This window comes from Humulus lupulus, chromosome X (assembly GCF_963169125.1).
Source record: "Humulus lupulus chromosome X, drHumLupu1.1, whole genome shotgun sequence".
Taxonomy (NCBI): Eukaryota; Viridiplantae; Streptophyta; class Magnoliopsida; order Rosales; family Cannabaceae; genus Humulus; species Humulus lupulus.
In genome coordinates, this window is record NC_084802.1 from 115956826 (window position 1) to 116245183 (window position 288358).

General features: G+C 40.2%; 2 protein-coding genes across 2 annotated transcripts; one reads left to right on the forward strand and one right to left on the reverse strand.

The window, feature by feature from the left end:
• Positions 1-169513: 169513 nt before the first annotated feature.
• LOC133806184 (uncharacterized mitochondrial protein AtMg00810-like) lies at positions 169514-170024 on the reverse strand. Its single transcript, XM_062244307.1, has 2 exons — positions 169647-170024; positions 169514-169552 (listed from the first exon to the last, which is right to left on the reverse strand). Exons 1-2 carry the CDS (start codon positions 170022-170024, stop codon positions 169514-169516), a joined length of 417 nt encoding a protein of 138 aa, XP_062100291.1.
• A 110022-nt stretch (positions 170025-280046) lies between these two features.
• LOC133806186 (putative protein TIC 214 N-terminal part) lies at positions 280047-280961 on the forward strand. Its single transcript, XM_062244308.1, has 4 exons — positions 280047-280427; positions 280553-280586; positions 280624-280692; positions 280729-280961. The coding sequence occupies exons 1-4, from the start codon at positions 280080-280082 to the stop codon at positions 280959-280961; spliced, it is 684 nt and encodes a 227-aa protein (XP_062100292.1). The 5' UTR covers positions 280047-280079.
• The last annotated feature ends 7397 nt before the right edge of the window (positions 280962-288358 follow it).

A 288358-nucleotide genomic window follows, 5' to 3' on the forward strand; every position in this document is an offset into this window, starting at 1 on the left:
AACAGAATAATCTAGGCAAAAAATTCATTAAGCATGAAATTCATTTAACCTAGGTTCTATTTTTCATCACAATCAAAATACCCGTCACAATATCCTAATTGTAATTTATCACTCTACTTCGAATCCTAAACTATTAGTTGAATAGCAATCCTAAGATGATAGTAGAACAATGCAAAACCTTAATTAGTTGGCCACCTAACAATATTTTACAACATTCATAACATTAAATTAGAAAAATTGAAGCAATTTAACATAAGGGAATAGAAGAAATAAAATTCATCAATGCATTCAAGATCTCATGTCTAGGGTTTTTAAATGACCCTCAACTATAAATAAAACTACTCCATAATCACATTCATATTCAACAACATAAATATTCAATGAAAATAAAAGAGTTTTGATAAGATAGAAAAACTAGATTGAAGAATGTTTATACAGATGTCTTTTCTCCTCCTTTGCTGCTCTAGCCTCTAAAATTCGCAATCCAAAGTTATTGTAAAAGTTAACCCTAACCCCTTTTATAGCCCACTAAAAATTACATTTGAAAACTGAAATTTTAAGAAAAATGCTTTTACAGGCCACGACCGCTAATTTCTGGTGGTTGCGGCCACATGGTGATTCTAGGCAAGCTTCACACGGCGGTCGCGGCTAGGAGATTGTGGTAGCTGCAACCATTACTCTCAGACTCCCAGGCCACGACCAGTAAATTTTGTGGTTGCAGCCACAGCCCAAAATCTACTCGCGTGCTTTTTCTTCATACTCTTCAACTTTAAGCTTCAACCTCGGGTTTAGGGACTTCTAAAACACTTCAAACTTGTCCCAAACTTCATTTTCTCGAGTCCTATCATTGCACATCCATTCCTAACCTCAAAAATTTATCAAATTCATCAATAATACCTTATAAAATATTTTATAGCTTAAAAATCAAAGACTCGTAAAACAAAGCTAAGAACACCTAAAACCACTTTAAATTAACATTATCTAAATGCAAAAGGATAACAAATATAATATCCAAAATACCCTTATCGAATTCCCCCACACTTATACTTTGTTAGTCCCTTAGCAAAACTACTAATAAAATCTAAAAACTAAACGAATAAAAAATCAATAGTTTTGTCGAAATCTTTAGTTGTCTCAAAGATTGATCAACCAAAAATGTTATTAGAAAAATCTGAATTCGACATTCCTCAGAATTTCAACTCAATGTCTAGTCACCACTTAAACTCGATCTATTTATCATTATGTATAATTAAACTTACCAAAACACAAACATTTGAATAAATTTATACACACCATCATATGTTTTAAAGTCTCATATATAATAATTGTTATCCCCATTTCCTGCATGGGCTCGGGGCCTTCGTCCAGGCCCATTTTCAGGGGCCATGTAAGCATGCGGGCCCAGCCCAAGACCTCTTGGTACGGAAAGTGTCCGAGAGGGTTATGGAACGGGGGTGCATGTTTGGGCCCATTTGAGGGGTCGGGCATGGCCCTCCGGGTCCTGTCCTCCGGGACGGTCGTCTGGGTGATGTACAGATCATTCGGATCCCCCCGTGACCTACGCGTCCAGGTCCCGGACCCTGGTACGGTCCGGGCCTGTGGTAAATGAAGAGGGACAAAGGTAAATGGACCCGGATCACCTCATCCCCGGGTGGAGGGGCCAAGCGTCCTAGACCCTGAAGCCGCCTCCCTCCGCGTGGGCGTTGTCCCCACTTTTCACCTGCAGAAAAGGCCACCTCGGGATTGAACACCGTTGTTGCAGGTCTGCGCTGCCAAGTACTCTGACTAATCTTGTCTCCTGAATCGGCCTCGTAACTCGAAATGTCCAGACCAAAAGCACCATTTTTTCGGCTCTTGAGTCAACTTATTGGGCCTTAGATGGTCTGTAATTTATGTATTTTGTATCTTTTGTATTGGGCCTCCACTAGAAAGGCCTAGAATACCCATACCTCCGATGGGCCCGGGTCGTACCCGGCCCAGACCCAGTGTTCCCATAAGCCTATAAATATAAGCTACAGAACACTGTAAAAGGGATCTCCTTTCATCTAAGATACAATAATCCTGTCGAAATACATAGAGAAACTCCATTGTAAAAGGTTGTTCAAGCTCTAATACTATAGACTCGTGGACTAAGGCTAGTTAACGCCCCAACCACGTAAAAAACCCCGTGTTAATCTTTTGCGCTCACTATAATTATCACGGCGAGTCACAGGACTACGAGGTTGGGACAGAATACGAAGAGGAGAACGAGGAGGAATATTATGAAAAGGAAAATGAGGGGGAGTACCACAATGAAGCAGCAGATCCCGAGACCCCCGAAGGAGGACTCGACCAGCAAGACTTGGAGGTGACCAGACTAAGGCAACATGTCCTGGATCAGGAAGCCAGGATCGCTGAGCAAGCAGAGGCGCATCGACGGATGCAAGAGTCTCTCCAAGCCCTGTAGGCACTCATAGCCACGCAGGGCCCGGCAACTAATCCCGCAACTGGCCCACTTCCGGTAGCGCAGCAACCTGCTCCGTAAGAACGAGCCGGCCCGGCCCCTCCCCCGGAGCCTTTTCCTGAACCAGCTCGAGGAAACCCGGGCAGGGAGAGAGAGACTGCCGGTGGAAAGACCCGAGAAAAGACCACCCCCGTCGCAAAAGCCGAGACACGTTACCGGCCACTCCCTAGGAGAGAGAAGGTGCGCCCCGTCCCAGGACGAGGCCACCCGATCGATCCACAGGGGACGTGGCCCCGGAATGTACAGCCCCGGCACGCCCCAGGGCGAGACGGGCGGGAGAGATCTTTGCACCCAAGTGCCTCGGTTAACAAGAACCGTCGGGAACGGCCTCGCCGCGAGGAACGTCATGACCTCAGTTCAGGGGACGACACTTCCCAGATAGACCTACGCGATGGACTGAACGCTCGGAAGGAGCGGGCTTGCAAGGAAAAGATCCTCCCCCGAGATGGCAACCTCAGGAACAACATCAACGACAGGAGGAGCGAGAGAATCCCCTTGGAAGATGGCACGGCCAGATAGCTCATGGAGCAGATGGCTGCATTGAAAAAGGTCACAGATCGCCTGGTCCGCAAGCAAGAAGGCGCAGACACCGACTCCGACGAGGAGGATAAAGAGCCCTGCGCAAGGCACATCCTGGACGCCGTACTCCCCAAGGGGTTCAAGATGCCAAGCCTCACCGCCTATACTGGAAATACCGACCCAAAGGGACCATCTATCCCGATACAACCGACTCATGATAGTGGCCCATGTCAGCGACGACGGCAAGTGCCTCTGCTTCTCGATCACTTTGGGCGGTCCCGCCGAAGAGTGGTGGAAGAGACTTAAACCGGAGTCTATCCAATCCTGGTCCGAGCTACAGTCAGAGTTTTGAAAGAAGTTCGTGGCCGCCATGAGGATGGATATGCAAATCAGCGCTCTCGCAAATATTAAGCAACTCCCCACGGAGACACTCAGGGCCTACATCCAGCGCTTTACTGAAGAAACTTCCAAAATGAAAGTGGACGACGGACAGCGCCTGGTGGCACTGCAGTGCGGAATCCGGGCCGGGTCCCCCCTTTGGGATGACATGCAGCGTAGCAAGGCCGCCACCTTGGAAGAGTTCATCAAGAGGGCCCAAGGATTCATCAACTGGGAGGAAGCCCAGATCTAGGCCTTCGGGAGGCCCCCGGCTCCTCATCCCGTCCCCCAGACGTTCTCGGGACATGCGGGATAGTTCCCGGCACAGTCCTACACCGCAGCCCCGGTTGCCCCGGGACCAGCTGTCGCGCCCAGAGTCAGTTACACCCCTACGGTGTACGGCCCTGCCACTTCGGGATACGCCCCGGCCCAATCAACCCACTTCTCCAGTTATGGCGTCGCGCCGGCATGACACAACATGGCCCCTGTCGGGGCCCAGCAGTCATAAACAGGAGTAACTGAGGCAAGCGTGAATCCCTCCCGGGGGAAGCAGTCGAGCAAAGGCCAGAACCGGCCCGAGCCGGTCAAGAAGGGGAAAAGGGGCTACGAGCCCCAATATTCAGAATACACCAACCTGGTGGACACCAAGGAAAACATCTATCTGGCGACAGAAAGGGCGGTTCACTACCTGAAGCCTAGCCCCATGTTTAAAGGAGGGAGGAATCCACGAGACGCTAGCAAAAGGTGCGCCTATCACAAAGATGTGGGCCACACCACCGATGAATGCCGGCAGCTCAAGGATGAGATTGAAAATCTCATCAAGCTAGGGCACCTCCACAAGTGGGTAAGGATGCCCGTGGGAATCCCGGGCCTGTCAGCAAGCCCCGGACAACCTGCGGCTCTGGGAACGACCCGGGCATACCCCCCCCAGGGGGGGTATGCACAGGGACCCCCGGCGCCGGCCCCTCAGGGGGCCCCCCGCCGCGCAAGTTCCCGGCCCCGGGATGCCTTATCCCTCCGAGGCAGCACCCCCTCGAGTTGACGGACATGTGGCAACCATCTCGGGCGGACCTCACCTGGGACGGGCATCAAGAAATGACCAAAAGCGCTACCTCAGCATGCTGGACCACGACCAGGAAGTTTGTGCCCTTGTCCAGGCTCCGGCTCAGCGCCCTAAGTTGATGAACCTCACCATCACCTTCAAGGAGGACGACGCCCGCAACGTCCATTTTCTGCACCACGACCCGCTGGTCACAGATGCTCAAATCGCCAACAAGTTGGTGTCTCGCGTGTTGGTGGACGACGGAAGCTCCGTCAACCTGTTGTTCAAGCCCGCTTTCGCTGCCATTGGCTTGACAGAAGCAGATCTGGCATCGTGCCCAACCCAGATTTACGGCTTCAACGGAGATGCACTTCTCCCCATGGGAAAGATCCAGCTGCCTGTTACGCTGGGGAGTGAGTTGCAGCACTCGTTCAAGTTCTGCTCCTTTGTAGTGGTGGACTGCCCCACCGCTTACAACGTCATATTTGGCCGGCCCGCACTGGTCGAGTTCGGGGCCATCACCTCCATCCACCATCTTTGCATGAAGTTCCCATGCGACAACGGAAGGGTAGGGACCGTCCGGGGAGACCAAAAGAGCGCCCGAAAATGCTACCATTTGTCAGCCCGGCTCATATACATGCTTCGGGAAGAGCCTGTCGAACCAAATCCCCTCCCGCTTGCTGAGAGGGTGTTCCAAGAAGAGGATGACCTGGACCCGCGGATAGGAGATGACCGCGTCCTGGAACCAATGGACGAGGTAGAAGAGGTGTGCATCAGCGAAACCGATCCGACCCAGATCATCCGGGTCGGAAAAAGCCTGCCGGCAGACATTTGGGCCGCCATCATCGCCCAAGTCAAGGGAAACTAGGACCTTCTGGCCTGGTCCCACTCCGACATGACCAGGATCGACCGCAATATCATTTTCCATGCGTTAAGTATTGACCCAAACGCGACCCCAGTCCGCCAGAAACGTAGGCCTTTGGGGACAGAGAGGGCCGAGGCCCTTAAGCTGGAGTTTGAGAAGCTATCTTCCATCAACTTCATACGCGAGGCTGTGTACCTCGTGTGGCTAGCCAATCCCGTCTTGGTGCCGAAACCGAACGGGACCTGGAGAACGTGCATTGACTTCACGGACCTCAACAAAGTCTGTCCGAAGGACTGTTTCCCGCTCCCCCGGATCGACCAAATGGTGGATGCTACACCTGGATACGAGATCTTGAGCTTCATGGATGCTTACTCCAGCTACAATCAGATCTCCATGCACGTGGCAGATTAGGAGCACACTGGTTTCCAAACCGACAAGGGAATCTACTGCTACATAGTCATGCCTTCTGGACTGAAGAATGCCGAAGCAACTTACCAAAGGTTCGTCAATCGGATGTTTCGGGCCCAGTTAGGGTGAAACATGGAGGTATACATTGATGATATGCTGGTCAAGTCCAAGACATCCCGGAACCATTTGGACGACCTGGCAGAGGCTTTTGCAGTCATCTGGAAATACGGGATGAAGCTGAATCCCAAAAAGTGCACTTTCGGCGTGGCCTCTGGGAAGTTCATGGGCTTCATAGTGAGTTTCCGGGGAATAGAAGCCAATCCAGATAAGATCAAGGCACTGATTGACATGGCCTCTCCCCGGAAGCACAAGGACGTGCAAAGTCTGACGGGGCGAGTAGCCGCTTTGAGCCGTTTCGTTTTTAAAGCCACGGACAAGTGTGTCCCGTTCTTCAATGTGCTTCGGGGAAGCCAGCGTTTCGAGTGGTCGCCCGAATGCGAAGAGGCCTTTTGAAAGCTGAAAGCACACTTGGCCAAAGCCCCAATCCTGGCGAAACCGGTACCTATACCTGGCCGTGACCGAGCACGCGATCAGTGCCGCGTTGGTAGGGGAGGAAGAAAGGACACAACTCCCGGTATACTATGTAAGCAAGCGATTGCTGGACGCCGAGTCTCGGTACCCATTGATCGAAAAGCTGACTTTCTGCCTGCTGATGGCATCCCGGAAGCTTCGACCTTACTTTCAGGCCCACACCATAAAGGTCCTAACCAACCATCCCATGCGGCAGGTGTTACAGAAGCCCGAGTAATCTGGAAGACTTCTGAAGTGGGCCATGGAGCTGAGCCAGTTCGATATATCCTACGTCCCCAGGGTGTCCATCAAGGGATAGGCTCTGGCCAATTTCATCGTTGAATGTTCCGGGATTTCTCAAACGAGAATGGGGCCGGGGTCGTGATCATCTTGGTGTCACCGCAGGGGCACCAGTTACAAAATGCCCTCTGTTTCCAGTTCAAAGCGTCGAACAATGAAGCGGGGCATGAAGCTGTCCTAGCCGGCCTGCGCTTGGCCCAGGAGGTAGGGGCCGCGAACCTGGAGATTTACAGCGACTCCCAGCTAGTTGTCAGACAAATCTCGGGAGAATATCATACTAAAGGCGAGAGAATGGCGACCTACGTGACTCAAACGAGGGTAATGCTACAGGCATTCGCAGCACATTCCATCTGCCAAATCCCCCAGGAGCAGAATGTCTTCGCGGATACACTAGCAAAGCTGGCCACCGACGCCGACGCCGAGCTGGCCAGACTGGTCCCCGTCAACCGTCTCCCCGTCCCGAGCATCAGTGCCCCCGGCGTCCACACCGTCGACCACTCCCTTTCCTGGATGGGACCGCTCATCCGCTACCTGTCTACCAGGGAAGTTCCAAACGACCGAGCCGCAGCCAGGAAACTCCAGTACCAAGTCCACCGATACGTCATGATAGACGGAAAGCTATACCGCCGGGGTCTGTCCATGCCTTACCTAAGGTGCTTGTCCGGGACTGAGCTTAGCGCCATCATGCATGACTGTTTTTGCGGAGATCACACTGCCGGGCCCAGCCTATCCAAGAAGATCCTGCGCCAGGGATACTTCTGGCCAACCATGAAAAAAGACTGTGTTGACTACGTCCGCAAGTGAGAACAGTGCCAGAGGTACGCGAAGGTCCCACGACCCCCCCCCCCCCCCGACAGAGATAACATTGATGAATAGCCCCTGGCCCTTCGCAGTGTGGGGTATCGATCTCGTTGGATCCCTCCCGATCGGGAAAGGAGGGGTAAAATATGCCATCGTGGCTGTGGACTATTACACGAAGTGGGTTGAGGCGGAGCCCATGAACACAATCACTGCCGAAAAGGCCTTAGACTTCATCATCAATAACATAGTGTGTCGGTATGGCCTCCCCTACAAAATCTTGTCCGACAACGGGAAGCAGTTCGACAGCTCCCACTTCACGGATTTTTGCGAAAGGCACGGTATAGTGAAGAGCTTCTCCGCGGTTGCCAGACCCCAGGAAAACGGGCAGGCAGAAGCTGTGAACAAAATCCTAAAGGGGACACTGAAGAAAAAGCTCCAGGCCTGTAAGAGCAAATGGCTCGAGGAACTGCCTCGCTTAATATGGGCTTACCGGACTACCGAGCGGACGTCAACTGGACACACCCCCTACTCTATGGTCTATGGATGAGAATCCGTCATCCCAATCGAGACGACTGTCCCATCCCACCGACGTGACACGTATGATCCCACCCAGAACCACGCCTTACTCCAAGAATCACTAGATCTCATCGAAGAGATCCGGGAAGAGTCGCAGGTGCAGCTGAAGATGTACCAAGGCAAGATCGTGCGACACTTTAACTTCAAAGTCAAGAGCCGTAAGTTTGGAACCAGGGACTTGGTCTTGCGGAGAGTCTTCCCTGCTACTCAAGATCCGGGAGTGGGGGTTCTGGGCCCAAATTGGGAGGGACCGTATGAGATCCAACACGAGGTGTGCCTCGGATTGTACCGCTTAAAGCGGCTCGATGGCTCGAAAGTCCCGCGAGCCTGGAATGCGGAGCGTCTCCGTAAATATTATCAGTAGTCAGGGAGCCTTTCCCAGTTTAACGTTTTCGTTGTAAACAATGTATGCCTCAGGGCGAACCTTTTTCAAACAATGAAAATGACGTGTGCAAAACGTCATCAAGAAATATTGTGAAAATCCATGCTAATCTTTCTCAAGTGACCCCAGATCCGTCTCCGCTCACTTGCGGGGGTATCCCGGGTGTAAGCAAACACCTAGCGGGGTGCAAGCTTAGGCTAGTCCTGGCTCGGACCACCAAGGTCCGGGCGACGCAAACCCCACGGTCCAACCCCGGACGAACGATGTCCGGGGGTATATAAAATAAAGAGCATCGGCCAAAAGAAGGTCCCACCCCGGACGAACGACGTCCGGGGGTATAAAACAGAGGACCGAGCCCAAAGCTGGTCCCACCTCGGACGAACAATGTCTGGGGAAATGAAAGGGGGACCGAGCTCGAGGCCGGTCCCACCCCGGACGAACGATGTCCGGGGGTATAAAATAGAGGACCGAGCCCAAAGCTGGTCCCACCCTGGACGAATGATGTCCGGGGAAATAAAAAGGAGGACCGAGCCCAAGGCCGGTCCCACCCCGGACGAACGATGTCCGAGGGTATAAAACAGAGGACCGAGCCCAAGGCCAGTCCCACCCCGGACGAACGACGTCCGGGGGTATAAAATAAAGAGGATCGGCCCAAAGTCGGTCCCACCCCGGACGAACGATGTCCGGGGGTATAAAACGAAGGACTAAGCCGAAGGCCGGTCCCACCTCGGACGAACGATGTTTGGGGGTATAAAAAAAAGGATCGGCCCAAAGCCGGTCCCACCCCGGACGAACAACGTCCGGGGGTATAAAAAAAAGAGGATCGGCCCAAGGCCGGTCCCACCCCGGACGAACGATGTTCGGGGAAATAAAACGAAGGACCGAGCCCAAAGCCAGTCCCACCCCGGACGAACGATGTCCGGATGTATAAAATAAAGAGGATCGACCCAAGGTCGGTCCCACCCCGAACGATGAATTTCCGGGGATATAAAACGAAGGACCGAGCTGGAGGTCGGTCCCACCCCGGACGAACGACGTCCGGGGTTACAAAAAAGAGGATCGGCCCAAGGCTGGTCCCATCCCGGACGAACGATGTCCGGGGAAATACAACGGAGGACCAAGCCCAAGGCCGGTCCCACCCCGGACGAACGATGTCTGGGGGTATAAAATGGAGGACCGAGCCCAAGGCCAGTCCCACCCCGGACGAACGATGTCCGGGGGTAGAAAAACAGAGGACCGAGCCCAAGGCCGGTCCCACCCCGGACGAACGATTTCCGGGGATATAAAAACGGAGGACCGAGCCCAAGGCCGGTCCCACCCCGGACGACCGATGTCCGGGGGTATAAAAACGAAGGACCTAGCCCCAAGCCGGTCCCACCCCGGACGAACGACGTCCGGGGGTATAAAATAAAGAAGATCGACAATTGATGACCGGGAGTTAGAAGCATCCGGTTTGCCCCAGGGCAAAGCCATGGCCTAGAACTGATAAAAGGAGAATCAAAGCTCCAAATTAAACCAAGCCCGAGGGCCCTGGACATGGTGCCAGGATTAAAAACTTGGGAGGGTTAAGTCGTCGGGTCCAGTCTAGGCCGTTGGAACCGGAACTGAACCCTCACAATCAATTAATCGCGCAACAGAATGAAATTTCTACTTGGAATAACGAAAGGAAGTCTACATAAAAACCAAAGAAGGTAGCAGTGTTTTAAATTTAATTACAAGCCAAGAACACTAATAAAATTACAAGGCCGGGGTTCGGGCCTACGGCTCTTCCACTCGGAGGTCCGAATCCTCCCTCTCCTTGGCCTCGAACTCGGCCCGCTTGGACTCCGGATCAGGGAAGACAAGGAGGTTCATGCTCTTGTCCTTGCACCAGGCCATGTAGATGGCCTCGTTAAAGGTGACATCCAACAGGCCCTCGGCCTCCTCATTTTCGCGATGGGTTGTTTCGTGCGCCACCTTCTTCTGAAGCAGAGAATCGCCTAGTTCGCAGACACGGGCCTTCAGGGCCTAGATTTCCTCCTTATCCAAGACGGACTAAGCCGCGGCCGTCTCCAAAAGCGTCGCCCGTTCGTCGGCCTCCTTGGATTTCCGGGACAACTCCTCCTCCAACCCGGCCTTGGCGCGATCGAGCTCCTCGCGCTCTATCTTTGCGCGGGCCAACTCTGCCTAGACACTGGCCACCTCCTGGCCAAGAGCCTCCTTGGCGGCCTCCCTCTAGTTCACGACCGCCTCCAACTCCAGCTTGGCCGTCTCCATCTTTATGGCTAGCTCGGCCACCAGATCGGCCCTCCTTTGGGACAACAGGTCAACCTGGAGCAAAGAAAAGTTAGAAAATAAAACCCTCATCGACAAGTAAGGGAAGGAATGTAAGAGAAGTGAAAGTTACCGCGGTGGCCTGGTGGCGGAGAGCCTGGGAGATGAATAGTACGTCCGGGTTGGCTATTGTGGTGTACCTCTTAAGCTGGAGGTTGGACATGGTGCTCCCAACCTTGTCTAGCAGGTCAGCCGCCAGAGGGGCCGTGTCCTGGCCGAGTTTAGGGCGGAAGCCCGCTTCGGCGGCTGGTCGATCCATGATCGGCTGAGGAACGCTGAACTCGGGAGGACGCTCTGCGAATTCAACCTGACGACGGATCGTCAAGGCCTTGTAAGTTTTGTCCCTCCAGCACCGGCCGTTTTCCCAGGTCCGGTTGATCAGCCGGGACTGCTCATCCCGCAGGGCTGACTCCCCCTCCTCGAGAAGAGTCGGGCGTAGGGGGAGAACAGGCAGTGCAGGGATTTCCTTCGCGGCCAGCCGGCTCTCACCATGTGACTCTTCAGCCGAGCCAGCTCGCCTCGTCTGGGGCCTCTTCTCGGTGTTGCCCTCTATGGCGCCAGCATCCGGGGCCCTCTTCCCCGAGCTCCAGGCTCCACGCCCTGGAGGGGGACCGCGGCCAGAACTCCTTCGCCGGGACGGGGCTCTGTCTCGGACAGTTCCTTGGTAAGGTGGGCCTCCAGGCCCATCACCTCGCTGTTCTTCCTGGCCGCCTTCTTGGTCGCCCTGTCCTTGATGAGCTGCCTCATTTCGCTGGCAGGGGTTAACATATCGGAGTCCCCTGCAAAAATACAAAAAAAAAGAGTTAGGATGATAAACCGAATAGATGAAAACACGCAAATCAAAGTTAGAAATGACCCGGGATGAACCCTCATCTAGGCCCCGGGCGTGACTCAATTCCTCTAAAGCAAATGAATGGACCTGATCCCCTATGTCGTCCGGGTTCAGGAAGCCCCCGTAATGGAGGAACCCGGACAAGAACATGAGGACCTCCAAGCCTACGAGGACGGGAATTGAAGGTCTTATCTCCCCATCGGACCCAAACGTGGGGCCCGGGGTGCTAGCCTATCCCTAGCTAAGTCCCCGACTCGGGGAGCATAAGTTAAGATTAAAGGGGAGTTACCTCGCCCCGATACGCTAGCCCCGGGAGTCCAGACATTTGGTAGGGCATCTTCGAAGAGCTCCTCCAGCTCCTTTGAGGTGGCTGCTTCTGCCGGGGGCTGGTCCTTCTTGCGCCGGGCCGCGTCGGCTCGTGCCCCTCTTACCACACTGGCAATGTGATCTAGGGCCATCTGCTCCCGGACGACGGCGTTCTTCTCGCAGGGGATGCCCCGAAGGTTCGGGATAACGATGGTCTGGATGGCTACGAGCATCCCGATCAGTCGGAGGTTGTCATCCGTGATGTAGCCACCCACGTCCAGATCCTCCGCGCTCAACTCGGAGTAAAACCTCCTCCTTTCTAGAATGAACTCGGTAAGGGGAGTTTGAGCGAAAGGCCCTGCACTTGGAAGATATGATAAGGGACGACTAAAAAGGATAAGGAATAAAAGAGAGGACCAGGAAAATACTTAGCCACTCGCTGGAAGTCCAACAACAGTGTGGGATTCTTGTCCACGAGGAACCCGGACGTCAAGAACCAGTAATGCCTGACATCCGGGGGATGCCTCCAGGAGCTGGCAGGAGCGGGATAGCTACTCCGCGGCTTCAGCCTATAGAAGCCGTACAGGATCTCCGCAGGGGTGGGCTCCGCGACCTCCTTCGCGATGCGAAACACCCGCCATCCAGCGAGTAGCCGGTACGCTTGGGGCAGAAGCTGGAACGGTGCGATTCCCACGTACGTCAAGAACCGCACGAAATAGTCGTGAAGCGGGAGCGTAGCTCCCGCGCTGATGTGACCAGCACTCCAGGCCTCGAATCCTTCCACGGACGTATGCGCCCGCTCCTCAACCCTAGCCAGGCAGTTGTGAAAGAGTCCGAGAGTTGATTCGATGCCCAGATGCTGCACCAGGACCAGCATCATCTGATAATTCCGGAACAAGTTGGGCGTCACGTCCATTTCCCACCTGTTGCCCTTAAGCATCTGGGATCCGGGAACGACGATAGGGGCCCTATTAACCTCTTCTTCTGAGTAGAGCGTAACGCCTGTTGCCATAGCTGACGATCTGGGAACAAAGAAAGAAAGCCAAGCAATCAGTACCTAAACCCAAGAAAGTGGGTCAAGGTACGGGGGGTCTCCTAAGGACTGCTTGGAGCCCCATCGGATCAGGTCCGGGACTCCAAAGAGCCAAGGAGACTACTAAGACCCGCCCTCTATCCAGGAAGCATCTGGATACAGAGCAACCCGAACTAGGCGGCCTTCCTAACAACGCCTAAACGTAAAGCCTAAACGCACGCATTAAAGAAGCATAGGTTCATAAAGTTGTCAAGAGAATCAGGAGGACTTACTATGAGTTGTCGGCCGTAGAAGATGATGACTGTCCGACTGTAAGAATGGCAGGACCTTGTTCTTGAAGTGGTGTAGCCGGTGTAGCAGTTTGTCGACAAGACAGACCTGAGATGCGTCTTCAGGAAGAAGGGCAGAAGTTGGGGTTCTGGGGAACAGGCAGCGGCGCAGAGTTAACAGATGGCAATATATGCCGTCGGTGATGTCGGACATGCAAGGCTCGAGTAGTGTTTATCGGTGCTGGTTCGAAGGTGTAAAAGTGCCAAATTTGGTTTTCGTGGGGTATTTATAATGGCCCTAAGTCTTGGCCCACGATCCAACGGATAGGTGTCTCTTCATCAGACGGTCAGGAATCGCACAGGGGCATTTATGAGTCCTTTCAGGTTGGATCCTCGCCACCTCAGATCTGACAGCCCAGGAAAGGCGGATGCCAAAGGTCGCCCCATCCTACGGTCCACCTCGTCCCAGGGACATTAATGATGGACCCCCGTGCGGATGGGACGCCTCGTGACGTGCGCTGACACACTAGCCTAGGCCTAGCGACCTTTGGGAGGGCTAGGTGACCTTTCAAGACCCCTGCAGCAATCGCCTGGTGACACGTGTATCCTTGTCGTAAAGCGGGACAAAGGTAAATGTCCCCGGATCGTGGTGAACGATCCGGGCCAAACATCCAACCAGTGCCATGGCCCGCTGTCACGGACTTGCGATCTCGGGCAGGAGCTGGGGAGGCAACCATGAGAGCGTCCTGGGAACGATGCAACCCTCCTCCTGGCAGACCTAGGCGAAGGCTTGGGGGGTAAATGTTATCCCCATTTCCTGCATGGGCTTGGGGCCTTCGTCCAGGCCCATTGTTAGGAGCCATGTAAGCATGCGGGCCCGGCCCAAGACCTCTTGGTACGGAAAGTGTCCGAGAGGGGTATGGACTGGGGGTGCATGTCTGGGCCCATTTGAGGGGTCCGGCATGGGCCTCTGGGTCCCGTCCTCCGGGACGGTCGTCCGAGTGATGTACAGATCATTCGGATCCCCCCGCGACCTACGCGTCCAGGTCCCGAACCCTGGTACAGTCCGGGCTTGTGGTAAATGAAGAGGGACAAAGGTACATGGACCCGGATCACCTCATCCCCGGGTGGAGGAGCCAAGCGTCCTGGACCCTGAAGCCGCCTCCCTCCGCGTGGGCGTTGTCCCAACTTTTCACCTGCAGAAAAGGCCACCTCGGGATTGCACGCCGTTGTTGCAGGTCTGCACTGCCAAGTACTCTGACTAATCTTGTCTCATGAATCGGCCTCGTAACTCGAAATGTCCAGACCAAAAGCACCGTTTTGTCGGGCGAGATATAGCTCTTGAGTCAACTTATTGGGCCTTAGCTGGTCTGGAATTTATGTATTTTGTATAAGCCTATAAATACATTGTCATAAGCCTATAAATATAAGCTACAGAACACTGTAAAAGGGATCTCCTTTCATCTAAGATACAGTAATCCTATTGAAATACATAGAGAAACTCCATTGTAAAAGGTTGTTCAAGCTCTAATACTATAGACTCGTGAACTAAGGCTAGTTAACGCCCCAACCACGTAAAAAACCTCGTGTTAATCTTTTGCTCTCACTATAATTATCCTTAAGTTGTGTTTGTTAATATAGTTACCGAAAATCTCGGTTAACAATAATATTTTCATAAAAAAAACTTCAACTCCATAGACATTAACAATTTGTTCTCCACTAATGTAAACACACATAATCAAGAATCAAAAGGTCTTTAAAAGCTTGTAATGTAAGGATAAGGTTGAAGGTAGATGAGAAAGGAATATTTAAGCTTAAATCACACCATAGCCTACATATATTTTTTTTCTATTCTCTTGATCTTCTCACAAACCTCCTATACAATTCAAAAAATAAAAATAAAAATACATAATCTCTCTTTCCTTCTTTTCACATTGATCTTACTATTTTCCCCACACTTAAACTTTTGCAAAACTTTTTTTCTCAATTTTTTTCTATGCATATTTTTTTTCTCTGTTTTTTTTTGCAATTCAACTGATTGGAGAAATAGTAGATCATATACTTTCACAATATAATCCAACAAACCAATACATATTCCCATTCTTACAATCCATAACCCAAGCCACCAAATCAAACAATCATATATAAAACTATAGTGTAATTGGTCACAAAAATGATAAAAAAAATTAAGCTACAAAAGGCTTAGATATTTAATTTCATAGGTAAGCTTTAAAGGCTCAAACGATCCAAATAACATGCCTTAATCATCCTCCTAATCATGTGTACTTAGGATTTTACCTCCAACAATTAATTAATGATTTCTAGAGTGGTGAAGACTATATATAAGATGATAGCAAGCATAAATATCTCCAAACAATAATGAAAAAAAAATCTAATTGTACACACATTATGTTTAAAAATCAAAGATCAATCATAAGTAACAACCACACAAGAGTTAAGCACACAATTCATGCAGAATTCATCAATTTCCTAGGAGTAGTCTCATCTCAATCAGAAGTTTTATCATCGACAAACAACTTTCACCACAACCATGCTTATGACAACCTAAACAAACTAAAAATGACATAAAAACAACACAACATATTAAAAATAAAAACAAAGCAGTTCAATTTCAATTGTTCCTTTCCCTCACACTTAAACAATACATTGTCCTCAATGAATAATAAAATAAAAGAGAATGAAAAAGAAAAAGAAAAACTCCCTCAACCGAAGTAAATGCTCATTCATCAGGCATATTTGCCTGATCATCTTCAGCTTCCTCCTCCTTCTCGTCATCTTGCATCATGGGAATAGGTGGTGGATACGGCTGAAACCACTGTGGTGCAGAGGAATAGTTCACCATCTCCATACCATAGTGCATGACATTCATCCTGAAACAGACATCTTGGTAGTTGGCCAACTCAATAATGCATTGCTGGTGTGCTTGGAATCGAGCATGCAGCTTTTGAGAGGTATTGTACAGAGTTTCCTCCACAAGTTTCATACGGTCTGCCAAGGTCATATTTTTGGTTGATGGTGGTGGCCTAGCCTGAGTTTGAGAAGATAAACTTTCCCCTGCAGTGTCGGTGACCTTGAAGCGAGTGATAGATGATCTATTCAGTCTATGCATGGGTTGCAACAAAGGCTCAAAAGGATCCCATTTTACACCAGCTTGAGCATACATGGCGGTAATGAGATGGGGATGGTAGAACCCCTTAGAAACATGTCTGAAGTTATTCTGAATGGAGGACTTGATTATGCGCCCAACATTAATTGTTTTCCCCTTCAAGATGGCATATAAAGTTATGGAAGTATCCACATTCACATCACTGACATGTGTAGTTGGAAATAACTTTCCATTGATAAACTTATGCCATGCTTTTTCAATAACTCCCATCGCCTCTTGCTTAAACTTAATAGGATGTCATGTTTCAGTTAAGATCCATTGGGTATTCGGTTTTCACAGAAATTAGATAAACTCATTAAATTCGAGATTATCAACTATTTGGCTATATGCTAGGAACCCCATAAAATTGATTTACTATCGCACTTGAAAAATTCACATTGACCCCTCTCACTGTAGCCATAGTTGTGACTTGAGAAATTCCATTGGCATAAAACTCTCTTGCAATAGGGATTACTGTAACATCAGGTTGTGAACAAAATTTCTTCCAATTTCTTTTCTCAATCTGCTCTGCAATGGATGGATACCCATGATGAACTTCCATATCAAACCCCCTCTCTCTTCAATCATAGTTTTATGTTTCACTACTGCATCTTGATAGCGTTTGAATGCCTCCTAAAAAATAAATGTATTGGCATCAAACTGAACCTCATATCGGGAAGCATCTTTGGTATCTATCTAAATCTCTTTGGTGCCATTCTTCACTTCAAAACCTAGTGACAAGCTTCCTTTAACAAAAATAATCAAGCACTAAGAGAATAATTCAAGATACCCCAAAAATATCAATTCAAACTCCTCTAATTACACCAACCAAATATCAACTAAGCAAGTAAATACTTTCTCTTCAAAAATGTTCAATCAATTCCCCTTAAAACTCAATCACACTTCTCTTAGAACTTTTATCAAACACTTAGTAGGCATAAGCTAATCCAATAGTTGAAAATCATGTTGTAGCAATCTAATCTCCCCAAAATTTAAGATTATTACTAATACGACAACATAAACACTTAATCCAAGCCAATGATCACAATATATAAGTAATTCATCCACCAAAAATCATATAATCCAAAATACCCCAATTCTTGTTATCCAATACTCAAAACCAAAAACTCAAATAATGAAGAGAAGCTACTTACTTGTGATTGACAATAGAAAGTCTTGGAAGCTTGATTGTGTGAATGAATCACCTTGAAACTAGTTGGAGAACCTCAATTGTCAAATTTGGAATTATGAGGCTTTAGGTTTTGAAAGGGAAATTTTGTAAAAGATGAGGATTTTGTTGAGAATAGATGAAAAATGGTATAAAATGAAGATTGATGATTGGAATGGTGATGTTTTGGGGGAAGAATTTGAGTGAAAATGAGTGAGAAGTGATGAAATTTTGTGAAAATTAGAGAGCTTTTTCGGTTTGGAAGACTTTGTTTTTGAGGGAGATGGAAAAAAATGAAATGGGAGTTTTAAAAAAAAATGTTGGCTGAAAACGCATAGTGGCCGCGGCTTGAGGTTATTGGTTGCCGCAGCCATTTCTTTATGTTCTCCAAGCCGCGACCTGGAATAGGGTTGGCTGTGGCCACAGGCCATTTGGCCCAAAAACAAATTTTTTTCACGATTTTCACAGTTTTAAAATAAATAAAAATATTTAATCTAGGTTTAAAAAGAAAAAAATTCATGGAAAAATAAAGTAAACGAAAATGTCTTAAAAATAAAATAAAATACATAAACTTTGGCTAAGTTTAATGTCGCTAGCTCGACGTAAAACCTTTTCATGCCTCATCAACATATTCCAGATCGAAGAGGCGAATTACAGTAGCTTGTTCCTCCTCGAAAGACTCATAATACGACTTCAATCACTGGTCATTAACCTTGAGTGTTTTTCCCGTTGATGGACTTGGAATTTCTACTGCTCCACGAGGATAATGGTGTACCACTATGAATGGTCCAACCCATCGGGATTTTGTCTTACTCAAAAAGAGTTTAAGACAAGAATGATACAATAATACCTTTAGTCCCGCATCAAAAGTTTTTTGAATAATTCTATTTCGATCATGAAAGGCTTTGGTCTTTTCTTTGTAAATCTAAGAGCTCTCATAAGCATCATTACGAATTTTCCTCCAGCTCTTGTAACTCCAGCAATCTTTGTTGGCCTGTAATTTCCATCTCCATGTTACACATTTTCACAGCCCACCAAGATTTATGCTCTAATTCAACCGTAGATGACAAGGCTTTACATACACAAACTGATACGACAACACACCAAGTGGTGTCTTATATGCCGTTGCGATATGCCCATAGAGCATCATCTAATCTTACACTCCAATCCTTCCTATTTGGATTCATTGTCTTTTCAAGAATAGACTTGACTTCTCTATTTGATATCTCAGGTTGGCCATTTTCTTGTGGACAGTAGGTAGTGGTTACTTTATGAGTCACTTGATAGCCCTGAAATAACGCTTCAATAGTTTTATTACATAAATGAGTACCTAAGTCACTAATTATTTCCCTTGGAGTGCAAAATCTCACAAAGATATTCAATCTAATGAATTCAACCGCTATTTTACAATTACCCGCTTTAGTTGCCTTTGCTTCCACCCACTTAGATACATAATCCATTGCTAAAAGAATATACGCAAAACCGAATGATGATGGAAATGGTTCCATAAAATCAATGCCCATACATCAAAATATCGATAACAAGTATGGGAGTTTGGGGCATTTGATCCCTAGCAGTAATATTATCATCTCGTTGACAACGGTCACATGCCTTTCAATATGCATATGAATCTTTAAAGATGGTAGGCCAATAAAAATCATTGTCAAGTAATTTTTGGGCTATTCTTTTTGGTCCAAAATGACCTCCACAAGCATGAGAATGTGAGAAAGCAAGGATAGATTGAAATTCAAAATCAGGAACACACCTTTGAATGACTTGATCAACGCAATGTTTCCATAAATAAGGCTCATCCCAAATGTAGAACTTAGCATCATGCTTAATCTTATTTTATTGAGCATGTGTAAGGTCTCTTAGTAACTCTTTAGTGGCTAAATAATTAAGAATATCAGCAAACCATGGAATAACTTCTTTAAGAGCTAGGAGTTTTTTGTCAGGAAATTTTTCATTTAATTGCATGTTATCTTCATCCCAAATAAGCCTACTTAAATGATCAACCACCAATTTTTCTGACCCTCTCTTATCTTTTATTTCAAGATCAAATTCTTGACGGAGTAAAATCCATCGAATAAGTCTGGGCTTCGCTTATTTCTTAGCTAGTAAACATTTAAGAGCTGCATGGTTAGTGTAAACAATAACTTTAGCTCCAATCAAGTAAGACCGAAACTTTTCTAGAGCAAAGATGACCACTAAAAGCTCTTTCTCCATAATAGAGTAATTCAACTGAGCATCATTAAGAGTTCGAGAGTCATAGTATATAACAAGAGGAACCTTACCAACTCTTTTCCCAAGGACCGCTCCTACTGCATAATCACTAGCGTCACACATTATTTCAAATGGCAACTTCCAATTCAGTGGCTGAATAATAGGTATTGATGTCAAGGATTCCTTCAATTTTTTAAATGCAAACAAACATTTATCATTAAATTCAAATGCCACATCCTTTTGAAGAATATTGCATAAGGAAGAAGCAATCTTTGTGAAATCCTTTATAAATCGCCTATAGAATCTTGCATGAACAAGAAAGGATCTTATTTTTTTCACACTTAATGGTGGTGGAAGAGAACGAATGAGATCAATTTTTGCCTTGTCCACTCCAATCCCTTTTTCCGAAATAACATGCCCCAAAAAAAAATACCTTGTTGCACCATAAAATGACACTTCTCCCAATTCAATACAAGATTAGTGTCAATACATCATTTAAGAAATAGAGTTAAGTTGTGGAGGCACTTATCAAAAGAATCACCATAGACACTAAAATCATCCATAAACACTTCTATGATGTTCTCTATGTAATCTAAGAAAATACTAACCATACATCGTTGAAAAGTGGCGAGAGCATTGCATAATCCAAATGGCATTCTATGAAAATCAAATGTGTCAAATGGGCGTGTAAATGTGGTCTTCTCTTGGTCTTCAGTAGCAATAACAATCTGATTATAACCTGAATAACCATCAAGAAAGTAGTAAAAAGCATGTCCCACTAATCTTTCAAGCATTTGATTGATGAATGGCAAAGGGAAGTGGTCTTTTCGAGTTGCAGTGTGCAAATTTCTATAATCAATACACACTCGCCAAACTTTTTGGAATCTCATGGGCACTTACTCATCCTCATCATTCTTTACCACAGTGAAGCCTGATTTCTTAGAAACAACTTAAACTGGACTCACCCACTTGCTATTCACAATAGGGTAAATCACACCCAAACTTAAGAGCTTCAGTATCTCCTTTTTATCTACTTCAATCATAGGTGGATTTAACCTTTTTTGAGCTTCTCTTGAAGTGTTCGACCCACCTTCAAGGAGAATATGGTGCATATACATAGTTGGGCTTATTTTTTTATATTTTCTATGGTCCACCCTATGGCTATTTTGTATTCCCGAAGTACCCTTATCAAACGATCCTCTTGTACTTGGGTAAGTTGTGTTGTGATAATAACCGACAATGTCTCTTTCTCAACCAAGTAAACATATTTGAGATGCTCTAGAAGTGGTTTTAATTCAAGCTTGGATGGTGATTTAATAGATGGTTGCAGTAGCTCATGAGAAACAGGCAACTCTAAGAACGACACCTCTTTAGAAACCTCTACAGCACTATAAAGTGCAACCACCATCTCCTTTACTTCAGTAGTGACATCATCTTTATTCAAGTCTATTGGTTCCCTCAAAACAACATCCAACCCATCCTCTCCATGTAAATCAAGAAATCTTTGCGACGATGAGTCCAGAACATCAATTGAAGAAACTGAATGAACATCACTTGGATACCTCATAGCCTCAAAAATATTAAAGTGAATCACTTCACCATCAAACTCCGTGGTCAAAGTTACCTCGTGAACATCTATCTTTATTCAAGTTGTCTTTAAGAATTGCCTTCCTAATAAAACTAGTGTAGAACATGGAACTGGGTCATCTTCCATATCAAGAATGTAGAAGTCCGTCGGAAAAACCAATTCATTTTCTTTAACTAATACATCCTCAATTACTCTCCTTAACGAGTGAATCAAAAAATCCAATAAACATAAACAGGAGTTCATGAATACTTAGGATTTAGACTAATCTACAAATGATCATCTATTATGACAAGAATTAAATCTTTTCATCAAACGGCAAGTTTATAAAGATAATTAATTCTCATTGGTCCTGTCATATATAATCTCTATTATATACAACACCTTTACTAAGATGTCTATCCACATCAGTAATCTAAATCTAGATTACTTGCATCTCGTATGCTTAGCAAACTGTACTAGTAACCATTCGTTAAAGATTCATTACTTTGATATGTTACTGGCTATTTTATTCATTATATATGATATTGATTCTCTCGTACTAATACAAGATCATATTCTCATGAATGAATAGAGGATTTTCTTGATATTATTATATAATTAATTCAAACAATAATTATAACATTCAAATATAATAAAATTGTACTTTTATTTAAAACCAATAAAATGTCTTTACATGCTTTCAGGGCATTAATCCTAACAATCTCCCACTTTCCCTCAAATCAAGTGAGGCCTTTCCTTTAATCCCGTATTGTGCACGTGACCCATGAACGAATTTGTAGGAAGTATCTTGGTTAACGGGTCAAGTAGGTCTATCCTGATGCTATCTTCATAACAGTCACATCACCTCGGTGTAAAAGCTCTCTTACAGATGGTATTTCCTTTCTATATGCTTCCCTTTGGAATTAGCTATTGCTCCACTATTGTCACAATACAGGATTAGTGGCTTATTCATATCTGGAATTACTTCAAGATCAATGTAGAATTTCCTCAACCAAACTGCTTCCTTAGCTGCTTCACAAGCTGCTATGTATTCGGCTTCCATTGTTGAATCAGCTATGCTGGATTGCTTAACACTTCTCCAGACCACAACTCCTCCACCAAGAGTGAACACTGACCTAGATGTTGATTTTCAATTGTCTTTGTTTGATTGAAAATCAGAATTAGTGTATCCAGTGGGGTTTAGCTCACCCCCTGAATATACCAACATATAGTCTTCCATTCTCCTAAGATACTTGAGAATGTTCTTTACAATTATCCAGTGTTCCAAACTAGGATTTGATTGATAACAACTTACAATCCCAATTGCATAACATATGTCAGACCTAGTACACAACATAGCATACATCAGACTCCCAACTACTAAAGCATAGGAATACTTTCTCATATCGTCTTCCTCCTAAGGTGTCTTGGGACATTGTTCCTTGGACAGAGTAATTCCATGTCTGGTTGGTAATTGATCTTTCTTGGAATTATCCATAGAGAATCTTTCAAGCACCTTATCTATATAATTAGCCTGAGAAAGTGTCAAGAGCTTGTTCTTCCCATCCCTTAGGATTCAGATTCCCAGAACGTAGCTCGCCTCGCCCAATTCTTTCATTTGGAACTTTTCAGCTAACAATTTCTCCACGTTTGACAATGTCTCTACATTGTTCCCAATGAGCAAAATGTCATCAACGTAAAGAACTAAGAAAACAACCACTTTTCCTTTGATGTATTTATACACACATACTTCATCAACATTCTGTTCGAAGCCATATGTTTTAATAATTTCATCAAAAGTGATATTCCAAGATCTAGATGCTTGCTTTAATCCATAAATGGATTTCAGGAACTTGCACACGTTTTAATCTTCCCCTTTCTTTATGAACCCTTCTGGTTGTACCATATAAATACTTTCATCTAGATAGCCATTCAGAAATGATGTCTTGACCTCCATTTTCCATATCTCATAATCATTGGCAGCCGCTATGGATAAGAGGATACAAATGGATTTGAGCATGGCCACAGGAGAAAATGTTTCTTCATAATCAACACCTTCTCTCTGAGTGTAAACTTTGGCTACAAGCCTTGCTTTGAAAGTCTCTACTTTCTCATCTGCACCACTTTTCTTCTTGTATATCCACTTACATCCTATGGGCCTGGCATCTTCAAGTGGAAAGAATTGGAATACATTTATTCCATTTCTTGGTTCATGGATTTTTGCCATTTCTTCTTTTCAGGATCATCCATTATAACATCCTAAACTCCAGGGACCGTTATAGTGTGCCTTTTAAATAGTGCTAAACTCGCTAATCGAGTCATTTGGCCATAATTGTGTAACTAAGTATGATTAGCAGTTTAGGGTTAAAATTTTTGGTTAAGATATAACATTTTACTAAAACTTTTACTGTATACATTGGGATCCCAAAAGTATAATTTAAAGGTTATTTACAACAAAATATTTACAACCAGTCGACCTAAGCGGTAAAATAGGGTTTAACCCTAGTTCCTCTTTCAACCTTCGGCCATGGCGGTCGAGCAGCAGCATATGTACACATTGTCACGTAAGCTCTCCAACTCAAGGATTGCCCAGCTTTCTTTTGCCTTTACCTACACCACATAGCACCCATGAGCCGAAGCCCAACAAGAAAACTTAATATGCTCATGAACAAGTAATAACGTGTTACTAAGTCATAATAGGCATGCCTAGCAGTAATAACCCTACTCATCCATGCAAGCAGGTACAATAAATATTTGTGAAGCCTTGCACTTTGAGTAGATGATTATTAAGTCTCCTACTCTGAGGTAGATGACTAAGAAGTCATTCTTTGAACAGTTGACTAATAATTCACTTCTAAATAGATGACTGATAAGTCCGTCTTAGTCAGATGACTGATAAGTCTATCTCGGTCAGATGCCTGATAAGTCTTTCTCGGTCAGATGACTGATAAGTCTATCTTGGTTAGATGACTGATAAGTCTGTCCTGGTCAGATGACTGATAAGTCCTTCTCGATCAGATGACAGATAAGTCCATCCCAGTCAGATGGCTGATAAGTCCATCCTGTTCAGATGGCTGATAAGTCCATCCCAGTCAGATCCCTGATAAGTCCATCCCAGTCAGATGACTGATAAGTCTATCTCGATCAGATGGTTGATAAGTCCATCCCGGTCAAATGACTAATAAGTCCATCTCGGTTAGATGACTGATAAGTCTGTCTCGGTTAGATGGCTGATAAGTCCATCCCGGTCAGATGACTGATAAGTCCATCACGATAAGATGACTGATAAGTCTATCTTGGAGGTCCCATACCCTCCCAGCCATGTGATGTGTAGGTCACCTTAGCCTTTCTGGCTCTGGCTCTAAATAATTAGCCTTTAGACTAGACATGTGCTTTTAGTTTTCATCGAACTTGAGGTCGGTCTGGCATTAATGCTCATGATGAGTCATTCAATGCAGATGTCGATTAGATCTAATCTTTATCGGCTTGCATTAAACATGCTAAAATCTTCCTTAACTCATAATTCAATGCCATACGACCAATGCTCGGTACTACTGCTGAACTTGACTACTAAGTCACAGCTTCACATTTAATACTGACACCATTGTCGAATCTGACTAATAAGTCAATGCCATTCACAAGCGAGAAAGATTTGCTAAGCATTTGGTATGCAATCAATGTCCACATTTAAACACTCATCATGCCTCATTTATAACCATGCATGTCACATATAGGGTGTAGTTTTCTTACCCCTGATTCAAGCGAGAAATAACAATTGAAAAACCCTTGATAATGATCGATCATTTAATCCCTTAGCGGTCACCTATTCATAACCAAATATAACTTCCAATTAATGAAAATGATCAATGAAAGGATTTTGACCTAAACCTCACTCTCGGGACCTCGAATTGTACCCAAACAGTGAGTAGATTCGATCCCTAGCCTTAGAAATTGAAACCCCGAGCCAAAAACCCTCAAAAGTACCCAAAATATGCATTTGATAAAATAGGGTAGCACTACAGTGCAGCCACCCTAGCGCCACAGCACTACAACCAGAATGAAAAAAACCCTGGCTAGCACTGTAGCGCTCCCTTTGGGCGCTGTAGCGCTAAGACCAGACAGATCACCCTGGGTTTTTCCCCTCCTTCGAATCCTCCATTTCCAACCTGACACTCAAACTTCCAAACTCCATTTAAGCCCCCAATTAAACCCAAATATCATCTACACATAACCTAGGCATCATAACCCAGGCATCCCTTGCCAAAAACTCTCATTGAAACTCAACTTTCCAACTCAAGAACTAGCTGAAACTCAAATAGAAAAACAGAGCAAGAACAAGTGTTTTAATGGCTAAAAACTCACCTCAATCTCAAAATCACACCCTCTTCAATGGTGGAACATAACCCAAAACCCTCAAGGCTTGGTTCCTTAGCTTGGTTCCTCAAAAAGAGCTTCAAAAATCAAAGAGAAATGAAAAAGAAATGGTGTACGGGAGAGAAGAGAAATGGTGCTGTATTTTGCTGTAGCTTAAGGGTTATATCTATCCTTATGGTCAAAAGACCAAAATGCCCCTAGGTCATTTAAAATCCCATTAAGGCCACCAAGGGCAAAACCGTCCTTTTGCGCCTATCTCGTTAATCATAATTAACGCCCTCCAATTCCCATTATTCTCAATATTCTCAAAAGCTAATAAATTATATCCCATTACCCTTTAATTCTTGGTAATGGTCTAATCCTCAATTACTCCGAGACTCACCCCGATCCTTGAAATTAACCCCGTTATGACCAGACCGATAACTTGCATTCATAGATCGTCTCATGTCGAACGGCTCGAAAAAATCCACATTATAATGTGGTCTTATTCAAAATTCACCAACATGCATGAAAATACACAATTACGCCCCCAACGGGCCAAATTACCAAAATGCCCTTATAATAAAATGAGGACCCATATACATGCTTCTATCATCATATAATAATATAATTCACATAAACATGCATATAATCTTTTAATAACACAATAAATTAATTATGGCCTTCCCGGCCTCCTAATCAAGGTCCTAAACCTTATTAGGAATTTTTGGGCATTACATCCATTGCTTCTTTAAAGGTTAATGGATCATCCTTGTCTGTATATTAAACAAGGACATGTACCCCATGTTCGTAGCGAATAGGTTGTCTCAAAATCCTCTCACTAAGACGTTGCACTGGGGTTTCTTTTCAAGGAATCATAGTTTCCTTAGTTTGTCATTTATCATTTAATGATGAAGATGATTGTGATGGAATCTTATCAACTGTGAGTTCCTCCAAGATTACCTTGCTCTGAGGTTTATAGTTATTCATATATTCATGTTCAAGGAAGGTCGCATTTATTGAAACAAATACCTTTTGATCCTTGGAACTGTAGAAATAACCACCTCTTGTTTCTGGAGCGTTGCCAACAAAAATGCACACTTCCGAGCTTGATTCATGTTTACCTGATTTAGGTCTAAGAACATGAGCAAGACAGCCTCAAATGCAGAAATGGTGCAAACTAGGATTGTTTCCATTCCACAGTTCCAGTGGCATTTTGCTAATGGTCTTAGATGGGACTACATTCAAAATGTACGTCGCTGTTTGAAGTGCATATCCCCAGAATGAAAGAGGAACTGAAGAGTAGCATTACATAGATCTGACCATGTCCAACAAGGTCCTATTTCTTCTTTCAAAAATACAATTTTTCTTTGGCGTTCCTGGTGTTGTGACTTGGGATAGAATACCATGCTCTAGCAAGAAATCTTTGAATTCTAAATCCAAATATTCTCCACCTCGATCAGATTGAAGTGTCTTTAGAGTCTTGCCTAACTACTTCTCAGCCTCAAGTTTGAATTCATGAAACTTACGAAAGGTTTTAGATTTCCTAAGCATTAGGTACGGATGACTATTTCTTGAGTAATCATCAATAAAAGTGACGAAATACTCATATCCACCTCTTGCTTGTACATTGATTGGACCACAGACATCGTTGTGTACAAGCTCCAAAGGTTGTTTGGCTCTATTACCTTTCGCATAGAAATGACGATTGGTAATTTTTCCTTCTAGACAAGATTCACAAACTGAAAGAGTTCCAACACTTAGTTCTCTCAAAGGCCCATCTTTTGTTAACCATTTTATCCTTTCTAGAACCATATGACCAAGTCTAAGATGCCAAAGATATGTGTCATCCTCGTTTGAAACTTTTTGTCTTTTGTTAGCTTGTGGTTTTGCTACATTAAATAATTCTGAATTATTGAGCGTTTGTTCATTTTCATGAAAGCCATAAAGTCCAAATATTTCAATTGCATGTCTAAAGAAAAAATTAAGAATAATAAAATATTCTAAAGTCATTACATGCATAAAATTCTAAATTAACTAAAAAATGAACTAAACATTGTTCAAACAACAGTAAAGTTTTCTTTTGATAAAACTAAATAACTTTAAATAAATGGACTTTCTTTAACACTTTCTTTAACTAGACGTTTTTCGTCTTTTCCACTTCATGATCTTCATCAGCAACCTTCTTGAATCGTTATATTCATCCATCTACACGAAAGAATAAACATCGCTAGTGGACCCTGTGTTAAGAGCTCAGAATGACAAATCTCTTTCCACTTAGTTATAAGAACAAATAAATCATATTTACCTTTCTTATTCTTCATAAATTCAGTGATCATTTCACGCTTGGCCGATAGGATTTCATTCTCATAAAACCACTTATCATATATGTGTCCATACATAGCATGGATGACCTCCCATATATCATATGTAGATTTAAGGTTGTGTAGAGTATTTTTGGTCTCTATATTCACTGATTGGAGTAAATAATACCTAGCCATATGATATATTCTTAACCACTTGGCGTACTCAAATTGATCAATCACTGAAGCATCTATTGGTTGTTCATCGATTGGTGGTATTTTAACAGCCTCCATCAAATTCTCTCTTAACAATAATATATCCATATCATGTCTCCAAAATACTATATTTTCATCATTTAGTTCAACCACTACATTGCAGTTATTTTGAGACATTTTAACTGAAATAAAATAAAAAACAATAATATTATCATTTGAAAAAATATCAATGTTTTGGAAAGTAAACATGATGCATGAATGCAACAATTAAAACACATAAATTAACATTTACTTTTCCACGATAAAACTACCCAACAAATAAAGTGTCGCCTTCGGGTCGATCAAGTTAAATTCAAATAGCTTATAAGACAATCTTATCTTTATAATTTAAAACTTAAAATAACTCTTTAATTTCTCTTTTGAATATTAAGTACTGCTGGTTTGGTCAAGATGCAATTATCCACCGCAAAAGCTTAATTACATCTCTGTAAGTGTAACCCATTATTTTGGATTTCATGGCATAACTTAGAGAGTGTCACCTTAGGGTTGATCAAGCCTAAAATACATCACTTCCTCCTATCTTCATAAGAAGCCAACCTTGGTATTGATATGTCTAGAAACTTTCCTTAGGGGGATGGAAACAAAGTCCCCTCGAGGCCCTATTCATATCTCAAGGTGTTGTACTAATAATGGAGATCATAGCTCACATTGAGATGTTCACCTTCTCCCACTTAGTATTTTAGATTAAATGTGTTTTAATTAAACTAATGAACTAATTCCAAATTAATTACTAGTTTATTAATAACCCTATGAATGTAATTAACTAAACAAATCATAATTATAAAAGAGTCTGTTTCTATAATTAATGTAATCTAAATAATTATCCATTACATTCATCTAACTTTACTAAAACGCTTTTTAAATAAAGTTGGTTATCTTAAAGGCCTACAAAAACTATTGCCTTTATTATGGTGTGAGTTACCAAGTTTTAACTAATTTAATACTTAGTAGTTTACATGCAATTGATTTTACCAAAAAATAATTCATATAAACAAATAGGACAATCCTAGATAATCATGTTTCTAAAAGATGCATGATTAATGGGAAACTGTTGGGTATCATGAATGGCATGTAATTGACTAATGCATGATCATGTTATCAATCAACCATCAATGAACATTTATTTAAATAAATATAATAAATAAATAAATAAACAATAAATGATGATTCGAGTACTAATGGGTATTTCTAAGATTTACAAACCTTTGAAAAAAATTAGAAGTGAAATTGCAATCTAAGCCTATGTAGCTTTCAAGACTCTCCAAGAATGCTTCTCCTCTCCTTTAGGCTTTCTTGCTAATCTGTAGGAACTTTGTTTTGCCCAACTTATTAATTAGAAAAAAAATTCTAATTAATTTATTTAATTAAAAATAACGTTTAATTGAATAACCTTTTATGTCATCCTTTTAATTTAGTTGAATTTAAAAAATTAAAGAATCAAATTCAAATTATTATTTAATCTTAAGACAGTAAAATATCTTAATCAACTAAAAGATATTTTATTTTCTAATAAAATAAAATAAGATAATAAAACTTTTAAATTCACGTAATTTAAAAATTAATTCAATAAAAAGATATTTTATAACAACTTAGGAATTAGAGTTTTTGGGCCCTAGGGTGGGTGGCACAAGGAGCCAAGGGCTCAGGTGGTTGGCAGGCTGGCGTGCAAGGGCTCGGCGAGGGGCCTGGCGCACATGGACGTAGACGGGTGCGCGCGCCCAAGGTGCGAGCTGGGAGCCACGGTGCTGCACGCTAGGAGCCGCTAGGATGGGATGCATTTAGTGCGCGGCAGCTTGTGGAGGCTTGGGCCTGGGCGTGCGTGAGGGTGAGCAGGGGCTTGGGTCGTGTGCCTCTTAGGTGCATGGCTCGACTTCCTCCTGGGTACAGATTTTTAAAATAAATTTACAAAAAAACCTATGCCCTTTATGGCTTACACAAGATCTAGAAAAACAATAAAATTTCTAACGCAATAGCACCATATAATCAACGATCCATCATTCAACCATACATTCAAAAAAACATATCCATTCATTCAATATACATATCAACATACATATAACAAATTCAAGAAACCCACACAATATTTAACACACATATATATATATATGTATAGACTGCTCTGGTACCAATTGTTGGTATTAAATGATCAAATCCAAGGTGCGCAGCGGAATATATGGACCCATTTTAATAAACATTAGTACCAGCCAGGATCATATACATACATAAATATTAAATGACATACAAATAGATCATGGATTACCACTTGTAGCCTATCAAGTGTCATTGAGTCTTTTTGTATAAATCAATGATCTTCGTATCCAGTGTTCTGAGATCTCACACCCTGATCTTCTAGACCAATCCTCAAACACACAAGGACATGTGTGGGCACGTGGGATTCAAAAGGTTGATTTATGTGACTCCCTAGATGTACTCAACACGTGGGATCTAGAGAGTTTTGAAAGAGAGAAGGTTTAGAATAGTTTTCAGGTTTTGAAAAAATTATCGCTTTAGAGAGAGTTTGATTAACCATCCTTTTTTTTACTGAATATCACGTATATCAAATTTATAAAGATATTTAATCTAATTAAATAATCTTTAATTAATTAAAATATTATTCAAATTCAAACTGATTAGATATTTTCATTTAATTATCAATTTAAAACATATTTAAAAAGAATAATTAAATAACTCATTAAACAAATTTATTTGAAATTCAAAATTCAAATCTCATGGACAGAATCCCTGATGCTAGGCACCACACACTGTACTGTATAGTGTGTGTTGCCCAGCCGTATTAGGGTTGCCCTAATTTTCTCATTTGTTTATTTAATCTACTTTTAAGACAAGATATTTATTCCCACATAAATATCAGTTTTAAATTAAATTGATAAATATCATATTATAAATAGGATATTTATTATTTTCTCTCTTTATATTAATCAAAACAAGATTAATATTAATTTTAACCTATAGTTTTCAAAATAAAAACTACATAGTTAAATAACTAATTAATTCAAAATTAATCAATTACCCATAATTATCAAATAATTATCTCCTTGACCTGGAAAATTAATTCCATTGCATTTTAGTCATTTCTCTTAACAAATCTTTCTTTTGACATCCTTACCCTTGATAGTGTAGGACAAAGGTGATCTGGGGACCATGGACTTATAAAACGAAGTTCCAATAAACCAGATTATTAATTAAACTCTTTCATCTAATAATCTTATTTATTAATTCCATGATAACTCCACTATAAATATGGAATTGCACTCTAAGTATTTATAGAATTATATTTACAGATTTTTCTCTAGTAGTCCATTGATATAATCAATATATGTAGTTCTGTCCTCAATTTATTGGTTCGTTAATTAGATCTAGTCAAAATTACCGTTTTACCCTTCTAATTACCTCTTGATCCTTAAGTATCATTAATTCACTAGTTAATAATTAATCTATAATCTAATTATAGATTTGAGCTCAATAATTATTCAGTTCCAGAATCAACCCTTAAGGGAACCAATATTCGATCCGTTAGGAAAGTATGGATTACAATATTAGAATTCATGTTCCCAATCATCCATGATAATGAATCTAAAAAAAAAGTCATTAGCCTCATTATTCTAAGAGACCTTAACGAGTGAATCAAAAGATCCAATAAACATAAACAAGATTTCATGAATACTATGGATTTAGACTGATCTACAAATGATCATCTATTATGACAAGAATTAAATCTTTACGTCTAACGACAACGTTGTAAAGATAATTAATTATCATTGGTCATGTCATATAGAATCTCTATTATATACAACACATTTACTAAGATGTCTATCCACATCAGTAATCTGAATCTAGATTATTTGCATCTCGTATGCTTAGCAAACCGTACTAGTAACCATTCATGAAAAATTTCTTGCTTTAATATGTTACTGGCTATTTTATTCATTATATATGATCTTAATTCTCTCATACTAATACAAGAGCATATTCTCATGAATGAATAGGGCATTTTCTTTATATTATTATACAATTAATTCAAAAAATAATTATAAAATTCAAATATAATAAAATTCTACTTTTATTTAAAACCAATAAAATGTCTTTACATGCTTTTAGGGCATTAATCCTAACAGTAATTCTCTTAGAACAGTGGCTTCATTTCATTCGTGGTATTAACAGTTCTAGGAGGAAGGTAATAGAGCCATTCCTTTGCACCATCCTTCAAAGAAAATGGAAATGCTCTTAATTTAATCTGCGCTTCAGTTACTAACGTTGGTTTCATACTAGAGCAGACTATGTGAATCTTTGTCAGATGCTTATTCGGGTCTACTCCTTGTAGCCCATGGAAAGATGGTTGTAAATGTATGAGGCCCGACTGGAGTTCAAAGTTAATGTCCAACGCCGGATATTGAATGCACAGAGGTTGATGGTCTAGACTTAGCGCCACCAACTCTTTCAATGTCCTTTCCTTAGCCATCTGAGACTTAACTAATGTTTCAGAGTCAGAATCACCGTTAGATGGTAATAGTATTTGTACTGGATTGACTTTGTTTGAAGGTTGAAATAGTGGATTGTCAGTGATAGTCATTGAAGAGCGAGACGACAATGTCTCAATATATTTCTTTATGGCTTGTAGTCTTTCTTGAGTATCGTCACCAGAGATATACACCTGCAATCAAAAAAAAATTTAAACTAGTAAGTATGTAGTTAATTAAATTGAATAATAAAAAAAAGGCTTACAATAGTCCCCAACAACAGCGCCAAAATTTTGATGGGTATCATATGTCGTATCAAATTTAAATATATTTCTTTTATTCACTAATACTAGCTACTTCAGTATAGTGGTAAATAAGGGTCGAACCATGAAGACTATGATCAAATTATTATTCAAAATAAGAAGTAAACTGAAATTAGAAAGGTATTTTAGTTTTAAAAACTGAAAACATAAAATGAAATAAAGATCAAAGATTAAATAACTATGGATAGAAAGATATTAAAGAAATAGTCAAGAATTACTCTCCACCTTCGACAATCAATCTATCAACAATGACGAATAATATTCCCTATTACCAATTAAACTATTAACCCCGCATATAACACTTAAGCAGTCAATTATCCTAGTTTCCCTATTATACTTAATTAAATCTAAGCCCTCTTAATTAACCCTTTTTACCCAACAATAAACCCACTAAGCATGCGATCTACTTAACCAAGTAAAAGCATTACAGTCTATGCAAACAGGTTAATCTAGGCAACAAATTCATTAAGCATGCAATTCATTTAACCTAGGTTCTATTTTTCATCACAATCAAAATACCCGTCACAATATCCTAATTGTAATTTATCACTCTACTTAGAATCTAAAACTATTAGGTGAAAAGCAATCCTAAGATGATAGTAGAACAATTAAAAACCCTAATTAGTTGGTCACCTAACAAGATCTCACAATATTCATAGCATTAAATAAGAAAAAGAGAAGAAATTTAATATATGGGAATATAAGAAATAAAATTCATCAATGCATTCAAGATCTCATGTCTACGGTTTTGAAATAACCCTCAACTATAAAGAAAACTACTCCATAATCTTGACGCTGTTTTTCATCAACAGTGAAATAAGAGCACGAAAACAATAATAAGTTATGGCCAATAAAAATATGATAACACAAACGAGATTTTTTACGTGGTTCAACAGTTAAATCTACCTAGTCCACGAGTCTTTGTTATTAAACTTAAGATGATCTCTGAAAATTCTTCAAGGATGAATTCTCCAGAGTTTCTCTCAAGATCACAAAAATTTGGTCCTTTACAATGGTGCATGACCTCTCTATTTATAGAGAAGATTTTAGAATACTATCCCACATATTTTGGGAAGTTATTCTGTATATGCAAATAAATTTAATGTCATTCAAAGCCTGTAATCCTATATACAAGGAAACATCCCCTGAAGATCAGGGGGCGTATATGGGATATATAGCAATCAATGTAGACCACGTCTCTCATTGATGATTCACTAAGATATTCAAAGTTATTATCTTATATCGCCAAGGCCCTATTCACCCAGGTCTCTTATTGACTTTCGAGCTATAGCATCTTCCTGAGATCACATGACTTCGAGCTCATACTTGTGTCAGGCTCGGAGTCCCTGATCCAAGGCCCTCCCGAGAACAGACGTACTTCGGTGTCTGTCTTTCGAGCTCGTGAGGATTTTGAGGCTACCATCTTCGAAGTCATCTCTGCTTCACAGGGTTAATCCCTAGGCTGCGGACACATTCCAAACATTACGAGTCCATTCATTGTGAATCCAGCTTTCGAGATCACAATCCTAATGGCTTGAAATATGGGTGTAACATATTTCCCCCTCAAAAGTATTTGTTCGAATCCTATGAGAAGGAAACTTTTGAACTACTTTCTTCGGGAACCGCACCGCCACACACTTAAAAATGGACACGTGTCAGTTGGGGATTGCTCATTCAAGGTACTCGAGTACCTTGGAAATCTTCCCATGATCGTTCGTCTGCCACCTTTTCGGTACCATCATGTCATTAATCCATGACCGTTGGATTTTATGAGGATTCTGGCCAATGGCTCAGATCAATCCTTTTTTACTATCTATATATAAGACCCCAGTCATCGTCTTCCTCTTATTTTACACGCATCAGAGACAAAAGAAAAGAGGCAAAACCAGAAACTATCATTAAGAACTTTTTGCTTGTGCATGTTCTCTCAGCCGAAGAAACAAAGAACTGCCAGTTTGTTCGAGACCGTGAGCTCATACCTGCAGCCTCTCCTTCAATCAACGATTTCTCTGCAATCGCCATCAGTGTGTAAGTATCCGATGATCTTTTTGTTTTCCTTTATGCTAGTTTCTGTCGGTGCTATTCTTGTTATTTCTGTGAATGCACTAGTTTATTTTCTTAGCATGGTACGCTAGGAAACTTTTGACCGATAGGCTTTCACGCTTAAGTCTCCATGCTAGGTTTAAATCACTGGTTCCAAATCTAGTTTTTGGTGTAGAACAAGGTCTCTTTTTTCTAGGTTTCAAAATTTAAAAGACATATCTTGCACTCCAAGATATCAGGTACAAAATCTTGGTTTTAAAGAACGCACGATACCCAAGATTATCATTTCTGAATAATCGTCACCCTTTTTCCCTGATATTCCGGGATTTTCAAAAAAATTTATCCACTCTCACCCTTTTTAAGTATCGAGCTCGTTTCGTACCCAACAATTCTCTGAGCTTGTCCTGTCAAGCTCGCTATTCTTGAACCCTTGCATGCATGGCCCTCACCATTTTTTCTTTCTCGCTAGATGTCACAGAATCTGGAAAGACGGTGGGGGTCGTTGCTGGAAATCCCTTACTCGCCAAAAACCCCGAGCCCAGAATCGCTGTTTGCTTGGAATCAGCGTTTGGTTCGCGAGTATGATCTTGTGCACGAACAGGAGGAGAACCGAGCTCACTATCTCCGCCAAATCGTTGAGGTCATAGAAAAGAAGAGGAGAACTCTTCGGGAGGCTCTTTATCCGGAATCTGCTTCAGGACCTAGGCCGATCCCCCTCGACCCTAAATTAAAAGTCACCATCGCATATAGTCTGGGAGAGCTCCAATTCTCATTGATGGGTGAACCTTCTACCTCGCAACCGAGGAGAGAATTCTTCAAGGCGGAGCACTACTGGAGCTCGGTTACCTCACTACGCCAGATAACTGATATCCTGGCCTTCCACGGTCTTAGGCTGTCAAGCACCCTAAGGTGTCGAGCCCCTACCTCCAGTGAGCGAAGCTGCTATGCTCCAGGGAATGGAAACCCTGACAATAGGCTGAGGTATGCGGCATGGAGCCGGGAGCACATGAAGGCAGGAGCGCTACTGCCTTTGAAGTCTTTCTTCAAGGACTTCACGAACTTTGTTGGGTTGGCCCCGTTCCATCTCAACACTAATTCTTACAGGGTTCTGTCTACCGTGAGGTCGTTATACCACTAGCTGAAGTGGAAAGGACCTTCACCACAGGAGATTTTATATCTCTTCTGTCTGAAAAGCAACCCCTCCCGAGCTCAGGGAGGAGACGGCTTCTACTATCTCTCGAGCTACCCCAAAGAGAAAAAGGTGTTTGAGGACTTTCCTAACCATCCACCTGACTTTAAGAAAGCCTTCTTCTGGACAGATGGCTTGTCCCCGTCTCGATGCTACTCATTTAGACGGATTCGTAAGTACTCCAACCTTCTTTATCTCTGTGCTCGGGCTTTTGTTTGTAGGTTTTTACTTGGTTGAAATGTGTCTTATTTTCCAGCCAATTTTCACCGTCCTACTCCCAACGACGCGATGAAGGAGCATAGAGAGACTCTGCTCCAACTCCCTTATGACAGGAGGTCTCTCTCATACCTTTTGCATGAGAGTAAGCTCCGAGCTTGCGGGCTTTTGGGAGATGGCCAATCCACCTCAGATTGGTCCAACAAAAAGTACGACCACTGGGAGCTCATGCCTTTCCCTACAGGCATCCTCCCTCCCAGGAGACAGGTGAGGCCCCCGCCTCCAACTCGCCGAAGAAGCCCGCCATTGGGGAACGAGTCTAATGATGAAGCCTCGAGCTTGGACTCGGATGATCAAGGTAAAGTCATCCTTAGCTCGAAAATATGGTCCCCCACCTTATTAAAACACAAACCCAATAGGTTAGTCTTGTGCCCGGATGATAGGGACCACTTCTATATATGGACATGGGTAGATGACCGAGTTCATAGGTTTGATAGTTGGCTCGGGAAGTATGACATTATGTACAGTCTGAATGAGGTGTGGGATGGGATAGCCGTCCAATATGGGACCAATGACTATAGGGACCTTTCGAGGTTGACGTTCACCTATAGGGAAGGTACTCCCCCCGCCTCTTCTGAAGATGGGGGAATTTCATGGTCTCCGAGTTCGAGCTTGGAGGATAGTTCCAGTTAGGTTCCTTCTATCATCATTTTGTATATCTACGCGATGCTGAATCACTTTATATACTTTTTCTTTTTGTTATGATTCACATTGTGGCGTGACTGTGTAGGCAAGATGGATTTCGACCTTGACAACATCCTCAAGAGTGGCGGTGCCAAGAGGAGCAAGCGTCCCAGGGCGGGGTCGCGAAAGGTTGATCGGCCTGCCAAAGTCCCCAAGAGGACCGAGAAAACACCTCCTCTCCCGACTCCGCCTGTTACGAGCTCCATCGTGGCACCGACTTCGACTTCGCAGGTCGATGCCTCCATTATGGCCGAGCCCCAACTTCCTGTAGTGGTCCAACCGACACTTGGTCCACCTCCCACAAAGCCTTCTGCTTCTCGAACTCACAAGCTGTCAGTTTCTACTCACGTTGAGGAGTATGTAATTGACAATGCGGCTGGATCCCATGGGTCTATGCTGGGCTCAGATGTTATGTCCCGAATCGGCCAGAGCTTTACCAGTTTCGACGCTCCTCAATGGCAATTTTTTAACAATGCCCGAGACTGCACTGCCCTCTATGAGAAGAGTATCGAGCTTGCCGCCGCGGTAATTTTTCTTCTACTTCTTAGTTATATTTATACAGTCCTGGTGTTAATGATGATTTTTTTCTTTTGTCAGACTCTTACTGTTACTGCCCAACTCAACTATAGGTTGAATAACGAGATCCATTCGAGCAAGTCTTATGCTCAGGAGGCGAAGGATCTTCAACTCAAAGCAAGTGATGACTTGAAGGCAGCAAATGCAAAGCTTGAGGCAGGAGCCGAGGAGCTTAAGGCCAAGGCATCCGAGCTTGAGACGCTGAATGCTAGGCTTGCGAAACTCGAGAAAGAGAATGCCAAGCTCGCAGAGCTTGAGAAGGAGAACGCTCGGCTCTAAGAGGCGAACAAAAAGCTCGAAGAGGACCAGGCGGCTACTTTTGATATAATTGAGGGTGAAAAGGCTCGCCTCCTTGCTGAGTATAAAGAGAAGAAGGACCACGCGGTTGATTTGGCCATGTACAGAATGTGGGCCAACAACGAAGATCTCGATACCAGCTTCCTAGGTCCTCATGAGGCGAAGCTTCTGGATAAGTGGAATGCTCGGCTTGAGGCGGAAGAGGCTGCTCGGGAGGCCGCCTCCGAAGGTGCTCAGAAGGATAGTCATGCTATTCGTCCTGAGGGGTCCAGTGCTGCTGATACTGAGAAGGCCAAGGATACTGCTCCTTCTTGAATCTGGTCTCGGGGAAATCTTATCTTGGGGCTGCGTCCCTTTATTTTTGTAATTACTTTAATTAATGCCCGTAGGGCTGATACAATTTTTTTTTTTTTACATATGCTTTACATTTCTTGGTTCGAAATATTTTGCACATTTTATATTAATGAATTGTTTCTTTATTCATACAAACATAGTTTGGATTTAGGCTCGATACTCAACGCATTCATGCATCGTTTGCTCGAATTATCTGCTTTCGATCTCATTATTTATCAAGATCAGATATTACTTTAACCAGGAACCTGAAAGTACTTGTATGGTGCGTAATACAAACGGTTTAGTTATATCTTATTGCTTAGTTACTTTTTCTCGTCCTCGGTTATTTCTCCGAGGTTATGAGTTCGAAACTATTTTTCCATAAGATATTCCAGCCTCGATCTCAACTTATCTCGAAGAAGGTTCAGGTTCCAACTTATCGTCGATTAGTTTTAACTGGTTTGCTCCACACCTATTGAGGTTGTGTTTGGTTTGTAATCCATACACTTATATTTTTAACCTAGTTCGTATATTTGGTTGTATCCAAACATCTTTATCTTTTGATAATTTGGTTACGTCCAAACTATCTAAGCTCGCGCATCTGGTTACATCCAAACACTTGTATGTATTTCGTGCATGTTATTTTATTTTTCAAGCTGATGGTATATATACCAATGATTCCCCCTTAATATCCTATGAGTGTGACCATAGGTTATTAAATTAAGAGAGATTGCAAAAATAAAGAGAAATATAACATGTTGATCGAAATAGATCTTTATTTGATGGAATTCAAAAGTAGACAAAGTAGTACAGATAAATAATCATGGTTACAGGCAACACTCTTCCTATACTATTGGTAGTAAGGTCTTAGGTGTTCGCCATTCCATGCTCGCGGTACCAGGCTCCCATCCAATCTCGCTAGCTTGTAAACACCGGGCCGGATGACTGACTCTATCTGGTATGGTCCTTCCCAATTTGGCCCGAGCACACCAGCTGCTGGATCTCGTGTTGCCAAAAATATGCATCTCAACACTAGATCTCCCACACCGAACTTTCGATCTCGAACCCTCTTGTTGAAATACCTGGTAGCTCGTTGCTGGTAGGCAACGTTCCTCAACTGAGCTTCGTTTCTCTTTTCTTCAATCAAGTCTAAGGTTTCATCGAGCTGAGTGTGGTTCAAGTTTTGGTCGTAAATATGAGTGCGGATTGTTGGAATTTCGACCTCAATAGGCAACATTGCCTCGCAACCGTATGCTAGAGAGAACGGGGTATGCCTCGTTGATGTTCGAGCTGTGGTCCTATATCCCCATAGGATTTAGGGCAACTCTTCGGGCCATCCTCCTTTTGCTTCCTCCAACTTTTTCTTAAGTGAACTATTGAGAGTTTTGTTTATAGCCTCGACCTGGCCATTCGCCCGAGGATGAGCTACTGACGAAAAACTCTTTATTATTCCATTCTTCTCACAAAAGTTGGTAAACAAGTCGCTATCGAACTGGGTTCCGTTGTCGGACACAATTTTCCTCGGCATCCCATATCGGCATTCGATGTTTTTTACTACGAAGTCAAGGACCTTTTTGGAAGTTATTTTTGTCAACGGTTCAGCCTCCGTCCACTTTGTGAAGTAATCCACGGCGATGACAACATATTTCACACCGTCCTTGCCAGTTGGGAGAGAGCCTATGAGGTCGATTCCCCATACCGCGAATGGCCATGGGGAAGTCAACATGGTCAGCTCGGATGGTGGAGCTCGAGGAATCATGGCGAATCTCTGGCATTTGTCGCATTTCTTCACGTACTAGAAAGAGTCCATTTTAATGGTAGGCCAGAAATATCCTTGGCATAAGATTTTCTTGGATAGGCTGTGCCCCCCGGTATGGTCTCCACAGAACCCTTCATGAATTTCTTCGATGATTTTCTTGGCTTCGGGTGGAGTTACGCACCATAGTAATGGCATGGAATACCCCCTTCTATATAACTTTCCGTCCAACATGGTGTAACGGGGAAGCTGATACATTAACTTTCGAGCCTGGTTCCGGTCCTTTGGAAGGACGCTGGTCTCGAGATATTCAACTATCGGAGTCATCCAGGTAGGCTCAGACTCAATCATACACATGTCTTCCTCTAGCTCGTTAATGCTAGGGGCCGAGAGGTGTTCTATGGGTACAACGTTTAGTTCATTATTCTTAGCGGAGGTGGCGAGCTGAGCTAAGGCATCTGCATGTGAATTCCGTTCTCGGGGAACCTGTTCGATTGCATAAAATTTGAAATGTTCCAATGCGGACTTTGCCTTCTCTAAATAAGCTGCCATTCTCGTGCCACAAGCCTAGTATTCTCCCAAGATTTGATTAACCACGAGCTGAGAGTCGCTGTAGCAATGTATTGCTTTGGCTTTGAGCTCTTTGGCTATACAAAGACCCGCCAGTAAAGCCTCGTATTCGGCCTCATTATTCGACGCCTTGAAGTTAAATCTTAAGGCAGAATGAAATCTGCTCCCTGCGGGGGTAACCAAAATGACCCCTCCCCCGATCCATTTTCATTAGATAACCCATCGACGTAAAGTTTCCACAGCTCGTGGGCCGAGGTTATAACTTCATCATTAGTCATGCCAGTACATTCCACTATAAAGTCTGCCAATGCCTGCACCCTAATGGTCGTCCTCGGGTGGTAGGTGATCTCGAACTGTCCGAGTTCAACCGCCCATTTAAGAAGTCGACCAGAAGCCTCTGGTTTAGACAAGACTTGCCTAAGTGGTTGATCAGTCAACACATGGATGGGATGCGCCTGAAAGTAGGGTCAAAGTTTACGAGATGAATGAATTAAGCTGAGAGCCAGCTTGTCCATCAAGGGGTATCTTGATTCTGTCCCCAGTAACGTTTTATTGATGTAATAAACAGGTTTCTGTACCTTCTCTTCTTCTCGCACGAGCACTGCACTTATCGTGTGTTCGGTGGTGGAAAGGTATAGGTACAGTACTTCACCCGTAACAGGTTTTGACAAGATGGGGGGGGGGGGGGGGGGGTTCTACGAGGTGCTTTTTAAGCTCCTGGAAAGCCAGCTCGCACTCCTCCGTCCATTCAAATTTCTTACCTCCCCTCAAAAGGTTGAAAAATGGAAGACAACGATCCGTAGATTTTGAAATGAACCTACTTAGGGCCGCCATCTTGCCGGTCAAACTTTGGACATCCTTGTGTCTTCGAGGTGAGGGCATGTCAATCAGAGCCTGGATCTTGTCGGGGTTGGCTTCTATTCCACGAGCGTTCACGATAAAGCCCAGGAATTTTTCTGAAGATACTTCGAAAGTACAGTTCTGGGGATTTAGTTTCATGTTATACTTTCGGAGCACGCCAAAGCACTCTTCGAGGTGATCAACATGGTTATTGTTAAGTTGAGACTTGACAAGCATGCCATCAACATAAACATCCATGTTGTTCCCTATTTGTTCTGAAAACATCATGTTCACGAGCCGCTGGTATGTGGCCCCAGCATTTTTGAACCCGAATGGCATGACATTATAGTAGTATAGCCCCTTATCCGTTATGAAGCTCGTATGTTCCTGGTCGGGGGCATGCATGGGAATCTGGTTATATCCAGAATAGGCATCCATGAACGACATCAGTCCATGCCCCGCCGTGGCATCCACAAGCTGGTCAATCCTTGGTAATGGAAAACAGTCTTTTGGGCAAGCTTTGTTGAGGTCCGAATAGTCAATACAGGTCTGCCACGTGCCATTAGGTTTTGGGACCAACACTGGATTGGCTACCCAGTCAGGGTAAAAGGCATCCCTAATGAATCGGTTTGCTTTTAACCTGTCAACCTCCTCCTTCAGTGCCTTCTTTCTGTCGTCATCCAGCTGTCTTCACTTTTGTTGCTTCGGAGGGAAGCTTTTGTCTATATTTAGCGCGTGGCTTGCTATATTCGGACTTATCCCTACCATGTCCGAATGTGACCATGCGAAGACATCCTGGTTTTTCTTTAAAAATCAAATTAGTTGCTATTTTGTTTCTTCCTGGAGGTGTTTTCCAACCTTTACCTTTTTCGAGGGATCGGTTTCCTCGAGCTGAATTTCTGCGAGCTCTTCTAAGGGTTCGAGGTCAGCTTTCTCCTCAACCCTTGGATCGATCTCTTCATCAATCTCTAAGACCGTCCCGTCTTTACTTTGAATAATGGCGAGTGCTTGTGCGCTCGTCTGTTTCTTTCCTCTTAAGGAAATGCTGTAGCATTCCCTCCCAGCTAACTGATCTCCCTTCAATGTCTCGACGCCGCTTGGGGTCGGGAACTTAATGGCCAGATGCCTTACTGATGAGACTGCCCCCAGCCCAACCAGGGCGGGTCTCCCAAGCAGCACATTGTAGGCTGAAGGTAGATCCACTACCACGAACTCCATCATCTTGGTTCCCGAGACCAGGTAGTCTCCCAAGGTTACGGGGAGCTCGATGGATCCCATACAGGCGGTCCCTTTTCCTGAAAAGTCGTATAAAGTAGTCGCACATGCTTTCAGGTCGCGAAGGGAGAGTCCCATCTTTTCGAGGGTTGCTCTATAGAGAATGTTAACTGAGCTCCCATTGTCTATGAGAACTCGGTGGACCCTTTTATTAGCCAGCTAGAGAGTGATGACCAGCGGATCATGGTGAGGAAACTGAACATGGGACGCGTCTTCCTCAGTGAAGGTTATTGGTTGGGATTCAATCCTCTGACTTTTTGGAGCTATAGGTTCGGGTTCATAGGGAGACCCGTCCCTAGTCTTCAGCTCGTTAACGTATCTCTTTTGGGCATTTCTGCCCATGCCTACAGGATGAGGCCCTCCTGAGATGGTTATCACGTCTTCTCCATCTATCGGTGGGGGCCTATCTTCTTCCCGAGCTCGGGAATTATTGTTTTGTGTGGGTTGTGATGCGGCTGCTTTCTGGCTCGCGGTCACCTGACTAGTACTCTAGTTCTTGACATATTGTCTGAGGTAACCCCTCGAGATCAATCCTTCGATCTCGTCTTTCAGCTGTCGACATTCATCGGTAGTATGCCCGGTGTCTCTGTGAAATTGGCAATACTTGCTGGAGTCCCTCTTGGACTTCTGATTTCTCATTGGGTCTGGATGCCTAAAGGGGACCTGGTTTTCATTAGCCAGGTATATGTTCTCTCGAGACTCGTTGAGCTCGGTGTACACTCTGTACACGGAGAAATATCTCTCCCCCTTCTTTTTCTTTCCTCCTTCGGCCTCAGGGTTACTCCCTTCGTTCTTTTTTCTCTTCGAAGGGTTTTCTGCAGCGAGCTTTGAAGCCGGTGGGTCCGCCAAGGATGAGGCAGAGTTTACGTTTATCGTTGTAGTTGCGGGCTGGGAAGTCACATTAAGTGTCGACCTCGCTTCCTCTACATTGACAAACCTCTGTGCCCGCTTGTTAAACTCGGTTAGGGACCTCACAGGTTTCCTCTGCATGTCTTCCCAGAGAGCATTCCCTGGCATAACTCCAGCTTGGACAGCCATTAGGTGACCGCTGTCATCCACGTTCCGAGCTCGGGCAACTTCCAAATTGAACCTTGTAAGGTAACTTTTTAATTTCTCACCTGGCTGTTGCCGAACGTTAGTTAGGGTTGACGCCTCAGGTCTAACCCCCATCATGGCTCTGAACTGCTTCTTGAAGTCTTTAGACAGCTGCTCCCAAGAAGTTATTGAGTGTCTCTTATATTTTTCGAACCAGCTTTTGGCTGGTCCTATCAACGACGCTGGAAAAAACATGCATCTGAGCTCGTAACCCACATTACTGGCTCTCATTATGGTGTTGAACGTACTCAAATGGCTGTACGGGTCAGTCTTTCCCTCAAACGTTGGGACGTGAGGGATCCGAAACCCTTGGGGAAATGGAGTGTTGGAAATATGGGGAGCAAACGGTTCAAGCTCCTCATTAGAATCTTCATATCGATCCTGACCTTGCTCGTTTTTCAAAAGCCTAAAGGCCTTTTCCAACTGATCAATTCTTTCCTGGACTGGGTCCGCGAGGGGTACTGTCTGGAATCGATTGTCGTCGATCACAATTCCAGGCTCGCGCCTTCGTAGGGGATCTTTATGCCTATTCAAGCGATCCCTCAGGTTCGGGTTTATCGGGTTAACATTACCCCGACTTTTATTCAAATGTTCTCATAGGTCGAAGTGATTCCTGCGGCCCCCAGTATTCTTGCGACCTTGATCATGCATGCTAACCGATCTGGTATCTCCAGAGTCGTCACTAGTAAAACTTGTCGCATAGTTATTTCGAGATGGGTCTTATCCATGCCGCCTCGTTTCCGCCGTGCGAGACCGATATGTTTGACTCCTTTCAGATAGGGCACCTCTCCGCTCCTGAAATGTTCCCCTGTTTCCTTGTCTCCTCTTCGCACACCTTTCGTCCTGATCTCGAACTGGTTGAGTATTCCTGCAAGGAGGTGAAGGATATCTTATAGGCAATGGAGGGAACCGTATGGGTGACGGTGGCTGCCACCCACTTCGTAGCCTAGATGGTCCGGAGTTTGCCCGAGATGGGTTGGTTGCATTTGGTGCGCTCCCAGGGACTTGAGTCCGAGCCTCTGGAGGGGCTCGATTGTTCTCAGTTCCTGCGGGTACTTCCACAGGTGGATTAACCGAGGCCTTAGCCCGGGTACTTCTCTGGGGCCTAGGGGGAGCAGATCGCTCTGCTGGTGCCGGAGGTTGTGCCGGCCTCCTTGTGGCGGCATTCTTTCGCAGGCGCCCATGGGGCCTGCGGGGCGGGACATGCACGTCCCTAGGAGAAGTAGCTTGGTTTTCACACGGAGGCGGGGGCTGAGCCACCTGCGCCTCTGCGGCGATCCTCGCTAACTCCTCATTTCACTTGTTGGCTTCTGCCAACTGCTGTTTCAATTGTCGGTTCTCAAGTTCCACAATGGGAACATATCGCTCAGGATTGTAATACATATCCTCATCTCTTGGTGGAGCGGGTGGTCCCCGAGAATCGGAGGATCCACTTATTTCTTCAACATCTGGGTTTTCCATTGGCTGTTTCCCAGGACGTCTTGGATAATTTTCTTCAGGAACATTCTGATTATCATCGGCCATAACTTGTTCAGGGACTGAATGCTTAAGGCTCTCAATGAAAGCACCAAACTGTTGACGCCATTTTTCGTCAACAGTGAAATAAGAGCATGAAAATAATAATCAGTTATGGCCAATAAAAATATGATAACATAAACGAGATTTTTTACGTGGTTCAGCAGTTAAATCTGCCTAGTCCACGAGTCTTTGTTATTAAACTTAAGATGATCTCTGAAAATTCTTCAAGGATGAATTCTCCAGAGTTTCTCTCAAGATCACAAAAATTCAGTCCTTTACAATGGTGCATGACCTCTCTATTTATAGAGAAGATTTCAAAATACTATCCCACATATTTCGGGAAGTTATTCTGTATATGCAAATAAATTTAATGCCATTCAAAGCTTGTAATCCTATATACAAGGAAAATTCCCCTGAAGATCAGGGGGCGTATAAGTGAACAATTAATATCCCTTGATTATAGGGGATATATACCAATCAATGTAGACCGCGTCTCTCATTGATGATTCACTAAGATATTCAAAGTTATTATCTTATATCGCCAAGGCCCTATTCACCCAGTTCTCTTATTGAATTTTGAGCTATAGCATCTTCCCGAGATCACATGACTTCGAGCTCATACTTGTGTCAGGCTCGGAGTCCCTGATCCGAGGCCCTCCTAAGAACAGACGTACTTCGGTGTCTGTCTTTCGAGCTCATGAGGATTTCGAGGCTACCATCTTTGAAGTCGTCTCTGCTTCGTAGGGTTGATGCCTAGGCTGCGGACACGTTCCAAACATTACGAGTCCATTCATTGCGAATCCAGCTTTCGAGATCACAATCCTAATGGCTCGAAATCTTGGTGTAACACATAATCACATTCATATTCATAAACATAAATATTAAGTGAAAATAAAAGAGTTTTGAGAAGAAAGAAAAACTAGATTGAAAAATGTTTATGCTGATGCCTTTTCTCCTCCTTTATTGCTCTTGTAACGTCCTCCTAATCTAGGACTGTTACTTTGTGTACTTTAAAATTGGGCCACACTTGCTAACCAAGTCATTTGGTTTAAAATGTGTAACTGAGGTTAATGTCAAGTGTTAGGGTTAAAAATTTTGGTCCAAATAACCGTTGACTTTTATATAAAAATTTTCGTACAAACATGGGATCCCAAAATATTACAACTAGCTTTTAAAAATTTGAATATTCATCAAAATTACATTCATCCGGCCTAAGCTGAAAAAACAGGGCTATAACCCTAGTTCCTCTTAGATTTCCCCGGTGTGGCGTGCTGCCCCTTTGGCACACCCACATGGGGCCATTTTGTAAGTGAGCATGCCTTGGTGCTTGATCATTAGTCAAGTCTTGCACCAAGCAACCTCATGGGATAGGGTAGTGGTAGTTTTGTAAATTATGCATATGTCTCCCAGACAAAAATCATATATGTTCCTGGGAAGACCTTATTTCCCTAGAAGGCTCCTTAGGGGGACGTGAACTGGTGACTTAGGGAAGCACCATGGCCATCAACAGATAGGGGCCAAAGCTGTGTACTCCCTTGCCCTATCAAGGCTATATATTAATAAAATGATATTTATCCATACTTGCCCCTGTGTGCTTCCTTGTTGCCTATGTGTTACTTGTTTGTTATCTTCGTTGGGCCATTGTGTGCCACTTGCCTTGTTGTGTGCTTTGTGTTGTGTGGACATTCCTAGGAATGACTTGCTTTGTGCTTGCTCATAATTCATTATTGCCCGTTGCATGTCCGAGATGTGTATGTGGCTAACCACTGAGTTTGTTTGCCTGCAGGTGTGTGTTATAGGCTGACTTGCTAGCTTGAAGAGTCTGCAAGTGTCGCGCGTTTCGTCTACTTGGAGTGCCCAAATAGCCGGCCAGTGACAGTTGGTATCAGAGCCAGGTTAGAAAGAGCTTGGCAAAACACACTAATGGTGAGCAACACTCAGAGGATCGAAGCACTTCAGAAGCGTGTGGGGGAATTAGATGGCCTAGGCGAGAGGGTCAGGGATCTTTCCTCTACAAGTCATAACTCTGGATCGTTAGATGCAAACAATCACATAGCTACGCTAAAGAAGGAAAACAATGTTCTCCTATCCAGAATAATCGCGTTGGAGCAAAGAAACACTCCAACAAGTACTTCTGTTTCCCCTCGGTGGGAAGACCGCATTGCGGAAGTGGAGCGCATGCTGAACGAACAAGAAGTTTCCATAAATGACACTACGGAAGACTGCAGGGAGGCAGTTGGCGTGCTCATAGAAGAAATGGCTGAGCTAACTACCAAGATCGTGTAACTAAGTATGATTAGCGGTTTTGGGATTAAAATTTTTGGTTAAGATATAATGTTTCATTAGAACGTTTAGTATATACTTTGGGATCCCAAAATATAATTTCAGAGTTTATTACAAGAAAATATTTACAACAGGCCAATCTAAGCGGAAAAACAAGGTTTAACCCTAGTTCCTCTTCAAACCTCGGCCGTGGTGGTCGAGCAGCTACATATGTACACATCATCACCTAAGCTCTCCAACTCAAGGATGGTCTAGCCTTCTTTTGGCTTTACCTGCACCACATATCACCCGTGAGCCGAAGCCTAGCAAGAAAACTTAATATGCTCATGAACAGTTATAACATGTCATCAGATCATAAGGCACACACCTAGCAGATATAGCCCTATTCCAGCAGGCAACAGATCCACGTAATGTTGAGTATAACACATCAACCACTGACCATAATAGTCATCTAGGGCTTTTAGCCCAAAATAGAAACGTAATGTTGAGTATAACACATCAACCAATGACCATAATAGTCATCCAGGACTTTTAGCCCAGAAATAGAAACGTAATGTTGAGTATAACTTATCAACCAATGATCATAATAATCATCCAGGATTTTTAGTCCAAACAAATAGGTGATAGTCGCAAAAGTCACTGAGTTGGGTATAGCTCCCTTTAGCCTTGTGACGATAGGGTCACCGGGGCTTAACAGACAAGTGAACTTTTATTAGTTCAAACAGGATAGGTGCATGGTGACTAGTCACCAACATAACCTTCCTCATGACCATAGAGTCATAACTTTGGAACATCGTTCCCTAGCCATGTGACAAATAGTCACCTGGGCCTTAGGCCCTGGCTCTGAGTAACTAGTCCTAGACTAGCCAAGCACTTATAAGTTCATCAACCTTAGGTTCGGTCCAGCGTTAATGGCTTAGAGCCATTCAATGCTGATATCGATTAGATCTAATCTTCATTTGGCCCTGCGTTCATGACGCTATGCCATATCTGACTCTTAGGTCAGTATCCCTGACTAGTCAGTGCCATATACAAGTAAGCAATGCCACCAAACATATATCACATATCCAATATCCGAATACAAGGCATTCAGCATGCTTACTTAACAAATACTAGCATAAGTAGGATCATGCATAAACACAGAGGCTCAAGCTCTGTACGATATCATACTCAGTATACAAAGCATGTCCTAATCACATGTTTCTCGTGCATCATATTTAACCACTTGACATGCCTCAAAAATAATCATGCATGCCACATTTAATAATCCAACACGCATCAATAATAACCATGCATGTCACATATACACAGGGTGCAGTTTTCTTAGCTCAGATTCGAGCTAGAATGAATAAAATATCGACCCTTGAGAACGATCAACTTTTAGTCCTTTAGCGGCCACCTAGTCATAACCAAATATGGGACACCATCAATAAAATGATAATAAAGGGTTCCCAAACCCAAGATCTAGCCTCCGGGACATCAATCCCCACTAATCCGGGTAATAGGAACGATCTCGAGGCCTAAAACCATGTTCTCGGGGTCAAAACGCACAAACGGGCTCAACCCTGCTCAAGGGCTGCGGCCTTAGCACCTTGGGCTGCGGACCCTAGCCATTCTAGAAGCAAGGGCCGCGTCGCCCAACACCAAGGGCCGCAGCGCCCAGCAAGCACAAAACTGCTCCATCTACTTCTTCGAGCTAGGGCTGTGGCGCCCAAGAACAGGGCCGCGGCCCCCAACCCAGAGCCATCCCCGAACACGATTTTCAACATCCCAAGGCCTCCAAATTCATGCCTAAACATTACCAAATCATCAAATAAAAGTTCCCAAGCTTCCCAATGGTCCAAAACAATCAAAACCCAAAGCTCAATCGAACCAAAAACTCAACGATTCACAAAATCCAATTCTAAGCTTAGAAACTCTAAAAACTCAAAACATAAACTTAGATTACCTTTGATTGGGTTGTTTTCTGTCAAATCCTTCGGTTAAGAAGCTTCTAATCTTTCCTAGGATCGCTATGCCTTGATCCTCGCTTGATTCTGACTCCTAGAACTCGAGATTTCTTCAAAAAGGCTTCGAACGGTAAAATGAGCTAACAAAGGAGAGAGGAAATGTTTTCTAACGTACGTTCTATCTTACAAGCTACATCAAGCTTAAGTAACCTCAAATAAAACCTAGTGCTCGGGGTCCCAAAAACACCCCCGAGGACATTATAGGAAAAACTTCAAAAATTTCCTCCTGACCTCAAATACTCCCAATTTATCATCAAATAAACATTCTTATTACCCAATAATCAACCCCGTTATGACAAAACCGCTAACTCATAATATAAGATCGTCTCATGCCGAATAGCTCGAATATATCTCCATAATAATGAAATCTCATTCACAAATTACAATATGCACCCAAATATACAAATATGCCCTCAACAGGCCAAATTACCAAAATGCCCTTATAATTATAAATACACCCATATGCATGCATTTATCATCATATAATAATATAATTCACATAAACATGCATATGATCATTAAATAGCATCATAACTCAATTATGGCCCTCCCAGCCTCCTAATCAAGGTCCTAACCCTTATTAGGAAATTCGGGGCATTACAACTATCCCCTCCTTATAGAAATTCCGTCCTCGAAATTTACTCAAATAGCTCGGAATAAGAATTCCGCCAAATTGACTCCAATTTTCCAGGTCGCTTCCTCGACCTCACTGTCTCTATAGCATTACCTTAACCCAAGGTACACTCTGTTCAACAGAACCTTATTACTTCTGTTACAGTCTGAACTGGCAATTCCATACCGGAATACTTAACCTTAACCTTCAGATTCTTATTACTTAACTTATGAGTTCCTTTAACCCATGTCCACTGCATGGAAATACAAAATACATTGTATACAACTGACAGTGCCAAAGATAAGGCTGATCCAAAGTCAACCTAACCAAACCCATCCAAGATTCAACTATCGAGATAATCTAGGGCTTAGCTTGCCTTTAACCCCTCATCCCTTTCCATGGTTATACTTTAAAGAAGATACGTTCTTCTACCTAGAACTCCATGTTCCTACTTTTCAATTTAGTAAAACTTTTCCATTTATTCTGAGAAGTGAGCATCCAAGCTTTACCCTTTAATAATCTCAATAGTCCCCTGAACCACCTCAGGATCCAGATATATACTAACTCATTCCTCTTATAAGATGTTCTTCCAATATTAATTGGATAACCCTCTCTCCCTGATTTACCACCAGTTTGAGAGTAGTAAACTGTACTGAATTCCATCTATATTCTCATCGCCTTCTTAACCCTTCCAAAGCCTGGAAGTCGCAATAGAGTCTTCATCTGATAAGATAGACCTTGAGTTTCATGAAGGCGCTCTATTCCTTTCTCACATAGGGATCTGAACACTAATCATCTGTATTATTTACTTCTCCTTACTGATAAAAGTGAACTCACTTGGATAAACCGGTCCACAATGACTCAATGCTAACTCATGCTGCTCCACTAACCTGGAAATCCCACCGCAAAACTCATCGCGATGCTCTCTTATTCCCATTATGAAATACTCAAAGGTTGTAATGGCCTTGCTGATTCATGATACTCTGTCTTGACCTGCTAATAGGTTAAGAACCTTACCACATGTCCCATTACATCCCTCTTCATCTCAGGCCACCACTATAAAGCTTTCATATCCCGTTACATTCTCATGATGCCTGAATGAAAAGAAAAGAAGAATAACACAAGATTCATCCAGAATCTCCAAAGTAACCTCATATTCTAAATCCGACCCTTATACCACAATAAATTCATATCTGACACTACACGACTCTTAGCTAATCCAGCTAAGACTTTCCATTCAATCTTTCTTATCTGTGGCTCACTTAACCATATTTCCTTTTTATCTTCCCTGAGATGATAATCTCAAACATAAGACTGGCCACTGGCCCACCAGAAACTCTACTCTAGTTCTGGTCAGATCCTTTAACTAACATATTGCTCAGGCAATTACTTTTCTTTGTCACTGAGAAGTCATATTGACCCACAAACTGATTCTGATATGTAAGAAGACTCAAAACACTTTCCCAAGGCACATGCGATATCTTTACCACCCAAGGACACTCCTGCCCCTAAGGTGTTCTTCAACCTTAGCAAATCTCCGCAGAGAAAATACCACAATACCATCGTCCAAGACGATCACAAATCCCATTCAAATAAACCTTTGAATGCTCTGTTCATATAATTTACAAACACTTGGCATTAACACAATTTTCCAAATCATATTCAGCATTCTCAGTGCTCTTATCTGATACAAACACGATTTTTTTATATAACTTCCTCTCTGATCTCTAACTGGTCCTAACCAGATCCAAGATTCACCTTCGAGAATTCCATCTTACTCCATAACTAAACCTTTAAGTCTTACAACTCCGCCGAGCCACTCAAAACAGTGCTTACATCTGATTCCATCCCTGACACTAATCCAATCACCATTATAGTCTCCTTTCATATAAAAGAAACCTTGGCAAACCACCTGGAAACACATGCAGAAACTCACAGACTAATCTAGTCTGTCCTGATCTTACTGGCACGATCTAAGTGGTATCCACCACACTAGCTAAGAGTTCTTTGCATCTCTCTGCCATAAAACTCTAACTCTCAATACAGATGTCATCAGCATACAAAATCTATGCACAGTGCCAACTGCCACAAAGCTTCCTACTCTCAAGCTCAAGAGTTAGTATACTTCCCTTGCCATTTAACATTTCCTCAGATTATGCTCTATGAGGGGTACTAGTACAAGAAGACCACCCAGTAGCATATGAGAGCCGCAAGCTGTCTGAAGCTGAGAGGCAGTATACTACCCAGGAGAAGGAACTCCTCGCAGTAATCCATTGCTTGCGAGTGTGGAGACATTACTTGCTGGGAACAAAGTTCGTGGTGAAGACGGATAATGTAGCGGTTAGTCATTTCCTTACTCAGTCGAAGTTGACCCCTAAGCAGGCTCGATGGCAGGAGTTCGTGGCGGAATTTGACTTCTGTTTTAAGCACAGGGCAGGACGCTTGAACTAAGCAGCTGATGCCTTGAGTCGCAAAGAAAAATTAGCAACTCTACAGATCTTGGCTAGTTTGTTGGCTAGCGTGGTGAACACTCCACTCAAGAAGTGCATCAAAGAAAACCTGGAGAAAGACCCGGTTGTCAGGACCATCTTGAAGCTCGTAAAAGAAGGCAAGACTCGGCAGTTCTGGGTGGAGGATGATCTTCTGTGGGCTAAAGGGGGTCACTTGTATGTTTCGAAAGCTGGAGATTTGCGGAGGACATTACTAAGTGAGTCTCATGAAACCTTGTGGGCAGGTCATCCAGGGTGGCAGAGAACACATGCCCTCTTAAAGCAGGGGTACTACTGGCCACAAATGAGAGATGATGTAGTGAAGTACACCAAGACCTGTCTCGTCTGCCAACAAGACAAGGTCGATAGGAACAAGACACCTGGCTTGTTGGAGCCCTTGCGAGTCCCAAGCCGACCATGGGAGAGTGTGTCGCTTGACTTTATCACCAGTCTACTGAAGACAGGGGATTTAAGTGCGATCTTGGTGGTTGTGGACAGATTCTCAAAGTATGCAACATTCATCCCGGTGTCGAAGTACTGTTCGGCAGAAGAGACAGCCCGAAATTTTTTCAAGCATATTGTCAAATATTGGGGAGTGCCCCAGAACATTGTTAGTGACTGAGATGGAAGATTAACTGGGACCTTTTGGTCCGAACTATTCAGCCTCTTGGGGTCACAATTGAACATATCCTCGAACTACCATCCACAGACAGATGGACAGACAGAAAGATTCAACGGGATGTTGGAGGAGTACTTGCACCACTTTGTCAATGCCAATCAGAAGAATTAGCCGCAACTACTCGATGTAGCTCAATTTTGCTTCAACTCTCAAAAGAGTTCTTCATTGAATAAGAGCCCTTTTGAAGTTGTTAACGGACAGCAGCCACTGTTGCCCCACACAATGGACGAATACCGCGGTCGAAACCTGCGAGCCTTTCACTGCACTAAAGACTAGACGAAAATGACAGAGATTGCCTGAGCTTATTTAGCAAAAGCATCAAGAAGAATGAAGAAGTGGGCAGATCAGAAGCGCAGACCACTAGAGTTCAAAGCAGGTGACTTAGTGTTAATCAAGTTGAGGACCAAACAGTTGAGATTCTGAGGGGACAAAGACATCATACTCGTTCACAAGTACGAGGGTCCGGTCTCAATCATCTCAAAAGTTGGCCTAACTTCCTACAAAGTCGACCTACCAGCATGGATGAAGATACACTCGATCCTTCATGTTATCAACTTGAAGCCGTATCATGAAGATCCAGCAAATCCAGAGCGCAACCAGTCAACCAGAGGAGGAGTCATCATTCAGCCAAGGAGCAAGCGTCAACCTGAAGAAATCTTTGCAGAAAGGATGGTCACCGCTGATCGTAAAAAGCATAAAGAGTATCTGGTAAAATGGAAGGGGCTCGAAGATGACGAGATCAGCTGGGAGAGGGCAGAAGACTTGAAGAAGCTCACACAGAAGATAGAAGATCTATAAGGTAGTTCGTCGAGGACGCCGAAGAATTGAGTGGGGGATAGTGTTGCGTGCTGCCCCTTTGGCACACCCACATGGGGCCATTTTGTAAGTGAGCATGCCTTGGTGCTTGATCATTAGTCAAGTCTTGCTCCAAGCAACCTCATGGGATAGGGTAGTGGCAGTTTTGTAATTATGCATATGTCTCTCAGACAAAAATCATATATGGTCCTGGGAAGACCTTATTTCCCTAGAAGGCTCCATAGAGGGAGGTGACCTGGTGACTTAGGGAAGCACCATGGCCATTGGCAGATAGGGGCCAAAGCTGTGTACTCCCTTGCCTTATCAAGGCTATATATTAATAAAATGATATTTATCCATACTTGCCCCTGTGTGCTTCCTTGTTTCCTATGTGTTACTTGTTTGTTATCTTCGTTGGGCCATTGCGTGCCACTTGCCTTGTTGTGTGCTTTGTGTTGTGTGTATGTTCCTAGGAATGACTTGCTTTGTGCTTGCTCATACTTCGTTATCGTCTGTTGCATGTCCGAGATGTGTATGTGGCTAACCACTGAGTTTTTTTGCCTGTAGCTGTGTGTTGTAGGCTGACTTGCTAGGTAGAGCTAGTCCAGCGTACCTAACGCTTTAATGTTTCATCGACCATAGGGTCGACCAATGTAATAATAAGTTGCTGGTTCAGGCCTAAGCCTTTCGACGAGCTCGCAGCGCGCTATTGCTGTCCTTGAGTAATGAGTCAACCCCTAATCCAGGAATACATACCACAATACAGAAATAGATTTGGATGGGCATATCCCAACAGAATAAGCACGCATGCATGTTAATCACATACCACCATTGAATAACCATTCCAATGATACAAATCATACTTATTTAACGGGGCCTCATGCCCTAACCACGGAATGCATACAACAATTATAGAACACTTAAGCAAGTATCGACCAACGTATGAAGCATTAGTTTAAATATAAATGTTCCTGGGGCCCAAGCCCTAATCATGATAATTAATAACAATCGGGCAAAGCCCTAATCACATATAACACGTATTGGGTGCAGTTTTCTTACCTTAGGTCCGAGTAAGCGTAAATAAGAACAACCCTCTAGCTCGATCCTAGTTCTGAGCCCCTAGCAGTAACCTAGTGTAATGACCCAAAATCACTAATATGGCTTGTATGATTATATGAATGTAAACGAGGTTAAATGTTATATCTGTGGGAACCACATTATTATGTGGGGAGATTTGCAGTGTGCGACCTAAGGCGATCTTAGGGAGCTAGATAGCGGGAAAAGTCACAACGGGGCTTAATATTTGACTTTGGTAAGTCAGAGGTATTTTAGGTATCGGGTAGTTATTTAGACTATCGGGTTATGGAAATAAATATATGGAGATATATTTGAGGATAGGAAGCTTAAGAGGGAATATTGGGGAAATTTACCGTTTTGCCCTCGTGGATGTTTGCGGTACCCCGAGCCTCGGGATTGACTTAACTGGCAAAGATTAGACTAAGTTAATGAAAAGCAAAAGAATAAAACACAAACCACCATTCTCAGCTCTTCTCTTCCTTCTCTTTCTTCTATTTTCTCTTTCAAGAAACGACTGGAATCTAAGGGAAACTCAGTTGGAAAATTCTGTGTTTGAGGTGAATTTATGAAGGTTTAGCCTAGTTCAGACTAAGGATCACGCAACCAAGATTAAGGTAAGAGTTGAGTTGTGTTTTTGTGTTTTAGAACTCTGAGTTTTTGGCTGAATATTAAAGTGTTTATAATTTTGATGTTTAAGGGCTGAATTGAAGCTAAGTGCTTGGGTTTTAGCTCAGAGGTTGTCAAGGAAGTGGTTCAACAAAGGAGGTAAGCTTCAATTTGTAATTTAGAGGTTAAAATTTGAGTGTTGCATGACTAGTTTTGGTGTTTTAAGTTGCTGGGTTTCATAAATCAAAATGGAAGTTTAGTAGGTTTTTAAGCTGGATTTATGTTGGATTATGTTGTTAGAATCATGTTAAAAGTTTTGTAATTAATGGGTTTTGAATTAGGGTACTTTGGTAAGGTTTTCAATGAGGTTAGGATGATAGAAATGGTGGATTTTGTGGGCACGAAGGGTAGGGTCGCGGCTCTGTTCTAGAGCGTTGCGGCCTTACGAAGCAAGAGAACCAGAGAGGCTCGGCCAAAGGAGAGCGCCGCGGCGCCATATGGCAGGGCCGCGGCGCGTATCTGCTTACTAGGGGGCTTGGGCTCTGTTCTAGGGGCGGGCCACGACTATGTTTCAATGGCCGCAGCCCTTAGCTGCATTTTTGATCTTTTGGGGATTTTAAGCGTGGGAACTTAACCTAGGGTGCTCAGGATCGATTTCACCACCGTGCTTGGTGGAAATTGATGTCCCGAAAGCTAGTATTGTACCCGAAAACCTTTATTTGAATATTAATGGAATCCATTACCTTGGTTGTGACTATGTGTTAAGCTAGGGCTCGAGAAATGGATTGTGCTCGAGGGACGTTGCTCGTAATCAGTGGACGTAGAGATTAAAGGTAAGAAAACTGCACCCGCTTGTGTATTTGTAATGGGACTAAGGGCTCCCTAATATGTATGCTTGAAAGGATGGTATTATGCCATGGAAATAGTAAACCAATGGCCTAAGAGTGCCAAGGGTTACACTAGCGCACAGGGCGCGGCTTGGCCACTGGTAGCCGAGGACAGCTTATTATTCACTGAGCTCGGTTTAAGCGGGTCAGAGTCAGTGGGGTTAACAGAGGGTGCAGCCTAAGTTGTCGGCCCTGATTATTATGTGACCTGATTATTATTAGTGATTAGTTGCATCGTTAGTTCTGAATGTGTGTTGAGTGGTTAATGTTGAGTATTGCGTGTTTGATCATGCTTAAAGGATTGATTACCTGTTGTTGTTGTTTGTGTTGCATATTATGTGTTCTTGCTAGGCCTTGGCTCATGGGTGCTACGTTGTGCAGGTAAGGGCAAGGGAAAACTCAATCAGCCCTAACTAAGAGAGCTTTGTGAGCTGAATGTACATGACCAGTTGCTCAGCCGCCACGGTTGAGGAAAAAGCAGGAACATGGGAACCAGAAATGTCTGTTTTGCCTTAGAATGGCTGATGGTTGTCTGTATTTTGGAGATTCTATAAACCAACTTTTGAACACTATTTCTTTTTGGGATCCCATGTGTAAGACCGTTTAATTATATAAATTGTATCGTTTGAGACCAAAACCATTTTTAACCCTAGCACATTCATTGTTAGAGACACGTTTTTAATTAAATGACTTGATTAGCGAGTCCTGCACCTTTATAAGTACACAGTGTAGCGGTCTTGGCTATCTAGGGTGTTACAACTTGGTATCAGAGCGTCCTAGGTTTGAGGGTTCCTGAAGGCCGGCTGGACATGTACATTCGCTGCTAGAGACAAGCTCGATTCAGGGATTTGGTAATGTGTATATGTGCTTATATGCTTATATGCCTGAAATGAGTCATGAATGCTGTTATTTATTGGATAAATATGAAGCATGAGATACTGATAGGGCCTGGCCCTTGACTGCAGTGCATGTAAATGAATATTTGAATGATTAACTGTATATAGTGTATTGGTGAATGCTTTTATGTTAGCTGAGGTGTGGTAATGTTGGGCATGCTTATCAGCAGTCAGTGCATGTGGATGAATGCCTATATTTTGAATGTTCGTGATTGGTTATGTTCCTTTGATGGGTTATGGAGAAGCTTTTGCCCCGTCATCATGGTGTAACTGTTGAGTCATTAATTGGAGATTGACTTGGATAGCTATGCATCCAAGAAAATCTAAGCGGCTAGCCGCCACTAGGACTGGGACCGGGGGTGATGACCAGGGCCAGATTCCTCCGCCAGTCCCTGAGAACTGGCAGCAACTTATGGCAGATATGCAGGCTCGATTACAGAGCCAGGATGAACAGATTTGTCTATTACGATAGCAGGCTCCATCAAGGAGTGCTGCCCCTATTGTACCACCTGCAGTGGTATCAGCTGTACAGTCTGGGATGGTTGGGAGCAGGTGGGAGCCGTTATATGAGCGGTTCAGGAAGCAGGAACCTCCAATCTTTGAGGGGGGACTTAATCCACTGAAGGTCGAGCAATCGCTGACTATGATTACTACTATCCTGGATTTTATGAGGATAGAGGGACACGATAGAGTGGCCTGTGCCACGTATATGTTGAGAGAGGATGCCCGCATTTGGTGGGAAGTGGCTTCACAGACCAGGGATGTCACTACTCTGAGTTGGGAAGGCTTCAGAGAATTGTTTAGCCATAAATACTACAATGTTGCTGTCAGGGCAGCAAAAGTTAATTAGTTTGTGGGTTTGGTGCAGGGCAATATGACTGTTACAGAGTGTTTATCGAGTTTTTCGGAAACGAACACAAACAGAATAATAAAAAGATAAGAACTGTTGAAGTGCTGAAATGTAACTAAACAAACAGTGTTTTTACGTGGTTCAGGCGTTAACAAGCCCTAGTCCACGAGCCGATGTTATTATACTTGGAAAGGATTACAGTAAGATGGCTGGTGTACAAGAACTTCACACACTCACAGTGTTTCTCTCGAGTTCTCTTGAAGAAGATGAAGCTAGAGAGATTTTTGTAGAGTTTTTGCTATGTGATCTGTTGGCCGTCCCTCTCATTGTAAAATGAGGGGGTCTTTATAGCTAGGGTTTTGGATTAGGGTTTTTCTCTACGTCCATGAGTCTTAATTACACCAGCCATAAATAGGGGATACAATTACTGTAGTAGCATGGCTACAAGACTCTATGTGGGTATATTTACGTGAAAGTATGGGGAATACACAAAGTCAGCCGTCTTTTCCAAGTTGTCAGCGGAACAGTAGGCGAAAAGGTACCCTTAGGCGTGCTGGGATGTGTGCGGCTTTGACCTGGCGGGCGTGTCAGGCGGGATCCTGTGTCAGGTGGATATCATTCCAAATATGTCTCCTCCACGACTCGACCGCTTGGTCTTGTTCAGTGCGAGGCACGGAACTGTTTCCGCGAAGACCACTTGAAGAGCTTCTCCTGGAAGGAGCTTCCCCGAAGGATACCTCTTCGGGAGTCCGGGAGAGTTAACGAGCTTCCGTGTCGCGTTTGCTTGAAAGAGTAATCCGGACACTAATCGGGAGAGGCGAAGCCTTTCTGTTCATCCGCGAGCTCTGGTCACCTACCGTGAAAGACATTGATAATTCTGCTTCCCCGAGGATATCCATCTAAACGCTATCCGGAAATCTGGATAACACAGAGTATGCCCTAAAATTTGATAGGCTTGCGAAGTTTGCAGCAGATCTTGTGCCTACTAATGCTGCTAGGCAAGATAGATTTATCAAGGGGCTTAATGCTATGATAGCCCGGGATGTTAGAATAACAACTTATGCCCAGGCCGTTGAGAAGGCTCTTACCGCTGAGGAAGCAGAGAACAAGATTTGGAGGGAAAGTGCAGTGAGGCGCGAGGGCCGTAGAGGGGTCCCTCCTTATTCAAGGACAGGTAGGGGCGGAGGCCCCAGTGAATTCAAGAGAAAGGCTCCTGACACTTCGACCGCTGCTGGTCCTGATAGGAGGGGTCGGGGTGGTAAGGGTAGCCGTCAGGGTTGCGGCGAGGCATGGCAGACCTATCCAGAGTGCCCGAGGTGTAGAAGGAGTCACTTGGGCGAATGTCTGGCCAAAGCTTGTTTTGTGTGCAGAACGGTGGGGCATCTCAGGAAGGACTGCCCAACAGTGAAGAAATGTGAAGTAGGGAAAGTGGATAGCTTGACTCCAGCTTGAGTATTCTCTTTGACGCAGGCAGAGGCCGAGGCTAGTCCCTCAGTAATGATAGGTTAGCTTTCTAACGCTGGCTCTCCTTTTACTGTATTGATTGATTCTGGTGCTACACATTCTTTTCTTTCTAGTAAAGTGATTGATAGATTGTGTAGACCTAGTGAATATCGGACTGCGGGGTTTGGGACTTTATTGCCTACAGGAGAATTGGTAATTTCTAGGAGATGGATTAGGGCACTGCCAGTGATGGTTGATAGTAGGGAACTTTCGGTGGATTTGATTGAGTTAGACATGGAGGATTTTGATAAGATTCTGGGGATGGACTGGTTGGTCAGATATGGGGCTACTATTGACTATAGGAAGAAGATGGTGACTTTTGAGCCTGAGGGCGAGGACCTTTTATCTTTGTGGGTGTATTATGTGGACCCTACGTACCTATGATTTCAGTGTTGAGAGCCAGAGACTTGTTGCAGGGGGGATGCATAGGTTTTCTGGGTAGTGTAGTGGATACCACTAGGGTTATGCTAGCAGGGCCGGGAGAGACGAGATTGGTGTGTGAGTTTTTGGACGCATTTCTTGAGGATCTACCAGGTTTGCCGCCGCGCAGGGAGATTCAGTTTGAGATTGAGTTAGCACCAGGGACAGAGCCAGTATCAAGGACACCATACAGAATGGCACCAGCTGAGTTGAAGGAACTAAAGATACAGTTGCAGGAGCTTCTGGATCTGGGATTCCTCAGACCTAGTTACTCACCATGGGGCGCTCCAGTGTTATTTGTTAAGAAGAAGGACGGGACGTTGAGGATGTGTATAGACTACCGAGAATTGAACAAGTTGACTATAAAGAATAAGTACCCTCTACCAAGGATTAATGGCTTGTTCGATCAGCTGCAGGGAAAGACAGTGTTCTCAAAGATTGATCTACGATTTGGTTATCACCAGCTGAGGATCAAAGATGAGGATATACCGAAGACGGCCTTCCGGACGCGATATGGGCACTATGAGTTCTTGGTCATGTCTTTCGTTTTAACCAAAGCCCCGGCAGCTTTTATGGATTTGATGAACAGGGTGTTCAAGGACTTCTTGGATCAGTTCGTCATTGTCTTCATCGATGACATTCTAGTATACTCCAGTTCAGAGGCAGAGCATGACCAGCATCTTCGACAGGTTTTACAGAGGTTAAGGGAGCATCAGTTGTACGCCAAGTTTAAGAAGTGTGAATTTTGGTTGCGAGAGGTGACTTTCCTTGGGCATATAGTCGATGCAGAAAGGATTAAGGTGGATCCATCCAAGGTGGAAGCAGTAAGAGATTGACCGAGGCCAAGGAACACCTCGGAGGTGCGCAGTTTCCTTGGGTTGGCAGGTTATTACAGGCGGTTTGTGGAGGGATTCTCAAAGATCGCTTCACCGATGAAAAAGTTGACAAGAAAGAATCAGAGGTTTGTTTGGTCAGAGAGGTGTGAGAACAGTTTCCAAGAGTTGAATCGACGACTTATCTCTGCACCTGTGCTAGTCTTCCTTTGGAGGAAAACAAGTTTGTGGTTTACTGTGATGCATCAAGGATGGGTTTAGGCTGCGTGCTGATGCAGAATGAGAAAGTTATAGCCTATGCATCGCGAAAGCTGAAGGAGTATGAGCAGTGGTATCCTACTCATGATTTGCAGCTTGCGGCAGATGTATTCGCACTGAAGGTTTGGCGGCATTATTTGTATGGGGAGAAGTGCGAGATATACACTGACCACAAGAGTTTGAAATATTTCTTCAATCAGAAGGATCTGAACATGAGACAAAGACGCTGGTTGGAGCTGGTTAAGGATTATGATTGCGATATCCTTTACCACCTAGGGAAGGTCAATGTAGTGGCAAATGCGTTGAGTAGGAAGGGTCCAAGACAATTGTATAGTTCCACCCAGATCTCGAGAGAGTTAGCTGATGAGATAGCCAGGGCAAAGATAGAATTAGTGGTGAGCCAGTTAGCTAATATTACCTTGCAGTCAACCCTGCTAGAGAGGATTAAGGAGGGACAATTGGTGGATGCGCAGTTGCAGGAAGTTAGGCATCATGTTTTAGTGGGGACAGCTAAGGATTATTCCATCTTTGTGACTTGTATGCTTCGATATCAGGGGCGGATCTCTGTTCCAGCAGATAAGGGGATCAGACGAGAGATACTGGATGAGTCTCACACTACGCCATACTCGCTTCATCCGGGTACCACGAAGATGTATCAGGATTTACGGACATTATATTGGTGGCCCGGGATGAAGAAGGATGTGGTGGAGTATGTGTCTAGATGTTTGATATGTCAGCAAGTAAAGGCTGAGCATCAACGACCAGCAGGGTTGCTTCAGCCTTTGGGTAATCCTGAATAGAAGTCGGAAGATATTACAATGGACTTTGTGGGAGGTCTACCCAAGACAGTGGGACTTTGTGACTCGGTGTAGGTGATAGTAGACAGATACGCCAAGTCAACTCATTTTCTGCCGGTGAAGTCGACCTATACAGTGGAACAGTATGCAGAGTTGTATGTGAGGGAGATAGTTCGTCTCCATGGGGTTCCAAAGTCTATTGTGTCTGATCGAGATCCTATCTTTACCTCTAAGTTTTGGGGAGCTCTACAGAGAGCTATGGGAACCCAATTGAAGTTTAGCATAGCTTTTCATTCTCAGACTGATGGACAGTCTGAGAGAACGATTCAGGTGTTGAAGGACATGCTTAGAGCGTGTGTGATTGATTTCGAGGGATCTTGGAGTAATTATCTACCATTGATTGAGTTCTCATATAACAACAGTTACCAATCCACAATTGGAGTGGCTCCTTATGAAATGTTATATGGGAGGAAGTGTAGATCACCCATTCATTGGGATGAGATGGGTGAGAAGAGGAACTTAGGGCCAGATATGGTTCAGAAGACTAATGAGGCTATTGAGAAGATTCGAGCCAGAATGCTTGTTTCACAGAGTAGACAAAAAAGCTACGCTGATCCTAAGCGTAGGAATGTGGAATTCCAGGTTGGGGACCACGTGTTTCTATGAGTCTCACCATTGAGAGGGGTAAGGAGATTTGGAGTAAAGGGCAAGCTAAGCCCTCGGTTTGTTGGACCTTTCGAGATCCTAGAGAGGATTGGACAAGTGGCTTACAGGTTGGCCTTGCCACCGTGTTGTTAGGATTTTATGATGTATTCCATGTCTCCATGTTGCGGAAGTATGTTTCAGATACAACACATGTGCTGAAGTATGAGGACTTGGAGTTATAGAAAGATTTTTCCTATGAAGAGCAACCAGTTCAGATTTTGGATCGGAAGGACAAAGTTTTACAGAAAAAGACAATTCTGTTAGTTAAAGTGTTGTGGAGAAATAGCAAGGTCGAGGAAGAGACCTGGGAGTTAGAGACAGCAATGCGAGATCAGTATCCCGAGCTATTCAGGTGAATTTTGAGGACGAAATTCTCAGTAGGAGGGGATAGTTGTAACGACCTAAAATCACTAATATGGCTTAAGGGCCTTGATTAGTGCGCTGCGAAGGCATAATTAGCTTAGGTGTGAATTTATTGATTTAATGCATGATTATATGATAAGCATGCTTGTATGATTATATGAATGTAAATGAGGTTAAATGTTATATCTGTGGGAACCACATTATTACGTGGGTAGATTTGCATTATGCGACCTGAGGCGATCCTAGGGAGCTAGATAGCGGGAAAAGTCACAACGGGGCTTAATATTTGACTTTGGATAAGTCAGGGGTATTTTAGGTATCGAGTAGTTATTTAGACTATCGGGTTATGGAAATAAATATATAGAGATATATTTGAGGATAGGAAGCTTAGGCGAGAATATTGGGGAAATTTACCGTTTTTCCCTCAGGGACGTTTCCAGTACCCCGAGCCTCGGGATTGACTTAACTGTCTAAGATTAGACTAAGTTAATGAATAGCAGAAGAATAAAACACCAACCGACCTTCTCAGCTCTTCTATTCCTTCTCTTTCTTCTCTTTTCTCTTTCAAGAAACCATTGGAATCTAAGGGAAATTCAGCAGTAAAATTCTGTGTTTGAGGTGAATTTATGAAGGTTTAGCCTAGTTCAGACTAAGGATCACTCAACCAAGATTAAGGTAAGAGTTTTGTTGTGTTTTTGGGTGTTAGAACTCTGAGTTTTGGCTGAATATTAAGGGGTTTATGATTTTGATGTATAAGGGTTGAATTGAAGCTGTGTGCTTGGGTTTTAGCTCAGAGGTTGTCAAGGAAGCGGTTCAGCAAAGGAGGTAAGCTTCAATTCGTAATTTAGAAGTTAAAATTTGAGTTTTGCATGATTGATTTTGGTCTTTTGAGTTGCTAGGTTTCACAAATCAAAATGGAATTTTAGTAGGTTTTTAAGCTGGATTTATGTTGGATTATGCTGTTAGAATCATGTTAAAAGTTTTGTAATTAATGGGTTTTGAATTAGGGTGCTTTGGGAAGGTTTTGAATGAGGTTAGGATGCTAGAAATGGTGGATTTTCTGGGCACGAAGGGTAGGGCCGCAGCTCTGTTCTAGAGCGTTGTGGCCTTACGAAGCAAGAGAGCGAGGGAGGCTCGGCCAAAGGAGAGCGCCGCCGCGCCATAGGGCAGAGTCGCGGTGGGTGTCTTCTTACTGGGGGGCTTGGGCTCTATTCTAGGGGCGGGCCGCAGCCCTTATCTGCATTTCTGATCTTTTGGGGATTTTAAGCGCGGGAACTTAACCTAGGGTGCTCGGGATCGATTTCACAACCGTGCTTGGTGGAATTTGATGTCCCAGAAGCTAGTATTGTACCCGGAAACCTTTATTTGAATATTAATGGAATTCATTACCTTGGTTGTGACTAGGTGTTCAGCTAGGGCTCGCGAAATGGATCGTGCTCGAGGGACGTCCCTCGTAATCAGTTAACGTAGAAATTAAAGGTAAGAAAACTGCACCCGGTTGTGTATTTGTAATGGGACTAAGGGCTCCCTAATATGTATGCTTGAAAGGATGGTATTATGCCATGTAAACAGTAAACCAACGGCCTAAGAGTGCCAAGGGTTACACTAGCGCACAGGGCGCAGCTTGGCTACTGGTAGCCGAGGATAGCTTATTATGCATTGAGCTCGGTTTAAGCGGGCCAGAGTCAGTGGGGTAAGTAGAGGGTGCGGCCTAAGTTGTCGGCCCTGATTATTATGTGACCTGATTGTTATTAGTGATTAGTTGCATGGTTGGTTCTGAATTTGTGTTGTGTGGTTAATGTAGAGTATTAAGTGTTTGATCATGCTTAAAGGATTGATTACCTGTTGTTGTTGTTTGTGTTGCATATTATGTGTTCTTGCTGGGCCTTGGCTCACGGGTGCTACGTGGTGCAGGTAAGGGCAAGGGCAAACTCGATCAGCCCTGACTAGGAGAGCTCTGCGAGCTGAATGTACTTGACCAGCTGCTCAGCCGCCACGGTTGAGGAAAATGCAAGAACAAGGGAACCAGAAATGTCTGTTTTTCCTTAGAATGGCTGATGGTTGTCTGTATTTTGGAGATACTGTAAACCAACTTTTGAATACTGTTTCTTTTTGGGATCCCATGTGTAAGACTGTTTAATTATAGAAATTGTGTCTTTTGAGACCAAAACCCTTTTCAAGCCTAGCATATTCATGGTTAGAGACACGTTTTTAATTAAATGACTTGATTAGTGAGTCTTGCACCTTTATAAGTACATAGTGTAGCGGTCTTGGCTATCCAGGGCGTTACACCTAGTCTCGACCATAAAATAGAAGTCCATCAACAATGATTCAATAAAGGCTTCCAGACCAAGTCCTAGCCTCCGGGGCCTCGAGTTCCACTTAACAGGGTAGTGGAATAGAGCACGAGCCCTAAGAAAAAGGTTCCCTTTTAAAACAAACTCTCCAAGGTCAAAATGGCCATGCGGGCCGCGACCAGGCCCTGTGGGTCGTGGCGTGCCCCTCTTATAAGCAACCTCCTCCCTTCTGTCAAAGGGCACGAGCCGCGACTTGCTCTAACGGGTCGCGTCGTGCCCCCCAGGCAGAGGCTTCCCCAAGGCCCTGGGCTCAATCTAAGTCGTGACTTCACAAGAACATAGCTGCGACTTGGCCCCTCGAACCCAGGAATTCATCCATTTTCAGCAGTGAAATCCACTCCATACTAACCCAAATTCACTCCAAAGCTATAATTCATTTAGCACAATAGTTCAAACATGTTCCTAGAAACAAACCCCAATAAAAATTCAGTCCTAAAACTCTTTTATTCACCAATTAAATTCATAAGTTAGATGGTTTAAGAACACCTCAAGAACACACTAAATGCGGCATGGAAACACATAATTTCAATGGTAAAAACATGGTCTAGAGCTTACCTCCACTAATGATTAATCCCGCAAACTACAACATAATTAATTCCCCCAAGTTTAAGCATCAATTCTCTAATTTCTAGCCCAAAAATTCCTTTGTTCCTCAATGGTTTGCTTGGGAAAGCTTTGAGTGCACAAAAGTGAAAGAGAAGGAGAGAGAGTAGGTTTAGTGGCAGCTTCTAAGTGTTTCTTTTTTTTCTTATGCTTAAATGACTTAAGCTAACCCCGAGGCTCGGGGTACCAAAAACGTCCCCGAGGGCAAAATGGTAAAATTTCCCCATACTCCCTCCTAAGCTCACTAATTACAAATATATCTCCAATTATTCATTTCCATAACCCGATAACCCAATTAAATGGCTAATACCTAAAATACCCCTCGACTCGCCCCGAGTCGGGTATTGAGCCCAGTTATGACTTTCCCGCTAACTTGCTCCCTAGGATCGCCTTGTGCTGAGTAACCCAGATAAACCCCCATAATAATGTGGTCTATGACATGTATTACATATATGCACATAGATATATAATTATGCCCGCAACGAGCAAAATTATCAGAATTGCCCTTGTAATAAGAAGCGGGCCCACATGCATATTTAATACCTTTAAACATGCACAACTAGACATATAATCACATAATTAAAATTAAATATAACGAATAAGCATATAATTCCATTTATTGCCATCCTGGCCCCCTAATCAAGGCCCTAAGCCTTATTAGGAAATTTTGGGACGTTACAGCTCTAGCCTCTAAAATTCACAATCCAAAGTGATTATAAAAGTTAGCCCTAACCCCTATTATAGCCCACTAAAAATTACATTTAAAAATTGAAATTTTAAGAAAAATGTTATTGTAGGCTCCAGCCATTGATTCCTGGTGGTCGCGGCCACGGGGTGTTTATGGCCACGCTTCGCATGGCGGCCGTGGCCAAGAAATTGTGGTGGCCGCAACCACTACTCTTTGACTCCCAGACCGTGACTAGTAAATGTTGTTGGCCGCGACCACAGCCCAAAATCTGCTCACGTGTTTTTTCTTCGTAATCTTAAACTTTAAGTTCGAACCTCGAGTTTAGGGACTTCTAAAACACTTCAATCTTGTCCCAAACTTCATTTCTCGAGTCCTATCATTGCACATCCATTCCTAACCAATAAAATATATCAAATTCATCAATAATACCTTCTAAAATATATTATGTCTTAAAAATCAAAGACTCGTAAAACAAACCTAAGAATACCTAAAAACACTTGAAATTAACATTATCTAAATGGGAAAGGATAACAAATATAATATTCAAAATACCCTTATCACTTCCAGGATTGAGAGGCAGCGTGGGTAGGCACGAGGATCGAGGAGGGAAGATGAAGAACAACAACAAGATGGCAATTTTCTTTTTAATTTCTCAGATTTACTTAAAATCCGATTTAGTTTATTTTTGTTTTTGTTTTAGCTTTATGTTTAGTTATTTTTTTTTAATTTATATATAATTTTGTTTTCAAAATTAAAAATATTTATGTTTTATAATAGTAATATATTATTAATTTAGTATTTAAATTAATTTTTTTTATTTTTATTTAAAAACATATTTTTAATTATTCAATTAATTCAAAATTAAATAAAATATAGGGGTATTTCAGTCATATTGAAAAATTATTTAACCAAAATCAGGCTCAGGGTATCATTTTTGTTATCCAAAAAACAGGCACGGATGACGTGGCAGGCGAATTCTGAACACATGGTTGACACCTGGCAGAGTTCTATTAGAGCATCGACCAATACGACATTACAGGCGTGGCGGTTGAGATTTTCATACGACCAGCATGGTCGTACACTCCGCATATTTCAGAATGATCTTGGGTGAATCAAAGTCAATCCCGAGATTATCTCCTATGATTCCTGATTATCCAATTTGTTGAACGAAAAAAAAGAAGCAGCAACAAATTATTATTATTATTATTATTATTAATAATAATATATAAATATTTCCTTTATAAATTAGTTAAAACCTGAAAGGAATATTTAGTTATTAAAATAATAATAATATATAAAAAAATGGATGACTCAGTCAAAAGAGAAAATAAAGGAGATATTTTCTCCACTTCCACCACTTTTACGTTGAGTGAGTTTTTATTAAAAATAAAAATAATAAAATAAAAGCCTCTATAAAAAGGTAGGGAGCAGAAAATTACTAAGTTCAGCTGCAATTCCAAATTCATCCCAGTTCTCCATAAATTATTTCAAATTATTTAATATCATCGTAATTGGAATCAAAGGGTATTTCCTTTAAACAAAAGGATTGTAATTAAGAGATTATTCTTATATTCTCGGATGGGTCGAACTTAAATAAATAAAATCTTATGCTATAAATTTGGCATAGGTGAAATTGTATTTTGCATTTATTTTTAATTTTCTAAATATGAAATTTTTGCTTAACACGATTAATTAGGAGGGAATATCTGTAACAAATTCATGTAATCCTTCTTGAGCCTATAAATAGAAAAAGATAGCTCAAGGAAGGCACTTGGGACTACTTTTGGCTTTTGCTTAGGAAGAATTACATACTTACGAGAGAATTAAGAGCTATTTTATTACGATTGTACTGTTTATCTCCCTGAGGTTGGTGAAACTCGAAGAACCCTAGTTCTTTGATCACCCCTTTGAGATCTCATATCAATAATAGCTTAAGTGGACATAGGTCATTACCAGTTTCTGGGGCCGAACCACTATAATTTCTTGTGTGCTTTACTGTTTTTGTCATTATATTCATTCCAACACATTCATCCACATCAAGCATTTTGACTCCGTTTCAATTGACTAAAATCAGGGTCAACATTCTTGTGCTTTCATTGAGAGCTTGATACGATATTGTGGAAGCATAAATGGCGAAAACAACAAAGAAGACTGGGCAGGCGACCGGCGCTGCACCATCTCAACCGCCTCCTCCTCCAAACGTGACAAAAGATGAGCCACAACTGGAATTTGATGAGGAAGAACTGGATTCCGAGACGCTAAGGAATACCCTGGGGGTATTGCAGGATGAACTGGCCAATCTAAGGGCCAGCCAAGAAAGTGCTGCTGAGGTTATGGCGCGGCAGCAACAAGAGATTGAGTGACAGTGCCAAGAATTGAGTGAAAGACAGGCGGAGATGGACTGTCGTCAGAGGGAGGCCATGGTAGCCCTCGAGGCAGCCCTACAGTTGGCTAGGAATCAGGCTGCACCTGCCTCACAGCCTGATCAACCTTCAAATGGGCCACCCCAAAGGGGTCCCAATCCTAGCCCGTCGATCCAGCCCTCGAGCCCCCAGAGGCCCGAGCAGCCATAAATGCCTCAAGAGGATGTCCCACCAAGGGATCTGGAAGCGTAGCCTCCATCTCAGGTTGGTCGAGACATTCCCCCGCAGCCAAGGCAGAATAAGGCCGGGCAGCAGCCCCGTAGTCCTAGACACCATAGGGGCGAATAGCCAAACCCCCCGAGCAAAGGGCAGCATCCTTCTAGCAACAGAAGGAATTCAGAGATAAGCTCTGCGGTCCGAGGTCCCCACGTCATGATAATGCAAGGGGGCCTACCGACCAACGCAGGCCACACACTAACGCTCAAGAAGTTCCAGCCCGAGGAGGCAACCGAGGGCACAGTCGATCCCACCATAGCTAGTCGAGGTTCAGAGATGGCCATGGTGACAATGAGGCCGACTCAGGCAGAGGAAATGTCGGTCGGAGAAATGGAGAGAGAGATGGGGGCAGAAGCCCACCACCTAGGGAAGACCAACCCGAGAGACGCGACACTAGGGGGCAGCGGCGAAGAGACGAGGATTTAAGAGATGTACTCAACAATCGCCGGGAACGGCATGATGAGTACATTCCCCCAGCAGTAGAGGCCCCGGTGATTCCTGACGCCATTCAAGCCCAAATAGATGCCCTAAACCAGGCAGTACAACAACTGGTCGAGGGAATAATGTCTCATCTCGAGTATGACAAGAGAAGGGGCACTCCTTTCGTTCAGAGGATAGTTGTAGCAGAAACTCCCAGCAAGTTTAAGATGCCCACGCTTCCGAACTTTGACGGGTATGGTGTCCCGGTATCTCACATCAACAAGTTTCAGATACAGATGGACATTCAGAAAGTGTCCGAAGACGCTCGGTGCAGGATCTTTCCTGCAACACTTTCTGATGCTACACAGGAGTGGTTTTTCAAATTCCCTCCTGCAAGTATTGTTTCATGGGAGATGTTCGTAAAAGAATTTTACGGGCAATTCTACACGGGTCGTGTGCACCCAACTGAGGCGAACCAGCTGGTGGAGATACGCCAGCAAGAAGGAGAGCCACTGAAGGATTACGTCCAGCGCTTCATACGAGCAGCAGCTAGAGCCAAAACAGTGGGAGATGAGGGAAAGATGATGGCCCTAACTGCAGGAGTTAGGCGTTGTACACCCTTGTGGAGTAGCCTCAGGAAGCACGGAGTTAGGACTACCCAAGAATTTTTGGATAGAGCTGATCGGTACATCAAGCTCGAAGATTCCATCGCCAGTGAAGGAAAGCCCCCAGGCAAAGAAAAGGGGATTGCCGATCTCGCCAAAGCCACCAATGGGTCAAAACCTAACGACAACAGCAAAGGCAATGGGAACGGCAATGGAAATGGCAAGAATGGGGGGAAACGGCCGCATAATGAGCCTTCCACCTCTGAGAATAAACGCGCCAAGGGCAATCGTTATGAACCGCGGTCTCTAACTACACTGCCCTTATTGAGTCTCGAGGAGAGGTGTATCAAGCCACGAGTTCTAGTGTGCCTTATAAAAAAACCGCTCCCATTAAAAAAGATATTTCAAAGAGAGATACTATGAAGTTCTGTCGTTATCATAACGACTACAGACACGATACAAATGAATGCAACCAGCTGAAAGATGAAATCGAGTTCCTTATCAGACAAGGACACTTGAGAAGATACGTACGGGCCTCGAGAAATTCCCAACGAGAGGCTCCAGGTGGCAACGAGCAGGCGCCCGCACGCCAATGCTCGCCACCTTTGCAGCCTGACCCCGTAGCTGGCACTTTACTCACCATCTGTGGAGGCCCGCACCTCGCGGGAAACAGCGGAAAGGCGAAGGAATGATATGCTCGGACCCTACGTCACGACCAGGACATCAAGATGATGACTATGGAGGATAGGGCATCAAAGAAGGCTCGATCAGAGGATGGTGAAATAACCTTCTCTGATTGCAACGCCCAGCATGTCCGGTTCCCACATTCCGATCCGCTGGTCGTGGATGTTCAAATCACCAACATGATGGTGAAGAGAGTACTGATTGATACAGGAAGTTTAGTGAACATCCTGTACAAATCTTCGCTGGAATGCATGAAGCTGTCTGTCAAGGACTTGGAGACCTGCAACCAAAAGATTTACGACTTCTCTGGTGAGGGACTCGCCCCAACGGGGTCAATCAGACTTCCAGTAACAGCAGGTACAGCGCCTGCTACCAGGACATTACTTGCTACTTTCATAGTAGTTGATTGTCCTTCAGCGTACAATGCTGTAATTGGAAGGCCCATACTGGTTGACCTTTGGGCCGTCACCTCAATATGGCATCTGGCCATGAAATTCCCAACAGACGCAAGGATAGGGCGCGTGTTGGGAAATCAGAGAGAAGCAAGAGAGTGCTACAATGCCTCGATCATGAAGGCAAAGAAAGGAACGGTGAAGAGCACTCCCCCAGAAAGGTTGCAGATGGCCATTGATACACAAGCCCAATCCGGTGATGGAGTCACCAAATACGGTGTTGCCCAAAGTGAGGATAGAGATTTAGATCCTCGCTTTGGGGATTTTGAAGAAGATGTTGGACTTGTCGAGGACCTTGAAGAGGTCCAACTTGACGAAAAAGACCCGACCAGAGTTGTAAAGGTCGGGAAAAATTTGGAAGCAACAACGAAGCATGCACTAGTGGAATTTTTGAGAAAGAACCAGACAGCTTTTGCCTAGTCACACAAAGACATGGCTGGGATAGACCTTCCAGTTATCAGCCATGTCCTGAACGTTGACAAGAGTTTTCCACCCGTGCAACAGAAAAGAAGGCTGCTCGATAAGGATAGATCGAAAGCCTTAAAAGAGGAAGTTGAAAGACTGAAGGAGAATGGGTTTATCAGGGTGGCTTTTTATCCCTCGTGGGTCTCTAATCCAGTACTGGTTCCCAAGCCTAACGGCAAATGGCGAACCTGCGTGGATTTCACAAACCTTAATAAAGCCTTCCCAAAAGATTGCTTCCCACTCCCGAGGATCGACCAGCTAGTCGATGCAACTGCAGGACATGAGATCCTCTCTTTCATGGATGCATACTCAGGATACAATCAGATCAGTATGCATCCCCTTGACGAGGATAACACTAGCTTTCAGATCAATACAAGGTTATACTATTATAAAGTAATGCCCTTCGAACTGAAAAATGCTGGTGCGACTTACCGGCGATTGGTTAACCACATGTTTAAGGAGTTAATCGGAGTAAACATGGAGGTGTACGTGGAGGACATGCTGGTAAAGTAAAAAAAGGTAGAAGGACATGTAAAGGATTTACAAGAGTGTTTCAATGTTCTGAACAAATATCAGATGAAGTTAAATCCTCTCAAATGTTCCTTCGAAGTAGGATCAGGGAAATTTTTGGGGTTCATTGTTAATTCAAGAGGAATCGAGGCCAACCCCGAAAAAATCAAAGCCCTGATCGACATGAAATCGCCGGTGAAAATCAAGGATGTGCAAAGTTTGACTGGAAGAATTGCCGCACTAAGTAGATTCATTTCCAAATCAACGGATAAATGCGTCCCTTTCTTTAATCTACTTAGAGGCAACAAGAAGTTCGAATGGACTGGAGACTGCGAACAGGCTTTCCAAGCCTTAAAAGGTCCACATGGCATAGCCTCCTGTTTTATCAAAGCCCATAGATGAAGAAACTTTGTTCATTTACCTGGCGATCACCGAATTTGCTACTAGTACGGTACTAGTACGGGAAGAAGAAGGCGTACAAAAGGCGGTTTACTATGTAAGCAAAAGGTTAATCGGGGCCAAATTGAGGTATCCTCCCATCGAAAGATTAGCCTATTGCTTAATCTTGGCCTCAAGGAAGTTACGTCCTTACTTTCAAGCCCATCCCATCACAGTCTTAACTGACCAGCCCCTTTGGCAAGTTCTACAAAAGCCAGAGGCGGCTGGGCGCTTATTGAAATGGGCAGTCGAACTCGGGCAGTTCGATATCACATATTCACCGCGAGCAGCAGTAAAAGGACAAGTCTTGGCTGATCTTATCGCTGAATTCACTAAGCTCCCAGATGACGAGCAGTGCGAAAAACCTAGTGCGCTTGAGCCCCAAGTCAAAGCTCCTTCGTGGAAGTTATTCACGGACAGATCGTCCAATGAATCTCACACCAGAGCAGGAGTGATATTGATAACGCCAGAAGGGCATCGATTTCACTGCGCTATTAGGTTTGATTTCACCGCATCAAACAATGAGGCCAAATATGAAGCACTACTCGCTGGACTGAGGTTGGCCAAAGACATGAGTATAAAAGTGCTTGATATTTACAGTGATTCACAGCTGGTAGTGAATCAGGTCTTAGGGGAGTATCAAGCACGGGGCTTGAAGATGATGGCCTATCTTAATAAAACCAAAGATCTGTTGGCACAATTCAAGAAGTATACCCTCCAGCAAATACCTCGAGATCAGAATTCAAACGCAGATGCCTTAGCCAAACTCGCGAGTGCGAAAGATGCTGACACTTTAAATATAGTGCCAGTAGAACGACTACACGAGCCGAGAATACGAACAGATGAAACCAGTATGGAAATTCGGATAGAAAATAAGTGGATGGCACCGTACTTGGAGTATCTCACGAATGGTGTACTACCGGCAGATAGAAACAAAGCCAGGACTCTTCAGAGACAGGCTATTAGGTCTGGTCGATGGTGTTCTTTACCGAAGAGGATACTCCATGCCACTACTCAGATGTATTACAACAGAAAAGGATAAGGAGCTGATGAGGGAAGTACATGAAGGCTTTTGTGGGGATCACACTGGGGGGCAGAGCAGGTCGAAAAAGATTCTGAGGTAGGGTTATTTCTGGCCGACTATGAACGAAGACTCAATGGAGTTTGTGCGAAAATGCAATAAGTGCCAGAGATTTTCCAAGATCCAACGCACAGCTCCCAACGAGTTAAAGCAGATGCAAAGTCTGTGGCCCTTCATAGTATGGGGTATTGATTTAATTGGATCCTTGCCCACGGGAAAGGGTGGAGTAAAATATGCAGTTGTAGCAGTCGACTACTTCACCAAATGGGCCGAAGCTGAGCCGATTGCTACCATAACGACAAAGAAAGTTCTTGACTTTGTCATCAAGAACATTGTTTGCCGATATGGTTTGCCTCGAAAAATTGTCTCAGAAAATGGCACCCAGTTTGACAGTGATTTATTCACAGACTTTTGCGAAAGGCATGGAATCGTCAAAAGCTTTTCTTCAGTTGCGCATCCACAAGAAAATGGGCAAGTCGAAGCAGTGAATAAAACACTTAAAGATACCCTGAAGAAAAGGCTCGAAGCAGCTAAAGGAGTGTGACCGGAACAGCTGCCCAAAGTACTCTGGTTGTATAGAACTTCTCATCGAACAGCAACAGGTCATACCCCATTTTCCTTAGCATACGGATATGAAGCTATGTTTCCAGTCGAGTTAGATCCGCCCTCACATCGAAGAATCACATACGACCAGGACCAGAATTGCCAACTGTTGATGGAGTCTCTAGATTAGCTTGAGGAGAAACGAGAAAAAGCCCAACTCCGAGTAGCTGCGTACCAGCAAAAAGTCGCCTGGTATTTTAACTCAAAAGTGAAAGAAAGAAAGTTCAGCATCGGAGACCTAGTACTTCGACAAGTTTTCTTAAACACCCGCGACCTAGCTCCTGGAGTACTCGGGCCAAACTGGGAATGACCTTACCAGATTGAAGAAGTCCTTCACCCAGGCACGTACAAACTTGCACGCTTAAATGGAGATCTCGTTCCACGCTATTGGAACGGAGAACACATGCGCAAGTATTATCAATAAATAGTCCTTTTTAAAGGACTAGCTTGTATTAAGTTTTACTTTTTACAAGTTTTGAAAAGGGTTAGCCATGTTATATGGCTAATCACTTATAAGTGTAAGTTCTTTTTAAGATCACTCGTAAATACATGTTTAGTCCATTTCAATAAGAGAATTATAAGGGACTGTGCGCAGCCAGTCATTCTTGCCAACCTTTGTAAATTTTATTTACAAGTATTTGTTCATTACGTGTGTTTTTTTGCTGTATTATAAGTGTTACATTTTATACCGAGCAGTAACGTTCGCACAGGTCGTTGTCAAGGCAAGTGACCAAGGACCTAAAGTTCCTCAGTCACTTGGGGGGCATATAAGGTACATCGATAGCAAAGCATACCAAGAGGTATGTAAACACATGAACAAAATAAGAGAAAGCATGCTATGGTACTTAGAGTATTTTTCAAAATTTATATTTTGTTAAATCAAGCCAAAGTACTATGCTAAGTTCGGTCATGCAAACAGATGTTATAATAAACAGAAATATTATAATATCAAAAGGAATTCTCTTACACCGCAAGTAGTACTGCTTGGATGTAATTGTTCAAAGTAAAAGGAAAATATTCTGCCCATGCAGCAAAATTAAAAATAAAATTTAGTGTTTACATCATGACCCTTGGGTCATGTAATTAAAGAAAAATAAAAGAGTAAAAACTTCAAGGAGCAGGAGGATCTTGTTCAGCACTCTGGTCAACTACGTCCCCAGTTGCTTCTCCTCCCTCCGCTCTGGCAGCTAGCTGAATGCTTGGGGAAGCAGGAACTCTAGCTCTCTCTTCAGCAGCCAGCCGAGCAGTGCAGCGGGCTAGCTCAGCATTCCTGGCATCTTCTGGGAGGTAACTGAATTCGGCACCTTGGTTGTGTTTCCGAAAATCATAGAAACACTGAAGTGTTGTGTTCTTATACCTCTCCAGGTCCTTGGCATTAGTGAGCTTAAGCTGTTCCACCTGGCTTTTGAGAACAGCAATGGTCGCATCCTTAGCGAAATGCTCCTCCCTAAGTTTCTTGACTTCACGCCAGTAGATTCGGCTGGACTCTAGGTATTCATCCCTCGACTTCCTCAAAGTTTCTTGAGAAGCTTGCTTCTCTGCCAGTTCTGCCACCGCAGCATCCCTCTGCTGGGTAACCACCTCCAACTCCCCAGCATGCGTGGCCTCCGCGGCCTTAAGCTCCTCAACAACCTTCGCCCGGGACTACTCGATGCTAACAATAGCGCGAGTATGAGCAGAGGTCATTTTCAGCATGGCCTGCAATCAAAGAATAAAAGTTAGGCTATACTACAAGAAGGAAAGATGAAAAACTAAGAGAAAGAATACTTACACTAGCCACTTCGTTAAGAGCCCTGTTAAGGATCTGATCAACCCCCATGTTCTTAGCCTCAGCCATTTCTTCCCTACAACGGTCATGCTTCAGAATGTGAGCAAGGCAATCTTTAGGTGATCACAGGGAACAGTTCGAGAGTTTGGTCCCAGGAAGTTCGGCTTGTTGGGCCTGTTCTTTCTGAGCCGCTGGCAGAAGGTTGGTGGCGGCAGGTGGGGCCTCCTTCTCAGCAGAGGCAGGTGTTTGAGTAGAAGGTTGGCAAGAGGGCCCATCCTTGGGAGGATCAGCTGCTCGACCCTTCTTGGCCGAGGGGCTTGGCTAGATTCGCCATCGTGCCTCCTGGCTGATTTTTTCAGTCGGACTAGGGGGACCTCCTCTTCCTCTTGAGTCTGGTATAAGTTAAAAACATTGGGAGAAGCCATCTTTGCAGAAAAGGATAAGCATGCAGACAGTAAGACAAAAATAGATAAAATATCATGGCATATCGGAAAAGAGGTAAAGGAAATCAGAAAGTTCAATACCCGAGCTACAACTACTTGTTGCTACACTATTGACTCTATTAGTCATACACTCACTATCTGGCGCGAAGAAGTCTGGCCCTAGATTTGGAGTATACGTAAAATTTTCGTCCCCGTCAAACAAGTGATAGGGAATTGGCAAGCTATTTAAAAGCAAAATAACAATACCGTTTTCTTCTGAAGACTCATCGAAGTCTATAATAGACTCTGTTGCCTTTTGTTTCCCCTTCCCTTGGGGCGCAGAAGGCCTCTCTGCTGAAGGGACGCCAGTGGGTTCCCTGATCGTAACCCCCGTTGGCCTCCTTCGAGGAGGGGACGCTGGGGGTTGCTGCTCGGGATGCCCCTCGGCAGTGGCGTCTGCCACCACGGGTTCCCCCGTTTCCTGACGAGGAGCCAGGAGGCCAGACAGCCTCAGGTTGTCATCAGTGACCAGGGACTTAACGCTTTTTTCAGCGTCAGCCATCCTGGCCAGTGCGTTGGACCTCAACACCATGTCTGGTGCTGGGTTCGGGCGTAACCATGGTCCTGAAAGGCACAAGATACTTTAGAGAAGTGCAAAAGAATTTGCTAAGGAAAAATAACGACTAGTGGGAAAGGATATTTACCTCCTTGAGCGAAGGCCAAGTTGTTCGTAGTCATGTCTGGCGTGAGGAAATACTCCTGATTATATTTCCCCACGTTGGAGATATGAGTAGTGTCACTCAGGAACATGTGGTTTGTTTCCTGGTGACAAAGGTGAAAAAAACCCGTCCCATATTGTTGAGGGTTGGACTTAAGGTCAAAAAGGAAGTTGACCTCGTGAGGGGTGGGCTCTGGCTATTTTTTGAGTTTATAGAGGATATAGAGTGCAACCAGCATTCTATATCCGTTTGGGGTAATTTGAAAGGGGGCAACACTGAAGTAGTTTGCCACCCCCTGATAAAATGGATGTAGAGGAAGGGTAGCCCCCAGGCAGATTAGCTCTCTGGTCAGCAGCAGGGATCTTGAGATTAACCCCGGTAAGAGGATACTTCCTAAGGTAATTGGCAAGCATCTGGGGAGTCACCTGGCTGGTGGGAGAAAGATACCACTCGACATCAGGAAGGTTTGAATGCCGAGGGCGAGCCCTGACCTGAATGCGAGGGTTGAGGGACAAGTAAAAAGTTTTTGAAAAAAGCTTTTTCAACTCCTTTAAGGGTGGGAAAAACTTAGTTTTTCAACTTACTTCGGTTCTACGTCCTAAATTTGTGATCTCAACTATCAAACTAACTCGTAACTTCTAAATGGCAGAGAAACATCATCCTATCTACTATCACCCAATAAATCCCCAACCTTCATGCATCTCAACCCAGAAGCACAGAAGCATGCACGTCAAAAATAAAAAAGCATAAAGGTTCTAAAACTTACCAGAAGCAAAGGTCGTGGAGATTTGGAAGAGCTTCAAGCGAAGACAAACGGATAGCTAGTTCTTGAAACACTGAAAGATGGTCTTCAGAGAGATTGAAGGTTCTGGTTTTAGGGTTTCTTGAAGGAGAAATAACGTGCGTAAAAAGGAAAAGAAGACTATGAGAAGGCTATATATATTTTTGTCCGTGGCATGAAAGAGGAAGTAATCATCAATTTCCCCTTTTCGAAGCGTGGGAAAGGGTGATAGCCATCAATAGGTTACTTGGGAACCGAAAAGCCGTGATTGGACAGGGGTAGGTTACTATTCTGAAGGATGCACGAACTCCTCTGGCAGATCTGGTGGGGTAATCGAAGGGTCGTTTCCTTAAAGTTTATTTATTGTTGGTCGTAATAAATAAACTTGGGGGGCAAATGTTATACAAAAAATAGGCACGGATGACGTGGCAGGCGAATTCTGAACACATGGCTGACACCTGGCAGAGTTCTGTTAGAGTATCGACCAATACGACATTACAGGCGCAGCGGTTGAGATTTTCATACGACCAGCATGGTCGTACACTCCGCATATTTCAGAATGATCTTTGGTGAATCAAAGTCAATCTCGAGATTATCTCCTATGATTCCTAATTATCCGATTAATTAGGAGAGAATATCTGTAACAAATTCATTTAATCCTCCTTGAGCCTATAAATAGAAAAAGATAGCTCAAGGAAGGGACTTGGGACTACTTTTGGCTTTTGCTTAAGAAGAATTACATACTTACGAGAGAATTAAGATCTATTTTATTACGATTGTTCTGTTTATCTCCCTGAGGTTGGTGAAACTCGAAGAACCCTAGTTCTTTGATCACCCCTTTGAGATCTCATATCAATAATAGCTTAAGTGGACGTAGGTCATTACCAGTTTCTGGGGCCGAACCACTATAATTTCTTGTGTTCTTTACTGTTTTTGTCATTATATTCATTCCAACACATTCATCCACATCAAGCATTTTGACTCCGTGCTAGTTGACTAAAATCAAGGTCAACAATTTTGATATGTTTTGCAAAACATAGGGTCCAAACTGGTATTTTTCCTAAATAAAATAAAGATTAATTAATGAAGTTAATTATCTTTATAAAACTGATAGAGCGACACTTTCAGAGATAATATTTTTAATCGATCAAAGTTGTTTTACTGTCAAACTCTCTCTCAGAAAAAGAAAGAGATAGATTTTTCTAAACCTGAAAATCTATTCTCAACTTCCTGTCTCTTATGAAACCTCTCTACTTCTTATGTGTTGAGGACATCTTGAGTGCTCTAAATCAACCTTTTGAATCCTATGTACCGACACACGTCCTTGTGTGTTTGAGGATTGGTCTGGAAGATCAAGGTGTGAGCTTTAAGAATAAGGATAGGGAGATCGTTGATTTATACAAAAAGATTAGTGGACTCGTGATAGGCTACAACAGGTAATATCTAATATATTTGTGTTTGATTTAATATATCTATATATGTATGATTCTCGCTGGTATTAATATATTTAAAACTAATTGCGCATTCTAATTTTCAGATTTAATACCAAAAAAAAATGTGCCTTGCAACCAAATCATTCATGAAATTGATAAATTACTGGTCATTTACAAAATGGGAAAAACGTACCTTACAACGGGAAATCCATCTATCTTCTCTTCGAGCAGACTTCAACCCTTCGAAAAACGTACCGAGCTTATGTGAATGTTATGAAGACAGCGTCGGAACAGAACCTGGCTGACCCGTTAACCAAGACACTTCCTGCAAAGTCGTTCATGGGTCACGTGCGCGATATGGGATTAAAGGAAATGCCTCACCTGATTTGAGGGCAAGTGGGAGATTGTTAGGAATAATGCCCTGAAAGCATGTAAAGACATTTTATTGGTTTTAAATAAAAGTACAATTTTATTATATTTGAATGTTATAATTATTGTTTGAATTAATTATATAATAATATCAAGAAAATTCCATATTCATTCATGAGAATATGATCTTGTATTAGTACAAGAGAATTAAGAATTTATATAATGAATAAAATAGTCAATAACATATTAAAGTAAGGAATTTTTCATGAATGGTTTGCTAAGCATACGAGATGCAAATAATCAAGATTCAGATTATAGATGTGGATAGACATCTTAGTAAAGGTGTTGTATATAATAGAGATTCTATATGACATGACAAATTAGAATTAATTATCTTTATAAAGTTATCGTTAGATGTAAAGATTTAATTATTTTCATAATAGATGATCATTTGTAGGTCGGTCTAAATCCATAGTATTCATGAACTCTTATTTATGTTTATTGGATCCTTTGATTCACTAGTTAAGGTCTCTTAGAATAATGAGGCTAATGACTTTTTTTTTAGATTCAATATCATGGATGACTGGGAACATGAAATATAATATTGGAATTCATACTGTCCTAACGGATCGAATATTGGTTCCCTTAATGGTTGATTCTGGAACTGAATAATTATTGAGCTCAAATCTATAATTAGATTATAGATTAATTATTTGCTAGTGAATTATTCGTACTTAAGGATCAAGAGGTAACTAGAAGGGTAAAACAGTAATTTTGACCATCTCTAATTAACGAACCAATAAATGGAGGACAGGACTACATATATTGATTATATCAATGGACTACTAGAGAAAACTCTACAAATATAATTCTATAAATCCATAGTATTCATATTTGTAGGTCAGTCTAAATCCATAGTATTCATAACTCTGCATATTTGTAGGTCAGTCTAAATCCATAGCATTCATAACTCTACATATTTATAGGTCAATCTAAATCCATATTATTCATGAACTCTTGTTTATGTTTAATGGATCCTTTGATTCACTAGTTAAGGTCTCTTAGAATAATGAGGCTAATGACTTTTTTTTTTAGATTCAATATCATGGATGACTGGGAACATGAATTATAATATTGGAATTCAAACTATCCTAACAGATCGAATATTGGTTCCCTTATGGGTTGATTCTGGAATTGAATAGTTATTGAGCTCAAATCTATAATTAGATTATAGATTAATTATTTGCTAGTGAATTATTGGTACATAAGGATCAAGAGGTAACTAGAAGGGTAAAACAGTAATTTTGACCATCTCTAATTAACGAACCAATAAATGGAGGACAGAACTACATATATTGATTATATCAATGGACTACTAGAGAAAACTCTACAAATATAATTCTATAAATACTTAGAATGCTATTCCATATTTATAGTGGAGTAATCATGGAATTAATAAATAAGATTATGAGATTAAAGAGTTTAATTAATAATCTGGTTTACTGGAGCTTCGTATTATAGGTCCATGGTCCCCAAATCACCTTTGTCCTACATTGTCAAGGGTAAGGATGTCAAAATAAAGATTTATTAAGAGAAATGACTAAATTAAAAAGGAATTAATTTTCCATGACAAGAAAATAATTATTTGATAATTATGGGTAATTGATTAATTGTGAATTAATTAATTATTTAACTATATAGTTTTTATTTTGAAAAACTATAGGTTAAAATTAATATTAATCTTGTTTGGATTAATATAAAGAGAGAAAATCATAAATATACTATTTATAGTATGATATTTATCTATTTAATTTAAAACTGATATTTTAAGATAAAGTTAATTTTGAATTAACTGATATTTATGTTAGAATAATTATCTTTTCTTAAAAGTTGATTAAATAAACAAATGACAAAATTAGGGCAACCCTAATAGGGCTGGGCGACACACATTGTACAATACCGTGTGTGGCGCCTAGTATCAGGGATTCTATCCCTGAGGTTTGAATTTTTAATATCAAATAAATTTGTTAAATCGGTTATTTGATTATTCTTTTTAAATATAATTTAAATAGATAATTAAATGAAAATATCTAATCAGTTTCAATTTGAATAATATTTTAAATAAATAAAGATTATTCAATTATATTAAATATCTTTATAAATCTGATATATACGTGATATTCAGAAGTAAAACAAAAGGATGGTTAATCAGACTCTCTCTCTAAAACAATAGTTTTCTCAAAACTTGAAAATTATTCTAAACATTCTCTCAGTGTTAAGTACATCTAGGGAGTCACATAAAGCAACTTTTTGAATCCTACATACCCACACACATCCTTCTGTGTTTGAGGATTGGTCTGGAAGATCAGGGTGTGAGATCTCAGAACACTAGATATAAAGATCGTTGATTTATACAAAAAAAAACTCAAGGACACTTGATAGGCTACAAGAGGTAATCCTTGATATATTTGTATGTGATTTAATTTTTATATATGTATATGATCCTGACTAGTATTAATATTTATTAAAACGGGAACATATATTCCGCTACGTACCTTTGATTTGATCATTTAATACCAACAATTAGTACCAGAGCAGTCTATACATATAAATATATTAAATACTGTGTGGGTTTCTAGCATTTGTTATATGTATGTTGATATGTATATTTAATGGATGGAAATATTTTTTGAATGTATGGTTGAATGATGGATCGTTAATTATATGGTGCTATTGGGTTAGAAATTTTATTGTTTTTCTAGATCTTGTGTAAGCCATACAGGGCATAGGTTTTTATTTTAAAAAATTTGTACACAAAGATGAGGAGGAACCCAAGCCATGTACCTAAGAGGCACACGGCCCGAGCCCCTGCTCACCCTCACGCACGCCCAGTCCCAAGCCTCCACCAACTGTTGCGCGCCAGACGCACCCTAGCCCCACGGCTCCTAGCGTGCAGCCCCACGACTCCCAGCGTGCCCCCAGCACCCTTGGGCACACGCACCCGCCTGCCTCCGCGTGCGCCAGGCCCCTGGCTGAGCCCTTGCACGCCAGCCTGCCGCCCACCCGAGCCCTTGGCTCCTTGTGCCGCCGGCCTTAGGGCACCATTTTGGTGCCCAAAAACCCTAATTCCTAAGTTGTTATAAAATATCTTTTATTTAATTAATTTTTAAATTATTTGAATTTAAAAGTTTAATTATTTTATTTGAAAATAAAATATCTTTTAGTTGATTAAGATATTTTAATGTCTTAAGTTTAAAAAATTATTTGAATTTGATTATTTAATTATTTAAATTCAACTAAATTAAAAAGATGACAAAAATAGTTATTTGTTTTTAATTAATAAGTATAGTTATTTGTTTTTAATTAATAAGTTAGGCAAAACAAAGTTCCTAAAGATTAGCAAGAAAGCCTAAATGATAGGATGAGTATTCTTGGAGAGTCTTGAAAGCTAAATAGGCTTAGATTGTAATTTTATTTATAATTTTTTCAAAAGGTTATAAATCTTAGAAATACTCATTAGTACTCAGTTCAATATTTATTGTTTATTTATTGTATTTATTTAAATAAATGTTCATTGATGCTTGATTGACAACATGATCATGTATTAGTCAATTACATGCCATTCATGAAACCCCACACAGTTTCTCATTACTTATGCATCTTTTAGAAACTTGATTATCTAGGATTGTCCTATTTGTTTAAATAAATTTTTTTTTCGTGAAATCAATTGCATGTAAACTACTAAATATTAAATTAGTTAAAACTTGGTAACTCACACTATAATAAAGGAAATAATTTTATAGGCCTTTAAGATAACCAACTTTATGTAAAAAGTATTTTAGTCAAGTTAGATGAATGTAATAGGTAATTATTTAGATCACATTAATTGTAGAAACAGACTCTTTTATAATTATGATTTTTGTAATTAATTACATTCATAAGGTTATTAATTAACTAGTAATTAATATGGAATTAATTGATTAGTTTAAATAAAACACATTTAATCTAAAATAGTAAATGGGAGAAGGTGAACATCTCAATGTGACCTATGGTCTCCATTATTAGTAGAACATTGAATAGGGCCTCGAGGCGACGTTGTTTTTGTCCCCCTATGGAAGGTTTCTAGACATATCAATACCAAGGTTGGCTTCTTACGAAGATATGAGGAAGTGATGTATTTCAGCTTGATCGACCCTAAGACGGCACTCTCTAAGTTAAGTCATGAAATCTGAAATAACGGGTTACACTTACAAAGATGTAATTAAGTTTTGCAATGGATAATTCCATCTTAACCAAACCAGCAGTACTTTATATTTAAAAGAGAAAATAAAGAGTTATTTTAAGTTTTAAATTATAAAGATAAGATTGTCTTATAAGCTATCTGAATTTAATTTGACCAACCCTAAAGCAACACTTTATTTATTGGTTAGTTTTATCGTGGAAAAGTAAATGTTAATTTATATGTTTTAATTATTGCATTCATGCATCATGTTTACTTTCCCAAACATTTATATTTTTTCAAATGATAATAGTATTATTTTTTATTTATTTCAGTAATGCCGAATGGTGGCAATCCAATAACCTCTTTACAATCACTTGAATAACTTAATGAAGATAATTTTATAAGATTGAAATCAAATCTAAATCTTATGTTAATTTGTGAGAGCCACAAATTTGTCTTGACTGAGGAATATCCCGAAGAGCCCGCTGCCACTACCCTAAAGAATGTTTGGGACAGGTATGATGCTTGCATTCAATCCAATAATAAGGCAAAGTGTTACATGATTGTGAGCATGAATGATGTTTTGAGAAGAAAGCATGAAATCATGGAAACTGCGTTTGAAATAATGGAATCTCTGTAGGCCATGTTTGGACAGCAATCTGATCAAAGTAGACATGAGGCTACTACAACCTGCATGACTACTAAGATGAAGAAAGGTGTTTTTGTACGTGAACATTTTTTACACATGATTAATGTGATGCATGAAGCAGAAATACATGGGGCCATAATTAATGAGCGTACACAAGTAAGCATCATACTGGAATCGCTCACTTCTGCCTTTTCTGTGTTCACCACCAACTATACTATGAATAAGTTGGAATTCAACATGACCCAGCTGTTGAATGAACTGCAAACATTTGAGTCTCTTAACAAATCCATTACAAAAGAGACTGAAGCAAATGTGGTAGAAGAAAAATCTTCAAACTCTGAGCAGAAATCCAAGAGAAAGAAGAACAATAATAAGGACAAAGGAAAGGGAAAAAAGTCCAATAAAGGCAAGAAGGCACCAAAAGCCAAGGAGAACAAAATTAACAACAACTCTAAGAAGAAAGAACCAAAAGGAAAATGTTTCCACTGTGGAGTTGAAGGTCACTGGAAGAGAAACTGTAAAAAAGTATCTCTCTGAGATGAAAAAGAAAGGTAAATGTGATTTACTTGTACTTGAAGCTTGTATAGTGGAAGGCGAGATGTCATCATGGGTTTTAGATTTAGGAGCCACTAACCATATTTGTTCTTCCATGTAAATACTTGAGTCATCAAGGGAGCTAGCTGATGGCAAGGTGACCATGCAAGTTGGAAGTGGAGCGCTCGTTTCAGCAAGAGCAAAGGAAACAGTCCGTTTAAATTTTGGGAACAATTATTTAGTTTTGAACAATGTTTATTTTATTCCTCGTTTTTTTAGAAACTTAGTTTCTTTATCTATGTTGCATGAATAATTTTTTTTATATTTCTTTTAGTAATAATGCTATTGTTATTTCAAAGAATGGTTTCAAAATATGTCAAACAAAACATAATAATGGATTGTATATGCTCAAACCAAATGAATGAACGCTCAACAATTCATAATTATTTAAAGTAGCAAAAATGCAAGGTAACAAAAGATAAAAAGTTTCAAATGAGGATGACACATATCTTTGGCATCTTAGACTTAGTCATATAGTTCTAGATAGGATAAACCAATTAACAATAGGTGGACCATTGAGAGAACTAAGAGTTTGAACTCTTTCGGTTTGTGAATCTTGTCTAGAAGGAAAATTGACCAAACGTCATTTCTCAACAAAAGGCAATAGGGCTAAAGAACCTTTGGAGCGTGAACATAGTGAAGTTTGTGGTCCAATAAATGTATAAGCAAGCGGTGGGTATGAGTATTTCATCACTTTTATTTACGATTACTCAAGATATGGTCATACTTACCTAATGCTTAGGAAATCTGAAACCTTTGGTAAGTTTCAAGAATTCAAAGTTGAGGCTGAGAAGCAATTAGGTAAGACTCTAAAGACACTTTGATTTGATCGAGGTGGAGAATATTTGGATTTAGAATTTAATGATTTCTTACTAGAGCATGGTATTCTATCCCAACTCACAACACCAAGAACACCACAACAAAATGGTGTTTCTGAAAGAAGAACCAAGACCTTGTTGGACATGGTCAGATCTTGGTTAAGCTACTCTTCACTTCCTCTCTCATTCTGGGGATATGCACTTCAAACAGTGACATACATTTTGAATGTAGTCCCATCTAATACCATTAGCAAAATTCCATTGGAACTGTGGAATGGAACAAACCTACTGTGCACCATTTCCACATTTGGGGCTGTCTTGCTCATGTTCTTAGACCTAAATCAGGGAAACTTGATTCAAGGTCGGAAGTATGCCTTTTTGTTGGCTATGCTCCAGAAACAAGAGGTGGCTATTTCTATAGTCCCAAGGATCGAATGGTATTTGTTTCAACAAATGCGACCTTCCTTGAACATGACTATATGAATAACTATAAACCTTGGAGCAAGGTAGTATTGGAGGAACTCACAGTTGATAAGTTTCCATCATAATCACCTTCATCATTAAATGATAAACGACAAACTGAGGAAACCATGATTCCTAGAAAAGAAACCCAGGTGCAACGTCGTAGTGGGAGGATTGTGAGACAACTCGTTCACTACGAACATGATGCACATGTCCTTGTTTCAGGTACAGACTAGGACTGTAACGACCCAAAATTACTAATAAGGCTTAAGGACCTTGATTATTGTTCCGGGAGGGCATAATTGAAAGTTATGAGAATTAATGGTGAGAAAGCATGTTTATGGGTAATGGATAAGCATGCGGGCCCTGCTTGGATGGTAAGGGCATAATTGTAATTTTGGCCCATTAGGGCATAAACGTGATTGTGTGTGATAAATTGTTGAGTCCACATTATTATGTGGAAATATATATATATATATATGCTTATGTGTGTGTGCAGCTTTCGGCACGAGGCGATCCTAGGGAGCAGGTAACGGGAAAGTCACAACGGGACCCGATACTCGACTCGGGGTGAGGCAAGGGGTATTTGGGATATTAGGTGGTTATCTGGGTTATCGGGTTATGAAAATAAATAATTGGAGATATATTTGAGGTTAGGAAGCTTAGGTGGAAATACTGGGGAAATTTACCATTTTGCCCTCGGGGACGTTTCGATACCCCGAGCCTTGGGATTGATTTAACTAGTTAATGATAGATTAAGTAAAGTGTAGAACTCGGTGGAACAAAGGTTAGAATTGACCTTCTCCTTCTCTCTCTCTTTCTCTCTCAAAGGGACCACAGAAGAAAGAGGAGATTGGCTGGAAATCCAGAGAAATTGAGCTGAGACTTTGGGGATTAGCTCAGATTTAGCTAAAGGATCTAATCAAGAGTTAATGTATGTTCTGAGTTTTGTTTCTGGTGGTCAAATTCTGTGTATATAGCTGAGTTTTAAGTGTTTATGTGTTTTTGCATTAAAGGTTGAATTTGGGCAGAAAGCTTGGGAGATAACTCAGTGAGTGTTTGGAGGATGGATTCTTCAATGAAGGTAAGCTCTAATTTGTGATATAGTATTTGAATTAAGGGTTTTTCTAATTGGTTTTGGAGTTCTTGAGTTGTTGGGTTTCAAAGATGGAGATGTGATTTTGATGAGTTCTAGACTAGGGTTCTGTTGGGTTATGTGGTTAAAATCATGTTAGAATGTTGGGGTAATTGGATTATGTTATTAGGATGATTATGAGGGGTTTTGAGTGGGGTTTGACAGTTGAAAATGGTGGTTTTTTCTGGGTTCGAAGGGGTCGGGTTGCGGCATAGTTCTTGGTGAGTAGCGGCCCTTCGAATCTGATGGTGCTGGAGAAGGAGGGCGGGCCGCGGCATGGGGCATGTAGGGCCGTGGCCCGTGTCTATTTCTGGGCAAGGTTGGGCTCTGTTTGGGGCCATGTCGCGGCATGAGGATGCTTGAGCCGCGGCCCTTAAGGAAATTAGTGTCCTTGTGATTTTAAACATGAGAATTTAACCTAAGGTGGTCGAGATCAATTCCACTACCGTGTTTGGTGGAATTCGATGTTCCATAGATTAGAACCTTATCCGGAAGCCTTTTACAACTATTGATGGAATCCATTATTATGGTTGTGACTAGGTTTATGCTTAAGCTCGGGGCAGGATCGTGCTCGGGGGTCATCTTTACTAGTTAAAGCGCTTGGCGATTAAAGGTAAGAAAACTGCACCCGGTTGTGGATTTATATTGGGACTAAGGGTTCCCTGTCTTGTATGCTATTTAATAGGATGGTATTATGCCATGTGAATTATGAATGGATGGTATCATGCCATGTAAATAGTAAACGAGCGGCCTAAGAGCACCGGAGTTTACACTTGCGCACAGGGCACGGCTCGGCCATTGGTAGCCAAGGACAGCTTAATATTGACTGAGCTCGGTTTAAGCGGGCCGAAGTCAGTGGGATAAACATGGGGTGCGGCCTAAGTTGTCGGCCCTAATTATCATGTGATTTTATTGTTATTATTCTGATGAAAATGATATGCCAGTTATTTGAATGACAGATGGTTAGTTTGTTAACTGTTATCGTTGAATAGATGAATGTTGTGTACTGTTGAGTACCTGGTTATGTCTTGTGAAATAGTTGGTTATTAATATTGATTGTGTTTTAAATGTTATGTTATCTTGCTGGGCCTTGGCTCACGGGTGCTACGTGGTACAAGTAAAGGCTAGGGTAAGACGAGTTGTCCATGGGTTGGAGAGCTCTGGGGGGCGAGGTGTACATTGTCAGCTACTCGGCCGCCACAGTCGAGGGATTGTACAGGAACGAGAACCTAAAATATGTATTTTTCCATTAGAGTGGCTTGATTATTTATAAAGTTTGGAAATTCTGTAGTTACGTTATTTAAACCCTGATTTGGGATCCCATGTACCAAACACTTATGTTAATGAAAATTTTTTCGTTTACAACCAAAATCTTTTAAACCTAACCTGTTGGTGTCATTAGATTCATGTTTTTATCTAAACGGCTTGATTAGCAAGTCTCACACTATTTCAAACACACAGTGTAATGGTCTTGGTTATCCAGGGCGTTACAAGGATGATCCATTAACCTTTAAAGAAGTAATGGATGATCCTGAAAGGGAGAAATGGCAAGAAGCCATGAACCAAGAAATGGAATCAATGTATTCCAATTCTTTCTGGGAACTTGTAGATCCACCTGAAGATGTTAGGCCCATAGGATATAAGTGGATATACAAGAAGTAAAGAGGTGTAGATGGGAAAGTAGAGACTTTCAAAGCGAGGCTTGTAGCCAAAGGTTACACTTAGAGAGAAGGTGTTGATTATGAAGAAACATTTTCTCTTGTGGCCATGCTCAAATCCATTCGTATCCTCTCATCATAGCGGCTGCCAATGATTATGAGATATGGAAAATGGACGTCAAGACAACATTTCTGAATGTCTATCTAGATGAAAGTATTTATATGGTACAATCAGAAGGGGAAGATCAAAAGGTGTGCAAGTTCCTGAAATCCATTTATGGATTAAAGCAAGCATCTAGATCTTGGAATATCACTTTTGATGAAACAATTAAAACATATGTCTTCAAACAGAATGTCAACGAAGCATGTGTGTATAAATACATCAAAGGAAAAGTGGTATTTTTCTTAGTTTTTTACACTGATGACATTTTGCTCATTGGGAACAATGTAGAGACATTGTCAAGCATACAGAAATCGTTAGCTGAAAAGTTCCAAATGAATGATTTGGGCGAGGTGAGATACGTTCTGGGAATCCAAATCCTAAGGGATAGGAAGAACACGCTCTTGGCACTTTCTCATGCTAATTATATAGATAAGGTGCTTGAAAGATTCTCTATGGAGAATTCCAAGAAAGGTCAATTACCGACCAGACATGGTATTACTTTCTCCAAGGAACAATGTCCCAAGACACCTCGGGAGGAAGGAGATATGAGAAAGTATCCATATGCTTCAACAGTTCGGAGTTTAATGTATGCTATGTTGTGTACTAGGCCCGACATATGTTATGCAGTTGGGATTGTAAGTCGTTATCAATCAAATCCTGGTTTGGAACACTATATTTGTAATGCCATGCTTCCTCAGAGTCGTTACTATGTGAGTTAAAATTGTGCCATTAACTCACTAATCGAGGTTTTAGGTTAAAAGTGTAACTAAATTGAAGTAAAAGTCGTTTAAAGACATTAAGTATAAAATTGTAGTCATTCATTGAAATTGAAAGAGTTATACATTTGGGATCCCGAAATACTATTTAGAAAATACTTTACAACACAAAATTATAATTAAGGTCGACCTACGCGACAAAACAACCAATACAATACATCTTCCCAAATATAATCGTGGTAGTGGTAGCTAGGTAGGCCGAACATGTATCTGTCGCTCCACGCTCTCCGTACTAATGGTTAGTCGACCTTTCCTTTCCATTACCTGCACCATAGAGCACCCATGACCTGAGATCCAGCAAGAAAACTCCACACAAAGCATATAACATATATATGACAATCTAATATATATAACAAACAGCCAACGAGCTAAACATATAGCGACCAGCGCCGTCCCAAGTCCTTTACCAGGCCCTAGGTTTGCAGTCTTCACTGAGAGGGTGACTTCAGCACTCTAGGAGGGTATCGCCCTAATGGCCTGCACTCAGCGTGCTCAACACTGATCCCGGCCCCTTGTCGTACCCGACTTCTTGGCATTCTCGGCCTTCGTCGTTCACTCACAAACATGCGTCACATAGCATAATATTGACTAATATTTAAACACATTATAAACATAAACATTAGGGTCACGCCTTGCAATTAAAACAATAGGTCCATGCCCTGCTCTATGGGTACAACCGTTTTCTTACCTGTGTCCCGACCTATCTGAGCATCGCGATCACGAGCACAGTCCTCTAACCTAAGCCTTGATGAAAACCTATTCACAACGCATTTATAATAACCATCCATCAAGTTCTAAACAAATAAATAACTTTGAAATATTGATCTAGCCTCCGGGACCATAAATTCCACTAAACCGGGAGGTAGAATTCTTCCCGAGCCTTAACATTCGAGTTCCTTGGCCTTAAAGCCTTAATTCCCCCTTTTCCCATTAAGGGTCGCGGCCACTACTTGGTCAGAGGGCAAGGCCCTCCCTGTTGGGGGACATGGGCCACGACCTGCACCCCAGGGTCAAGGCGCGCCTAAGGAAACAGAGGCCTTCTAGCCTCTTCCAGCACACGGGCCATGGCGCCTGAAGAATAGTGTCGCGACCTGAGCCCCCAAACCCAGAAAATCACAATTTTCTCAGCATATTTCCCCAAACCTAACCCATAAATTCTCACCCCCAAACACCAATTAAACCCAGGATTAAGCCTAGAATTCTTATCATTATAGCCTAAACATCCTAATCATCCCATAAACAGCCCCATGACTTCTCCAAATAATCAAAACAAAAACACAATTCAGCTCACATATTACTTCCAATTCCCAGCAGAATTCAATAGAGAGAATTGAGTTTAAGAGCGTACCTCATAGATGAGTTCAATCTTTGAGCCACTCCCCAAGCATCAAAAGTTTAAATCCTCACAAGTTCTAGCCTAGAATCCTCCAATTTCTTCAACAAACTCCAAAACCCAAGGGGAGAGGTGTGAGCCGAGTATGAGAGAGAGAGGAAGTGCAGAGAATGTTTCTTTTGTTTTCCTTTTTCTTCTTTTTTCTTCTCAGTTGTTCTAGCGTCTCTGCTACCCAAAGAATCTAAGTCTACCCCTTAGCCGAAATTCCATAATACCCTTAAGTCAATCCTAATCCTCAAGTGCCACCAAGGGCAATCTCGTCATTTTCCATACCCCGCGAATTCCTCGAGTGGTCTTATAAATCCCCATTTAATCTCGACATGTCCAAATAATTACTTAACTGCTACTCATTACTCGATAAATCCCGAACACATATTTCTTTCCCAAAATACCCCTAGACTCCTCCTGAGTCGGGTATTCGACCCCGATGTGACTATTTAAGTAAACTGCTCCCTAGGACCATCTCGGATTGTGCATCACAAATGTATCACCACTCACTTGTGATATAAAACACAATATACACAAATATTACATTTATGCCCTCAACGGGCTAAAATTACAGATATGCCCCTAATAGGCAAATGGGGTCCACATGCGTATTTAATTCACCTAAACATGCATTTCTAATCATATAATCACTAAGTTCACATATTAACACGATTAAATAAATTATTGCCCTCCTGGCAAGCTAATCAAGGCCCTAAGCCTTATTAGCAAATTTGGGATGCTATAGGATTGCAGTAAAGCACATTCTCAAGTATCTTAGGAGAATGAGAGACAATATACTGGTACATTCAGGGGGTGAGCTAAACCCTACTGGATACACTGATTTTGATTTCCAATCAGACAAAGACAGTCAAAAATTGACATCTGGGTCAGTGTTCACTCTTGGTGGAGGAGTTGTGGTCTGGAGAAGCATTATGCAATCGAGCATAGTTGATTCAACCATGGAAGTCGAATACATAGCAGCTTGTGAAGCAGCTAAGGAAGCAGTTTGGTTGAGTAAATTCTACATTGATTTGGAAGTAATTCCAGATATGAATAAGCCACTAATCATGTATTGTGAAAACAATGGTGCAGTAACTAATTCCAAAGAACCTAGAAGCCACAAGAGAGGGAAGCATATAGAAAGGAAATATCATATAGTAAGAGAGTTGTACACCAAGGTGATGTAACTGTTATGAAGATAGCATCAGAACAGAACCTGGTTGACCCGTTAACCAAGATACTTCTTGCAAATTCGTTCATGGGTCACTTGCGCAATATGGGATTAAAGGAAATGCCTCATTGATTTGAGGGAAAGTGGGAGATTGATAGGATTAATGCCCTAAAAGCATGTAAAGATATTTTATTGGTTTTAAATAAAAGTACTGTTTTATTATATTTGAATGTTATAATTTTTGTTTGAATTAATTATATAATAATCTCAAGAAAATTCCCTATTCATTCATGAGGATATGATCTTGTATTAGTACGAGAGAATGAAGATCATATATAATGAATAAAATAGTCAGTAACATATTAAAGTAAGGAATCTTTAATGATTGGTCACTAGTATGGTTTGCTAAGCATACGAGATGCAAGTAATCTAGATTTGGATTACTAATGTGGATAGACATCTTAGTAAAGGTGTTGTATATAATAGCGATTATATATGATAGGACCAATGAGAATTAATTATCTTTATAAACTTGTCGTTTGACGTAAAGATTTGATTCTTGTCATAATAGATGATCATTTGTAGATCAGTCTAAATCCTGAGTATTCATGAACTCTTGTTTATGTTTATTGGATCTTTTGATTCACTCATTAAGGTCTCTTAGAATAATGAGGCTAATGAATTATGTTTTGGAGATTCAATATCATGGATGACTGGGAACATGAATTACAATATTGGAATCCATGTTTTCCTAATGGATCGAATATTGGTTCCCTTAAGGGTTGTGCAACGACCCAAAATCACTAATAAGGCTTAAGGGCCTTAATTAGTATGCTGGGAGGACATAATTTGTTTTGGTGTGATTTAAATTATTTAATGCCTGATTATGTGTAACGCCCTGGATAGCCAAGACCGTTACACTATGTGTTTATAGAAGTGCTACACTTGCTAATCAAGTCGTTAAGTTGAAAACGTGTTATTGAAACTATTGTGGAACTGGGGTTAAAAGATTTTGGTCTTAGAAACAGCATTTCTTATAAATAAACATTCTATATTTACACGGGATCCCAAAATCGATAGAATTAAAACCATTTACGAAAGATTCAAGATTTAATTACTGTATTAGCCATACTAAGGCAAAATAGACAGTTAAGCAATCCCTGTCCTGATCCACTCCTCGTCCATGGTGACCGAACAACTGACTATGTACATTCTGCCTCACAACCCTCCACCTCAAAGTTGTTCCAACTTGCCTTTACCTTTACCTGCACCACGTAGCACCCGTGAGCCAAGGCCCAGCAAGAAAACACAATAATAGAGCATAAGCAATCAACAGACAATCCAATATCTCATATCACATAGGCATGTTCTCAATCATATAAGCAATCATGATAATCAAGTATTTAGCATACTAAACATATCAACTCATATCAATCACCAATTTACAAATGAAAACTAGTGTTATCCCCAAAATATTGGAGATCGATGACGTGGCGATAGAGGTGACAAGTGGCAGTACATGGTCCGTAAACTGCACATTAATAGTCGTTTAAAATACATTAGCTCCTCAGAGTTGTGATAAAGTGATCTGGCTTAAGAGTGGCTCGGTAGACCAATGAAGAATTTTGACTGGCCAGTCAAGTGTCATGATCGGCCAGGCATGACCTTGTCCGACTAGTCATATGGTTGTCCAACCAGTCATATGGTTGTCTGCCCAAGAATGACCTTGTCTGCCCAGGCATGACCTTATCTGCCCAGGAATGACCTTGTCTGCCCAGGCATGACCTTGTCTGCCCAAGAATGACCTTGTCTGCCCAGAAATGACCTTGCCTGCCCAGGCATGACTTTGTCCGACCAGGCATGAACTTGGTCGATCAGTCATGACCATGTCCGACCAGTCAAGTGCATGTCTGCCCAGCTAAGTGCATGTCTGCCCAGTCAAGTGCATGACTGCCCAGTAGAGGTGTGGCCGACCAGACTAAAGGTGATATGGGTCGACCAGATAGAGGAGGACTACGTCAAGATTCCCAGAAACGGCTACAACAAGAATCGGTCTTGGCATACGCGGGAATCTCTCATTTATCCCATGATTGTAGTATACTGTTATATTTTGAATATTGTTGTAATTTAAATATAATGAGAATAATAAAATATCCCGATTATGGGGGATATCAGCTGTACGATCCTGAGCCTATAAATACAAGGCTTATGGCATCATAAGGGGAGACTTTTGATTCGAATTCTAATTTTCTAGAGAGAGAGAGTACTTGTATTTGAGAGAATTCTTGTATTCTTGTAATCTGCACTGAAGAAACTCAGTTGACTCAAATTCATCTGATCTCGAGTGCAGATCTATAATCACAACTGTAAGTGGATTAGGCTATTACCAACATATTGGGGCTAAACCACTATAAAAATTACATGTGTTATTTACTTTCTTTTCAAAGCTGTCTGTGTCTTTTTATTTCTCTTGAAGGCTTTATCGTTTTTGACGTTCTCAAGTCGTTGGCCAAAAACGCGGTCAACAACTAGGGTTAGCGCCCTTAGGCCGCACCCTCTGTTTATCCCACTGACTCTGTCCCGCTTAAACCGAGCTCAGTGAATATAAAGCTGTCCTTGGCTACCAGTGGCCAAGCCGTGCCCTGTGCGCAAATATTGTATACGGCACCCTTAGGTTGTTTATCACATGTCCCATGGAATAATACCATCTATGACATTATACAGATATCGGGAGCACTTAGTCCCATAACAAACAAATAACCGGGTGCAGTTATCTTACCTTTAAATTTACTAGCTTTGTTTACTTTGATCCTTGAGCACGATCCCTCTTGAACCCTAGCACGCACCTAGTCACAACCATAGGTCAGAACCATCACCAAACCTCAAGTCCAAAACCTAACCTCGGGACAAATCCCGAGCCCTTGAGAAGCTCTAATTCCACCAAACGGGGTGGTGGAATTGAACCCCGAACCCCCGGGCAAAAACCCTTGAAAATAACTCAAAAACCCTCTTCTGGAAGAAGGGTAGTGCTACAACGCTCTTTGGAGGGCACTACAGCGCTACAACTAGAACCAAAATCCCCTAGACAACCAAGCCTAGCGCTGTAGCGCTAGTCACAGAACCAGCACCCCTGCATTTTTCCTTCCTGGGATTTCCCTGAGCCAACCTTTACCAAAACTTCTCCAATCCTCAACCAAACTTAAAAACAAGCTTATCAACACACTCCACACATCCCAAGCATCCCAAATACATAAAACCCAATCACATGCACCCCTAATCTCAAAATTCACCATGGTTGAACCTCAAACTCAGAAACTTCAGCACAGTAGTCAAAACCTCAGATTTTAAAGCTTAGAATTTCATACCTTCAATGGGGATTCGACCTTACTCCTACTCAAACCCCTAGCTTGAATTCCCTAGAGTTCCCACCAAATTCAGCTTAGACACCATAGTTCAATACCAAAACCAAAAACTGAAGAAACTTCAAAGTCTTACCTCAACTAAATGGCTTATTCTTGCTAAACCCTTGCCAAATCTTCAAGCCAGACCAAGAACTCTTGCCTCAAGCTTACTCTGGCTTCCCCTGGGTTTTTGCTCCAAAATACCACAAGAACTGATGAAGAGAACCTAGACCGACCTTGACAAAATGGCATGCTCTTCTTTCCCTTCTTTTCTTTCTTTCCTTTTCTTCCTTTCCTCAGACTTCTACTTCATTCTACAAACTCCACTAAGTATAAAGCCTCAGTTATGCCTATCTTTATATGCCAAATGACCACAATACCCTCCCCTTTAATTCTAAATCCTTTAATCCACTTTGGGGCATTTTGGTCATTCCACCCAATTCCCACTAATTCCTCGAGTTTCTCTAATATTTTCCGCTTACTTCCCGATACCTAATTAATCACCATTCATATTCCTCAATGTCAAAATTAACCCCTATATATTCTCTAAATTCCCATTTATACCCCCAGGCTCACCCCGAGCCGGGTATAAATCCCTGCCGTGACTTTTTCGCTAACCTGCTCACTAAGATCGTCTTGAATCACAGATCACAAATATATCCACATAATAATGTGGTCTCAACAATTATCACATAAATATACAGTTATGCCCTCAATGGGCCTAATTTACAATTATGCCCTTTCTAACCTAATCAGGGCCTACATGCATACTAATACACATAGTCATGCAATCTTAGATATTCAAATAGTCATATAACATACTTTAAATCATTAAATCACATATATTCCAATTATGCCCTCCCAGCACACTAATCAAGGCCCTTAAGCCTCATTAGTAAATTTGGGTCGTTACATTATGTGATAAGCATGCTTATATGATTATATGGATATGTGAAATGCATGTTTATGAGTATTAATATGCATGTGGGCCCTGTTTAGATTATAGGGGCATATTTGTAATTTTTGCACGTTGAGGGCATAAATGTGATTATTTGTGATAGATTGTTGAGACCACATTATTATGTGGATATATTTACAGCATATGGCTCGAGACAGTCCTAGTGAGCGGTTTTGCAAAATAGTCACGGGGCGGATTTAAACCCGAGTCGGGGGAGCCTGGGGGTATTTTCAGGAATTTAGGAAATATATTGGAGATTATTAGAAATTGGGTAAATAGTTGGTGATTAATTTGATGATGGGATTTAAGTGGTAAATATTAGAAACATTTGAGGAATTAGTGGGAATTGGGAATAAATGACGATTCTACCCCTAGAATAAGCTAAAGGGTTATCTTGTTTGGGAGGGCATAATGGCCATTTCCTAAGTCAAGGGTATGTTCAGCCTATATGTTAGAATAAGGCAAAAAAGTATAGAAGAATTAAGAAAATAAAGGAGGAAAAAAAAGAGAAAGCTTGCTCTCTCTCTCTCTCCCTCACAATTTCTCTTCTCCCTCTCACCCTTGGGGTTTATTTTCTTGGCTATTGATGAGGCTTGAAGTTTGGGGGATTTAGACAGAAAGTTAAGGAGAATTAGCTGGGTATTGGAGCTGGAAATTTAGAGGAGAAGTCAGCTAAATTTGAGGTAAGAGCTTCAGTTTCATCTTTGAGTTTTGCTGAATTTCTGGGTGTGATTAGTTGATGAAAATTGGTTAGGTATGTAAGGTTGAGCTGAGTATTCTGGAGGAATTCTGGCTGAATTGACAGTGTAGATTATTGTGTAATTGCTGAGGGTTTGGGGATTTTAAATAGGTAGTTTATTCTGGAATTTGTAGCTTGACTAATGTTTGAATTGGGGAATGATGTTGAGTAAAGTTATGGGCAAAGTTAAATGTTCTTGGCTGGGAGAAGGAGGAGAAAACTCAAGTTTTCTCTGGGTTCGCAGGGTGCGCCGCGGCTCGTGTGGGCTTTCTAGCCTAGGAGCTCTCTGACTTGGGGGCGCGTCACGACTTGCTTGGCTAAGTCGCGACCCGCCTCCCCTTCGGCGTGAGAGCTTGCTCTCTGACTTAGGGCAAGTAGCGACTTGCTGAGCCAAGTCACGACCCACCTGGGAGTTTTAAGCCTAGAGGAGTTCTAAGTATTGTTAGGGCTTGGGGGTTCAAACCTAGGGGCTCGAATGAATTTCTACTACCTGATTTAGTAGAAATTGGGATCCCGGAGGCTAGTTTTGTTCCCTAGGTATTTTATTTCTAATTGGAAGTTGATAGATAACAATGACTCTTGTGACTAGGTTTGTCGTTGAGGCTCGAAGCTAAGGATAGTGCTTGGAACCAGTTCATCTTCTTCGCTCGACCACTAGTAGCTAAGGTTAATTATATAATCATTGAGCTCGACCTAAGTGAGCCGGAGTCAATGGGATAAACAGAGGGTGAGGCCTGAGGGCATCGACCTTGAATATTGTATGATATGTTTACTATTGTTAATCTAATGATTGTGACATGTTAATTATTTGAATGATAGATTTTTGGTTTGTTGATTGATATCACTGATTATGTGAACGATGTGGTCTACTGAGTATTTGATTTATGATTTATAAATTGTTTGACTATTGTTATTGGTTATATTCTGTTTATGGTTTTCTTGCTGGGCCTTGGTTCACAGGTGCTACGTGGTGCAGGTAAATGCAAGGGTAAGTTGGACCAACCCTAATTTGGAGAGCTCTAGGGGCCGAATGTACATAGTCAGTTGCTCGGCCGCCACAGCCGAGGGATGATACAGGGACAAGAGACCCTAAACTGCCTATTTTTCCATTAGAGTGGCTTGTGGTTGTACATAACCTTTGGAAATTTTGTAAATTGTTATTTAACCCTATTTTTGGGATCCCGTGTATCAAACCCTTATTTAAATAAAATTTATCTTTTATGTCCAAAATCTTTTAACCCTAGTTCAATAATGGTTTTAGTGACACATTTTCAACTAAACGACTTGATTAGCAAGTCTTGCACTTTTATAAACACACAGTGTAATGGTCTTGGTTATCCAGGGCATTACAGGTTGATTTTGGAACTGAATAGTTATTGAGCTCAAGTCTATAATTAGATTATAGATTAATTATTCACTAGTGAATTAATGGTACTTAAGGATCAAGAGGTAATTAAAAGGGTAAAACGGTAATTTTGACCAACTCTAATTAACGAACTAATAAATGGAGGACATAACTACATATATTGAATATATCAATGGACTACTAGAGAAAACTCTGTAAATATAATTCTATAAATACTTAGAGTTCAATTCCATATTTATAGTGGAGTAATCATGCGATTAATAAATAAGATTGCTAGATTAACGAGTTTAATTAATAATCTAGTTTATTAGGGCTTCGTATTATAGGTCCACGGTCCCCAGATCACCTCTGTCCTACACTATCAAGGGTAAGGATGTCAAAAGACAGATTTGTTAAGAGAAATAACTAAATTGCAAAGGAATTAATTTTCCAGGGCAAGGAAATAATTATTTGATAATTATGGGCAATTGATTAATTGTGAATTAATTAATTATTTAACTATATAGTTTTTATTTTGAAACATTATAGGTTAAAATTAATATTAATCTTGTTTGGATTAATATAAAGAGAGAAAATAATAAATATCCTATTTATAATATGATACTTATCTATTTAATTTAAAACTGATATTTTAAGATAAAGTTAATTTTGAATTAATTGATATTTATGTAGGAATAAATATCTTGTCTTAAAAGTTGATTAAATAAACAAATGAGAAAATTAGGGAAACCCTAATAGGGTTGGGCGACACACATTGTACAGTAATGTGTGTGGCGCCTAGCATCAAGGATTCTATCCTTAGGATTTGAATTTTGAATTTCAAATAAATTTGTTTAATCATTTTTTTAATTATTCTTTTTAAATATGATTTAAATAGATAAGTAAATGAAAATATCTAATCAGTTTCAATTTGAATTATATTTTAGTTAAATAAAGATTATTTCATTATATTAAATATCTTAATAAATCTGATATATGTGATATTTAGTAAAAAAAAAAAGATAGTTAATCACACTCTTTCTCTAAAGCAATAGTTCTCTCAAAACCTGAAAACTATTCTAAACCTTCTCTCTCTCAAAACTATCTAGATCTCATGTGTTAATTATATTTAGGGAGTCACATAAAGCAACCTTTTGAATCCTACGTACCCACACACATCCTTGTGTGTTTGAGGATTGGTCTGGAAGATCAGGGTGTAAGATCTCAGAACACTGGATAGGAAGATCGTTGATTTATATAAAAAGACTCAAGGACATTTGATATGCTACAAGAGGTGATCCCTGATCTATTTGTATGTGATTTAATATTTAAATATGTATATGATCCACAATGGTATTAATATTTATTAAAATAGGTCCATATATTCCGTTGCGTACCTTTGATTTGATCATTTAATACCAATAGGCAAGTCAGTGTAAATAATGTGCATTGACTAATCTTAGGACTAACTTATTTTGAACATAAAATCATATTTATATTCAACTGTGATTACGTCACTATAAATATGATTAGCTATATGCTCGGGATTTAATAGAAGTTTATATTAAACAAATAGTCATGAAAATAAAATTTGTGAGCAAAGTTATTGACCAAGTTAAAAAATGATTTCTATTATTTTATTGATAATAAAATGAGATTAAAAAGAAATTGGGTTTTAATTAAGGCATAAACCCCCAAAAAACTCCCACTTGCACTAATTGAAACTAATGCCTTAATTCTACTAATCTCATTTCCTTGATATGCTTGTCAAATGTAGCATCTAGTAGTGTCTTTGTAAACGGATCTGCAAGATTGCCTTCAGATGCAATCTTCATATCCTTCACAACTCCTCTGGCCACATATTCTCGAATTATGTGATACTTCCTTTCTATATGTTTACTTCTCTTATGACTACGAGGTTCTTTCGAGTTGGCTATCGCTCATGTATTGTCACAAAACAACACAAGCGGTTTATCCATATCTGGAATATCACCAAGATCTGAATAGAACTTCTTTAGCTAGACTATTTCCTTAGCTGCTTAAGACGGAGCTATGTACTCAGTCTCCATGGCGAAATCTGAGATCACAAACTACTTTACGCTTCTCCATATCACAGCTCCACCCCCAAGAGTAAACACCATTCAAGAAGTGGACTTCCTGTCATCGGCATCAGTCTGAAAATCTGAATCGGTATAGCCTATGGGGTTCAAAACACCACCCTTGTAGACTAACATATAATCTCTAGTCCACCTTAAATACTTTAGAATATGCTTAACTTCTATCCAATGTTCCAGTCCTGGTTTTGACTGATACCTGCTCACTACTCCCACTACATAGCAGATATCTGGTCTAGTACACAACATAGCATACATCATACTTCCAACTGCAGATGCATAAGGAACTTTTCTCATTGCGTCTTCCTCTTCAAGAGTCTGGGGAGACTGGTTCTTTGAAAGATGAATTCCATGGCGGGACGATAGACGTCCTCTCTTTGAATTTGTCATTGAGAAACGTTCAAGCACTTTATCAATGTAAGCTGCTTGAGATAGAGCTAAGATTCAGTTCTTTCTATCCCTAATGATCTGGATACCTAGAACATAACTTGCTTCACCCAAGTCCTTCATCTGGAATTGAGTGCTCACCCAATTCTTCACATCTGACAATTTCTTAACATTGTTTCCAATGAGTAAGATATCATCTACATAAAGAATCAGGAATACCACTATTTGACTTGCCTTCAGTTGGTAAACACAAGGCTCATCAATATTTTGTTCAAAGCCATAGGTTTTGATTATTTCATCAAACTTAAGGTTCCAAGAATGAGAAGCTTGCTTATGTCCATAAATGGACCTATTCAACTTGCAAACTTTTCCTTCTTGTCCATCTACTTTAAATCCTTCTGGCTGATCCATATAAATGACTTCATCAAGCTTCCCATTAATAAAACTTCTCTTGACGTCCATTTTCCAGATCTCATAGTTGAGAACGGCTGCTATGGATAGGAGGATGCGAATGGATTTGAGCATGGCTATTGGATTAAAAGTTTCCTCATAGTCCACACCTTCTCTTAGGGTATAACCCTTAGCCACTAATCGAGCTTTATAAATTTCGATATTTCCATCAACACCTCATTTCTTCTTGTAGATCCACTTGCACCCAATGGCCCTAAAGTCACTAGGTGCTTCCAAGAGATCCCCGACAGAATTTGAGTACATGGACTCCATTTCCTGTTTCATGGCTTCAAGCCATAGTTTCTTTTCAGGGCTAGCCATTGCCTATTTGAAAGACAACAGATCATCATCACCAGTGTCACCAACAACCATATTGGTTTCACCATCCAAACCAAAGCAAACTGGGTTCCTAGAAACCTTCCCATGACGATAAGGCTCTGTGACTGTTTGCTCAGGAACAATGATACTTTCTTCATTTAAATTGACTTGCATCGGTTGGACATGAAGAGTGGGAATTTTATCATCAACTTGCATTGATGACGATGGAACATTGGTTGGATTCAATTCTTCAATCATCTCCTCTAAAACTACTTTGCTGCATGGTTTGAAGTTTTGGACATAGTCATTTTCCAGAAAAATTCACATTCCTAGAAGTAAACACTTTCTTTTTTGAATGAATATAGAAAATTCCACCCCGAGTACCTTTAGGATTGACAAAAAAACATGAATACTTCGCTTCGCGGTTCTAGCTTTCCTTCCTATTTTCCACAGGACGTGGGCGAGACACCCCTAGATTCTAAAATGACGTAAGCTAGGTTTATGACCATTCCAGCGTTCTAAAGGTGATTTGGGGATTGATTTGGATGGTACGACATTTAGAATGTCATTCGCAGTTTCAATTGCATGTCCCCAAAATGAAGTTGGTAGAGTTGAGCAATTAAGCATGCACCTAACCATTTCCAATAAAGTTCTGTTTCGGCGTTCCACTACACCATTTTGTTGCGGAGTACCCAGGGCAGTTTGTTGTGATAAAATCCCAAGTTCAATTAAATGTTCTAGGAACTGCATATCCAAATATTCTCCACCCTTATCAAATCAGAAGATCCTTAACGTTTTACCTAATTTTTTTTTAGCCATAGCTAGGAGTTCATAAAACTTTGAAAATGTTTCTACTTTCCAATGCATTAGGTAAAGACATGAGTATCTAGAGTAATCGTCAATGAAAGTGATGAAATACTCAAAACCACCCCTGGCTTGTACATTCAAAGGTCCACAAACATCTTAATGAACAAGTCCAAGTGGTTCCTTGGCCCTATCACCCTTTGCAGAGAATGGATGCTTGGTCAGTTTGCCTTCTAGACAAGATTCACAGACAGGTAATTCACCTAAGGTGAGTTCCCTCAAAGCCACGTCCTTTGTAAGTCTTTGAATTCTATTATTGCCAATGTGACCTAGTCTCAAATGCCATAAATACCTCATGTTATCATTATCGGTCTTTTGATGTTTATTGGTCCTAGGTTTAGGTACTTTGAATAAATTATTATTAAGCGTGAGGGGTTCATTAGGTCACAGAATATAAAGCCTGTTTTCCAAACATGCAATACACAATTGTGATCCATTGAAAGAAATAGATATATTAAAACTTGTTAAAGTCATTACAAATTGTTCTAATTGGAACATGGAAACTGAAATTAAATTTCTACTAAAATCCAGAATAAAAAATACATCTTTCAAAATTAAATATTTATTTCCGAACTTCAGGCGGGCTCTTAATGAACGCTTCATTCCCAACTCTAAGCTTTAAGCCACCTTCATCCACTTTCTTCCACAATTCAAGAAGTTGTAAAGAGTTACAAACATGGTTAGTAGATCCAGAATCAATAATCCAAATGGGTTTATCATTCTCTAAAACACATGTTTCTAAGATAGATGAACTATAATCATTACCTTTGTTTTTCCCTGCTAGAAACTTGTGGCAATCTTGTTTCCAATGCCCCTTCTCTTTGCAGTGAAAGCACTTACCTTTACCTGTGTTGTTTTTCTTTTTCTTCCCCTTAGGTGTCTGTGCACTTGGTTGTGCACTTGTCTTTGCAGGCCCGGGGTTGGTGTTTTGTTCACCTTTCCTTTTGTTTCCAACTTTCAAAGATGAAGCTAGGTTAGCTTCTGTTGGAAGTACTTATACAGGATCTTAATTATTTTCATGTGAATCATATATTAAACACATTAATATAAGACAACATTGAACATGTTTCTATATTTGAATTCAAACAGAAATATTGATAAGAACAATTACATTATACGCAGTGGAATGAATAAGTCTTTCCTTCAGTTTCTCTAACCCTTTAATCCTTTCTGCCGCATGGGTATCACCAAGAAACTAAACCGATCTTCAAACTTCTTCACACCCTTCATAAGTATCCTTAGAATCACCTAGAATAGAATGGACAATTCTCAACACATGAGATAGATACAAAGAGAAGTAGAATAGAAGATAATATTGAGGCTTAGAAAAGGACTTATGTTGTAGAGAGAAACTAAAACCTAAAGCACCAAGAATAGATCTTCTGTTCTTCTGTGAGATAGTCTTTCAAAAATCTGATTTCAACTCTCACTTAGAATTCCTTTAATAGGCTCAATTAGGTCATTTATTTTAATAAAAAAATATTAAAAAATAATAGATATTATCAGTCTAATGGTTGAAATTATCATGGGCTTTAGGCCCGTGAAATTTCTCATTTAATTATAATCCTGTTGGACTTAAAATCAAGGCCTGTATTATTTTCTAATGATTTAATTATTTAAATCCTTTATCAAATTAATTATTTATAATTTGAACCTTGATTTAAACTTATTTATTAATTTAGACACTAATTTGTCTTAATTAATAAATCTGCCATAAAATTTCTTTTCTTCTCTAAATTATATAACTATGTGAAACTATACAAAATTAACATGGTCAACTTTGATAATTCTAATTGATAATCAAATCAATTAATTGAGACTATCTAGATGATTTTATCCAAGGTACAGTGGGGACCATGGGGCTATGAAATCAAGCTCCAATAAGTTATCATAAATTTACTTACTTATTAATTCCTCATGACTCCACTAAAGACTCAGAATCGCACTCTTGAATTCATAGAACGCTCTATAACCAATATAGATACGTTATTAATTATCTATTGTTACAACAATAATTTTCACTCAATTCTTTCAGTAAACTAATATTAATTAGTGAAGTGAGATCTCTATCATTTAGCACCTTGAACCAAACTAAAATTAAACCATCATTTTACTTTTTCATCAGAAGCTATAGATGTTCATATCTATGATTAACACTCCAACTCAATTATACTACCGAGTTCCCAAGATGTAAGTATGGGCTAGTCCATAGGGTAAGTTGGTAACGAACAAGTCAAAGAACTCAAATAATACAATCAGTTAGAATACTAACCACTCAGAATTGCGATTGAATTGACCTATGGTCAACTATATGATCTGACTCGAATAGAAAATAACAGTATTGTTATCCCCAAAAAATGGAGATCGATGACGTGGCAATAGAGGTGACAAGTGGCAGTACATGCTCCGTAAAAGACACATTAAATAGTCAATAAATACATTGACTCCTCAGAGTTGTGATAAAGTGACCCGGTAGACTGATGAAGAGTTTTGACTGCTTGAGAAGTGTCATGACCGACCAGGCATGACCTTGTCCGACCAGTCACGTGTTTGTCTGCCCAGGAGTGACATTGTCCTACCAACATGCTCATGTCCTACCAGCACTGGCATACTAGAGGAGAGTGTCATGTTAGACGAGAGACATGGCATGCTAGAGGAGAGTGCTATGTTAGATGAGAGACATGGCATGCTAGAGGAGAGTGCCATGTTAGACGAGAGACATGGCATGCTAGAGGAGAGTGCCATGTTAGATGAGAGACATGGCATGCTAGAGGAGAGTGCCATGTTAGACGAGAGACATGGCATGCTAGAAGAGATTGCCATGTTAGACGAGAAACATGGCATGCTAGAGGAGATTGCCATGTTAGAGGAGAGAAGTGCATGTCCTACCACCATGCACATGTCCTACCAGCAAATGCATGTCCTACCAGCAAGTGCATGTCCTACCAGCAAGTGCATGTCCTACCAACACTTGCATATGTCCAGCATGCATGTGTCCGACCAGCACTTGCGTGAGTGGTCAGTAGGAGATATGGGTCGACCAGATAGAGGAGGACTAAGTCAAGATTCCCAGAAACGGCTTCAACAAGAACTGGTCTTGGCACACGCGGGAATATCTCATTTTTCCCACGCGGGAATATCTCATGTTAAACTAATGGTGGAGATCGAATATAAATTTTTAAAATAAGCTCATTATAAAAATAGTAGTTTTTTATTATTAATTTTCCAAAATTAATGACTATGGTTCTCCAAAAAAATGTAAAATTAAATTTTTAAAACCAAAGTCCTCTAATCTTTTGTTAATTCTAAAGTGTCACATTGAAACAAATACAATAAAATTAGAATTAATTTGTTGCTAATCAATATTTAGGTTTAACTATTATAATGAATCTATACAATTAAGACAAACTCAGGCAAATGGGCATTAACAATTGGGCTTGTATGGAGGAGGGTTGGGTCCAGTATGTCGTTCCCACTACTAAGGCCCCCAAACTTCCATACAAGGTCCAAAAGACAGGAATTTAAACATTCATTTTATTAATTGATTAGGTCCACTATATTCATGCAAAGAAAATGGGCATTCACAAGTGGAACCACACACAAGAGAGGAATTTAAACTTTACATTTTCTAATAGGCCCAAATAAAACCTATCATTTTATGAATGTTTTATTTAGCAAAATCCATATATTTAGCAAACATATGGTCTAATAATATTACTATATGAGCAAGTCTATGAATTTATGCAAAAATACCACAATTTATTTCATTTGCAAAAATACCACAATTCATTTTCTAGAATTTATCCATAATTCAAATTAATTAAATTTTTACTCAAATAATTAAGTCAATTTAAAAGAAGTTTATCAACAATTAACAATAGTTAATTTAAATTTCATTTATCAACAATCAACTTAGTTTAGGTCATTTTGAAAAATATTAATTTAATTTAAATAAGATTTATCAACAATTAAGCAAAGTTAATTTAAATCCCATTTATTAAAAAATATTTTTTTAATTGGTTTGAAAAACGAGATATTTTTAAAAATTTAACGAGTTTTAAATTTTTAAAACAAATATCATCTACTGTTTTTGAAAAAATATCTTAAACAGTTAAAATAATTCAAATATCTATAAAAATATCTAGTCAACAAATTTTTAAATTTTAAATTATTTAAATATTAAAATCAATAGAATAATCAGATATTATTATTTTCAAATATATCAAGTATTTAAAAAACATCTTCAATAGATAACTGAATTATAATATTTTAATATATTAAAATATTTAAAATTAATTTGTAAACCTATTTTTAAATTTGAATTTGAATCTTTATAGAAATATCTATTTTCTAAAATGATCAAACAACAATAATATTGTATTTCGAAAAAGATATTTTTAAATAATAGAAAAGATTTCATATTTATGTATTAACTCATTAAAAAATACATTCAAAATTCAAATTTTAAGAAAAAATTTATCGCAGGCCGAGGCCAGTGAAAGTTGGTGGCCGCGGCCACGAGACTTTTTTGGGCATTTTTTGTATTCTGGCTGCGACTAGAGGTTAATGGTGGCCGTGACCACTAGCCGCTGATACCCAGGCCGCGGCCACAACCCAAAAAAAAATTGTGTAATTTTTCAACCCAAAAACAATTTCTAAATATTTTTTACCATGTTTTACATCAAATAAAGCATTTATAAAAATTATTTGCAAAGAAAACACAACAAAATAACTCAAATATGCTAATAATCACATAAGAATCAATATGCTTCATAAAAACATGAAATCCATCCAATTACTCAACATATCAAATAATTCAATTTTTTTTACCATGTTCATGCATGAAAATAACGATTACCAAAGTCTCTGAGGCTAGTTGTTTGGAAAACTTATATAGGATTTTGTTTATTTTCATGTAAATCATATATTAAACAAATTAATAAAAGACAACCTAGAACATGTTTCTACAATTGAATTTAAACAGAGTTAATGATAAGAACAATTACATTATACGCATCAGAATGTGTTAGTCCTTCCTTCAGTTTCTCTAACCCTTGTATCCTTTATGTCGCAGGGTATCACCAAGAAACTAAACCGATCTTCAAATTTCTTCACAGCCTTCCAATGAATCCTTAGAATCACCTAGTCTAGAGTGGAAAATTCTCAACACATGAGAACAATACAAAGAGAAGAAGAGAAGAGAATATTGAGGCTTAGAAAAGGACTTTTTCTATAGAGAGAATCTAAAACATATAGCATCAAGAATGGGTCTTCTAATCTTCTCAGATTCATAGTCAGATCATCTGATTTCGACTCTGTACGCCCTAATTTTCCACGGGCTATTAGCGAGCTGAGATATGGCATAATTATATCAGCCACGTGGCCGGAGATGCTGTTGTCAGGTCCTACCTCTTTAGCTCGAGGTAACCAAAGGTTTACCAAGATTATTTAAGGGCCGAGTCAGGAATATGAAGACCTAAGGTCAAGAAGGCATCCAGCTCGAGGCACGAGCTGGAGTTGGAAGCTGTGACCCTTTATAAAGGCAACCACGCAATGTAAACGTGCATATATCAGACATCACGTGTCTGATATATCCCTGAATTCTCGGACATGCAGCATGAACGTGCGTGTTCAGGCACCCACGACTAGGTTGGGCCATGCGGCCCATTATCCCCCTTACCTATTGATTAGACCACACTTCATTTGTCAGGATTTAGGAATTAATCATGAATGTCACAGTAGTGACATGATGGGTAAGAAGGTCATGGGATGACCTCCCTTACCAACTCCCAGGTGCCCTCTCCTATAAATATGGAGAGCCTGGGAGTTGCAAGGGGTTGGATTCTATTGTATAACGAAATACCTTGTAAGAAATACCAAAAATATAGGAATAATATTGGCTGGTGGAGTAGAAGGATTTTAACCTTTGAACCACCTAAAAACATATTCGTGTCATTCGTCCATTTTAAGATCATTCATCTGTTTCGGTTCATTATTCAGCACTAATCCCTTTCTCTTATTTTCTTAATTACCTATTGGCGAAGAACTGCATCAACAGATTGGTGCTTTCATTGAGAGCTTGTTAGATTGGTGCTATCGCAAGTGTCCAACTATGGTGACCACTCGATCAAGACACGGTAACGAGGCGGACCAACATGATGGGCAGGGGGCCCATCATGCCTCCATCTCCGGTGAGCAAAACCTCAAAGTTCAGCAGCGGCCGGGCAAGCAGCCAATAGGCCAGGATGACACTGGAAGTTCGGCACCCCGGTCACCTAATCCAAACCCGGATTTTTACACGGCGGTAGAGATGGAGAATGCTCAGCTGAGGAGTCAGCTGGTGAAAGCCAATCAGCAGATTAAGGAGGTGTTGGCTCGACTACCCCCTCTTACAACCGACGCTAACGTCGGAAAGCAGCAAGGCGAGACTCATAAGTCCCGCCGGGGTAATCAATCCAAGCCTAGCCGCTTGGCCAGACCTCCGACACCCAACTCTACTTCCTCATCGCACCGCCGAGAGGCAAACTTCGAAGAACTACCCAGAGCCGAACAATAGTATAGCCGCTCGGTCCGAACTTCAACTCCCAGCTCACAGCCAGCCTCGAGCACGCCTAGGAGGGCTCGAGGGAATTCTAGAAGGAGATCCGGGGAGGGCTCACAGCGACAGCCCGTCCCGGCCAGCCATCCTGCGCCCCGTCCAGACCGCCAGGCGCGAAGCCCGCAAGTTGGCAGGGCCGAAAGGGCCCTACCTAACCTGATTCGCCCTGACGGAACCAGGATTGCATCCCCGGTCAGACATCCTCCTTTACCAATAAGATATCTGTCTCCTCCTCGGCCTATCCGAGATATTCCAGCTTATGGGAGCAGCAGGAGGAACCCGCCATCCGCAGGACCTTCCCATCATAGCAGGGCGCCCAGAGGAAGCCCGGATCCTCACCCCCAGAGGCGGGCTCCGAGCTTCTCTAACGGGAGCTACTGGACCGGAAGTTGCCGAAGTGACCTTTCTGGCGGAGACCTGCGCCAACACCTAAGCTCGGCGTAAAGTCCTCAAGCCACCCCGAGGGGTGACCTACAAGATTGCCTTAACTTTCATAGGGGGTACCCGGTAGGAGGTGGCAGCCATGCTCGCTCAAGGGGATACCTGTCCGAGGTACGTAACGGCAGGAATGTCCCAAATAACCTATCTCAAGATAGGAGGGGCAATAACCCACCAAACGTATACAATGGATCCAGAGCTGTTGAACAATCCCAAAATAACCAAGGAGAACAGGACAAAACCCTTGAGAACCTGGCTCAGATGGAGGAGCTAATGAGGAAGCTCCTGTAGGAGAAAGAAAAAGATAAATATGATTCGGGGGACGAGCTTGAGCTCTTCGCCCCCAGCATAGCAGCAACGACATACCTGCCCGGTTTCCATATGCCGCACCTGTCCAAATTCAACGGAGACGGAGATCCGTCAGATCATCTGGGTATGTTCAATACCCTGATGATGGCCCACAACATTGGCCCTGAGCTGAGGTGTCTGATATTTCCCTCCACACTGACTGGGCCAGCCAGACAGTGGTTCAAACAAAATAAGAAGCATCCAATCAGCTCCTAGAAGACATTCTCTGCTGACTTCAAAAGAGCATTCCGAGTCTCCCAGGCTGCCCGCGTGAATGCCGACTCCTTGGCTAACGTGGGACAACAACCCGACGAGCCTCTGAACATGAGACAACAACCTGAGCAGGTTCGTGAACGTCGCTGCTCGAGCCAGAGATGCAGATGACAGCTCCAAGCTCATGGCTGAGGACTGGAATCCTCGTCAGAGAGGGACTCTGGAATGAAATACAAAGGAAGGGAGTCAGCTCAGTAAACGAATTCCTAAATAGGGCCCAAGGATGGATCAACTTGGAGGAGGCCCAAGCCTCAGCCGTAGGAACCAGCCAGGTCCCTGAGTAGCCCGCTGGAGTGGGAACGGAGGTAGTGACAGCGACCCAAAACGTTACACAGAATAACCAGTTCGGTGGAGGCAAGAGAAAAGGGAACGGCGAGGGCAACCAGCACGGCCCAAAGAAGAATAAGTCCATAGAAAAATTTAAGCCGGTCTACGTGACTTATACGGAGCTCACCCACTCTAGGGACAACATCATCCTAGCAAACTCTACTCGCCTCCCCTGGAAGAAGCCAGAGCCGTTAAAGCACCAGAAGGGGAAGCGAGACACCTCCAAGTTTTGCCGTTTCCACAACGGCGTTGGCCACAATACCGATGATTGTAGACACCTGAAAGATGAGATCGAGACTCTCATCAGAGCCGGCCCCTTGGCTCAGTATGCGCGGAACAGGGTTCAAGCAAGCTGACCTGCTCCGGAAGTCCCGGTCAGTCATCCCGGGTCTCGAGTAGATCAAGACGTCCCTCCTCCAGTGATAGGAGGAGAGATATCCACAATCTCTGGAGGACCTCATTTGGCTGGCATGAGTAGGGGTTCCCAAAAGAGGTACGTCAACGAACTCAAGGCTCATAATGGAGCAGAGTTCGTCCCCGAGTAGCATCTGCCAAAGCAGCAGTGATTGGATAGGCAACCAATCATTTTTACTGAAGAAGATGCTAGCCACGTTCAGTTCCCTCATAACGACCCTCTGGTCATAGCAATGCAGCTCGCTAATCGGAAGGTTAGGAGAGTGCTGATCGATAATGGGAGCTCGGTGAACCTACTATTCTGGTCCACGCTGGAGAAGATGGGTTTGACTGTCGTCGAGTTGAAGGCGACCTCCATGATGCTGGATGGTTTCTCGGGAGAAGGATCAGTGGCTATAGGGACGATCGAGCTGGTGATCACCTTAGGAGAGGGACCTCAGACAGTCTCAAAACTCCTCGAGTTCGTGGTCATCAACTGCCCCGCTGCATACAATGCCATTTTGGGTCGACCTACGCTTATAGCTTTTGAAGCCATCACCTCCGTCTGCCACCTCGCGCTGAAATTCCCTTCCTCCACAGGGATATGCACAGTCCGTGGCGATCAGCTTGCTGCTAGGGAATCCTACAACATTTCCATGAAGGGAAAATTGAAACCCGGGCAGTTAGTAATGGCCATCCAAGGTGGAGAAAAGGAATCTCAGGAACCTTTGCCTAATCCTGAGATTGAAAAATCTCAGAGCACCGAAGGGGAAAGTATCGCCCTAAGTGAGGATATTGACCCCCGAAGGCGAGGACAAGTCCGAGCTCCAAGCTATTGAAGAGCTCGAGGAAGTAAATATCGATCTGCAAAATCCCTCACGGATGGTTAAGCTCGGGAAAGACCTCTGTGGCAAGAGGAAGGCGGAGCTGATCAAATTTCTGCAGGATAACATGGATGTGTTCGCATGGTCGCACGAGGACATGGTGGGAATCAGTCCGAATGTCATCATGCACACCCTTCATTTGGATAAGAGCGTTCCTGCAAAGTCCCAAAAACAGAGGCGCCTGGGAACAACTCTGGCTGAGGCCTTAGAAGAAGAAGTAGCCCGGCTCAAGAAATGCGGCTTTATCCGTGAAGCCAAGTTTCTGGTTTGGGTCGCCAATCCCGTGCTGGTCCCGAAGCCCAACGGGAAATGGCGGACCTGCATCGACTTCTCCGATCTGAATAAAGCCTGCCCCAAAGATTGTTTTCCCTTGCCAAGGATCGACCAATTAGTGGACGCCACGGCGGGGCACGAGCTCATGTCCTTCATGGATGCGTATTCAGGCTATAATCAGATCGCCATGAACCTGGTGGACCAGGAGCACACCAGCTTCATGACCCCAACTAACGTCTATTGTTACAAGGTCATGCCGTTCGGGCTGAAGAACGCCAGAGCTACATACCAGAGACTAGTGAATAGAATGTTTGCCAATCAGATCGGGAAGAATATGGAAGTGTACGTTGATGACATGCTGGTCAAGTCAAAGACTGCCGATAGCCACATTTCCGACCTGGAGGAATGCTTCAAGATACTAAGAGAATACGACATGAGGCTTAACCCACAGAAGTGCACTTTCGGGGTCGCGTCTGGAAAATTCCTGGGTTTCATTGTCAACATTAGAGGAATCGAGGCAAACCCTGATAAGATCAGAACATTACTCGAGCTTCCATCACCGAGGTCGCGTAAGGATGTTCAAGGCCTGACAGGAAGGGTGGCAGCCCTCAATCGGTTTATTTCAAAATCCATCAACAAGTGCCTGCCATTCTACAACCTGCTCTGAGGAAATAAGAAGTTCGAGTGGACAGAGGAGTGCGAAAGTGCTTTCCTCGACCTCAAGGCACATCTGGCCGGGCCGCCCGTATTGTCCAAACCAAAAGCAGGAGAGCCTTTTTTCCTTTACCTAGCTGTCACAGAGGATGCAGCTAGTGTCGTATTGGTCAGAGAAGAAGACTAGGTTCAAAAACCAGTCTATTACATCAGCAAGAGACTTCTCGGAGCCGAATCCCGATACCGTTGACGGAAAAATTGGCGTTCTGTCTTATCACGGCCTCCCGAAAGCTCAGGCCGTATTTCCAGTCCCACTCAATACACGTCATGACCGATCAACCTTTAAGGCAGGTTTTGCAAAATCCTGAGGCATCGGGACGCCTGTTGAAGTGGACTATCGAGCTCAGTCAGTTCGAGATTCTGTGACTCCATGAACTGCTATAAAGAGTCAGGCCCTGGCCGATTTTGTGGCAGAGTGTACAGGATTCAGGGAGGATCCAGTGGAAGGGTCACCCCAAGTCACCTCGACCCAGGCGTCATGGAAGATCTTCGTGGATGACTCATCTAATGAGAACGGCTCTGGGGCTGGAATAATTTTGATATCCCTAGAAGGGCATAGATTCCACTCGGCACTGAGATTCGGATTCAAGGCCTCCAACAATGAGGCCGAATACGAAGCTTTGCTGGCCGTGCTAAGGGTAGCCCAGGAGCTAAAGGCCAGCTCCGTTCAGTGCTTCAGCGATTCCCAGCTCGTGGTAAACCAGGGGCTAGGTGAGTATCATGCACGGGGAGCCAAGATGACCGCTTACCCGGCCAAGGTAAAAGTCGAACTATCCGCATTTGAGCGAGGCTCAATCGAACAGATACCTTGGGAGCAGAATGCTAACGCAGACGCCCTTGCCAAGCTCGCGACCTCTGGGGAGACGGAGGCTTTGGGGTAGTACCGATAGAGTTCTTGGAGAAACCAAGCATAGAAGAGGTCGGGGCGGAGGTCGATATGATTGACGCCTGACCGACCTGGATGACCCCCCTCCTCGAGTATCTCACCAAAGGAAAGTTACCCGAGGGACGTAATGACGCACGACGGGTACTGTACCAGGCTCCAAGGTATATGATAGTAGATGGGGTGCTGTACTGACGTGGGCATTCCCCACCCCTCTTACGATGTGTTTTTCCAGGTGAGACAAAGGCCATCTTACAGGAAGTGCACGAGGGTTTTTGCGGGGATCACACTGGGGGCAAAGCTTGGCCCTAAAAGTCTTAAGGCAAGGGTATTACTGGCCCACTCTATCAAAGGACTCGATCTCATATGTCAAGAAATGTGACAAGTGCCAGCGATTCGTCACAGTTGTCCGAGCTCCCCCAGTCGAGCTGAAGATGATCTCGTCCCCATGGCCATTTGTGGTCTGGGGAATCGACTTGGTTGGCACCCTCCCTACTGGAAAGGGCGGGGTCCGCTACGCTGTGGTAGCTATTGACTACTTCACGAAGTGGGCTGAGGCAGAACCTTTGGCAACAATCACTTCCAAGAAAGTCCTCGACTTCGTGGTCAAGAGCATTATCTGCCGATTCAAGCTGCCAAAGAAAATCGTATCCGACAATGGGACTCAGTTCGACAGCGACCTCTTCACCGAATTTTGTGAAAGGTACGGAATTGTGAAAAGCTTCTCATCTGTGGCCTATCCCCAGGCAAATGGCCTGGTCGAGGCTGTCAATAAGATGCTAAAGGCGAGCCTTAAGAAGAGACTAGACGAAGCCAAGGGGATCTGGCCAGAACAGCTCCCCCAGCTTCTGTGGGCATACTGGACCTCGCATCGGACTCCTACGAATCATACTCCTTTCTCCCTGACTTTTGGGAGTGAGGCAGTCCTCCCTGTCGAGATTAAGGTATCTTCGCATAGAGTCTAGGCGTATGACCAGGACCACAACCACGAACTACTTTGCGCGTCCCTCGACCTAATTGATGAAAGACGAGAAGATTCGCAGCTTCAGCTCGCGCATTACCAGCAAAAAATCACTCGTTATTTCAACTCAAAGGTCAAAAAATGCGCCTTTAGCATTGGTGACCTAGTCCTCAGGAGAGTCTTCTTGGCCGGTAAGGATCCCAAAGATGGAGTATTGGGACCGAACTGGGAAGGTCCATATCAAATCACCGAGCTCATAAAGGAAGGAACTTACAAATTAGCTCGGCTCAATGGAGAAGCAGTCCCACGAGCCTGGAACGCCATCCATTTGAAGAAATATTATCAGTAACACCCTTGTAAGGCTTAAAAGCCACCTTTTTTTTTTAGCAATGAGAATTAAATCTTTGTTTATTATTGCGTATATTTGTGGATGTAATCTCAAGTAACCATGAAAGACCCTTTCCTAGTTACTTGGGAGGCATATGGTGCCTGGATATAACCAGGTCTCCTTAAAGGCTTAGAAGTTGATTCAAATCGATTGATCGTTGTTTTTCTTAAAAAATACGAGATATTGATAAAGGATTAACGCGAACTAAGTCCTATCCTGGATATAACCAGGTCGCCTTAAAGTCTTAGAAGTTGATTCAAATCGATTGATCGTTGCTTTTCTTAAAAAACACGAGATATTTATAAAGGATTAACGCGAACTAAGTCCTATCCTGGATATAACCAGGTCGGTTTAAAACTTAGAAGTTGATTCAAATTGATTAATCGGTGTTTTTCTTAAAAAGCACAAGATATTAGTCAAGAATTAACACGAAATAAGTTTTCAAACGAATGTCCTGGACATAACCAGGTCTCAAAATTTAGAAGTTGATTCAAATTGATTAATCGGTGTTTTTCTTAAAAAGCACAAGATATTAGTCAAGAATTAACATGAACTAAGTTTTCAAACTAACGTCCTGGACATAACCAGGTCCTAAAACTTAGAAGTTAATTCAAGATTGATTGATCGTTGTTTTTTCTAAAGAGCATGAGATATTATATCAAGAATTAATGTGGCCAAAGTTTTCAAGGCAATGTCCGGGGAGCAACCAGGACTTATCTTAAGAAAAAGATAAACAAACTAATACTATTACCGAAGTGCATAGAGGCAAAAGGATATAAACCAATTAAAAGCAAAAATTGATAAAGACAATTGTCTCGAGGTGAAAAAACCTCATACAAAAATTACAAAAGAAAATATATATAATAAATGTGTTCAAAAAAGAAAAAGAAAGGCCCTAGGCCCCACCGGGCTGCTCCGTTGGGGTCGCCTTCTCACCCTCCTGCTCGGCCACTGCGGAGGTCTCCCCGGTCTCAGAGGGCGCCTCTTGCTGAAGACGAACTTTAAACCCCTCTAGGAAGGGCTCCCAGACATCCTCTCCTAGGAAGGAGAAGTCGTCCGGGTTAAAGACCCAGCACTGGTATAGCATGTCCTCCATGGCTGAGCTGGAAGCCGCCTTCTCCTTTTCCAAGGCGACCTTTGCCTCCTCGACCTCAGTTTTTGCAGAGTCTAGCGCGGCCAGGGCAGTCCTAGCCTCCTCGAGTTCAGCCATTACAGTGGCTAGGGCGGCCTTGTTAGCCTCGGCCTCTTTCAGCTTGGGGCGGGACGCGTCCAGCTCAGCCCGCGTGGCCGCCAAGGCATCCTTGGCCTCCTGTTCCTGCTTTTGGGCAGTCTTCAGGGCGACCAAGGTAGTTTTCTGGGAGGCCAAAACAGCATGATGCTCGCCCCTCATGTCCTCGAGGCGAGCCTTGGACCAGGATCTGCTCCGGTGAAGAGCCAAGGCATCCTACAAAGCAAAGAGGCAACTGCCTTAGAAAAAAAAAAGAAAGAACGTGCGATGCATGATAACCAAAGAGTACAAAACATAAAGCTAGCTTACCGTTAGAGCCATTCCCAGTGAAGACTCCATCACGCTCTTCGGGCTCCTTCTTTCGATCGCCCGCAGGTCCCTTTCGGTGGCGCTGTAGTAGTGGTCGACGGTGTAGGTTGTCGTCTCGTACACCGTCCCCCAAAAGATGTCAGGAATTTTCTCCAAGGGCTGGGGGTCCACCGGAATGCGCACCTCGGGGACTGTGGTCGCTAAAATCTCGGGCTCCGCTTCCATATCCCGAACAAAGGCGGGAGCTCGTGGAGGGGGCGGGGGCATCTTCTCCACTACGGCAGGAGGTGGAGGTACCTTGGTCGGGGCAGCTGGGGTTTGGTCCTTCCCCTTTGTAGGGGACTTGGATGGTGTCCCAGCGGCTTTCTTCGCCACTCGGAGCTTCTTCATTTTGGGTCCAGAGGCCCTAGCAGAAGAGTTCCCTCCGGTGAACATAGCTCGCAGGTCTTTGTTCCCGGGCTGAGACATCTCCTCTGGAAAAACAAAGACAACATTAGTATACAAGTAAGCATTTATGCAAGAACAACAAAAATAAGGGGGAAAAAGCGGAACTCAAGTATATATATTGAAAGGGATCCTACCCCCCGAGCTAGAAGAGGAATCTATGGTCACGACCATCGGCCCCGGAGCTCCTGCGGGGGAATCCAAGACAATGACTTCGCGAGCTAGAACAGGTGCTGGGTCCGAATCTGGTTCGGGACTAGACTCTTCTATGTACTTCCTAAGACCCAGAGCTACAGTACCCTCCCGAAGAGAGGGCCACAACTGGAGATTAGTCCCATACTCCTCAAAGAAGGCCGACCTAAAGGCTAAGGTGTTGTCTACGACTACAGTACCCCTAGGGCGGCTACTCTTGTAATCTAGCATAAGCCGGTCGACACACTGGAGTAGGGTTACGTAGAGGTCTGGGTCGTTTTGATGGCGGTGGACGGGCAGGTTGGGATTAAACCTATCTAACCGAGGATCGGCGGTGGCCCTATCTAAGCCCCTGAACATGTAAGGATAACCTTGCCCAGAGGGACCTACGACTGCTCCAGACCGGATCCTCTCCTCGTCTGTTCCTTGGGCGACCTCCAGCGCCCGCTTCCTCCTCGTCCTTACGAGGGGCACCTCGTCCTCCTCGTCCTCATCCTCTCCTTCCCCCGCGGCCTCCTCCTCGGGGATGGGCCTCATCTAGCGAGCTGGGGGAGGCTCCCGGGGACTCCTCAGGGCTCCAATAAGTTATCATAAATTTAACAAATAAATTTACTAACTTATTAATTCCTCATGACTCCATTAAAGACTCAGAATTACACTCTTGAATTCAGAGAACGCTCTAATATCAATACATATACGTTATTAGTTATCCATTATTACAACCATAATTATCACTCATTTCTCTATAGACGGTCTACAATGAGATGGGACTAAAATACCGTTTTACCCCTCGTTGTATTTTATCATTAAAACACTTAGTTCCTTGAATGATATTTCAGTAAACTAATATTAATTACTGAAATGAGATCTCTATCATTTAGCACCTGGAACCAAACTAAAAGGAAACCATCATTTTACTTCTTCATCAGAAGTTATAGATGTTCATATCTATGATTAGCACTCCCACTCAATTATACTACCGAGTTCCCAAGATGTAAGTATGGGCTAGTCCGTAGGGTAAGCTGGTAATGATCAAGTCAAAGAACTCAAACAATACAGCATGTTAGAGTACTAACCACACAGAATTGAGATTGAATTGACATATGGTCAACTATATGATATGACTAGAATAGATAATAATGACATGTTTACTTATCTTACTTACTATCAATATCGGTCCATTCCGATGTAACAAATACAACAAATCTTATCTTCTTTGCTAATGTTCTAGAAAGAACATAACACTACAATGTGTAAGTAGATCATATCATAGATTGGCAAGTTAGTGTAAATCTTGTGCACTGACTAATCTTAGGACTAACTTATTTTGAACATATAATCATATTTATATTCCACTCTGATTACGTCACTATAAATATGATTAGCTATATGCTTAGGATTTAATAGAAGTTTATATTAAACAAATAATCATGAAAATAAAACATGTGAGCAAAGTGATTAACCAAGTCAAAAAATGATTTCTGTTCTTTTATTGATAATAAAATGAGATTACAAAGAAATTGAGTTTTAATTAGGGCATAAAACCCAAATATTCTCGACCAGCTCTCAAAATTTCATGTCGTTTATTGCCATATGTCCTCTTCAAATGTCACGTCATCGTGTCCAAATTTGGGTTAAACATCAATGATTTGGAGGATTCTGATGTAGATTATCATGTTATTAATGAAGTTGTCAAGACAAGGAAGATAAGAAACCAAATTGTTGATGATCGTAATGAAGTTAGTGATGATGGAAATACTATATATGGTTTCATATTTTGGAGAATCATGAATTATATTATGTCTTTCACTTATTCACTAGATATAATATTTATTGTCGATCTAAAATAAATCAACAAATTTTTTCTTATAAAAGATATATATTCCCAAAAAGCAAAAGGTCACGATTTATATTATATCACTCATTTAGTGAAAATGCTGAACACTCCTTAAGGTATAAATTCCCCACCCTAAAAATATAAAATCTTAAAAAAGTATATAAAATGAACCCAAGAAAAAAGGATTTTTTTAGTAATACGGTTAAGAAAAGCTTTATTTTCAGTTATATGGTAAATAAAAAAAAAACACAAAATTACATGAAGTGAGGTTTTGTGTTCAAAATTACGGTTTTCTCTTCTCCTTCTTCTCAACCAGTGACAACCATTGTCGACGACAATGAGAGCTTCAATTTTCAACAGAAAATTAATCACACTAAATCCAAATCACGATAATAACTACTAAATTGCGACTATTTCGAATTCCAGCCATGTACCCCTTCATCTTCCTTTTGAACCCATTAAATAAATAAAAATTTTACTTTCGGTTGCAAACTTGGAGAAACTTGTTGTGAGAATCAAGTACAGTAATTTCCCTCTTTTTTAAGTACATATATATTTATATTATAGTATATAATTGTTTAGAGTTTGTGTTTGGGTATAACAGGTTGCTATGATTTAGAAGGCTCTGCCCAGAATTTGAACAAGAGCATTGGCAAAGTGAGGTTGGTTATCTTGATTTACTTCTTTTTAATTTCACTTTAATTTTGCTATTTATTTAATTATTGAATGGGGTTGCACATAAGGTTTAAGTTGCAACCACTTTTGAAACTTTTGGAACTTATGGGCATCGTTTGAAACCTAATTTGCAAACTTTGCAACCTCTGTTGATGTAGCTATTGGTTTGTAACCTCTTTGTGGTAACATCTGTCGCATCTTTTGAAACCTGATGTGCAGCCTCTATAACCTTAATTTGGAAATAAGATTTTATAAGTTGTTTTACTTGCATACAAGGTTGTTTAAGCTATTTTTTTTAATTGCTTTAGTTGCATTTGAGGTGCATGGGGTTACATTCAAGGTTGTTCTGAGTTACTTTAGGTTGTATTAGGCTTGCATAAGTATGGATGATTCACATAATGAGGTTGCAATATTTGCTTAATTAAACTAAATTTGCAAATGAGTTCTTAAAAGTTTTTTATTGTGTAACGACCCAAATTCACTAATAAGGCTTAAGGGCCTTGATTGGTGTGCCTGGAGGGCGTAATGGAGATTATGTGTGATTTTGATGATTTAGATGCATGATTATGATTTAAAGCATGTTATATGACTATGTGTATTATGTTATGTGATACTTATGCTATGTGATTTGTACCGCGTGGGTGTGGTGGTATCAATGTGACGCACGTGCCAAGACGGTCATAGAAAGCTAGATAATGGTAACTGGTGATTTGGTAACTTGTGTAACTGTTGGTAACCATAGAGAGTAACAGGTTTTGCTGGAAAGTGGTAGAATTGTAAGGTTAGTAAAAGGACAAGTGTGCCCTTGAGGTTTAGTTAGAAAGGGATATTTGAGGAGGGCTAAAATGGTCTTTTGGCAGTGGTATGGATGTCTTTGGCTGAGGGAAAAGGATATACACGATTCTTTTATGCTAAGTATAACTGAAGTTAAGACTTGGAAGGCTAGAAAGATCAAGAAGGAAAGGGAGAATCAAGAACCTAGAAAGCAGAGTGGAGGAGGAGTTGAACTGTGATCTTTGAGGCTAGTAAAGGGCTTAAGGGTGTGGAATCAAGCATATATCAAGGTTTATACTGAGGTAAGGACTTGGTCCTTGTTTTGTTAAGTTCTGAATTTGGTTTTTGAAAGAATTAAAAGATAGCCATGGCTTGTCTTGCATGGAATTCAGCTGGTTTGTTAAGGTGGAATTCAGCTCAAAGCTTGGATTAGAGGAAGCTCAAGTCGAATTTCTGATTGAGGTAAGGGTATTAAATATGTTTGCAATCTCGTAGCTGTTATGGTTTAAGGATTTAGAGGTCTGGTTTGTAATTTTCTCAAGTTTTGGCTTAAGTGTTAGAGTCTGAAACTTAAGTGTGAATTCTGAGAATAGTTGTGTAATTGAGTTAGATTATGATTGTTATAGGTTGGGATATGGCCTATTTGGGGTTTTGAGTTGGTTTTGGGGCTTAGGTATAAGTTTGGGCTGATTTGGAGTGATTTGGGTTTGGGAAAAACGCAGGGGAAAAACCCAGATTTTTGGGCTCGCGAAGGAGCGCCGCGGCGCGAGGCTGTTTCTGGGCAGAGTAGGTTCTCTGACTTGCTGGGCGCCGCGGCTCAAACTTGCTGGGCGCCACGACCCTACAGGGCTGCGCCGCGGCGCTAGGCCAATTTCAGGACATGGGATTTTGCAATTTAGAGCCTTTGCTCCGGGGGTTCGGGGGATGTCTTCGGTGCATTATTTTAGGGATTTGGGGGATTCCGTGAGTGTGGGATTGGTTCCGGGAAGTAGTTTTGGATTGATTAGTGACAAGGGTGTTTCATTTGTGTTGTGACTAGGTCTTTGGAGAGGCTCGGGGTAAAGGACCGTGCTCGCGGCTTCGTGGCATCGGAAACTAGTAAATTGAAAGGTAAGAAAACTGCACCCGGTTGTTAGATTGTGATGGGACTAAGTGCTCCCGAAAGTTATATCGTGCCATTGTTGGTATTACGCCGTGGGACATGTAAAAGCGGTCTAAGAGTACCGTACATGATTTAAGCGCACAGGGCGCGAATTGGCCACTGGGAGCCAAGAACATCAGGATAATAGAGGGAGCAGCCTGAGGGCGCTAGCCCTGGTTATCGTTTGTGAATTGTGAATGTTATGAACTCAAATGCCTAGAATGTGGAATACTTGATTATATTGGCTGATGATATATCTGAGTTTATGTGATGCAATGTGAGTTATTGACTTGTCTGTTAATTGTTCATGCTCTGTTGTTGTTGTGTTTTCTTGCTGGGCCTTGGCTCACGGGTGCTATGTGGTGCAGGTAAAGGCAAGGGCAAGCTGGACTAAGGCTGAGGTGGAGAGCTCCGAGGTGGAATGTACATAGCCAGCAGTTCGAACGCCACGGTCGAGGAGTGGATCAGGACAGTGATCACCTAACAGCTTATTTTGCCTTAGTAGGGTCAGTTGTTGTAAATAAACCTTGAGTCTTTTGTAAACGGTCTATAAACTTGATATCTTTGGGATCCCATGTAACGGATGATACTTTTTAATGAAAATGTGGCTTTTGAGACCAAAACGCTTTTAACCCTAGTTCCTTTATAGTTTTATCAATACAAATTTATTTAAATGACTTGATTAGTCTGGCACTTTATAAACACACAGTGTAACGGTCTTGGCTATCCAGGGCGTTACATATTGGGTTGCATAAAGTTACATATGAGGTTGCATAAGTTGCATTAGGATGAAATTTCTGAATGAGTTTTCAACTTTCCATGGGCTACATTGTGTTGCAAAGGCTTCCATTTGAGGTTGTTTTAGATTCCATTAGGCTTGCATTTGTGGTTGCATGAGGTGCAACAAGTGTTGGAACGTATGCAACCTCTTTTGAAACCTAATGTGTAACTTTCGCAACCTCTGTTCCAATGTCTGCAACATTTTGAACATCAAGCGCAACCTCTTTGTCAATGTCTGCAACATCTTTGGCACAGCAGTTGGTTGCAACATCTACAACCTTAATTTAAAAATTATATTTTTTTCAAGTTGCGTTACTTACATAGAATGTTGCTTAATTTTTTTTTTGAAATTGTTTTAGTAGCATTGGGTTGCATTTGAGGTCGTAAGAGGATGCATTGGTCTTGCATTTAACACATGAAATAAGGTTGCATTAGAATGCATGTGTTGCCATGTTTTACTATAGCTTTCATAAGTATAGATAATTTGCATACTGAGGTTACATGAGAATTAAATTTCCAAATGTTTTTTTTTAAGTTGATTTATTGGATTGGATATAGTTGCATTGGGCTTGCATTTGATGTTGCAGTAGGTTGCATGACTTTCATTAGGATGAAATTTGCAAATGAGATTTCAAGTTACTCTGAGTTGCATGGGCTACTATTTGAGATTGTAGTAGATTACAACGTATGCAATATTTGTTGCAACCTCTTTTAAAACCTCTGCAGCCTTATTTAAAACCTCTTACATTTGAGGTAGCTATTAATTTGGTTGCTTTAACATTATTATCAAGTTGCTTTACATTTTAATCTGGAAATTATCAAACAAAGACATTACATTATTGAAAAACTATAAAAAAATAATACATTAACAATAAATCGATAAAATAATAACATGAATAACTATATGAAAAGTAACAAGATCAATCAGAGCAATTTTAATAAACTTAAAAATTAAAACTAGATAAAGAGTTTTAAGTTAAATGACCAAAAATAACTAATTAACCATCTACACAATTATCAATCTAAGAATTGTCTTTGCCTCTAGACATCTACTATATATGAGTACAATAAACAATAAGCAAGTTTACATCTATGACATTAGACATCAAAATCAGCTCTTGAAATTTTCTTCCCACCAACGAAATGCTTAGCAAACAAGAACATGTATATTGTACTAACTCGACAAAAAAAAAAATGCATTTAGAGTATACCTAAAACCAACAATAATATACATCTTCTACAACATGTGCAACATCTGTGGCATCCTCTACAACTTTTGTTGCAAAATCTGTAACCTTTGGAAGTTAAGGTGCAGCCTTTTTACCAATCTCTACAACCTTTTGAACTTGATGTAAAACCTCTGTTGGAACATTTCAAACTTTTGTTGCAAAATCAGCAACCTTTGGAATTTGAAGTACCACCTCTTTAGTAATCTCTACATCCGTTCAAACTTGAGTTGCAACCTTTGCTGGGACATTTGCAACCTATTTTGCAAAATCTACAACCTTTAGAATTTAAGGCGCAACCTCTTTAGCAAACTCTGCAACATTTTAAACTTCAGGTGCAACATTTCAATCTCCAAGTGCAACCTCTGTTGGAACACTTGCAACCTCTGTTGCAAAATCTACACCTTTGGAATTTGAAGTTGTTGTACCTTAATTTCAGCACGAGTCCTTCACTCAGCTCGGGTACAGCTGGCAAATAAATATGCGGAGAAATGACCAAGGAAATTATGTCTGTTTATTATCCATGTAAGCAACTCCGGTTTCACCTGGGCACGAGTGATGTCAGGCGTCCTGGGTTTAACCCAAGCCACAGACATGAAGGTTGTGAAGCACGAGCTCATGATATTCAAATGGATGCCGAAGTACGAGCTCTGAGAGATATCCAGCTCGTAGTAATTCGAATATATTGCGTACCCTTGAATCCCCAAAGACTCGAGTACTTTTATACAATCATTTATGGCCAGCCTATAATATTTAATGTCCCAAATATTAGGAGAATATTTATTTCGTGATCAGATCATATCCTAGTATAAATAGGAATAGTTTATATTAAATGTAATAAATATGTAAATCGGTTAATGACTCACGCGGTTACCCGAACCTGTCCATGAAATTTCTCTATAAATACTGGGAATATTGGACAAGAAAGGGGACAATTATTCTGTAATACTGAAACTCTGGCAAAATAGAGAGAGAAAAACAGTAATAATAATATAGACTCGTGGACAAGGTGGATTTTAACCACTGAACCATGTAAAAAGATCTGTGTCTTTGAGAGTGTATTTCTTATTTCAATTTAGTATTAAGAACTAATCAACCTTGTTATTTTCTTAACACACTGTTGGCGAAAAACTGCGTCAACAGTTTGGTGCTTTCATCAAAATACTAGTCAAATCTCATCATGGTGGTCACTCGCTCAATGCACGACAATGAGATAGAACAGCCTAGTGGGCAGGAGGCCCATCATATCGCTGTTTCAAATGAGCATGGCCCTGAAGTTCAATAACGTCCGGGAAAGCAACCGGTGGGCCACGATGATACTGGGAGTTCGGCATCATTGCCACCGAATCCAAACCCAGACTACTTAACTGTGGTTGAATTGGAAAATATGCAATTAAGGAGCCATCTTGCTTAGGAAAATAGGCAAATTGAAGAGGTTTTGGCTCGGTTACCCCCTCTTACAACCAATGTTAATGTCAGAAAGAGGCAAAGTCGATCTCATAAGTCCCACAGGAATAACCGATCCAAACCAAGTCAGTCAGTCAAGACTGCCACCCTAAGTTCTGTGCCAACAACACGAGATTGCCAAAAGGCCGATCCTAGTGGCCCTCATAGGGGTCATCAGCACATCAGTCGATCGGTTAAAACTGCGACCCAAGTTTGGTGCCTCTGTCGCACGTGCCTGGGAATACCCATGGCAACCCACGAGGAGGGGCTGGAATAGGTTCACAGAGGCAAAATGTTCCAGCCAACCCTCCTGCGTCACGATCAGATCGTCAGGCGCACAGAGCTAGAAATGATGGGGTAGAACAGAGGCGGACTAATTTAGTTCACCCTGGTGGGACAAGAATTGCCTCGCCAGTTAGGCATCCTCCGTCACCCATAATACATCCGACGCCGCCTCATCCTACACAGGACATTCCTGCTTATAGAGACAGTAGAAGAAATCCTCCTCCATCTATCCGTACCTATGTTCAACAAATACGTGATGAAAATCCAGATCCTCGGCCTCAACCACGAGCTGTGAGCTTCGCAAATGGTAGTTATTGAACATAAAGTTGTCGAAGTGGTAGGTTTGGTAGATCTGAAGGCGATCTAAGGAATCATCTAAGTTTGGCTCAAAACCTTTGATATGATCCACAGCCTGATTTGCGTGATCGCCTAAATTCGCAGAGAAGAAATTCAGCTCGTGATGAAGGAGTCAATTACACTTGTCAAGAGGGAGGTCCTTCCGAAGTACGTGATAACGGGAATGTCCTGCCAAACCAAGCCTGAAATTGGAGGGACAACAACCCGCCAAACGTGTACGATAGGATGGGAGCTGTTGAACAACCCTAGAATAACCTAGGGACCAGGCACCAAAACCTCGAAAGGCTAACCCAGATGGAGGAGCTAATGAAGAAGCTCCTATCGGAGAAAGAGAAAGATGAGTGTGACTCAGAGGATGAGCTCGAGCTTTTCGCCCCAAATATTGTGGCGGTCGCATATCCAGTGGGTTTCAGGATGCCACATTTGTCAAAGTTTGAGGGAGATGGGGATCCGTCTGATCACTTGGGGATTTTTAACACCATAATGATGGCCCACAACGTCAGGCTTGATCTAAGGTGCCTTATATTCCCCTTGACTCTGATAGGGCCAGCCAAGCAGTGGTTCAAACAATATAAGAGGCATTCAATCAGCTCATGGAAGAGTTTTTCCACTGATTTTAAGAGAGCATTCAGGGCTTCCCAAGCAGCTCGGATTAAGGCTGACTTATTGGCTAATGTAAAGCAGTATCCTGGTGAACCATTGAAAGCATATCTAAGTAGGTTTGCCAATGTCGTTGCACGAGCTAAAGATGCTGACGACAGCTCCAAGCTCGTGGCAATGAGGACAGGAATTCTTGTTGGAGGCGACCTGTGGCAAGAGTTACAGAGGAAAGGAGTTAATACCGTGGACGATTCTTGACACAAGCTCAAAGATGGGATAACCTAGAAGAGGTGCGAGCTTCTGTCGTAGGAACCAGCCAAGTACCTGTCCAACCTGTTGGAGCGGTAACGGGTGTTGCAGCTACGGCTCAAACCGTTGCCCAGAATAACCAAAGGGGAAATAATAAGAGGAAGGGAAATGGTGAGGGCGACCAGAGCGGAACAAAGAAAAATAAGCCTGTGGAGAAATTTAAACTGGACTACACAACATATACCAATCTCACGGATACTAGATAGCGCATCTTTTTAGCTAATTCTACTCGCTTTCCATGGAAGAAGCTAGAACTGCTAAAAAACCAAAGAGCGAAGAGAGATCCTTTGAAGTTTTGCCAATTCAACAATGATATCGGTCATAATACTGATGAATGTAGACAGTTGAAGGATGAGATCGAGACTCTTATCAGGGCGAGACCTTTGGCCCAGTACGCCCAGAATCGAGCGACTCCCAGTCAGCCCGCTGGACAAATCCTTCATCAACTCCTAAGGCTCCAATGAATCAAGCCGGAGCTCAGGTCAATCAGGAGAATCCTCCTCCGATAACAAGAGGAGATATAGCCACCATTTTGGAAAGACCTCATCTGGCAGGTACGAGCAGAGGTGCAGTGCCCAAAAGAGGTACATCAACGAACTAAAGTCCCATAATGAAGTGGAGTTCATCCCTGAACAACGGTTATCAAAGCAACAGGGTTGGAGAAACAACCAATCATTTTTACAGAGGAAGATGCCAACCATGTCCAGTTCCCACATAACGATCCTCTGGTCATAACTATTCAGCTCACCAACCAGAGAGCTCGGATGACACTAGTAGACAACGGGAGCTCTGTGAATCTACTTTTTAGGTCCACCTTAGAAAAAATGGGATTGTCTGTAACCGAGCTAAAGGCAACCTCAATGATTCTATATGGGTTTTCTAGTGAAGGGTCGGCTGCCATCGGAACGATCGAATTAGTGGTAACATTGGGTGAAGGACCACAAACTGTCTCCAGACTGATTGAGTTCGTGGTCATCGATTGTCTAACTGCGTATAGTGCGATCTTGGGCCGACCTGCATTGATGGCGTTTGAAGCCATAACCTTTATCCACCACCTAGCAATCAAATTCCCCTCATCTGCGGGAATATGCACCATTAGAATCGATCAACTCGCTATCAGAGAATGCTATAACATTTCTATGAAGGGAAAATCACAACCCGGGCAACAAGAAATGGCCATAAGTGAAGGAGGTGAGGAGTCCTAGGAAGTGGAAGTTGCTTGTAGGACGGAAGAACCTCAAGAAACAAAGGATAGTGATGTCGCCCCAAGTGATGATATTGACCCACGAATGGGCGAGGACAAATCAAAGCTCCAAGCTCTTGAGGAGCTCGAGGAAGTAAACATAGATCCCAAAGACGCTTCAAGAGTCATTAAGATTGGGAAAAATCTTGGTGATGAAAGGAAAAATGAGCTGGTTAAATTTTTACAAGGGAATCTAGATGTTTTCGCCTGGTCACATGAAGACATGGTGGGAATAAGCCCGAGTGGGATTATGCACACTAAAATTCGACAAAAATGTGCCTGCAGAATCCCAAAAACAGAGAGATTTGGGAATAGTCCAAGCTGAAGCACTGGAGGAAGAAGTAGCGCGGCAATTAAGGTGTGGGTTTATTCGTGAAGCAAAATACCCGATCTAGGTCACGAATCCTGTGCTAGTCCCGAAGCCAAATGGAAAGTGGAGGACCTGTATTGATTTCTCTGACCTGAACAAAGCTTGTCTTAAAGATTTATTTCCACTGTCGAGGATTGATTAGTTGGTAGACGCCACCGCGGGACATGAGCTCATGTCTTTCATGGATGCGTATTCTGGATATAACCAAATTGTGATGAATCCTAGGGACCAAGAGCATACTAGCTTTATGAGTCCAACTAATGTATATTGTTATAAAGTTATGCCCTTCAGGTGGAAGAATGTCGAAGCTACCTACTAATGGTTAGTAAACAAAATGTTTGTTGGTCAGATCGGGAAAAATATGGAAGTGTATGTCGACAATATGCTAGTAAAATCCAAGACTGCTGATAACCATGTATCCAATATGAATGAATGTTTTGAGACCTTGAGGAGGTATAATATGAGACTGAATCCCCATAAGTGTACTTTTGGAGTGGCACAGGAAAATTTCTAGGATTCATAGTCAATACAAGGGGGATAGAGGCAAACCCTGATAAAATTAGATCATTATTGGAAATTCCCTCACCTAGGTCGTGTAAAGAAGTTCAGAGTCTGACTGGAAAGGTGGCATCCCTGAATCATTTTATTACAAAATCCACTGACAAGTGCTTGCCGTTCTACAACTTGCTCAGAGGAAACAAGAAATTTGAATGGACTGAGGAGTGCGAACACGGATTCCTCGACCTAAAAACGCACTTAGTCGAGCCCCCAGTATTGTCTAAGCCTATGTCTGGAGAACCTCTATTCCTTTATTTGGCTGTGACAAAAAGTGCAGTCAGTACCATGTTAGTTTGAGAAGAAGACCGCGCTCAAAAATCAGTGTATTATATAAGCAAGAGACTTCTCGGAGCTGAATCACGATATCCACTGATAGAAAAGATGGCATTTTATCTAATATTGGCTTCCAGGAAGCTCAGATCATATTTCCAGTCCCATTCAATCCACGTCATGATCGACTAACCTTTAAGGCAGGTATTGCAAAAACGTGAAATGTCGGGACGTCTTTTAAAATGGGTGATTTAACTCAGCCAGTTTGAGATACTGTATGTACCATGGACCTCAATCAAAAGTCAGGCCCTTGCTAATTTTGTGGCTGAATGCACCAGATTTCAAGAGGAGCTTTTGAAGGAATCGGTGGAGGAGTTGTGGAAAATATTCGTAGATGGGTATCGAACGAGAACCAATCCGGAGCTAGGATCATATTAATCTTTCTGAAAGGGCATCGATTCCATACATCTCTGAGATTCAAATTCAAAGCATCTAACAATGAACCCGAATATGAGGCCTTGCTAGCTAGACTTATAGTGGCGAAATAGCTCAAAGCGAAGGTCGTACATTGTTATAGCGATTCCCAGCTTGTGGTCAATCAGGTGTTGGGGGAATATCAAGCTCGAGGTACCAAGATGGTAGCTTACCTAGCTAAGGTAAAGGGGGGGCTATCAGAATTTGAGTACAGTACTGTTGAATAGATACCTTGCGAGCGACGCTTTGGCAAGGCTTGCCACCACCAAGGAAGTTGAAACTTTGAATGTAGTTCCAGTGGAGTTCTTTGAAAGTCTGAGCGTGACAGAAAAAATGGTAGAGGTTGAGATGATCGACACAAGGTCGACCTGGATGACCCCCATAATGGAATACCTTATGATGGGAAGGCTACCTGAGGAAAGAAAGGACACAAGAAAAATATTCTATCAAGCTCCGAGGTATGTGATAGTGGATGGTACATTATACCAACGTGGTCATTCATTGCCTCTCCTACAGTGTGTTCTGCCTGAGGAGGCTAAAACCATTCTGCAAGAAATGCATGAAGGCTTTTGTGGATATCATGCTGGGGGGGAAAACCTAGCATTGAAAATATTGAGGCAGGGCTATTTTTGGCCCACTTTGACGAAAGACTCCATCTCCCATGTTCAGAAATGCGACAAATGCCAGTGCTTCGCCACAGTTTCCCGAGCTGCTCCAATTGAGCTAACGATGATCTCATCCCCGTGGCCATTTGCAGTCTGGGGAATTGACCTAATAGGATCCTTACCTATGGGAAAGGGAGGAGTTCATTACGCAGTAGTGGCAATCAACTATTTCATGAAGTGGGTAAAGGTCGAGCCTTTGGCAACCATCACTTCGAAGAGAGTCGTGGACTTTGTGGTGAAGAATATTGTATATTGATTTGGGCTTCCTAAAAAGATCGTGTCAGATAATGGGACCCAGTTCGACAGTGATCTCTTCACTAACATATGTGAAAAATACGATGTTATTAAGAGCTTCTCCTTAGTAGCATATCCATAGGCCAATGGTCAGGTCGAGGCTATGAACAAAACCCTAAAGGCGAGCCTTAAGAAGAGGTTAGACGTGGCCAAAGGAGTATGGCCCGAATATCTCCTGCAAGTACTTTGGGCATACCAAACATCTCACAGAACCTCCACGGGACACACTCCTTTCTCCTTAACTTTTGGAAGCAAGGTCGTCCTTCCAGTCGAAGCTAGGGTGGCTACTCACAGGAAAAATACATTTAGCCAGGAATAGAATCATGAATTACTTAACGCATCTCTCGACTTGATTCATGAGAAATGAGAGGATTCACAGTTACAGCTCGCCCATTATCAACAAAAAATCACTCGTTACTTTAATTCTAAGTTCAAGAGACGAAGTTTTGGATTAGGCGACTTGGTCCTCCAAAGGGTCTTTCTGGCGAATAAGGATCCCAAAGATGGCGTTCTAGGCCCGAACTGGGAAGGTCCATATCAGATCGTGGAAGTTTTGCGTGTAGGGACTTTCAAGATAGCTCGACTGAATGGGGATATAGTCTCACGGACCTGAAACGCCATGCATTTAAAAAAGTATTATCAATAATACAGTCATCTATGTAAGGCTTAAATATAAAAGCCACTTAGTTAAATAACAGATGGATTATTAAATGATTTTTCTTATTGAAATGGTTTTAAATAATTTTTCTTTACAAAGTTGTATTAACTCGTGTATTGATGTTTGTAAAAGCAACCAAGAAAGTCTCTACATTCTTGTTACTTAGGGGGCATATAACCCGAGGTGGATCAAAATATGGTTGTCGGATAAGTTTAAATCACTTTAAACCCTAGATACAACCAGGTCTAAAACTAACCTGGATACAACAATGTCAGAAACTTAGAAGCTTGGAAAATTGATTATTCGATGGCTTTTTAAGAGCTCAAGATGTCAATAAACCTAGCACAAACTAAGTTTAAATCACTTAAAACCCTAGATACAACCAGGTCTAAAACTTAGAAGCTAGGAAAATTGAATATTTTATGGCTTTTTTAAAAGCTCGAGATGTCAATAAACCTAGCATCAACTCAATTTTAATCATTTAAAACCCTGGATACAACAAGCTACAAAACTTTGAAAGTTGGGAAAATTGTTTAAATCAATGGATTTTTAACGCTCGAGTTATAAATAAACCTAACATGAACTAAGTTTAAAATAATTAAAATCCCGGATATAACCGGGTCCAAGGCCTGATTCTTAACAGGTATGATATAAATCAACACGTAAAGTTTGGATATAACCAAGCTCAAAATATCTATCCCGGTCGATTCCTAACATCTCGAATGTACAAAGTCTAAGGAGTCATAAACATGAGAGATAATAAAGGAAAGATGAATTATTAAAAATGTTAGATATATAAATTTTAAAAAAAATTATCCCGAGGAAAAAAAACCTCGAACTGAGCCCCAAGGGCAATTGTTTACAAAAAAAAAATGAAAACAAAAACAAAAGGAATGAGAATGTCATTGAGCTCCTCCAGGTTGCTCTAAGGACGTGACCACCTCGCCTTCCTGCTCACCCGCTGCAGAAGCATCCCCCATTTCAGACGGTTCTAGCAAGATTCGAGCCTTGAATTTTTCAAGGTATAGTTCCCACAGCGCAGGAGTCATGAAAGAAAAGTTGTTATCCTAGTTAAAAGCCCAGCAATGATACAACATATCTTCCATGGAGGACAGAGAGGCTGCCTTTTCTTCTTTGACTGCAGCCTCAGCCTCGAGCAGCTTTACCTTGGTTTCATAAACCTCGGCTTGGAGCTGGGCAGTTTGGGCATGGAGAGCATCCAAGGAAATCTTTGCAACCTGCTCGCTTTCCTGAGAGGAGGTGAGGGCAAACTTGGCATCGTACTCGCTCTTTTGAGCAGCCACAAAGGCAGCTTTGGTGGCCTGCTCTCCTTCTTGAGCAACGGTCAAGGCGGTCTTGGCGGCATTGATTTTGGTCTGGAGCTCATCACTTCTAGCCCTAGCACGGGCTATGCTACGATGTTGAGCCAGGGAAGACTACAAAATAACAAGGCAAGTTAGATGTATCCTTTGAAAAGATAACGAGAAAAATGTCACCAAGGAATGATAACTTACTATGAGGGTCATCCCCAAGTCTGAATCCAGGACATTTTCCAGGCTCCACTCCTCGATTTTCCTCAAGTCCCTCGAGTTGGCCTTATAAGTGTGCCCCACCATGTGCCTCGCCGTCTCATACAGGATTCCCAGAAAATCTTCATGGATCCTCTCTAGATCCTGAGGATACACTGGTATGCAAACGGTCGCGGTTAAGGAAGAAGGAGCTGGAGGATCAACTTGTATTACTTGATCCTAAGAAGGTGCAAACCAAGGTGGAGAAGGTGGAGGAGGAATCCTCCTCTCAGTGATAGTAGACGCCGGAGCTACCAAGCTCGTGCCTTTCCCCTTAGGAGGGGATTTTTAGGCATTTCCTATTGTTGGAGGGGCTTTCTTTGTATATCGTGACCTCTTCACGACAAGGCCCGAGCCGGCTTTCCTGGCCTGGAAAGTGGTACAGAGTTCAGGAGCTCCGAGTTGTTCCATCGCGTCGCCTAAAAAGAACAAAAAGGGAATTAGTTCACAAGTAAAGTAAAAAACATACAAAAAGAGAATAAATAAAGGTCCTACCCTCTGGGTTGAGGGAGGAGTCTATTATCACGACCTCTGGCCTTGGGACTATTGGAGGAGAAGGAGAATCTAAGTCTAATATTTCTTGGTCCCTAGGAGGTTCGGGCTCAGGTTCTACCTCGGGACTAGACTCGTCTACATATTGCCTAAATCCCAGGGCAAAGGCGCCCTGGAGTAGGGAAGGCCAGGTCCTACAGTTGGTCTCGTACTGCTCAAAGATAACGAACTTAAAGTTTAAAGAATTGTCGACAACAATAGTACCATTGGGGTAACTGTTGTTGTGAAGCAACACTAAGTGGTCCACACACTGGAGCTGGATGACATTACGGTCTGGATTGTTAGGGTGACGGTGGATGAGCTGATTTGGGTTAAATCTAACTAACCTAAAATCGGCAACAACCCTATCTAATCCCCTATAGGGGTATGTGTTACCTTGGCCGGAGGGGCCGGCTGTTGCCCACGATGCAGCTCGTTCTAAATTGGGTTCTAGACCAGCCTAGGGAACCCGCCTCTGCCACACAAGAGGCACCTCATCCACTTCCTTCTCCTTGCCTTCGGTGGCCAGTGAGTCCTCTTCTTGAGAGGGCGGGAGCTCGTGGATTACCGGGAGACTAGCCCAGGTCCTTCTTAAGGCCAACGTCTGGCCTTGGCTAATCAAATTGCATGCCAGCATCGTGACATCATTCACGAGCTAGCGGTAATCCTTCTTGCTGGGTGGGAGCCCAGACAATGTTTCATATTGACCCCCGAGGGTCACTAACTTCCCCGTCCTTGCAAATATGGCCGCACAAAAAATAAACTCAGTTAGCACATGCATAAGGAAAATGTCTTGAAAAGAGTAAAATTTTACGAGCTAGGATCAAAGACTAAAAAAACTTACGAGGACGGTTGAAGTGTCGGTGCTCACAGTTTCGGAACTCGTTCGATATAAAGAACCGGTATTTGTAGTCGTTGGGGTGGCTTGGGAGCTCAATGACTGGAGCATAGTTTGGGAATCTGGTTAGGTAGTAGAACCCATCACCTCGACCCTTTTGTTTCGGGCTGGCTTTGAGGCAGAAAAAATACAGTATATCTACCGGAGTGGGGACCTCCCACTCGTGCTTCAAAAATAAGTATTTCAGCCCCGCCAAAAGCCTGTAAGAATTTGGGGGGTGCTGAAAAGGTGCCAACTTCACATAATTTAGGAAGTCGGCAAAGTATTGGCCCAAGGGAAGGAAGGGCTCTGCCTTCAAATGCTCATCACTCCAGGCTGCAAAGTCATCCTGGAGAGGGGAGCAACTCTGTTCCCCTTCGATCGGAGGTCAGGCAATAAGGTCTCCGGTCTCGACCTCGATGTTATGGCTCAGCATAATTTTGTTGACCTTTCCTTGGGTCGTAATCTTGGAAGCGATTGTCTCTGCCTCGAAGAAAGTGTTGGGGTCAACCACAACTTCTTTCTCCACCACTGGGCCGAAGTGAAGAATGGGAGATTCTGAGGCGATCTCTTTCCCTTTTTTTTTTGCTAGGCAGACGAGCTGGGTGCGTTCTTCTTGGGAGCCATCAGATCGCCTAATGAACAAGAATGACGAGTTACTTAGTAGGCGACCTAAGAGTTTTTTTCTAGCATGGAATTACGGAGTGGAATGTTGTCTCTGATATCCGAGCTAAGTTAGTCTCATCTCGTTGTGTGATGCCGTGCGCTTTCCTAGATTACGCGCCTCGATTTTCTAACAAACCCCTGATATTTAGGGATCCGTGTGTCAGAGTGTCAGACCACTACTTCCCTTGGGGGGCAATTTAGTACAAAACCTCCCAAGAAGCATGACCCTTCAGCAACCTAGTTTCGAACCCTAAAAACTTTTCATCTTCTATATCTCGAATGGATATTTCCTAAAATTCGCCATAAATTACCCAGGTTTACCCAGATATTACCCAGTTTTATGAATATCACAGTTCTAGAGATATTTTAAGACCTACTCAGTAAACCTAAGTCGAAGCCTATGTGGCAAAAACATTTGGAGAACAACCTAATAAGGACTACGGTGAAGTGCGGATGGGCATAAAAAGAAAAAAAAAAAGACCAGTAAAAAAATGTTTCTTTGAAATCAATAGACAAGGCACTTACAATGTATTCTTCAATAGGAGGGAAATAAGCTTTGTAAGGAAAAGTTCCTGGAAGACCTCTGGATAACTGAGTAGACCTCCAGACAACTAAGCGCAATGAACGATTTCTGGGTTTTCTGAGAAAGAAGAGGGATTTGAAGTGAAGAAGAAAATATAAGAAAGTTTTCAAATGAAAGGTGGTAAAATCTTAAAAGTGTTTCCCCTATTTATACGTAAACGGTATAAGCTAATTTGAACCTTTCGATTTGGTTACCACAAGATCTAAGGGCCACAGTTGAAATGACAAAACAGCGACAAAAAGATGACAAGACAATTATTGCAGTCCTCAAAAACCCTAACAGACGCCAACTGCGGTATACCATGTGTCCAATACTCGAGTAATGGGTAGGCATGGTTTAATGTAGCAGAAGTTTAAAAGTCCCTACTGTGTAGGTCAGAAGATGACGTCATGAACCACGAGCAGGGACTTCGGGGGCAAATGTTGTACCCTAATTTCAGCACGAGTCCTTCACTCAGCTAGGGTACAGCTAGCAAATAAATATGCGGAGAAATGACGAAGGAAATGATGTCTGTTTATTATCCACATAAGCACCTCCAGTTTCACCTGGGCACGAGTGATGTCAAGCGTCCTGGGTTTAACCCGAGCTACAGACATGAAGGTTCTGAAGCATGAGCTCATGATATTCAAATGGTTGCCGCAATATGAGCTCGGAGAGATATCCAGCTCATGGTAATTCGAATATATTGTGTACCCGCGAATGCCCAAAGACTCGGGTACTTTTATACGATCATTTATGGCCAGCCTGTAATATTTAATGTCCCAGATATTAGGAGACTATTTATTTCGTGAGCAGATCATATCCTAGTATAAATGGGAATAGTTTATATTAAATGTAATAAATTTGTAAATTCGTGATTAACTCACGCGGTTACCCGAACCTGTCCATGAAATTTCTCTATAAATACTGGGAATATTGGACAGGAAAGGGGACAATTATTCTGTAATACTGAAACTCTGCCAAAATAGAGAGAGAAAAATAGTAATAATATAGACTCGTAGACTAGGTGGATTTTAACCACTGAACCACGTAAAAAGATCTGTCTTTGAGAGTTTATTTCTTATTTCAGTTTTTTATTAAGCACTAATCAACCTTGTTATTTTCTTAATACACTGTTAGTGAAAAACCGCGTCAACAGAAGTGTAACCACCTTTGTAAAATCTGCAATCTTTAGAACCTGAGGTACAAATGTTCAACCTTTTTGGCAAAATTATGCTACCTTTGAAATGCAGCAAATTAATAAGCATGCTTCCTAGGGATAAAGTTAAAATTGGGGAAACTACATACCATTATCTTTTAGTCAAAATAGGTAAAGATTATGCCATTGATGACATTGCAAATGAGCACTTTCAAAAGCTAAACTACAGACATCAAAAACCCAACCAAACCAAACAAACAACACACCAATATTAATTGGAAAAAAAAAAATAAATAAGAAAGAATGCAAGATAAACCCACTTGATTATCCAACCCATGATTATTTGTCATTATAGAATTAAGCTTGATTATATAAATAGTAGAGGATAAAGAACACACAATACTAAATTGTTATAAGATAACAAATAGGAAATTTATAATCATAATGGAAAAAACTGAAACTCATAAATTAGAAGGAAGATAACAGGGTCTATTTCCATACCAAGGATTTCAGACTTCAAGATTCTCTAGGACACAAAGGGCGATGGCTTCAAGCTTTGGTGGTCGCCTCTGCTATTATCTTTTGTTATTCGATTGAGTGTGTGAGTAAGATAGAGGGGAGGGTAAAGGAGAGGGTGGGTAGGGGTTCGAAGTAGGAGTGGAAAATGGGTGTGGTTACTGACTACAAAAGAATAGAGGGGCCTGAAATAGGAAGGTGTGCTACAATGGAAATAGGAAGAATGGGAGAAGATTTCGTATAAATGAACTAATAAAAGTAAGTTTAACATATAAGTAAAAATAAACAAAATATAAAAATAGAAAACGAAATGAAAAACGGTAAAAATTGAAAAAAAAAAGTTGGAAAAGCCGTATATATGGCAAATTCCCAAAAATAAATTAAATATATATAATTTTAATTATTGTAAAAACTGCGTGTGGCTGATTATATTGCCTAGTTTTATTATAATCATTAATTTGTTTCTATATATTAAACTTTCTAATTAAATTATTCACTTTTTTTGTTGTTGTTTAAAATGGCTCCGTTTTATATATACAGTAACAAAATAATTTTATTTCCTTTTAATGTATTTACGAAACATGATCAGCACAATATTCTTTGTAATTGAAATAACCAACTGATATATATACACTACCTATGTAAGTAAATAATATGTTAAGGACCTTGGGAAATTAACAATAAAATGATCTTGGCTATTCAACGGAGCAGCTAATTTTAAAAAAAAAAAATTGTATTCAATTGTCTTACATTATAGACAATTTTTTAAGTTAGAACGTGACCTCTTGTTTCAACTATATCATAATAAAACTAGAAATTTTATAACTCGAAGAACAAATAATTCAAGTTGGGAAGCTTGGCTGTCTTATTTATTCAAATATCTCAGAAATATAGTTCAATTAATATTTTATTGCACTACTATAAAATTGTATTTTTTCTGCGATTTTTTTTCTTGATGCACTATGATTTTTGGGAGCAATGAGAACCGTACTGTAATTGACTATAGAGAAAAGTCCATGAAAAAACTGTAGAGAAAAATATCACAGTGAAACCTTTTATATATATATAATTAGTTTTATTTCTTTTCATATATATAATTATTTTTTATTTAAGATTAAATACTTTTTTAAATACTAATAGAATTATATTAATAATAATATATATCAAATTATATTTAAATTTTTTAATATACAAAACCATATTTTATGTTATTATTATTGTAGTGCACCAAATACATTTTTTTTAGATTATTTAAATTCTGTGTTTTATTTTATTTAAATGTTAAGTGTGATGAATTGTTTTATTTAAATGTTGTTTATTTTATTTAGTTGTTGTTTGTTTTATTTTATTTGTTTGATTTAATTGTTAGAATTTTTTGGTATAATCTTTTGAATTTAAATTTGTTAATTGTTTGTTTGGTTAATTATTTTAATAAGTGAATAATTGTGTAACATGTTTATTTTACTAAGGTGCATGGTAGATAGTAATGTACCCTAGTGATTTAGTATGTGCAAGTATATGGTAATAAGATGCACATGTGTGGATCTTCTACACATTTTATAATTGCCATTTATTTGATATTTTTGACTAGTTTTATTTTTAAATGATTGAAAAATAAATAAAATACAAAGAGGCAAGTGGTGTGGACGTGTAGTGTAGGATATTAGGGGGATTGATTGATATCTTTCCATTTCTTTCTTTTAAGAGAATAAAATTTAATTGGATGAGGATAGACATTTTGGGAAACCACCATTTGACTCCAATCTTTTATAATAAAAGAAATTAAAGGAAAATGGAGAAGAAAGGAAACTTACCATTTCCTCTTGATGGTGGCTTTATGGAACTGAGAATTTAAAAAGGTAATTAAGAAGGGATTAGGCCATTTGGCCGTGACCTAGAGAGAAGATAGAGAGAGAGGGAGGCGAGCTAGAGAGAGAGAAAGGAAGGGCTGACATATTTTTCTAGAGAAGAAGAAGAAGAAAAGAAAGAGAAGGAGAAGAAGAAGAGGCTTTCGAACCCTAGGTAAGAATCTATCAACTAGTGTTTCACAAATGTGCATTTGGATCTTCTCCTCTTCTCTAATCTAAGGTTGATTTTGTGGTTTCTTTCTTTGGGTGTATGGTGTTTGGAAATCCTCTATAGGTGATAAGGTTTTCTTGCTAGAGTGGTCTTGATTCAACAATCAAGAAAGGTAATGGTCTTTCTTAGCCTATACATTGGTTTTGATGGGTTTATATTTGAGGTTGTTGATGGTGATGCTAATGGTTTGATTATTGTAGGATTGATGATTATGATTTGTAATTTTAAAGGGAATTTGTTTTGTTTTAAAAAGGGCTCATGGGAATGATTGAGAAAATGGATTTGATAGGGTTTATATGAGGTTATATTTTATGTTTATATTGCTATGGTTATTTTTAAATCTTTGATTTATGTAAAATGGCAAAAATGATGATAGATGCATACTAGGTTTTATGTGAAGGTAGATGGGAATTTTGTGATGTTTTATGGTGGATCTTAAATGTTTAGGCCTATGGGTAAAAAGTTCAATCATGTGCATTTTCTTGTATGTTTTGAAATAATAATGATTTTAGAAATATGATAAGATGTATGTGATTTTATACCAATAATGAATCATGATATGCATAAAAGGAGAAATGATAGAAATATGTTAGGGTTATTATAAAGGCATGTATGAAATATAGTGTTTATGAATTAATGTATGTCATTGCCATTGTTATTTTGTTGGATTTCATGTGTAGATTCAATGGAATAGAAAAAAATTGATTTTATAAGATTGCATGTGAATATGTTAGTAATATTCTTAGAATTATGTATATAATAAGAGCATGATGAGATTTTGGACATATATGATTTTATGTGAAATTTTTGGGATAAAAGATGAATTTATAAGAAATTAAACTTTCTGATTTTGTAAATAATTGGGTTAAAGTTTGATAAAAAAAAATGATTTGCATGCATAAGTAATGTTCTTGATGTTATGTTAATTTTATGAAATTAAAAAGGGTATTTTAAGTCCCAATAAAATGATATTTTACTCAAATAAAATACCTACAAAATTTTTATTGTATTTTTAGAAAAATATGAGGTTTTAAATTGAATATGGTGATTTTTAAAGATAAAGATGGGTGTTGGAATTTTTGTAAAAAAATGTGAAGTGTGTTTCACTAAAATAAATTTGATGAGTTTTTGAAATAAAATTAATACCCTGAATTATGGTAATATTAAAAGTGGTATTTTAATATGGTATGAATGCATATTTTGATAAGTTATGATTTTTCCTTATTTTGATTGATAAAATATTTAGATTCAATTTATTTGTGATTTTTAAAGAAATTAAATAGTGGCTGAAAGTTTGGTTTAAAAAGTTTAAAAATGATTATTTAATTGTCACATATGGATTTATGTTACATAAAACTAAGTCTTAAATAATTTAAATAAAATATATTTTTCCCACACTTAAATATATATTTTTCTCACATCATTTATGTAACACAATTAACCAATATCAAATTTGATTTTTCTAAAGAAACATATTAATCATACGTATTTTAATTAAATTCCAAGCTTTTGTTATTTCTTTGTAAATTGAGAATAATAAAGGAAATTGTCACATATTTTTTTTGAAGCTAAATCAAATTATTTTATAAAATAAAATAATGTTCTGAGAAATTTAATCAACCTAGAAATTTTAAGAAAAATAAAACATGTTATATGTCTATTAATTTTAAAACGATAAAAGGAATAAATGTAGAATTATCGTTTTTAAAACGTCTCAATTACGCAATGTTCCCACGTATGCATGTTACATGCAAATCCACTTTTACGTCCAAAATTATGTTTATTATTCAACTATGTGGTTTTTATAGAAAGATCATGCAGGTAAAATAGGTAAAATGAGAATTATTCTTTTATGGCTTTATGTGTAGTTAAGAATAGTTGCATGTGTGTAACTCTTATTATGTGTGCATGACCCATGCACACATGAGTTGTATGAAAGGGGCAATATAGTAATTTTTATGAACCTAAGAAATGTTGTTTTGGTTATGGTATAGGCTCGTTGAGAGGTTGTGAAATTTCTTAGCTCAGACCTAAAGTAAGGAAGTTAGATAGATTCTATGATTTTATGCTATGAATGGTGAAACTGTTGTATGAATGAATTGTTATGAATTATGAATGCCATATTGTGATGATGTGTGGCTTGTATGAATATGATATGTTTATGAATGGATATTAGCGTGATGAACACGACACATCAAATGGGTTACTAAGGATATAAAGATGTAACCCGAGTTACTAAGGATATAAAGACGTAACTCCTAGGGCGGACGCGCCGAGGTTATTCAAGGACCAAAGACTCTTGTTTACCTCATAGGGTGACATGGACAACTAGCGGGCCATGCTCATCATGTATGCTGTATGAATGTGATATGATGATATGTTACGATTACGTTATGATATGCTATGATGATATGTTATGAAAACGTTATGATATGCTATGATGATATGTTACGATAATGTTATGATATGCCATGATGTGTTAGATGAACGTTAGTGTTCGTATTTGTTGTATCCTTACTTGCTTATTGTTTGTACTTCCTTACTGGGCTTTTAGCTCACCCCCCTTACTTTCCCTTCCAGGTAGCAAATAGGATTTCTTTATGGCACGCGTGGTGACGTGAGGAGTTCTATCGTCGTGGGGTGTATGGCGTGGGGCATCCAATGGACGGAAAAACGATTATCTTAGAACGTCATTTAAATTATGTTATGTTTTAAGAGACTTTCCAAATTACCAGTGGGACTTAGTTATTTAAATTTTTGCTTCTTTTGAACTTTGCATAAAAATTCATGTTTTTTTTTAAACTAATGGCGCCAACTTGCATGGTTTTAAGCAAGTCCCCACTGAGACCTTGATAATAAGTGGTTTTCTTTTATAACCAATGTTATGTGAATGTTTTATTAAGTATTAGTTTAGGGCGTTCTTTACAATTATATAACTAGATTTTATAAATTATTATCTAAATAAACATAATGTGTAAACTAAAATTAAAAAAAAAATCATATATTATTACTAATTCAAAGATGTCATTTATATATACATAAGTAATTTGGTATATATACATAAGAAAAATTAAGAACATGCGAATTAAGTTACACATAAGAAAAATTAGACTTAATAAATAAATGACATCAATCTTGCTAACCAGTCGCTTTGTAGTAGAAGTAGGTCATCCTTCACACCGAATATATTTTTGTCAAACCACTACAAAATTTACAAGTAAATATAGATTAGATGATTAAGTAATATATATAATTTTTCTTAAACAAAAAAAAAAACTATAAAAAATAACATACTTTCTTCTTGAGAACTTCTGCCAGATTTTGTGTATTTACATGATCATAAATGTATGTTATTACATAAAAACCACATTCATGATTTTCGAGTTGTCTTGGACAAGAACCTCTCGTCACATTTGTAAACTATAAAATGTATTCATTTCTCAAACATTGTGCATATGCTCTACAAAAATTAAAATTAATTATCTATATATTATAATCTCAACTCTAAAAAATTAACATTGAATACATTAAAACTGAAAAACTTACTTTTTCATAGCCTCCTTTATTACTTTTCCATAACCTATAAAACATGTTCAATCAATATGTTAATCTTAAAAAAACATTGAGCAAAGTTTCCTCTCTTTCTATAGCATATCCCAAAATACAAGTACATATAAATTTATTCAAACAAACACAACAATCAACATGCATAATTTCGTCCATAAACCAGCGCAACACACATAATTCACAGAACATACTTCACTAAGATACACATGTTCTCAACCTTCTGTTATCTCCGCAACACACAATTTCATCTCAGAACCTACTTCATTATGGATGAATATCTAATATATTCAAACTTCTCTAACAATAATTTGTATAATATCAAAAAGAGAAATAAAACAGTAAGTAGTAATTATTCCTCACCTTCAAAATTAATCTTCAACAAAAGGACAACACGACAAATTAAAGCAAGTAAATATGTTTCCTACAATAAAGATTTAAACAATAATGAGTAAATATGGTAAACCATATGCATGATTTCACAATATGGTAATTGGTATGATTTAGACTATTCAAAGTTACTTAATAAATTAACACAAGTAAACTCAAATTTTAACTAGTACTTAAACTAGTAACTTTTGAATCAATTAGTTAAACTACTAACATTTCATTTACTAAACCATAATTACAAAATCAGTGATAAATTAATAATAAATTCAGATTCCTAAAAATCTTTAAAAAAATTAATATATGTTTCAATAATGAAAAACACATTCTTAATCAATATTAACAATATTAAAAAACATATAGATTGTGTAAATAATATAAAAAATACCAAGAATCTAAAATATAAAAAAAACAAAGTCAAATTTAAGTGATCTATGCTTGTTTCAAAGCTTGAAAATGTCTTCTAATCCTCCACAAATGTTCAAAAAATGCAACAACAAAAAAAAATCAACCTATAAAACATATATTAAAATCCATTAAACCCCACTAACAATCTCTTCATTTTTGCCCTAAAACTTGAATCAATTTTATGAACATATACTTGATTTAAAGCAATAATAGTGCTAGAAAAAAAAAAAGACACAAAAATGGTGGAAGTGGCACTTACCGTCGCTGGGGAAGAAGGCTTCGCGCGGGAGCGAAAATGGGAAATGAGGGGTATGTGTGGGTCAAAGACGAAAGGAAAGGGTTATATGGACATTTTCTCAACGATTTTTTTTTTTCACAAAAACCACAGATAAAAATGATATTTTGATATTTGAGAGTCATTCAAACATTTTTTCTGCGTTTTTTATTTAAGGTTGAAAATAAAAAGTGTGGAGAAAGCATATATTTATAGTAGTGTTGTGTCACCATAAACATAAATTAACAATTGTTTGTCTTGTTTGGCATGTATATGCATAATTTTTATTAAAGTGACAATTTTTATATTCGATTGTTTATGTTATTGGAGAATAATATATAAAAAATTAAAAAAAAACTAAATTTGTTAATGACTATAATCTTGCATTAGTACCATAGGATTAAAATTATAGATATAAATTAAATATTTCCAAGTAAATTAAAGTTAGGGATGAAATTATTTATTTTAATATTACTAAGTGATTTAAGATAAACAACTTAATTCAATGCGAAATACTGAGTAAGTTGTTTAGACAGATTTAAGTTTCGTTAACACTACTTATGCAAATGTTTAAACAGAAACAGAAAAACAGGTAAAAATTCAACACACGAGAATTTTGATATGGTTCAGAAATCTTTTCAGATAACCTACATCCATGGGGTCACGCCCAGAGAATAAATCAATTAGTAAAGAAATAATATGTACAAAAGCATTGACTTAAACAATGTAAGACTCCCTCTTAAACTATTGTCGCAATTTTGTTGTACTCTTCTCTACGAATCTGGTTTTGATGAAACATTAATTATCTTAAAATCCCTTCAAAGAATAGCGAGTAGTCACTTCCTCCCGAAGTGAGACTTAGATAGAATCCTCACCCGAAGATCCTTATGAACACGTTCACAATAAACACTACCTGTTTACAAGGACAAGATAGATATCCACAAGTACACTCAACACTCTCACAAAGATTAAGGTGAAGAAATTTAATCTCTACAAATAAAAACACTCTTCAAAATAACATAATGTTTACAAATTTCCAAATGGAAGAGATGAAATTTCCAAAGGCCTTGGCAAGGTATTTATAGGAACAGAAATCATCCAAGGCCATCATTTTCTAAGATGTTTGTAATCAATTTGCAAATTCCTTTGATTTAGGAAATCAGCCAGCCAAATGAATTCTGTGTCGACAGAAAAGAAAACTGATGAGTTAGTAACACCATCAAATTTATATGCCAGAACGAACATGGTCATTTCTTTTGACCATGTTCATTTTCGAAACCTTCTTTATTCCAGAATGAACATAATCCCTAAAAATATTCTCACAAGATAAAACACAATATTTTACCAATAAAGATTGATTGCGATAAATAAGGTAAAAATTGTATTCACACTAAAAGAGATTTTCACTTAAAAAACTAGCGGATTTATGGGATAATTATTTAAAGATATGTTGCTGATTTTGCAATTTTAAAATATTTTGTCTAAAAATAAAGTTAGCCAATCAAGGTTTTACAATCTCCCCCTTTGGCAACTTGATAGACAAAAATATTTTAAGAGTTTATTTTGAAAGACCCTACAAAGACAACCAGGTTAAAGCAAAACAGTAATGTAATTACTCCCCCTGTGACATTACTCCCCCTGCGATAGTTATCTCAATAACAACAATAACAACACAAACACAAACAAGATAATCAATTATCACAATGACAAAATAAACAAAGACCAAGATAAACAATTCTCCCCCTTGTTGTCTATCAATAAGCCAAAGGAGAAAAACAACACAAACAAAATAAGCCAAACGAAAAGACACAAAAAGCGTTATTTTACAATTTATTTAAACCGAAAAAGGTGCAACCAAAACATAGACAGTGAAAAATGGCATCATTTGGAAGGACCCGCAGAAAATTGAGACATTATGGTGTGCCGAAGTTGCTCTATGGTCGAGAGACAATTCTGGAGACTATGAACTTCTGTCTAAACAGTTTTTAGAGTGGTCTTGACACCAGTGAGTTCAGTGATGACAAAATCAGCATCGCTAGCCTTGAGAGGAATCCCTTTAGCCACTTTCGCAGATGAGGATTCCTTCTTGTGTTTGTAATCTACACCAGCAGTGGGAGGTGTCACGATTTCATATTCCAACCGGAGAGGCTTTTTAGAATCAAGCAACTTGTAGATAAAATGATGAAACACCAAATATTGGCCTTTCTTTTTGGCATTTCCTAAGGCAGTGATCTAATAAACAATTAGAGTAGCAAGATCAACTTGGAGACCAGTCCCGACTTTGAACAGAAAGAAGGTCGTGTCAAAGGTAATGGTAGAGGTATGAGTGGTGGGAATCCATTTGTTGATGGAAAATTTGTGAAGCACGACATAGTAATGAGTAAGATCGGTCACTTTGAGAACTGATTTTTGTTCCCAAACCATATTCTGTCCCACCAATTCAGATAAAACCTTATCTTTGTCGAAATCCACCGCATCATTGGTAACAATAGAAGGCACATTGAGAACCTTGTCAATTTTAGCAGCACTAAACAAATACCAATGGCCCCGAACATAAACTTGACCAAACATAAAAGACTTGCTATCAAACAATTCATCATTAAGATTAGCATAGAATTCTTGAACAACTCGAGGGACAAAACCATCAAACCTAGTTAAAGATCCCAACCACCCTCTATCCTCAATATTCTTAATGACCCCAAAAACTCTATGGGTAGCGAAATAAATTTTTTTCTCACAAATAATATCTCTATGCACATAATGCTTCATATTTTTCTCATTGTCATTGAAATAGAAATTCAAAGAGTGAGCATTAAAAGAAGAACCTACTGTGGCTTTAGGAACCACTGGTGAATCTGTGCAAATCTCAGGAATTTTCGCAGCTTTCTTGCTCTTTGGAGAAATAGAAGGGTCCAATGATGGGTCAGATTCGGCTACAGATGCAACATCATCATCAATTGAGGCATCATCTTCAAGTGGATCAACATCAGAGGGTACAAAAGCTTCAGATGGGTCAGATTCAGAGGAGGAACATGGTGGAGGAATTTTCTTCACCTTTTTTTGAAACATGGAGAGAGGAGTGGAACCCATGGGAGAAATTCCTTTGGAGTGCAATCCGAAGGGTGAGAACCTTTGGACCTTAGGGATTTTTGAGAAGAGGAAACCTGGAACCACCCTTTGTTTTTCTTCTTAGGTGCAAGAACATCAAGAGATTCGGTGGAGTCAGAATGGGTTTTGGTTGAAGCACCTTTGTAACGCCCTGGTTACCCTAGAACAGTTACGATGAATGGTGAACCGGAAATTTGACCCGCTACCCGAGTCCTTTGGTTAAAAACGTGATCTAACTATTCTTATATGTTTTATTGAATACATAAAAATTTTCATGGGCCCATAAAAACATTTACAAGTTATTTACAACTCAAAATGGTCATTACAGTTTCAAAATTACAAACCCGCCGACCTAAGCGGCAAAAATAGGGTAAACCCCCTAGTTCCTCTGAGAACTCCTTGGCCGTGGTGGTCAAGCGGCCGCATATGTACACATCACCACCTAAGCTGTCCACTCAAGGCTGGGGGAGTTTTTCTTTCCCTTTACCTGCACCACATAGCACCCATGAGCCAAGGCCCACCAAGAAAACACAATAAAGCATGATATAATATCAACAATGATCATAATAATCATTCAGGACTATCAATCCAAACAAATAGGTGACAGTCGCAAAAGTCACTAAGTTGGGTCCAGCTCCCTTTAGCCTTGTGACGATAGGTTCACCGGGGCTTAATAAATAAGTGAACTTTTATTAGTTCGAACAGGTTAGGTGCATGGTGACTAGTCACCAACATAACCCTCCTCATGATCTTAAAGTCATAACCCTGGAACAGCGTTCCCTAGCCATGTGACAAGCACTCACCGGGGCCTTAAGCCCTGGCTCTAGTAACTAGTATGAGACTAGACAAGCGCTTATAAGTTCATCGACCTTAGGGTCGATCCAGCGTTAATGCCTTAGAGCCATTCAACGATGATATCGATTAGATCTAATCTTCATTTGGATCGGCGTTCATGACGCTATGCCATTTCTGACTCTTAGGTCAGTGTCCTTGACTAGTCAGTACATGTACAAGTATACAACATTCGCTAGCATTCAATAGGCAATCCATGTGCACATTTATCAATCAACATGCCTCAATACAATCACGCATGTCACATATACACAGGGTGCAGTTTTCTTACCTTTGGTTCGGGTGAAATTACTATAAGAACGACCCTTGAGAACGATCGACCTTTTAATTCCTTGATGGTCACCTGGTCATAACCTAAATATAGGATTCATCAATAAAATTAATAACAAAGGTTCCCAAACCAAAACCTAGCCTCCAAGACATCGAATCCTACTAAACCGGGTAGTAGGATCGATCCCGAGGCCTAAGGCTTGAATCCCCAAGTAAAAAACTCATTTCTAGTAAAAAATGCCTCTAAGGGCCGCAGCCCTCCCTAGCCACGCCGCGGCACACCCCTCAGACAGAGGCAGCTCTTCCCCAGCAACCAGCGCAGGCCACAACTCACCATAGCCGTGCTGCGGCTCTTTACTGTAAAACAGCAAGAAACCAGTTTTCCTCCCCTGCTTTTTTCCTTGAAACCAACCCCTCAAACCAATCCCAAACATCCAATTCAACCCATAAACTTCATCTATATCACACCCTCATCAAAACCCAAGTTAAACACCAACCAAAACTTCCATTAATTCCTACTATCCTCAACAAAACCACAAGCTGAAAAATTAAACCAAAATAGAGTATAGCTCAAAATTCATGGACAATTTCTTACCTCAAGCTGGTTTGAATCCTCCTCAATAGATGAACTAAATCTATAACCCCTAAGCTTTGATTTCCTAGCTTGAATCTTCAATTTGGGACAAAAAACTTCCAAGGAGAATGGTGAGAAAATGATGAACGGTTGAAGGAGAAGAGTGCCCTGTTTTTGTTCTGTTTGTTTCTACAGCCAACCAAAATCAAATATAACCCAAGCCAAATGACCTTAATGCCCCTAGCTCATTTAAAGTTTCTAAGGTCTCCCTAAGGGTAAAATTGGTATGTCCCACCTATCTCGTTAATCATAATTAACGCTCTCCAATTCTCGCTATTCTAAATATTCCCCAATACCAAATATTCTTATCCCGTTACCCTCTAATTCCCGGTACACTCTAATCACCAAAACACCCCGAGACTCACCTCGAGCCCCGAGCTTAAGCCTGTTATGACCAAACCGATAATTTATATTTAAAGATCGTCTCATGTCGAATAACTCGAACCAATCCACATTATAATGTGGCCTCATAATTAAACACAAGCATGCACCCAAAATATACAAATATGCTCTCAATGAGCCAAATTACCAAAATACCCCTGCCATAAATGTGGACCCACATGCATGCATTTAACATCATATTATAATATAATTCTCATAAACATGCATATATTCATCTAATGGCATAATTAAACAAGTATGGCCCTCCCGACCAACTAATCCAGCCATTAAATCCCATCGGAGAATTCAGGGCATTACAACTATCCCCTCCTTACAGAAATTTCATCCTCGAAATTTACCTGAACAGCTCGGGATACTGACTCTACATATCTGACTCCAGCTCCCTGGTCGCTTCCTTGACCTTGATGTTCGTCCACAATACCTTCACCAAAGGTATCGTCTTATTCCTGAGGACCTTATCCTTTCTGTCAAGTATCTGAACTGGCTGCTCCTCAAAGGAGAGTTCTGGCTCAAGCTCCAGATCGTCATAACTCAAAATATGGCTCACATCAGATACATACCTCTAAAGAGCTGAAACATGAAATACATTATGCACAGCTGACAACGCCGGAGGCAAGGCCAATCTGTAAGCCACTAGACCAACCATCTCCAGGATCTCAAATGGACCTACAAATCTAGGACTCAGCTTGCCTTTCTTCCCAAACCTTCTCACCGCATTCCATGGCGAGACTTTAAGGAAAACATAGTCTCCTACCTGGAACTCCACGTTCCTGCGCTTGGGATCTGCATAGCTCTTCTGTCTACTCTGAGAAGTAAGCATCCGAGCTCTAATCTTTTCAATAGCCTCACTGGTCCTCTGAACTGCCTTAGGACCCAAGTATCTCCTTTCACCTGTCTCATCCCAATGAATGGGAGATCTGCACTTCCTACCATACAACATCTCATAAGGTGCAACTCCAATGGTAGACTGATAATTGTTATTGTAGGAAAACTCTATCAAAGGTAGATACTTACTCCAAGATCCACCAAAGTCTAGCACACATGCTCTCAGCATGTCCTCGAAAATCTGGATCGTCCTCTCAGATTGCCCATCTGTCTGAGGATGATAAGCAGTACTGAACTTCAGTTGTGTCCCCATGGCCTTCTGCAAACTTCCGCATAACTTGGAAGTAAAAGTAGGATCTGGATCTGACACGATCGACCTAGGTGCTCCATGGAGGCGCACGATCTCTCTCACATAGAGATCTGCATACTGGTCAACTGTATAGGTAGTCCTCATTGGCAGAAAGTGAGCTGACTTGGTGTAGTGATCTACTATCACCCAAATAGAATCATGCTAACCAACAGTCTTGGGTAAGCCCACCACAAAATCCATCGTGATGTCTTCCCACTTCCACTCTGGGATATCCAGAGGCTGCAATAACCCTGCCGGCCTCTGATGCTCAGCCTTGACCTGTTGACATGTCAAGAACTTAGCCACATACTCTACTACATCTCTCTTCATCCCTGGCCACCAATACAACGATCTCACATCCTGATACATCTTTGTGGTGCCTGGATGCAAAGAGTAAGGTGTAGTATGAGATTCATCCAGAATCTTTCGCCTCAAAGCAGTGTCCAGCGGAACACATATTCGCCCCTTGTATCTTAGCAAGCCTATCACAGACATTGTATAATCTTGGACACTCCAGCCAAAACATCCTCTCTGATCTTGATCAGCTGTGGGTCACTTAACTGACCTTCCTTGATTCTCTCCAACAGCGTAGACTGTAGCGTAATGTTGGCCAACTGGCCCACCAGCAACTCTATACCAGCTCTGTTCATATCATCTGCTAACTCTCTGGCTATCAGCCTCATACCATGAATCTGTCCTGGACCCTTCCGGCTTAAAGCATCAGCTACCACGTTGGCTTTTCCTGGATGATACAGAATCTCACAATCATAATCTTTTACTAACTCCAGCCAACGCTTTTGCCTTATATTAAGATCTTTCTGGGTGAAGAAGTACTTCAGGCTCTTGTGGTCTATATAGATCTCACACTTCTCTCCATAGAGATAGTGCCTCCATATCTTTAAAGCAAAAACCACAGCCGCCAACTCTAAATCATGAGTTGGATATCTCTTTTCATACTCCTTCAACTGACGAGAAGCATAGGCAATTACTTTCTCTGATTGCATCAGAACACAGCCCAAACCCTGATGAGAAGCATCGCAATAAATCACAAACTTCTCCTGATCTGTCGGAAGACTCAGAATCGGAGCTGTAATCAATCTCTGCTTTAGTTCCTGGAAGCTGTTCTCACACTTATCTGACCACACAAATTTCTGACTCTTGCGTGTCAGCTCAGTCAATGAAGTAGCAAACTTTGAGAACCCTTCCATGAAACGCCTATAATAACCTGCCAATCCAAGGAAACTTCTAACCTTAGAAGCATTCTTTGGCCTTGGCCAATCTCTTACCGCTTCAATCTTTGCTGGATCTACCTTAATCCCCTCCTTACTGAAAATGTGCCCAAGAAAGGATACCTGAGACAACCAGAACACACACTTCTTGAACTTTGCAAACAATCTGTGTTCCCTCAATCTCTGTAGAACCAACCTCAGATGCTGCTCATGCTCTGACTTAGACTGAGAATATACCAGAATATCATCAATGAAGACGATCACAAACTGGTCCAAATAATCCTTGAACACTCTATTCATCATATCCATGAAAGCAGCAGGGGCATTAGTCAATCCAAATGACATAACTAAGAACTCGTAATGCCCATACCTGGTACGAAAAGCAGTTTTCGATATGTCTCCCTCCTTGACCCTCAACTGATGATAACTAGAACGAAGGTCGATCTTAGAGAATACCGTCTTACCTTGCAACTGATCAAACAGATCTTCTATCCTTGGCAAAGGATACTTGTTCTTAGTTGTTAGCTTATTCAGTTCTTTGTAATCAATACACATTCTCAGAGAACCATCCTTCTTCTTTACAAACAGAACTGGCGCACCCCAAGGTGAGAAACTAGGTCTGATAAAACCCAAATCTAACAGCTCTTGCAACTGTACTTTTAATTCTTTTAACTCAGCTGGGGCCATTCTGTAAGGTGATCTAGACACTGGCTCCGTCCCTGGTGCCAATTCTATAAGGAACTCAATTTCTCTGTGTGGTGGCAACCCTGGAAAATCCTCTGGAAACACATCCAGAAACTCACATACAAGTCTAGTATCCTCTGGTCTCACTGGCATGACCTGAGTGGTATCAACCACACTGGCTAAGAATCCAATGCAACCTCTTTGTAATAAATCCCTAGCCCTCAATACAGAAATCATGGTAATGCGAGGTCCATGCACAGCACCAACAAACACAAAAGGATCCTCACCTTCAGGCTCAAAGGCTACCATCTTCCTTCTGCAATCAATGGTTGCCCCATACTTTTCCAACCAATCCATACCCAGTATCATATCGAAGTCAGTCATAACCAACTCTATCAGATCCACTGACAACTCTCTGCCCTCTACTGTCACTAGCAAAGATCTGACCTATCTCCTAGATACCACTAACCCTCCAGTGGGTAACAAAGTACCAAACCCCACATCATAAAAATCACAGGGTCTACACAATCTATCGATAACACTACTAGCAACAAAAGAATGTGTAGCACCAGAATCAATCAAAACATTATAAGGGGTTCCAGCACTAAGAAGCTGACCTGTAACAACTGAGGGAGAAGTCTCAGCTTCTGCTTGAGTCAATGCGAACACTCGAGCTAGGGCCGAGCTGTCCGCCTTTCTGGGTTCTTCTTTTCTTGCCTTAGGGCAATCCTTTTTAAGATGACCCACTGCTCTACATGAGAAGCAAGCCCTTGCCCTACACTCTCCCAAATGATGCCTCTTGCATCTAGGGCATTCAGGATAAGATTTCCAGGCTTCACTACCCCCTGGATGACCCATTGTAATACCACGAGGCCGCCTATCAGGACCTGGAACTGGGAAGGTGTCAAGAACCTTCCTCTTCTGATCACTGGGCCAACACCCCTACCTGAACCCACAAATGGAGGACCTGTCCTCCTGAAATCCTTTCTGGCTGCACTGTCACGCTAGATCCTGTTCTCTGCACTCTCAGTTGTGAGTGCCTTCTCAACCACCTGTGCATAAGTAGTAACCCCAGCCACAATGGTGATACGAACATCACGGGCTAATATTGGTTATAGCCCCTGAAGAAATCTCTCTCTCCTGGTCCCATCAGCAGGCACCAGTCCATGGCAAACTTTGCCAAACGATCAAACATTAAGGCGTACTCAGTGACTGATAAACCTCCCTAAAGTAGCCTAATGAACTCCTCAGCTTTAGCTACCCTGATAGCATCATTATAATATTTTTCATTAAATAGAGTTTGAAACTCCTCCCAACTCAGGGCATTCACATTCTTGGTCTGGGTAATCACTTCCCACCAAATCCGAGCATCCTCCCGAAACATATAGGTCGCACAGGCCACCCTCTCATTACCAGATACCCTCATAAAGTCAAGGATAGTGGTAATCATACTCATCCATTGTTCAGCCTTGGCAGGATCTGCACTGTCCTAAAAAATTGGAGGTTGTTGATTCCTGAACCATTCATAAAGAGGCTCCCATTTGCTTCCAACCTCAGGCAGCTGCCCAGCTACTGGTACCGACACAGGAGGTGCCTATGATACACTGGCCACTACAGGCACTTGCTGTTTTTTTAGGAGACGAAGCTCTTCTCCCTGTCTCAACACTGTTGCTTGAAAATCATTAATTATCTGCTGCCAGTTTACAGGAGCTGGCTGTGGAATCTGAGACTGGTCATTCTCTTGACCTTGGCTATTATTGTTATTCTGGCCCTGATCACTTTGGCCAGCTGAAGTATCTGTCTGCTTTGGATTCATTCTTATCTGATACCTTGCTGAAACATTGATCAATACGGCCAGTCAGGTAGTAATAACTAAACCTCTTGCCGCCTTATGGTCCAAGAACAAGCAGACAATTATCATACTCCACAGTCATATAATATACAAGCACATACATGTTTATAGCCTTTAACACTTAGCATGTATCGCATAATAGTTCATAAACAATCATACTTATAAGTATGTTCCAGCAATCTCAATACTAACCAGCACACATTTGCTGAGGATATAATATTTCAGGGCACAGGTTTAACATGATGTCTCATGCATAAAGGTAAAGCATATATACCATATTTAAGCAGTTATACACATAACTACATAAATAGTTACCAAACCATGAGTCGAACTTGATTTCAGTGATGTGTGTACATGCCCAGCCAGTCTACAGGAACCTTAACCTTGGCATGCTTTAATACCAAGTTGTAATGCCCTGGTCACCCCAGAATAGTTACGGTGAACGGTGAACCGAAAATTTGACCCGCTACCCGAGTCCTTTGGTAAAAAACGTGATCTAAGTGTTGTTATCAGGTTAAGGTGAAAAAAACCAACAAAAGGAAAGGATATGTTTTATTGAATACATAAAACTGTTCATGGGCCCATAAAAACATTTACAAGTTATTTACAACTCAAAATGGTCATTGCAGTTTCAAAATTACAAACCCGCTGACCTAAGCGGCAAAAATAGGGTAAACCCCCTAGTTCCTCTGAGAACTCCTTGGCCGTGGTGGTCAAGCGGCAGCATATGTACACATCACCACCTAAGCTCTCCACTCAAGGCTGGGTGAGCTTTTCTTTCCCATCACCTGCACCACATAGCACCCATGAGCCAAGGCCCAACAAGAAAACACAATAAATCATGATATAATATCAACAATGATCATAATAATCATTCAAGACTATCAGTCCAAACAAATAGGTGACAGTCGCAAAAGTCACTAAGTAGGGTCTAGCTCCCTTTAGCCTTGTGACGATAGGGTCACCGGGGCTTAATAAATAAGTGAACTTTTATTAGTTCGAACAGGATAGGTGCATGGTGACTAGTCACCAACATAGCCCTCCTCATGATCTTAAAGTCATAACCCTGGAACAACGTTCCTTAGCCATGTGACAAGCAGTCATCGGGGCCTTAAGCCCTGGCTCTAGTAACTAGTCTGAGACTAGCTAGACAAGCGCTTATAAGTTCATCAACCTTAGGGTCAGTCCAGCGTTAATGCCTTAGAGCCATTCAACGCTGATATCGATTAGATCTAATCTTCATTTGGCTTGGCGTTCATGACACTATGCCATTTCTGACTCTTAGGTCAGTGTCCCTGACTAGTCAGTACATGTACAAGTATACAACATTCGCTTGCATTCAATAGGCAATCCATGTCCACATTTATCAATCAACATGCCTCAATACAATCACGCATGTCATATACACAGGGTGCAGTTTTCTTACCTTTGGTTCGGGTGAAATTATTGTAAGAACGACCCTTGAGAACGATCGACCTTTTAATTCCTTGATGCTCACCTGGTCATAACCAAAATACAGGATTCATTAATAAAATGAATAACAAAGGTTCCCAAACCAAAACCTAGCCTCCAAGACATCGAATCCTACTAAACCGGGTAGTAGGATCGATCCCGAGGCCTAAGGCTTGAATCCCCAAGCTAAAACCTCATTTCTGGTAAAAAATGCCTTTAAGGGTCGCGACCCTCCCTAGCCATGCCGCGACATGCCCCTCAGACAGAGGCGGCTCTTCCCCAGCAACCAGCACGGGCCGCGGCTCACCATAGCCGTGCCGCGGCTCTTTACTGCAAAACAGCAAGAAACCAGTTTTCCTCCTCTGCATTTTTCCTTGAAACCAACCCCTCAAACCAATCCCAAACATCCAATTCAGCCCATAAACTTCATCTATATCACACCCTCATCAAAACCCAAGTTAAACACCAACCAAAACTTCCATTAATTCCTACTATCCTCAACAAAACCACAAGCTGAAAACTTAAACCAAAATAGAGTATAGCTCAAAATTCATGGACAATTTCTTACCTTAAGCTGGTTTGAATCCTCCTCAATAGATGAACTAAATCTATAACCCCCAAGCTTTGATTTCCTAGCTTGAATCTTCAATTTGGGACCAAAAAATTCCAAGGAGAATGGTGAGAAAATGATGAATGGATGAAGGAGAAAAGTGCCCTGTTTTTGTTCTGTATGTTTCTACAGCCAACCAAAATCAAATATAACCCAAGCCAAATGACCTTAATGCCCCTAGCTCATTTAAAGTTTCTAAGGTCTCCCCAAGGGTAAAATTGGTATTTCCCACCTATGTCGTTAATCATAATTAATGCTCTCCAATTCCTGCTAATCTCAACATTCCCAAATACGAAATATTCTTATCCTGTTACCCTCTAATTCCCGGTAACGCTCTAATCACCAAAACACCTCGAGACTCACCCCGAGCCCCGAGCTTAAGCCTGTTATGACCAAACCGATAATTTATATTTAAAGAGTCTCATGCCGAATAACTTGAACAAATCCACATTATAATGGGGCCTCACAATTAAACACAAGCATGCACCCAAAATATACAAATATGCTCTCAATGAGCCAAATTACCAAAATACTCGTGCCATAAAATGTGGACCCACATGCATGCACTTAACATCATATTATAATAGAATTCTCATAAACATGCATATATTCATCTAATGGCATAATTAAACAAGTATGGCCCTCCCGGCCAACTAATCCAGCCATTAAATCACTTCGGAGAATTCGGGGCATTACAACCTTCATGATCAGAGGCATCATCAAAGAGAAATGCTCGGGCCTTTTTGGAAGTCCCAGGGACAGAGGCGAGCAGAGATGCCATTGAAGGAGGTCGAAGTGGAGCTTTGGGGGCTTCGAGATCTGGAATGACCACGACTTTGCTCTGGTGGTGGTTGCGTCAATGAGGTTAGGTTGAGACAAAGTACTCTTTCGAGCCTTTTTCTTGGTGAGTGAGGGTGATGCAGTCAACGAGCCAGCCGTCAAGTCCTTGAGAGACCGAGACCCACTTCCTCTAGTTTTCACCATGGCTGCAAGACAGAGAGAAAATTTCCACAAGAAAATGAGAAACTGAAAAAGAAAAAGAAGAAGAAGGATGGTGACGGTTGTGAGAATCGAGCCTTAGTTGTTCGAATATAAAGAATGAGAGAGATAGGGATTTGATTTATTCCCTTTTTGAGAATTAAAAAGAATATACACTTTTGTAAAATGAACGATAATATCCCAAAAAAAAAATAACTGGCAACATTAACACACAACAAAATTGGGAAACAAGCCATAAAAGAAAACCTTTGATCTTAAAAAAATATGTGATAAAGACAAACAAAATTGATACAACATGCCCTTTTGATACACACAGATTTGATTCTCCTTTATATTTTTTTGATATATTTTTTATTTTTTATTTATTTATATATATAACCAAAAGTACCAAAAATATCCCATTCTGATCTGTGTCCAATGTCTTCATTCCTTGTCTGTGGAGAAAGTAACAACCATTAATTCATAACATATTTTTACTATAAGGTTAGAGAATATGTTTAATATATATCATGATTTTATATTTTTTATTTATTTTTAAAATATCACATAATATATACTCATGTCACAAAAAATATTCTATCCAAATTAATAAGTGTGTATGATTCTTACAAATTTTTCTAACAGTATATCATAAGCATTTGTGTGTGATTGTGAAAGCAGAGATCATTGCCATCACTACAAAAAATATTCTCAAATATTACATTAAAATATAACATAATTTTAGAAGTGCTATTGATAGGAGACACGGAGAAAAAAAGACAGGGGAAAAAAAAATTTAGGCGGCAAATGAAACACTTTTTGCCGCCTGAAATTGACAAAAGAGAACAGCAAATGAAAAAAAAAACTTATCCCTAATCTCTCAGTGCATCTCTACCATCGTGCCTCTCTCTCTCTCTGGTAAATCCTCTCTCTCAAATCCCTAATCTCTACCAGCGTGCCTCTCTCTCTCTCAAATCCCTAATCTCTCAGTGCATTCAGTCTCTCTCATTCGCTCTCCCTTTCTCTTTCTCTCATTCGCTCTCTCACATTCTCTCGGCTTTCTAACCCTCGCGCCGTTGAACCACACCACAACCACACCCCTGCTGAAGCCTCCCTCACGCCGGTACTCACGCAACTGAAGCACACCACGACCACGCCCGTGCTGTAGTCGTTGAGTCTCTCATCCCCCCCCCCCCCCTCTCTGTTTATCTCTCCCGCTGGCTTTTCCGTTTGTCTCTGTGAGGTATAATTTGTTTTCTTTTTCAGATTTCAATTTAATATCAAGAAACCATTTTGAATATTATCAATATATATATGCTTGTGTTGGAATTATTTCTAAAATCCTGACTTTCATATATATAGGCTGCTTTGTGGAGATATTTGCGACATTTTAATCTTGTGAGTGATTTTCTTACTATGTGCCTGGTTGAATAAACTCTTCTCTTTCAGCATTAACAGATTTCCTTCATGTTGTACTAATAAAATGGATTTATATAAGGTTGATGCCATTCCCAACCCATCGAAGGAGCAACTAGTAGATGTTGTGCAGAGGCATTTCATGTCATAGGTACTGGTCTTCATCATTTTGCATAAAGATTAATTGTGAGTTTTTGTTAAAAAATTTAGTCTTACCCTTTATGATGATATAATATTATATAGAATATGATGACTCTTTTTAAATTTGTAATTGGAGAGTTGACATGTATTTTGCTCTCTTCAGGTTGCAGGTGGTGATGGAACCGCAGGGTGGCTTCTTGGAGTTGTTTCTGATCTCAAGTTATCTCATCCACCAGCAATTGCAACAGTGCCCTTAGGAACAGGAAACAATCTTCCATTTGCATTTGGCTGGGTAGGAAGAACATGAACATTTCAAATCACTTCTACTTGTTCATTATACCTGTTAAAGCTTTCTTTACCGATTCAGATATATATACATATATATATGTATATATCGTTGTGGCATATCATTTCATCTTGTTTTGACTCATAAGCCACTTCTTGATGATATGTTTGATGTTGAGCTGAATCTTTTAATGTTAAAACCCCTGAAAAAGTGTTGATATTCACATTTACTGAAAAAAAATCATACTTTATTTAAGCTACTGAGTACAGAAACTATTTTCATTTACCGTGTTATGAACTTTAGTTTAATCAGTAGCCATATTAATTTGTGCTACAGGGGAAGAAAAATCCTAGGACAGATGAAAATGCGGTAAAGTCATTTTTGCGTCAAGTAATGGATGCTAAGGAAATGAAAATCGACAGGTCAGAGCAGTTGTTACTTTCTTTAGCACTTACTTTTTTTTTCTATGAAATCTTCTGTCGTTCTCGGTTGTAGGTACTAATTGTTGTTCCCTATTTGATTGTGAATAGCTGGCATATTATGATGAGGATGCAGGCTCCAAAAGAAGGTCCATGTGACCCTATTGCTCCTCTGAAATGGATATTTTTTGCTTGCTGTTATATGAATGTTTCTCTTCTTATTCAGGCTTGCTTATTCATGAGGTAGCCAATATACTTAGCAGTTATTTTCTATTTTATTTATGTGTCTTTGTTCCTTGCTTTGATTTTGCATTTATGTGATAGATTGCAAAACCTTGTTATGTGCAAGCTAAAAATCAAGGATTCAATATCACAGTGGAGTGATTTCTATGACACAGGGTCCTTTTTTTAACTTTTAAAACAATTGCATCTGCATGTGACACTTGTTGAACTAAAAACTTTCCCTCTTGTTTAAAGATTCAGAGTGTATTTTTTTTTTCATTATGCTTGTAAGTTTAAAAATTGGGATGGAAATCAGGTGTTTAATGGAGTTGTCGATAAAAATTCAGGGCTATTTTTAAGCTTTCCTTGGTTCTATTTATGTTTTGTTATGACTTGTTTAGATTGAGAATTTAGGTTTTGGGGTTTTGAAAAATGGTTTCGCTATCTCATTCTCTAGTTGTAATTCTGAAAAACCAGTTTCAGATCTTCTTTGGATGCTGATTCAAGTGACATGCATTTGTTTTGTTCAAACTGAAATCAAAATCGTATTGAAAAACACAATATTATGTTCTACAAATCGTTTTACTGAATTCCAAATAAAATAGAACATGAATAACTTGTATAGGGTAATTTAATGTGCTCTCAGCTTTATTTTGTTTTCATGGGAGTTTTTGATGTTGGTTCTTTGCTAGGCACTTATTTTTGCGAAAGAATTAGCTATGCTTGGAAATGGAGAGAAAGAGTCAAATTTGAGCAAGAAAAACGCTCACAAACTCAATGATTTATAAGGTAATTTCTCTGTTTTTGTTGGAATAAATTAACAAACAGCAAGCCATTTTAGCTTTTGATGTTCATTACTTAATTGGTATAACTAATGAGAATACATGACAAACTTCTATATCTGTCTTTGTTCCTTGATTTGATTTTGCATTTATGTGATAGATTGCAAAACCTTGTTATGTGCATAGAGGGAATCATATATTTTGAGAATGGTTTATTTATGGTTTTGCATTTTGTGAATGGGATAAGTCAATGAGTAATGATCTTGAAATTATTACCAGGTCATTGAGCATGGTCTGGGACATCTGTCATTTATAGAAAAACAGGTGGTCACTCCAACTGGTAAGCTGACAGTCAAATGGAATTTTTTAGTTCTTTGTCCCTTTCAGTTTTCAGTTTTCATTTTTAATGGGTTCCTTCAGCTTATATGTGAAAAATTACTTATCATATTGTAACTTTTCCTTTTTTCTTTTTTTAAACAGGAAAATTTTTAGCATATGAGTAACATTAGCTTCTTGTCTGAATGTGAGGGCATTAACTGTTTAGCCTCAACAATTAAGTGCCACTACTCATATTAGAAAAGCAAAGCATATGTCAGTATTGCAAATCTCTAAAAAGGAAAATCTAATATTAACTGTCCTAATATGACAGTTTAGGACCCATGCTTCATATGCATGTTTGTTGTTCAAAGACTAAAGTTAGTTTATGCTGTATAGATGATACCTTCATTATTTTGTTTTCTTTTGGTGATGGGAGCTTTTAAACTTGCTTTGCAATTGGACACTGTGGTGTCAAGCTGTGATGTTTTAGTTTTTCATGATGTTAAGCAATAGAATTATTGGATTTGGAATTCTTAGTCAATATGCAATTGGGTCTTGTGAATTTATATTTCTTTTTACTTGATGTAGATGCAGTTTCTAAATATGTTAACTTTATTTAAAATTATTACAATAATAATGATGACAAGATTTTGATAACCTTTCTTCTCTTTCAAATGGATTTGCAATGAAGTCATGCAGTCATTCAATTGTATAACTGCATATGGTATATACTATTTGGAATCACTTTCTAGTTGTAGAAAAGCCTTGGCTTTTCATGGTTAGATTTGCAGGAAAATTAATCAATGGCCAAATTTTCCTAACAGAAAAAGAAAAAAGAAAGCCTGTAGTCTGATTCATGTGCAGTGTTAGGATCATTTAAGGGTAATCATTCAATGTATAAATAACTAAATATAAATACATAATGATGCTGAGTAATTATTAATAATATCCACTCCTCATCCTCGAATACTCACTCTAAGGATATATGAATATATAATACTTTTGAGTCTTTATTATTTTAATTTTTTTTTAGATCCCCTACTGCGTCAAGTCCAAAAACATGCCATTTTTTTTTAATTTCTTAATTTCCAGTGGTTTTTTTGCTCTAACATGTGTATTTAAATAATTTTAAGATGTTACAAAAGAATTTTTTCTAGAAAGTTGCATGAAACTCATTTTTGGCATACAATCTGAATTTTTTTAGTTATGTTGAATTTCAAGAAAGCTTGTCATATTCTTTTGATTTTTGAGTGGTTTATTTGATTTTTCTCTTTTTGACGTGCTATTCATTTTATGTTGGTACCCAGCCTTGCCAATTCCAAAAGATCTTACTTTGTCCATTTGATTTCTTGTTCTTTTCTATTATTGGGTATATATTAATGTATTCATTATTGATGAGAATTAAGTGTTGATCATATGTAATTATTCCATTAAACTGATACAATGTAAACCATGTTTTGTGAAAATACCTCAAAGAACCATGTGTGTGTTGCTACTTCTACTTTTTGAAATTATTAAAAACATGTATGATGTACACTTTGTGAGATGTTTAGATTTAGTTCATTGTCTGTACCAGCTGTATCTGTTTTAATTTATAACTAGAAAATATTATTATATTTCATTCTTGATCTCACTTTTATTTATTCTTATAGTTTGAACTTGTGTAATTTATAACTAGAAATCATTATGTAGAAGCTTGTTGACTTGATTGGAATAACATCTATTGTAACGACCCAAATTCACTAATAAGGCTTAAGGGCCTTGATTAGTGTGCCAGGAGAGCATGATGGGAATTATGTGTGATTATTATGATTAAGATGCATGATTATGATTTTAAGCATGTTATATGAATGTGTGAATTATGTTATGTGATAACTATGATGTGTGAATCGTATCACGCGGGTGCCGTAATACCAATGTGATGCACGTGCCGAGACGGTCCTAGAAGGCTAGATATTGGTAATTGGTAATTTGGTAACCTGTGTAACTATTAGTAACCTTAGAGAGTAACAAGTTTTATGGGGAGAGTGGTAGAATTGCAAAGCTGGTGAAAAGACAAGTGTACCCTTGAGGTTTAGTTAGAAAAGGATATTTGGGGAAGGTTAAGAAGGTCTTTTGGCAGTGATATAGAAGTCTTTGGCTGAGGGAAAAGGATATGTACGATTTATTTATGCTAAGTATAATTGAATTTAAGTCTTGGAAGGCTAGAAAGGGCAAGAAGGAAAGGGAGAATCAAGAACCTAAGAAGCAAAGTGGGAGAGGAACTGAACTGAGTTCTTTGAGGCTAGTGAAGGGCTTAAGGGTGTGGAATCAGGCATATATCAAGGTTTATACTGAGGTAAGGGATTGGTCTCTGTTTTGTTAAGTTCTGAATTTGGTTTCTTTTGAAAGAATTGAGAGATAGCCATGGTTTTTCTTGTATGGAATTCAGCTGGTTTGTTAAGGTGGAATTTAGCTCAAGCTTGGATTGGAGGAAGCTCAAGTCGAATTTCTGATTGAGATAAGGGTATTAAGTATGTTTGCAATTTCATAGCTGTTATGGTTTAAGGATTTAGGGGTCTGGTTTGTACTTTTCTCAAGTTTCAGTTTAAGTGTTAGATATTGAATTTAGGTGTGAATTCTATGGGTGATTGTGTAGTTAAGCTGGGTTATAGTGTTTATAAGTTGTTGGTTGGTCTATGTGGGGTTTCAAATAAGTTTTGGGGCTTGGGTATGAAGTTGGGGTGATTTGGAGTGAGTTAGGCTCGGGAAAAACGCGAAGGAAAACCCAGAATTCTGGGTCTGCGATGGTGTGCCGCGGCACAGCTTTTGCGTGCTGCGGCATGGATGTCTCTGATGTTGGGTGCCGCGGCACAAGGAAAGTGGTGCCGCGGCACAAGGCTAATTTCAGGATGTTACTTTTGACAATTTTAGGCCTTTGCTCCGGGGGTTCGGGGGATGTCTCCGGGGTGTCGTTCTAAGGTTTTGGGGGTTCCGAGAGTGTGGGTTAGGTTCCGGGAAGGTAGTCTTGGATTGGTTAATGACAAAGAATATTATATTTGTGTTGTGATTAGGACTTTGGAGAGGCTCGGGGTAGAGGACCGTGGTTGCGACTACGTGGCATCGAAAACCAGTGAATTGAAAGGTAAGAACACTGCACCCGAATGTATGATTGTGAATGGGACTAAGTGCTCCCGAGAGGTGTATTGTGTCATCGTTGGTATTATGCCAAGGGACACGTATAAGCGGTCTAAGAGTACCGTTCATGAATTTAGCGCATGGGGCGCGAATTGGCCACTGGGAGCCAGAAACAATAGGATAACAGAGGGAGCAGCCTGTGAGCGCTAGCCCTGGTTATCGTCTGTGCATTGTGTATTATGAGTTTATGAGATGCTTAGTATATGAAATACTTGACTATTGTTATGCTTGAGTTTATGAAATGCTATATGTGTAATTGACTTGACAGCTAAATGTGCATGCTCTATTGTTGTTGTGTTTTCTTGCTGGGCCCTGGCTCACGGGTGCTATGTGGTGCAGGTAAGGGCAAGGGTAAGCTGGACCAGGCCTGAGGTGGAGAGCTCCGAGGTGAAATGTACATAGCCAGCCGTTCGATCACCTTGATCGAGGAGTGTGTCAGGACAGATATTACCTAACCGCTCATTTTGCCTTAGTATGGCTGTTAATGTACTTAAACTTTGTAACTTTTGTAAATGGCTTTTAAACTGTCATTTTTGGGATCCCATGTACATAAACAATGTTTAGTAATGAGAACATAACTTTTGAGGCCAAAACTCTTTTAACCCTAGTACCTTTACTGTTTCAAAACACGTTTTTACTTTTACGTCTTGATTAGCAAGTCTGGCACTTTATAAACACACAGTGTAGCGGTCTTGGCTATCCAGGGCGTTACATCTATTATGGAGGTATACTACTTTTTACCATTTCTTGATGTTATATAACTTCATTTCTTTGTCCTCTGTTTTGTTGTAATGTATTCTTTTGTATATTGATGTAGTGGTAGTTTAGCTACCTTTTTCTTTTTTCTTAGTTTTTTGTTTTGATGCGATACTTGTGATGGTTTTCACCACTCACTGTCTTGTAATATTCATTTATTAACACAAGTTGTTTTGTTTTTTTTTTGTTTTATTAAAAAAAAGGTTTTTCCTAGCTTCTTTAAAAACAAAGATTCAATTTTGCTGCTTCTTTCAAATTGGCATCTCCTCGTATTTTTATACAAAATATAATAGCATATCTGCCTTTTGAGACAGGTATTTTCTGCCCCCAAAAATGTGCAGGTATTTTCTGCCCCCAAAAATGTGCAGGTATTTTCTTTGGGTTTGTTATTGTGGTACTTGTATTCTGCCTTTACCTTGACCATCTTTATCTGCTTTAATGTTATTCTGAACGTCTGCAAATAAATATTTGGTTTTCTTGATGATCTTTATTCTAATTCCATTTGTTTATGCTACCAGGATTTTTAGGATGATCTTTATTCTAATTCCATTTGTTTTGGCAATAGTTCATTTTTGACACTCCACTGTATTCCCCTCTGTTTTTTTCAGTTTATTCATGTTCTCTGTACTCTTTTAAGAATTTTTCTGTTATCTGACGCATGAAAGGGGCTATTGGTGGTAGGTGACATTACTAAAGCTGCAGAAGCTGCACTAAAGTTGGAGCGTGAAAGATTAAAAAAGTTGGAAGACTTGGATGAGGGAAACAAGGCATTAGGATTGAATGTAAATAAGGTTTGCTCTCTATAAACTAGTATTTTTGTTTGGGATTTTCTTGCAGCATTCTTATAGAGTTTAATTGTTTAAGTATATTAAGCTTTAGTTTATCTTGACAGGAGGTTCTACTGGTGTGAAAAAGTTATTGAGGGAATCATCTGGCTAGTACAGCGACTTCAGTATTCTTTCCTCTTTAAATTCTCAGGTAAATCATGTAACTTACTGTTTGTTTAGTAGGATATATGTTTTTATATATATATCTATAATATTTTAGGTGAAAATTTATGATCTTTAAGAAAGTGTTAGATGGCACTGGATGCATTAGATCAATCCATATGTGTTGTTTTAGGTTCGGATCACTTCCAGGACTTGTCAACCAAACCCAAAGGGATATCATAGAATGTAATGTTTGCTTTTATTAGCCTTTTCATTCTTCCTTTTTATACACATTACTGTATTGAAGTCATAGGTTGTCTATGATTTTTAATGCTTACGTTTGACACTTCTATCAGATAATAGTACATATTCTTTGATTGCTTGATTGATGCTTTTGAAAGTATAATACAGATATATTTAATAAGAGCTAATAATTTCATTAATGCAACATGGATGACTATAGCTGCCACTTTAATAAGTTCTAATCTTCCAGTTTTATCAGATACTATATTGTGCAGTGACATAATATATCAAGTGACCGATTACACACATGCATAGGCACACACTGACACCTATACTTGGATTGACTGATAAAATCTTAAAATTTCATTACTTCTAACATAGAAACCTAGAATTACAACTTTCATGCATTTTTAATTAATACAAGGCAATTTGGTAATGTTTTTTTTTATAAAAGCCCTAGAATTACCACTTTAAGTAATTGCTGGTGTGATTCCATTATTACACTCGAATATTACAGGTGTGTAGATGTGACTGGAGCTTACAGTGCTCTAAAGACGGAGCTTAACATAAGCTTGACAGCAATAGGCTTTTTGTGGACTACAACTGGCTGTATTGCAAAGAGGATTACACATGGACCTGTGGAAGAAAGGGAAACAGGTATATGACAAGTGCACAACAAATGGACTCACAACAAAGACAAGTGCATAAAGGATGATGAATTGAAGGATGGAGCAAGTTTCATGCATGGTTTATTTTGTGTATCTTGTAATTTTTTGTTTTTCATTATTGAAGTAAAAAATGTGCAAGATTATAAAACTTTATTATGTTATGCTTTCAAACTTAAGTTAGAACTAAGATCTCATGAAATAGACACATTCAGAGTTTGAATTAGTTATTGTTTAATGTAATAGTTATGGTTTATCAATCTATTAAGAATTATATTTTATGATTAATTTTGATTTTTTTTATTATCAAAATACAATAATGAAAATCTTTTAATTAAAAAAAAAACTTATAAGTACCATTATCACAATAAAAAACCTTAATATGTTATGATTTAGAAACATATTATAAGCGTAAAAAATCGTTATGGTTTATATAATATAACAAACTAAAAATGTTATCAAAATAATCAAATGTAACAGTTGAAAAGTGTTATGAAAAAAGTACAAGATTAAACTTCAAATTTATAACAAAAAACTCTATCTAAATGTTATTATTTCAATATTATAGCACCTAAAAATGTGTTATTGAATAGTTTAAGATAACACCGGACATAACATTCAAAAACTGTTATAGAAAAGACTGGACTTTTAATAACAGGGGCTATGTTAGCATTTTCAGAAGTGTTATCAATAGTCCCGGTTAGCAATTTTTAAGTGTTATGAATACTGTTTTTTCTTGTAGTGCATGTATTGTAATTTTATCATTTTTCAGGGACATTGCCCTATGTGGCAATTTTTAGCATTTTTCTCAAAGAGTAACCAAATTAGATGCTTTCACACTACACTGAAGGCAGCCTTTATAAGTGGTAGAGTATCTTCTACATAATTTTTGTTACATAGTTCCAACTTACTCAAAGATAGCAATTACCAACAGCGTAGGCAGCTCTATTCTAAAATGGAGCCTAAAAATACTTTTCAAGGATCAAATGCTCATACACTATAAACACAGATTGATTTGGAAGAATATTAATTGGAGGGACTATTTATTTTGATTTTTTTTTATAAAAATGTGCATGTTATATATTAACTATAAACTCTAACCTGAAGTAAAAATATATTTTGCATAATGATTGAGAGTTTTTCTTTGGACAAGAACAAGAAGAAATCACACAACATTTTCTAGTACATGGATATGGCACAACACAAACAAAAAGTAATTAGTACACACCCCCAAGGATTTCCTGAGGGAATCAAACCTGACTGTATCAAGGGATTTTGTAAAAATATCTGCAATTCGTTTGTCAACCTCAATATATTCTAAGACCAAAGTTTTATTTTCAACAAGTTCCTGATAAAATGATGACGAATGTCAATGTGTTTAGTGCGAGAGTTTTGAACAAGTTTTTTGAGATATTAATGGCACTAGTATTATCACAAAAAATAGTCAAGGTGTCAAGATCAAACCCATAATTTGTCATCATTTGTTTCATCCATAATAATTGAGTACAACAGCTTCCTGCAACTATGTACTCAGCCTCAGTAGTTGACAAGGAGATTGAATTTTATTTCTTGCTGTGCCAGGAAACCAGATTGTTTCCTAGATAGAAACATCTACCACTTGTACTTTTTCTGTCATCTGCATTACTTGCCCAATCAGCATCACTGAAACAAACAAGGTTAGAGTTTGTTTCCTTTGAGTACCAAATTCCATACTCCTGAGTTCCATTTACATAGTGAATGATTCTCTTTACAACTGTCACATGAGATTCCATAGGATTCCCTTGATACCGAGCACATACCCCAACATTGTAGCTAATGTCAGGACGACTAGCCGGTGTTGGATCTACCTTTACACCATTTTCATCCTTGGTCAGTTTGACCCTGGTTTCCATTGGTGTTTTGGCATGTTTAGCAGACTCCATCCCAACTTTCTTGATCAAATTTTTGGCATACTTACTTTGAGAGATGAAGGTTCCATCTTTTGTCTGTTTGACTTGCAATCCTAGGAAGTAATTTAACTCTCCTACCATGCTCATTTCAAATTCATCTTTCATTTGCATGACAAAATCCTGCACTTGACTGTTAGAAGTGGAACCAAACAATATCATCGACATAAATTTGAGCAATAATAATGTCAAAATCAACATTTTTAATGAACAAAGTTTTATCAACTCCACCTCTCCGATAACCATTTAAAACAAGAAATTGAGTTAACCTTTCATACCAGCTCTAGGAGGTTGTTTTAAACCATAAAGAGCCTTTTTGAGTTGAAAAACATGATCTGGAAAATGTGGATCTTCAAAACCCTTTGGTTGTTCAACAAATGGCTCTTCATTTAATATACTGTTCAAAAATGCATATTTGACATCCATTTGATATAGTTGAAAACCAACAATGTGAGCCATAGCTAGTAATAGCCTAATAGACTCAAGTTTAGCAAGAGGAGCAAAATTTTCATCAAAGTCTACCCCTTCTACTTGCGTGTAACCTTGTGCCACCAACCTAGGCTTATTTCTAATTATTGGACCAAATTCATCAAATTTATTTTTAAAAATCCATTTAGTGCAAATAACGTTGGCATAATTAGGCCTAGGGACAAGAGTCCAGATATCATTTCTAGAAAATTGTTCCAACTCTTATTGCATTGATTTAATCCAGGATTCATCACACAAAGCCCCTTTCACATTTTTAGGCTCAAAAGATGAAGTAAAACACACAAATTGAAAAAGATTCACATACCTTCTTCTGGTGACCATACTGTCCTCAATGTTACCAAGAATGAGGTCAGTAGGGTGATTCTTTTTAACTCTAGTAGAAGGTTCTCTCTTAATTGAATCAGTGATAATTTATGGACCCTCCTTCACTGTTTGTTCAGGGGTTGTTGCAACAAGTTCAGGTTCTGTTGCTACTATTGCTGAAACTGTGGTCACAGAATCACTTCCAGGTACATCAAATTATTTTCGTTGAGTGTTTTCATCGATTAACCTATCAATTTCTTCTTCACTAGAATATTTAGAAAAATCTTTCAAATCATCAATAACAATATTTGAAGATTCCATCACAACTTGAGTTCTCATGTTAAAAACACGATAAGCTCTACTATTAATGGAGTAGCCAAGAAAAACACCCACATCACTTTTGGCATCAAATTTTCCAATATTTTCTAGATCCCTAAGGATGTAACACACACAACCAAACACATGAAAGTAACTTACATTAGGCTTTTTACCTTTCCAAATTTCATATGGGGTTTTGCTAGTTCCTGATCGTAAGAAAACACGGTTGATTATGTAACAAGAAGTGTTAATTGCCTCAGCCCATAGTCTTTTTGAAAGTTTTTTGCTATCCAACACTACCCTAGCCATTTTTTGAAGGGTTCAATTTTTCCTTTCAACAACTCCATTTTGTTCAGGAGTTTTAGGCGCTGAGAACTCATGAGAAATACCTAGTGATTTATAAAATTCATCATAAACAGTATTCTCAAATTCTTTGCCATTATCACTTCTGATTCTTACAATCTTACCTATATTGCAATCCTTTTCAACTCTTAATTTCATGCAAATAGTTTTAAAGGCATCAAAAGTATCTGATTTTTCTCTCAAGAAATCAACCTAAGTAAAGTGAGAAAAATCATCAACACATACAAAAATGTACCTTTTTCCATTAATACTTTCAACTTGAATTGGACCCATAAGGTCCATATGCAAAAGTTCAAGAACTTTTGAAGTATTAATTCCTGTGACACTTTTGTGAGAATTTTTCAATTTTTTCCCCAACTGGCATGGTTCACATTTACCTGCAGATTCTTTACCCAATTTAGGTAACCCACGAACTAATCCTGCATTTGCAATCTTTTTCAAATTTTTTAAATTTATATGTCCCAATTTTCGTGCCGTAAATCTGTTGTATTACCTATGGCTGAATGACATGTGAGTGTTGGTGAGAGTGTATAACAATTATCAATGGATCTATATCCTTTCAAAACGCTCATACAATTTTCATCAACAACATTGCAATCATCACGAGAAAAATTTACTATGAAGCCTTGGTCACAGATTTGACTTATGCTAATCAGATTAGTCTTAAGTCCCTCTACAAGAAAAACATTTCTTAATTTCGGTAACCCATCAAGATTTAGAGTACATTTTCCAACAATATTTCCTGTCATACCATCACCAAAAGTTACAACACAACATTTCAAAGATTTGAAATTAGTGAGTATACTTATATCACCTTTCATGTGTCTGGAGCATCCACTATCAAAATACCAGGAATTAGATGCACCCGTTTTATGACAAGTAAATGCAGCATGGCAATTTAATTTTTTCTATATCCAAACCTTTTTGGATGGTTTTTTCACAATATTTTTTGTTTTACTATAACAATTGAGATAATTATTTTTTAAAAAATTCATCATAGTAAAACATTTAGGTCGGATGTGCCCTTTTACTCCACAAAAATGACAAATGGGAATAAAATGCCCACTTTTATTGTTTCTGAGAAACTTGGTCTGTGTAACAACTGTTGAAACAGATTGTACTTTTGTAGCATCAGCTAACGGAGATGTTCCTACAGAAATGTTAGTGGTTCAGCCAGAAATAATTCCAGATTCTACAAAAATGGTTTTGCCTCTTGATTTGGACCCATCAGATCCCAATCCAGAAAAATTAACTAGTTTTTGACCTACAACAATTACATCATCCAAAATCCTAGAATCTGGATTAAGCATTTTATACCTTTAGCCATGTGATTAATTTCATTTGATAATCGCTTAATTTCACAATATTTCACAATCTTTAGCAATAACTTCATTCTCAAGGTTCTTTATAGTATTTTCAAGTTCATCATTCCTTTTTTATCAATATTTGTTATTGCTAAGCGATTATCATAACATACTTTTAACCACTAATCGTGCATGTCTTTGTATGATTCTTTCAAAGAATCCTCATACAGATCAAATTCATTGGATTCACATTCAGAATTTTCTTCTTGAACTATGTTGTTCAAACAAACAAACCTTTTTTTATCCTGCGAATTTAAAGTTAGTTAAAAAACAACAGAAGTTAAGGCAAGGTTTGTGTTATCTTCTTCATCACTACTTTCAGAGTCCTGATCACTCCAAGTAGCTGTCATTACCTTTTTATTCTTCTTTAGTGTGTTGACACATTCAGATTGAATATGAGCAAATCCTTCACATTCCCTGCATTGCACACCTCTTCTATTGCTATTATCAAAATTTTTAGAGAAGTGGTTACCTTTGGAAGATTTGAATGTAGGTTTCTTGTTCCCAAATTTTTTAATGTACTTTTGAAATTTTTTTGTCAACAGGGCCATCTCATCTTCACCATCATTTTCATCTGAGTCTTTCTCCTTTGATGATTTGAGAGCAACTAATTGTTCTTTGAGAGCATTCGGTTTTTCCTTTTGACGAATTTGTTGATTTATTTCAAAAGTTCGTAGTGAACCCATCAACTCCTCCACTTTCATTGTGTCAAGATTTTTTGCCTCCTCAATAGTCGAATGATTAGTTTGAAACCTGTCAGGAAGAACTCTAACAATTCTTTGAACTAACACACTATTTTCCAATTTTTCACTCAAGGCAAAATATTCATTAGCAATATTAGATAATCATTCATAGAATTCAGTGAAAGACTCAGTTTCAGTCATTCTAAGATTTTCAAATCTTGTAGTTAAAATTACAAGCCTACAGCGCTTGACATCAGCAGTTCCTTCAAATTGGGTTTGAAGAATTTTCCAAGCCTCTTTGGCGGACTCACATGAAGAAATTAATTTTATATATTCTTCACCAACACCATTAAAGATAGCATGCAAGGCTTTGTTATTATAACTAGACAATTTATCTTCAGCATCATTCCAGTTGATTTCAGATTTTACCTTTGTGAGATCATCAGATTCAGCAGGTGGTGTCCAACAAGTTAAGATTGATCTCCATGCCTTTCCATCCAATGATTTGATGAAAGCTTTCATTCTAACATTCCAATAAGGATAGTTAGAGTCATTCAACAAGGGAGGATGTTATTGAACCACCTTCTGCAAAGAAAGACATTTCACAAGGCACAAAAACAAACGGAAAAAAAATACAAGATCACACTAATAGTTTAGTGACTCGCTCTGATACCAATTGAAATTCCGTATCTTAATATTACCAAGTGATTTAAAATAAACAACTTAATTAAATGCAGAAAACTGAGTAAGTTCTTTAGACAGAATTCAGTTTTGTTAACACTACTTATGCAACTGTTTAAACTGAAACAGAAAAACAGGTAAAAATTCAACACACGAGAATTTTTATGTGGTTCAGAAATCTTTTCAGATAACCTACATCCATGGGACCACGCCCAGAGAATAAACAAATTAGTAAAGAAATAATGTGTACAAAAGCATTGACTTAACCAATGTAAGACTCCCTCTTAAACTATTGCTGCAATCCTGTTGTACTTTTCTCTATGAATCTGGTTTTGATGAAATGCTGATTCTCTTGAAATCCCTTCAAAGAATAGCGAGTGCTCACTTCCTCCCAAAGTGAGACTCATATGGAATCCTCTCCCGAAGATCCTTATGAACACACTCACAATAGACACTACCTGTTTACAAGGACTAGATAGATATCCACAAGTACACTCAACACTCTCAAAAAAATTAAGGTGAACAAACTTAATCTCTACAAATAAAAACACTCTTCAAAATAACATAATGTTTACAAATTTCCAAATGGAAGAGATGAAATTTCCAAAGGCCTTAGCAAGGTATTTATAGCAAAAAAAATCATCCAAGGCCATCATTTTCTGAGATCTTTGTAATCAATTTGCAAATTTCCTTTGATTTAGGAAATCAGCCAGCCAGATGAATTCTGTGTCAACAGAAAAGGAAACTGATGAGTCAGTAACGCCATCAAATTTATTTGGTAGAATGAACATGGTCATTTCTTTTGACCATGTTCATTTTTTAAACCTTCTTTATTCCAGAATGAACATAATCCCTGAAAATATTCTCACAAGATAAAACACAATATTTTACCAATAAAGATTGATTGTGATAAATAAGGTAAAAATTGTATTCACACTAAAAGAGATTTTCACTTAAAAAACCAGCAGAATTATGAGATGATTATTTAAAGATATGTTGCTATTTTTTTAGGAATTTTAAAATATTTTGTCTAAAAATAAAGTTATCCAATCAGGATTTTACAAGGGATCTTTAATTATTTGCTGCTAGTAAAGTCCACTATCATTAAGAATGCAATGGTTTAGATCCAGATCATTGAACATAATGACATTAAGGTAGAGATACCTTATGTAATTGAGTTACACAGGACTGGACCAAACATGAGTTGAACTCTTTTATAATATACTATGGGAAATTTCATGTATTGTGGATCATAATATACTTTAATTAATATATATATATATGTCAGTATAATCAACAATCCCCAAACTATGTCATTTTGTAAATTTTAGACACAATTTCCCATCCCATTAACAACCCCTCTCTCTCTCTATAACTATCTCTCAAACTCTCTCAACCCCTCTCTCATTCTCTACCACGATGGCACCCCCAACCACCACCCCATGGTGGCAGCGCACCATCTTCTCAATCTACCACCGTTATTAACGTTGTCCTCTCCATTGACGTTGATACCTTCCATCACATTAAAGCACCCTTTTAAATATCCATTTCTTCATTTTTTTTTATGCTTTGATGATTCAAAATACAATCCAAAACTTACACCTAAGAAACAATTGTCTTAAGAAACTCAATTATAGATTTCAAACACTTTTGACAAGATTTTTGGGTTTTATTTGAATTTTTCTCAAATTAATAATTTTGAAAAATTGAAGAAAAATGATGTCTAATGATGGTGATGCGATGGTGTCACTACTACAAAAATAGGCTTTCCTGACAGTTTTTAACTGTCACTATTGAGTAACAACGACATTCGACTAATTGTCGTATTTGCCTATACCGGTGTAGGGGTCACAACGCCGACAGTTAAAAACTGTCGTTGTTGCTGGCAACGCCGACAGTTATAAGCTGACATTGTTTCTGGCAATGTCGACAATTATTAGCTGTCGTCATTGATGGCAACGCCGACAGTTAATAACTGTCATGGTTGGCTCTCTATGGCGACATTTTTTAACTGTCGTTGAAAATCATACCAGAAATAAATAAAAAAACTGCTTCAAAAGTCTCCACACCAATCAGAAATCCTTAAGCTTCAATAGCATAATAGATATGCAGAAAAAATATATTACAACAAAGGTAATCCTTAACCTCAGCCACTTATATTAAAAACAAAATTGCGTGTAAAGATAGAACACTTAATCATATATCATGAGTAAAAAGTAATGAATGTATCCCCTAAAATAAAAGGGTGTACAAGTATGGAAAAAAAATAGTACAACTTCACAAAAGATCTCAAAAATACAAGTTCTTGTGGAAATTTGGCATCATGAACTTAGTGTGCAACATCACTCGCCATCTAGTGCAGCCAAGTGTTGTGTTTTCTTTAAATCATCTGCATGTACAAGGAGTTATAAATTGTAGATATTGCAAGCAAAATTAAATTTAAGAATGAAAAGTTGAAAATCCAAAAATTGAAACTACATGTTGTTTGGGTAGATTTACAAAGATAGAATATAAAATGAGTTAAAAAGCCAATGATAATAATAGGAACTAACTTGGGTCACGAACAAATGGGATAACCATGTTGTAATAAGAGCTTCACTAGCCATGAAGCTACAGTCACACACACTACCTTTTCTTCCATGCTCATTCTCTACATAATCACATAATCAAATCATTCTCAGACTGAATATATATACCTTTGATCAAAGTAAAAGTAACATTCATTCTGTATATCAACATTAAAAGTCTTAAATGACTCAAAAGCTTGTATAGACCACGAGTGTGCTTTTCACATATATATGTCTGGTCAATTAAACAAAATTGTCATATACATACACATAAAAGTTTGGTTTTACAACATATATATTATGCTGGTTCATGGAGACTTTAAAGTTTGGCTCACTTTTAAGTGCTTGACAACTACATCTCTCACAATTAATATTAGTGTTCAATTATCTTATATAAATATTTCAATGCTACAAAAAAAAAAAAAAGCATATATGTAACGCCCTAGGTAACCAAGGTCGTTACACTGTGTGTTTAAAATCGTGCAAGACTTGCTAATCAAGTCATTTAAATAAAAATGTGAATCTAAAGTCATGAACAGGTTAGGATTAAAATATTTTGGTTATAAACAGATCATTTTCATTAAAATGAATGTTTAGTACATGGGAACCCAAAACAGGGTTTAGAGGACATATTTACAAAATTTCCAAAAGGTATAAATAAACAGGGCCACTCTAATGGAAAAATACACATTTCAGGTTTTCGTCCCTGTACAATCCATCGACCGTGGTGGCTGAGAAGCTGACAATGTATACCTCGCCCCTAGAGCTCTCCAACCCATGGTTGAACCATCTTACCCTTGCCTTTACCTGCACCACGTAGCACCCGTGAGCCAAGGCCCAACAAGAAAACCATAACATCATAGCATGTTCAATATCAATAACCAAATAATTCATAAAGCATAACCAGGTATTCAGCACTCCATAGCATTCACTTAACCGATGATAACAATTGACAAATCAATAATCTATTATCCAGGTATTCAGCATATCATATTCATCAAATTAACAACAATAGACATATCATACAATAGCTAGGGTTGGCCCCCGTAGGTCACAACCTCTGTTTAACCCACTGTCTTCGGCTCATTTAGGTCGAGCCCAGTGTTCAACCCACTGACTCTGGCTCGCTTAGGCCAAGCTCAGTGATTATTTAATTAACCTTAGCTACCAGTGGCCGAGCCGCGTCCTTGTGCGCCAATATTAATTCCAGCACTCTTAGGTCGTTTATCTCATGTCCACATGGCATAATACCATCATACGACATTGCATACAAGTATAAGAAACTCTTAGTTCCAACATAATCATATAACCGGGTGCAGTTTTCTTACCTTTAATTCTAAGTGCTTTAGTTACTATGAACGGTCCTTGAGCAAGATCCTGCTCCGAGCCTTGGCGTACACCTAGTCACAATCCATTAATGATGCTTCAATGAGTTTGAATTCCAAAGGACAATCCTGGGACCAAACTCACGCTCTCAGGACCCTAAGTTCCACCAAACGAGGTGGTGAACCCGTCCCCTGAGCCCCCAAGCAAAAACCCTAAGAAAAAATCCAAAAACCAATTCCAGGAGGCTGAGGAGCGCTACAGCTCTACAAGGTGGGTGCTACATCGCTATTGAAAGAAACCCCCAGAAAACACAGCCTAGCGCTATAGCACTCCTAACCTAGCGCTACAGCGCTAGTACCAGAAATGCAAATTTCTGGGTTTTCTTTCTTCGAACCTCCCTGAGCCAAAACTCAAAAAACTCACTCCAATCATCATCCAAACTCAAAATTGATCCCATAAACTACTATAGCTCACCAAATACAACCTAATAACATCAAAACTTTGCTAACAATCTCACAAAAATGCAGAAATCAAAACTGAGCTTTGAAGCTCAAGAACCCTAACTAAAAATTGGAAAACTTCTCAGAATTTCACCCAACAAAATTCCTTAATTCAACTCCAAACTTGCTATGAATTAAGAATTAGCCACATACTATAATCATCAACCTTCTAAAAAATTAAACCAGAGTCAATACCCTAAATCAGTAGGAATCTGTAGAGTCCCTGAACTTTACTTAGCTAGTTAGATAGTAGTAGTAGTTATAGTATGATAGTTACTGTGGGTTTTGGTTCAAGCCGGGACTTAGTTGAACACTTATAGCAACACTTATAGGTATAACCTATAGTTTAAGAATATTAATTATAACATAAGGTTTGATTAATATAGCTGTTTATAAAGATGTCATTATTATACTATAAGGTTTAGATAGAATTAATAAGATCATGACACTTGTTGTGTGCATGTTTATTTAAGGATTTAATTATAGTTTAAATAAAAGAAAGTTCTAGAAACTCTAGATTCTTCCAAGACCATTAAGAGCATGACACTTGTCACAATCTTGTTTATTTGAGGATTTGAGCATTTTAAGTGGATAATTCAAAAATAGAAGTTTCCAGAAGCTCTAAACCCTTCCAGAACTTGCTGGAATCACATATTACTCAGTCAAACCTGATTAATCAATTCAAATTATGCTGAAAAAGTGAAATTACATGTTTAACATATTTACGTATGCCGATATATCGCACATAGGGCCGATATCTTGCCTACGGAAAATACGAAAAACAAGTCGACTTTGCACGAACGATTGAACCAGCCTCAGGAATACTGGGTGAGGCAATATATCGCCTATAGGGGGAGATATATCGGCCCCCCCTATCTATTTTTGAAAGTTCGGTTTTTCAATTTTAAAAATAGCCTTAACCTCTTGACTAGCCTCTAAACGTTTTTGACCGAGTCTTAAGCACCTGTTGAACGAATATTCAAATATTTTTCAATTAATATTCATTATTTTATTCAAGCTAAAAGAAGGTATTTCCACACCTTGAACTCTATGAATAGGACCTAGTACCCAGCCATTTTCTCATTCTTCAAGCTGTGTTCAAAGCCTTCAAGCTGCTAGGGTTACTACAGAGTGATAAACACTTGGGTTGGGATAAAAGCTTTATCATCTTAAGCTTTATAAATACTTGGGAAGTGAGATATAGGGTGTGTTTTTAATATCGATATGTAGATCAGTTCTAGTACATTCAAAGGTATTCTTATTCTTAAGTTCATTTCTGTATCGTTCTTTAGTTTCCTTTAGTTTTCTTTACTCAAATCCTAACTCATTGTTTTCGATTCTTGATTAGGTATTTAAGTTCTTTTAACTTAAGGTTTCTTTTCGGTAAGTTTCTTCTTGGTGGATTAGTTCTCTTCTTTTCATCTCTTATCTTTAGAAATACTGACCATCTTTATTGTTGGTTTTAGGTGTGTTCCAAATCCCGTCCTTGTTCTCAAATATCCTGGTGTTGGTAAGGAAAATATGATATATTTTGTATGCTTTTATGTGTTTATGCTATGCTATATGTATTATAAATTTTTAGTTTTTAAGTATATGATTTGTTTAGATAACAAGCATATAATTTGTTTAAATAACAAACATATAACTTGTTTAGATAACAAGTCTCAATAATATATTCCTTGGGCATATGATTGTTTAGATAACGAGCCCCATAAATTTATATGACTTGTTTAGATAACTAAGCCCCATAAATTTATGGGCATATGATTTTCTAGCTAGCAAGCCCCAAAAGTATGATGGTCATTATAATACATGTTTTTGATAGTCATATGTTTTGTAGTCTTATGTTTATGTTTATGTTATATGTGCTAGTAGATTTTCCTTGATGGGCATTAGGATCACTCCTTTATTTTTTATGTATGCAAGAAAATAGTTATGGCGACAGAAGGATTCTTGGTAGCTTGGTTTGTGTATTAAGGATGAATAGATTCGATGGACTGCGTGACGATTCGAGGATGACGCTATTTTTAGTCTCTTTAAATTATGTTTTTATGTATTTTCTGCATTTAGCTTTGTAAAAAATTTCCTTTAGTTTAAAGTTATGTTTTATTTTAAAACAATGTGATCCCATGTAGCTCATTTATGTATTTCAATATTTACTTTGGAGTTTTAATAAAGTTATGAATATTTGTTATGTATGTTTTCTAAAAAATAGTGGCTATGTCTAGTAGTTTTAATGGTCCAAGGTCTTAGAATTAGTTGGGTCATTACAGAATCACCATTCAATCCAATCATAGAAATGACACTATAATACCCAAGTTAAAATCCAAATCAGCAGCAAAACTCTACCCAACAATCAAAATCCTCTAACAAGAACAGGGAGAAGAACTTACCCCAAATTGAAGTCCAATTTCCTAGCCAAATCCTTGCACCACTTCAGCTTAGTTCCCTGAAGTCTCCTCTATTTTTTTCCCAGCTCAAACTCCCAACCAAGAACCAGCCTTAACCTTGACTTCTCCAAGCTTCCACTTCCTTCTTCAGCTCAAGACTTTAATCGCCCGAAGAGAGAAAAGAGCAAACCGAATGATGGAGAGAAGAACCTTTGTTTTTACTTTAGCTTTTATCCTTCTACAACCATCTATTTGGTTCATGTATATCTTAAGGTCAAATGACCAAAATGCCCCCAAGCCTAATCTATTTCCTTAACAGCCACTAAGGGTAAAAGTGTCATTTCATTCCCAATTCCCACTAATTCCTCAAATGTTCATATTAACTATCAATTAATCCCGTTATCCACTTAATTACCAATTATTTACCCAATGTCTAATAATCCCCGATATATTTTCCTAATTCTTGAAAATACCCTAGGCTCCCCCGCGCCGGGTATAAATCCCCGTGGGGACTATTTCGCCAATCCGCTCACTAGGACCGTCTCGAGCTACATGCTGCAGATATATCCACATAATAATGTGGTCTGAACAATTTATCATATATAATTACATTTTATGCCCTCAATGGGCCAAAATTACGATTATGCCCTTATAAACTAAACAGGGCACACATGCATATTAATTCTCATAAACATGCATCTTACGTATCCATATATTCATATAATCATGCATGCCACATAATGCATTTATTCATTTAATCACATAAATACCAATTATGCCTCCCGGCACCCTAATCAAGGCCCTTAAGCCTTATTACTAATTTTGGGTTGTTACAACTATCCCCTCCTTATAACAATTTCATCCTCGAAATTTATTCAAACACATCAGGTAATAAATCTCACACCTCTGGCCATAACTCTAGAGTCCAATTCCTTACTTTTAATCTCGCAATAACACTCTTATTAGATCCTATCTTACAACTGTAATCTCATTAACCTTTCCTTGGCCAATAAGTCAATTGAAACCCCAGGGTCTGCTTATCTTATCCACGGTCACTTCCCGTCTGATCACTGGCACCACTAACACTCATAAACCACCACCCATTGATTCTCGTAATTCTCATGCCTTAATGATTCTCCTTCCAGATAGGCAGATACTCCTGCCTTAATGATTCTCATAACTTCATTGGTTTTCCCCCGAACAAATACTAAACCATAATACTCGTTGTCTTTCATTTCCTTACTTAGAACCAGTACTTCATGCTTCCTATCTTACTATATCTTATGCTGTGTCACCCCAGCCGCAAGCCAGCATTCATCACTATGACTATTCATCAAAGGACTATACTTTTCTTAATATCCCAGACAATTACACATTCAATGCGTAATTCTTTAAAATAACCATTAATTTTTTTTTTTTTCAGATTGCCATTCTATCTGTAGACAACCAATAATTCTAGGTTCCAACCTTATTCCCTTTGTTCTCTATTTTCCTATCCAAAACTTGGAAAATTTAAGGTTTTCAACCCAACACTATTACTTATCACGTTGTGTCACCCATTCACCCGAACCAAAGTATGTTAACTCAATCTGCTGAGTTACAACCTTTCATGTCCAATTGTCTTACTTGTAGTCGAACGCGGTCCACTCCAGTGATCCACTCCTATACCATATTACCTTTCAATATAAGAATATCATATCTTACTATCCATTTAAACTTCTTGATTACAATACACTTAAGGAGGTAGTACAATGTTCCTTTAGGATCTCCCCCTAAACATCGGGTTCCATCGGATTACTCATCCGATCTTCATTTCTTAATTCACATTATGATGGTAGGATTCTTAACCATTCTCACAAGATCCTCTTCCTGAATTTCATTGCCCATCGAGACATATACCTATCCACAACCCATTACCGGTGCCATATCAATCCCAATTGTTACCTTATCTGACATTTCTGTAATGCATGGCATCCTATCCAACTGACACAGACCATTCTATGTAAGAGATCAACTTCCCAATAAATAAAAAAAAATTATCTTGTATAGTCAAGGATTTCTAGTACGAATTACCCAGTAAGTCTCACTGGATCCTAGTCTTAGGGTTATTCCTCTACAAATGACCAAGTGCTCAAATCTTTTACGCTTATGCCTTCACTGTCAACTAGGTGTTCCATGTATACTGACCATGATCCCATTCTTTTACCTACCACAAGGCTCCAACCATCGTCTCTTCAGCCTATATCTGGGCTCGTCTTAGACTTGATGCACTGCTTACAGTTTCTTGTTTTTAAACAAAGCCAAGGTCCTTCACATTACTCTTCTATAACCATCCATTACATGCGGATTCCTATACCACAGGGTGCCAATCAACCCTTATTCTGTCTTTTGAAAATCCGATACAAAGTTTTCCATTCAGTCCAACATATATATTTCTGATTCATCCCCAACAAGCACTAATATCTCAAGCCCCTCGTACAATAGCCTTGAGATATAAACTTTACATCTGAACCTTTCCTGAGAGATACGCAACACTGACCTCTTCTCGCCCATTATATAATAAAAAAAAAAGTGAACTATCAAGTCAACTGGTCACCTCCGAGGAGCTAGCCTCGTGCTTCGAATGTAACAAGACATTCTAGTCTCCCATTCTCTAATTCTGGGCAACCCCTAATCCAACCTAACATGTTGAACCATTTCATGTAGATCACGTGTCCTTACCTAACGCCTCCCTAGATGGCGTCTCCTGCTTCCGGTGCATACCAAATAATTTCACTAGATCTCATCACCGTCCTGACGGCTAATCTGTAAACTAGACCCCTTCCTATCAAAACCAGGAGCCATAGAACTGTCAGGGGTCCTTCTATTCTGATTACCAAGAACCACCAATGGGAATACTTTCATTTGCATCTCTTTCCCTACGGCATTCACGCTCTATACCTCAATCCTTATACCTTAAGTAGCATGGCCCTCCTTGCTGCCCAAGCACAAATAAACATCTTGTGCACTGGAGCAGCCCTGATGCTCTGGGCCATCCCAGATTTTAATCCTTAAATGAGTCATCATTTTCGGCTACATCCGCTTGTATCAACTTCCATAGCGGATTGACTAACTCTCCAAACTTGTTGACATACTCTGTCATTGTCTTACCATTCCAAACCAAATTCATAAACTCATTAGTCTCCACAGCTCAGACTACGTCTTCATAACCTCTTTGTTAAATCACTGCCTGAATTCCTCTCAGCCCATTATGACAACATTTTGGGTCTGAGTACCACTTTCGGGCATCCTTCTGCCACAACTACTTAGCATAACCACTCTGTCACGACCTATCATCTCTGTAATACCAAGGATGGAATTAGCTATGCCCATCCAATAATCAATTCTTGAGAAAATCCAAACTTTTCTCAAAACCAGAGAATAATGCTTCTAAAGCCTTCCATACAGTAATTCTTATATGTTTCCACCCTCAGGTTAAACCAACACTGATACCCTTACTGTCAAGGTATACAAAGCAGCTTTTGCCCCGACAAAACCTGCTATTTCACCCATCTAATCTATTCTATCAGATATCACAGCCTTACTCACACACCAGCAAACACCTGCTATGACTTTCAGGGGCAGATGGAGGATGCCAACCCTAGCTATCATCTGCAACCCTCACTAGAACAATACCAGGTCCAATTAACCATTCTAAGCACATACAATCTGAATTAGTCTGCCATCACTAACTAAACCCCTCAGCCCTGATGTTCATATCCAGAACCATCCCACGGGCAGGTCCAAACAACCAAAATAATCATACACACATAAAGCATATCAAACACCAATCTATATTACTATGCATTGGTTATCAAATTTCATTACTACTAAATACAATCATATTCATCATGCTTTCCACATATCAATAAGACGATAAGGCAAACAAGTTCAATCTAAACTGTTAACCACATGCAATCCATATGCAAATCATTATCCAAATATTCATCCACATTCGATAGCAATACTAATAAGCATGCCTCTATATCATCACACAGCAGTCAAGGGCCAGGCCCTATCAGAATCTCATTCTCCCTGTTAAGCATATAAATTAATGCATTCATATTTCATTCAAGCACTTAAGCTTATAATCTTATGTATTCAATTACAAATCCCTGAGTCGAGATTGTCTTTAGCGACGAGTGTACATGTCCAACCAGTCTTCAGGAACCTTTAAACCTAGACCGCTTTGATACCAAATTGTAACGCCCTAGGTAACCAAGGCCATTACACTGTGTGTTGAAAATCGTGTAAGATTTGCTAATCAAGTCATTTAAATAAAAATGTGAATCTAAAGTCATGAACAGGTTAGGATTAAAAGATTTTGGTTATAAACAGATCGTTTTCATTAAAAAGAAAGTTTAATACATGGGACCCCAAAACAGGGTTTAGAGGACATATTTACAAAATTTCCAAAAGGTAAAAATAAACAAGGCCACTCTAATGGAAAAATACACATTTTAGGTTACCATTCCTGTACAATCCCTCGACTGTGGCGGCCGAGCAGCTGACAATGTATACCTCGCCCCCAGAGCTTTCTAACCCATGGTTGAACCATCTTACCCTTGCCTTTACCTGCACCACGTAGCACCCATGAGCCAAGGCCCTGCAAGAAAACCATAACATCACAGCATTATCAATATCAATAACCAAATAATTCATACAGCATAACGAGATATTCAGCAGTCCATAGCATTCACTTAACCAGTGATAACAATTGACAAATAAATAATCAATTATCCATGTATTCAGCATATCATATTCATCAAATTAACAACAATAGACATATCATATAATAGCTAGGGTTGACGCCCGTAGGTCGCACCCTTTGTTTAACCCACTGATTCTGGCTCGCTTCGGCCAAGCTCAGTGATTATTTAATTAACCTTAGCTACCAGTGGCCGAGCCGTGTCCTTGTGCGCCAATATTAAATCCGATACTCTTAGGTCGTTTATCTCATGTCCACATGGCATAATTCCATCATATGACATTGCATACAATTATAAGGAAATCTTAGTCCCAACATAATCACATAACCCGGTGCAGTTTTCTTACCTTTAATTCCTAGTGCTTTAGATACTACGAACGGTCCTCGAGCACGATCCCACTTCGAGCCTTGGCGTACACCTAGTCACAATCCATAAATGATGCTTCAATGAGTTTTAATTCCAAAGGACAATCCTGGGACCAAACTCACGCTCTCGGGACCCCAAGTTCCACCAAACGAGGTGGTGAACCCGTCCCTCGAGCCCCCAAGCAAAAACCCTAAGAAAAAAATCCAAAAACCAATTTCAGGAGGATGAAGAGCACTACAATGCTACAAGGTGGGCGCTACAGCATTATTGATAGAAACCCCCAGAAAACACAGCCTAACGTTTTAGCGCTCCTAACCTAGTGCTACAGCGCTAGTACCAGAAATGCAAATTTCTGGGTTTTCTTTCTTCAAACATCCCCGAGCCAAAACTCCAAAAACTCACTCCAATCATCATCCAAACTCAAAATTGAGCCCATAAACTACTATAGCTCACCAAATACAACCTAATAACATCAAAACTTTGCTAACAATCTCAACAAAACACAGAAATCAAAACTGAGCTTTGAAGCTCAAGAACCCTAACTAAAAATTGGAAAACTTCTCAGAATTTTACCCAACAAAATTCCTTAATTAAACTCCAAACTTGCTATGAATTAAGAATTAGCCACATACTGTAATAATCAACCTTCTAAATAATTAAACCAAAGTCAACACCCCAAATCAGAAGGAATCACCATTCAATCCAATCACATAAATCACAGTATAATACCCAAGTTAATATCCAATTCAGCAGCAAAACTCTACCCAACAATCAAAATCCTCTAACAAGAACAGGGAGAAGAACTTACCCCAAATTGAAGACCAATTTCCCTGCCAAATCCTTGCACCACTTCAGCTTAGTTCCCTGAATTCTCCTCTATTATTTTCCCAGCCCAACTAAAAACCAGCCTTAACCTTGACTTCTACAAGCGTCCACTTCCTTCTTCAGCTCAAGACTTCAATCACCCAAAGAGAGAAAAGAGCAAACCAAATGATGTAGAAAAGAACCTATGTTTTTACTTTAGCTTCTACCCTTCTATAGCCATATATTTGGTTCATGTATATCTTAAGGTCAAATGGCCAAAATGCCCCTAAGCCTAATTTATTTCCTTAACAGCCACTAAGGGTAAAAGCGTCATTTCATTCCCAATTCCCACTAATTCCTCAGTTGTTCCTATTAACTATCAATTAATCCAGTCATCCAATTAATTACCAATTATTTACCCAATGTCTAATAATCTCTGATATATTTTCCAAATTCCCAAAAATACCCCGAGGCTCCCCCGAGCTGAGTGTAAATCACCGTCGTGACTATTTCGCCAATCCGCTCACTAGGAACGTCTCGAGCTATATGCTGCAGATATATCCATATAATAATGTGCTCTCAATAATTTATCACATATAATTGCATTTTACGCCCTCAACAGGCCAAAATTACGATTATGCCCTTATAAACTAAACAAGGCCCACATGCTTATTAATCTCATAAACATGCATCTCACGTATCCATATATTCATATAATCATGCATGCCACATAATGCATTTATTCATTTAATCACGTAAATACCATTTATGCCCTCCCGACACACTAATCAAGGCCCTTAATTCTTATTTGTAATTTTGGGTCGTTACAATATAATATACAGAGATGTATATTTTACAACCTAATAACACAAATCGATTGAGTAATAGGAAAAGTATATGGGCATGAATAAATTTATTGATATTAAAATTTATATATTTAAATTATTGGTTTTGGTTGAAGTACAACCTAGAAACCCCATATATGTATTAATTTGTATTATTATTAATATGAAACGCCATATATTAGCTAGTCATGCAAGAAACCTGTGATTATATATATATATATATATATGTGGAAGACTTCTAAATGGTTACTACCTATAGATGGGTACTAACAATTATAATGATGTGGCAAGATAGTGACTTGGTATAGCAAGTCACTAACATGTAAATATTTTTTTTTTCTACATTAATTTTGAATTTAGTTATTTTTTTTTGTCATAATTAATGTTGTTTCTAACAAATGAGAGGAACTAGCTATATTTAGAAATTGACATGCATTTGAAAAATGAAAAGTTTACAATATTATATTTTCATAATAAATACATGTTTTTCATTAGGTAATCCTTCCAAAAATTTGAAAAAATCAAATTTTATTTTTAGAAATATTAAGTAACAACTATAAATATGGACCATTGATCTTAATTCAATAGTTATTATTAAAGTAATCATCCATGGGTAGTAACCATTAAAAGTGCACCCAAATATATATATACTAGTTTTTTTTTTCCTTTTTGTGTTTTATACCTTTTTTAAGTTCATAATTATTGACTTTACTGTAACTACACGCACCACAGACAAAGACAAGGAAAGATGACATGATAGATATTTATTAGCTACTTTAAATTTCTTTTTCCTAGGACCATAAAAGGTTTACTCAAATAGTAATATGTGGCTGCCAAGTTGTTAGAGAAGATGAGATTTTGTTTGAAATTTGATATTTTTTGTAAACATCCATAAAAGATGTAGTTTATATATATAGAAGACTTCATAATGGTTATTACTCATGGATGTTTACCATGAATCACTAAAAATTTTTTTGATGAGGAATGATTATAATGATGATGAAAATAAATAAATAAAATATATAAAATCAATAATTTCAAAATTTTTAAAATTAATTAGGCAATAAAAATTAGTTGGAAAGATAATGGTCACATTAATTATTCCCATTAATTCCAAAATGAATTTTTTTTCTCATGGAATGGATAAAATAAATGAATTAAGAATGAAGAAGGAATGAAGAACAAATTATTCAATAAGATTTTTTTTTATTCTTTATTTAATAAATATGTGATCGTCATGTCATCAGGTAGCTCTTCCAAAAGTTTGAAAAAGTCAAAATTTATTTTTAGAAATATTAATTAACAATTATAAATATGGACTATTGATCTTGATCCAATGGTTAATATTAAAGTAAACATCAATGGGTAGTAACCATTAAGAATGCTCTCATATATATATATAAATTTTCACAATTTAACATTTCTATAAATGTTGGTTACAAAATTGGATCTTGAAGTTGTGAAGTTAGTTACCTAAATCTTTGTTATAAGCATGTTAACTAAATATATAAATTAAATTATTACTTTTGTAAATCTAAATATAAAAATTAAATTTGTAAATGTTAGTTAGAAAAATGTATTTTTTTAGTTACAAAATTAGTTCAGTAAATCTTTATTACAAATAAGTGTTTTATTAGTTAAGAATTAGTCTGTAAATGTTGTTTCCCAATATTTTTAGAATATTATCAAACTATTTATTAATAATTTTGTAACTATGTTTTACAATTTGATTACTATAAGTTATAATTTGGTTTCACCATTTGTAGAATTATATGTGCCAATTATTAATCCCAAATTCTATACCAATTCTATGGTTCGCTCCACTGACTTTGTTGTGGTTTATTTCAAATCATACACTTGGCCTAGACCTTTCCAACTCAAGGCATCAGCCACCAGGTTAGTTTTCCCTGGATAAAGAAGGATTTCAGCGTCAATCCTTCACCAATTCTCACCAACATTTTTATCTCATATTAGAACCCTTATGGGTAACAAAATACTCTAAACTGTTACATCAGTGTATGTCTCACACTTCTCCTCAAAGAGTACTGTCACCATATCTTACTTGAAAATATCTCTTCTGTTAACTCAATGTCCAACGTAGAATATCTCTCTTCTTATTCCCTTAACTACCGGGAAGCATGAGCAATCACCTTCCCAGTCTACATATGGACATGTGGTAGTCCCTGTCATACCGCACCTTGAAACGCTATGAACTTCTCGTTTCCAACCAACAAAACTACATCCACCTTACGATCGTTGTATATCAGTTCACCACGTACATATACTGATACCATGTGGCAATAATAAACCTCTGTTTCAACTTTTGGAATCCCGATTCGCATCTATCAGTATAGACAAACCTCAGGTTGCCACGTTACTTCAGTCAAGGGTATGGAAATCCGCAAAGATTTCTTCAACCAAAAATGTCAATGGTACCCCGCCAGTCTCGAGAAACTTCCAACCTCCGAAGTGTTCCTTGGCCAATCGTTTACTACTTCCATCTTATCTAGGTCAGCCATGATCCCATTACTTCCCAAAATGTGAGTCAAAACATCACTCAATGAAAGTTAAAACTCATCCTTCTTGAACCTTGCCGGTAATTTATGTTCCCTTAGCCCTTGCAATACCGAATGGAGATGCTGCTCGTGTTCTCTCATTGATTAGGAGTAGGCCAATCTGTTACCAATAAACTCAAACACGAATTATCCAAAAGCCACCACTAAAAAATCTACAATGTCCATACTTAGTGCGGGGGTAGTTCTTGAAATGTCTTTTCTCTTGTCCTCAGCTAGTAATAACCTGATCAAAGAATAAATCGTATAAAAACTATATTACCTTGCAATAGATAAAAAAAATCATCAATCCTTTGCAATGCATACTTATTCTTGAATCACCTTATTTAGATATCCATATTCGGTACACATCCTCAATGACTTGTCTTTCTTCTTGACAAATAATATTGGCGCACCCCAGTGGTGAGAAGCTAGTTCCTAACAACCCCAAGTCAAGTAGCTCCCCCCCCCCCCCCCCCCACTAAACCTTCAATTATTTCCGCTCTGCTGGTGTCAATCCATACGATGCATTGGACACTGGTTTTACTCCTGGTGTTAGTTCTATAACAGACTCAACCTCCCGATCCGATGTCAACTCTGGTAGATCCTCCGATCCAACTTGGACAACCTTTGTGTTCTCCACCACACTAGCTAGGAATCCCATGCACCCTCCTCGGGATAGGTCTCTAACCTTCAATATCAATGTCATTGGATTGTGAGGCTCGTTCACAGCACCCATGAAAAGAATCGGGTCCTTCAAACTCAAAACTCACCATTTTCCTCTTACAGTCTATGGTCGTTCCTACTAGGCCAACAAATCCATACCCAATAATATGTAAAATTATTTCACGACTAGTTCTATCAAGTCTGCAGACTACTCTTTACTATTTACCTCTAATGGTAAGAATCTAATTCCACCTTCTAGAGGCTATCGATTTCCAGTAGGTGACAACGTCCCAATTCCCACTACATGCATATTATGGGATCAATACCATTCATTTATAACCTTCCAAAATAGACAATTGCAATTCTAGCACCAAAATAAATTCGTACGGTACAAGAAAAGTCAATGCTAAAAATATAACCTATCACAACGAAGGGACTAGCCTCATTATCCGTATGTGTCAAAGCAATTACTCAAGTCGAAACTAAATTGTAGCCTTTCCTCGATTCCTCCTCCTCCAATTGCGAGAACTGATGGGTATCGTATGCCGTATCAAATTTAAATATATTTATTGCTTATTACTCACTAAATTATTAGTAAAGTTGTAGTAAGGGTCGAATCCACGACGAATATAATTCAATTTATCATTCAAAATAAAAACAAGAATTAAATAGTGGATTTTGTTTCAAGATTTAATAACACAAAATAAATTAATAAAAAAAGAAGAATGGAAAATACGATCTTAAAGAAACAGTTAAGAATTATTCACAACCTTCGACAATTGTTTTATCAACAATGAGGAATAATATTCCCTATTCCCAATGAAACTATTAACCCCGCAGATAACACTTAAGTAGTCAATTATCACAGTTTCCCTAATATAATTAATTAAAGCTAAGCGCTCTTAATTAACCCTTTTTACCCAGCAAGAACCCATTAAGCATGCAATCTATTTAACCTAGTAAAAGCACTACACTCTATGGAAATAGGTTAATATAGGCAACAATTCATTAATCATGCAATTAATTTAACCTGGGTTCTATTTTTCATCACAATAAAAATATCCGTCACAATATCCTAATTGTAATTTATCACTATACTTAGAATCCTAAACTATTAGGTGAATAGCAATCCCAAGATGATAGTAGAACAATGCAAGACCCTATTTAGTAGCCATCTAAGCAAGAATTTACAAGATTCATATCATTCAAATAGAAAAAAAGAAGCAATTCAATATAATGGAATAGAAGGAGTAAAATTCAGCAACGCATTCAAGATCTCATGCCTAGGGTTTCGAAATAACCCTCAACTATAAAGAAAACTACTCCATAATCACATTCGTTTTCATAAACATAAATATTCAATGAAAATAAAAGAGTTTTCAGAAGAAAGAAAAATTAGATTGAAGAATGTTTATGATGATGTCTTTTCTCCTCCTCTGTTGCTCTAGCCTCTAAAATTAACAATCCAAAGTTATTATAAAAGTTAACTCTAACCCCTTTTATAGCCCTTTCAAAAATACATTTAAAATTAAAAAATTAAGGAAAAATCGATCGTTGGTCACGGATAGTGTCTCTCGGTGGCCGTGGCCACTAGGAAATGTATTTTCCAGAAAAATGGGCTCCTGATGCAGCCTGGGACATTGTTGGGTGCGACCATTGCGTTCTGTCCCCCAGGCCGTGGCCGTCGAAATTTTTCCGTTTTTCGGTTTTCTTCTGTTGCAGCGACTGAAATTATTTTAACCATAACTTCCTCGATATAACTCTAAATTGGACGATTCAAAAAGCTATGGAAATCTCTTAAAAATATCTAAAACTTGTATTTCTTGAAAGATCTCCAGAAGAGTAATGTAAAATTATCAAAATCAAGTGTGAAGTTTCAGACCTGTAATTCGGAGTTTAACTATTGCTTGTAAAACATCTCAAATTCATTATTTTTCATCCAAATGTCTTGAAAGTCCTAAAATCACAAAATAAAATAATTAAAAATTTATAAATAAATATTCAAGTGCATAATCATTGAATAATAATGAATTAAAAATAAAAAAATTCGATAGTTATCAAATTCCCCCCACGCTAGACATTTTCTTGTCCTAGAGCAAACAAAATAAAAACTAAACACATAAGCAATGGTTTTGTCGAAAGCACTAGTAGTCTCAAAAATTTATCAAACAAATAAGTCGTAAGAAAAATTCAAATTCCACATTCCTCAGAATTTCAACTCAATTACTACTTAAAATTGATCTCTTATGATTATACACAATCAAATTTACCAAAACACAAACATTCGAATAAATTTATACATGCCAAAGTATGATTTTAAAGTCTCATTATATAGTGAATATTTTCATGAAAAGCATTCACTCCATAGACATTAATCAATTATTCTACACTAATGTAAATACACATAATTGAGAATCTAAAGGTCTTTAAAAGCTCGTAATGTAAGGCTAAGGTTAGAGGTAGATGAAAAATGAATATTTAATCTTAAATCACACCATAGACTATATTTTTTTTTCTTCTATTCTCTAGATCTTCCCAAAAATTTCTCATACAATTCAATAAAATACAGAATCTTTCCATTTTTCTTTCCACATTGATTTTACTATTTCCCCCACACTTGTACATTTGGAAAATTTTTTTTTCTTTCTTTCAATATTTCTCTATGCATATATATATATATATATTCAATTCAACTCATTGAAAGAAATAGTAGATCATATACTTTCACATTATAATCCAACAAACCAATACACCTTCCCATTCTTACAATCCAAAACTCAACCCACCAAATCAAATAATCATATAAAACTATGGTGTAATGAGTCGCAAAAAGGATAAAAATTTTAAGCTACAAAAGGTTTAGATATTGGCTTATAAAAGAAAAAGATTAGTCATTATTGCTCAAAAAAGGGAAACTAGGATATTCTATTTCATAGGTAAGCTTCAAAGGCTCAAACGATCCAAAGAACATGCCTTAATCATCTTCCTAATCATGTGTGCTTAGGATTTCGCCTCAAACAATTAATCAATGGTTTCTAGAGTGGTCGAGACTATATATATAGATGATAGCATGCGTAAATATCTCCAAACAATAGTGAAAAAAGTAAATTTAATTGTACACACATTATGTTTAAAAATCTAAGATCAAGCTTAAGTAACAACCACACAAGAGTTAAGCACACAATTCATGCATAATTTATCAAGTTCTTAGACATATTCTTATCTCAATCAGAAGTTTTATCATTGACAGACAACATTCAACATAACCATGCTTATAACAACCTAAAAACAAAAATTTTAAAAATGACACTAGAAAAAAAGCAACCAAACAACAAAAACACAAATAACAACTAAAGAAATAACAAATAAAAATAAAACAAGTAGTGTTCCCTTCCCCCACACTTAATTTAAGCATTGTCCTCAAGGCATATACTAAATAAATAAATAAAAAATCAATGCAAAATAAAAAGATAAGGGTAAGAAAAACTCCCGCATGTTTGCTTTAATAGAAAATTTTTCCTCTTGTACTTATCAATAGAATTCAACATATAAAACTGTATAACTTGACCATCAAATTTCATTGTAAGTATCCATGCTTTGACATCTAACTTTGTACTTGTAATTAGTAGGAATGGCCTCCCAAATTGAACCTGCACCAAAACATCTTCAACTACCCTTAGGGGATAAGCATTAGTGTGATTAGCCAATTGAATAATAATACTAGTTTCTTTTAATAACCAGAGATTTAAAGAAGAAAAAATAGAATAATACATAACATTAACAGGTGCTTCTAAATCTAACATACAATGATCAAACCTGGTTTTACCAATAGTGTATGGATTTATAAACATCCCAAGATCTTTACACTTGGGTTGCAACTTCCTTTGGAGAATAGCAGAAAAATTCTCCCCCACACTTATCTTTTTATCACCCTTCAGTTTCCTTTTATTTGTGGACAACTCCTTAAGAAGCTTAGCATATGGTGGTACTTGCTTCATGGTTTTAAGGAGCAAAATATTTATTTTAAGGTTCACCTTATTTTCCTCATCATTCTTAGATTTTGCTAATCTGCTCGAATAAGGACATACGAACTGACAGTTGGTTTATGTAGCATGTTCTGTGATGATGGACCAACTGACGTGAGAGTTTCGACCTCTAGTAGAGAAGATGCTTCTGGGGTTGAATTGTTGACTTCTTGAGTTGGAATTAGATCAAATGTTATGTCTGGATAAGGTGGCATGTCAAGTTGTGGACCACTTTAAAGATTTAGGGTACCATCATTCTCTATTTGATTACTCTCTAATTTTGCGGGTAATTCTCAAATATTCTCAACCTCAAGATTATTTAATTATGTAGCAATTTGTCCCATAGTACTCTCCAAATTTTGAGGGATGCGTCTGTACTCTGAAGAATAACTTGGGTCTGTATAGTTGAAGCCACCAAAATTTTAGCATATCTGAAATTGATGGTTCCTGATCTTGTGACATTCCTTTAGTAGGCTTTTTAGGAAAAGGCCCCTAAGCCTACTCTAACATCTGCTGAAGTTGGAGATTACTGGCATTCATTGCATTGATGAGATCTCCAATTGATGGATCTAAATATTGTGGTATGAACTCATTATATTATGTTGGAGAGTAGTAATTCAACTCAACATATTGATTTCCATTGTAGAAAGTATTAGAATATTCCTCCCAGTGAATTGTAATTGCTAGAATAGGGGTCATATCTATTCATTTGAGGATCATACCAGTGTTGATAGTACATTGCCATGTCTCAAGTCAAGTTCTATGCAAGCCCTGAAAACATCAACAAAAACTAATAAACCATGTTAGTATAAATGAAAAAATATGAATAAAAAAATTAAATAAAATAGTCCTCGGCAACGGCGCAAAAAATGTATGGGTGTCGTATGCCATATAAAATTTAAATATATTTATTCTTTATTACTCACTAAATTATTAGTAACGTTGTAGTAAGGGTCGAACCCACGAGGACTATTATTCAAAATAAAAACAAGAATTAAATAAGGGATTTTGTTTCAAGATTTAATAACACAAAATAAAGTAATAAACAAAGAAGAATGGATAATACGATCTTAATGAGAAGTTAAGAATTATTCTCCACCTTCGACAATTGTTTTATCAACAATGAGGAATAATATTCCCTATTCCCAATGAAACTATTAACCCCGCAAATAACACCTAAGCAGTCAATTATCACAGTTTCCCTAATATAATTAATTAAAGTTAAGCGCTCTTAATTAACCATTTTTACCCAGCAATAGACCCATTAAGCATGCGATCTATTTAACATAGTAAAAGTGTTACACTCTATGGAAACAGGTTAATCTAGGTAACAATTCATTAATGATGCAATTCATCTAACTTAGGTTCTACTTTTCATCACAATCCAAATACCCGTCACAATATCCTAATTGTAATTTATCAGTCTACTTAGAATCCTAAACTATTATGTGAATAGCAATCCTAAGGTGATAGTAGAACAATGCAAGACCATAATTAGTGGCCATCTAAAAATGATTTCACAAGATTCATAACATTCAAATAAAAAAATAGAAGCAATTTAATATAAGGGAATAGAAGGAATCACATTCATCAACGCATTCAAGATCTCATGTCTAGGGTTTTGAAATAACCTTTAGCTATAAAGAAAACTACTCCATAATCACATTCATATTCATCAACATAAATATTCAATGAAAATAAAAGTGTTTTGAGAAGAAAGAAAAACTAGATTGAAGAATGTTGATGATAATGTCTTTTCTCCTCCTCTACTACTCTAGCCTCTAAAATTAACAATCCAAAGTTATTATTAAACTTAACCCTAACCCCTTTTATAGCACTTTCAAAAATACATTTAAAATTAAAAAATTAAAGAAAAATCGATCGTCGGCCGCGACCAGTGTTTGTTAGCGGCCGCGGCCACTTGAAAATATATTTTCCATAAAATCGGGCTCCTGCCGCAGCCTAGGACATTGCTGCCCGTGATCGTAGAAATTTTCCCATTTTTCGGCTTTCTTCTCCTGCAGCGACTGAAAGTATTTTAATCATAACTACCTTGATATAACTCGAAATTGGACGATTTAGAAAGATAGTGAAGGCTAAGAAAACGATCTAAAACTTGTATTTCTAGAAATATTTCCAAAAGATTATTGGAAATTTATCAAAATCAAGTATGAAGTTTCAGACTTGTAATTCTATGTTTAACCATTGCTTGTAAAACATCTAAAATTCATTATTTTTCAGCCAAATGTCTTGAAAATCCTAAAAACGCAAAATAAACTAATTACACATATATAAATAAATAATCAAGTGCATAATCAGAGAAGAATAATGAATTAAAAATAGACAAATTCGATATTTATCAGGCACCCTCTCATGAAATGTCCCACCACACCACACAAGAAACATGCCTTAACACAACATCCTCCCAAGTGGCGTTTCCTTGACCGAGTGCACTTTGTGTAGCGTCCCAAATTTGCTAATAAGGCTTAGGGCCTTGATTAGCGTGCCTGGAGGGCAATAAGTGATTTATTATTATAATGTGTGAATTTTTGTGAGTATGTGATTAGAGATACATGTTTAGGTGAATTAAATATGCATGTGGGCCCTGTTTGGTTATTAGGGGCATGTTTGTAATTTTAGCCCGTTGAGGGCATAAATGTAATTATTGTGATATGTTTGTGATATATCTATGCTGCACGATCCGAGAGAGTCCTAGGGAGCGGTTAGATAGAAAGTCACAACGGGATCGAATACCCGACTCGGGGTGAGTCGAGGGGAATTTCGGGCATTAGACGTTTTATTGGGTTATCGGGATATGGAAATAAATATTTGGAGATATATTTAAGGTTAGAATGTTTAGGAGGGAATATTGGGGAAATTTACCATTTTTCCCTCGGGGAGGGTTTTGGTACCCTGGGCCTTTGAGATAACCTCAGAGACTTAAGTTAAGAAAAAATAAACCAAAGAAGTGTTTAGAAACTAAGGGAAACCGACCCAAGCATCATCTTTTCTCTCTCTTTCTCTAAACCATACCAAGGGGGAACTTTGAAGATCAAGCTTGGAAATTGAAGCTGGCTGTGATTGAGGATTAGCTCAGGGCCAAGTTATCAGATTGAGGTAAGGATTCTAGCCCTTAATTGTCTGAGATATGTTGAGTTTTCTGCTGGTATTTCAAGGTTTTGCATGTGAGTTAGGTGAAGAATCATTCTTGAGTAATAGATGAGGTTTGGGGTTAATTCTTGTTAGGTTTTGCTGCTGAGATTGTAGTAGAGCTTCTGTGATGATTGGCTTGAATTGTTGGGTTGATTTTGGGGTAAATTGGCTTTGATTTGGAGGAGAAAATGGAGGATTTTTCTGGGTTCGAAGGGCTGGGCCACGGCATTGTTCTTGCTGAGTCGCAGCCCTTAGAACCTGTTGGAGGCAAGGATGAAGGGCGAGCCACGGCGCACCCTAGCTTGGGCCGCAGCGCGCCTTACCTGTTTTGGGGTTGGGAGTTTCTTGTTGAGGCGGGCCGCGGCACTTAGTTAGTTTCTGGGCTTCAAGGAGGTTTTAGGCTTGGGAATCCAAAATTTTAGGCTCGGGATGGATTTTATCACCCAGATTGATAGAATTCAAGGTCCCGGAGACTAGAATTATGACCCAAAGTTATTTGATGGATTAGAACTTGATGGATGGATATTGTTGATGTGTTGTGACTAGGGTTTCAGCGAGGCTCGGACTAGGGGACTGTGCTCGGGACCTCAGTGCTTGGAAAGCTCGGGACATAGGTAAGAAAACTACTATACTCGTAGAACAGGGCGAGGCCTTATAGTTTGTGTTGTAGGGCACGACCCTATATGATTATGTTGCAGGCTGTAGTCCCATTGATTCTATTTATACATGTTTAAGTATTTGTTTAGTTATGCTATGTGTGCATATATGTGAATAAACGGCAAGAGCTGGGAACGGCGATGGCTAGGAACGACGAAGACCGAGAACGGCAAGGCCGAGTACGACAAGGGGCCAGGAGTAGCGTTTAGCACGCGGAGTACGAGTTTCCAGGGTGAGACCCTATAGGATACCTGGGATATGCTCACGGTGTAGACCACAAACCCAGGGCCTGGTAAAGCACCTGGGATGGCATGGCCGTATGTGTTTAGCCTGTTGGCGGTTTGATTATATTTTGAATGAAAGATATGCATATGTTATTTGTTTGTGTGAGTTTTCTTGCTGGGCTTCAGCTCATGGATTCTCTATGGTGCAGGTAAGGGCAAGGGGAAAGTTGACCAACCATGAGTACGGAGAGCGTGAGGCGATGCGTACATGTTTGGCCTGCCTGGCTGCCACGACCAGGGGTATTTTTGGGAGACGCTTGTATTAAGCCTAATTTTGTCGTTTAGTCGACTTTAATTATTTTTTTGAGTTCTAAACATTTCTAAATAATATTTTGGGATCCCAAATGTTAAACGCTTTATAATTTTCAATGAATGGATATATTTTCAAATATTGTGACTTTATTTATGGTTTAGCTACACTTTTGTCTTTAAACCTCAATTAGTGAGTTAATTGCACATTTTAAACTGACTTAGTAACGACTCTAAGGAAGTAGGGCGTTACAACTTGGTATTAGAGCGAGCCAAGGTTTATGGTTCCTGGAGATTGACCGAACATGTACGCTCGCTATCAGTGACAAGCTCGACTCAGGGTTGGTTGGTAATGATTGATTTATATGCTTGAATATATGCTTAGCTGCCCTATTTGCCTGCTAATTTTATATAGAGCAAGATTAATGAGTTAACATATGCATGATGCTAGGGCATGGCCCGTTGAGTGTTATATGCTTCTTGTATGTGATGTTGACTGTTGTTTACGGTTGGCTGATGTGATTGGGAGGTGGTTTTGGATGTTGTTATCATGCCTGATGAGCAGCGTCGTTGATTGCAGGTATATTATTGAGATGCCTCAACAATCATCGAGACTCCGCGGCAGTAGGGCTGAGGATGACAACCAGGGTCAGGACCCTCCACCTACCCCATAGAATCCAACCTGTGTCCCACACCCCTTGCGTCTGGCTCAAAGCTCTCTGCATACGATGGTGCTCCTCTCTCTGATGCAACAGAATATCGCTGGTGACAGATGGTTGCCGAAATGGAAGCAAGACTGCAACGAACAGAGGAAGAACTTCGACAGTTGAGGCAGCAAGCCCCTTCTTAGGCCACTGGGTTGTCAGTTCACCAGGCTGTGGCGCCAGTGCCAGTTCATCCTGATATGGAGAACAGGTGGGAACCTTTGTATGAGAGGTTCAGGAAGCAGCATCCTCCCACCTTCGAGGGTGGATCAGACCCACTGTAGGCAGAGCAGTGGATGAATATGATTTCCTCCATCCTGGATTTTATGAGGGTTGAAGGGAACGAGAGGGTAGCTTATGCCAGCTACATGTTCAGGGAAGATGCCTGCATTTGGTGGGATATAGTGACTCAGACGAGGAATGTGGCAGTTATTACTTGGTAAGAGTTCAGAAACATCTTTAACGAGAAATACTACAGTGTTGCAGTCCAAGATGCGAAGGTTGATGAGTTCATCAACCTGACTTAGAACTGGTTGATTGTTACTGAGTATGCTCTGAGATTCGATCGGTTGGCAAAGTTTGCGCTGGATTTAGTGCCGATTGATGCGACAAGAAGGGATAAATTTGTACGGGGGTTCAATGTTATGATCTCCAGTGATGTGATGATTACTTTAGATCCAGAGACTATTACTTATGCCCGGGTCATGGACAAGGCCCTTACAACTGAGGGGGTCGAGGATCAGATATGGAGAGAGAGCGCCGTTAGGCACAATGCCAGGAGGACGGTGTCTCCTTTTATTGGATCTAGCTGGGGTAGTGGCTCCAGTGAGCAGAAGAGAAAGGCCACAGATTCTTTTGTTCCTCCTAGTTCGGTTAGGAGGGCACGGGGTGCTTTTGGCGGCAGTCAAGGCGTAGGTGACAACTGGAGGAGTTTTCTAGTGTGTCCACGGTGCAGACGACGACATCAGGGTGAGTGCAAGATTAGGGCCTACTTTGTCTGTGGGAGAGCCAATCATCTGAAGAAGGACTACCCATAAGCCAGGAAAGAGGAGCCGAAGCAGGGCGACAGTCTTGCTCCAGCCAGAGTGTTCACCATGACTCAGACTGAGGCGGAGGCTAGCCCCTTGGTTGTGACAGGTCATATTTCTAGTGCTGGGTGTTCTTATATTGCATTGATTGATTTGGGAGCTACTCATTCATATGTGTCTGCTAGAGTAATATATCAGCTGTGTAGAACTAGTGTTTTGTATGCTAGGACTTTTTAGACTTTGTTGCTGACTAGGAAACTGGTAGTCTCTAGGAGAAGGATTAGAGCATTGCTAGTAGAGATAGACGGTAGGGAGTTGTCTGTGGATTTGATTGAGCTAGAGATGGATGACTTCGATATGATTCTAGGGATGGATTGGTTATCGAAGTATGGGGCGACGATTGAATGCAAGCGCAGAATGGTGACTTTTGAACCAGAAGGGGAGGAACCCTTTGCATTTGTGGGGACAGTTAGTGGACTGTGAGTACTTATGATTTCAGTAGTGAAGGATAGAGACCTGATGCAGGAAGGTTGCATAGGATTCCTAGCGAATGTTGTGGATACTTCTAGAGTTGTGTCAGTTGCATCGGGTGACACCAGATTGGTATGTGAGTTTCTAGATTTATTTCCAACAGACCTACCAGGGTTTGCCCCGCAACAGGAGATTGAGTTTGTTGTAGAGTTAGCGCCAGGGGCAGAGCCAGTATCTTGGAAACCTTACAGAATGGCTCTGGTAGAGTTGAAGGAGTTGAAGATTCAGTTGCAGGAATTACTAGATTTGGGGTTCATCAGACCGAGTTTCTCGCCATGGGGTGCTCCAGTGTTGTTTGTCAAGAAGAAGAATGGATCTCTTAGGATGTGTATTGAATACAGGGAACTGAACAAGTTGACCATTAAGAACAATTATCCATAGCCTAGGATTGACGATTTATTTGACCAGCTACAGGGAAAGACAGTGTTTTCTAAGGTTGATCTCCAGTCAGGTTACCATCAGTTAAGGATTAAAGAAGAGGACATACCAAAGACTGCTTTCCGCATGAGGTATGGACACTATGAATTCCTGGTTATGTCCTTTGGATTAACCAATGCCCCAGAAGCTTTTATGGACATGATGTATAGGGTTTTCAAGGATTACTTGGAGAAGTTTGTGATAGTATTTATCGACAACATTCTGGTGTACTCTCAGTTAGAGACAGAGCATGAGCAACATCTACGTTTGGTATTGCAATGGTTGAGGGAGCATAGGTTATTTGCTAAGTTCAGCAAGTGTGAGTTCTGGCTATCGCAAGTCACATTTCTTGGCCATATTGTTAGTATGAAGGGGATTTTGGTTGACCCGAATAAAATTGAGGCAGTGAGAGATTGGCCTAGACCGAGCAGTGTTTATGAAGTTAGGAGTTTTCTGGGATTGGTAGGATATTATCGGCTGTTTTTTGAGGGGTTCTCTAGGATAGCTATGCCTTTGACATAATTAACAAGGAAGAAGACTAAGTATGCATGGACAGACAGGTGTGAGAATAGTTTCAAGGAACTGAAGCGGCGTTTGATCACCGCACTAGTATTGAGTCTGCCATTACAACAATTATGCCCATATATTACATTAAAAGATCACATATTTTAAAAAGTGCTATTGTCGCATGCTAATAGAAAAAGACACGGCTAAAATGAAATATTAGGTGGTAAATCAAATACACTTAGGCGCCAAACGAAAGACAAAAGCAAAAGAAAAAATTACTAACCCTAATCTCTAAGGTTGAATCCCTAATAACCCTTCACGCCTCCTCTGTTTCTCTCTCACTCAGTTACTCTCTCTCACTCTATCTTTCTCTCTTAGCTACTCTCTCATTCAATCTTTCTTTCTTTCTCTCTGTTTGTTACAGGTGTGTAACAAGGTGATGGGGGCCCGCGACTTAGGTCGTGTGACAGGCAGGCTCGACTTGTGGGTCTATGGTGTGGCTCGACTAATGGGTCTACGACGTGGCTCGACTCGTGGGTCTACGACGATCTTTTACCAGGTTAGTTCCAAGCTAACGGTCTATCCTCTGATTTCTGACTCTCCCCTTTGCTTACCAAAATCGCCTCTACTTTTTGAGTCAATCCCCACTTTGCAACGCAATTTCTCTCTTTTTCTCGCCTCGTTGTTTTTTAACATGGGAGGCTTGAGCTCACAATCTCCGAGTAATATATATGTGCTCTTTTGGTGGCTGACCTTGCCATTCATGGGGGGCGTAGTCTTCGTATAGGGGTATTAATCTTTTTACAGTGTTTAATTTTCATATGTTCTTTAGCACATTATATGTTTGTTCTTGAATCTAGGTATATCTTCTTTTTGAATCTAGTTATTATCAGTGGATTTCTTGAATCTGAGTATTGAATATTAATGCAATCTTTGATTGGATCAGTGCTAAACACTCTTCATTATATATTAATGCTTCCGTAAAATTTTAATATTCATTATATATATATTGAAGTATTGTGCGTTGATGATGTTGTGATGATATGTGTATGCGTGTATATAATCTAAATGTGGGGTACATAGAAAATAACATCTGTATGGTCTAAACTACTCTTTCAAAGTTTTCTTGGTTCACATTTTCAAGCTTATACACAATTAGGTTTTTTAATCTTATATTAGAGATTTGTTTGACATTGCTGATTGTATTGTGAATTACTGGATGCTTGGGCTTTTTTATGTTGTTAAACTGCAGGCCTTGAATTAAGGGATTGCTTGATTTTTAGTTGTCATATTGTGCGATCATTAAGGTGCCCTGGTAGAGCATGTCAGAAGTAAGTTTTCTTTCTTCCACTGGGTTGACGCCCTTATTTTCTTAGACATTCAGATTTCAAATGTTTATGAGTTTTATTAAATTAAATAAGTAAAAGTCTTGGTAAATATAATATTATGTGATCTGGATATTGTTGATTAGTAGCTACTAGCTAGAGAAGCTTTCTCTATTTATTTGTTTAATGATAACTGTGTTTAAACTTAAGAGACATTTGTACATGAGAATGGCCTCAAAATCGAATTAGTATAGGAATTGAAATGCTATGATTTTTTCACCAAATTAGAGTGTTGGAATGATTTTCTTCCTAAATTGGTTTTACTACAAGATTATTAGGCTCAATTACTTCCTACTGTCTTTTTGTTCATTTTCTATAGATTATTACCAAAAGTTTACACAAAACCAGAGGTTTTTTTCTCTATTTATATATATATATTTAAAAATCTGGTTGCATTTGTGAATCTGTTTGATATTTGTGTAATAACCTCTTGCTTTCTTTCTCTCTCTGTTTTTGTGAGTTATTGTGTGGCAGTTTGTACTTTTGGGCTCCAAAAGGATATCTGATTCAGTTGATGAAGTTGCCAATCCTTTACTCAAGAGATTTCTTGTAACGCCCTGGATAGCCAAGACCGCTACACTGTATGTTTATAAAGTGTCAGACTTGCTAATCAAGTCGTAAAAGTAAAAACGTGTTCTGAAACAGTAGAGGTACTAGGGTTAAAAGCGTTTTGGTCTCAAAAGTTAAGTTCTCATTACTAAACATTGTTTTGTTACATGGGATCCCAAAAATGACAGTTTACAGGCCATTTACAAAATTTAAATACATTAACAACCATACTAAGGCAAAATGAGCAGTTAGGTAATCTCTGTCCTGACACACTCCTCGACCATGGAGATCGAACGGCTGGCTATGTACATTTCACCTCGGAGCCCTCCACCTTAGGCCTGGTCCAGCTTGCCCTTGCCCTTACCTGCACCACGAAGCACCCGTGAGCCAAGGCCCAGCAAGAAAACACAGCAATAACAGAGCATGAACAACTAGCAATCAAGTCAATTACTCATATAGCATCTCATAAATTCAAGTATATCATTATTCAAGTATACCACATACTAAGCATCTCAGCTCAAAATACATAAAACACAGATGTTAACCAGGGCTAGCGCTCACAGGCTGCTCCCTCTGTTAACCTAATGTTTCTGGCTTCCAATGGCCAATTCGCGTCCCGTGCGCTAAAATCATGAACGGTACTCTTAGACCGCTTATACGTGTCCCTTGGCATAATACCAACGATGACACAATACAACTCTCGGGAGCACTTAGTCCCATCACAATCATACATTCGGGTGTAGTTCTCTTACCTTTCAATTCACTGGTTTCCGATGCCACGTAGCCACAAGCACGGTCCTCTACTCCGAGCCTCTCCAAAGTCCTAGTCACAACACAAATATAATATTCTTTGTCATTAACCAATCCAAGACTACCTTCCCAGAACCTACCCCACACTCTCGGGACCCCCAAAACCTTAGAACAACACCCCGGAGACATCCCCCGAACCCCCGGAGCAAAGGCCAAAAATTGTCAAAAGTGACACTCTGAAATTGGCCTTGTGCCGTGGCACCACTTTCTTGTGCCGCGGCACCAATCAGTCAGAGACTCCAAGCCGCGGCACACAAAACCCGTGTCGCGGCACGCCTTCGCAGCCCAGAATTCTGGGTTTTTCCTTCGCGTTTTCCCGAGCTTCAACCTCTCCAAATCACCCCAAACTCCATCCTAAGTCCCAAAACCAACTCTAAACCCTTAATAAACCTCACAACAACCCAAAAACATCATGCCCAAGCTCACTCACACCTTCAATCCTAAAATTCACTCTTGAATTTCATACTTAACAACTCAAACCAGAAAATTAAGAACAACTTGAACTCTAACACAAACCACACCCCAAACTCCCTATACCTTAATAGAAACAAGCCTAATAAACACACAGAGACCTTACCTTGAGTGATGAGTCCAACCTCCAGCTCTAAACCTCCTTCCCCCTTGATTTCCCAATTCTGAAATCACATAAAACTAGCCACCTACTTACCTCAATTCACATTCATTATCTAAAATTACAGACTTAAAACTTGGATATATCATAATCAAAATCTTACCTCTGAGTATTCTTGATCTAAGCTTGCTTGACAACTTCAATCACCCTTAAATTCTTCTTCCAAAAGCTAAATTCAGTTTCTCCCTTCTTCTTCTTCTTAGGTTTGCTCTTCCTCTAGGTCCCCAATTTCAGCATAAACCCATTCTCCAAGTGTTATACGTATATGATATTTTCCCTTCAGCTAATGATCATTTATCCTACCAAATGACTATTCTACCCTTCCAATAATACCCCTTCCTAACTAAACCTCAAGGCCATACCTGTCTTTTCACCAGCTTTGCAATTCTACCACTTTTCACCTGTTACTCTCTATGGTTACTAACAGTTACGCAGGCTACCAAATCACCAATTACCATTATCTAGTTTTCTAGGACCGTCTCGGCACGTGCATCACGTTGGTATCACAGCACCCACGCGGTACGATTCACACATCATAATTATCACATAACATAATTCACATAATCATATAACATGCTTAAATCATAATCATGCATCTTAATCATAAGAAATCACACATAATTCCCATCATGCCCTCCCGGCACTCTAATCAAGGCCCTTAAGCCTTATTAGTGAATTTGGGTCGTTACAACTATCCCCTCCTAATGAGAATTTCGTCCTCGAAATTTACCTGAACAACTCCGGATACTGATCCCGCATAGCTGTCTCAAGCTCCCAGGTCGCCTCCTCAACCTTACTGTTTCTCCACAGTACTTTAACCAAAGAAATCGTCTTATTTCGCAACACCTTGTCTTTCCGATCTAAGATCTGAACTGGTCTCTCATCATAAGCCAGATCTTCCTGTAACTCCAGATCTTCATGCCTCAATACATGAGTCACATCTGAGACATACTTCCGAAGCATGGAGACATGGAACACGTCATGAACTCCAGACAACGATGGTGGCAAGGCTAACCTGTAAGCCACCTGACCAATCCTTTCCAGGATCTCGAATGGTCCAATGAATCTAGGGCTCAGCTTGCCCTTCTTACCAAACCTCCTCACTCCTCGCAGGGGTGAAACCCACAGAAAGACATGATCACCAACCTGAAACTCCACGTCTCTACGCTTAGGATCAGCGTAGCTTTTTTGCCTACTCTGAGATGCGAGCATCCTAGCCCGGATCTTCTCTATAGCCTCACCTGTCCTCTGAACCATATCTGGCCCCAAGTATCTCCTCTCACCCATCTCATCCCAATGGATAGGCGATCTACCCTTCCTCCCATACAACATCTCATAGGGAGCCACTCCAATCGTTGACTGATAACTATTGTTGTACGAGAATTCAATCAACGGAAGGTACTTACTCCACGAACCCTCAAAGTCAATCACACAAGCTCTGAGCATATCCTCCAGCACTTGGATCGTCCTTTCAGACTGTCCATCAGTCTGAGGATGGAAGGCGGTACTGAACTTCAACTGAGTTCCTAAAGCTTTCTGCAAACCTCCCCAAAACTTGGAAGTGAAAATAGGATCCCGGTCTGACACAATAGACTTAGGAACCCCATGGAGACGTACGATCTCTTTCACGTACAACTCAGCGTACTGATCCACAATATATGTTGACCTCACTGGAAGGAAATGGGCTGACTTGGTGTATCTATCCACTATCACCCATACTGAGTCATGAAACCCAACTGTCCTGGGTAGACCTCCTACGAAATCCATAGTAATATCCTCCCATTTCCACTCAGGAATACCCAAAGGCTGAAGCAACCCTGCTGGTCGCTGATGCTCAGCTTTCACCTGTTGACAGGTTAAGCATCTAGCAACGTACTCTACCACATCCCTCTTCATCCCGGGCCACCAATACAAAGTCCGTAGATCCTGATACATTTTTGTGGTACCCGGATGAAGCGAGTACGGCGTCGTATGAGACTCATCTAGTATCTCCCGTCTAATCCCCTCGTCAGCTGGAACACAAATCCGCCCCTGATACCGAAGTAAACCAACCTCTGAAACAAAATAGTCCTTAGCTATTCCTGCTAAAACATCCTCTTTAACCCTCTGTAACTGAGCGTCTGTCAACTGCCCCTCTCTGATTCACTCTAGCAGGGTCGACTGTAGAGTAATATTAGCCAATCGGCCCACAACCAATTCTATTCCCGCTCTAACCATCTCATTTGCCAACTCTCTCGAGATCTGAACAGTACTATATAACTGACCTGGACCTCTGCGGCTCAATGCGTCAGCCACCACATTGGCTTTTCCTGGATGGTAAAGAATATCACAATCATAATCTTTCACCAGCTCCAGCCAACGCCTCTGTCTCATATTCAGGTCCTTCTGTGTAAAGAAATATTTCATACACTTATGGTCAGTATACACCTCGCACTTCTCCCCATAAAGATAATGCCGCCAGATCTTCAAGGCAAAAACCACCGCTGCCAGCTCTAGGTCATGAGTAGGATACCGCTGCTCATACTCCTTCAGCTGTCATGATGCATAAGCTATCACCTTCTCATTCTGCATCAGCACACAGCCTAAGCCCAACTTCGACGCATCACAATAAACAACAAACTTCCCTTCTCCTGAAGGCAAACTCAACACTGGTGCAGTAATAAGTCGTCACTTCAATTCTTGGAAACTGCCCTCACACTTGTCTGACCAAATAAACTTTAGACTCTTTCTTGTCAATTCTGTCATTGGTGCTGCTATCTTCGAGAAGCCCTCTACAAACCGCCTGTAGTAGCCTGCCAAACCAAGAAAACTCCACACTCTTGAGGCGTTCCTTGGCCTCGGCCAATCCCTAACTGCCTCTATCTTAGACGGATCTACTTTAATCCCATCTGCACCTACAATGTGTCCAAGGAATGTCACTTCAGGTAACCAGAACTCGCACTTCTTAAACTTAGCATATAACTGATGCTCCCTCAACCTCTGAAGAACCAGTCGAAGATGAAACTCGTGCTCTGCCTCTGAACTGGAGTACACCAGGATGTCATCAATGAAGACTATAACAAACTGATCTAGAAAATCTTTGAATACTCTGTTCATTAAGTCCATAAAAGCTGCTGGGGCATTGGTCAAACCAAAAGACATGACCAAGAACTCATAATGCCCATACCGTGTCCGGAAGGCCGTCTTAGGTATGTCCTCATCCTTGATCCTCAGCTGGTGATAACCAGATCGAAGATCAATCTTTGAGAACACCATCTTACCCTGCAACTGATCGAACAAGTCATCAATCCTCGGTAGGGGATACTTATTCTTAATAGTTAACTTATTCAATTCCCGATAGTCAATATACATTCTCAGAGTCCCATCCTTCTTCTTAACAAATAAAACTGGAGCACCCCATGGCGAATAGCTAGGTCTGATGAACCCTATATCCAGAAGTTCCCGCAGTTGTATCTTTAACTCTTTCAGTTCCGCTGGTGCCATCCTGTATGGTGCCCTCGACACTGGCTCTGTCCCCGGTGCCAACTCAATAACAAACTCAATCTCCCTACGCGGCGGAAACCCAGGCAAATCCTCAGGAAACACATCCAAGAACTCACAAACCAGTCTGGTCTCCTCCGGTCCAACTGGTGAAACTTTGGTGGTATCCACCACACTAGCCAAGAAGCCTATACATCCACCCTGTAGCAAATCTCTGGCTCTCAACGCAGATATCTTGGGTACACGGGGTCCACGCACCGCTCTCACAAAAACGAAGGGATCCTCACCCTCTGGCTCAAAAGTCACCATTTTCTTTCGACAGTCAATGGTAGCTCCATATCTAACCAGCCAATCCATACCTAAAATCATGTCAAAGTCCTCCATACTCAACTCAATCAAGTCCACTGACAACTCTCTACCATCAACTAACACTGGTAGTGCCCTAACCCATCTCCTAGACACCACCAGCTCTCCCGTAGGCAATATAGTCCCAAACCCTGAGGCACTTAACTCACTAGGTCTACACAATCTATCAATCACCCTATCAGATACAAATGAATGTGTAGCACCAGAATCAATCAAAACAGTAAAAGAAGTGCCAGCACTAGAAAGCTAACCTATCACTACCGAGGGACTAGCCTCGGCCTCTGCCTGCGTCAAAGTGAACACTCGAGCTGGAGTCAAGCTGTCCACCTTCCCTGCCTCTCCCTTCTTTACTGTTGGGCAATCTTTCCTGAGGTGTCCCACCACCCCGCATACATAACAGGCCTTAGCCTGACACTCGCCTAAATGGCGTCTCCTGCACCTCGTGCATTCTGGGTAAGTCCTCCACGAATCACCGCCTCCCCGACGGCCACCCTGAGTACCCCGACCTCCTCTATCAAACCTAGGAGCGTTTGGGGCTTCAGGAGTCTTTCTCTTCAAATCATTGATACCTCCACCTCTACTAGAACCTGAATATGGAGGCACTGGCCTACGGCCCTCCCTTCTTGCTGCACTATTCCTCCAAATCCTATTCTCTGCTTCCTCAGCAGTCAGAGCCCTTTCCACAGCTTGGGCATAGGTAGTCACTCCAGGAACTGTAGTAATCCTTACATCCCGGGCTATCATGACATTTAGCCCTCTAACAAACCTGTCTAATCTGGTCGCATCGGTAGGTACAAGATCTGGTGCGAACTTTGCAAGTCTGTCAAACTTCAAGGCATATTCTGTAACGGTCATACTGCCCTGAACCAGTCCCACAAAATCATTCACCTTCGCTGCCCTGACGGCAACGTTATAGTACTTCTGATTAAACAAATCTCTAAACTCCTCCCATGTCATTGCAGCAACATTTCTAGTCTGTGACGCCACCTCCCACCAGATTAAGGCATCCTCTCTCAGCATATAAGTGGCACAGGCCACCCTATCATGTCCTTCTACTTTCATAAAATCAAGTATGGTGGTGATCAAGGTCATCCACTGCTCAGCTTTTAGTGGATCTGGTCCACCCTCAAAAATCGGGGGCTGCTGCGTTCTGAACCGCTCATACAACGGTTCCACTTTATTTCCAACATCAACGGGCTGTACCATAGGTACCAGTGCCGGTGGTCCAGCTGGGGCAACACTCCCAGATGGAGCTTGCTGCAGAATTTTGATCACTTCATCTTGGCTCTGAAGCCTAGCTTGCATTTCTGCCATTAACTGCTGCCAGTTCTCAGGGACTGGCGGAGGGATTGGGCCCTGGTCATCTTCTCTAGCCCCAGACCTGCCGGCTTGTCGTGTGGATTTCCTTGAACGCATATCTATTCAAGTCAATCTGCAAATAACGACTCGGCAATTAGGCAAAGATAATAGGGTGATAATCTCCCCATAATCCACCACCGAAACTCCAATCATTCATAAGCAAGCAAGTATAACAATTTATCCAGATATTCATCCACATACACAGCAATGCTAATAAGCACGCCTCAATAACATCATGCAATAGTCAAGGGCCAGGCCCTATCAGAATCTCATGCTCCCTATTCATCAGACAGATATTAACATTCATATCTCACTCAAATCATTTAAACACATAATCATGCATATACAATTACCAAACCCTGAGTTGAGCTTGTCTCCCGCAGCGAATGTACATACCCAGCCAGTCTTCAGGACCCAGAAACCTAGGACGCTCTGATACCAAGTTGTAACACCCTGGATAGCCAAGACCGCTACACTGTATGTTTATAAAGTGTCAGACTTGCTAATCAAGTCGTAAAAGTAAAAACGTGTTCTGAAACAGTAGAGGTACTAGGGTTAAAAGCGTTTTGGTCTCAAAAGTTAAGTTCTCATTACTAAACATTGTTTTGTTACATGGGATCCCAAAAATGACAGTTTACAGGCCATTTACAAAATTTACAAAGTTTAAATACATTAACAACCATACTAAGGCAAAATGAGCAGTTAGGTAATCTCTGTCCTGACACACTCCTCGACCATGGAGATCGAACGGCTGGCTATGTACATTTCACCTCGGAGCCCTCCACCTTAGGCCTGGTCCAGCTTGCCCTTGCCCTTACCTGCACCATGAAGCACCCGTGAGCCAAGGCCCAGCAAGAAAACACAGCAATAACAGAGCATGAACAACTAGCAATCAAGTCAATTACTCATATAGCATCTCATAAATTCAAGTATATCATTATTCAAGTATACCACATACTAAGCATCTCAGCTCAAAATACATAAAACACAGATGTTAACCAGGGCTAGCGCTCACAGGCTGCTCCCTCTGTTAACCTAATGTTTCTGGCTTCCAATGGCCAATTCGCGTCCCGTGCGCTAAAATCATGAACGGTACTCTTAGACCGCTTATACGTGTCCCTTGGCATAATACCAATGATGACACAATACAACTCTCGGGAGCACTTAGTCCCATCACAATCATACATTCGGGTGCAGTTCTCTTACCTTTCAATTCACTGGTTTCCGATGCCACGTAGCCACAAGCACGGTCCTCTACTCCGAGCCTCTCCAAAGTCCTAGTCACAACACAAATATAATATTCTTTGTCATTAACCAATCCAAGACTACCTTCCCGGAACCTAACCCACACTCTCGGGACCCCCAAAACCTTAGAACAACACCCCGGAGACATCCCCCGAACCCCCGGAGCAAAGGCCAAAAATTGCCAAAAGTGACACTCTGAAATTGGCCTTGTGCCGCGGCACCACTTTCTTGTGCCGCGGCACCAATCAGTCAGAGACTCCAAGCCGTGGCACACAAAACCCGTGTCGCGGCACGCCTTCGCAGCCCAGAATTCTGGGTTTTTCCTTCGCGTTTTCCCGAGCTTCAACCTCTCCAAATCACCCCAAACTCCATCCTAAGTCCCAAAACCAACTCTAAACCCTTAATAAACCTCACAACAACCCAAAAACATCATGCCCAAGCTCACTCACACCTTCAATCCTAAAATTCACTCTTGAATTTCATACTTAACAACTCAAACCAGAAAATTAAGAACAACTTGAACTCTAACACAAACCACACCCCAAACTCCCTATACCTTAATAGAAACAAGCCTAATAAACACACAGAGACCTTACCTTGAGTGATGAGTCCAACCTCCAGCTCTAAACCTCCTTCCCCCTTGATTTCCCAATTCTGAAATCACAAAAAACCAGCCACCAACTTACCTCAATTCACATTCATTATTTAAAATTACAGACTTAAAACTTGGATATATCATAATCAAAATCTTACCTCTGAGTATTCTTGATCTAAGCTTGCTTGACAACTTCAATCACCCTTAAATTCTTCTTCCAAAAGCTAAATTCAGTTTCTCCCTTCTTCTTCTTCTTAGGTTTGCTCTTCCTCTAGGTCCCCAATTTCAGCATAAACCCATTCTCCAAGTGTTATACGTATATGATATTTTCCCTTCAGCTAATGATCATTTATCCTACCAAATGACTATTCTACCCTTCCACTAATACCCCTTCCCAACTAAACCTCATGGCCATACCTGTCTTTTCACCAGCTTTGCAATTCTACCACTTTCCCCATAAAACCTGTTACTCTCTATGGTTACTAACAGTTACGCAGGTTACCAAATCACCAATTACCATTATCTAGTTTTCTAGGACCGTCTCGGCACGTGCATCACGTTGGTATCACAGCACCCATGCGGTACGATTCACACATCATAATTATCACATAACATAATTCACATAATCATATAACATGCTTAAATCATAATCATGCATCTTAATCATGAGAAATCACACATAATTCCCATCATGCCCTCCCGGCACACTAATCAAGGCCCTTAAGCCTTATTAGTAAACTTTGTAAATTTTGTAAATGGCCTGTAAACTGTCATTTTTGGGATCCCATGTAACAAAACAATGTTTAGTAATGAGAACTTAACTTTTGAGACCAAAACGCTTTTAACCCTAGTACCTCTACTGTTTCAGAACACGTTTTTACTTTTACGACTTGATTAGCAAGTCTGACACTTTATAAACATACAGTGTAGCGGTCTTGGCTATCCAGGGCGTTACATTTCTTCCTGGACATGAACTTTGTTTTATTTCAAGATTGTCTCCAAGGTACAATCTTTCTAAATTTTATTATTGTTGTGGTTAATTTTTATTATCATTATATTTTATCATTCGGTTTATGTTTTATCATGATATCATTTTGTGTTAAGAGTTTCATGTTGGGTAGAATATACATAATTTCTTTGTTCGCCTAGTCATTAAAGATAAATACAATAGTTATTTTATTTCTTCTTCTTTCCCTAAATCCCCTTAGCGTGATGACAGTAATATTGTGACCAACCCATTACTATCCGATACTTTGAGAAATCATACTGTGTGTTATTATTTCCTGAAATGAATTGTGTATTCCTTGCCTTAAATATGTATATATTTTTAAATTTTCTTGTGATAAGTTTAAGTGTAAATGTTTTGCAGGTTGATGCTCATGTCTTTTGCAGAGAGACCCAGGTATGTTGGATTTAAATAAATACCAAAAAATTGTTTATAATTTTTTGGTGCCATTTTTATTTACTGCTTATAATTTTCAGATAAAGAAAGAAGTGATGGGTGTCTTACAATATTTTTGGCTTCGCTTTTGATTTGAAGCTGTCAATGGCATGCTATACAACAAATACGTTTTCTTAAAAAATAACTTAATACCTCCATCGTGGGTTAATTAAAGTCCACTCTTATTGTTGGCAAGGCATTTACTAAGATTTGAGATATGCATAATTAATTAGGATATGATTCTCGTATTTATTCATTAATTTATGGTGTTTGTTATGAATTTTATGAGACATGATATTTTTTAATTTTTGGTAAATTTGATTTTTTTTTAATTTGTAAATTTAATTTTTTTTTCTGGGGTTGGCATTGATAGAGAGCAGTCCATGTTTTCTTTCAATTTTGGCTCTCATCTTTCTACTCCTCATTCACTCGTATAAAATTGGAAGAGAATTATGTAACTCTTTTTTTTCTGGAATTTTCTTTGAACTTTCTTTTTTTCATGTACAAACCTTGTTGTTTCTTTTTCATAGTTTAGTTAGCAAGAGAGTAAATAAAAGGTTGTGCTTTTTATGATTCATGTTTCATATATTTCAGGTTCAGTTATTTTGCTGGTCATTGATTTTATTTTGTGATTAATTTATTTGTGTGATTTTTTTCGAAGTTTCTTATCAATGTTTCATTTTCTTTCTTTCTTTTGATTAGGTTTAAGAAATTGTGGGTTCTATATCCTTTCTTATGTAGTAACTTGTATGATTCCTACCTATTTGAATCTTACTTGGTAACAAATTTATATGTTTGAAACATAAAAGATGATACTGACTGCATGATAATGATAGCTGAGATGTATTTTCAAAATTTTGCTCTAATCTCAAGTGTTTTTCTGAAGCATATATGACGTTTATAAAGTAGTTTTCTCTTTTTTGGTAATTGCCTATTATCTATATTAAGTATTTTTGTGAAATTTCTTCCTTGGATTTCATTCATTAGAGTTGGTGTTTTAATTTTTTGGGGTTATTTCACTTTTACTTGAAAAATATACTCATCTTATCAATTTATTCAGTCCTTACTTCAATAAACAACTTTAATACAAGTAAATGGTTTATGCGTTGTTGGGGATTAGTTGGGTGATTTATATATGCGTTCTTAGGTTAAGTATGGATGAATCTCAATTAGTCACATTTATATAATTATTTTTGCATCTTATGGATGCTCATTTCCATATATTGATTTGTTCAGGCACTAATTGAAGTCATTGAAAATCATGTGTCAAGTTTTTGAAATTGATGAAATTAGCACAAAACTTAAAGCTATGGCTGCTAGCATGATTACCCATGTGGTATTCAACTAGTTGCCACTACTCATGGAGTCACATTTCAGAATTTCATAATGAATCCTTCCCTTGAAATTCTTGCTGGGGGAATACAGGTGAGAGTATCACAACCAATTAAACTTTAGTTAGTATATAAATATTAAAAATATAAGATTCTATTTTTTTGATCAAATTTATCTTATGATAATTTGCCAATGCACTACTATCGAGAAATATAAGTTTTCATCACTAGTATCTTATTGGAAATAGATATTTCTACTTTGGTATCTAAGTCCATAATTTGTAATCGTTCTATCATTTTTATCAAGTACACATCTCTATTGAAATGTCATTGATTGCCAAACAACTACATATTGGAAACTTTAAGTCTTGGAATCTTTTCATATTCTCTATTAAATTAGGCACTCACGATAATTATCATGCAATCAAGGGAATCATCCATGACAATTGTTGATTCATTTTTTTAGTAGTTCTATTTGTTCTATTTTACAGTTCACTATCAGGTATGAGTTTGAGTGTTAATCATTTAATTTTTTATGCAGTTGAGTAAGCCGATGTCACAATGGAAACAAGAGCATAATGAATCAACTTTTTTTATGTACTCTTTTAGTTTACTATTAACTTTAAGTTGAAGCATTAATTATTTAAATTTTGTTCTAGTTAAGAAATTTGACTCACAACAAAGACAAGTGCACAAATGATGATGAATTGAAGGATGGAGCAAGTTTCATGCATGGTTTACTTTTGTGTATCTTGTAATGTTTCTGTTTTTCATTTTTGAAGTAAAAAATGTTCAGGATTATAAAACTTTATTATGTTATGCTTTCAAACTTAAGTTAGAACTAATATCTCATGAAGTAGACACATTCATGGTTTGAATTAGTTATTGTTTAATGTAATACTTATGGTTTATCAATAATTAAAATCTGTTAATTAAAAAAAACCTTATAAGTATACTTATCAAATATAATTTAAAATATATTATCCACACTAAAGTAACAAAATTTTATTACTAGACTTTTAATATGTTATGATTTAGAAACATATTATAAGCGCAACAAGTCGTTATGATTTATATAATATAACAAACTAAAAATGCTATCAAAATAATCAAATGTAACAGTGGAAAAGTGTTATGCAAAAAGTATAAGATTAAACGTCAAATTTTTAACCAAATACACTAACTAAATGTTATTATTTGAATATTATAGCAACTAAATATGAGTTATTGAATAGTTTAAGATAACATCGAACATAACATTCGAATACTGTTATAAAAAACACAGGACTTTTAATAACAGGGGCCATGTAAGCATTTTTAGAAGCATTATCAATACTCCCGGTTAGCAGTTTTTAAGTGTTATGAATACTGTTTTTTCTTGTAGTGTTCCAGATAGGGTTTAGGGTGTGTGTTGATGCAAGCTGGAAAGGTGATAGCCTATGCATCAAGATAGTTAAAGGAATATGAGCAGAGATATCCCACACATGATTTGGAGTTGGCAACGGTGGTATTTGCACTAAAGGTTTGGAGACATTACCGGTATGGTGAGAAATGCGAGATATACACCAACCATAAAAGTTTGAAGTACTTCTTTACTCAGAAGGATCTCAATATGAATCAGAGATGGTGGCTGGAGTTGGTAAAGGATTATGATTGTGATATCTTATACCTTCCTGGGAAGGCTAATGTAGTGGCTGATGCATTGAGTCAGAAGGGCCCAGGACAATTGTTCAGTTTGAGATAGATATCTAATAAGCTAGCTGAGGAGATGACTAGAGCGGGTATAGAGTTGGTGGTTAGTCGGTTAGCCAACAACACTCTTCAGTCTACACTCCTTGAGAGGATCAAGGAGGCCCAGGGGAAAGATTCCCAGTTGAGGGGGCACAGAGAAAATGTCTTAGTCGGAGCGGCTAAGGAATTTTCTATCTCGGAGATGGGGTTACTGAAGTACAAGGATCGGATATGTGTTTCGATAGATTCTGATATTTGATGAGAGATCTTGGATGAATCACATACCACTCCCGATTCCTTACATCCAAGTACGACGAAGATGTACCAAGATTTGAGAGCTTCATATTGTTGGTCGGGCATGAAGAGGGATGTGGTTGATTATCTGGCCAAGTGTTTAACGTGCCAGCAGGTTAAGGCTGAACATCAGAGGCCAGCGAGGTTACTATAGCCTCTAGGGGTTCCAGAGTGGAAGTGGGAAGATATCACCATGGACTTTGTGGTTGGTTTGCTGAAGACCGTGGGACAGCATGACTCGGTGTGGGTGATTGTGGATAGGTATACCAAGTCCGCCCAATTTTTACCTGTCAGGACGACTAATACTATGGAGCAGTATGCCAAATTATATGTGAAGGAAATTGATTGACTTCATGGGGCTCCGAGGTTGATAGTAACCGACAGGGACCCCACCTTCACCTCCAAGTTTTGGGAGAGTCTGCAGGAGGCTATGGGCATATAGTTGCAGTTTAGTACCGCTTATCATCCTCAGGCAGATGGACTGTCTGAGAGGATGATTCAGATACTGGAAGAAATTTTATGAGCATGCGTGTCAGATTTTGGGGGAACTTAGAGTAAGTATCTCCCTCTGATTGAGTTCTCTTACAATAACAATTATTAGGTGACTATCGGAGTGGCTCTGTATGAGATGCTATATGGGAGGAAGTGCAGATCACCTATCCATTGGATGAGACGGGTGATAGGAGATATTTGGGTCCTAAGATGGTTCAGAGGACCAACGAGGCAATTGAAAAGATTAGACCTCGAATGCTCGCCTCCCAGAGTCGCCAGAATAGTTACTCGGACTTAGGATGCAAAATCGTGGAATTTCAGGTCGGTGACCATGTGTTCTTTAGGGTTTCACCTTTGAGGGGAGTAAAACGGTTTGGTGTTCGGGGCAAGCTGAGCCTTAGGTTTGTTGGCACCTTTGAGATTCTGGAACAGGTTGGAGAGGTAGCTTATAGATTGGCGAGGCCTCCAGCTTTATCAGGGGTTCATGATGTTTTTCATGTGTCCAAGCTCCAGAAGTATGTATCAGATTCGACGCATGTCCTGAGTTATGAGAATTTGGAGTTGGACCAGGATTTATCTTATGAGGAGAAGTCGGTTTAGATTCTTGATCGGAAGAATAAAGTTTTGTGGAGCAAGACCATTGCCTTGGTGAAAGTGTTGTGGAGGAAGAGCAAGGTGGAAGAGGCGACATGGGAACTTGAATCAGAGAAGCGGGAGCGGTATCCCGAGTTGTTCAGGTAATTTTGAGGACGAAATTTTTGTAAGGAGGGGATAGTTGTAGCGTCCCAAATTTGCTAATAAGGCTTAGGGCCTTGATTAGTGTGCCTGGAGGGCAATAAGTTATTTATTATTATAATGTGTGAATTTTGGTGAGTATGTGATTAGAGATGCATGTTTAGGTGAATTAAATGTGCATGTGGGCCCCATTTGGTTATTAGGGGAATGATTTTAGTTTTAGCCCATTGAGGGCATAAATGTAATTATAGTGATATATTAGTGATATATCTGTGCTGCACGATCCGAGACAGTCCTAGGGAGCGGTTTGCTATTAAGTCACAACGGGGTCGAATACTGATTAGTGCCCAAAAATACACATTTATTGATTTTAATAGTCAAAATAAATTTATTTTTAATTAATATTTTCATCAAATTAATATGATTAAATTTATAAATGAAAATAGTTTGTTTTATTTTGTAGGATTTAATTGATATTTTTGGAACTGGGAAGCAAAGAAGAAAGAAATAAATAAAATTGAAGAAATGAGGAAATGTTGACATTTTTGCAAATTGAACATTAAAAAAATTGGCCCAATTCAGATTAGGCCCGCTGGCCTCTTTCTCCACCTTCAGCGCCATGTGGCACCTTGTCTTCGCGCCACGTGTCCCAGCAGCACTCCAAAGCCAGCCGCTTGGCTCCTTGTCCTCGCGCCACCTGTCCAGGCCATTCTAAAATTCCCTTTAGCCATGCACCCAAGCAACCAGACTCACTCCAACGCCATTCCCTTCAGCTCGCCAACTCTCCCCAGTTGAAGCCCAACACAGAAGCCCAAACTCCTTCAGCATCTGAAGCACTCCAGGCCCAACGCAAAGATGCACGGCCAGCTCTCCCAAGGCACCCAGCAAGCCCAGCTCCCCATCTGCCAGCTAGGGCCACGTGGCACCTCTCCATTGGCTGGGAGTGGGTCAAAACCCTCTTGTACCATCAGCCACCTTCAACCCATATTTTGTGGGTATTAGGCCTTGCAAAATTGCCATTTTGAGCTTTAAAGCTCATCTTTTTTGGTGTTTTTGAAAAATGGCATTTTGACCATACACCAAAATAACTAGGTTAATATTTATAATAAGATTTGATTTTTCAAAATCATATTTTATTATCAATATTTCAGATTTATTTTGTAAACACAAAATTGTTATTTAATTTCTTTTTAGTCCTTTTCTCCATCTATAAATAGGGACACTTTCTTCACATTTTCTATGTAATTTTTAGGTATCAAAACTCTACCAAATTTTAGTCTCATTTCTCATATTTTCTCTCTAGAATTTCATGAGAATGTCTAGCATAATAGGCTAACCTTCTTAGGAAGGTTAGGATGATCCTATATGCACTATGACTTTGTTTGGTATTTCTGATTCACCATGTGCTTAAAGTTTATATATTTGAGTGATTTATTTTCTTTCATCTCCATTTCTTCATCTTGTTATCTATATTTATGTTTACTAATAGTATATAGATTTTGTCAAGCACTTTCTATGTATTAACAAATTAGTGAAAATAATATAGATAATATCTTTATCATTTTCTCCATCTCATTCATATATATTCACTTTTGCTAAAATCTATATAGAATTAGTCATGCTCTTTCTATGTATTTTATGAATAGTAAAAGTAATAGTAGTGTTAGGTTTTATGTCCAATCTACTATTGCATTATGGCTGATGGTATAATGTCAGTTTTAGATTTCTCATAAGATTTATCTCATCCTTCCATGGTAAAGAATAGTAATCACTTGAATACATTTTTGTAAAATATATTTGTGCTTCAATGTTAAATCTTCCAAATGAATAGTTTGGATGTGAACTATCCATTTGTGTAATTTTTGTGAATCAAAGATCCAAATAAATAAGTATGCATATTAGTTATTCTTGATCCTTCCTACTTGTTACCTATTGTTACATCACACATTATTCTACCTTTATTTCTAATATTTAAATCTCAAAAACAAAAAAAAAATATTACTCTTTCTATTTTCCTCACATTATTTATCTCTTAACTTTATTTATTGATAAACTTTATTTATTTACCTCCTTGTGGAATCGATCGCCTGATCTATACTACAACCACCGCTAAGTGGAAGTCACGTTTGGGCTTTAAACAAATACCCGACTCGGGGCGAGTCGAGGGGTATTACGGGCATTAGACGTTTTATTGGGTTATCTGGTTATGTAAATAAATATTTGGAGATATATTTGAGGTTAGAATGTTTAGGAGGGAATATTGGGGAAATTTACCATTTTTCCCTCGGGGACGTTTTTGGTACCCCGAGCCTTTGAGGTAACCTTAGAGACTTAAGTTAAGAAAAAACAAACCAAAGAAGTGTTCAGAAACTAAGGGAAACCAACCCAAGCATCCTCTTTTCTCTCTCTTTCTCTAAACCATACCAAGGGAGGAACTTTGAGGATCAAGCTTGGACATTGAAGCTGGCTGTGATTGAGGATTAGCTCAGGGCCAAGTTATCAGATTGAGGTAAGGATTCTAGCACTTAATTGTCTGAGTTATGTTGAGTTTTCTGCTGGTATTTCAAGGTTTTGCATGTGAACTAGGTGAAGAATCATTCTTGAGTTTTAGATGAGGTTTGGGGTTAATTCTTGTTAGGTTTTGCTGCTAAGATTGTAGTAGAGCTTCTGTGATGATTGACTTGAATTGTTGGGTTGATTTTGGGGTAAATTTGCTTGGATTTGGAGGTAAAAATAGAGGATTTTTCTGGGTTCGAAGGGTCGGGCCGCGGTATATTCTTACTGAGCCGCGACCCTCTAGAACATATTGGAGGCCAGGATGAAGGGCGGGCCGCGGCGCGCCTTACCTATTTTGGGGTTGGGAGTTTCTGGTTGAGGCAGGCCGCGGCATGGGTTCATGGGGCTGCGACACTTAGTGTGTTTTTGGGCTTCAAGGAGGTTTTAGGCTTGGGAATCGAAAAGTTAAGGCTTTGGATGAATTTTATCACCCGGATTGATAGAATTCAAGGTCCCAGAGACTTGAATTATGACCCAAAGTTATTTAATTAATTAGAACTTGATGGATGGATATTGTTGATGCATTGTGAGTAGGGTTTCAGCAAGGCTCGGACTAGGGGACTGTGCTCGGGACATCAGTGCTTGGAAAGCTCAGGACACAGGTAAGAAAACTTATGTACCCGTAGAGCAGGGCGAGGCCCTATAGCTTCTGTTGCAGGGCAAGGCCCTATATGATTGTGTTGCAGGTCGTAGTCCCATTGATTATGTTTATACGTGTTTAAGTATTTGTTTAGTTATGCTATGTGTGCATATATGTGAATAAATGGCAAGAGCTGGGAACGACAAAGGCCGAGAACGGCGAGGGCCGGGAATGGCGAAGGTCGAGTACGACAAGGGGTCGGGAGCAGCGTTTAGCACGCGGGGTGCGAGTTGCCAGGGCGAGACCCTATAGGATACCTGGGATATCCTCATAGTGTAGACCGTGAACCCAGGGCCTAGTAAAGCACCTAGGACGGCATGGTCGTATGTGTTTAGCCTGTTGGAGGTTTGATTATATGTTGAATGAAAGATATGGATATGTTATTTGTTTGTGTGAGTTTTCATGCTGGGCTTCGGCTCACAGGTGCTCTATGGTGCAGGTAAGGGCAAGGGGAAAGTCGACCAACCATGAGTACGGAGAGCGTGAGGCGATGCGTACATGTTTGGCCTGCCTGGCTGCCACGACCAGTGGTATTTTTGGGAGACTCTTATATTAAACCTGATTTTGTCGTTTAGTCGGCTTTAATTGTATTTTTTAGTTGTAAACAATTCTAAACAGTATTTTGGGATCCCAAATGTTAAACGCTTTATAATTTTCAATGAATGGATATATTTTCAAATTATGTGACTTTGTTTATGGTTTAGCTACACTTTTGTCTTAAAACCTTGATTAGCGAGTTAACTGCATGTTTTAGACTCACTTAGTAACAGCTCTAAGGAAGTATGACGCTACACTTTGGTTAAGTACTCTAGTTCTCAACTGTGCCCTGACGGCTACTCTGAGTGCCTTGGAACCATCTTTCTGGTACACGGGTGCTAATGTGTCTATAGCCTTTCTTTTAAGATCACTAGGACCTCCGTGTAACGACCCAAAATCGCTAATAAGGCTTAGGGCCTTGATTAGTGTGCCGGGAGGGCATAATCGGTTTATATGTATGTTTAATTGGTTAAAAGTATGATTATGTGGCATGCTTGATTAATATGATTATATGAGAATGTGATATGCATGTTTACCAGTATTAGATATACATGTGGACCCTTTATAGCTTATGAGGGCATATTTGTAATTTTAGCCCATTGAGGGCATAAATGTGATTATATGTGATAAATTGTTGAGACCAAATTATTATGTGAATATATATGCAGTATATGGCTCGAGACAGTCCTAGTGAGCGAAGTAGCAAAATAGTCACAGCGGGGTTTAATACTCGGCTTGGGGGAGCCTGGGGGTTTTGTTTTTTTGGGAATTTAGAGAATATTTTGGGATTTATTAGATATGGAATAAATATTTGGTAATTAATTGGATGACGAAATTAAATTGATAAATATTAGGAACACTTGACGAATTAGCAGGAACTGGGAGCGGAGTGACCATTTTAAACCTAGAGTTACTTAGAGGATTAATAGGCTTAAAGGGGCAAGAAAGTCTTTGTTTAAGAAAGGGATATACTTAGTAAATCCTTAGGAATAGCAAGAAAGCGGAAGAAGACGCTCCAATCTCCCTTTTCTCTCTCTCACACACGATTTCTGTCTCTCTCTCTCTCCTTTGTGATTGAAGCTGGAGCAACTAAAGGAATTGAAGGGGAAAAGTTGAATTTGAAGCTTGGGAGTTAGGAACTTAAGGTAGGTAGAAGCAAAACACTTGTGAGGATTCAACAACTATTAAGGTAAGTTGATATCTTTGATTATGTTAGAGAATTTAGACCATTAGGGTGAAATTAAGCTGAGTATTGGGTTCTGAATTTCTACTGATTTGGGTTAGTGATGTCAATAGGATTGTTAAGGTTTTGGTGTTTAAAATATGTGATTAGAAGGTCTAAAATTGTAGCTGAGCATTGATTTTGATTGGGAAGTTTGTTAGGTTTGTATTTTAGAGGTTTTAGCTAGGAATAGTGTAGAGGAAACCAAGAAATCTTGGGTGCGAGGGGGCGTGCCTTGACCCAACTCAGGGGCATCATGACCCGTATCCCTAGAACGCCTTGGGTGGGCTCTCTGACTTGAAGGCCCGCCGCAGCCCTAGGGGGAAAGTCGCGGCCTACTTCCCCTTGACGATCGAGGATTGAGCCTCTAACTTGGGGGTGCGCCACGACCCTTAGGGTCAGGTCGCGACTCGCCTAGGGGATTTTGCCTTAGGTTATTGACTAAGATTGGAGAGCTCTAAGGGAGAGGTGTACATTTCAGCTGGTCGTCCGCCACAGCCGAGGGAAAGTACAGGGACAGAGCCTAAAATTTGTGTTTTGCCATTAGAATGGCTACTGGTTGTGTATAACTTTTGAGAATTTGTAAATTTGTCTCTTAAACCCTATTTTTGGGATCCCATGTACCAAACATCTATTTTAATGAAAATTAATCGTTTATGTTCAAAATCTTTTAAACCTAACTTTGTAATTGACCTTAGGATCACGTTAATGTTCAAACAACTTGATTAGCACGTCTTGCACTATTTTAATAAACACAGTGTAAAGGTCTTGGTTATCCAGGGCATTACAACTTGGTATCAAAGCAGTTTAGGTTGAAGGGTTCCTGAAGACTGGCTGGCATGTACACTTGCCGCTAAAGACCAGCTCGACTCAGGGTTTGGTAATTGAATATATGTGATTACATGCTTAAGTGCTTGAATGAAATATAAATGCTTTAATGGCTATGACTAATAGGGATCTTGAGATACTGATAGGGCCTGACCCTTGACTACTGTGTGACTATTCTGGAGCATGCTTATTAGCATTGCTATTGTATGTGAAAGAATATTTGAATGATTGTTTGCATCTTGATTGCTTATGATGGGTAGAGTTTAAATGGTGGACTATGGAAAGATTGATAACTTGTCATCATTGCCTAACCGCCAAGTCGTTGATTGTAGATAAACTTGGATAGCTATGCATCCAAGGGGATCTATTCGACTAGCTGGCACAGGGTCTGAGGCTAGAGATGATGATCTGGGCCAGAACCCTCCGCCAATCCCTGCAAACTGGCAGCAGATACTTGCAGACATGCAAGCCTAGTTACAGAGTTAGGAATATCATATCCGCCACTTGATACAGCAGGCTCCGTCAGGGAGTGCTGCACCTATTTTGCCACCTGTTGTGGCACTAGTAGTATAAACACCTGAGGTTGGGAACAGGTGGGAGCCACTGTATGAGCGGTTCAAGAGACAACATCCTCAAACCTTTGAGGGAGGACCATATCCATTGAAGGCCGAACAGTTGATGAGCATGATTACTTCTATCCTATATTTCATGAGGGTGGAAGGTAATGACAGGGTGGCCTATGCCACCTATGTGCTTAGAGAGGATGCTCGTATTTGGTGGGAGGTGGCATCACATACCAGAGATGTTTCTACTCTGAGTTGGGATGGGTTCAGTGATCTATATATCCAAAAATACTATAACGCTGCCGTCAGGGCAACGAAGGTGAATGAGATCATGGGGTTGGTGTAGGCTAACATGACAGTCACAGAGTATGCCATGAAGTTTGATAGGTTTGCAAAGTTTGCACCAGATCTAGTGCCTACAGATGCAGCCAGAAAGGACTGGTTTATTAGAGGGCTTAATGATATGATAGTCAGGGATGTGAGAATTACAACAGTTACTGGGGGAACGACCTATGCCCAGGCTGTTGAGAAGACTCTTACAGCTGAAGAGGTGGAGAATAAGATTTAGAGGGAGAATGTTGCGAGATGAGATGTTTGTAGGGAAGTGTGCCATCAATAGGATTTGGTAGGGGCGGAGGCCCCAGTGATCTGAAGATGAAGTCTTCTGACACTTCGACCACTACTGGTCCTGATAGGAGGGGTCGGAGTGCTTAGGGTGGTTGCCAGGGAGGCGGTGAGGCATGGAGGAGCAACCCAGAATGAACGAGATGCAGGAAGCGCCATCTGGGCTAATGTTGGGAAAAGGCTTCCTATCTATGAGAGGTGGTGGGAAACCTCAAGAAAGACTACCCAACAGTGAAGAAGGAGGAACTAGGGAAGGTGGACAGCTAGACTCCAGCTCGAGTGTTCACCTTGACACAGGCAAAGGTTGAGGCTAGTCCCTCGGTAGGGATGAGTCAGCTTTCTAGTGCTGGCTCTTCTTATACTGTATTGATTGACTCTTGTGCTACACATTCGTTTGATTCCAGTAAAGTGATTGATAGATTGTGTAGACATAGTGTGTTATATTACGGGGTTTGGGACTATACTGCCTACAGTGGGAACTGGTAGTTTCTAGGAGATGGATTAGAGCACTTCCAGTGATGGTAGATAGTGAGGAACTATCAGTAGACTTGATCGAGTTGAGTATGGATGATTTTGATATGATTATAGGGATGGATTGGCTGGTTAGATATGGGGCTACCATTGATTGTAGGAAGAAGATGGTGACTTTTGAACCTGAGGGAGAGGATCCCTTTGTTTTTGTGGGTGTTGTGCATAGACCTCGCATACCAATGATATCAACATTGAGGGCAAGGGATCTGTTGCAGGGAGGTTGTATAGGTTTCCTAGTAGTGTGGTGGATATCACCAGGGTGATGCCTGTAGGGCTGGGAGAGACCAGATTGGTACATGAGTTCTTAGATGTGTTTCCTAAGGATTTACCAGGATTGTCGCCGCACAGGGAGATTCAGTTTATTATTGAGTTAGCACCGGGGACAGAGCTAGTGTCGAGGCACCATATAGGATTGCTCTGGCAGAATTGAAAGAATTGAAGATACAACTGTAAGAGCTTTTTGATTTGGGGTTTATCAGGCCTAGTTACTCGCCATGGGGTGCTCTGGTTTTGATTGTGAAGAAGAAGGATGGGACTCTGAGAATGTGCATAGACTATAGGGAGTTGAACAAGTTGATCATTAAGAACAAATATCCCTTACCAAGGATTGATGACCTGTTCGATCAGCTGCAGGGAAAGATGGTATTCTCAAAGGTTGATCTTCGATCAGGTTATCACCAACAAAGGATCAAGGATGAGGATATACGGAAGACAACCTTCCATACGAGGTATAGGCATTATGAGTTTTTGGTCATGTCGTTTGGTTTGACCAATGCCCCAGCAGCATTCATGGACTTGATGAACAAGGTGTTCAAGGACTTCTTGGATCAGTTTGTGATTGTCTTCATCGATGACATCTTAGTTTACTCCAGTTTAGAGGCAGAGCATGAATAGCATCTCCGACAGGTCTTGTAGAGATTGAGGGAGCATCGGTTGTATGCAAAGTTTAAGATGTGTGACTTTTGGATACCAGAAGTGACATTCCTCGAACATGTTTTTGGTGAAGATGGGATTAGGTAGATCCAGCTAAGGGAGAGGCAGTGAGAGATTGGCCAAGGCCAAGGAACGCTTCAGAGGTTAGGAACTTCCTTGGATTAGTAGGTTATTATAGATGGTTTTTGGAGGGGTTCTCGAAGATTGATGCACCGATGACAGAATAGACACGAAAGAATTTGAAGTGCATCTAGTCAGACATGTGTAAGAATAGTTTCCAGGAATTGAAGCGACGGCTGATTACTACTCCGGTGTTGAGTCTTCCTTCGGAGGGAAGGAAGTTTGTGGTATATTTTGATGCATCAAGGTTGGGATTGGAATGTGTGTTGATGTAAAATGAGAAGGTTAGAGTTTGATTTCGCTTCTTTCTCTTAGTCTGGGCCATGGTTAAGAAAACTTCCCAAGATTAGTCAATTCATACCGATTAGCTTGTGTAAGACTTTTTTGGGATTTCCTTCGCACCTTCAAAGGCTATAGGCTTGCTTAAAAAGGCCACACCATAAATAAAAAAGGAAGAAATAAGAATAGAAAGAATCATAGCCAAAAGAACAAAGGAACTATTCAGTGTTGTGTAACAAACAAAAGACAGAGATCTAGTCCTATCCAAGCTTGTCAGGATCAAAGACGTTAGGACTAGATTAGCATACTATGGATGGGTCAAGATGTCGAATAAATTCTTCGTCATCTCCAAAAGCAGAGTGGGCCGATAGTAGTACACTATGTGGGATGGAGTAAGGTGACGCGACTACTCTATCTTTTCAGTAAGGTGCTTTAGCCGGGGCCGTGCACCTGGAACTAACTTAATTTGGTGATCAATAGTCTGGCCCTTGGTCGTAGATCAACTGTTGCCCATGGCTGGCCTGGGAAGTAGTCTGATCATGGTATCGATCCTAGTACTTGATCTCGCTTATGCATCATGGAAGCTGAAGGAGTATGAGCAGCTATATCCCACTCATAATATGGAGTTGGTAGCGGTGGTATTCGAACTAAAAGTTTGGTGACACTACCTGTATGGGGAAAAGTGCGAGACATACAACGACCATAACAGTTTGAAGTACTTCTTCACCCAGAAGAACATGAATATGAGGCAGAGGCGTTGGCTAGAGTTGGTAAAGGACTATGATTGTGATATCCTTTACCACCCAGAGAAAGCCAATGTAGTAGAAGACGCGTTGAGCCAGAGGGGCCCAGGACAGTTGTTTAGCTCAACACATATATCGAGAGGGTTGGCAGAGGAGATGACTAGAACGAAGATAGAGTTGGTTGTGGGATAGTTAGCCAATTTTACCTTGCAGTCTACCCTCCTGGAGAGGATAAGAGAGGGTTAGATGGTTGATTCATCAATACAGGAGGTTAGAGGGAATGTCTTAGCTGGAGTGGCTAAGGACTATTCCAGTTCAGAGACAAGGTTACTACGGTATAAGGATCAGATCTGTGTTCCAATGGATATTGGTATTAGGCAAGAGATACTTGATGAATCCATTACCACACCGTACACACAAAGATGTACCAGGATCTACTGATGTTATATTGGTGACCTTGGATAAAGAATGATGTGGTAGAGTACGTGGCCAAGTGTTTGACCTGTCAGCAGGTGAAGGCTGAGCATCAGTGACAAGCGAGGTTGGTACAACCGTTGGGTATTCCAAAGTGGAAATGGGAGGATATTACCATGGATTTTGTGGGAGGTTTACCCAGGAGAATGGGATTACATGCCTAAGTGTGGGTGATAGTACACAGATACACTACGTCAGCTCACTTTCTGCCAGTGAAGACAACCTATACTGTGGATCAGTACGCAGAACTGTACGTGAGGGAGATTTTACGTCTCCATGGGGTTCCCAAGTCTATAGTATCAGATCGGGATCCTATTTTTACCTCCAAGTTTTGGGGTGGTCTGCAGAAGGCTATGGGGGCTCAGTTGAAGTTCAGTACGACCTTTCATCCTCAGGGCATGTGTTATAGACTTTGAGGGATCTTGGAATAAGTATCTCCCATTGATTGAGTTTTCATACCATAACAGTTATCAACTAGCAATCGGAATAACTCCATACAAGAGGTTATATGGGAGGAGGTGTAGATCGCCCATTCATTGGGATGAGATGGGTGAGATTAAGTATTTGGGACCAGAGATGGTTCAGAAGACTAATGAGGCTATCGAGAAGATCCGAGCTCGAATGCTCACTTCACAAAGCAGTCAAAAGCTACGCTAATCCTCAGCATAGGGGACGTGGAGTTCCAAGTAGGGGACCACATGTTTCTGTGAGTTTCACCACTTCTAGGGGTGGGAAGGTTTGGGAAAAAAGGCAAGTTGAGCCCTAGGTTTATAGGACCATTTGAGACCCTGGAGAGGATCGGGCAGGTGGCCTACAAATAGGCATTGCCACCATCATTATTAGGGTTTCATGACATATTCCACATTTCTATGCTTTGAAAATACATCTCATATACGACTCATGTGTTGAAGTATCAGAACTTGGAGTTGTTGATAGATTTGTCCTATGAGGAGTGACCGGTTCAGGTCATAGATAGGAAAGACAAGTTTCTATGGAACAAGATGATTCCTCTAGTCAAAGTATTGTGGAGGAATGGCAGGGTCGAGGAAGCGACCTAGGAGCATGAGTCATCAATGTAGGATCAGTATCTCGAGTTATTCAAGTAAATTTTGAGGACAAAATTCTCAGTAAGAGGGGATAGTTGTAATCGCCGAAAATAGCAAATAAGGCTTAGGGCCTTGATTAGTGTGTTAGGAGGGCATAATTGGTTTATATTTATGTTTAATTGGTTAAATGCATGTTTATGTGGCATGCATGATTAATATGATTATATGAGAATGTGATATGCATGTTTACAAGTATTAGATATACATGTGGGCCCTTTATAGCTTATAAGGGCGTATTTGTAATTTTGGCTCGTTAAGGGTATAAATGTGATTATATGTGACAAATGGTTGAGACCACATTATTATATGGATATATTTGCAGTATATGGATCGAGACGGTCCTAGTGAGCGGAGTAGCAAAATAGTCACAGTGGGGTTTAATACCCAGCTTCGGGAAGCTTGAGGGTAATTTTTTTTTTTTGGAATTTAGAGAATATTTTGGGATTTATTAAATATGGAATAAATATTTGGTAATTATTTGGACGACAAAATTAAATTGATAAATATTAGGAATGCTTGAGGAATTAGCGGGAACAGGGAGCAGAATGACCATTTTACCCCTAGAGTTACTTAGATGATTAATAGGCTTCAAGGGGCAAGATAGTCTTTGTTTAAGCAAGGGATATACTTAGTAAATCCTTAGGAATAGCAAGAAAGTGGTAGAATACTCTCAGCTCTCCCTCATCTCTCTCTCTCACACAAGATTTCTCTCTCTCTCTTTTCTTTGTGATTGAAGCTTGAGCAACTGAAGGAATTGAAGGGGAAAAGTTAAATTTGAAGCTTGGGAATTAGGAACATGTGGCTAGTAAAAGCAAGAAGCTTGTGAGGATTCAACAAAAATTGAGGTAAGTTGATATATTTCATTATGTTAGAGAATTTATACCATCAGGGGTGAAATTAAGCTGAGTATTGGGTTCTGAATTTCTATTGATTTGGGTTAGTGATGTCAATAGGATTGTTAAGGTTTGGGTGTTTAAAATATGTGATTAAAAGGTCTAAAATCGTACTTGAGCATTGATTTTGGTTGGGAAGTTTGTTAGGAATGTATTTTAGAGGATTTAGCTGGGAAGAGTGTAGCAAAAACTGAAAAATTCTGGGTGCAAAGGGGCGTGCCGCGACCCAGCTTAGGGGCGTCGCGGCACACATCCCTAGAACGCCTGGGTGGGCTCTTTGACTTGAAGGCGCGCCGCGGCCCTAGGGGAAATTCATAGCCCGCCTCCCCTTGAAGCTTGAGGATTGATCCTCTTACATGGGGGTGCGTCGCGACCCTTAGGGTTAGGTCGTGGCCTGCCTAGGGGATTTTGCCTTAGGTTAGTGTTAATGATTGGAGAGCTCTAGGGGCGAGGAGTACATCACCAGCTGCTCGTCCGCCACAGCCAAGGGAAAGTACAGGGATAGAACCTAAAATTTGTGTTTTGCCATTAGAGTGGCTACTGGTTGTGTATAACTTTTGAGAATTTGTAAATTTGTCTCTTAAACCATGTTTTTGGAATCCCATGTACCAAACGTCTATTTTAATGAAAATTAATCGTTTATGTTCCAAATCTTTTAAGCCTAACCTGGTAATTGACCTTAGGATCACATTACTGTTCAAACGACTTGATTAGCAAGTCTTGCACTATTTTAGAACACATAGTGTAACGATCTTGGTTATCCAGGGCGTTACACTCTCCCCCTACCCACTCTGGTAAACGGAGGTACCATCCTCCGAGCGTCGCTCCCTACAGAGCCCTCTCTCCATATCTCATTCTCTTCACCCTCAACAATTAGGTCCTTCTCTATTGCTTGAGCATAGGTGAAAATCTCAATTACTAGGGAAATTCTGATGCCCTAGGGTACCCTAAAATTGAGCCCTTGAACAAATCACTCCTTTCGAGCCACATCCATCGGCACCAAGTCAAAAGCAAACTTTGCCAACCCATCAAAATTATCAACATACTCTGTCACTGTCATGTTGCCCTGAACCAAATTCATAAATTTCTTCTCCTTCGTAGTTTGTACTATGTCATTGTAATCCCTCTCGTTGAACTATTGTCTAAATTCCTCCAAGCCCATCATAACGACATTTTGAGTCTGCGATACCACTTCCCACCAAGTTCGGGCATCATCCCGTAACATACATGAGGCACAGACCACTCTATTGTTGCATGCGTTCTTCATAAGGTCGAAGATGGAGCTAATCATGCCCATCCACTTCTCAAAAGCTGGAGGGTAGTGTTTCCGGAACCTCTCGTTCAGCGGTTCACATTTGTTCTTAACCCCATGCTGAGCCAAAACTGGTGCCACTACTGATGGAGCAGGTGGGACAGTGTTCCCTGGCAGAACATATTGTTTCAACCACCCAATTTCTTCCTCTTGCATCCGCAGTCTCACATGCATATTTGTACACTTTTTCTTGCAATTCCAAGGGGCATGTAGAGGGTTGTGGCCCTAATTATCATTTTCGGTCTCGATATTATCGCTTTTGGTCCAATCGACCGCCATGGATGCATAACTTCCAAGTACATCTGTAATCAATGACTCAACCTATCAAACATGATCACTACTAGAAATATACGCTTTTACTTCGGTTTTTATACTGAGCATACAAAAAAAAATGAATTAAAAGCCTTTTTAAACTATTATACTTCGCTTTTGAATTTGGCCCTTCAAAAAAATTACATACTACTTCGCTTTTTTAAAAAAGCGAAGTTAAAAATTCAATTGAAAGATGGCCATGTTTGGTTGCACAGGCCCGTGACTTCTATTTAGAGAGAATAAAGATGTGAAAAAAGGGTTAAGCCAAACAAGTCCCTCGTGCACCTTCTACTTCCGTTTTTAGGTAAAAACCGAAGTAGAAAGTGCAATTTTCACTTCGGTTTTTACCTAAAAACCGAAGTAGAAGGTGCACAACCCAGCCACATATTAACCCTTCTACTTTGGTTTTTAGGTAGAAACCAAAGTAGAAGGGTTATATAACCCTCTTCCCCCACCGAAACGGTCATATACCCTCTATCTCTCTCCTTTGTAGAAAAAAACCCCAAAACCTCCATTAACAACCGTGAGCCAACACCATTTTCATTTTTCAAACCCTTTTTTTTTTTTGCTTTTTCATTATTTCTTACCACTTTCCTTCATTATAAACCGAAATATAGCCCCAAAATCCTTCTTTTTTTGTTTTTTAGAGAAAAAAGTACATTTGGCCATGGGTATTATTTCTCATGGTTTCTAGGTGTTTCTTGCCAGATTTTTGTCATTGCAAGGTGTTTTTGAGCTTCAAAACAGGTATGGATTACTAAAACATTGTTTCGATGATAATTTTTTTATTTTTTTATTTTTTTATTTTTCTATGTTTTTTTTTATTTTTTTTATATTATTCTGAATTAAAATTATTAATGTTTTGTTAACTTTTCCAATTATTTATTTATTTTGTTATTTTAAATAATGTGATAAAATTTTGGTTTATTATAAATATATATATGTATATTAGTCAATTTTAGAAATTGTAACAAGAGATGAATTTTCTTTTTAAATATTTGAAAAAATAAATAGCTTGAAGATGATCAAAGTTTTGTTCATTAGTTTCTATATCTGGTTTGATTTTTTTTGTTTATTGGTTTGATAATTAATTATGTAGTTTACTAATTATGTAAGTAATGTCTTAGTAGGGTCGTCGATTGAGTGGTGAACTTTGTTGTTCATTTCGGGTGAATTGAAGAGTAATATTGAATGTTAGTTATTTTTTATTTATTTATATTACTACAAGATTTATGTATAAAGATAAGGCTAATTAAATCATGCATATTTGATTTAGTGAAAGTTATGTTTGAAAATTAGTGAAGTAGACTCTGGGAAATTTGCATGCTGTGGTGATATAAGGAAGGATTCATTTATGCTTGATAATTGTGTTTGTTTGTGTTGTTTTTATAGGAAATTATGAAATTGCGGTATGCTATAGAAACAGAGGATACTCTACCAAATTTTTTAAAAATTTTATAAGACTAGAAGCTAATAATGATGGATTCATTTATGCTTGATTATTGTGTTTGTTTGTATTATTTTTATAGGAAATTATGAAATTGCGGTATGCTATAGAAACAGAGGATACTCTGCCGAATTTTTTAAAACTTTTATAAGACTAGAAGCTAATAATGATGGATTCATCTATGCTTGATTATTGTGTTTGTTTGTATTGGTTTTATAGGTAATTATGAAATTACCGTATGCTATAGAAACAGAAGAAACTCTGTCGATTTTTTTAAAAAAATTTATAAGACTAGAACCTAATAAAAGTTTTTTTTCTAACTTATTAGGAATTTAATATTTTTATTAGTATGGATAAATCATGGATGCTTGAGAGGAGAGAAACATCACAATTTGAAGATGGATTCAACAAATTTTTAGAGTTTTGCATAAAGAATTGTTGTGATCCACAAAAAATTCGTTGTCCTTGTATCGATTGTGGTAATGGAGTAAAGGGGAATATTACCATGATAAAGGATCATGTATTTTGTCGGGGATTTGATATAAGTTATAGTAAATGGTATTGTCATGGAGAATTATTAAATGACGACCCATATCCATTAGGTAGGCGAGGTGAAGATAATTTTGAGAGTAATGATTTTGATGATCATCCTATAGAATTGCTTGATGAAGCACAAGAAGAGTTTTTTCATAATGCAAAAAAATTTGATAGTATGGTTAGAGATGCAGATATACAATTGTTTAGTGGTTGCAATAAACTAAGATTGCCAACAATGGTTAAGCAAAACAAGTGTTTTACATTACTAATCCTGCTGATGATAAATGGTCAGTTGTTTTACGAACCCCGGAGAAGCAGTTTATAGAAGATGAAAATGAGGAAGAAAATGATGATTTGTTTCATGATAATTTTATTGTTGGACAACCAATACATGAGCAAGTTGAGCAAATCCATGATTTCAATGAAGATGATGATGATGGGGAATGCATTAGAAATGATATTAGAGACAGAATATGAGTAGATTGTGAATCAACCAAGAAAAGAAAAAGGAAAAGAAAATGTGTTCAGTGAGTAATGTATTCATTTTTATGTTAAATATCTATTTATTTATGTCATAATTATAATGTTAATTCTTGTTTATGTGCAGATGACAAATTCTGAAGAGGAGAACACACCAAATAGGCGAGGCTTAACAAAGAAGAACAATATAAATAATCAAAAAGCTAAGGGAATAAAGAGAAATAATACGTTTAATGATAAGGGTCAACCTATAGGGAAAGCATATGACGAGATACAATATTATTTTTACTTGATGTTGCATAGGGTCCTCTAAAAAAGAAACCTCCTATGTCAACAAGCCCATCCAAGGATAAGACGAACCGTAATTCTCTTACTAGCCCACATCTGTCATCAGTTGGATCTCACGTCAATCCAGAAAACACTCTGATAGAAGGCCAACCATTTGCCGATCACATCATGAATCGCATCCATGTTAGCCTTCAGTTTATGGTGAGAGAATTTTGCAGAGTTAAGGGAATAAACACAGTAGTCTCAATTCCAGTGAACCCATCATTCATGAATCGCAAGTCAATCTTTACAACTTCAGAGGATGTAGAACAAGTTGCTACATTGCATATGATTGGAGGCTCAGCAATGATATTCAGACTAAGGTATCCCTTCAACTAATTCTTTGGAAGGATATGAAATTTAGAATGGTTATAAGTAATGCTCTGTGAACTGTTGCAAATTTTCATAGTAAATTGAATGTTTACAGGTTTTGGTAGTCCTATTTATAGGGGAAACTCTGCCGAAATTTTTCAAAAATATTTAACACTTAAGAAAATTTTGCAGATGCATTTGGGAGTCCCTATTTCCAAATCATCATGTCTTTTACAAGTTTTTTGACATTGAGCGTCTTAGCATTAATAATGTTAACGATGTAGAACGATCAACCATTGACTTGGCAAATTGGTTGATGACCATGAATAGAGTTGGTCAACTATACTTTATACCTTGGAACATACGGTAAGAAATACTATAAACTTTTCTTATTTGATTATTCATATATTAAAAAGTTAATTATTTTATTTAACATGCTTATTATTTTAGGGAACATTGGATGTTGGTGATTGCTATGCCAAAAGGAAAAATTGTGTTCTTGGGTCCACTGAAAGCACACAAACTTCCTGAAGAAATTGATTCAATGATAATGAGGTAAGTTTTAAATTTTTAAAAATATTTCTTAATACGCAACAACTATTACATGTTACTACATTTTAATAACTTTTGTTATTTTTCTTTTTAAATAGTGCATATTATAAGGCTTCTTCCAATGAATTACTCAGAAATCCTACAAAGATATTCAATGTTTCATGTCCAAGACAACCACAAAGTCATGAATGTGGTTTTTATGTGTTGAAGTACATTAGAGATCTTGTACAGGCATCAAATGCAATAGAAACCTTAAAAGAAAAAGTAAGTTCATTTTTATAATTTATTTTGGTATCAATAATCTATAAAATAATCAATGTTGTGATTAATTAATTTATATTTATTAATTTTACAGTATGATGGGAAGAAGCAATATTGTGAGATTGCAGACATCTTGCCAATCCAACACGAATGGTTAGGTCGATTGATGACATACATTTATCAGTAAGCCTATTTTGTTTATGAGTTCATTTAGTTCTAAGTTTAGTTTTATATAAATGTATTAATGTTAAGGCTAGCTATCTTACTTAAGTACTTGTGTTTTATATTCTTATGTATGACATTTCTAATTAATGAAAGTTAGCATATTTTCATTCAAAAAAAAATTCATAACCAATTCCAATTGTAAAAATATATATAACTATAAATTCATATAATTAGACCGTTTAAAAAAATTAGGCACAATATATATATATATATATATAATTAGACCATTTAAAAAAAATTAGGACAAAAAAAAAAAAACTAGAATTGGGCCATTTAAAAATAATCAGAAATAATTATTAGAAAAGGGGGGGGGGTGCTTTCTACTTCGATTTTTAGGTAAAAACCGAAGTAAAAAGTGCCCAGCAAGGATGCGTAGCCCACTTTCTACTTCGGTTATTATGTACAAACCGAAGCAGAAAGCCTATTTTTCACTTCGATTTTTAACTACTTTTTACTTCGCTCCAAACTACTGCGGTTGCGAATTTTAGCGAAAACCGAAGTAAATCCAACTTAAAAACTGAAGTAAAAGCGCTTTTTTCTTGTTTTGGATAATTGTATCTAAAAACTGTCCCATGGCCAAAACCAAACAATAGAGTTTTTAATTGAAAGGTGGTTATAATCAGGGTTACAAAAGTAGCCAGCCTAAGTGGAAAAATCAAACTCATATCATAAGCCCCTCAAAACAACTCGACCGTGGTGGCCGAGCTGGCCGAATATGTACACATCGCTCCAAATCTCTCCAACTCATGGCTTCTTACCTTTAGCTGCCCTTACCTGCACCTGTGAGCCGAGGCCCAATAAGAAAACCCCCACAAAGTATAATAATAATTCAGTTATTCATAAACAATAATCACATGATACACATAAAATAAATGCATTTATTCGAATCATATAAGTCAGAAACACGTTTCACAGTTTATAAGTATATTCATTCCAATCATATAAGTCAGATACAGGTTTCATAGTTTACAAGAGTATTCATTCAAATCACATGAATCATTTACACGGCCTAGGAAAAACAACCTTGTCGAGCGAGTTGGGACTGCACCCTCTAAATGAACTCGCTTTCACGGCCCACACTACACACGCTTGCCGACGACCTGCGTTACACACGCTTGCCAATTGATATTAGCTCTCCCCCCTCCCCCCCCCCCCCCCTCCCCCCCCCCCCCCCCCCCCTTTGCATTAGCCTATTTCCTTATCTAATGGTCAAAAAGACCATTTTTCTCCTATCTCCAATAAACATCTTAATCAACCTCAGGTGCATTTTGGTCATTAGCCTTAATTCCCACTAAACCTCAAATTTCACCACTAATCCCTAATTTAATCCTCTAAACCCAAATATTTCTCCAAATTAATTTCATTTACCAATAATTCCTCAAGAGGATCCACTCCTATCGAATATCACAAATATATTCACATAATCATGTGGTCTCAAGCGTATAGCACATAAAATACTTATATACCCTCAATAGGTCAACATTACAAAAATGCCCCTTTCTAACAAAAGCGAGTCTTTAAACACATTTAATACATGTAATAACACATACTCGATTATATACTAATATAATTCACATATTGGTTCCATGTGCCATCCCGGCACGCTAATCCAAACCCTTAATCTTATTAAGAGTTTTGGGATGTTACATCTAAGGAAGTTGTTTAGTTCGAAGTAGATATTAGGGCAGTCAACAGATGATATGACTAGAGCGGGGATAGATTTTGTGGTTGGTCAGTTAGCTAATATTACTATGCAATCTACACTTCTTGAGAGGATAAAGGAAGCTCAGATAAAATATCCTCAATTAGTAAAGCATCGAGAGGACGTCCTAGCTGGAGTGGCTAAGGACTTTACGGTCTCCAAGACTGATATTCTGAGATATAAGGATTAGATAAGTGTTCCCATGGAGGTGGGTATCAGGCGAGAGATCATGGATGAGTCTTACACCACTCCCTACTCGCTACATCTAGGCACCACAAAGAAGTATCAGGATTTGAAATCTCTATATTGGTGGCCAAGGATGAAAAATGATGTGGTTGAATATATGGCTAAGTTATTAACTTGTTAGCAAGTGTAAGCTAAACAACAGAGGCCAGCGGGATTATTAAAACCCTTAGGTATCCTTGAATTGAAATAGGAGGACGTAGCCATGGATTTTGTGGTTGTATTTCCTAGAATGGTTGGACAACACGATTAAGTATGGGTGATCGTAGATCGGGATACGAAGTCAGCTCACTTCTTACCTGTGAGGACGAATTTCACTGTGGGTGAGTATGTTGACCTGTATGTGAAGGAGATTGTACGTCTCAAATATTGGAGGATATGTTACATGCTTATGTATTAGATTTTGAGGGATCCTGGAGTAAGTATCTACCTTTGATTGAGTTTTCCTACAACAATAGTTACAAATCAACGATCGGGATGGGTCCATATGAGATGTTGTATTGTAAGAAATGTAGATCACCCATACATTGGGGTGAAATGGTAGAGAGGAAGTATGTGGGTCCTCATGCAATTCAAAGGACTAATGAAACCATTGATAAGATTAGAACTTGGATGCCTGCATCACAGAGTAGACTAAAATGGAGTTCCTAAGCATAGGAACATGGAGTTCCAAGTGATAGTTTAAAACCTTCTCCAAGTTTCACCATTAAAAAGAGTAAAACTATAGCTTCCCAAATTTGCTAATAAGGCTTAGGGCCATGATTAGCGTGTCGGGAGGGCAATAATTTATTTAATTATGTTAATGTGTTAATTAGGTGATTATATGATTAGAAATGCATGTTTTGGTGAATTAAATACGCATGTGGGACCCATATGATTAGTAGGGGCATATCTGTAATTTTAGCCCATTGGGGGTATAAATGTGATATATGTGTATATTGTGATTAATACCATGAGTGAGTGGTGATATATTTGTGATGCACAATCCTAGACAGTCCTAAGCCGCAGTTTAGCTAAATAGTCACAGCGGGGTCCAATACCCAGCTCGGGAGGAGCCTAGGAGTATTTTGGGAATGTAATATGTGTTCGGGAATGACCGGGTAATGGGTAGTATTTTAGAAATTATTTGGGCATGTCGAGATTAAGTGAGGATTTATAGGAACACTCGAGGATTTAGCGGGATGTTGCAATTGACGGGATTGCCCTTTGTGGCACTTGAGGATTAAGATAGGCTTAAGGGGTACTTTGGAATTTTGGCTAAGGGGATAGACTTACACTCTTCAGAATACTAAGACTCTAGAGGGAATAAGAAGGAAGCAAAAGGGAAGGAAACAAGAAAAACTCAGCTCACTTTCTCTGTCATATTCGGCTCTCTATCCCTTTCTTACACACTTGGAAGCTGAGAAATTGTGGAGGATTTAAGCTTAGGAATTTGAGGCTAGAAGTTTGGTGAGCTTGGGGAGACTTAACGTTTGTGGCAATTGGAGTTAGCTCAGGGCAAGATCAGAATAAAGTTAAGGATTAAAGAAAGTCTTTGTAAAACTTTCTCTGTTTTTCTTAGATTTTTGAGAGTTCGAACTTGGGTGATTGAATTTAGGCTATGATGAGGCTTTCAGTTGGATTTTTGGATGTTAATACTAGTTTTGTTGTTTGGATATGAATCCTAAACTGAATTCTAGGATTAAGGCTCAGACTTGGTGAGTTTAAGGGAGGTTGGCTCATGAAATGCATGGGGAATTCTAGGTTTAGAGGCTCAAACCGTGGCCCTATTCTTCAGGCACCGCGGCTCACTTGAACGAAGAGACTTGGAGGCCTCAGAAATTTGCCCAGGCGCTACGACTCAGGGTCTGGAGCGCAGTGGCCCATGTCCTTCAGTAAAGAGGCATTTCTCCTCTAACTTGAGCGCGCTGTGGCCCTTAAGGGGCTGGGTCGTGGCACAAATGCAAATAATGGTTGTTTAAGGGTTTTAAGCTTGAGAACCCAAATGTTAAGTCTCGGGAAGGGTTTTACTACCCTGTTTGGTAGGATCCAAGGTTTTGGAAGCTAGATTAATATTCCAAAGTTATTTATTGGTTTAGAACTTGATTAATGGCTATTATGAATGCGTTGTGAGTAGGTTTTCAATGAGGTTCAGTTAGTGGACTGTTCTCGGGATCGCCTTATTTGGATAGCTCGGGACACATGTAAGAAAACGGTTGTACCTGTAGAGCAGGGCGTGGCCCTATTGTTTGTATTGCAGGGTGCGGCCCTAATGCCTATGTTTAATATGTGTGTAAATATATGTGAATATTATGTTATGTGATGCATGTGTTGTGAGGGAACAGTGAAGGCAGGGAACGGTGAATGCTGGGAACGGCAAGCAGTCGGGTATGATAAGGGGTTAGGATTGGAGTTGAGCACGCAGAGTGCAGGCCGCTAGGGAAAGACCCTCTTAAGGTGCTGGAACCACCCTCTCGGTGAAAACCACAAACACAGGGCCTAGTAGAGCGCTTGGGACGACGTTGGTTTCTATATGTTTAGCCCATTGGTTGTTTTGTTGTATACTGTGAATTGTTATGCATATGTTTTATGTTATATGTTTTGTGTTGAGTTTTCTAGCTCGGCTTTGGCTCATGGGTGCTCTATGGTGCAGGTAAGGGCAAAGGAAAGGACGACCAACCATGAGTATGGAGAGCGTGGAGCAACGAGTTATTTTGGGAAAAAGCACTGTAATGGTTGTTTAGTTGCCTAGGCCGACCTTAATTGTAACTTTGAGTTGCAACGAATTTTCTAAAAGTATTTTGGGATCCCAAATGTATAACTATTTATGATGTCAGTGAATGACCATATTTTTCTACTTAATGTCTTAAAACATCTTTTATTTCAGTTTAGTTACACTTTTAACCTTAAACCTCTATTAGCGAGCTAATGGCACATTTTTAACCCACATAGTAACAGCTCTTAGGAAGTAGGGTGTTACAACTTAGTATCAGAGCGTGCCAAGGTCTACGATTCCTGGAGATCGACCGAACATGTATGCTCACTGCCATTGACAAGCTCGACTCAGGGTTGGTTGGTAATTAATGAATTATATGTCTAATTTCTTGCTTAAGTTGCTCTGTTTGCTTGAATATGTAGATAGAGCATGATGAATATGATGATATATGCATGATGCTAGAGCATGGCCCCCTTGATTGTTGTATGCAATCTGTGATATGTGGATTTCCTAGTTGTGATTGGTTGATGAGATTGGGAGGCGGTTTTGGATGTTGTTATGATGCCTGATGTGTGGCGTCATTGATTGCAGGAATATTGTAGTAATGCCTCAGCAATCAATCAGACTCTACGACAATAGGGCCGAAGATGACAACCAGGGTCAGAACCCTTCACCTGCCCCACCGAATTGGAAACATTTATTTGCTGAGATGGAAGCTAGACTTCATCAAATAGAAGAAGTGCTTCGACAGTTGTTGCAACAGGCCCCTCCTCAAGGCATTCGGTTACAGATTCCACAGGCAGTAGCACCAGTGCCTGCTCAGCCTGCTATAGAGAATAGGTGGGAACCTTTGTACTAGAGGTTCAGGAAACATCATCCTCCAACCTTCAAGAGTGGCCTAGACCTACTGCTGGTAGAGCAGTGGATGAACATGATTTCTTCCATCCTGGATTTCATGAGGGTGGAAGGGAATGAGAGAGTAGCTTGTGCTAGCTACATGTTGAGATAAATTCCCGCATCTGGTGGGATGTTGTGTCTCAGAGAAGTAATATTTTAGTTATGACTTGAGAATAATTCAGAACCATATTCAATGAGAAGTATTACAGTGTCGCAATCCGAGCTGTGAATATGGATGAGCTTACGAACCTGACTTAGAACCGGATGACGGCTATTGAGTATTCTTTGATGTTTGATCGGTTAGCAAAGTTCGCACCGGATTTGGTGCCAACTGACATGGTACAAAGAGATCGGTTCGTGCGGGGATTGAATTTTAAGATAACTCTAGATCCGGTAACTACCACCTATGCTCAGATAGTGGAGAAGGCCCTTACAGCTGAGGGGGCCAAGGATCAGATATGGAGAGAGGACACTGCTAGGCGCGATGCTTGGAAGATGGCACCTCCTTTTACTGGATCTAGCCAAGGTAGTGGCCCCATTGAGCAGAAGAGAAAGGCCCCAGACTCTTTTATTCCTCCTGGCTCAAATAGGAGGGCACGGGGTGCTTTCAGTGGCCGTCAGGGCTGCGAAGACAACTGGAGGAGTTTCCTAGTGTGTCCTCGATGTAGATGATGACATCAGGGAAAGAGCAAGATCAGGGCCTGCTTTACTTGTGGGAGCATTAGTCATTTGAGGAGGGATTGTCCAAAAGCCAGGAAGGAAGAGCCAAAACGGAGCAATAGTCTCACTCTTGCGAGAGTATTTATCTTGACCCAGATTGAGGCTAAGGCTATCCCCTCGATCGTGACAGGTCAGATTTCTAGTGCTGGTTCTTCTTTTACTGCATTGATTGACTCAAGGGCTACTCATTCATTTATATCTGCTAGAGTAATAGATCAGTTGTTTAGACCTAGTGATTTGTATGCTAGGGGATTTCAGAATTTGTTGCCAACTAGAGAACTAGTGGTCTCTAGGAGATGGGTTAGTGCATTACCAGTAGAGATAGACAGTAGGGATTTGTCTGTGGATTTGATTGAGTTAGCGATGGATGACTTTGATATGATCCCAGGGATGGATTGGATATTGAAGTATGGGGTGACGATTGACTGCAAACACAGGATGGTGACCTTTGAACCGGAAGGGGAGGCACCCTCTGTATTTGTGGGGACAGTGAGTGGACCGTGAGTACCTATGATTTCGGCACTGAAGGCTAGAGACCTAATGCATGAGGGTTGCATAGGATTCCTAGCGAACATTATCAATACTTCTAGAGTTGTTTCGGTTGGACCAGATGAGACCAAACTGGTATGTGAGTTTCTTGATTTGTTCCCCACATACTTCCCTAGTTTTCCACCACACAAAGAGATCAAGTTCATCATTGAATTGGTGCCAAGGATGGAGCCAGTATCTCGGACACCTTATAGAATGGCTCCGGTAGAGTTGAAGGAATTTAAGATTCAGTTACAAAAAGTTATTGGATTTAGGATTCATCAGACCGAGTTTTTCACCGTGGGGTGCTCTAGTATTGTTCTTCATGAAGAAGGATGGATCCTTAAGGATGTGTATTGACTATAAAGAGTTGAACAAATTGACCATTAAGAACAAGTACCAACAACATAGGATCGACGACTTATTTGATCAGCTACAAGGGAAGACAATATTCTCCGAGAATGACCTTCGGTCAGGCTACCACCAGTCAAGTATAAAAGAGGAGGACATACCAAAGATTTCTTTTTGCACGAGGTATGGACATTATGACTTTGATGTTAGGTCCTTTGGGTTAACCAACACCCCATTAGCCTTTATGGACTTCATGAATAGGGTCTTCAAGGATTATTTGGACAAGTTTGTGATCGTATTCATTGATGATATACTTGTGTACTCTCTGTCAGAGACAGAGCATGAGCAGCATTTACACCTGGTATTACAACGGTTGAGAGAGCATAGGTTATATGCTAAGTTCAGCAAGTTTGAGTTTTTGCTACCCCAGGTAGCATTTCTGGGTCATATTGTTAGTAAGGAGGGGATTCTAGTGGACCCAAGTAAGACTGAGGTGGTGAGAGATTGGTCCAGGCTGAGCAGTGTACCAGAGGTTAGGAGATTTTTGGGATTGGCAGGGTACTATCGGTGGTTCATCGAGGGATTCTCTAGAATAGCTACACCATTGACCGAACTGACGCGTAAGAAGACTAAGCATGTATGGACAGACAGGTGTGGGAACAATTTCAAGGAGTTGAAGCGACGACTGATCATTGCTCCAGTATTGAGTTTGCCATCAGGCAATGAGAAGTTTGTAGTTTATTGTGATGCTTCCAGACAGGGTTTGGGGTGTGTACTGATTCAAGCCAGAAAGGTAATAGCCTACACGTGGAGACAATTTAAGGAGTATGAGCAGAGGTATCCGACACATGATCTAGAATTGGCGGTGGTAGTATTTGCACTAAAATTTGGGAGACATTATTTATATGGCGAGAAGTGTGAAATATACAGTGACCATAAGAGTTTGAAGTACTTCTTTACTCAGAAGGATCTGAACAGGCGCCAAAGACGTTGGATGGAATTGGTAAAGGATTACAATTGTGATATTCTATACCATTCTGGGAAGCCCAATGTGGTGGCTGACGCGTTGAGTCTGAAGGGCCCAGGATAGTTGTTCAGTTCGAGGCAGATATCAGATAAGTTAGCTGAAGAGATGACTAGAGCAAGTGTTGAGTTGGTAGTGGGACAACTAGGTAATATCACTCTTCAGTCTATGCTCCTTGAAAGGATCAAGGAGGCACAGGGGGAGGATCCCCAGCTAAGAGAGCACAAATATGGCGTCTTAGTCGAAGTGACTAAAGAATTTTCTATCTCGAAAATGGGATTACTTAAGTACAAAGGTCGGATTTGCATTCTGATAGATTCCAGTATCCAACAAGAGATCTTAAATGAATCTCATACCTCTCCCTATTTCTTACATTCGGGTACGATGAAGATGTACCAAGATTTGAGAACGTTATATTGGTGGCCAGAAATGAAGAGGGTGTTGTGGATTATGTGGCCAAGTGTTTAACTTGTCAACAGGTAAAGGCTGAACATCAGAGGCCAGCAGGGTTGTTGAAACCTTTATGGATCTCAATGTCTAAATGAGAGGATATGACCATGGACATTGTGGTTGGATTACCGAAGACCGTGGGAAAACATGATTCGGTATGGGTGATTGTGGATAGATACACCAAGTCAGCCCACTTTTTTCCTATTAAGACAACTTATACTGTGAACCAATATGCTGAATTGTATGTGAAGGAAATTGTACGACTACATGGGGCTCTAAGGTCAATAGTATCTGACAGGGACCCCACCTTCACCTCCAAGTTCTGGGAGAGCCTGTTGAAGGCTAAGGGTACACAGTTGAGATTCAGTACCGCTTATCATTCTCAGACAGATGGACAGTCTGAGAGGACAATTCAAACACTGGAGGATATGTTGCAAGCCTGTGTGTTGGATTTTGGGGGATCTTGGAGTAAGTATCTCCCTTTGATTGAATTTTCGTATAATAACAGTTATCAGGTGACTATATGAGTGGCTCCATATGAGATGTTATATGGGAGGAAGTGTGGGTCACCTTTCCATTGGGATAAAATGGCTGAGAGGAGGTATCTTGTTCCTGAGGTTGTTCAGAGGACCAATGAGGCAATTAAGAAGATTAGAGCTCGAATGCTCGCCTCTCAGAGTTGCCAGAAGAGTTACTCAGACTTGAGACACAAGAGCGTAGAGTTTCAGGGGGGACTATGAGTTTCTCCCTTGAGATGAGTGAAACGGTTTGGAGTAAGGGGCAAGATGAGCTCTAGGTTTGTTGGCCCCTTTAAGATTCTAGAATGAGTTGGAGAGGTAGCTTATTGATTGGCGATGCCTCCAGCTCTAGTAGGGGTTCGCAATGTGTATCAAGTATCCTTGATCCGGAAGTATGTATTAGATTCTACGCATGTGTTGAGTTATGAGAACTTGGAGCTGGAGTATGATTTATCGTATGAAGAGAAGTCGATTCAGATTCTTGACCAAAGGATAAAGTCTTGCAGAGCAAGATCATCGCCTTAGTGAAAGTGATGTGGAGGAACATCAAAGTAGGAGAGGTGACTTGGGAACTTGAGACAGATATGCCAGATCGATATCCCGACCTATTGAGGTAAGTTCGAGTACGATATTTCTGTAAGGAGGGGATAGTTGTAGCGTCCCAAATTTTCTAATAAGGCTTAGGGCCTTGATTAGCGTGCTGGGAGGGCAATAATGGATTTAATTATGTTATTGTGTGAATTTGGTGATTATATGATTAGAAATGCATGTTTTGGTGAATTAAATATGAATGTGGGCCCCATATGATTATTAAGGGCATATTTGTAATTTTATCCCATTGAGGGTATATATGTCATATGTGTGTATATTTTGATTGTTACCCCGAGTGAGTGGTAATATATTGCTGATGCACAATCCAAGACAGTCCTAAGGGTATTTTGGGAATGTAATATGTGTTCGGGACTTACCGGATAACGAGTAGTAATTTAGCAATTATTTGGGCATGTCAGGATTAAGTGAGGATTTATAGGAACACTTGAGGATTTAGCGGGATGTGGCAATTGGCGGGATTTCCCTGGGTGGCAGTTGAGGATTAAGATAGGCTTAAAGGGTACTTTACACTTTTGGCTAAGGGGATAGACTTAGACTCTTTAGGAAGCTAAGACTCTAGAGGGACTTAGAAGGAAACAAGAAAAACTCAGCTCACTTTCTCTATTATATTCGACTCTCTCTCCCTGTCTTACACACTTGGAAGAAGAGAAATTGTGGAGGATTCAAGCTTAGGAATTTGAGGCTAGAGGTTTGTTGAGCTTGGGGAGACTTAAAGTTTGTGGCAATTGAAGTTAGCTCAGAGCGAGATCAGAATAAAGGTAACGATTAAAGCAAGTCCTTGTATAACTTTCTCTATTTTTTATAGATTTTTGAGAGTTAGAACTTGGGTGATTGAATTGAGGCTATGATGAGGCTTTCTGTTGGATTTTTGGATGTTAATACTAGTTCTGTTGTTTGGATATGAATCCTAGGATTAGGGCTCTGAATTGGTGAGTTTAAAGGAGGTTGGCTCGTGAAATGTATGGGGCACTCTGGGTATAGAGGCTCGAGCTGCGACCCACTTGAACGAAGAGGCTTGGGGACCTCAAAAATTTGCCTAGGTGCCGCAATTCAGGGTCTGGGGCACCGCAACCCGTGTCCGTCGACAGAGAGGCATTTTGACTCTGACTTGAGTGCATCGTGGCCCTTAAGGGTCTGGGCTGCGAATTAAATGAAAGTAATGGTTGTTTGAGGGTTTTAAGCTCGGGAACCCAAATGTTAAGGCTCGGGAAGGGTTCTACTACCCAATTTGGTAGGATCCAAGGTCCTGGAGGCTAGATTATTATTTTGAAATTATTTATTGGTTTAAAACTTGATGAATGGTTATTATGAATTCGCTGTGACTAGGTTTTCAACGAGGCTCGGGCTAGAGGACTATGCTCGGGATCGCAATATTCAGATAGCTCGAGACACAGGTAAGAAAACTGTTATACTTGTAGAGCAGAGCCTGGCCCTATTGTTTGTATTGCAGGGCGCGGCCGTAATGCTTATGTTTAATATGTGTTTAAATATCTCTGAATATTATGCTATGTGACGCATGGTTGTGAGGGAATGATGAAGGCCTGGTACGACAAGAAGCTGGATATGGCAAGGGGCCGGGATTCACGTTGAGCATGCTGAGTGTAGGCTACTAGGGCGAGACCCTCCTATGGTGCTGGAGCCACCTTCTCGGTTAAGAACGTGAATCCAGGGCCTGGTAAAGTGCTTGGGACAGCATTGGTCGCTATGTGTTTAACTCGTTGGCTGTTTTGTTGTATATTGTGAATTGTTATGCATATGTTATATGTTATATATTTAGTGTTGAGTTTTCTCTCTGGGCTTCGGCTCATAGGTGCACTATGGTGTAGGTAAGGACAAAGGAAAGGTCAACCAACCATGAGTACAGAGAGCGTTGAGCCATGGGTACATGTTCCACCTACCTGGCTGCCACGACCAGGGTTATTTTGGGAAAAAGCACTGTAATGGTTGTTTTTTCGTCTAGGCCGATCTTAATTGTAACTTTGAGTTATAATGAATTTTCTAAACAGTATTTTGGGATCCCAAATGTATAACTCTTTATGATGTAAATGAATGACCATATTTTTATACTTAATGTCTTAAAATGTCTTTTATTTCAGTTTAGTTACACTTTTAGCCTAAAACCTCGATTAGAAAGCTAATGGCATATTTTTAATCCACATAGTAATGACACTAAGGAAGTAGGGCATTACAAAAATGGTTTGGAAAGAAAGGCAAACTAAGCCCTAGCATTGTGGTACCTTTTGAAATCCTGGAAAGGATTAGGCAGGTAGCTTACAGATTGGCTATGCCTCCAGCTCTATCAGGAGTTCATGACATGTTTCATGTATCGATGCTTTAAAATATGTGTATGATACAACACATGTGTTGAGTTATGAGAATCTGGAGTTACAACAAGACTTGTCCTATGAGGAGAGACCGGTACAGATTCTTGATAGAAAGGATAAATTCTTGGGCAACAAGACCATTCTTTTAGTCAAAGTGTTATGGACGAACAGAAATGTAGAAGAGGTAACTTAGGAGCTAGAGTTGAATATGCGGGATCAGTATCCCAAGCTATTCAAGTAAATTTCAAGTACAAAATTTCTATTAGGAGGGGATCATTGTAACGTAATAGAATTAAGTGCTTTGATTAGCGTGCTTTATTTATATTATTCGATGAGTGAGTATGCATGATTATGTGTATTAAATGTGTTTAAAGACCTACTTTTGTTAAAAATGGGCATTTTTGTAATTTGGATCCGTTGAGGGTACATTTGTAATTTCTATGTGCTTTGTCCGTAAAACCACATTATTATGTGGATATATTTATAATTTTTTTTGCACGAGTGGATCCGTTCGAGCAGTTAAGCAGAAAAGTCACAACGAGGATAAATGCCCAGCTAGGGGCGAGCCTAGGGTATTTTGGGAATTTCTACATTTGGAGAGATTTGGTAAAATGAAATTAATTGGTGGAATAATTATGTTGGTGGAATATTAGATTAAATTGGGAGTTTGCGGTATAATTTGGGGTTTAGTGGAAGTATAGAATGAATGACTATTTTTCCCTTGAAGTTTGTTAAGGGGTTAAGTAATAGAAAGGGTAAAATAGTCTTTTGACCAAATAATTAGAAAAAAAGGAAAACCAATGCTGAAGGTTGGTCTTATACGTTCAAACACGTTCCCCCTCTCTTCTTGTTTTCTTTTTACTATCTTCTCAAAGGATTATCTAAGTTGAAAGCTAAGTTTGATTTTGGGAAATTCTTGGGAATTTAAGTGCTTAAGGAGGATTAGAGTTGTTAAGTTCACCACTAAGCTTCTGGGAATTTGAATTCACAGGTATGAATATCTATATGATAGTTATTTTTCATTTTGCTTCTAGAGTTCTTGTCAATTGGTGGTTTTTATGGCTTTTGAGTTTGGAGGGAGATTTGGGGTTGTTTTTTGGATGATTGAGCATTAGAAAGAAACTTTAAATTGATTTGAAACTTGATTTCTGAACTTATTCCATAGGTTAAGTGGGAATTTGTGGTTGATTTTCGGATACTAGAGCAAAGATTGAACTTGGAACTCTATGTTTGGAACCTCGAGTTTTGGTGTGTAATTGATGTTTTATTTGTACCTTGGGGTCATATGGGGGTTGTATTACTGATTTGCGGTAGAATTTATGCTTGGAATTGGTTGGAAATAGGTTTAGGCCATATTGGGGCGGATTTGAGTTGAGAAATCGCAAGAAAACGCATAAATTTCTGAGTTTTTTTAGCAGTGGCGCCGTGACTCAAGTTGGTGAGCACCGAAGCAAAAATGCATCTCTTTTATGCTCTAAAAATATTTTTTACTTCAGTGGCGTCATGACCCTGTAGGAGGGCGCTGCAGCACCAACCCTGTTTTAGGTCATGATTTTCTGGTTTCATAAATAGACAATAACTTTTGACCCCGATGTCAGATTTGGACATTCATTAATGTTTGGAAAGCGTGTAAAAATATCTAAAGTCGTATAACCTAAGAAAAATTTAGATGTAATTATTTTTGAGTCGAAATTAAGAACAAAGATTGGTGTTAATCAATTTCGATCGGTTTTGTTTAGGTTTGGCTGAGGACGCTTGGTCAGAATCACACTTGGGTCATTTTATATCCATTACTGGAATTCAAGTAAGAAAACAAGCACATGCACATAGAGTAGGGCACTGGTCCCAATGTTGATATGCAACGGTTATAACCGCTTAGTTGAATGTTAATTAGGATTAAGTACCATGTCTTATATCTGTGTTGTTGTATCTGTTTGCATTATACATGACAGTGGTTGATCAGCATGTGCCATATTCGGTGATAAACATGCAGAATTCAGGCTGTGATGGCAGGGCCACTATGGGGGTTATGTACACTCTCGCTCGGCACATGCCATAAGCGTGGCACCCTAGTGATGCACTGCGCTCGACACAGACCATGTAACAGATGTATATGTTGATTATTAGTGAAGCATGTTGTCTGTTGTTCATGCTTTATTGAATATTTATTATGCCATGATGATTTTCTTGCTTGGCCTTAACTCACGGGTTCTCTGTGATGCAAGTAAGGGCAAAGGAAACATGGACCAGCCATGAGTTGGAGGGTTCTAGGGATGCACGTACATATTCAGCCGGTTCAGCCGCCACGGTCGAGATATTTTGAGGGATTTAGGTTACGATTTAATTTTTCCGCTTAGGCCGGCCATTTTTGTACCTGTGGTTGTATCTGCTTTTCATTTTAACTCCATTCGGAATCCCTTGCAAATATTTGAAGTTTCAATAGAAAATTTTATACCTTTTGACCAAAAATTTTAACACCTAAATCTTTGTTAACTTTAATTAAAATTTTAATTCCAAACAACTAGCTTAACGAGTTAAGGATTGTTGACGGTAAGAACTCGTCAACGAAGTTAAGTTGGAAAAATTATCGAATCAAGATCGCTAATGGGAAAGTTATCAAAACCTGAACAATAACTCAAGAACTAGGATATCACAACAATGGAGAAATTAATCTTTCATTCACACTTAAGGCCCTGCTATAGTAAAAATTCCAACCCCTTTTCAGATGGCCTTGGAGTTCCTTTTATAGTAGGCTCTAATGGCCTTAGGTACATAGTGGTCCAGGGGACCAAGTGGTACATACGTACTGTACTAGGGGAGTGGCCTCAGAGGTTGTGGTTGTACGTCCTATACAGGAGCAGGTGTCAGGAGGATGTCTCCACTACTCATCTGTACCCGTATCTGATGCATGGTGGCAGGCGTAGTGGCACAGGAGATAGTGGTGTCGGTTCTGACCTATGGCCGTAGACGTACGGACCACGATCCTTACTGGCACTGGTATCCGTACCTAATACTTGGTCGTACAAATATGTCCCATTCGACTCGTACTGGATCTCCTAAGCATAGGGACTTCGAGGTGTGAAAAAGGGGATCTTTGGTGTCCGTACTGGCCGTGGCGTTGAGTAGGGGTCTTGGGCCCATACGCATCAAGTCATGGGGTGTCGGCCTCCTGAGAAGATGGTGGGCTGGTGGACCTCCTGGGGCGTGCGCGCGTGGGACCTTGCACGGCCTCGCGCATGGGGCGCCATTGACGGCCTCGCAGCCTCCCTCGGCCCCGCGCATGGGCATGGTGGGAGTGGCCCAAGGGCGCCTCGCCCATATGGTGGCCTCGCGGAATAGGGCGCCTCGCCCATATGGTGGCCTCGCGGAATAGGGCGCCTCGCCCAGATGGTGGCCTCGCGGAATAGGGCGCCTCGCCCATATGGTGGCCTCGCGGAATAGGGCGCCTCGCCCATATGGTGGCCTCGCGGAATAGGGCGCCTCGCCCAGATGGTGGCCTCGCAGAATAAGGCGCCTCACCCAGATGGTGGCCTCGCGGAATAGGGCGCCTCGCCCATATGGTGGCCTCGCGGAATAGGGCGCCTCGCCCAGATGGTGGCCTCGCGGAATAGGGCGCCTCGCCCATATGGTGGCCTCGCGGAATAGGGCGCCTCGCCCAGATGGTGGCCTCGCGGAATAGGGCGCCTCGCCCAGATGGTGGCCTCGCGGAATAGGGCGCCTCGCCCATATGGTGGTCTCGCGGAATAGGGCGCCTCGCCCATATGGTGGCCTCGCGGAATGGGACGGCCTCGCCCATATGATGGCGAGGGGACGACCTTCGCCCATATGATGGCCTCTCCTGTTTGATTGCCTCGCGGAATGGTGGCCTCGCGAGAAGGGATGGCCTCGCCCATTTGATGGCCTTACATTTTATCTTGATGAGATTATGAGCATCAACACTTGCCCCCCTAGTCTAGGAGAGGGCCTTAAGGTGCTCTTGTAGACTATTCATCTTGGTTCCTATAAATAGGCCTTCATGCATGGCTTAATATTTGCACCTTACTTCATTATTAGTATTACTTCTCTTTTGGTAACTCTTGTATTGTCTCAAGAACTCCCTTTGTCTTTTGAGGCATAAATACATATGTTGCTTGTTTATTTCTTGTTCTATTGCTTTTGAGGACCTTTTTAAGCCTGTGTGAAGGGGTTTAGTTGGTTCCCCTCTTTTATCTATCAGGCTGGAGGTCCTTTGGAGCCCATGTGAAAGGGTTCACTGGGACCTCTTTTGGTGCCTCTTGGTTGCTTTTATAAGGATATTTTGACCCCTTGGGTCTTAGTTATCCTTTTATGTTTTTCTTGCGCGCGCTTATTATTTCTTTGCGAGAAGCGTCCCTCTCGTCATTATGCATAGTACTATTTCTGCAAGGGTCTCTTTTAGGACCCTTTTTGGCTAGACGGCTTGGTGGCCGCTCTAGACTTATTAGTGTTGTCACTATATATATGTATATTTTTTTTGGTAAGGCCTTTTGGCCTCCTTGATGTTCGCAAGGGTAGCTAATCCTTGTAAACCCAGGGGACGCCTTGCAAGGTCTTTTTATTGTTTCCTGTGTTTAGGGACTTCGCCTAGGGCCCCGATATAAGGGGTCCTTCTAGGACCTCCCATTTAACGGTCCTTTCTAGGGCCATGGTCCCTCTCGGGTCCTTCTTTGGATTCTTCTGCTTGTTGCTTGCTTCGTCTCCACGGGCCACTTCCTCTTGATGGAGGGCCCTTTTTAGGATCCTCCTGATAGGGGGTCATTTTTAGGTTACTCCTAATTGAGGGCCCTTTTTAAGATCCCTTGTTAAAGGGTCTTTTTTTTAGGAGCCTCTTTTTTAGAAGTCTCCTTTTTAGGAGGGCGAGGGGTCCTTTCTAAGATCCTTCGTTATAGGGCCCTTTTTAGGTTCCCCTTGCTAGCTGCATGTTATTGCCTCCTATCCTGCCCCCCCAAGCGCTTGGTGAAATTTATTTCGGCAGGCACTTTGGCTAATGCTTGTGCGCCGAAGGAAGTAAACACGGGAAGTAGCAAACGGTTTCATTTATAGCACGCGGTTTACATAGAACTTTGTAAATAAAAAAGAAAAAGGTTACATATAACTAGGAGGCTACCTAGGGTAGTCTCTTTGATTCTTACTTAAGCTAAAATAACGAAGAACGAGCTAAACATAGGTTTTTTTTTTTTTTGCACTAAGAGCCGAAGTCTTGCTGGTTGCACTTCTCGAGAGGCTCCGTAACCTGCGGGTCCAATCTTGCATGGGTTTAACTTGTGCAGGTCGCTCCTTCATGTACAGCCATCGCCATTGGCACGGACGGTTTGGTGGCTGCGCGGAGGGACAAGTTATAGCATTCCCTCGCTTCCTTCTGCTCCCCTCTCACACATGCTACTCCCCCAGGGGTGGGGAATTTCATGGCCAGGTGATATACGGAAGTTATTGCCTTCAATTCTCTCAGAGAGGGTCTCCCTAACACCACGTTGAAGGCTGAGGTGCAATCTACCACGATGAAGTTGGCCATTACGGTGGCTTGCCTGGGTTGCTCCCCCATGGTGAGGGTTAATTCGATCGTGCCCAGGGGTCGCATCGAATCTCCCGTGAACCCATACAAGCTCGTGGTGCAAGGCTTTAGGTGACGGAGGCTCAACCCCATCCTTTCCAGCGCCTGTCGATACAAGATGTCCACAGAGCTCCCGTTATCCACCATGACCCGATGTACCCTCATATTGGCTAGTTGGGCGGTTAGCACCAGGGGGTTGTTATGAGGAAAGTGCACCCCCTGCGCATCTTCTTCAGTGAAAGTTATTGAGTCATTCTCACCCTTGAAGCTCTTCGGGGGGCGTTGCTCCAAACTCAAAACGCAATGTGGTGGACTTTGCCGGGCCTCCCTGGCATACCTGTCTCGTCCTTTCCTAGAATCGCCTCCGAATCCTGGTCCTCCAAAGATGGTCCTAACCTCCCCCTGCACTTCCGGGGCCATCTCACGTGCCCACGGGGGGGGCACTCCCCCTTTTGGCCTCTGGTTATCCTTGCGCACATACTTGTCCAAATGTCCCCTGCGGATGAGTTCCTCAATTTCTTCCTTCAAATGGATACACTCTGCCGTGGTGTGACCGGTATCCTTGTGGTACTGACAGTATTTACCAGGGTCTCTCTTGGACCGGTCCTTTCTCATTGGTGGGGGTCTTTTGAAAGGAACTCGATCTTCATTGGTGAGGTAAATGTGCTCCCTGGTGTCTGTGAGGTCTGTGTAGTAAGTGTAAGTCGCTTGCCTGCGATCATTCCCATGTTGGGTTTTCCTCTGGTGGTCATCTCTTGATCCATCGTATGCCCTTTTCTTCTTTGCTACATTCGACCCGTCGTTAGCTGGGGGCTTTGCGGGGGGCTCTTCCTTTCCTGCCTTCAGGTTTGCATGGCCATCCTCCACGCGGATGTACTTCTGCGCTCTCTCATAGAAGTCGTCTAAGTCGGCGACTTCCCTCTTCAACATGTTGTCCCACAACTTGCTTCCTGGGAGCACTCCGGCGGTAATGGCCATTTTTAACTCTCGGCGCGTTAGGCTCCCCACTTTCGCGGCCTCCATATTGAACCGGTGAATGTAGCTCTTCAGGCTCTCATTCTCCCCTTGCTTCACGTTGGCCAGGCTGGTACCTGGCATCGTGTAGTCTCGCACGGCATGGTGCTGTTGGAGGAATTCGTCAGAGAATTGTTGCCAGGACCTGATGGACCCCGGCCTTAGTCTTTTGAACCATTTGTAGGCGGGTCCTCTCAGAGTAACAGTGAAACAATGGCACCTGGCACCACTTCCGATCCCCCTCAGTTTCATCAGATCATTAAACGCGTCCAGGTGGTACTTTGGATCCGTGCTCCCTTCGTTGGGGGTCATATTGGGCTCCTTAAAGTTGGCAGGAAGTCGGATGGCCTGAATCTCCCTCACGAAGGGCGACTTATGGTCGAATTCTTCCTCATAGATCGGGCCGCCTGATGCAGTGACGATCTTGCTTCGCAGGCTCTTCATCTCCGTGTCCAAGTCCTGCCTCCTCTTGCTTAGAGAGTCCTTCAACGCGGACGGGCTAAGACCTGCCTTTCCCTTGCCCTCTCGAGGCGCTATAGGGGGTGTGGTGCCTTTGTCCGCCCTCTTTTTATTGAGCTCCTCTCGTAAGTCTGAGGGGGCTTTTTTAGAGGTGACCTCGTCCTCATTGCGAGGGGCAGCGTTGGCCCTCGGCGTTGGTTTCTGGGCCTGCTTAGGCAGTTCAGGGTGAACACGTTGCTTCGTTCGGGGGGTATTACTGGTTGAATGTCGTGTTCTCCCATCATCTACCGGTACAGTGGTCTCCACCCCATCCTTGCCCTTCTCCTTCCTCTTAGGCACGGTTACGCTGGACTTACCCTACAGCAGGCCATTAAGGACCTCTTGCATGTTTTCTAAGGTGGTTTTTAATCTTTGGTTTTTACGGTGGAGCTCACGTATCTCCTCTTCGTAGAACCGGGATTTCGAACTCGAGCTCACGGAGTGGACCCGAGGGTGCTTATCATGCCTACGGGCAGAAGGGCCCGGGTCTTGCCGGCCAGAGTTCCGTGCCTGCGGCGATTTTGGAGGAGGGAACTCGTCAGAGTTTACCGGTGGTGCTCTTGGAGGACTTCCTCCAGGTGGAACGGCTGGTGATGAGGCCACCCTATCGCCTCCGTGGACCTCAGGGTCTTCCGGGGGCTCCACGTCTCCTGGTGGAGGAGCGTCCTTCATGGAGGCCTTCAGTTGGGCTCCGCTCAGGTGAACCTCTACCTCTCGTGGCTCCCTCAGCCGCTTTGAGCGTCTTGGCATCTTCTTCTTGCCAGAAACAATGGTGGGACAGTAGCTTGAAATTAATGTTCCCACAGACGGCGCCAAACTGTTGACGGTAAGAACTTGTCAACGAAGTTAAGTTGGAAAAATTATCGAATCAAGATCGCTAATGGGAAAGTTATCAAAACCTGAACAATAACTCAAGAACTAGGATATCACAACAATGGAGAAATTAATCTTTCATTCACACTTAAGGCCCTGCTATAGTAAAAATTCCAACCCCTTTTCAGATGGCCTTGGAGTTCCTTTTATAGTAGGCTCTAATGGCCTTAGGTACATAGTGGTCCAGGGGACCAAGTGGTACATACGTACTGTACTAGGGGAGTGGCCTCAGAGGTTGTGGTTGTACGTCCTATACAGGAGCAGGTGTCAGGAGGATGTCTCCACTACTCATCTGTACCCGTATCTGATGCATGGTGGCAGGCGTAGTGGCACAGGAGGTAGTGGTGTCGGTTCTGACCTATGGCCGTAGACGTACGGACCACGATCCTTACTGGCACTGGTATCCGTACCTAATACTTGGTCGTACAAATATGTCCCATTCGACTCGTACTGGATCTCCTAAGCATAGGGACTTCGAGGTGTGAAAAAGGGGATCTTTGGTGTCCGTACTGGCCGTGGCGTTGAGTAGGGGTCTTGGGCCCATACGCATCAAGTAATGGGGTGTCGGCCTCCTGAGAAGATGGTGGGCTGGTGGACCTCCTGGGGCGTGCGCGCGTGGGACCTTGCGCGGCCTCGCGCATGGGGCGCCATTGACGGCCTCGTAGCCTCCCTCGACCCCGCGCATGGGCATGGTGGGAGTGGCCCAAGGGCTCCTCGCCCATATGGTGGCCTCGCGGAATAGGGCGCCTCGCCCATATGGTGGCCTCTCGGAATAGGGCGCCTCGCCCATATGGTGGCCTCGCGGAATAGGGCGCCTCACCCGTATGGTGGCCACGCGGAATAGGGCGCCTCGCCCAGATGGTGGCCTCACGGAATAAGGCGCCTCGCCCAGATGGTGGCCCCGCGGAATAGGGCGCCTCGCCCATATGGTGGCCTCGCGGAATAAGGCGCCTCGCCCAGATGGTGGCCTCGCGGAATAGGGCACCTCGCCCATATGGTGGCCTCGCGGAATAGGGCGCCTCGCCCAAATGGTGGCCTCGCGGAATAGGGCGCTTCGCCCATATGGTGGCCTCGCGGAATAGGGCGCCTCGCCCAGATGGTGGCCTCGCGGAATAGGGCGCCTCGCCCAGATGGTGGCCTCGCGGAATAGGGCGCCTCGCCCATATGGTGGCCTCGCGGAATAGGGCGCCTCGCCCATATGGTGGCCTCGCGGAATGGGACGGCCTCACCCATATGATGGCGAGGGGACGGCCTTCGCCCATATGATGGCCTCTCCTGTTTGATGGCCTCGCGGAATGGTGGCCTCGCGAGAAGGGATGGCCTCGCCCATTTGATGGCCTTACATTTTCTCTTGATGAGATTATGAGCATCAACAAGGATTATTTTAATCACAAAGTTTAATAATCCTAGATTAGTAGGCGTTAAAAAATTCAAATGTTAATTGATATGAAGTCCCCAACAAGAACCAAAGATGTACAAAGTTTAACATGTCGAATTACTATTGTCAGCGGGTTTATATCAAAATCAATAGACAAGTGTGTCCTATATTTTAACATGTTGAATGGTAGTAAGAAATTTGAATGGATGGAGGAATGGAACATTGCTTTTAGGAAATCAAACGACACATGGCTCAACATCCCATTTTATTTAAGCTTGTTGATGGACAAGCTCTATCAGTTTATCTAGCCGTCAAACTTTATGTTGCTAGTAATGTTCTAATTCAAGAAGAAGACCGAATTCAGCACTCGGTGTATTACGTCAGCAAAGGTTGGTAGGAGCGGAATCAAGGTATCCAACAATCAAGAAGCTAGACTACTTTTATCTGCTCGCATCTCAAAAACTGCGACCCTACTTCCAGTCCCGTCCAATTACAATTTTAACCGACCAATCCTTGAGGCAAGTATTAAAAAATCCTTAAGCAGTTGTTCGATTACTTAACTAGGTTATGGAGTTGGGACGATTTAAAACTACCTATCAACCACGAGCAGTAATAAAAGGGCAAGTGTAACGTCTTCCTAATCCATGACGGTTACACTGTGTATTATAAATTGTTTCAGACTTGCTAATCAAGCCATTTGGTTATAAATGTGTAACTAAGGTTAATGTCAAGGGTTAGGGTTAAAAATTTTGGGTAAAGGAACTGTTGACTTTTATTTAAAAAGTTTCATACATAAATGGGATCCAAAAATATTACAAACAAACATTTAAAAGGGTTTATACATCAAAAGTTACAACCGGCGTACCTAAGCGGCAAAATTAGGGCTACAATCCTAGTTCCTCTGAGATGTACACACCGCCATCGAAGCTCTCCAACTCATGGTTAGTTAAGCTTTCCTTTTCCCTTACCTGCACTACATATCACTTGCGAGCCAAGGCTCAACAAGAAAACTTAAGCATGTGAATAAACAAAAAATACAGATTCCCGTATACTTATCTAGCATGTCCAGTAGTAACAACCTACTCATACAGTCATTCAATTACAAATAAATGGTCATTGGACCAATCTGGGGCCGCTGCCCTGAACAGTTGACAATAAAGTCAACCCCGGGGCCCTATCCCCTAGCTATGTGACCATAGAGTCACCTAGGGCCCTCGGCCTTAGCTCTGGCTAACTAGCCGTAGAGCTAGCCAAAGACTTTTGTTTTCCATCGACCATTGGGTCGGCCAATGTAATTGTACGTTACTGATTTACTCCTAAGCCTTTCGACCAGCACACATCGCGCTATTGTCGTCCTTAACAAATAAGTCAAACCCTAATCCAGGTATTCGAATATCGATACAGAAAAAGAAATGGCTAGGCATACCTCAACAAGAAAAACATGCATACATATTAATCACATAACATCATTAGGTAACTTTAATTATAGTAATAATCATGCTTATTTAAGGCGCCAAGCCAAAACCATTCAAACCATGTGAACAATAATGAAACAATTAAGCTAGTATAGAATATTCAAGCATGTTTAATCAATAAACAGAACAATAACTTAATCATAACCATTCTCTGGGGCCCAAGCCCTATTAATAATTATTATTGACAATCGAGCCAATCCCTAATCACATATAACACGTATTGGGTGCAGTTTTCTTACCTCAGGTCCGAGTATAGCGTAAAATAAGGACGACCCTCGAACAAGATCCCGGTTCTAAGCCCCTTGCAGTAACCTAGTCACAAACATAACATAGGATTCCATAAATAAAGAAAAGATAAAGGCTTCTAGATCGAGTCCTAGCCTTCGAGACCTCAAATTCTACTAAACCGAGTAGTTGTATCAATCCCGAAGGAAAAGATTCCTATCTCAAAAAACTCACCATGGCCAAAACAGCCGAGGCGGGCCGTGACCTGCCCTTGAGGGTCATGGCACACCACTCAAGTGAGAGGCCCTCCTCCCCTGGAAATGAAACATGGCCCCAACCTACCCTTGAGGGTCTCGGTGTGTAACATGCCGGCCTTGAGGGCATGTTACAAGCTAGCTTGGCGCTCAGTCAGATGCGCATGCAAGGGTGCAGGCTGGTGAGCATGCTGATGCCTAGTTTGTTTGGCAATGGCATTTTCGTAAATATCTTCAATATTGCCTGGAAATGGATGTGACTTGGTAGGTTCCATATTGAAGGGTCAATGAACGCAATGGTACGATCGGATTTGGGAGATTCGGAGAATTGGCGAGCTGGAAGCCAAATATGTCTCCCAAGCAAAAATCATATATGTTCGTGGTAGAAGGCTAAAAGCTCAGAAGGCTCTTTGTAGGGGGAGAACCTGGTGTCAGCTCTCCACCACCCCCTGGCGCAGGTGTCTCAAGTGAGCTACTAGTAGTTGGGATGGCTAGTAGGGCGGGCATATGAAGACCACGAGGGGACTCATATATCTCCATGAGTAGGAGTACTCATGGACATTACCGGGCCGCCCCGGTAGTGTGTCGAAGTGTGATGCCAGAGGTTTAAGGGTACGGTTCCCTTGGCTTGCCGGGATGCCACTTGCATGGAACGTGGCCCAAACCTTCGAGAGATGTCGTGGCGCGCCATGGCCATGAATCTCTACACGAGATGGCATGGGAAGTCATTCGTGGGACTTGTTAGCATGCAAGCATTGGAGGGTGCACTGTGCTTGAGCAGGACAGAGGTCCAATGTGTGCTACTAGTTTGGCAGCCAGTCTCGAGGGCCTGCCAACATGCAAGAAGGTATGGTGCCTTGAGGATTAGACCATGGACGTATTAAAGTCCTTGGTCTATGATGTGAGCTAATCGAATAATATCGAATGGGGCATGATGAGAGGTGTTGGCACATCAAATTGGTGTTGGCTCTTGGCCACACATGCTACCTTGACTTGCAAATGTCTGGGTGAGCATCGTTGTTGGGATTTTCCTTGCCATAGTGAGAACCTATGGACAGTGTGTGTGTCTTGGCTAGATAGCCTTGATGCATGATTGCACTCATAGATACTTGAGAACATGACTTAGCGAGAGTTGTTCAAGAGACGAAAGTATGCAGAGGCACACAGCGCGCAAAAAATGTGCCCATTATTATTCGAATGGTTGGAAGGCTGACCTTGGCTCAAAGGAGTCAAGGTGCTGCAGGGGCATTTCTGCTGTCCAAAATGTCAGCCCATGACAGTTGGTATCAGAGCGAGGTTCATCTCAAGTTGGGGTGAACCTGGTTGGCCCATCCTAGAAAGGATGTAGGCGGGCTGAAGGACCATAAGGGTCTGGATGCTTGGACAGATGTCGTTGAGCCTTTTAGTCACCTAGAAAGGATCAATAGGCTAAGACGGGATGAGACTTGGTTGCTCTTCTTCGTGGGAATACTGGACATCCTAGAGAGGGGACAAGTTATGGTTACTTCGAATCAAAGCTCAGTGATGCTAGAAAGACAACAACCACGTGCAATTGTGGAGAGGTCCTACAAAAGAGTTGGAGCTCATTGACACGAGACAAGGTTTGATCAAGAGGTCAAGGTTTTATGCTTGGTTCACTAGTTCAGGTTTGCCTGAGTGACAGGGTAAGTCGCGTAGAGCGCTGTTGTTGAAAAGGGAACTTGTACGCAAGAGTGGGTGAGCATAATAGTAGTCGTCAGACTCTTGTCAGTCACGACAGAAGTCGAGAGTAGATAAAGATGAACATGGAATGCTTTAGTTGCTACTTGTGTGCCAAATGGCATCACAGGGAGACCAAGGTGGTCTTGGCCGCGATCGTCAAAGGGCAGTCGTACTTGGAGGTGTCTACATGTTATCTTGTTTCGCCCAAGAAGAGAGGTGCCGAGACAATTGAGTGGAACGTGTTGCCTCATAGTGATTAACTGGTGTGGGCAACACTATGGCATCGCGGGAGATGCTGAGTTGCAGAATATATGCATCAAAGGCCAGCAGGGCCGAGTAGACCGCATGCAGGGGTCAGAATAGTACTAGAGTTTTGAGAGCGCTGGAGGGCCGCGTCAAGGAAACTTAGTGCTACAAGAAGGCTGAAGGAGGCAGAGAAGGGGCTTGAGTTCAAATGTGGGCCGGAGGGCCTTGCTATCAAGACTTAGTGATCATAGAAGCCTAGAGAAGCTGCCCAGAGGGGAGGGATGCTAGTATGTAGAAGATGGATAGCTATGTGGAGAGCTCACGCATAAGGGAATCGACAATGGTGCTACATGAATTATTGCGTGTGGTCAAGTTGTCGAGGACGCCAACAGTTGAAGTGGGGGAGAGACCTTCACGGTTCAAACATCCAAATAGCAGACCAATGTTCCATTACGAAAGCATCGAGATGAGTTATCATGGAGATCGTTAGTTGTTCAGAATGTAAAGTCAAGGAGACTCAGAGACAAAGACAGAGCCAGTTACCTAGGGAGAAAGTCGTCAGGACTCAGGTACTAAGGTAACATTGGTGCAACATTTACCTAAGGTGAAAGTCAACAGGACTCAGGTACTAAGGCAATGTAGAGATGTCAAGGGGCGAAGAGTTAGAATGGCTGACACATTAGTTCAACATCATCTTCAAAAGTGATAAATGGAACGAGGGACCGCACAGGAAAAGTGGTTATCTTGCGAGCTATACCTTGAGACGTACACCTCGAGAAGAGAAGTTATTCCCAAGTTGAAGTGGTGGAGCCCACTAATTCATATGTTCGAAGGGTCAGGGTACTTGTTCAGTTTTGGTGTGTGAATCTAGAGAGAAACACAACAATAGATGGGTTGTACAGTGTGAAGACATGCATGACTGATGCGAGTAGGTCAGGTGACCAATTGAAACTACATATAGACGGTATGCATGGGCGTAGGCTGAGACCAAGATTGGGCAAGTTTTGCAGCATATTATGGGACATGCTTAGTGTTTTATGGGGACACCTGTTTATGGGAACACAAGCCGAATGATTCAGAGAACATATGCCGAAGGGAGATAGCGGATTGGGACAACTTCAGACCTCAAGGGTGAGGTAAAGTCTAGTCAAGTTGATCAAGATTCAACAAGCCGTCTAGAGTTAGGCAAGGTTGATTTGGGGGTAGAACTTGAGGCACGATGCTGAGAGTCAGCATGAGCATGAGCCAGAAGGCAATGCAGTGGTTTTGAATGATGTCAGATCATTGACCACATTGTAGAAGCTCAGAGTAGCAGTTATGGTTATGGTCAGGAGTGGCCATTTCGCAGCAAGCCATGGGTATGCAGTGAGGCCGGAGGGCCAAAAGTGTAAGAGACTACTTCGCAAAGTCTGTGTGCAAGGATGCACTAGATACTGCATAAAGGCTACAGTTGGCATGAGCGCCACGTTGAAGAGAGACATGCCTTCAATGGAAGGATGTTTCATAGATGCCGTTGGGAACGGTTGGTTTGCGAACCTCACCCTGAGGGGGGTTGCACCTTAATTTTCTCCTTGTCAATGGACATTACCGGACCGCCCTAGTAGTGCGTCGAAGTGTGCTGCCAAAGGTTTAATGGTATGGTTCCCTTGGCTTGCCGGGATGCCACTTGCATGGAACGTGGCCCAAACCTTCGAGTGATGTCGTGGTGCGCCATGGCCATGAATCTCTACACGAGATGGCACAGGAAGTCATTCGTGGGACTTGTTAGCATGCAAGCATTGGAGGGTGCACTGTGCTTGAGCAGGACAGAGGTCCAGTGTGTGCTACTAGTCTGGCACCCAGTCTCGAGGGCCTGCACACATGCAAGATGGTATGGTGCCTTGAGGATTAGATCATGGACGTATTAAAGTCCTTGGTCTGTGACGTGAGCTAATCGGAAAGTATCGAATGGGGCATGATGGGAGGTGTTGGCACGTCAGCTTGGTGTTGGCTCTTGGCCACACATGCTACCTTGACTTACGAATGTCTGGGTGAGCATCGGTGTTGGGATTTTCCTTGCAATAGTGAGAACCTATGGACAGTGTGTGTGTCTTGGCTACATAGCCTTGATGCCTGATTGCACTCATAGATGCTTGAGAGCATGACTCAGCGAGAGTTGTTCGAGAGACGGAAGTGTGCAGAGGCACACGATCGCGCGAAAAATGTGCCCATAATTATTCGAATGGTTGGAAGGCTGACCTTGGCTCAAAGGAATCAAGGTGCCGTACGGGCATTTCCACGGTCCAAAATGTCAGCCCATGACACGGCGCGCCTCCCAGACAGAAACCTCCCAAGACCCTGGGTTCGGTTCGGTCGTAGACCTTCAAGAACAGGGCCGCAAATTGGCCCTATGAACCCAGATTTCCTCCATTTTTCATTAGCCAAATTCAACCAAAACCATCCCAATGCCACCCCTAATACAATAGTTCAGTCATCATAACAATTTTAATATATTCCCAGCAACAAAACCCAACAAAAACTAGTTTAAAAAACCACCAAAAATCAAACTTTCATACCCGAGCAACAAGCTCAAAAACATCTCAAAATTTAAGGAAAACAAGGCAGAAATCAATCTGAAACATGGAATAAGATATTACCTTAGCTATGAATGGTTATCCCCTAGCCACAAGCTATCCAAATTCTAATCCTGAGCCTTCAATTCCTTAGTTTCTAGCCAAAATCTTCTTAGTTCTTCAGAGAGTCCCCTTAGAAAAGTTTGTAGAGAAACACAGAGGGAGAGGGTTGATTGTGATAGGAGTTTAAGTGTTTATCCTTTTGTTTCCTTGAGGCTTAAACGACTTAAGCTAATCCCGAGGCTCGAGGTACCAAAAATGTCCCTGAAGGCAAAATAGTAAAAATCCCTAGTATTCCCTCCTAATCTTACTAACTCCAAATATATCCTCAATTAATTGTTCCCATTACTCGATATCCCAATTTAATGCCAAATACCTTAAATATCCCTTGACTTACCCTGAGTCGGGTATTGGGTACCATTATGACTTTTACGCTAACTTGCTCCCTAGGATCTTCTAGTGCCGAGTAACCCAAATAAACCCACATAATAATGTAGTCTCTCACATATATGAACATATATACAACCCATAGCAGGCAAAATTACGATAGTTACCCTTCTAATAAGAAACGGGCCCACATGCATACTTAATATCCTAAAACATGCATAACTAGTTATATTATCATATTTACTCACATAATCACAATCAAATATATCAAATAAACATACAATTCCATATATTGCCATCTTGGCCCCCTAATCAAGGCCCTAAGCCTTATTAGGTAATTTTGGGACGTTACAACTATCCCTTCCTTACAAAAATTTCGTTGTCGAAATTTTACCTGAACAGCTCGGGATACTGAGTCTGCATATCTGCTTCTAGCTCCCAGATGGGTTCCTAGGCCTTGCTGTTCCTCCATAATACCTTAGCTAAAGGTATAGTCTTGTTTCTCAGGACCTTTTTCTTCCTGTCCAAAATCTGAACTAGTTGCTCTTCGTAGGACAAGTCAGCCTCCAGTTCCAGATCCTCATAACATAGTACATGAGTTCCATCTGACACATAATTCCTCGGCATGGTAATGTGGAATACATTATGTACACTAGACGGTGCAGGGGTAAGGCCAACCTGTAGGCCACCTGACTGATCCTCTCCAAGATCTCAAATGGTCCCACAAACCTATGGCTTAGCTTCCCTTTCTTCTTGAACCTCTTCACCAGTCTCAAAGGTGAAACACTAAGAAAGACTGTCTCCCACCTGGAACTCCATGTTCCTCCATATTTGCTCTGAATAGTTCTTCTATCTACAATGAGACACGAGCATCCAAGCTCTAATCTTCTCAATATCCTCAGTGGTCCTCTAAACTACTTTAGGACCTAAATATTTCCTTTCACCCATGTCTTCCCAATGAATGGGTGATTTGCACTTCCTACCATACAACATCTCATAAGGTGCCACTCTAATGATAGACTGGTGGCTGTTATATGAAAATTCTATCAAAGGCAAATATTTACTCCAGGGCCCTTCAAAGTCCAATACACATGCCCTCATCATGTCCTCCAATATTTGATTAGTCCTCTCAAACTGACCATCAGTCTGAGGATGATAAGTTGTACTGAACTTCAGCTGTGTACCCATCGCTCTTTGTAAACTTCTCCAAAACTTGGATGTAAAGATAGGGCCCCTATCTGACAAGATAGACGTTGGAGTCCCATGAAGGTGAACTATCTCTCTCACATAGAGATCTGCATACTATTCAACCATGTAATTCGTCGTCACTTGTAAAAAATGAGCTGATTTCATATATCGATCCACAATGACCGAAATGTATTCATCCTGACCCACTTTCCTGGGCAATCCTACCACGAAATCCATCATGACGTCTTCCCAATTCCATTCTAGGATATTCATAGCCTGTAACAGTACTGGTGGCCTCTGATGCTCAGCCATGACCTGCTGACAGGTCAGTCACCTTGCCACATACTCAGTCACGTCCCTCTTCATCCTAGGCCACCAATATAAAACTTTTAGATCGTAGTATGTCTTCGTGGTGCCCGGATGTAGAGAATAAGGGGTAGTATGAGATTCATCCAGAATCTCCCATCTGGTCTCAATGTCCATCGAATGCATATCTGATCCTTGTATCTCAACAGACCCATACTTGACATCATATAGTCCTTAGCTACTCCATCTAGGACGTTCCCTCTAATCTGCCCCAATTGTTTCTCCTTAATCATGTCCAAAAGAGTACACTGTAGGGTGATGTTGGCTAGCTGGCCCACCACTAACTCAACTTCTGCTCTAGCCATATCATCTGCCAACTTCCTTGATATCTGCCTGACACTATATAATTGTCCTAAACCCTTACGACTCAAGGCATCTACTACCACGTTGGCCTTCCCAGGGTGATAGAGAATCTTAGAATCATAATCCTTGACAAGCTCTAACCAACGTCTTTCTCTCATGTTCATATTCTTTTGGGTGAAGAAGTATTTTAAACTCTTATGGCCAGTGTATACCTCACACTTCTCACCATATAAGTATTTTCGCCACACCTTCTGTGCAAAAACCACTGCTGCAAGTTTTACGTCATATGTGGGGAATCACTTCTCATACTCCTTCAACTGATGTGATGCCTAGGGAATCACCTTCCCTGTCTGCATAGGAACACAACCCAGACCCTACCTCGAGGTGTCACAATAAACTACAAACTTGTCCCGATCTTGTAATGACCCAACTACTCTTGACTTTTGGACCATTAACGAAAACTAAACATACTAATCCTTAATAAAACTTACATTGTGAAAATACCATAACTTTATTAGGAAACTTGTAAAAAATAAGAGTTACTTACATAAAATGTCAAGTAGGATATGGGATCCCATTGTTTTAGAAACAAAACATAATTTAAAATAAAAAGCAGTTACATTGCAAGTGCGGAAAAAAATACATGTAAAACCATAAAAAAAAAAGACTACATCCTCGAAAATCGAACTCTCGACTCCTTGAATCCATTCATCACCGATACACAATCCCCAAGCATCCACGAACCTTACCGCCACTATAGCTATTTTCCTGCACATATAAACAATAAGGAATGAGCCTAATGCCCAGCAAGGAAAATCTACCACATAGTTCATAGACATAGATTTCATAAGAAACATAAAAACATAACATAACATACATTACACTTATTTCATACACATACTATAATGGCCATTATTACTTGGGGTCCCACAGACTAAACAAGTCATATGCCCATTAGATTAGTGGGGTCCTACTAGCTAAGCAGGTCATATGCCCATAATCTATTTGGGGCTTGTTAGTCATATGGGTCATATGCCCAAGCCTACAAACATACATATCATAACACTTATCATAACATAAGAAACATAAGATAACATATAAAACATATAACATATGAATTTCTATCCTATTTTCCTTACCAAAATACCGGGATAAGAGGACAGAGGTGGGACTTTGGAACACTCCTAAGAACCATTAAAAAGAGTGAGTATAGAGAAGAAGAGAATTGAAAGGAATGGAAGGACTAAACCATTGAGAAAAATACTTACCAAAACCTTTTTGCTCAAGAACTTAGATTTCCTAACCAAAAAAAATAGAGATTAAGGTTAGAGGCTGAGTAGAAGACTATGAGAACTTAAAATAAAATAATACCAATGAACTAAGGTGTAGAAATACCTTGAAGACTTGTAGACCAATCTAAACCTCGAACTGAAATACTATGAAACCTTACTTCCCCAAGTGTTTGATAAGCTTATGGTGATCAAGCTTATGATTTCCCCACCCAAGTGTTTACACTCTCACACTCACCTAGCAACTTGCAGCCTCTGAACTTAGAGTAAAAGGTGAATAATGGCTGGGTACTAGGTCCTATTTATAGAGTTTAGGAATGAAAGGATCTTAATTTAACTTGAATAAAAATAATGGCTTTTTAGGTGAAAATAATTTGAATAATCGTTCAGCAGAGGCTGAAGACTCGTTCAAAAAGTTGCTGGACTTATCAAAAGGTTGAATGGAAAACAAATTCAAAAACTTTCAAAATAAGCTGAAGGAGGCGATATATCGCCCCCTATAGGCGATATATCTCCTGGACCAATATGCCCGAGGCAAACGTGCATCGTTTCGTGTTTTCCGTATCTACGTGCTGCGATATATCGGCATTCACTAATTATTTAAACACGAAATTACACATTTTTAGCTTAATTCAAATTGAGTAAACAACCTTGACTAAGCCCTTAAACGTATTCAAAGCTGCTGACTGACCTTAGAGCATTCAAACTTTACCTTTATTAAATTTAATCCTCAAAATACTTAATCCTTTAATCACCCATACATAACATGTGCTTAAAATCCTATTGTTCTTATCTAAACCATATAGTATAATAAATATTATCCTTAATATCAGCCATATTAATCAAACCTTAGGTTAACATTAATATTCTTAAACTATATGTTAAACTTAGAAAATCTACAAGTACTACTATGAGTGTCCAAATAATTCCCGGTCTGAACCAAAAATCCACAGTCATAAAGATAATACTATAAATACTATAATACTACTATCTAACTAGCTAAGTAAAGTTCTTGGACTCTACATATCTGTAGGAAGACTCAGAACCAGAGTGGTGATCAAACTCTTCTTGAGCTTCTGAAAGTTGTCTTCACACTTTTCTGACCATATGAACCTCTGATTCTTGCGTGTTAACTTTATTAGTGATGACGTAATCATGGAAAACCCTGCACAAAGCGTCTGTAATACCCTGCCAATCCCAAGAAACTCCTAATCTTTGAAGTGTTCTTCGTTCTTGGCCAATATCTGACCTCCTCAATCTTTGCTGGATAAACCTTAATTCCATCCTTATTGACTATGTGACCTAAGAAAGTCACCTGTGGCAACCAGAACTCGCATTTCTTGAATTTCGCATAGAGCCTGTGTTCTCTCATCCACTGTAGTACAAATCTAAGGTGATGCACGTCTTTTATCTCTGTCTAATAGTATATCAATATATTATCAATAAAGATGATCACAAACCGATCCTAGTAATCTTTGAACACCTTGTTCATCAGATCCATAAAATGATGCAAGGGCATTAGTTAATCCAAATGACATCACCAAAAACTCATAATGCCCGTACCTAGTGCGAAAAGATGTCTTCAGTACATCCTCCTCTTTGTTCTTTAGCTGGCAAAAAAACAAATCATCAATCCTTGGCAGTGGATATCTATTCTTGATAGTCAACTTGTTCAGTTCTCTGTAATCGATCCTCAGAGAACCGTCCTTTTTCTTCACAAAGAGAACTGGTGCACCCCATGGCGAGAAACTGGGCATGATAAAACCCAAGTCTAGCAACTCCTGAAGTGAACCTTTAGTTCCTTCAGCTCGGCTAGAGCCATCTTATAAGGTGCCCTAGACACCGGCTATGTGCTTGACGCCAATTCAATTAAAAACTCAATCTCCCTGTGCGGAGGTAACCCTGGCAGATCCTCTGGAAACACGTCCAGATACGCACATACTAATTTGGTGTGTCCTGGTCCCATTGGCATACATGAGTGGTATCCACCACAGTAGGTAAGAATCCTATGCACCCCCCTGACAATAGGTCTCTATCTCTATGTAAAGATATCATAGGTATATAGGGTCCATGCATAGTACCAACAAATACAAAGGTGTCCTCACCCTCGGGCTCAAAGGATACCATCTTCTTCTTGCAATCTATCGTTGCACCATACTTCTCTAGCAAATCCATACCCAGAATTATATCAAAATCAGTCATTACCAATTCCACCAAGTCAATTGATAATTCCCTACCATCCACTGTAACTTGTAGTGATCTAACCCATCTCTTGGAAACCACTAACTCCCCAGTAGGTAGAATAGTACCAAACCCCACAGGATACAAGTCACATGGTCTACACAGTCCATCTATAATCCTACTAACAACAAAAGAGTGCATAGCACCTGAATCAGTCAAAATAGTATGAAGGGTTCCAACACTAGAAAGCTGACCTATAACCACTGAGGGACTAGCCTTGGCCTCTGCCTGGGTCAAGGTGAACACCTGAGCTAGCGTCAGGCTGTCCACCTTCTTGGGCTCTTCCTTTTTGGCTCTTGGGCAGTCCTTCTTCAAATGCCCCACACTATTGCAAACAAAGTAGGCCTTCGCTTGACATTACCCAATATGGCACCTCCTACACTAGGTACACTCTAGGAATGCTCTCCAGGTCTCACCGCCACCGTGGCAGTCCATCTGTATGCCCCGTGGCCTCCTATCTGGCCCTGGAGCTGAAACTGTGTCCGGAGTCTTCCTATTTTGGTTACTAGGGCCTCCGCCCCTACCAAAATTTGTAAATGGAGGTCCCAGCCTCCTAGAATCCCTTCTGGCCGCATTATCGTGCTAGATCTTATTCTCTGCGCTCTCAGTTGTAAGCGCCTTCTCCACAGCGTGCGCATAGGTAGTCAATCCTGGTACACTGGTAATACAAACATCCCAGGCTATCATAGGTTGTAGCCCTTGAAGAAACCTCTCTCTTCTGTTCCCATCACTGGCCACCAAATCCCCAACAAACTTTGCCAGTCTGTCAAACTTCAAGGCATAATCAATCACTGTCGTGTAACCCTGAAGTAACTTGTTGAACTCCTCAGCCTTCGCAACTTTAATTGTGTCGTTGTAGAATTTCTCATAAAACAAGTTTCTAAACTCTTCTCATTCCATGGTAGTTACCGCATATGTCTAGGATACCACCTCCCACCATATTCGGGCATCCTCACGAAACATATAAATGGCGAATGGGTCACTCTCTCATTACCACCTACCCTCATGAAATCCATAATGGTGGTTATCATGGTTATCCACTGCTCAGCCTTCAATGGATCAGAGCCGCCCTCAAAGACTGGAGTGTGTTTCTTCCTGAACCTCTCATATAGGGGTTCCCATCTATCTCCCCCTGCCTGGGGTTGCACTACAACTTGTACCTCTTGCTGTATCACTACCGGTACTGCAGGTTGTGGGTTCCATGCTAGAACCTATTGCTGTCTCAAGAGGCGAATCTCCTCTTCCTACCTCTCTAGCTTGGCTTGCATACCAGCAAGCACTTGTTGCCAGTTTTCTGGAGCTGGCGGTGGAGCATGGCCCTGGTCATTCCCTTCCATGGCCTGTAACTCGTGGCTAGCCAACCTTTCTAACCTTCGAGGATTCATACTTTTATTCAATTCACTGTACAGCGATCAAATCGGCCATTAGGCACGTAATAAGAATACCTCTTTCCACCTGACGATCCAAGATCAAACAGACAAACAACAAAAGCAATGCTAATAAGCATGCCAACACATAATAAGCTCATTCATTGAGCTAAAAATCACTTTCTAATATCCATCAACAAATAACAATGCACATCAACATATCCAAACATTTACACAAGTGTAACATTGCTAATAAGCATGTTCTTTAATACCTGCCAGTGTTAACAATGCTAGTAAGCATTTCCTAGCCTATATACAAATAATAACGCTACTAAGTTGTTCCTTTGCATTCACAAGTAGTAACAATGCTAATAAGCACATCCTTTATCATTCATGCAATAGTCAAGGGCCAGGCCCTATCAGATTATCCCATGCTTCCTAAACAGGCACGCAGATAATGCATTCATATCATGTTTAAGCAGTTCAACACATAATAGTTACTTAACCCTGAGTCGAGCTTGTCTTTACTGGCTAGTGTACATGTCAGGCCAGTCTTCAGGAACCCTTAAGCCTTGGCAACTCTGATACCAAGTTGTAATGTCCTCCTAATCCAGGACCATTACACTATGTATTTTAAATTGTGTCAGACTTACTAATCAAGTCATTTGGTTATAAACGTGTCACTAAGGTTAATGTCAAGGGTTAGGGTTAAAAATTTGGGTCAAAGGAACTGTTGACTATTATTTAAAAAGTTTCATATATACATGGGATCCCAAAATATTACAAACAAACGATTAAAAGGGTGTATATACATCAAAAGTTACAATCGGCCTACCTAAGCAGAAAAATTAGGGCTACAACTCTAGTTCGTCTGAGATATTTTCGACCGTGGTGGACGAGCAGCTGCATATGTACACACCGCAACCGAAGCTCTCCAACTCATGGCTGGTCAAGCTTTCCTTTTCCCTTACCCGCACCACATAGCACCTGTGAGCCAAGGCTCATCAAGAAAACTTAAGCATGTGCATAAAAAGAAAATACAGATTCCCATATACTTTTTGAGCATGTCTAGCAATAATAACCTACTCATACTATCATAAATAAATAGTCATTTGACAAATCTGGGGCAACTGCTCTGGACAGTTGACCATAGAGTTAACCCCGGGGCCCTATCCCCTGGCTATGTGACAATAGAGTCGCTTAGGGCCCTCGCCCTTAGCTATGGGTAACCAGCCATAGAGTAGCCAAATAGATTTGGATAGGCATACCTCATCAAGACAAACATGCATACATATAAATCACGTAACATCATTAAGTAACCATAATTATAGTAATAATCATGCTTATTTAACGGGCCTAGCCCAAACCATGCAAACCATGCGAACAGTCATGACACACTTAAGCAGGTATAGAATTTCAAGTATGCTTAATCAATAAATAGAACGATAACTGACTCATAATCATTTTCAGGGGCCCAAGCCCTATTCATAATTATTATTAATAGTCGGGCCAAACCCTAATCACATATAAGACATATTGGGTGTTGTTTTCTTACCTCAGGTCCGAGTATAGCATAAAATAAGAACGACCCTCGAGCAAGATCCTAGTTCTGAGCCTCTAGCAATAACCTAGTCAAGACCATAATATAGGATTCCATCAATAAAGAGCAAATAAAGGTTACTGGACCGAGTCCTAGCTTCCGGGGCCTCGAATTCTACTAAATCGGTAGGAGTAACGATCCCGAGCCATAAGGAAAAGATTCCCATCTCTAAAAATTCACCATGGAAAAAACAGCCCAAACCGGCCGCAACCAGCCCGTGAGGGTCGCAGCGCACCCTCAAGTCAGAGGCCCTCCTCTGCTACAAATGGAACACGGGTCGCGACCTACCCTTGAGGGTCGCAGCGCGCCTCCCAGAAAGTAGCCTCCCAAGGCCCTGGGTTCGGTTGGCTTGCGGCCCTTCAAGAACAAGACCGCGACTTGGCCCTGGGAACCCAGATTTCCTCCATTTTTCATAAGCTAAATTCAATCAAAACCAACCCAATGCCCCCCTAAAACAATAATTCAATCATCATAACAGTTTTAATATCTTTCCAGCAACAAAACCCAATTAAAATCTTGTTTAAAAACCCACCAAAAATCAAACTTTCATTCTTGAGCAACAAGCTAAGAACACCTCAAACTTTAAGGAAAACAGGGTAGAAATCAATCTGAAACAAGGATTAAGATATTACCTTAGCTATGAATGGTGATCCCCTAGCCACAAGCCATCTAAATTCTAATCCTGAGCCTTCAATTACTTAGTTTCTAGCCAAAATCGTCTGAGTTCTTCAAAGAGCACCCTTAGAAAATTTGATAGAAAAAACAGAGAGGGAGAGACTCGGTTGTGAGAGGTGTTTATGCTTTTGTTTCCTTGAGGCTTAAACAACTTAAGCCAATCCCGAGGCTCGAGGTACCAACAACGTCCCCAAAGGAAAAATGGTAAAAATCCCTAGTATTCCACCCTAATCTTACTAACTCCAAATATGTCCTCAATTATTTATTCTTTACCCGATAACACAATTTAATGCCAAATACCTAAAATACCCCTTGACTCATCCCGAGTCGGGTATTGGGTCTCGTTGTGACTTTCCCCCTAACTTGCTCCCTAGGATCGTCTCGTGCCGGGTACCCCAAATAAACCCACATAATAATATGGTCTCTCATATATATCACATATATGAACATATATACAATTATGTCGTAACAGGACAAATTACGATAGTTGCCCTTCAAATAAGAAATGGGCCCACATGCATACTTAATATCCTTAAACATGCATAACTAGTTATATTATCATATAACTCACATAATCACAATCAAATATATCAAATAAACATACAATTCCATATATTTCCATCCTACCCCCCTAAGCCTTATTAGGTAATTTTGAGACGTTACAACTATCCCCTCCTTACAGAAATTCCGTCCTCAAAATTTTACTTGAACATCTTGGGATACTGAGTCTGCATATCTGCTTCTAGCTCCCAGGTCGCTTCCTTGACATTGTTGTTCCTCCATAATAGCTTAACTAAAGGTATAGTATTGTTCCTCAAGACCTTTTCCTTCCTATCTAATATCTGAACTGGTTGCTCTTCGTAGGACAAGTCTGCCTCCAATTCCAAATCCTCATAACTCAGTACATGAGTCCCATCTGACACATACTTCCTTAGCATGGAAATATGGAATACATTATGCATACTAGACAATGCAAAGGGTAAGGCCAAACTATAGGCCACCTGGTCGATCGTCTCTTGGATCTCAAATGGTCCCATAAACCTAGGGCTCAGCTTCCCCTTCTTCTCGAACCTCTTCACCCCTCTCAGTGGTGAAACATTAAGAAAGACATAGTCTCCCACCTTGAACTCCATGTTCCTCCGCCTTGGGTCTAAATAGCTCTTCTGTCTACTCTGAGACGCGAGCATCCAAGCTCATCCCAATGAATGGGCGATCTACACTTCCTACCATACAACATCTCATAAGGTGCCACTCCAATGGTAGACTAGTAGCTGTTGTTATATGAAAATTCTATCAGTGGAAAATATTTACTCCAGGACCCTTCAAAGTCCAACACACATGCTCTCATCAAGTTCTCGAATATCTGAATAGTCCTCTCAGACTGACCATCGGTCTGAGGATGATAAGTTGTACTGAACTTCAACTGTGTACCCATCGCTCTTTGTAAACTTCCTCAAAACTTGGAAGTAAAGATAAAATCCCTATCTTACACAATAGACCTCAGAGTCCCATGAAGGTGAACTATCTCTCTCACATAGAGATCAGTATACTGGTCAACCATCTAATTCGTCCTCACTGGTAGAAAATGAGCTAATTTCGTATATCGATCTACAATGACCCAAATTGAATCATGCTGACCCACTATTCTAGGCAATCATACCATGAAATCCATCGTGATGTCCTTCCACTTCCATTTTGGGATATCCAGAGGCTGTAACAGCCCTATTGGCCTCTGATGCTCAACCTTGACCTGCTGACATGTTAGGCCCCTTGCCACATACTCAAGCATGTTCCTTTTCATTCCAGGACACAAATATACAACTTTCAGATCCTGGTACATCTTCGTGGTTCCCGGATGTAGAGAATAAGTGGTAGTATGAGATTCATCCAGAATCTCCCGTCAGATCTTGGTGTCCATCAGAACGCATATGCGATCCTTGTATCTCAACCAGCCCATACATGACACTGTATAGTCCTTAGCTACTTCAGCTAGGACGTTCCCTCTAATCTTCAGTAATTGTGGATCATCTAACTTTTTCTCCTTAATCCTCTTCAAAAGAGTAGACTGTAGGGTGATGTTGGCCATCTGGCCCACCCCTAACTCAATTCTTGCTCTAGCCATATCGTCCGCCAACTTCCTTGTTATTTTCCTGTAACTATATGTCCCGGATCCTTTCGGTTCAAGGCATCTGCTACCATGTTGGCCTTCTCAGGGTGATAGAGAATCTCACAATGAATGGGCATATGGTGTTTGGTTGTTCATTGTTCGTTGGGCCGTGGTTGGGCCCGGGCCTCTCCTGAGTGTCAATGATGCCTGTTTGACCATATCACATGTTCAAGGTGGAAAATATGGTAAACATTTACCCCCCAAGTCTTCATCTGTGTTCGCATGGTAGGGACTTGCTTCTTTGTACCAGTTCCATCACCTGACTCTAGGATCTTTTACCTATTTCCCATTTCATTTACCACGGTCCCACTTCATTTGCCTAATCCAGGTTTGATGGGTTGGGGGCTAATTGTCTATCCCTAGCCTTTTTGAATTCCAAATGACTTAGACGCGTGTCTCCAAGTGAATGGTACGTTGAGGATGCTCGCACCCAAGAGATGCGTGGAAGCTCCTTCGTGGTCCTGGGTGACTGATGAAAGTCAGCGTGTTTTCTAAGATGTCTCATCTGAGTGAAACAGCATTTTTAGAACTTAAGTGGGCTACTTAATGTTTCTGCATTGTCTAGAACTGTCGAATGAGGATTGTCTTGGGATTTTTAATGTGGATCATTAGATGAGAGAGGCGCGGATCACAGATTGACGAATCAATGATTTAGCAGTTGATTGGGCTTGTTAATGCACCTTTGCTATCCGGAACCGTTGGATGTGGATCCTTTGGGGATATTCCATATGGACCATTGGATTGAAAATGAGACTTTTCTCCAATAAGTATGATAGTGGGCTTCTTTCCTCACTTTTACTGATTCTAAATTTTCAAACCAGAGAGAAAAGAGCAGAGACCTTGAATGCTTGAAATCACAGACGATATTTTCTGATGTTTGCTGCATCTTTGAGCCCACCTATTTCCATCGAAGTCACCCTTTGTTCATCAAGAGGACAACTTTGCCCCGAACGACCCTTCTGAGAACATCGACGAGCTATTTTATCGCCTCCTCAAGTTCAAGACTGAGTTTCTACCAACGTTCTTGCCTTTTTATCAAAAAATTCCAACTTCCAATTCCCTAGTAAGTTTTCTGGCCAATTCTTTTTTTTCCCTCATTATTTTCTTTATTATCATATCGCCTCTGCGACATGTGGTCATTAGGTCTTCGACCACCGTGTAAGGTAGTTCTAGGTGGTGATGAATAATAAAGAAATTTTTAGGTTACATTTCCTTTTGTAGATAAATTGACCAATGGAGCAGGCTAGACCACTCTGAATCAACGAACCCAGAGGCCTCAAAACCATCAGGGTGAAATAGTTCCCTTTTGCAAAAATATTTTTCTTTTAGTTCCCAACTCATGCTCTTGGGACCTTAATTTTTCTCACAGCAGTGTCCAGAGGGGACCTCTCCAAGCATTTTAGGAGAATCCCCATACCTGAACAATTTTTCTTCAGTTTTGTTGCCAACTGCTTGGTTCTTTCTTTTCTTGTCTCTTCCACGTCTTTGATAATGGCTCGTGGGATCACACTCTATTTGGAAGATCCAGTAAATGCGGGCCCCGTCATCCTGGAGGGGCACAAGCTTCCCACTAAAAACACGTGGGAAATGGACGCAGAGATAAACGAGTTCAAAAACTACCAAAAGTTGAATGAGTTGGAGAAAACCTTCGGGATAGAGTCGACTCGGGGGCTCTTCTTCAACAGGCTGGCCCAGAAAGTGGAGAAGGCCCATACTAGACTGCGTGTATTCGGGGCCTGGAGCACAGACCACATTAGCGCGGGAGCAATTCTCCCGCTCCACAACTATTTTGCGCAATTTCTCGAGTTCATGGGGATCGCGTCGTTCCAACTCCTGCTCCAAGCCTACAAGTTACTTCTAGGGCCGCATGCATTTTGCGCCTGGAAAGTGATGCCAGAACCCACCCCCACAGAGGTGTTGTACTATTATCGGTTGGAGTCGGAGCTGAACACCAAGGATAAACATGTGAGGGGTTTTAGCGATTGAAGAACCATAATGTCAATCCGGCCTCATTCAGCTCCTGGAAACACCCCCTGATGTCAGGCACCACTTTTTTATGACATCCGGATTCCTTCTAGAGAAGAATCCACTTTAGTGCTGGACTTTCAGAGTGCTGGAAAGTTATCCTTTCTTATTCTACATCTCGTCCCTTTTTTATCAGATATTCACGTTACATTGAACAGGTCTGTATGCTCAGACAAAGTTAACCAAGTATATATTGGACCGAAATAAAATATAAGACGCCACCACTGCTGGAAATCTGGACTTAGAGGGTTCTGTAAACACGGAGAATCTTCAGATGCCTGGGTTGCTTGCCAGCCATCAGTCGACAAACGCCCCCAACCCTCAAGGATTGCAATGCGACAGGGATTGTAACATCCCAAATTACGTAATAAGGCTTAGGGCCTTGATTAGGGGGCCAAGATGGAAAATTATGTGTTTATGTGATATATATGTGTGTAATTATATGATTATGTGACTTATATTATAATATTACTAGATATGCATGTTTAGGTGTATTAAATATGCATGTGGGGATGTTTCTTATTAGAAGGACAATCTTTGTAAATTGGCCTGTTACGGGTATATTTGGAATATGTGTGCATATATGTGATATAGGCGTAAGACCATATTATTATGTGGATATATTTGGGGTACTCGGCATGAGGTGATCCTAGGGAGCAAGTTAGCAGGAAAGTAACAGCGGGACTAAATACCGGACTCAGGGTGAGTCAAGGAGTATTTTGGCTATCTAGTACATTACCAGGTTATCGGGTAATGGAAATAAATATTCGAGCATATATTCAGAGTTAGTGTGATTAGGAGGAAGTTCTAGGGATTTTAACCATTTTACCCCTAGCGCTCGGGATTCACTTAGAGTTACTTAAACTCTAAATAACCTCCCATAACCTTAGAACACAGAAAAAATAGAGGAGTTCTCTCTTTCTCTCATTCACACACACTCTCTCAATATTACTTGGGAATTCTTGCGATTTAGGAGGAATCGAGGCTAGCTTATGCTCGAGATTGCTTGGGGAAGCGCTTAGCGTCGAATGGGGAAACATAGGTAACAATTTCTAGCCCTAAATCTGTGTGTTTCTCTGGTTTTTGGCTGAGTTTTAGAGTTTTAGAAGCTCAATCTGAATTTGGAGATTTGATGAGGTTTTGTACAAGTTTTGACTTGGGTTTTGAGTGTTTTGAGGTGCTAAGTTGATATTAATATATTTGCTCATTGTAATTGTGGCCTCTCTAGAGAATCGATGACTGAATCTTTGATGCACTTATTAGTACTAGTACAACTAAGAATTCTTAATTGGATAGTCGTAAATAGCCCCAGACTAGGGAACAAAGGATTATCCCAAACCTACACCGAGGGATTGACGGTGATTCTCAAATATCGCTGAATAGAATCTGAAACAATGAGATAGAATGCAATAGAAACAAAGACACAAGGAACGGGTTACCTAATCTCTTAACGGTCAAAGTGAATCCTTTCATTCCGAATTAAAGAATTTGGAATGAATCAAATCTCCACAAGTAGGATTCGAACCTTCGACCAGTCAGTTAATAGCCAACTGCTCTACCACTGACCAGTCAGTTAGATCTCATAAATTTCAATTCCCTTTCTCAACACATGACCTATATGAGCTCGAAGTTTCCTTTGTAACTCTCGGAACATCTTCTTTGTGGCTCCGTTCCAGGCCTCATTTCATAGGGAACCTCAAAGTGGCTCTATTCATTTTGTTCCATCCATATCCCAATTCCATTAATTTAAGATCCCTTTGGTGTCATTGAGATAAAAGATGTCATTTCTAGTTTATCTCTTTCTAATATGGAAAGTTCAAAAATCATCATATAATAATCGAGAAATGGAAATAGAAAAGAACAAGGGGAGATTTGGGATGATTTTTCAATCTTTTATACTAGGTAATCTAGTATCCTTATGCATGAAGATAATAAATTCAGTCATTGTGGTCAGACTCTATTATGGATTTCTGACCACATTCTCCATAGGGCCCTCTTATCTCTTCCTTCTCCGAGCTCACATTATGGAAGAAGGAGAAGAAGGAACCGTGAAGAAAGTATCAGCAACAACCAGTTTTATTACGAGACAGCGCATGATGTTCATATCGATCTATTATGTGCCTTTTCATCTAGCATTGGGTAGACCTCATACAATAACTGCCCTACCTCTACCCTATCTTTTCTTTCATTTCTTTTGGAACAATCACAAACACTTTTTTGATTATGGATCTACTAATAGAAATTCAATGCGTAATCTTAGCATTCAATGTCTATTCCTAAATAATCTCATTTTTCTATTATACTACCATTTCATTTTACCAAGTTCAATGTTAGTCAAATTAGTCATCATTTATATGTTTCGATGCAACAATAAGATGTTATTTGTAACTAGTAGTTTAGTTGGTTGGTTAATTGGTCACATTTTATTCATGAAATTGGTTGGGTTGGTTTTAGTCTGGATACAACAAAATAATTCTATTAGATCTAATAAGTATATGGTGGCAAAATTGAGAAATTTTGTGGCTCGAATCTTTAGTAGTCTCTTTTCAATTATCTTTATCTACTATTTAGGCAGAATATCGTCACCCATTGTTACTAAGAAACTGAAAGAAACCTTAGAAATAGAAGAAACAGATGTAGAAATAGAAACAACTTCTGAAACGAAGGGGACTAAGCAAGAACAAGGGGGGTCCACCGAAGAAGATCCTTCTTCTTGCCATTTTTCGAAAGAAAAGGAGGATTTGGACAAAATTGATGAAACGAAAGAGATACAAGTGAATGGAAAGGAAAAAAAGGTGGATTAGAATTAAGAAAATTCAAAGGTAGAATTAGAAAAACACCTTGTAACTATTCTTTTTCACTATAAATGATGGAATCGTTCATTTCGATATATAAAAAATGCTAGATTTGAAAATTCTGTAAGAAATGAAATGTCATAATATTTTTTTTCACACATGTCAATGTGATGGAAATGAAAGAATATATTTTATGTAACCACCTAGTTTGTCAGCCTTGTTAGAAATGATACAAAGAAAATGTCTCTGTTCACAACAGAGAACTCCTATTCCAACGAATTATATAATCATTGGAGTTATAATAGTGAAGAAAAAAGAAAAAATCTAAGCAACAAATTTCTAAATAGAGTCCTGTCTCTAAACAAAACTTTAAATAGTAAATCCCTTATTCTAGATGGACTCGAAAAAAGAACTAGATTGTACAATGATAATACAAATAAAAAAAATACTTAGTGAAAATATATGATCCTTTTTTGAGTGGCGCCTACCATGGACAAATTAATACAAAATTCACTTCCAATCCAAAATGAGATTGCCAAAAAAATGACATAGAAAAAGGTTGGATAAATAAATTCATAGTCTCCTTATTATAAATTATTTAGAATTTGAACAAAAAAAAATTAGAAAAAATTGATAAAAAATCATTGAAAAAGGAACTTATTTTTTTCTTGCGATTAATTAATGAATTTACTATAAAATCAAGTTTAAATTTTTAAAAAAATTATTTACTTATGGAACAGAAAAGGTGAGAATTAATTCAGAAGGACAAAAAAAATTCTACTTGCTAAAGTTCTAAATGATCATAACAATAAAAGAATTCGAAACGAATCTATTGGACTAAAAGAAATCAGAAAAAAAGTTCCTCGCTGGTCATACATATTAATAAAAAATTTTGAACACGCAGACGACCCAATTGAAGAAATGTTAGGACGGAATCCTGAAATTCGTTCAAGAAAATGCAAACGTGTAGTGACTTTTAATCATTACCTAAGAAATCCAAATATTTCTAGTAATGCATCAAATAATCCACAAGAGATTACTAAAAATATTAGTAATAACAATGATTATGAGGAACCAAAGGTAATTTCATTAATATGTTTTTCACAAGAATCCGATTTTTGTTGAGACATAATCACAGGCTCGATGCGTGCCCAAAGTCGTAAAACACATATTTAGAAATCCTTTCAAGCGAATAGTCATTCCCCCATTTTTCTGGACAGAATAGACAAATATTTTTTTTTCTTTTTCCTCGCCATGGAAAAAGAATCAAAATTTTCTATGGAAAAACACAGAATTTCAAATTTCCAATTATAGAAAAAAAAAAAGGGAAAAACGAAAGGATTAAAAAAAACGAAGAGAAAAAAAGAAGAAGAATGTATAGAAAGAGGAGAAGCCTAGGACAACATTGTAGTTGTTCAAATAATAAGTAGTCTTGTGTTAGTAATCCAACCAATTCTGAGAAAATATATTGGGAACATTACTTTGGGGATTTAGCTATGTTTGGATAGGATTTTGGTGGGTTTTTGGCTTGAAGAAAATGGGGAAATTTCTGAGTTTTCATGTCGAGTCGCAGCTCTTTTCTTAGGGCATTGCGACTCGCGTGAACGAGAAGGAGAAGGAGGTGTTGTCAGCCCATTTGAGTCTCGACGCGTGTCAAAACAGAGGAGAGCCTTGGGCTCTCTGACTTGGGGCTGGTCGCGACTCTTTTGTTGTGAGCCGCAACACTTGAAGGGTTTCTGAGTCTCGAGAGGGTTTTAAGTGCGGGAACTCAAACCTAAGGGCTCAGGATCGATCCTGCTACCCGATTTAGTAGAATTTGACGTCCCGGAGGCTAGGACTCGGTCCTGAAGCCTTTATTTGCTCGTTTTTTACGAGATTCTCTATTGGTTGTGACTAGGTTATTGCTAGGGGCTCAGAACCGGGATCATGCTCGAGGGTTGGACCTAAGGTAAGAAAACTTCACCCAATACGTGATATATGTGATTATGGCTTGGCCTTGTTGTTGGTTATAACTGTGAATATGGCTCAGGCCCCTGAGAATGAACGTGATTAAGTTATGTTTGTACTTGTTGATTAAACATGCTTGAATGCTTTGTGTCTTGATAATTGGTTAATAATTGCTAGCATTGTCTACGTAGTTAGAGCTCGACCCCATTATGGAACATGGTCACTACTATGTTTGCATTTAATTGGTTAACATACCACGATTAATATGCATGCATACTTGTATTGTCTAAAGTATGATTATCTATATCTGTAACTATTTGTCTGGGTATCAGAATATTTGGTAAAGGCCTTGACTTATTACACAAGGGCGGCAATAACGCCATACATCCTGGTCGAGAGGCTTAGTCCCAATCAGGGACGTACTATTACGTTGGTCGACCCTATGGTCATTGGAAAAGAAAGCGCTTGGTTAGCTCTATGGCTAGTTACTTAGAGCTAAGGGCAAGGGCCCCAAGGGACTCTATGGTCACATAGTTAGGGCATATGGCCCCGGGTTGATCCTATGGTAATTTATTTGTAATTGTATGCATCGATGGGTAGGTTATTACTATTTGGCATGCTAGATATGTATCTGGAATATGTATTTAATGTTCATGCACATGTTTAAGTTTTCTTGCTGAGCCTTGGCTCACAGGTGCAATATGGTGAAGGTAAGTGGAAAGGAAAGCTAGACCAGCCATGAGTTAGAGAGCTTTGGTGGTGGTGTGTACATATGCGGCTACTCGACCACCACGTCGGAGGATATCTCAAAGGAACTAGGGTTGTATCTCTTATTTCGCTTCTTAGGCCAGTTGGTTGTAACTTTTGACTTGAATACACACTTTTAAACATTTGTTTGTATCATTTTGGGATCCCATGTATGTACAAAACTTTTAAATAAAAAGTCAATGTTCCATTTGACCAAAATTTTGAACCCTAACCCTAGTCACTAACCTTAGTTACACGTTTATAACCAAGGGAATTGATTAGAAAGTCTAGCACTATTTAAAGTACACTGTCACTACTACAAAATACCATTTGCGGGACACTTTTTAAGGACACGCACCTAAATGCAAGTCCTTAAAAATATTTATAGAGTTTTTAGGATACTCATTGAGAGTCCTGAGAAAACACAATTTAGGACTCGCAATGAGTATCCTAAAAGAATATGCGAATCCTAAAAAAATTTGGGCTAAAAAATAAGTGTTTTACTTAATAATTTTAAGGACTTGCTTTGGGAGTCCTTAATACTCTTTTAGGACTCGCAATGAGTGTCCTAAAAGAATATGCGAGTCCTAAAAAATCTGGGCTAAAATATAAGTGTGTTACTTAATAATTTTAAAGACTTGCTTTGGGAGTCCTTAAAATTGTTATGTATAACACTTAAAAAGCTATCATATTTTTCGAAATTATAGGGTTAAACAATAGAGAAAACTCATCAGCACTACACATTTGGGGATTTATTCAAAATCACAACATTTAGGGCTAGTAGAGGTGAACGGCGGCTGTAGGTGAATGGCAGTGACGGTGGTGAACAACGCTCGACAGCAGCTGGGTTCTCGGCATCGTTGACATTAACGGTGATAGGCGTTGGTTCTCGTCTCCAGCAGTCTCGCCGGTGGCGTGCTTCTCAGCGTGGGGTGCTGGTTGCTCACGATTCCAGCAGGTGGTTTCCAGGTATTGTTTTTATTTTATTTCTTTGCTAATATAAATATTTATGTAGTTGTTTATATATATATGTAGTATATTGTAAAGAAGGGTGCTGCTACCCACGCTATTAGTTTCTTTTGTTGCTTGTTCTATCTTATAAGCTTTTTTGTTCTTTTAGTACTTCTCTGTTCCAGTCCCAAGTGTTGTTTCAGTGACTATTTTTTAATTAAACTTAGTTATTGATATGTATTGGTGCTTTTGGTCGAAAGAGTTGAAGATTTATTAGCAGAACATCTAATTGTCCTCATAATTTATGAAAAATTATCTTTGAATGCAAATTGTTTTCTCATTAAAAAAATAATTGTAAAGAAAAGAAATTGAGCTTGATCGATCGATGAACCGACCACATCAATAACGATATCATCAATTATTTTGGAACAATCACCAATCACCTATAGATTATGGCCTTGTGCTCTTAAGCCCAAATTAGGTTCGAGTATAACCCTTTTCCTTTTTATACATATTATTATTATTATTATTATTATATCTGTGTATGTTTATGATTGTCCTCGAATGTTGAGTTGGAAATTTATGTTGAGGATTGATCATAGTGACATGTTTGGAGCTATTAAAGTATATATTATTATTATTATTATTATTATTATTATTATTATTATTATTATTGTTGTAATATGCAATATATTTTGGAACAATATTTCCCAAATGTCTCTTAGACCATGCAGCAATTATTGTAATATGTATTATATTATTGTAAACTAGGTGCTCTTAGACCGTGAAATATGGTAAGAACACCTTTAGCCTTTGTTGCCTCCAATTGCAACTCATTTATTTGTATGGATTTCTCAAGGAGTGAGGAGAGAAGTGATAAGACCCGGGGTAGTTTCATAACTCCTTTGCCTAATCCTTTAAGCCCCAAAGAAAGGATTAGTCTATTGATTCGTGGTTTAATAGTCTTTGGTTGACTATTATTATATACTTTCGCTGACAAATTCTTAATATTGAATTGGTAGCTAATTGCAAGAGGTATGTTGCATTTGATATAGTTTTAAAATAATTCAATATTTTACAATTTTGAATGATAATTGTATTACTTTAGTGGAGTTTGAATATCTTAGATATGCTATTCGATTTTCTATAGATTTTTTTGTACTTTGTTTTGTGTGGAAATATGAAAATGGTGACTACCACAATGATAAATTTGTGATCCGGGTATTTAACATTTAACCGTAGGTGTACCACTTCCTGCCAGTGATCTAGCTGACTTGTTCTTCATTAATTTTCACTAATTAATAACTCTTTAATTAAAATAATCAATTAATTAAGGAGAGGACAACATAAATATATATTTATATATTAATTGCAGGTAGTATTAGTAGTAGTAGTCATAATGTACGTATAGTAGAACTAGTACTCGCTTTGGGCGTAGCCCTGGGGATTGCAATGCCTACTCCATCAATTCCTCTCACACTGTTCATTAATGGTCTTTTCTGGTCTTCTTCGCTCTAAATGATTATAACATATATATTATCACTATATGTGTATAGATTTGTTGTTGTTACACTTAATGGTGTAGACATAATGAATAGCTAAATGGCTGTAAATATCGCTTGGTGATTGGTGCTCTTAACTGCGTATATTTGCACCATCTATGGATGTGGTCATAATACACACTTTGAAGTACAAGCACTATGGTACTTATTGTGTAGAGCTGCACATATAGTTAAAAAAATATATTTAAGTGGGCCAGTTGAGAATTATAGAATTTTCTTAAAATTCATGAAACATAACCCATGTATTGAATAGTAATTTGCACTAACATAGATATATTTATTAATTGAAAATCAAAGGCAGCAAATCCTCCGAATCATAAGGTTGTTTAATAAAAGTGGCCGAGTAAACAGTTCTATATTTGACTCATTTATTTTGCAACTGTAGCCAACAAATTAATTAATTAATGTTAGAATGTGGAAAATAGTTTAGAATTAGTATGGGATACACGGTAAGAAGTATGACATTTTATCACTAAACCAATTGTTGATAAGTGATAAGTTATAAGTTGTTCAATATACCAACACACTTTCTACCTCCGATATTTATTTTTCAATTTTGTGCAATGGAAGAGAAAATGAAGAATAAAAAGAATAGTGAAATTACCGAAGCTGTAGGCAGCTGCATCAAAATTATAAAATATAAGATTAGTGTGATTGGCTCCTTGTAAAGTTACAGAAACATGAATAATTAAAGGGATTTATATTATAAAATGATAAAAGTAGGTCTGGTCATGTGACCAGAGTCAGCCAAAACCACTATTGTATAAATTTGATAATAAGATATTAAGTATATATGTGAGTGAAATTATATAATACCAAAAATTTATATCTTTGTCCCACTAAAATTTTAGAATTATTTTATGATTTTACTATTACATTAAACTTGGTAATCACATTCTAGTTGGTATATATGTGATTGATTGGATCTTAAAATCAAAATCACTCATGGTGATTTGGATCCAATTTATTATAAAATTTGGATGATTTCATGCATTGCATGGTAAAAACATAACAAAAAAAATTGGATTTGGATTTGATTAGGTAATATTATGATATCATTCATTATTAGTATATATACCAAGAGAAGAGAGATCAAGGATCTATATTTGATCACATCAAGGAAATTTCTTTAATTGTTTGCTTTGTTTTGCATAAGTGGAATAATGATGAAGCTAATGTAACTTGTGGCTTACATTTATTCATCTTTCTAGTATTGTTGAAAATAATGCATATAAACACAAACCATTATTATTATCATACGAGCAACTTTTTGCATGCCTTGAATATATAATATAATTAGACACACACACACAGAAAATATGTCTAAATAAAAAAAAAGCTCTTAAAGTGTTCATTAGACAAATAATAGTTGTTGATACAAGTGTGACTTGTAAAAGAATATACAAGTATGTATGCATATATTTGTTGTGTTGATTTTAACCTTTTTAAAAGAGCATGTTAACATCTGAAATTTTTCTTGTTTTATAATGTTGATTAAAATGAATAGGTTAATATTTTGATTTGTCTTAATGCATTGGATTGGTAGCTAATTGCAAGAGGCATGTTGCATTTGATTTAGTTTTAAAAAATTTCAATATTTTACAATTTTGAATGATAACTGTGCTACTTTAGTGGAGTTTGAATATCTTAGATATTCATCTGTAGTGAAGTAGGTTATGGGAATTGTGTTCTTCGGTGATAACGGAAGATTGACAACTTGCATGTCTTAGTGAAGTAGGTTCTGAGAATTTTGTGTGCTGCAGTGATATATGGATGGAAATCTGTGTGTTTTTTGATTTGTTTGACATGTTGGCGTTGATTGTGACAAATGGTTAGGCTAGTAAATTAGGGGATATGCTGTCTGATTTTCTATAGATTTTCTTGTACTTAGTTTTGTTTTGTATGTTTATTTTATTTTATTTTCTTAATTTTAATTTTTTATTAAAACAAATAGGCGCAATATGGAAAAAGAATGGTGCCAGCTGATAGGTTGTCAGTAGAATATATAAAAGGGGTCGATGAGTTTCTTAAATTTAGTTTGGATCATGCCAAAGATCTAAACTATATTTGTTGTCCTTGTAATAAGTGTGTAAATATGAAAAAGATGACAGCCACAATGATAAAAGAGCACTTATATTTTCACGGGATAGACAAAAGTTATAAAATATGGTATTGGCATGGTGAAGAGCTTCATGTTAC

Bases quoted from the DNA above. Each gene is read 5' to 3' on its own strand.
- LOC133806184 (XM_062244307.1), bottom strand. From the start codon at position 170,024: ATGATATTGTTTGGTTCCACTTCTAACAGTCAAGTGCAGGATTTTGTC. The intron at 169,553-169,646 runs GTAAATGGAACT...CAAGTAATGCAG, and splicing joins TAAAGAGAATCATTCACTAT to ATGACAGAAAAAGTACAAGT.
- LOC133806186 (XM_062244308.1), top strand. From the start codon at position 280,080: ATGAAGATAATAAATTCAGTCATTGTGGTCAGACTCTATTATGGATTT. The intron at 280,428-280,552 runs CTATTCCTAAAT...TGTAACTAGTAG, and splicing joins GTAATCTTAGCATTCAATGT to TTTAGTTGGTTGGTTAATTG. The intron at 280,693-280,728 runs GTAGTCTCTTTT...TCTACTATTTAG, and splicing joins TTTTGTGGCTCGAATCTTTA to GCAGAATATCGTCACCCATT.